This window comes from Phodopus roborovskii, unplaced genomic scaffold (genome assembly GCF_943737965.1).
Source record: "Phodopus roborovskii unplaced genomic scaffold, PHOROB, whole genome shotgun sequence".
NCBI classification, from domain to species: Eukaryota; Metazoa; Chordata; class Mammalia; order Rodentia; family Cricetidae; genus Phodopus; species Phodopus roborovskii.
Window position 1 is genome coordinate 68362307 of NW_026126418.1, and position 278613 is coordinate 68640919.

Here is a 278613-nt window from a genome sequence, read left to right on the forward strand (position 1 = left end):
TATCTCCATGGCGTGAATCCTCCCTCTACAGACAATTTCAAGCTACTGTGGGAAGGGCGGACCATCACTGACTGTGGATACTGAGGACACAGCTCTGGGCTGGCCTGAGCAATTCCTCCTGTCCCTGTAGAGTTCTTTGTCTTGGGGCACAGCCACAGTGGCTACCTGGTTATACAGTACCAACTCCTGTTGGCACCTGCCTGGCGAGTCTCTTTCCACTCAGGGCCTCTGAAGCACCAAGCCTTCTGCCCACATTTAAGTATGGTACTGGGCTGAGGTCTTCCATAGTGGGAAGAACTCCCCACTAGGTTGACTGAGCAGACCTGGAGGCTTGTCACCCTCTGGCCTACCTGTCTTTGACCTATCTGTCTCAACCCTGAGATGGCACCGGTTTGTGGCTTTTCTAGTGAATACAGTAAGCTCATCAAAGGGATGAGGAAAACTGGATATGCACACTCAGGCATGCTGAGATAAGAACCCAGGGCTCAGAAAGGAGGCCACCTGGCTCACCTCTTCCACAAAACCTCAGATCCAAAAGGCACTGACTGGCTCATATCAAAGCCTGTCCTCCTGACAAGAACAGCTGGCTTGAAAAGAAAAAAAAAAAAAAAAAAAAAAAAAAAAGAAAGAAAGGAAAGATGCTTCTCCCCGGTTTGCTTTGAGTCAAAAGCTAGTCAGACTAACGTGCATGGTGAGAGGGAACAGAGGCTACTCACGCAGCACAACTCTCTGGACCTTGGAGAGTCAGTCCACCAGGCCACAAGGTCTTTAGAGAGCTGAGGCTAAGACTCGACTCATTTCTGTCCTGTGGACCCCACCAGGTCTCTCGGCCTTTGTGGTAAGGTCTACTGTTCATGCCTTGTCCCCACCCCCCACCCATGCCATCTTCTGTGGCAACAGGACCCAGAACAAAGATCCAGCCTCCCTGGATGACCAAGTTACTGATCATGGAAGGTGGTGGGCAAAACTTCCAGAAAGTATCCCTAAAGAGAAGGCAAATTCTTTTTGTGCCCCTTCTTCCTGAAGTAGATCATCAGCTCCTTTCTCATTATTATGACAGAACACCGACAAAGGCCACTGAAGGAAGAGTTTGTTTCAGATGGTGGTTTGAGGCCACAGTTCACCACGGTGAGAAGGCATGGCAGCAGGCGCATGAAGGAGCTGGGCACGTTGCATCCTGTCAGGAAGTGACTCACTTCTTCAGTGTAGGATCCCAGTCCATGGGCTGCTGCTGCCCACGCTCAAGGCAGGTAGGTACTCGCATCCCAATTAACCCAGTTTAGTAACTCCCTCCCAGACACGCTGGGAGATTTGTGTCTTAAGACTCTAGAGCCCATCAAGGTGATAACTAATATCAACTCTTACAGGAGGTCACACTGAGAACCACATGATGGCCTTGACCTTGAGGTTTGGGACCACAGGGATATGGGCTCCTGTACCCACATCTTCAGTCTTACCCTTTTGCCACAGCAGAGGTGGAAAGAAAGGTCTGGGGAAAGAAAGAGGCAGAGCCCACCGGGAACCAGGACTATGCCCTTCAGGGGACTGTGGCCCAACAGGGATAACCTAGGACCCAAGAATACTCCAGAAAGGGCTGTAGGGTTGAGGGAGCTGCTTCTTCCGACTGCTGCCCACATGGTGGGGAGGGGACTTAGGCCACCAAGGCAGAAGAGCCCTAGGGGAAGTGAGGGTGGCAAGGCCTGAACATAGTCATCAGGAGCTGGCTGATGGGTGGTGGCTCAAGTCCCCGTGGTCCCTCTGCCCTCTGCTTCCCAGTGGCTTCTGTTACAAAACCCACGGAAGACTGCAGTGGCTGAAGCCATCACAGGCCGGTGAGAACATGTCCAAACACCAAACTGTGGGAGAGGTGTGTCAAGACGAGGGTCTGAGCACCTACAGGGTGACCACCACACTATATGGACTGGATAAAGATGTGATGGACATAAATCTCTGGCCTGGGCACATGGGAGAGACATACTCATTGGCCCACAGAGTGCTAGGGCTGAGATGGGGTGGTGTGGGCTCCTCCACTCTCAGGAGTACGACCACAGCCACAGGCCACATTTGTAACAAGAACCCACAGGACGCAGCTATGCCCACACAGGCGGCCTCGATCCATTTCCTTGGTAACAGGACTCCACCTTCTCCGGGTGAGCATATGCCTACCTCAGTCTGTGCACTTCCAAGAATCATTGTAGCAACAAGGTGCTGGCTACAGAGCTGACAGGGGCCTCTGCTTCCTTTCACAGTTACACCATTAGGGACCTCACGAGCCACATCTGGCTGTGAGGAAACCATGAAGAAGGAAGTGCAAGCTAAGGATGGGAACCTGGGAAGAGATCCTAAGGCGGGGGCTGCTTTCTCCGAGGTGGTGATGAGGACAAAACACTCGATTATTTAGGTTTTCTTTATCAAATGACACAGGACGCATGCTAGAGGAGAAAGTGCTGCTTTTATCTCTGAAGACTGAGGCTCCTGCTCTAAAGCTGGGCTCTGCCGGATGCTGTGCCAGCCAGGCCTCGGGCAGGTCAAATCCTGCTGGACTTAAGATGCCAGCTACTCCCTTCCCAGGCACAAAAGGTTGTCCATGGCTGCAGAATAGAACGTAGGTTTATTTGTAGTAAAAACTGTAGTCTGGGGAGGAAAACCCATTGGCAAATGTACAATTGTTCCATCAGGGGGTACTGCTGGCTGTGGGACCCCCTCATCCCTGACTTGCATGCATTGCACTGCAAATGTTCACAGCTGATCTCAGGCCCCCAGTCCTCAGCCCTCAAACGGTGTCCAGTCTCCTGCAGAGGTACCTGTGGGCCAGCTTGCCCACCACCCTGCTTAGTGTGGTGCAAAAACAAACAACCCAAATCAAATACAAACGTCAAAACAAACACAGAACATTCACAAAAACGGGGTTCTAGATGATTCTTTTTCTCAGTGTCCTTCATTATCATGACTTCTATCATGACAAACTAAAATATACATAATTTTGCTATTATAGACTCTTATTCACATATGTAATGGGAGATTTAGATGAAATAATTACAACTCCCCCCCTTTAAAATACAAATAGGCAAAACAAAACAATAGGACAAAACAACAAACAAACAAAAAACAGAAAAAAAAAGGATGTTCTGAGGGCATTGCTATGGAAGGGGCTGACAGGGCCCCCCCACGCCTGCACTGGCACTGGGCAGGCTGGGTCGAGGAGCTGTGCAAAGTGGCCTGAGCCCCCGACTCTCCAAGCCAGCTCCTCACTCCCATACTAGCTTCTCACAGCTTGAGCCTTTCCAGAGCATCTGGCCTTCCGCTGCTCCCTATCTTCTGAAATCCTCCTTGCCTCCCCCCACATCCCAGCAAGCTGGAAGACATGAGGCCAACTCTAGAAAACATCCCAGGTGCAAGGTGGTGCCCAGCCCCACTCCAGCAGACACAATTTCTCAAACCCCAGTCTGGTTCCCTCCTCACCTAGGACTGGGCAGCTAGATGGAGGGAGAAAGGGCCCCAAAGAGTCCGTGTCTTCGCATAAGCTTTCACACAGAATTCTGAGTAGGGAGAAAATAGGGGCTGGCCAAGCCAGAGGCCAAAGGCCAGGAAGCACCAGGAAAGGGGGAAGGAGGGGCGAAGATACCCCAAGAGCACTTATTCTGGGTTGGCCACAGGCCCAGTGTGTGGGCTGCAGGAATCTCTGTGGGGACACCTGTCAAGGGCTAGAACCAACATCTAGTGCAAAGGCCAGCAGACTCCTAGGGACCATGGTTTGGAATGCAGAAGATGCAAGAATGCCTCCTGGAGAGAAAAGAGGCAGTGGGGGAGGAGAGCCTGGTTCTTATCCCTGCCCTTTGGGATTCACAGGTGTGTCCCCTGGCAGCAGGGCAGGGAAGACCTCAGGAAAGAGGCTTCAACAAAGGAAGAGCAGTACCACTGACTGGGGGTGGGCCAGGGGTGGGTCTGCAATGCCACTGTTCCAAAGGCCTGGCCAGTTACCACTCATCAGGACCCTAACGTGCTGGGAAGGGAGGCAGTCAGGGAAAGCTGCAGAGCCAGCAGGACCCAGGGCTCCTGTGCAAGCTCTCTGATCCTGCACCCCAGATGGGCCTAATGTGTGCTACAGCACAGTCTGGTCCTGCCTGCCTCCCAAGACCTGACACCCACTCTAGAGAGCAGCAGCAAAGACAGGCAGATCAGTGCAGGGCTAGGAAGGGTCCCCTCTACTGTCCCCAGCCCTCCCTGGCACACCATGAGTTGAGTTCTAGGCTCCTGAACATCTAAACCAGAGGGGCAGGCGGTGGCTTCTGACCTTAGCTGTCATCCACACCCGCCTGGCCACATTGCCTGAGCTCCCTCTCCTTGGTGCTCTGGATGTGGTCAGCACAGGTTTCCTCTATGTACAAGGAATGTACCCAGGGACAGGCCACCCAGGACAGGTGGCAGTGGAACACTTTCCCCATCCCTGTGGGTCATAACAGCTGCAGGCTTGGCAGGCAGTTCCCAGAGTCATGGAGAGGCCAGAGGTGGACTTCAGAGCTGGGGAGATTCCCAAGAACATCCACGAGTCCCGTCCAGGCCTCGCCTTCACTGGACGCCCTCCTCTTCCACGTACGTCGAAGGAAACCAACCGATCTGAAAGAGATGGCAGGACATGTGTTTCTGCACGTGGCAAGGGGTGTGTGTCAGGGCAGGGGCAGGAGGGACTTAGGAAGATGAGAACCCTCCTAAGCACCAGAGAGTTCAACCAGATCTCACCGAGCCTTGAGGAGAGATTAGAGTCTGAACAGAGTTTATGATCTGCCAATGAGAAAAGCGTCAGACCCTACATACAACCCGACCCTCAGCCATGACAATGATGAAAATCAAAAGCAAATACAGACAGACAGACAGGAGCCCTGGGCCAGGATGGAAAGAGCCACCCCACATAGTCAGAAAACTGGTGAGAAAACAGACATCTCTTCCAAAGAAGAGGAATCAGAAATCAAAGAAGTCCTAGGCAGGAATCTGGTTGTGGTGATGCATGACCGTGACCCTTGCATCCAGGAGACTGAGGATTTCCTTGAGTTCAAGGCCAGAGAGGCCTTCTCAGTGAGACTGTCTCCAAAAATAAAATAAAACAAACCAAGAGGAGGAGGAAGAAGAAGAAGAGGAAGAAGAACCAAAAGGAATATGGGAAGGAGAGGGGAAAAAACACCTAGAATGAAAAGATACAATGACCTAAAGAATCTAAAAGGATCAAGCAACAGGTTAGACAGAGAACAGGACTAACAGTAGGTCAATCCAGGATAGAATGCAGATGGAAATAGGAAAGAGAGGGACCTGGCAGATATGACAGAGTCTCAACCAAGATCAAAGTTAATTCCAGAATCAAAGAGAACCTTGCTGTTGGTATAGCAGAGGAGCAGCAGGTGGCAACTGAAGTGCCCAGAGTTGTCCCACCAGGAGGCAATTCACTGTGGCAATTCAGAGTGAATTGCCAGGGGACTACAGACCCCAGAATGACTTCTGCTTCTGCTGTGCTTATTACTGCAATATTCCTCTAGCAGGCTTGCGTGGATGTGGGAGGTCTTCACTGCCTGTAATATAGTGTGTTTATCTCTTGGAAACATTTTTATCTGTTGATTGTCAAGAAGATGACCCCTTCCTAAGCTGTACTATCTAAACTGATAATAATGATGATAGCCTATACAATTTTGACGAATAAAAATAAATACAAGAAAATGTTTCACAGCCATGGTCTGTGAGTTTCACCTAAGGAGCTGCACAGATTGTAGCTCAAGTTAGTGATTGGGAAGAAAACAACTGAGTCCAAGCAGCCCAGCTAGTTTAACTTCTTTTAACCTTAATGTTGAGAGATGTGTTCACAGTTCTCAGAGTGTATCTCGGCTGAAACAAATCCTTGAAAATAACAAAGTTAGACTAAGATAAGTTTTTGTTAACTAGCTTTGAGGTAAGGGGGGGAGGAACAAAAACCCCAAGAAGACAATCTACATTTGACTGCAGAACTTGTTAAACAAAGCAGCCCAATTACAACTGGTTGACGTACCTTTCTTGCTAGGGTTGGTTGATGACCAACGGTGATGATTAATTCCTTATACCCATTTCTGCCCTCAATCTCCTAATACAAAAAAACTATTAATGAGTGGTTATGTACCCTAAGGATTTAAAGCAGAGCTGACTGATTCTTTTTCATACATAAAAGTTTAGGTTTGCAGGGTAGTGGTGGCACAAGCCTTTAATCCCAGCACTCAGGAGGCACAGGCAGGACAGATCTCTGTGAGTTTGAGGCCACTAAACAAGTTCCAGGACAGCATCCAAAACTACAGAGAAACCCTGTCTTGGAAAAAAAAAAAAAAAAAAAAGTTTAGATTTGTGATTCCTTTAAGATTCCTTATAAGAGTACCTTTCAAGTAATAAAATAATAAATAATAGTAAGTAATAAAAGTAATTGCAGTTTGTAACTGCAAACAAAATGCAGCCTGCCAATAAAAGACCTGACAAGAATACTTTGCTTGCCCACTCTTTAACAAGTTACTTGAGTATGAATGCATGTGAGTTCTTGGGATTTTTTTTTTCACCTGTAGTAAGTAAAATGTTTGATCATGTAAGGGATATGGAAAACATGCTGTTTTTTTACTGTTTGTTTTGTATTTATTGTAATTATTCACTTGAAAAACAGAATATAACTATGTTGTATTCCTCTATTGGGATATATAAGCTGTAGGGGAAAAAAGTGTACAGTAGAAAGAACAGAGAAAGAACACGAGAGAACAGAGAATAAAGAAGGAAGCCATCAAGAGAGGGTGTGTCTTTTTCCCTAAACCTCCTCAGATAGAAAAGTCTTAGCTTACACTGATTCCATGGATTCCTTTCAAAGCCCTGTGCTGCCGGAGGCTGGGACCCAGACAGCAGCAGAATCTGGAACAGGACATCACAATCAGAATCTATCCTAGCTAGCATCTGAGAGAAGCCTTGATTAAGGGATTTCCCAGATCAGGCAGACATGTCTTTGGGACTCTCTTGACTGTTAGCTGATGTAGGAGAGTCCAGCCCACTGTGGGCGCACCATCCCCTAGGCAGAGCCTGAGACATGTAAGATGAAATAAACCCTTTCCTCCCCTAAGCTGCTTTTTGGTCAGAGTGTTTCATCACTGTAACAGAATGAAATAGAACACATACTGTAACACTGATGAATGACAACCCCCTTGTGTACACCAACATAAAACTGTGGCTTCTGTCTTAATGTGAAGAAACATCAAACCTAACCATGGGATAAAAATAACTGTGCTGTCTCCAAACAGTGTTACAAGTCATATATGACTGAGAGAAACTGTAGAACATTCCAATTAGGATGATGGTCATGGTCAGTAGCCCATGTTTTCAGTAAACAATAGCAAGAAGAAAGATAATTGAGAAAACTGGTAAAATTAGAAAAAATTGACTACAGACCAGAAAACTGTATTATGTCAAAGGGGGAAAGCCTTGATTTCAGGAAATATTAAGGAGTAAAGAAATGTCATTTGGGCAAATACTATCATTAAAAAGAACAGAAGATACATGACAACACCACACAAAAATAGGAGAAAAATAATTTGCAATTTAAGGCTGTGAGATCCTCACACTGTCTCAGCAGTAAAAGTCCTCTCTGAAGGGACTCTGTATAGTCCAAGTGCATTTGTAACCACCAGAATATTAGCAACACAGATGCCAGGCTGAGTGGGAACAGAATAGCTCCTGCTACCAGCTGTAGAATGTTCAGGAGGGCAGCAAGGGCTGCCTGGTCCTCTACAGACAAGTGTACCTGTTTGGGTCTCTATAGCCCCAGAAAAATCCAGTTTGTTCTGCTGGTGGCACATGGAGCTCTGTGCCTTTCCAAAAAGTTGCTCAAGGACCTGGGTTAAAGCCAGTGGATCTAGAGTCCAGGAATAGACAAGGCGTTTTGCAGGATCTCTGGGGGAAAGAGTCTGAGGTAACAAAACACCTCTCAGTCACTGGAAACAAGAGGAAGGGATAGAGTAGGTAGGACCTGATGGGTCCCTGTGGCTTCCCTACCTGCAACTGACTGGAAGACTGTATGTAAAACCCATTAACGAGTGACCACAAAGACAGAGAAACACGGTCTGGCACAGTACAGGGTCTGTGGGGCCTGGATGGAGACCTGACCAGTGAAGCTAGGATCACAGTGAACATCTGGATTCTCAGTCCTCACCCCCACCCATGACATCAAGGGAGATCTCAGACACAGTGTGCCTAGAACAAGGCTGAGCATAGTCGAGGCTGTAGAATAGCTTGTCTGAGTCCACCTGGGTCAGAGCCGGCCCTGCGCCTCTGCATGAAGCCCTCAAACCAGGCAAGTTACTCACCCGTCCATTCGTCTCTCCTTTCCACCAGCCCTGGTCCCCACCGATTCGGCTGTAGATCTTTACCACATCACCTTCCCTCAGCGACAGCTCTCGCATGTCCCGTGCAGCAAAGTTGTACCTGGCCACAGCTGTCCCAATGACCCGTGGTGTGAACACTATTGGGGCAGACAGGGTGGGACATCATTAAAACTGCAGGAACTGCTCAGCCAGAGCTCAGGGGCCCTTGGACCGAGCTAGGTCTCTTCCCTGCCTAAAGTGTGGCTTTGTGCTCAGCTAGACCACAGCTAGAGGTCTTTGGAGGGACACACTAGCCTCTAGCCCAGGACCTTGCACACCCTGCTGGGTTTGGGTATATGGCATACCCAGGCATGCACTAGAAGAGGGTTGGAGCGCATCACCCATGCGCTATCACAGGCAGCAAGCATGTCACTGGTGAACAGAGCAGGGACCCATGCCTTGACCACTATGACTTGTGGTGTCCCCATCCCAGATCTCCAGAGTAGGACTAGAAACCCACTGAACTGTTTTAGCCCCGAACTCAGAAGTCCTGAGGGGCAGGTGACAACGGCAGTGAGTGAGGGGACACACACAGAGGGGCTTTGGCTCTGGCAACAGAAAGTATGTCATCGTACCAGGACTGACTGAAGCCCCCTCCTTTAGCACTCATCCCATCCGCAATGGCAGCTTTCACAGTGGCAGAGCGGTCGCCATCTCCGCCCCTCTTGCCCACATTTCCCACAACCAGAGGCAAAGCTCCCAACGGCCATGAAAGATGACGGCTGAGGAGGCAGGGAAGTAGCTATCAGTACGATCAGGGGAGAGCCCTGCCTAATGTGTCCTCATGAGCAGCAGCCTCGGCCTGATTCCCAGCCTCCCTCCCACACCTGGCACCAGGCTGCACAGTCAGGGGGACCCATCCGGCTGGGCCCTGAGCAGAGGAGGTACCTGACCAGAAGGGAGCGGAGGGGCCCTGAGGGGCAAAGCTGAGGCCCTGAGGACTGAGAAAAGAAAAGTTGTAGGAGGCGCAGGAAGCTGCAAAGAGGCAAGAGAGAGCATAAGACAGAGGGCAGGACGTGGACGCTAAGAAGATGTCAGGCTCTACTGCAGTAGGACACTAGGGAGGACAGGGGCCTAGCATAAGCACGGCTAGACCGCTGCTTGCTCTATACCTATGGCTCATCGTTCTGCGGGTCCCTGTAGACTGGAGACATGGGTTACTAGAGTAAAGAGCTCTGAGCTAGCAGCCAAACAATCTGGGCCCGTCTCTGTCCCAACGTCTAGGCTGCTCCCCTGTCCTCGGCTTTGGGGTCCCTCCTTTACATAGACAGTTGCTTGTACAACCCAGGCCCAGGGCACCCAGGGAGGGATCTGTTCTCAGATCCTACCCCATTGCTCCTCACTGCTGTCAGCTTCAAGCATAGGTGTCAAGAACTAGAGCAGCAGTGCAGCCCCCATCTGCTACATGAAATGAGAAGGGCATGGGTCAGCACCAGGGACAGATGGGTTGGCCGGGTCCACGCTCAGGGATGGGGGCAACAACTCTTGACCCAGGTGGACAGGGAGCATCTTGGCCCTGGAAGCTGGATACCCCTGGGCACAGACATTACCTGGGGACCGGCTTGAGGCCCTGGTGCTAGCACGCTCCCGAGACTTGTAGGGGAACTTGAGCGTAGTGTCCAACTGCTTGAAGCTTTCCTTGAGTGAGTGGCTCTGGTAGTACTCCACGAGCTCCTGCAGGGGGCACACACCCACCTCCTGGGTTCCTCAGAGAAGCCCTCACTCCAGCCAAGCCCAGCCAGTGCCTTAAAGACCCCCTCCCTCAGCTTTAGTGTTCCCAAATATTTCAGAAAGAACTCTCTGGAAGGAATGCTAAGGATGAAGGACAGGCTGCTACTGTAATACCTTCCATGCTGGAGTGAGGGTGCACCTGCAGGGCAGAATGCCATGAGGCCAGTGCCAGGGACAGGACTAGGCAACAATGAATGATGGCCACACAGAGTGGTGCCATGGCTTTGGAAGAGCCCCATGAACCATGGCTGGCTGCCCCAAGAGGCACCTAGAGCCTCACCTGATGGTGAATGTTGGCTTTGGGCTAAGAATGGGATTTTAGGCACTTTCTGGGTGTGTGTGTGTGTGTGTGTGTGTGTGTGTGTGTGTGTGTGTGTGTGTGTTTGTTTGTTTCCCATGGGCCACAGAGGGGAAAGGAAAGCTCCAGTGTCCTGGTAGAGGAGCAGTGTTTTGGGGTGTGTGTGTGTGTGTGTGTGTGTGTGTGTGTGTGTGTGTGTGTGTTTCCCATGGGCCACAGAGGGGAAAGGAAAGCTCCAGTGTCCTGGTAGGAGCAGTGTTTTGGGGTGTGTGTGTGTGTGTGTGTGTGTGTGTGTGTGTGTGTGTGTGTGTGTGTGTGTTTCCCATGGGCCACAGAGGGGAAAGGAAAGCTCCAGTGTCCTGGTAGAGGAGCAGTGTTTTGGGTGTGTGTGTGTGTGTGTGTGTGTGTGTGTGTGTTTCCCATGGGCCACAGAGGGGAAAGGAAAGCTCCAGTGTCCTGGTAGAGGAGCAGTGTTTTGGGGTCCAGGTATGGTGGTACACATCTTTTACCCCAGCACTAGGGAGGCAGAGGCAGGCTGGTCTTTGAGAGTTCAAGGGCAGGCCTGGTCTACGGAGTGAGTTCCAGACCAGCCAGGGCTACATAGTGAGACCTATCTCCAAAAACCAACAGACAGAAAAAGAATTGGGGTTGAGGTTGGGCCCAGTGGTAGAGCAACTGCCTAAAGTGTGTGGGGCCCTGGGCTCCACATTAGTACCTAAAAGAGGGATAGGGGCAGGCAGGTACAGACAGAAACAGTCTCTTGTCACTTTAAGGAACACATGCCTTGCCCTGCATTATGTGGGGCTGACCAAGGAGGTGGAGAGAATAGGGTTGGGGTTGCTTGTAGTCTCATGTTGGGTGAGAAGCCTCAGTGGGCCTTGGTTTCTGCTCTATCATGTGACCTAGGGAAGGCTTTGGAGTGTTCCAACTCAGGAAAAACATTGCTTCAACTGTCCCCACCCTTGCTGGAGAGAATCGTCCCCAGTAGACAAAGAGACGGGCCATGAGGGGCGGAATGGTTGAGTGGAGAGCCCCGGGCCCCTGCGGCCAGGTCTGGTGGGTGCACAGGGAGTGACAGGCACTTACCAGGAGGCTCTCGAACTTCTTGGCCTCGGTGATGTGGATCCAGTTGTCCTTCTCCACTACCTTGATATGCTTCACCTCGTCATTGAACCTGGATGGACACACAGCCCAGCAGTTACCGCACAGCCACGCTGCCCAGGGCTATTCCAGATCTGTTTCAGCAAAGATTCTGACCCAAAGCTCTATACCGCCTCTGCAGCTACCCGGGGCCAGCCGTTCCTCCAGCACTCTATTTGGGCAGAGCTCCTGGGACCTATCCCATCGCCCCCCCCCCTGCCTGCTTGAAGTAGAAACCCCAGAGTCCCCACTACCAATTCACTCCTCTCCCCTCCCACCGCCCTCTCCAGGCTTCTGCTGCTCATTGGCTCTGGACACTGGGAGAGCCCCTACTCCCTGAAAGCTGCTAACTCTGCCCTGATCTCTAACATCCACTAGGCTGCTCCAGAAGCCAGTTGTCCCTGCCCTCACCCATCAGCATCTTTATTTAGTTCAAGGGTAGCCAACCTTGGGAGGCTCTCCTGAAAGCCATCCCAACCCATGTCAGGCACCAAGGTCAAAGACATCACAGAGAGAAAACTAGAGCCAGTACCCTGGTGACTGTGGTATAGGAGCCCAGCCAGTGAAGCAAGAGAACTTATCTCCCTACTTCATGTATACCTGTATATGAACCAAACTGTAACAAGGACTGGGCACCTTGGGAAGGGCTAAGGGGTAGAAAGGCATCCTAGGAATGCAAGGTTGGTTCGATACCCTGACATCAGCAAAAGCAAAAAACTGATTATAATGAATAATCCAGCCCCCAGGGCCTTTGCAGGCACTTACCTGTGTCACCATGAACTTAACCTGTGCTGTGAGCAGCCAGGCATAGATATACAAGACACTGGACACTCCTATGAGATGGGTGCGATGGCTACCATGTCATTAGGTGGGGCCGGCTATAGCTATGCATTTCTTAACCATGTAACATTCAGTAACTTGTGCCCATGGCTGTCCTATGTTGAGGAAAACAAACTGCCAGTCTTGTTTTTTTGTTCTGTTTTAATCTGAGGAAAGATGCCCAGAACAAGGGCCTGTGGCCCAAGCTACAAGGGTGTCATGGCCACTGCTGGAGTTCTCCAGTACATCTCTGACAGCGCCTCCCAGTGTCCACTAGCCCACTCTGAAAGTACTCCATCTTCAACCCACATGGCCATGGAGCAATGTCTTGTGTAGGCTGCAGATTGCCCCCAGCATACGAGGAGCCCTGATGGCTAGAATGTGTTCTCTGCTGCCATCTCATCCAAGATTTTCCAGCATGAACATCAGAGAAGACCCACTCCGTCCCCTCAATAGCGGGCTCAGAAGGGACACTCGCAGGCCCCAGGGCTGTGGCTCACTTGATGCTGATGGCGAAGCGCTCGGCCTCTGCTGGTCGCTCTCTGATGAGGTAGGTCCCACTGGGATGAGACTTGAGCAGATTGTCCGTCTGCTGCCGTTCCATGTTGCCAGCAAACCTGGGGACAGGAAACCAGAACTGAGACACATTGCTGAAGGGGCTATGACAGGTACATGTCACCTGCCTCAGGTTTTGCTCTTTGAATGAACTTTAACTTTTGAGGTGAGGAGATATGTGACTGATGAGGGGTATGTGATCAGAGCACAATGTGGGGGATAGCACCTCAAGTCAAAAATACAAGGGTATCTGATAAAGATGTCATAGGGGAGAGAGAGAGAAGAGAGTCCCACAGCCAGGAGAGGGGACTGTTTAAGTCACAAACTTCTACCAGACCCCACGTGTCTAATTTTTATTTCCACTACTTGAAAAGAAGCAATGATTTGGGCATCTTGGGAGAGACACTCTGGAGATGGTCAGCATCCATGCAGAATGAGATCTGAGCAAAATCAGGCCTTTCCCACTATCAAAAAAGGGTGGTGAGGCTGGTCCCCTCAGCAAAACAACCCCCATGTGCCAGTCTTCAATAACATTGCACAATCAAGGTAGGCCTGGGGCTAATAAATTAAATTTCTTGGTGGCTGGAAGAGGGGAGTCACTTTCTTTAGTAGTAGCCACTGGTAGGTTGTCCATACTCTAGTTAACAAACAACAAAAACCCTCTTCCCATGCTCATTCATGTAAGCAAATCTAACTAAACCCAGGGGGTCTCACACACAAAAGGTATGAAAATGGGAGGAGCCAGCTGGGAAGAAGCTGGGAGATGAAGAGTAACAGAGGCAGAATGAATAAAATTCATCACACACATGTCTGAAAGAATAAAAACCTAATTTAAGGCCAGGCATGGTGGCATGCGCCTTTAATCCCAGCACTCAGGAGGCAGAGGCGGGCAGAGTTAGAGGCCAGCTAGGTCTACAGAGTCCCAGGACAACTAGAGAGCTACACAGAGAAACCTTGTTGGAAAAACCAACCAACCAACCAACTAAACAACCAACCAAGCAAGCAAGCAAGCAAGCAAGCAAGCAAGCAAGCAAACAAACAAACAAACCAAAAACGGTAATTTAAAAACTAAAACAATGTGTGGTGGATTATCTTGCATGTCAATCTGAGTCGCCTTGGAAACAAATCTCTGGATGTCTGAGGGATTATCTAGATTAAGCTAATTGAGGCAGGAAGCCCAGTCCCCCAGAGGCTCTAGGGTGCCATCCCATGGGCTGGGTTCTCAGACTGAATAAAAAGAAAAGCCAGCTGACCCAGCATCTGTTCATCTCTGCTTCCTGATTATGGATGCAGCAGCTGCCTTGTGCTCCCCCATAATGTACTGTACCCCAGAACTGTGAACCAAAACAAACCTGCCCTTCCTCAGGTGACATTTCACCACAGTAAAATGACAAGAAACAAATAAAGACTCCATCAAGAGAAAGCCCCGTGACCTCTATGATGACACCAGTCATTTGCTACCTGCAGGGCATGCACCACAGGCCAGGTGGGCTTCCCAGAGAGATGCAAAGGGACAACAGTGAGTTGCTAGGAAGGGACAAAGACATGGGAAGCTGTGCAGACACATCACATGTGAGGCCTGGGGGTACTGGACTGAATGGGGAATGAGCCTCATATGTTGCCAATGTGGGGCTATGCAGCTTTGAGGGCTAGTTCTAGGCACGGGACACTGCAGGGACAGAATCAAGAGAATCATCCCAAGACTCAGGTGACCTGCCTGTGACCATATCCTTCCATGTATCCCAGCTTCTCTTCTCACCAAAGGCAAGAGATGGCTTAGTGATTAAGAAAACTGACTGCTCTTCTAGAGGTCCTGAGTTCAATTCCCAGCAACCACATGGTGGCTCACAGCCATCTATAATGAGAACTGGCACCCTCTTCTGATATACAGGCAGAACAGTGTATACATAATAAATAAATCTTTAAAAAACAAACAAACAAGACCAGAAGCATATCACTTCTATCTACAGATTACTTAATGAAGCTCAGTTACCACAAACAGTGGTGCCTACTGATAGGGACCTAGCCAAGGTAGGGCTCAGTTTCCCAGGCCAGCTCACAGGGGTCACCAAATGTCCAAGTCTGCAGCTCACAATCCACTTACCAGGGGTATGCAGTGTAATCAATCTCTCGGGATGGTGGGCGGCCAGTAGGTGGCTGGGGACAGAACACAGGTCTATTAATGTACCCTGGGGCATGAGGTAGAAGGGGAAGCTCATGAAAAACCCAATCCTGGGACCAGCAGTCTATCTATACTGGGCTAGAACTTCAGGTGGACTTAGCCCAGCACCCCTGAACTGTGACATCCTTGGGTAGATGTTCAGATGGCTGATGGCTTTCCCAGAAGGCATGAATGAATGAGGAACCAGAGGCAAATTTAATTCCTGGGAGGGAAAGGCTGACGGCCACAGGAAATCCCCAACAGTGGACATGAGATGGCCACACTCAAGAGCTACTGTGCCCCTCCCCTGTCTCCCTCTGCTATAGGTACTCCAGGTCTATCTAAAGCGTTCTGAGTGTTTAAAACTTTTCCTTCAAGCAGCAGATGAACAGAGTGGGTCTGGGGTGAGCAGGATGCCATTTGTCTCAGGGAGTACTGTTTTTTTCCCTTTTAGCTGTGTGTGTGTGTGTGTGTGTGTGTGCACGCGTGTGCGCGTGTGCGTGCGTGTGCGCGTGTGCGCGTGTGCGTGCGTGTGGTAATTCCAGGTCAATTCCTTGCTGCTTTTGACATCAGGGCCAAGAACAGCTTTGTTTGTTGTTCCAAACAAGACCCAGCCTTGTGTCTGGGCAGCTTCCTCTTCCCCAGCCCTGATGGCCTAAGAGGATGCAAAAAGAACCTCGTCCCCGGGGAGGGCAGTGGTTCTGCATGAGTTTCAGCTGGGTGGATGGCAGTTGGGGTTCATATAAGAACAGCCCCCATGGGCTCATAGATTTGAATGCTTGCTAACCAGGGAGTGGAATTACTTGAGGAGAAATAAAAGGGTAAGGAGTTGTGGCCCTGTTGGAATTAAGTGTGTCACTAGGGGTGGGACTAGAGGTTTCGAAAAGCCCACACTAGGCGCAGTGTTTCTGTCTGCTGCCTCTGGAGCAGAATGTAGCTCTTAGCTACTGCTCTAGAACCACGCTCCCCAGTGTAATGATAACAGACTAAGCCTCTGAAACTGTAAGTTAACCCCCAAAGACAGGCTTTCTTTCCTAACAGTTTCCTTGGTCGCGATGTTTCTTCACAGCAATAGGCTAAGACATCCACGAGCTGCTCATCTTCAGCCCCCAAACCTTCAACCGGCAGAAGCACCCCTGCCTGCCCCCGGGATGAACTGCTCTGTCCCACTGTGGCCATCCAGAGAGGACAACCTGACTCCCTGGCCCTAGCTCTCTGCATCTTGGACCCTGTGATCTTTGAAGTATGAGGGGAAAGACTCACCCTTCCATCCACTGGGCAGGGCTTCACAGATGAGCTGGGAAAATACCCTGACTTCCGGGTTTGAACCAGCCGCCCCTGGAGGAGCAAGCAGAAGGCACAAGGGACCCTAAGGTGCCTGCAGCTATACAAATCCCAGGCCCGCCATGAGCGTCACCTCCCTGCTGGGACCTTAGTCGGCCTCCCCACCACTTGGAGCAGAGAAGTGAGGACATGCCCACTTTACAGGTAAATAACACCAAGGCTCAACACAACAGCCAAGTGTTTCTGCAAGTCCACCTAAGAGACAGATGACACCCAGGGAGCGGGTAGGGAGGATGAAGACCTGGTGTGATGCTTTCACGTCAATTTGACACAACCTAGAATCGTCTAAGGAGAGTCTCAGTGAGGGACTGTCTACATCAAGCTGGCCTGCCTCTGTGGGGATTGCTGTATTGTCCTAAGTGAAGTGAGAAGAGGCAGCCTGAGCTGGGTGACGGTGGCGCATGCATTTAATCCAAGTACCTAGGAGGCAGAGGCAGGGGGATCTCTATGAGTTCAAGGCCAGCCTGGTCTAGAGATAGTTCCAGGACAGCTAGGACTGTTACACAGAGAAGCCCTGTCTCAAAAGGGGTACCACTCCCTGGGTTTGGGTCCTGGTCTGTACACGAGTGGAGAAGATGAGCTAGGCACTAAGTGTGCATTCCTCCTCTCTGCTCTTGACTGTGGAAGAGATGTGACAGGCAGCTTCAAGCTCCTGCCTGACTTCCCTGCCGTGATGGTCTGGAACCTGGAGCTATGAGCCAAATAACCCCTCTCTCCCCTGAGTTGCTTTCTGTCAGGGTACCCCATCACAGCAACAGAATGAAACCATGACAACTGGGATGCAGAACATCCTTCAGGACCTTCTGGGTCTCACGTGATGTGACTGCCTAGTCTGGCTCAATAGTCTGGACTCCATTACTGATGATGTCCTTGAGGGAACAAGACACTACAAACATCACCAACCTTTACCCTAACTCTATACTCCAAGCTGGCCATGGGATCTCAGGGTTCCTTAGGTGCTGGGGCTCAACAGAGAGGGAGCTAAAGATGTAATACACTCCAGTTCAGAACTGTAAACTAGTCCACAAGAGTATCATGGAGCCCATATTTATCTCCCTAGGGCAATCCCGAACAGTGAGGGACTGCCAACCAGAATGGGAGCATTGGAGACGGGGCATGGTATGGCTGGGACAGAACCTGGCGAGGGCCTGTGGGGTCCACTGAGGCAGGAAGGACAGGGTAAACAAGAGTTTGTGGAAGTATGCTGTACCCCCACCTGTGTAGCAAATGCCTCCAGGAAGATACAGCAGAATTCACATGCACAAAGGAGGTGGCAGAGGCCATGGTAAGCACCCCTCTAGACTCACTCCATGGCATCACCCCCAAACCTCCCTGCTTCGGCCGTGGGGGATGAGCAGGAAGAGGAGCAAGGCTGCACCCCTCCCTCCAGGGCCCAGGGCTCACCTCCCACCAAGGAGAATCGGGATCACCCCGAAGCAGCTCAATCACATCCCCTGTCTGGAAGGTCAACACCGGCTTCCCGGGAGGGGCTGGGTTACCATGGTAATTCTGCACGGCAACCATCTTGGGCCCTATGGATGACAAGAGGATGGCTCACTGGTGACTTCATCCCTGCTGGCAGCTCACCCCAGCAAAGACCCTTTCTGGTCTAGGGAACCCTTCGGTGAGACCACTCCCCAACACAGAGGAGTCTGTATTATCCCTTCTGTATCCTTCACACAGGGCTCCTACATCTTTTTGATAAATATCCTAGTAGATTATCTACTTGAACAAATGCGAAAACATTCCAGTAACAACTGCTTATTTTTAGATGGAGCTTTTATGTCTCTTCCATACGACACTGGGGTATGCAGTGTAAACCTGGGTGGGGTGGGGCCCCATATTAGAGGTGAGGTTCCACAGAACTGGTCAGAGACAGGCCTGAGGCTGCAATGGAGATCCAGGCTGGGCCCCCAAGAATCTGAGGCTATCCTCAGATGGTATCCCATTGTGCCGCAGTCTCATACCAGATGTTCAAAGTTGCCACAGAACTGTCTTTCCAGGCCTGGTCCAGGTCACCATGGCCCAGCTGCGGTAGCATACGGGTGGGGTTAAGTTTCCTCTGAGGGAGCTCAGACTTCATCCAGAATGTGAGGCCTTTAAGCTCGCCTTTTTCAACAGCCTGGGCAGCCCAAAATGGCAGTGATCCCTGGGCTTCCCGCTCACTCAGATTTTGGGGCAGCAGCTTAACTCCTCTCTGAGCTGGGGTGAAAAGTCCTTGACTCTCTGCTGACTGGCCCTTTCCCATCCCATCATAACCTAAGTCAACCTGGAGAAGCAGCTAGAGAGGCCAGGGCAAAGAATGGCTGTGCTAGCTGGGAGGTGGGGGGTGGCACACGCCTTTAATCCCAGCACCTGGGAGGCAGAGGCAAACAGATTTCTGTGAGTTCAAGGCTAGCCTGGTCTACAGAGCAAGTTCCAGGGCAGCCAAGGCTACACAGAGAAACCTTGTCTCAAACAAAACAAAACAAAGTCTTTGTTAAGCAGCCACCACCACGCCCAGGCCCAGCTTTTTGGGCCAATGTAGACTGCAGAGGTGGCTGAGTCCAGCACACTCACCTGGTCCAGCACCAGGAGCATCCTGTAAGGACAAGGACAGATAAAGGTTAGGGAAGGTGTTCCACCTTTAGTCCCTATATCAGCACCACACCCCACAGGAGAGTCAAGGCAGGAAGAGGAGAGCAGGGTCACGTCTTAACCACTAGGATGTGTCTGCAACACTATTTCCCTCTCCCACCATTAGTCATACCACCCACCCTGTGTTCCCCAACCTCATCACACACCCCTAACCCCCACCTCCCCCAGGAAGCCTCCCTGACCACCCTCCAGTGTCTGTTCTGGACACGCCTTGGGAAAATAAGTGCTGTGTGACAGAGGCACCTCAGTGCCCTTGCAGGGCCTGGTGAGCATCCATCCAAGGCTGGACTCTATAGGTTGCCAGAGACATGGCATATGCCCTATAATGACGTTAGTGATCTGTCCCCAAAGGTAGGTATGCTGTATATCAGAGATGTACAGATATAGCTGGAGATCCCTAGGGAGTTAGAGCGGATGAGCTGCTAGGACACACCCCAGCTATCAGGCCATGGGGTAGGGGTGGGGTAGGGGAGTGCACAGACACACTTCTACACTAGCACAGCCCCCAAGGAGTGGGAAGAGTTAGGAACACTCACCGAGTCTGCAGGAGAACCTGTAAGGGAAGCAAAGCAGGGGTCAAAGTGGAAGCCTCAACAGATAGGCAGCCTCCACAGTGGACACTCACACCACAGGAGTGGCTGGCTGAGCTGCAAGGGGCCCCCTGCAGAGGTCCATCACAGATAGGCACATAGACCCAGCCTCACACCTACGAAAGTTACCTTGACAGAGAGCTCTTGAGTTCTAGCTGCAGGGAGCCAAGGGGAACTCAGACTGGAAGTCATATCTGAGATAGCCTAGGCATTTCTACCTGGGCCAGCTCTGTCTGAAGGGTAGCGACTTCCAGGGCCACCTGGTGGAGCCTGGGGTTCACTGGGCAACTTCCACAGCTGGTTGTTGATACCTGCCATGGGTATGTGATACAGAAGTGGGTATGCAAAGGTCCCTGTTGCCATCCTCCTATAAGACACTCCAGTTTGACACTGGTAATTCAGTTGTCATGTGGGAGGGAAGATATGGCCCAGTCATTGCTAGGCTGGGCTTCTATCTCAGTAGGGGGTCAAAACAAGGGTCATGACGGCTAGAATGTGTGGCTGGTGGGACCTCAATACCCCAACTATCGTGGCCACAGAGTGCTCTGGGAATATTTAACTCCTTTACAGACCCTTGGCACACAACAGTGGGTAGCAATGTCCCACAGGATGGCAGCACAGCCTCTGCCCTGCTCAGAGAGAACTCCCCGTGGCTCTCAGGAGGGGCTGGCATCTCCTTAGGATCATCTAGGCTCTCATAGGGGTTACACAGCCCATCTGCTTTGGTGGTGGTATTGTCACAGCTCACAGAGGAAAGCTGACCTACTGTGAAGTATGTGTACACTGTGAGAAGATGCATTGCTGTGTTGGTGTAATAAAAAGCTGAACAGCCAATAGCTATGCAGGAGGCATTGGTGGGACTTCTGGGCAGAGAGACAGAAATAGAAAGAAGAATCTAAGTGTAGAGGGGACACCATCTACATGAAGAACATACAGAATGGGAGAGAGGTAAAAGCCACATGGTAGAACGTAGATTACTAAAATCATGGGTTGATTTAAGTTACAAGAGCTAGTGGGACAAACCCAAGCTAAGAGCCAAGCCTTCATGATTAATACAATCCGTGTTGTTATTTGGGAGCTGGCTGGTGGGACAAAAAAAGAACTCGTTAGACTGGCCAATGCCAAAAGAGCACTGACCAAAGCTGAGTCTCACAGATGACCAGCGGGAAAGTGGCTTGAAGAGCAGCAGCAGCCCCTAGCAGAGGACAGAGGAAGCATGGGCTATACCCTCAGTGGAGTCACACACCCTGGAATAATGTCTGATGCCAGCCAGGGGTTGTAATGACACAGGACACTGGTCTCTGGAAGGACCCCACTGGTGTAACATAGAACAAAAGCCCCAAGGAGACTAGAGTCTGGGCACCTAGGAATGCAAGAGGAAGAAAATGCCCACATGTGTGTTGGTGTCTGAAGGAACTATGAATAGTGTTTTTTTGTTTGTTTGTTTGTTTGTTTGTTTTTTATCTTTTTCTTCACACTTTGCTACACTTTAAACTTTTTCTAAGCAACAACTATCTAACAATTGGGGACTAACTCTAAAAATGTTTTCTAAAACAGGAAAACAAACTATGACAAAACATTGCCTTCAGTTATGTCTATGGCTTTTGTGTTTTTATTTTTGAGTCAGGGTCTCATGTAGCCCAGGCCAATCTCAAATTCACTATAAAACCAAGGATGTTTTTGTCCTGGTCCTCCTGCCTCCACTTCCTGAGTGGTACCTTACCAACAGAGCTACACACAGCCCACACCTCTATCTAGAGCAGCATCATTGGCATGTTCCTTCTCTCTTTCGTTGAGACAGAATCTCATATGTAGGCTGGTCTCAAGCTCATAGAGATCCGCCTGCCTCTGCCTCCTGAGTGTTGGAATTAAAGGTGTGCTCCACCACACCCGGCCCTGCTGCCTTTTTATTTCATGTCTTCTTTTCTTATTCTTCTCAATTTTTTTTTCTATAATTAAGTTTGCTAACTTTTAGAAACACAAACACACAAACTATGGCAGTTGCCTTACATGAAGTCTTATGGCCACAAGAGGGCGACATTGGCAAAGTCAATGCCCAGCCTCAATTCCTAGGGCTGATCTGGAATTGGCACCTTCTAAATCAGAGACCAAGGTGACATGCTCAGTAACAAGGTAGTGACCCCAGGACCTGGTCAAGCACAAGAAGACCGGTCCCCACTACAAGGAGGGCAGATACAGGGCTGTCCCGCTAGAAGAAAATCAAGCCATACTCAGCCCTGGGACTCAAAGCGAGGTGGCCTCCTCCTGCTCTTGGTGGTTTGGTGGCTCCCAAGTCAGTGCAGCTGATAGAGCAGTGCCTTCCCAGCGAGGGGAGAGGATGGGGCTCCTATCTGAAGCACAGAGAATGCTTGGTACTCAGCATGTGCCACTACCTGTGCCGCGCTTCCCTGGGACACGCTGTCAACACCCTACATCTTCCCGTCAGAGGAGGTTTTGGAGTTGGCAGAGAACTCTTCTAGAACAACCGAGACCCAAGGCAGATTTTCTTTCAGCATCAAAGAAAAATACAGCAACAAAACCCTCAGCTTGTCTGTTCCCACCTGGACTGACCACTCAGTAAGGCCCTGGCACCTCTCAGAACTGTCATGGGCTTCTGGCGGCTGCCTAGACACTGTGAGATGGGACACCCTTTAAAAACTCCAAATGTACTACCAAATCAAACACTTCCAAGTTTCTGCTCCTGGTACCAGCAAGGCTCAACCTTCTCCCTGCCTAAGCCTTAGACTGCCTCACTCGACAAATGATCAGGAGAACAAGTAGCCTGACAGTACATGTGCCCTGCGCATGTGACAGACACATGAGAGCATCTGTGTGCTCAGCTGCCCAGTGACCAAGCTGTGATGGCCAGGACCCTGCTGGAGGAAGAACCATGGGTGAGAGCCAGTTATGATGGGGATTTATGGTGGGAAGCCCCACATTCCTGCTGAGAATGTCCTGTGCCTTTTGTGGATATGGGTCAACAGAACCATGAACTTACTTCCAGAATGGGGCAGGGTGCAGAAGATGGAGGAAAAGGTCACAAGAGCTTTGGAGAGGAACCACTCTCAGCTACAGCTTTTGATACCTACCCCCAGTTAAGTATCTTCCCGTCTTGGCCTCAGTTTCTCTCATCTGACCCCCTCCTAAGGCACAGGACTGTCGCTGGGTGAGAGGCAGGTGTGAGCAAGAGCTCCCCACGATGAGGGGCAGGGGTGATGGGGCCCATGTCCATGTACTGGTGGGTACTCACTGATCTTGCAGGGGGGCATCACTTCCAGGCACTCCTTGTGTGCTCCGACACCACATCTGGTACACAGGTAACCCTGGTAGAAGGTACCCCTGTGTGGGGGAGGGCGGGAGTTGAGATAGCAGTGCAGCTCCCTGCGCGCTCAGCCACAGTCATTGCCCTGGTCGAAACCTATCAGTTTACCTGGTGATCTGTCCTAGAGCACCCATGCCCCAAAGCACCTGCTCTCCCCTGGCCACCCCAGCCTGGCCCCTCACTCCATGGTCCCCAGGGGAGGCAAACCCTCCAATGGCCTTGGCCACTGGCCCTATTGATTATGCCCCTGGTTCTTCAAGGCATCCTATGGGGCTAAAGTGGAAGGTCAGGCGCCATCGTGTCACGGGGCAGCGAGTAGAGTGTCCTGGGGCCTGCGGAGGCTGTGGGTAGGGTGGGTAGAAGAGACCTACCTGAGGAACATCTTGCAGGCTTTGCAGTTGGTGGTCTTGTCAAACGTGTACATCTGGAAGCTATGATGGTTGGCATTGGCCTTGTCTGGCTTGATGTTTGACCTGGTGAGAGGAGAGACTAGGCACTCACTGGCCAGGTTCCCTGGGCCCATGAACACAGGGACATAAGGACCCTGGCTGGACACAACAAGACCCTGCACTCCAGCCCGGGTCTCCCCGCACATGGTGGGGAAAAGAGTGGGAGTGGGTGGGGGGAGGGGAATCTTAACTGCACCACGCTAGCCCGAGAATGCTGGCAAGGTGAGGCAGAAGGTTACTGAAAATGGCCCAGGAGTGTCACACTTAGTGTGTATATGCAGTTGTTCCCCTTGTCCATTGTTTTTACCCACAATCCAATGTGGACCAAAAATATTACATGGAAAATTCCGGAACTGGGCAGCTCACAGGTTTTTGCTCGTGTCGTGAGTAACATGGGTTATCCTCTGTCAATGTATCTGTGCAGTGGGAGCTACCCATCTGCTAATGGCCACTTAGTGACAGCTGGTATCAAATCACAAACACACAGTATCAGCATTCCAGTATCCTGTATTTTACTTACCACTGGTCCCTGTGCAAGTGTAGTGAATTTCATTACAATCATCACATAACTGTTACTGTCTAATAACTAGTTCTTAGTTACTAACTACACTGATTTACACACTGACTCTACCACAGGTCTGCACACTTGAGACATCTGTACACATAAGGTTTGAAGCTACTTTTGTTTCAGGTGCTTGGTGGAGCCTGGACTGTGCTCCATGAATGGCAGAGCAATTACATTAAGGTTTACACCTCACAGTGTAAGTGCTTATAAGCTACACAGATGTGGAATTGCTAGCTCATGATCACACCTTGAAGCCACATTCACTTCATCTCCTCCACCATTAGATTTGAGAAGGCAGGACAAACAAACAGGAGCAAGGAAGGAGAGATGAGCACAAGGAGGCATTCTTCAACTTCTGTGAATACTTGAAACTGCTGCAATACTTCCCTGCACAGTGCTGGGAGAAGTCCAACCCACAGAAACTGAGGGGCGGAGAGCCCCAGGGCTCTCACAGTCAGGACACAGGCCAGCAGACAGCATCACCCAGTGCACCAGCCTGATAAGCTGCCCTGACCTTACTCTTACACCTGAATCTCACCATGCGGGAAGCCTCAGGGTGTGGTATACTCCTCGGAAGTCCCTAAGTCTGGCTGCCATAGGGTCAAGTGCACAAACCACACCCACCCTCTCTGCCCTCCACTTGCTTTCTCTGCTCTATGTGTTGGGGTGCCCTTCAACCTCATGGGACACTGTTCTGAGACTATCAAACAAAGACAAATCCCCAGTGGGCCCTGAGGACCAGTTCACCACTTACAACCTAGCTGTCAAGTGCAATGGTGGTGAGGCCCATCTAGCAGGAACCTGATGTCACAGGAGACATCTCATCTGGGAGACAGAGCTGGGCCTATCTCATGGGGAAGGAGCTTGTCACACACTGAGCATCAGAACCACCTCCCACGACTGCTTGCCTGAGAGGGTCAGCAGGCCAGAGCCCATCTGCCTGAGGCTCCTGCCCAGAACTCACATGGCCATCTCGAACTGCTCCATCCACTTTCGCTTCATGTCTTCCGTCTTACAGAAGAACTGGAAGCCTTGCTTTCCTTGGAGGTGAATCAGATAGAAGCCATAGGACCACTGTGGGGACAGAAGATTGCTGGTAGCTGCCATGGCCTTGTGGAGACAGGAGCATGCTGGCAGCTGGCATGGTTTTAGACACTATCAGGTATATACAAGTTCTCTTACTGGTACTGAATGTGTATATGTGTGCCTATGCTTGTGTATAACATGCTCTTGTGCATATATATATATATATATATATATATATATATACCCTTGCCTGGCTGCATGACTCCTCCCACATGTGAAAATGTAGGAGCATTGTGCTGTTTCCTGAGCAGGCCAGGGTATGCTCATGTGTCAAGGGGCATAGGAACCTGTGCCTATAAATGTGACTAACCTTATGATCAAGTACACATGTGCTTTCCTGTGTAAACACGTGTGCATGTACTGTGCCTGTGTGCATACATAATTATTTCTGTTCCTGAATATAGAAGTGTCCACATATGTATACCTAAGCCTGTGTACACCTGTCCATATCTCCATAAACATCATGTGTGCATGTATTCTGACCTGTAGGTCATGTTCTGCACATGGATCCATGTACACAGGTATGAAGATAGTGCTATGTGCACGTGTATGCGTGCATGTATGTGTGCAGAGATCCTGTTTGTGCTCACGTGCATGTATGTGGGGAGCCCTGCTATGTATACATATATATATGGGGGCCATGCTGTGTGCATATATGTGTGTGTGCATTTGTGTATCCCGCTATATACACATGTATGCATGTGGGCTCTTTTGTGCCCATGCATGTGTGTGCATGTATGCTGGGACCCTGCATGTATATAGGGGGCCTGCTATGTATGTATGTCTACATGTGTGGGTGTGGCAGCCCAAGCTCACGGCCCACACTCGAACAGGACATCCCACCCTTCTTCCACTCCTTCATGGGATACTTCAACCCAAATCCCTGCTGTTCCAAGGAATCCTGAAGAGTGGTACCCAGGAACCAGCCTATGGCCCTTCCGTAGCCCCGCCCACTCACTTTCACTTCCTGGGTAAAAAACAAAACAAAACCTGAGTTAAAACAATAGGGGGAAAAAAAAAAGGCTGGGGTCAGATGGTTGAGGGTCTGACCAAACCGAGCAACCTAGCAGCTGGCCCCACCCACTGGCATGGCCAATACTCCAGGATTGAGACGGGGCTTCCAGAGAGCCCCAGGTAGCCTACTCTGTTAGAAGTGGAGGGATGGAGGGGGGCAGAGAAGGGAGGGACATAGGGAAGGGGAGGGAGAGAAATGAGGAGGATGGTGCAGGGCAGAGTTCATGAAGTCTGGTCTGCCAGTGCTCAGTGACCCCCGATCTTCACCTCCCAGGAAGGGAGAGCAGGTGGGCTCCCAGGTCACACCTTCTGCAAACCTTCTGCCACAAATGTGTCACTTTCATGATGAAGATGTAGAGGAAGGAGGGGGAGGGGAGGGCCATGAGCCTGCTCTACTCAGGAGCCCCAGACCCACAAGTTTGGAAGGGCTAGCAGCGGGCAGCACTGGGGAGGGGGGCAGGAGAGCACCAGGGGCTTACCATCTTCCCATGAGACTAGAAAGCATGAAAAGGAAAGGAAAGGGGGAGGTAGGTCATTAAGGGGCTTGGCTGGCCCTGGGGAGACTGACAGCCCTGGATGGTAAAACCCAACCTCTGTTAAGCACTCTAGGCTGTTCTCCCAAGGCTTGACAAGAAGCCCTAAGCCTGGAAAGTGGTCCTGGTCACTGCCTCTTGCTTCTGACACCTGGGCTAGGAGGAGTCCGTGCATGGTGGGACTTGCACAAGGTCAGAGCCCTTAGCAGCTGGGCTCCCATCCCCAACCCCAGCAGGGCTACACACAGAGGTGCTGTGTTTAGAAGCCTCAGAGATGCAAGATAGTCTGTAGCCATCCTATCCCCTCCCAGCCACAACCACAATACCCATTGCCCATCCCCTTGTACGCACAGTCCCTCCTCCTGCAGTCCGAGTCCACTGCATTTCAGAGCCTGGCAAACCACAAACCAGCCCCCAGCAAACAAGGCAGAGTAGGAATGCAGGAGGAAAGGCCTGCTTGTAACAAGACACAATGAGGTCCACTAAGACTAAAAGTCAAGGTTGAGAGCTAGGCTCTTACTGGCACCCTAAGTAAGGCCTCTCCCTCTGCTTCTGGGGAGTCCTAAGGGTGCCCACCACCTACCATGAGAACCATCTGCCACAGTCACAATGACAGAGGACAGAGCCTCCCTGCAAGGCTACCTCCACTGACACTGGGTGTTAGGGCGTCCCGCCTGCCCCTCCCCGGATCTGGACCCACCTTCTTGATGTCCTTGTTGTGCATAGGGTCATCAGTCACCTTGTGGAAGAGCAGCTCAATGACCTCCTTCAGCTCATAGCTGTAGCCTTTCCTCTTACAGACAATGACCACCTTGTCAAACAGGAACAGGTACCTGGCCAGATAGGACATCGATTGTCAGGACAGCCATGCTCTGTGTGAAGACTCCAGCCAGCTGTCCCTGAGGCCAAGGCCTGCACGTGCTGTCCACTCTCCAAGGTGAGCCCCTCTCTTCGGCCAGGTCAGCCAGGCATAGTGACTCTCGGTCTGCTGTTCCCACAAAGCCTTCCTCAGTGCCACCTCCCTGCAGAAGGTCCCTCAGCCCTCTATCCTGACCTCCCTTGGAGCACTGTTCAAAGGCCACACACAGCCAATTCTCTCTTCTGTGTCCCAAGAACCCAGGTCTGCCGTGACCCCAGGCCTCACAGATGCCTGACTTGTTCCAACTTCCCCACCACCTGCCACCTACTCCCAAGAGGATGCTAGGCGGGAAGCTCAGTCAGTTCCCTGAAGGCTGTGAGCTGGAGGCCAGTCCTCTCCACCTCCCACCTTTGAGTGCCTCCCAGCCTCGCTCAGAGCTCACCAGAGGCGGGCAGTGCCTTTGTGCAGCCTCTGCTGACTGATGACAAGCACACAGAGACGTGTGTGGAGAGCACCCTCACTAGAGCAGAGCTGCATAAAGCCTGGTGTGCTGTTGTTCCTCCCTCAGGGAGCTTCGTCTCAGGCCACCTGGGAGTGGGTCAGACTGGAATAGGGATGCCACCTCTCACCCTGCTCACCTGTCTTGCTTGGTGTGGTTGACTATGGACCGGACTTTCAGTTCCCCATCAATCTTCGGCCTCCCAAATTCCTCCAGCTTCACTTGCTGGGAAAGGCAATGACCATTAGCCCGAGAGCAGGCGACCTCTGCTTTACTAGACAGGGAGACAAGTGGGCATGCCCAGGGCAGGATGGCAAGACCCAGGAAAATGTACCAACGGTGACTGGGCGGTGCTCGGGATGAGGTAGCCCAAGGCTATTATGTCCTGAGCCAAGTCTGTTCCCTCCTGGGGGGCCACAATTGGGACTTCTTGAGCCCTGGGAACAAAGGGCAATTGATGGCCTGGTCATGCTCACAGGCAGCTGTTGTGTGGAAACCAGAGCTGTAGGAAAAACCAGAAGCCCAGCCCTGGGAAAGCTAATAAAGAAAGCAACTGGCACTACTGGACTGAGTGGCAGCCACAGGCTGGGTTCCGGCGTGGGTTCATCCTCCACAGGAAGCAACCCTGTGCCCAGCCCTGCTGCCACCCGGCTGTGAAGACTCTTTCCAGTTCGGCCTGATTGTGCCTCTCTGTTCTGTTTAATCTGGAGAGATCTGCCTCTCCACCATGCTCCGCATAGCTTCCAAAAGGCAAGCCTATTCAGGAAAAGGCACAGGAAGCAAGTTCCTACGGGGAAGGGGGGTTGCGTGGCTATGCCTGAGGATGGCCAAATGAGTGTGACTCCCAAGTTCCCTGCATTGTGTTAAAGTTCCTAGGGCTGGTTTCAGTGTGACACAGACTGGCCTACACATGACACAAAGTGGGGCTCACATCTGCTCAGGGACTCTGCTGTGCCTCTTTGTCCCTGTCAATCAGGACATATAACTCCAGGTGCCTTTACCTGGAGAGGTCACAAGGCTGCATGCCAGGTGGCAGAGTCATGTCCCAGGAACATCAACATCCATGGACCACTGCTCTTTTTGAGACAGGGCCTATTGTATCCCGGACTGGCCTGAAAGTGGCTATGTATAGTTGAGGATAACTCTAACCCTTCTGCCCACCCCCCAATCCAGCCTCCTAACCCTATACTAGATTACAGTTAGTGTCCCCAAGCCCAGTTTATTCAGGGCCCTGTCCAGGAGAGGCAAGCGCCCTGCCAACTAAACCATACCCACAACGCTTTCCTTGTCATTTAAAGAGCAAATCCGACTCGCGACACCAAATCAAGCTCCCCTGTGTACAAAGGTAGCTTGTCTGTGTGGTGACTAGAAAGCAAGGCTGAGTGCTAAGGGCCTGGACCCCACAAATGCTTGTGCTTTCCGTCACACCCATGCTTAGAGATGTACGAGGACATGAGGTAGAATCAGAACACTGCTTGGCGATTTCTTTCATTCTCTGGCTGATGGCATGGCCTGGGGAATGTATCCTGATGAACCAGGTCTGCAGAGGGCTCCTCTGTAGAGGAAGATGGGCATGCCAGCCAAGGTATCAGTCTTTTGGCTCCCCAAGCTCATGAGAGTGAAAAGTCACCAGGAAGAAGAAATGTTTGTGGCAAAACTGGCGGTTCTGTGGCAAGGTGACTCTTGAAGATGCAGTCATCATTTGGGGTCAAGGGTATGCTTAATTTCTCCTAATGCACAAGAGCACAACAGAGAAATCTAGACCCATCATGGGCCAAGCAGGTTTGAGTCTAGAAGCAGCTCATCTCTTCTCCCCAGTCAACCTCTGGTTTTGTTTTTGGGGTTTTTTTTTTTTTTTTTTTTTTTTGGTTTTTGTTGTTTTGGATTTTTGTTGTTTTGTTTTTATGTTTTTCAAGACAGGGTTTCTCAGTATAGCCTTGATTACTCTGGAACTCTCTCTGTAGACCAGACTCCCCTTGAACTCAGAGACCTGCCTGCCTGTGCCTCCCGAATGCTGGGATTAAAGGTGTGCGCTGCCACCACCCAGCACCCAGTCAACCTCTGAAGGAGTGGAGTAGAGAGTATCAGCCCTGCTTGTCAGAGTTCCCAGAGAAGGACAGAACTGAAGGTCATCTCTCAGACTGTGATGACGGCTGCCCCGGCCCCAAACCAAACTCTGTCTATTGCCCACCCTGAAGATAGGGAGAAAGGAGGATCAGAGACCAGACAAAGCCTCCTGGCTTGAGCAGCCACCTCCTGCAGCAAAGATGTAGAGGGCCCTGGCTGGGAAGGGAGGATGTGAACTGTGCTGACAGTAGAATGTTCTCCATCTCCTCAGCCCTGCTGAGTCCACCTCAGGGTAGGCTTTTACTACCCGCCCACCTCTGGAGGCTGGGCATGCCACCTCCCACCTTCCTCCCACTCCAGGGGTTCACAGGCAGCCACTATGGCAAGCACAGGCGAAGGGACCCCTGCTTACCAGGTTTTCTATGGAGCACTGGAACTCGCTGATCTTCTTCAAGGTCTCTTTGTCCCGCTTTACTTCATTGATGTACATGGCCAAATCCTAGAAATCAACATAAGAGCAGTGAGCCAAGTCACACCGTGTGTGTGTGTGTGTGTGTGTGTGTGTGTGTGTGTGTGTGTGAACTCCAAGGCCCTCCTGACCAGCCCTTCTACACCCCTTCCTCCATCTTGCCTGAGCAGCTGAAACTCCAGGCCATAGGAATTAGAAACTCCACACACAGGTAACAAGGGAGGACACCAAAGCTGAGATACCACCTTTGGGCCCAGATTACATCCTGCACTGGTGAAGGTGTGCCGGGAACCCCAAAATTCAGGCTCTTGACTTCCCTCATTCAACAGTCCTTTTATGTCAGAATGGAGAAATAGCCCAGCACAGGAAGCCACAGCAGGCCACACACAGCCACTGTCTAGATCGACACAACTTTCTGCTCTCACGAAGGCCAGCCCTACCTCTCTTGAAGAGACTGGGTATTCTGTAAACAGTTTAGGGAGTACAGGGTCCCTATATAATACTGCAACCCTTCACTTAGCCACGAGGGGGCAGTGCTCACTTTGCTTCAGAAAGTTTGCAATGGGCTGGAAAGGGTGCCCTGTGGTGGCTGGGATAGTGCAGCAAGGATCCTGCCCAGAAAGCAAAGCAGAGAGGAAATACCCAAAACACAAGAGCCAGGCCCACATCCTGGAGCCAGTTCCTACCTCCCACATGGCCTCTTTTGCTTCTGGGGGTCACTTCAAGGGCCAGACCCCAAGCTTTGCATCAGACAGTGCTGACACTCCCTAACAGATTCCACACTGTATGTATTTTTGTAAAGGATGGTTTTTGTTCTAAATCAACAGCAGGGTCAGAGTCTGAGCAAGTGTGGCCCTGTGCACACCTGGCTGGAGCTACAGAAGTGCATGTCTGGGATGGGGATTCCCAGAGAGACAGATATTCGTACTCCAGAAGCAGAGCAGCCCACTAGCAGAGGACACAGCTTGCAGGGAGGGTACACTGCAATGCTGCGGGAAACCCAGCTCTGGGGGGCAGTGGCAGCTCAAGACACTGGCTGAATGAAGGATTTTCTGCTTTACAATGAGGACATTACAGGCCTTTAGATTTCGTAGAGGACACTTCAGTGGAAGAATTGCCATCTGAGGCCTCTTTCTCTTCGTGGCCATGTCTGTGAGAGAGTGCCTTGATTGGTGACTGAGGTGAAAGCACAGCTCACTACGGGCAGCACCACCCCTAAGCAGGTGAGCTGTATAAGAGAGCTAGCTAAGCAAGCCAGAGAGTGAATCAGAAAGCAGCCCTCCTTCTGTGGTTTCTACTCCAGGTTCCTGCTTGACTTCCTGACCTGAGTTCCCTTCATTGTGGACTGTGACTTGGAAGTGTAATCTAAAATAAACCCTTTTTTTCGCCTAAGTTGCTTTTGATTATTTTATCACAGCGAAAGAAAGCAAGCCAGAACACCTTCCAAACCTTTAAGTTGTAAGAGCTGACTCGAAGTGACATGGAGCACAGACAGAAGTCATACACTCTCTGGAATGTCTGGAGTTATACTAAGGGTACTGTCCCACAAAGAGACCAGAAGCCACCAGCTGGCTGGCAACTGAATGATGGAGGAGTGGAATGTGTGGTCAAGGCTGGGCCTCAGGGTGCACATGCAGCCATGGATCACATGTCCCAAGCACACTGACACCCAACTGTGCCTACAGTGGGAGATATGGTCCTCTGCTGCAGTGGCAGGTGACCTCAGTTCCCTAGGGGAGCCAGTAAAAGATCCCTGTTGTCACCCATGGTACCCAAAACAGGTACAAACTCCTGCAGCTGCATGAGGCCTGCTCTCAGAGCTCCAGATACAGCATCCTCCCCACTGAGCCTGGCAGCTGCCTGGGGGACAGGCTGCAGCTTCTTCCTCTTCAAATGAGGTGTCCTTGGAAAAGAGGTCCAAGGCCCAAGGACTCCTCAGGGGCAGGTGTCAGATGTCAAGGCTGCAACTAATTTGCTTCTACCACACTGCAATGCCAGAGGGACCTCGCCTGGTCTAGGACACAGGTATGGTTGGGGGTAGCCTGACAGTCCTTGAGCTAAGGGGTCTGGAAAGTGACTTTCTCAGACAGTGTCAAGTTCATGGCAAAGACGGATGAGGGGGGATGCAGGTGGGTTAACGAGGAAAAGGACATGGCTTGGGAAGATACCTTGGGGTAGGAAAGAATAGAGCATGCTTGGGAACCTGAGGGTGGCCAGGCTTGCCTGGAATCTGGGGCTTTCCTGTACACACAGTTTCAATGACCCTGTGAGAGTCCTAAGAACAAGGGAAAGGGGTAGGCCTGATTCAGAAGGCAGCAGGAGCCACAAAGGTTTTTGAGTAGGACAGTGATGAGTGCTGAGTTTCAGAGGACAGTAGCATGTCATAACAAGGCAGATAATGGAGGTTCATGAAGCTAGTATGTGAAAAAGAACCTTCCAGCAAGTGAGAGAGAGACAGGGCATGGAACAAAGCTTAGCAGCAGAAGCCCCAGAGGAAAAGAGTTAACTCCAGCATAGAGCTGACACCTGAAAGCCATTGCTGATCCCACTGGACACGGGAATTCAGGAGTTGGGGGGCAGGGGCAACCACTGGCAAGGGAAGTTGAGGACTTGAACACATGGAAAAAGCACCTAGGCTGTATCTTCCTCCACGATCATGTGACTCTAACCCCACCCTGGGTGTCCTGCCTGTGTTACACTGGGCAAATGTTCCCCATTGCCAAGGAGCTCAGTTTGGATCCAGGAACGCAGACACTGGTCTCGGGGTACTTCCCAGCTCAATTTCCCTACCTGCATGGCTTCCAGCGCTTCTTTCAGCTGTTGTCTTTCTGGCCGGTCTGCAGAGTGGCTCAGGAGTTCCTATGGGAGTGAGAGGAGACCCAAGGTCGGCCCTCAGGGTACCAGCCCTGCCCCTGCCCAGTACAGCAAGACCCTCAGGCCAAAACTACCCACCGGCACAGGAGCATCTGCCCAACTCCAACAGACATGGGAACCCCTTACAGAGTGGACACCTCTGCCAGGAAGCTCAGACACTCAAGCAATCAACCACAGCAACTCTCCTGTGCCTGGTCTGGGGGTGCCCTCTGTCTCTTCCCACTTTCCTGACCTTCTTACTTGTTTCAGTCATAATTTTCCTTCTGCCCGCCATGATACCCTTTCATGGTGTGCACTGAGCATAGAGTCATTCATCAGCCTTTGTTCTAGCCTGTTTGTGGGCCGAACCCCATGCCACCAGAGCCCGGGGACACAGATTGATGAACAGATTGATGGCCTCACCTTGAGCAGCAGGTGGTACTTCAGTACCCGTTGCATGGGGACCACCAACAGATCTTGCAGCTTGAACTTGCCATCCTGGACCTTAAGTGTGCACTCCTAGTGTGGGAGGGTAGTGGGTGGATGAGGGGTACCCTCCCTGGGAGAACCCATCTCCACTGCCAGCCACGAAGAGAAAGAGACCTCAGCCCTGGACTCTCGAACTTCTAGAATGCATGAGGTGGGTGTCCTAGTATGTGAGCAGGACATACTACCCCTTACATCCTGGGACATGATGGAACCCTGGTATCTGAGGGACCCCCTTGCCCAGCCTTGCAGAGCATGGCCCATGGATGTGCTGAGAAGCCAGATGGGGAGGGAGCTCACACAAAGCTGTGAGGTCACCTAGGGTCCCCTGGAGTGCCTGGACAGGAGGAAAGCATCACATGCCACCAGCCCTCAAGCTGGAACTCTGAAGACAGAGCTTTCCTGACCACACAAGACGGGGACAGTCCAGGACCTGGCGGGGAGGAAGAGCCAGGAAGGCACTCGAGGGAGAAACAAGCTCACAAAGATAAATACACTGAGGCAAGGGAGGCAGGTCCAATATATCAAGCAGGTCACCTAAATCAAAAGAGGCTAAGGTCAAGTGTCATTAAGATGGACTTGTCCAGGCCTCCACAGCCAGTAAGGCTCAGGCTGTGTTCTAGCTGGGGACCTGTGTTCTGAAAGTCACCAACAAAACAGAGTTGGGGGTGGGGTGGGGCATAAAACCAAAGATGTGTGTTGAGGGAAGGTGGTTGAGTCTGAGCAGCCAGCTGTGCCAGGCCAGGGTACCGGGATGCCCTGTTACCTCCACTTTCTGCCTGAAGTCCTCCCGGCTGGCGAGGAGCTGGTTCAGTGTACTCTGGGCATGCTCCATATGGCTGCAGTACTCTCCGTAGATCAGCAGCCTGAGGAGGGGACAGCAACATGTACATGGTGCCACACATATGGGCACAGATCAGGTAAGCCCCTTGCAGCTGCTATGAGCCTGTATGGTGCACAGGCATGGGAACACACATGTACCCATACGTGTCTAAGATGCCCTGACTCCTTTTCAGGCAGGATGAAGAGCCTCAGGGTCACTGACCCACATGACTCTGCTCTCCTGGTCCCCTGCTACTTTCTCCTCATTCTCTACATGAGCAGGTTAAGAGAAGGACTCCCAAAGCATTAACAAAGAAGGGGAAGCCATCTCCTGCAGGCCTACTTTAAGCATGAACTATGGCTCCATCTCTGTTCTAGAGAGAAATGCCTAGAACAGAGAAGGCCCTGCCTCCTGGGGCTCCCTGCTTGCCTCCAAGCCTAGCATGGGGGCCATACAAAGTGGGGGTGACCCATGGTGCTTCTGCAGGGGTGCAAGCAGCTGCATCCAGAAGACATGCCCAATCAGAAGGCACAGGGTTTCAGCAGCCCATGCTCCCTGCCATGATGATAATGGACAAAACCTCTGAAACTGTAAGTCCCACTTTCATGTTTTGTTTTTTAAGAGTTGTTTTGGTCACAGTGTCTCTTCACAGCAATAGAACCAGGACACCATGAACACTAACCTTCTGAGAACCCTAAGTCCAATTAAGCACTTTGTTTTGTATGTAAATTGCCTTGGTCATGATGTCTAAGAAAAGTAACTAATACACATAGGCATTGGGACCAGATGACACTCAGCCCCTTCCCAAACTCAAGTCTAGGTGCAGAGGAGAAGGCAGCAGGCAGGAGCCCTGGTACCACTGCATTGCTAGCTTGACAAGTATGACCCTGGCAGGGCTCCTTGTTCCACCCAAAGAACCCCAAAGGTTCTATCCTGTCCCTACCTATCCCAACAGATGTATGCCTGCAATCCCAGCAGAAGCAGGAAGAGTTGCAGGGGGGTCTGGGATGGATGCAGCTCAGAGGTTGAGAACTTGCGGGGTGTGAGTCTCATCCTTGGAGTCCACAGAGTCTGTGCAGCACAACCCTGTGCTGTATCCCCAAGGAGCTCCACCTGCCCCATTGCCTATGCTCACTTCAGGAATCACCACACCCTGCTATGCTACTTCCGATACTTGAAGCCTTAGGTACAGCAATCAGGGACTTTCCTGCAGACCCTCCCCTGACCTTTGCCCATGCACAGAGCTTCTAAGCAGACTCTAGAGACAGTTTCACTGTTCCTCAAAACTGAACAAATGGCTCATTCTGAGAGTGCTGGAGGAAGTTGGCTATGGAAGTCAGAGTTAGCAGGCCTTTCTTTATCTTAACCATCAACACTTAATATCATTAAGAAAAATACTGACTCTGGAGAGATGGCTCGGAGGTTAAGAATACTTCTAGCTCTTTGCAGAGGGCCTGTGTTAGTATTCAGGCATCTGTCCTGGCCTGTCCTTGGGGCTCTGACAGGAGACGCCCTCAGCTGCAGCCACTAAGAGCACCACCTGTGCCCATTCACTGTGGTCCCTTTTAAAAGGGCCCTGCTCACCTCCCACCCTCCTCTCTCTGTCCCTCCTCCCTTCTCCCTCCCCCTCTCATTCTGCTCCTGTCTCCTGAGACTGGTCTCCCCCCACTTCCTTTTCATGATCCCTTTCCCTGATTTAAGAAAAACCCCTCTGCTTGCACCCTGTCACGTGGCGTCTTTCCCTTGTGCACTGCTTTTCTTAAATTACAACAGCCTGTGTCTGGTTCCTGGCACCCACGTTGGATGCTTACAATCACTTATACCTCCAGCTCCAGGGGTATCTGATGCCCTCCTCTGTCCTCCACGGGCACCTGTACTCTTATGCACGTGCCCACACACATACACATAATTAAAAAGAAGGGAGGGAGGAATCACCCACAACTTGGAAATAAGGCCACGGAGGCACACACATAACCTCATACACCTCAGAAAACACCACCTTGTCCTAAAATATAAGCCTATCTTGGTATACCTCTATCTGCTCAATGTCCCCTGAAGAGATGGGGTGGGGGGACACAACGATGATGATGACAATAAATGACTTGCCTTCACAGACGAGGCACTGCAAAGCTTTGGGGCTGTGGCCTTGGAAGGTGTGGGTCTCCACTGTTGCTCTATATCTGCTTCAGCCTCCCTCCTATGCCTTCTGGAGAGCTAAAGGGAATGGCTGAACCTAAGGCACGTGCACTGGGGGGGGGGGGGGTGGGGTGGGGAATAGCTGCTGCACCTGGACACCAAGTTCTGATCCTACCAAAGAGTGGGCACCTCTTTCCAAATAGACTGTGATCTACTCTTTCTGGCCTGCAGCACCCAAAGAGTCAGGGATGGAGTGGAACAGGTCAAGTAACTCAAGCTGTCATGCCTCACCACAAACATCAGCCACTATGACCCTAACAAGCCAGAGAGGACCCTACAAGTCCCTATAGTCTAAATGAAGCTTGGAAGGTTGGAGGTACCCAGCCCTCCAAGCTGTGATGGAGAAACAATGGGTAGTGACCCTGGTTACAAAGAGGAACAAGGATAGAGAGATAAGTGGCCACAAGCCTCGGTCCCCACAGTGTGAGGCTACACCTCAGTAAACTACCCTGCTTCTGTCATCCTGCCTGGGCTGGTGCAGAGAGCTTCACATGGTTTCCAAAGTCTTGGTCTAGCCAGCTGTCACTCACCTTTCCTTGAACTCCAGGAAGACCTTGGCCAGGGTACTGCCACCAGCCATCATGGACACATCAATCGCCCGCAGAAAGCTGTGGTGCACCTTGATGAGGTCCTAGAGGGAAAGCAGTGTCAGTTATGGCCAGGAACACCCAGGCCCTGCTGGCCAAACACACCCATGACATGCTGCTGGGTGTTCACCCAAGCCTGTGAATGCTGGCAGGTCTATCTGTAACTTTTTTACATTGTAGCCCAGTGCCATCAACAGAGTTGGCATTCAAGAATCCACACAATTTAATTACAAAAATATAAAACAAAAGAAGTCTCATAATGTTTCAGGTAAACTTGAGATTTAGTGTTAGGCTGCATCCAAAGCCATCCTAGGTCAAAGGCTCTGCCTTCCACCAAGCCACAGGTTGAACTCCCCTGTCACCGTGCCTGGCACACAAAGACACAAGTGCACATTCCTGACATTCAGTAGAGGGGGCTGCCCAGACCTGAATCGGCCCCAAGGACAAAAGAGTATGGAGAAAGCAGTGTGGCTGATCTGGGCCAACAGCCTTGTAGGCCTCCCTGCTGCTGAGAAGAACAGAGGAGCCTGCAGCCACTCAGCTCTCAGTTTCTGCAAGACGTAATGCCCTTACTATGTCGCCTTGGCCTGGAGGAAGCACGCTTCTTCAAGTTTCCCAGCAGATACAGAACAGTGCTCTGCACACTAGCTACCCCCTCTTCCCTCCCAGCTTCTTTTCCATCCCAAGTCATTTGTCCCGGTTGGGGCCCAGACAGTAAAAGGGACAGTCTGGTCAGCCCTGTGTGGAAGAGTAATATTCCACGACCCCCCAGCCTCACCCAGTCCTTGCTCTGACAGAGGTGGTCAGGCAGCACTGTGGAGGGCATCCACTCATGTGTGGCATCTGGAGCTGTAAGCCAGCTGCCTGCACAGGTTAACCTTCGCACAGGGTCATCTGGTGCACATGAGTGGTCAGCTGCCTGCAGAGCAGGGGTAGGGCACACTTCCCTCTATGCTAACCAGAAGCCTTGCTTATAGTCCCATGGGTCTCAAGCCCCTTCCAAAGTGGTGTGAATCTGTGCTCAGCTAACAATAACATAGAACATGGAAAAGTCTCAGGCCACACCTCATCTTCTGCCTTCTGAAACCACAGTCCCCAGAATGAGACCGCTGCATGCCCGGCAGGGACATGCCAGAATGAGTACCTCCAGGTTGATGAAGATGGCAGCCATGTCCGCCGGGCTCAGCACCAGCCGTAGGGGGCCCATGTAGTTCTGCAAGGAAGAAGTTTATGCTGCCACTCAGGATGTAGGGTGCTTGCCACAATCAAAGCTGCCAGGCACAGGGAGGTGCTCAGTGCTCACTGTGGCAGCACATGAAAAGGGGCAGTATGGGACTGCACAGTGGGCAAGGCAGACTGGAACCAAGACCACAACTCATGCTCTCAGCATAGCTCTGTGGAGGCCACAGTAAGGCCAGCCCAGCCCAAGGGGCTTCACTCACCATTCTGGCCACAGTGGGGCCAACTCAATTTTATCCTGACAGTGATGTTGTTCTTTACACAAGAACACAGTTACATTAGGAAGATTCGAAAGCCAGGCCTACTGGGTGGTGATGGGGGCTAGGCAGTTGGGTATAGGTCACTGGATGTACTAGGGCTTGGGTGACATCTAGTCACAAGGCCCATCACATCAAATGTGCTACAATTCTGGCCACCAACAAAGGTACCAGTAGGTCCCAGAGGACAAGGAGGAGTTTAGGGAACTTAGCTCAAGACCAGGTCTCACATGTTCAAAATCGAGCTGCAAGCATGGCTGGTTTAGATGGGAACACTAAGAAGACATGCAGAGGCCAGGGGGCTTTCCACAGAACAAGCGGAGGCTCCTTTGTGTGGGGATACGATGGCAGTGAACTGTGACGTGTCAACTTGACACAGTCTAGAGTCACATGAGAAGGGAGTTTTAATGGCAGCATGGCCCAGCTCAGGTTGTCCTGTGGGCTGTCTGTGGGGGGCTGGCTTGATTGTTAACTGAAGCAGGAGGACCCAGCCCTCTGTCAGTAGCATCAGCCCTTGGTCAGGTGGTCCTGCGCTGTGTAAGAAAGCAGCAAGCATGAGCCTGTGTAGGCCAGCAAACAGCTTTTCTCCATGGTTTCTGCTTGAATTCCTGCACTGACTTCCTTCAACGGTGACTGAAATTGCGAAGTTAGGATAAAATACACTCTTCTCTCCCCTAAGTTCCTTCAGTCAATGTCTCATCACAGCGACAGAGAGAACAAGGGAACAGGTGCCAAGCCCCTCCACCGTGGGGTTCCGAGCTAAGGCGAGGCTCACCTTCTCGATGTCCTCCAGGGTTCGGTAGTACTTGGCCTCTGTCTCCTGAATCTCCAACAAGCAGCAGCTTCTCTTGTCATCCTCAGTCATGCCCATTTTCTACAGGAGACATGAGATGTGAGCCAGGATCCCATCCCACTACCTGGACACCCAGGTCCCCATCTGTCCCATGAGGCCATAGTTACCTGCCTCACACAACAGAGTGACATACTGAATGTATAGTCAGGTCACAGGCCCTTCCCATCATCTGTGGCTGAGGGAACTGAGGCACTTGGATAGGAGAGGAAACTTCTAGACTTCTGGGTATCACTCCTGACTCAGAACCTCGAGTCCTCACCAGACTGACATGAAGGCCTCAGGAGATGGACCTACCACAGAGGTGAGTTGTGCTCACGGCACTTATGTGAGTGGGTCAGCCCTGTCCAGCAGCTGGTATTGACCAACCCCTTGAAGATCCACAGCTGATCCATTCTGGTTTCCTAACACCGAATGCCCCACAGGCCAGACTTCCTGAGAAGTCACCTGCCTCCGGACAGAAGACCCCCAAGATAACAGCTCATTAGTGGGTCACCTGGGAACATACCTCTAGCTACAGCAGGGAGGACAGGGCCTGATTGAGAGATGGCCTGCACAGGGTAGAATGAAGCATAGGTTTGGCCCCAGCCAGGCTGTGGTGGGCTTTATAGCTACTTTCTTTGGGCTCTCTCGGGCTCAGAGAACCTGGTCTGCCCCAAAAGACTTTGAAGACATAATACTCAACAGGTACCTGGCCAGGTATACTCTTGTTAGTTCTAAGAGGCCACAGTACTCTCCAGCACTGTGCAAAACAGCAGCCTGATGAGCTCCTTCACTGAGGCTGCATGGGATGGGGTGGGGATGAGATCCATGGGACAGATCTTGATTCAAGACCCCGTGCAACCCAGTGTGCCTGACAGTGTCTCACTAAGAACACGGCCCGGAGCTTTCTCTATGACCTCTGCTACCTTTCCAACAGAGCTGGTAGGAGTCTACCTGGCCTTGTCTTACCTGCAACTTACCTGCATGTATCTGATCTGAATGCATGGAGGAGCAAACAAGATTGAACCAGTCAGCAGTGTCCACTGTCCTCAAGCCACACTTGGGAAATCAGGGACACCACTGACAGCCCACCCCACTGTTAGCCCCAGCAACCACATCACGGCCCTTCCCGAAGCCTGCTGAGGAAGGGTCAGGACACAACATAAGGACGAGAGCGAGCATCCTGGCTGGTCCTCCCATGTCTGGGCTCTGATAGCAGCACCTTCATTTACCTTACTTTATAGAAGGCACATTCCAATTGCCTCCCACATAAGACAGTTTGGTTCAGCTTGGTCCAGACATGATGAGAGGGGGAAACCCAGTGTTTATCTCAGGGGGCCCTCACAGCAATAATCTACATCCCCTCTGTGGATGGACCAGACAACTAAAAAAGATTCAGCACTAGCCCTACACATTAGAACATCCCCTGTCCTTCAGAACATGGACTAGCCGGTCTCTGCCCTAAAGTTCTTCAGGACCAGGGACAGTGACAGACTCCTAGCAGAGCTGCAGGAGTCTCAAGACAGAGCCTGACAGCCTGCCTGGGCATGGGGGTACTTCAAATATGCCCCAGGCTACTGTGCCTGGATGCTGACATTTACCCCCAGGGCACCCATCTTGGCAGGGATTTTGAAGTGATGAGGCCTTAATAAACCTGGTGATGTTTCCTAGGCCATGTCAGGCCAGCTCGGGAGAAGCGCCAATCAGGCTGTCTGCAAGGCTGGAGAGCAGAGCCTCTCTCTCCACCTGTTCTGGAGCAGAAGCCTGAACAGGATGGGGAAGGAGACTGATTATTAGATTCTCAGGGACAAATGTGCATCGTGTTCTTAAGGGTGGCATGAGATACTGCAATGCCCAAGCACAGCCTTCCATCTCTCCCCACAAGCTGAGAGCACAGCAGGATGCCACCAGCCTGGAAAAGGCTCTCAAGGCTCTTCAGGATTCTTCTCTGACACCCACTGGAGGCCCCCACACAGACAGGAGACAGAGATACTGGCTTTCATAAATGTCCCACTTCTTCAGAAACACAAATGCGTCAAAAGCCTCCACAACTGACAAACGGCATGGTGCCCACCTTTGGGGAGTTCAGGAGTTTAAGGGAGCTGTGGCCTGCTCCTCCAAGGCCCCCTCTCTACACCCCTCCAGGATGGACGCCCCCCCCCCACTCCACCTTCCACTCAGCAGCTGTTGGCAATAAGCCGGAGCTGGCACAAAACATCGTCCGCAAGATCATTAGCCAAGGCTGCATGGAAATAAATACCCTTCAACATAAAAGGCATGCAGCTGGCCGACAGAGCCCGCACCGCTCTCCTCATTCTCCGCACAAAGAGGTACAATGATGTGTGCTCAGTCACACTGTGTTAGACCAAGCACAGAGTTACTATTTAAGGCTGTCTGGATAGGAAGAACTAAGAATCTTCCACGGAAGATTTTATAGCCACCCTGCTAGAGGGGCTCAACGGTCATAGATGGCATCTAGGACACCTCAGGGTCCTGACAGGGCTGCAGGGACATTGCAGGGGAGCCCACGGAGGATGGAGAAGGAGCTGGCTCTGTACCCAGGCAGCTCCCCATGGGAGGCTCGGTTTCCTGTATTAAGGGCGGGGTGAGGACTCACCATGGGCTGCTGCACCTCCACCTTGATGATGTCTTCATAGATGTCGTCCCCTTCATCTTCACACGGGACACAGTCATAGATGTCTTCACCCAGGTCATGCTCACTGCATAGGGAGAGGTGGGTGAGCAAGGGAGAAAGGTAGAAAGGTCCAGCCACCTGGACTGAGGGGCTGAAAAGCATTTCCATGCACCTGGCAAGGTCCCCCACCTCGGCTCAGACCCCCCACCTCGGCTCCCATCTACAAAGTGAAGAGTTTAAATGGAGCTGGGCAGAGGCTGGAAATGGGGATCTGCCTGTCTTCAAAGGTTCTTTCTTCCCCAGCGACGCCCCAACATCAGCCGGAAGCCCTGGTGTCAGACACCTTCCGCCACTGGGATCCTCTCTGGCTGTTCAGCAGAAATGCCCAGCCCCTACCTGAGAGCAGAGCAGAATTCCCATCTTAGCCTGTGCCCGGGATCCCCAAGTGCTCTGAGAAGCTAGCCCATCCTTGTGGGCCCGTCATTAAGATCAAGGGTACAGGACCAACATACGGCTTCCACACATTCTGGACACTAAGTAGAATGGAGGAATGGAGAGAGACAAAGAATACACGGTACATTTCTCAAGCTAGAACCCATGAAAGCAAAGATCAACTTAAAACTCAGGGAAGTTTTGATTCTGCTCACACCTCCTTGGCTTCCTCCATGCTACCCATGACAACTATATAACTCTAACTGTCAACTTGATGCATGCCTAGGATCACTGTGGTCTTTTCACAATAGCTGCAACAGGCTTATCTGAATCTTTGGTCCCTAGTTGGTAGATGTGGCCTTCCTGGAGGAGGTGTGTCACTGGGGATGGACTTTGTGTTTCAAAGGCCCATGTCAAACCCAGGAACCCTTCTAGTCTCTCTTTCCCTCTCTCTGCCGTCAACTTGTGGATAAGATGTAAACTCTCAGCTACTGGTTCAGCACCACAATGGCTGGCCTGCCTGATGCCATGCTCCCCGCTATGATAGTCATGGACTCACCCTCTGAAACTGTAAGCAAGTCCCCGGTTAAATGCTTTCTTTTATAAGTTGCATTGATATCTCTTCACAATAACTGAAAAATAGCTACAACAATCGCCAGGAGAAAAAGCTCTGAGCTTGTCTGAGGGAATCTATAGAGTGGGTTGACTGAAGTGGGAAGACCCTCCTTGAATGTGGGAAGCATTATTCCATGGGGAGAAAGCAAGCACTAGTAGACAGACAGACAGACACAGACAGACAGACAGACAGACAGACAGACACACACACACACACAGTTTCCTGACTGTGGGTGCAATGTTTACATCTTAAACCACAGCAGGGGTCCTGTACTGAATAAAAAGGAGAAAGCAAATTGAGCACTAGCAGACAGACAGACACAGACACAGACACAGACATCGACACACACACACACACACACACACACACACACACACACACACACACACACACACAGAGTTTCCTGACTGTGGGTGCAATGTTTACATCTTAAACCACAGGAGGAAGCAGAGAATGCACTGAAAATGGCTTTCATGTTTAATGGCTTTGAGAGTTTAATGAAATGTCTTTAAACTCCCAAAGCCTGCTTCTGGTGACATATTCCCTCCACCAGCAGGGTCACACCTCCCAAACACTGCCAACAATCAGGAACCAAGTACTTAAATGCCTAAGACAATGGGGGGCATCTGCCATTTTAACCACCACAGTTACCTCCTGCAAGAGTGCTCTGTGACCTCTGCCCTGTGCCTAGGAGTTCCCAGGCACACCTAGAGCTAGTGCAGCCTCCAGACCACCTTTCCATCTGTCTTGTCATCTGTCTTGGTATGACATCTGCCCCACACTTTAGCAATCTCATCCTTCACTCTGAACCCTTCGCACCCATGTTGCTGGTCTCCTCAAGCAGTCTGCCTGCCATCTCATGCCCACTGCCACTGTACCCTCCAGACTCCTAGGCCCTGGGGTTCAGTGGTGCAGATGGCAGTCCTGAGCTGAATAGCAGTGAGATCCCCCAGGCTGAGGGCAAAGGTTTGGGAGGGCTGGTGCTTTGTGTATCCCACCTTCTGCCCCAACCCACAAGTGTTGATCAGAGGACAAGACTAACAGAGGCCAAGTCACACTACAACAATTACACAGAGAACTGCCCACCCACCCTTGAGCCTTCTGAATACTCACACCTGCATCAAATTTTTTAATGTTGTTTGGTTTCTTTCAAGACAGTCTCAACTCTGTAGCTCAAGCTGGCTTAGAGCTCACCATGGAGCCCAGGCTAGCCTCACACTCATGACTATCCTCCTGTCTTACTAGCCTGCTGAATGCTGCATGGACAGGGACGTGTGCCACAGTGTGTGGTCAGATCACTTTGTGGACTCCATTCTCTCTTTACACCTTTTTTTTGGACTTCAGAGATCTAACTGAAGTGACAGGCTTGCGTGCAAGCATAAACCCTGTGAGTCATCTCACTAATCCATCAACTTAAGTTTTCAAAAGGCACTTGTTCTTTGGGGGCCCATAAAATCCTTAGAGGTGGCCACTTTGCACATTAAATAATATATATACCGGTGCTTGCATGCAAACAGAAACATGAACACACACACACTGGCCTCTGTCCCAACTTTCCTGGCTCTTCTGCCTGCCTTTAGCAAGCATCCTCAATGTTGTACAGACATTGAGGTGACACAGCCTCTTGCCAAGCAGAGTTCACACCCAGAGTGCAGGCTCACCTCAGAATGTCCTATGGTCTTTCCTGCTGACCCATCAGAGGGCCCAACTCTAGGCAGGTCTGTCTGTCTCTTGGAAACTGTTACTGGAGACAACAGAAATCCCCTGTCTCTCTGGACTCTATGCCAAATTTTGGTCCTGCCACTGTACCCTCCAGACTCCTAGACCAGGTGAGGGCTTCAGAGTCCTTTCTGGCAGACATTAACTAGCCAGATTTCTGTCATGCAACAAGCAAGGCTGGAGACGGAGCTGCTGTCTAGAATTTCGACCACGCGGAACTGAGGGAAACAGATGCTCCAGGTTTTGGGAGCCCACTGCTCCTGGCGGATGAGACACCTCTCTGCCTAGAGATAGACACCCGCTTCGCTCCAATGGGCTGGGGAAAAGATGGACAGGGCGTTTGTAGAAACATATTCTACAAGGCAATAAAAGGAGTCAAATGGGTAAAAATTGAGTCTGAATAGGGTATTGCAGGTTGGCAAGCAGCCAGCATTGAAGCCCCAACTTGTTCTCACCCTACCTTGTGAGGATATTCAAGACAATTCCAGGATCAGCCAGCTGGGTTCTTCCTAAAAAAAAAGACCTGTGCACCAACCCTATATCAGGCTGATTTGAGGTGTGACTCTTAGCTCTCTCTCCTAAGGGCCTGGTCCTAACTCTCACATGAAGGTCATGGAGGGGTCCTGGCTTTACTGTGACCTCTAGAGCCATGCTGTAGTGAAACATCACTCGTGTCCCACATACTCTGTGGTACTCAGCTCTGAGTCCTTGGACAGTTGAGTGCACAAAGGAACAAATGCATATGCTAAACCTGGGCAGGAGGGGTCAGCCCCATCGTTGCCCAGCAAGTCAGTGAAAGATTTGCAAAGAGGTCCCAGCATTTCCTAGTCAGATGAGGCTTGAATGGCACCATCAAGTTCCCCAGGAGCTTCTGGGTTCTAGTAAAGATGGTTGGCTCCTCATTAGATAAACACTCAGCACCCTTACCCCCAGCTAACTCCATACCAGCTACACACACCTGCATCTACTGGCCCTATGAACAATGCCAGTTGGTGGGTTTTCGGTGTCTGTGGTATAGTTTATAAACTAGAAATGCACCATTCTGACAAAGGGACTGTCCAACATCCAACCCAAGCCATTCCATCTTATCACCTCTCTACTTCCCCACCTTCAACCTGCCTCCTGGCTGATCCTCAATTGACCACCTTCCCCGCTGCGAAGTCAGCTCTTCCCTTTGGCATCTGGCTTCTTGTCTTCTGCATCTCATCTCTGAGCCCAGGAGGATCCAATCTCCTTTTCTATGGACACTGGGACACTTAAAAGTATAACCATGAAATGGATCCTTAGGACTTCCTAGCCAGGCAGCCTAGCTTCCTTGGTGAACTCCAGGCCAGTGAGAAAAGCTGTCTCAGAATATAAGAAGGGGAGCTGAAGAGATTAACAGCACATACTGCTCTTGCAGAGAACCAGCCTTTGTTCCCAGTACCTACATCAAGTGGCTCACAACTTCCTGTAACTCTACCTCCAGGGGACCCAATGCTTTCTTCTGAACTCTATGGTAAGCTGTTCTCACACATGCATATACCACCACCTGACACATACTTAAACATAATATAAATAGGAGGCTGGAGAGAAGGCTCACTGGTTAAGAGTACTAAGTGCTTTTGCAGAGAACCTGGGTTCAGTTCCCAGCATCTACATGGTCTCTCACAACCACCTATAACTCTAGGCCTTCTTCTGGCCTCCACAGGCTCTGCATACATGTGGTACATATACATATATGCAGGCAAAACATGCATACAAATAAAAGCTCACACAACTCACACAAGAACAGCAGGTGCTCTTAACCTCTGAGCTATCTCTCCAGCTCCCTGCTAAGCATTCATTCCTAACTGAACAAAGTCTAGTTTCTCAGGTTTTTCTCCTATACTTTCCCAGTTCTATGCATGGTCCTATATAAGAAATCCTATTATCTTACCTAAGAAACCTTTGCTTTCTTCTAAGCCACAGAGGACTACCTGATGGGAGATGTCATTCTGTATATACTGGTTAATAAATAAAGCACTGTTGGCCAATAGGAAAGGAAGATAGGAGGGACTAGGAGACAAGGAGGAAGAGGAAGTAGTAAGGAGGAGTCAGGATGGAGAGCCTGGAGAGAACAGAACCGCCATTCCTCCGCTCTCGGTAAGACCACGTGGAAATACATAGAAATGGGTTAATAATTAAGACAGAGCTAGCCGATTAGAAACTAGCACCTGGCCAATAGCATTGTATCAAATACAGAGTCTCTGTGCATTATTTGGGGCTGGCGGCGTGGTGGCAGGACAAGACCAGGCAGCGGGCGGAGAAACCGTCCGCCTTACAACTATACGCCAGCATCTTCTAAGACCTATTCAGCCTCAGTGCCTCTGTTCAGGTGTCTGATCCATCTGAATTGGTTCTGTGTATAACATCCCCACAGGAAGACCCACATGTTCCAAGGTGATCTGCCCAAGACATTTTCTTTCTATTTGGCTACTTAAACATTACAGACAAAACTCATCTGACCACATAACTCTTGGTGGCTCCATCCTACACAGGTGATGGGAGATGTCATTCTGTAAATATGTTTCTCATACTGGTTAATGAATAAAGCACTGTTGGCCAATAGGAAAGCAAGATAGGCGGGACTAGGAGACAAGGAGGAGAGAGGAAGTACTAAGGAGGAGTCAGCATGGAGAGACTGGGGAGACCAGACACAGGCCCCATTCCCCAGTAAGATGAAAGCATATGGAAATGCATAGATTAACGGAAATGGGTTAATACTTAAGACAGAGCTAGCCGATAACAAACTAGTACCTGGCCAATAGCATTATATCTAATACAGAGTCTCAGTGTGTTAATTGGGGCTGGCACGGCAGCAGGACAAGACCAGCGGCGGGAGGAAAAACCCTACTCCTTACAGGCAGGTGCAAACACTGCTATTTCACTCTATCTACAGAAAGTTTTGTGATGATGTTTAAAAAGTCCTCCAGCTTTCTTCTTTTACACACAAAACGACCTGTTGGGTAAAGGTACTTGCCACCAGGCCTGACAACCAAGTTTGGTTCTTTGGGCTCCGCATGATGGAAGGAAAGAACTAATCCCACACACCATCCTCTGAAACTCCACCACAAGCCACAACTCCTAATTTTGTCAATTGAATGCTGGACGCTATGACTGATGAATGTATCGAGATCCTGGATACTGCACTTCTGACATAGTGTTTATTCTAAGAGTGAACCTAGCCAGACTCCAACAGGAGAACCTCTTGTAGAGAGCAGAGCTGACACGGCCACTGGATTCAGCTTCCAGCTGTCATCGGTTTTGCTGGAACTCTTGGGTCCCTTACTGTACAGATGGGATGCAGGGTCAGTTGAGGATAAGGGTAGCTTCTGGGTCTTCTGCTCACTGAAACCCCTGCCTCCCAACATTTAATGGTTTTTCCTAGCCCAAAGTTTTAAACTTTTCCATGTCCCACCCACAAAACATTTCTAAAGGCCTGAAAACCATGTGGTCAGGTCCAGTGTTCTGTCCTTCTGTCAGTCTGGATCTTTTATTTATTTATTTATTATTTTATTTTTGGTTTTTCGAGACAGGGTTTCTCTGTGTACTTTTGGAGACTATCCTGAACTCTCACTCTGTAAACTAGGCTGGCCTCGAACTCACAGAGATCCTCTTGCCTCTGCTTCTCGAGTGCTGGGGTTAAAGGCATATGCCACACAGCTGGGCCAGTCTGGATCTTGACTGTCTTTCAGAAGCATAAATGTTCCGCTCTAAGCCTGTGGAGCATTACCTGCCGGTAGGTGGTGGGTCCTACTGGAAAGAGTTAGGTCCCTGGGGGTGGGCCCATGAATGAACTTTTAAGACCCAGACCTCCCCCTCTCTTTTTACTTCTCAACTGTTGTTGAAAACACACCCTGATGTCAGTGCTACTATGGACTAAAACAACTGGACTTGGAGACTACGTACAGAAGCCATGAACTACTATAAACCTGTCTTCTTTTTCAATTGCCTGTTAGACATTGTTATAGTACTGAGAGCTGACAGACATCTGTGAAGCAGCCTTCTAGAACCCCATCCACTCAAGACAGATTTTATGAGGAGAAGCCCTACACTTTCCTCAGCTCTAGGCGGCTGTTCAGTGCCTCTGGTTCATTTTTACGAACCCCACCCCCAAGTTTTGTCATTGCTGGCTGCAGAAATGTTAGCCTGACCCTATATTCTGTCACAGCGTCACAGTCGAGAGCCAAACCTCCTCAGATATTTAGTAACTCCCATCCATACCAGCATAAATGGAGGTTCAGGGGGTACCGTTATGTGTGACAATACAATGATTGGAGCCTCCTTCAGCAGTGAGAAAGGCCTCTGAGGGGTTCATCAGGTAGGGAGTGGAGACTCAGCTTTGCCCTGATCTGGTCACTGAACAAACAAGGTCACATTCACTATTCATACATGACTAAGACACTGGGAATACCCCAGCAGATATCCCAACATCACATGGTAATGAGTTACTGGGAACACCCCCAGCAGATACCCCAACATCTCATGGTACTGAGATCCTGGAAACACCCCTAGGGTGGTCACGCAACACATGTTCACTACTTCCTTCTGCTCTGTCTTCCCCAAAATCAATGGCAACCAGAGCATCCATCCTGGCAGGACTATGTTTCACACACCACTTCCCACTGTCTCTCCTGAGGTCAAACACAGTCAGCCAGAAGCAGAAGAAGGGGGACAAAGCTGTTCTGGTGCCTTAACCTAAGGCAGCAGAGTCTCAAACTTGCAAACCCTACAACCCCTCTACTGTGCAAAGCTTCCTGCCCAGAAGCAAGCCATCTGATTCCTGTCTGTATCCTGGGACGACCTTCCTGTCCAAGTCCTCCACACAGAGCCAGAAGGGTGTCCCTGAGCAGACTACCCATACTGATAACATCTGCACTTACACGATGCAGCCTCTGCCCATTATTTAATTACTTCAGGTCAATGAACAGCTTCATGCATGTTACTAGCAATTATAAAAATGGAGAACTGAAGTTTCACACGTGTGCTTCAAAGTACTGGGGAGGAAAGAATGAAGAGAATAGCCAAGAGGCAGTTATTTTTTATTCTTCTTCTTCTTCTTAATGAAAATAAAATTATAAAAGTAAATTCAAACATGATAAATAGCCATAAGATAACTCAGCGATCAAGATAAACAAGTATCAATCAGCTCCTTCTGGGATGACCCATATTTCTCCTAAGACCAATTCTGCACCCAAAAACGTGTTGATCCTTGGGACACAGATGGCTTCAAGGGGGAAGCATGACAGAGGGATAATGCTTAGATGAGAAGGTGGTTACTTTGGTGTTAGTGGGTGAGGTGTCAAGCTAAGGCTGTATGATAGCTCAGTTAGCTATGTGTAAAATCAACTAAAATCTAAGTTGCTAGGCACTCCTGTAAGGATTGTTTTGAGCTATCTTGAACCTAGGCCATGCCCTCAGGTGGCAACCCACATAAGTACATGGAAGGAAGAACTTTTGTTTTGCTTTATTTTTACCTGCTTGCCCTCACTCTCGTTTCAGGTTCATCTATCCTGTTGCTGCAACAGTACTAAACCCAACTCCTTCAGGATTCCAGTGCAAACTGAAAACGAGCAGCTGTCCAGGAATCCTCCAGGACCCCAGCGCCAGACTGCAACTGTGGAGGTGTCAAACACTAGGGACTGCACACACAACTACTGGACTCTTCGACTTTCCATCATGAGTCAGCCATTGTTAGACTACCCAGATGGACCACAGCCCGTAAAACGGTCTACTAAAATCCCTTTTGATACATATCTTCATCCTATCAGTTCTGTTCCTTTAGAGAACCCTGGCTGACACAGGTTTCCTTCTTGCCACAAGGCATATAGTGACAGGTGCTTCTGATCTCAAGTCTGGGGAGGTAGAGCAAGGTAATATCTGCCTTGCTGGCCAGCCAACCTGACCTAATGGGAGAACTCAAGACCACTGAGAGAAACTTAAAAAAAAAAAAAAGGATGGTGCCCAAGAAATGGCCACTGGGATTAATGTCCACAGTGCTCATTAAGAATTCACTCACAGAGACTGGGACTTCCAGGACAGAACCCATGGGCTTTCACATGATAAGCAAATGCCTTAGGACAACAGACTAAACAACAATGAACACAAAAGTTAAACCATGAGGCCCAGGAACTTGGGGCTGAACTGGCTTCCCAGGGTTGCAGGAATCACCCTTCCTGGTCCAGCTGCCACCAGAAAGCACAAGGGCATATGTGTGGGGAGGGACCACCCCACACAGTGGCAGGAGTATGACAATTAGACACAGCTGTCCACATGGAGTGAAGGCACAGTTGCCCCTTACCTGCCCTAGCCTCCTCCTGTCTCACCCTTTCCCTCCTGCAGTTTCTGAAGCCAGATGCACTGACAGCTGCTATATCCCAACAATGACTCCACTTACAATGGCCCGAACTCTTCCAGCCGAGTCCAAAGTGTCCCCCTCCCACTTCCTGCCCCAACCCTTCAGGCCACAGCCTCCCTAGCCCACATGGTGGCTGATCCTGCTACCCTGGTTTTCAAAAAGGCAGCTGCTAAGAGGCCCAGTTCCCTCACCCTGCAAAACGAGGGGGAAATGAGCAAATGCCCTCTGCCTCAGGCACTGGGTGTTTACAGGGGACATAAACATCGTGCTGACAGGCTTGGCACACACTGTGAGCTCAGCCCCAGGCATGAGGCTGGCAGGCAACCCTGTGACAAGCCACCATGAACTTGTTACTAGGAAACCAAAGGGGATTTTTTTTTTTTCTTTTGACCTCGGCCCACACCAGACTATGTATGGTTCATCTCAGGGCACAGGCAGCAGAAAGTGACTGCTGTGTACTGGACTGTTTGTTGGTGGGGACATAAGACAGACAAGGACCCTAGACACCTTTAATCACTCTCTGTTGGAAGAATCACTCTGCCTACAGGTAGAGGCCTGGCTAGACCCACCTGACTACAAGCCCACTGGGGCTCTACCCCCACCCCCCCCCACACACACATACACACGCGCACACACACACACACTCACAGGGGGGGGAGGTGTGCGTGCAATTGCCTCTTTTTCTGGAAATTCTTTCTAAGCAGCAGCAGAGCCTAGAAACATCGACAAATAAAAGAATAAATAGATAAGCAAGCAAACAGAAGGTACTGGGTCACAAGGGCTGGTCCCACAGGGACATCCTAGGCCCCAGGCAGATGGTCCAGGGTTTCAGTTCCTCCTTGTCACATGGTGTAGACTATGTGCCCACCCCCAGCAAGGCACTTCCCCTCCTGAAGCTGTAATTTTCAACTACAAAATGGAGGACGGAGCCCCTACCTATGTTGTCAAGACTGAAATGGCATGTGAGCCTGCAGGGTCAGTGCAGGGACACACATGGTTCTTTCACATGAAGGCTGCAACATACTGAGCATCCATCACCCCCTGTGTCCGGTCCCCACCCCTCTCTAGGTGGAGATGAGTGCCAGGGCACATGTGTGAAGACCAGAGGACAACCTGAAGGGATCAGTTCTCTCCTCCTACCTGGAAGGTCCTGGGAATTAAACAGGTTGTCAGGCTAGGCTGCAAGCACCTTTACCTGCTGAGCCATCTTGCTGGTCCTGGCCTGGCTCTTCCTTCTGACACTCTGTTGGGCTCAGGTCACATGACCTGCCTGCCCTGCTCCTTACAAAGGACCAGTAGGGAGCACTCTCTATCAGGAGAGTGATGTGGAAAAACAATGAAAACTCAGTTCAAGGTCACCCAGCACTCTGGACAAACATTAGAAGGCATGCTTTTGGTATGGCAGGGCTCTGGATGGCTTCTTGGAGTTGACATCAGGGCTGGGTTTTGTAGAATGAATAGGAGTTTGGCAGTCAGTATGAAAGATGCTGAATGCATCCATCACTGGACTTCTACAGTAGAACTGTAAGCGGCCTGCTTACTCATTTTGCAATGTCTCTGTTATGTGCTTCAGAATGTCATGTCTGTGTTAAGGAAGGCCAAGTCTTTCTATCTCAGGGTTTCTAAAAGACATTGTTGGACTTGAAAGGCCCTTTTAGACAGGACAAAGCTCTCTGTTGCCTGCAGAAAAATGAAAGCATATTCACACATGGCTTTAAAATTCCCTTTTTTTGCTAGCTTGGCCCTGTGAGTCTTGTGCCCTGTCTACTGTTACATGTATCTGAATAGTTAGAACAGGAGAGATAACAGGGAGCCTGCCCCCACACAGCACGAAGGCCCCTTGCTTTCTCCAGCACAGAGATCCTGCAGTGCTGGGCTCAGGGAAGCCCATACACTTCACTGTACTGAGAGGTTCACACTGGAGGCAGCGCACAGGAGGTGAAGAGGTTACCAGCCCACCAGCAGAGGCCAGTAGGAGATAGGAAATGTTTCTAAGTCCCTAACCTAACTGCAGCCCTCTTCACAGATGAGGGAAATGGGCAGTTGGTCAGACAGGAGGCCAGGGCTGGACTCACAGGTCACCACAGAGATAGACAGCTGGCCCCAAGTTCCCAAGTAAGATATAAATGAGACCAAGAATCTCCCCAAACCCCTGCCCAAAACTCAGCAGTGGCTGACCTGGCACACAATTCAACAGACCCTGCAGAGTCTTCAGAAGGCATTCCAACAGACAGTTGTTACAGTGGCTGAAAATTTCTGCACTCGGGTAAGCCTCTCTGCCAATGCAGCAATCCAAATCAGACCAAATCAAACTGAATTAGAAAAAGTCCACGTTTAATGGATACATGATGATAATGGACTAAACCTCTGATGCAAGCCACCCCATTAAGTGTTTTTCCTTTATAAGAGTTGCCATGGTCATGGTGTCTCTTCATGGCAATAGAAACCCTAACTAAGAAAGTCACCAGAAGAGAGAGACAGGAAGGGAGGCTATGAGAAAGCACTTGCTGCACAAGAGTAAGGACCAGAATTCAAATCCCCAGACACATGGAAAGGCTGGACATGGTAGCAAGTGCTTCTGGAATCCCAGTGTTCTTGCAGAGAGGTGGGAGGCAGACAGGAGAACCCCTGGAAGCTCACTGGCCAGCTCCCCCCCAGTGGGAGCAGCAGAAGAGAACAAGGCCCTGTGGAATTAGAAGGTGAAGACCATCACCTAAGATCGCCCTCTGACCTCCACACATACGCTATGGTACAGGAGCCTAGTGCACACACATCATACACATATGTACACAGACGTGAATGTAGAAGCGAGGCAGTTGTGAGGAGGAGAGGGATTAGCGGGAGTGGATATAATCAAAATCTACCATTTGTGTATGAACCCCATTATATGTAATTAATATGTGCTAGTAAGCCACATTTAAAAAAAAAAAAAAAAAAAAAAAAAAAAAAGCCAAACACAGTGGCACATGCCTGTGATCCAAAGAGGATTGCAGCAAGTTCCAGGAAAGCCTAGGCTAGAGTGACAGAGTACAAGATAGGACTCCATTTCAAAACAACAAAATAAAAACCCTAGACAGGTCAAGGAAGCCCTTTCCTCCCAGCCTGGACGGGTGTGTCTGGAGCAGACGCACCTACATGACATGGAGTGAAAGGGAACTAGCTCAGGTGTAGGGTGACAGTGTCAGGTCTGTGCAGGTCCTTACCATGCACCCAACCGACCAAGGCAGACTCTGCCAGCAGCACTTGGGGCGACAGGGCAATTACTCAGACCAGACATAGATTCTAACCTCAGCTCTGCCCTTCAGTAGGGGGGAGCCTGGGCAGGTGCCTTCAACCTCTCAAAGCTGTCTCCTTCCAGCGGCAAAGCTCTAGTGCCTCTACCAAGCCATCCCAGCAGACAGGAGTCACCAGGCAGAGATGCAGTCCATGGCCACTGGTTTCATGATCCCATGCAGCCAGTCCCTGTGACCAGAAGTCACACATTAGGAACAAGAAGCCCATGACAGGATGTCAGTGAACTCCTGCACCAAAGAGAAGGCATCTTGCACAAGGGGACACCAAGGGACACTTGGGAGGCAGCCCCATCCACGGCAATACTGGAGATCCAGACAAGGTAGCTTAGTCAAGACAGGGAAAAGGCCTTTCAATCCCTGGCTGACACCCATTTAAGAAGCCCGGAGTCTTGGCCTTAGGCACCAAGCCCATAGGACAAGGGTGCATCTTCACACCGTAAGCCCCAGTGCAAAGGCCTGCCTGAAAGAGTCGCCTACCCTACCCTCTAGCCCATAGCCCATCACCTCAGCCATGAGCCTGAAGAACTTGAACTGAGGCAAGAAGGTGCTGTTCCTACCTCTACTCTACTTTCAGCCCTTCAGACTGTAACCAGTTGGTTTTCACTCTTTCTATGGGTGTGTGGACATGGATGCTTTCTAAAGGGGCCGGGAGACATTTTGCTGTTTGGGAGAATAAAGTCTCATGTAGCTCAGGCTGGCCCTGAGCTCCTAATTCTCCCATCTTAGCTTCCGAAGAGCCTGCATTACAGGTGTCCCACTATGCCTGGCTTTTTGTTCGTCCCTTCACTGGGCCTTTCCCCAAGCTCACCCCTTGGGGAAAAGCTATTTGAGGTGAACATAAAACATCCCAAACACACCTCACCCCAGGCTGCGAGCCTGGCATCCTGCACACATAGGCCTCGATGAGCAGCACTGAACTTAAAAACTCTGAAGACAGATTGTAATCTTTCTCTGGCAGTGTCGAGCAGAGGGGGTTCCAAAAGGCAGGACCATAGGATAGAGGTGGGCTTCTACTTGAAAGAAGGTTCCACAGTGATACAGCCCTTGCTCTCTGCTGTTAAAGGACATTGCAGAGTGGCCATGGCTTGGCATTTTCTGGGGTCAGGTAGGAGAAATACAGTCACCCTCCCAGGTCACTGCTATCCCTGCCACCACCTCTGTACCTCAACTCACCCCAGGGCACAAAAAGGCTCCAAACATCCTCATTTATATACTGTAAGAATTACTGCAAAGCTGTTTTCTAATGCAATAAAATATGCAGCTATGCAATAAAAAAATGCAGGTTACAGAAAAGTTACAGGCCCTTGTTGGCACGAGCCCATTTGTTTAAGGCTGAAAACTAATTCACCTCAGAGGACAATGAACAAAGCAGGTTCTGCCGTGACAGACTGTTGAGTCTGTGACCTCAAAGGGACATCTATGCAGGTTTCAGAGTGGAGACAGTGATTAAGGACCTTGGAAGGACCAAGAAACTTGAGGCAGTATCAGAGCACTGCCAGGAGTTACACATCCTGATGGGTGATGCACGCCCTTGCTTTCCTGGGCCCTGGAAATGCTCCAGCCACACCTGGGCACAGAGCCCTGAAAGGCAAGAGGGAGACAGTAGGACAAAGGCCCTGGCTGCTGCACCTCACAGGTTCACATTGCTCTTATGCCATCAGCCCTTCTGTACAAAATGGCCACTGGTCCTGCAGATGTAGGCCAGGGGGCCAGGTCTGATAGGTGGGATGGGACAATTCCAGAGGCAAGCCATTATGCAAATGCAGGTACCAATTTTCAGAGCAACTGGAAAGCAGGCCTTTCCTTCTGGGCTTCTTTTGCTTACTAATGACATTTTCAAGTGGCAGGGCTCCGTGTTCCTTGTCTCAGCTAGCTGCTCTGACTACTTGATCATACATCATTTAGCAATCTGAAGAGGGAGCTGAGATCCTTTCCCAGTGCTCCTCACCTGTGGAGCTCTGCTCAAGCTCCCAGGAGGACATCTGAGACCACAGCTCCTACCCCTAGCTCAGTGGCTCAGGGCCATGCACAGTTAGTTGTCATGTAACAAACAGATCTGGGCCAATCACAAACTATATGCCCAGCCAGAGGACTGACTGAAAATGCAATTTCTTGTTGGCAGCTGTTCTGCGGAAAACATTGCTCTGGTAACATTCTGGGTCAATCAGTTCAAATAAAATACATTCTTCAGATTAACTTCACCTGTTTCTTCTTAAGCTTTTGATGTGGCTACTAGAAATCCAGCAGTCAGGCATATAACCCACACTTGGTTTCCTCCACACAGTGCTGCCATAACCTCTTAGAAGCCAGGGAGAGAGATGGTCTCAGTCAGGAGGCAGATCAGGTGAGCCCGCAAGTGCTCATGATGCCCGTGAGGACCCTGTAGTCATTCACACCTTCCAGTACTGCTGTTTTCCCAGCAGCCCCACTGAGCAGGTACTGATGTCATGTGTTATGAAGAGGGGAACTGAGGTACATCAAAGCAAGCAACCTGCCAAGACCATCTAAGCAGGAAATGGCAGTGCTGGGCTCAGCCTGAATGGTCCAAGCAGACAATCAGGGCCGTCCTCAGATGAGATAGAAGATAGCTCTTGTCCAGGCTAGTCTACATGCTGTGAGACTGTAAAGGCTCTAAGGCAGGTGCTACATGGAGTTTCAGGACCCATAGGCCAGGGACACAGAGGCAACCTGCATGTCCCTTGTGACCCATCTGCCGTCTGAAACAGGCCTGGTACCCCATCTCACTTTCATATTGGAGGTCTGGCCCTGGCTAGACAGACAGACAAGGCTCAGCAACCAGGCAGCAACTGAACAAACACATGGCTGACTCACTGCATGCAGTGGTCCCACAATACTGGAGCTCCAAGAAGACAGCCTGGTCAGGAAGCCAGTGTTTAACACCCACCACTACCACCATCACCACCGCCGCCGCCGCCGCCGCCGCCGCCGCCACCACCACCACCACAAGTTGCAGGTATGGGTTAGGGTGGTTGACATGAAACACGACCACTATTGAGGATTAAGTCCCTTATACTCTAAAATGCTCCCGGAATTACACAGCTGCTCCCACAAAATGACACTGTCCCCAGCTGCTGCTTCATGCCCTCCCCAGGCAGTGTGCTTGTGTAATGGGCAAAATTTACTACCGGTGCCACAGACAGGTACCAGGAAATCTGCCTTCCAAGGAAAGGAGGAAAATGGGGTGGGGCATAGGAAATTTATTAAACTCCAGCCACTGGGACCAAACTACAACTTAGAGATTCAGACTCACCCTCCTTCCCTGTAACTTACGGTCTGGGTTTGCAGTAACTGCAAGGTTAAGGATTAAGGGAGCTCAGGGTGAATGTCACCGAGGAGCAGCTTTGAGCTGAGCGAGGTTGCATGTTCTCCAACTTGCACTCCTATGAGAGCAGTTCCAGCTTGCTTTGAATAAAAAGACCAGTGGCAAAGAGACCAGGAGGGGCAGAGGAAGAGAGAGGTATGGTTCAGATTCCAGCCAGAGTCACCATATGCGAGTCCTTGAAACTGAACCATGGTACACAGGCTACCTCCAAAACAACAGTTTGGAAAACACACTAGACCTGAAACACCAAGATATTTCATACCTGGCCCTAGAAACTCAAAACCTACAGCATTCTTGTCCTTCTAAACCCCAGGCTGTTCCCACCTGAGGGACATTTCCAGAAGATACAGGATGAAGACTTAGAAGAATCATCAGGACTTTTGTCACTGGCCCAGAGTCCCCCAGCCTCTATAGGATCACCCAACTTGGAGGAGAGGTTATGCTAGACTCGGATTCAAAACTGATAATGCCACTTACTGAGCGACATGAACCAGTTGCATCTTCCCTCTGGGCTCATTTCCTAATCTGTGGAGGCGACAGGAGGCTGGAGCTCACAAAGCATGAGCAGGAAAGGATGTTGTATGTGGTCCCAGCAATAAAACCTAGCCAGCACTGACAGGGCCACCGATGTCACACCAGGTGCACCAGGCATGTTCTAAGGGCCGGAGTCTTCAGACACAGGGCCTGACCCTCAGGACCCTTCTAGTCTCCTGGAGACATTTAACCACCTAATGGTTCAGTCTCTAAGATAGCATATAGAGGTGCAGGTACTGTGGGTAGAACACACAAAGCTCCCTAGAGCAAAGGCACCTAGGATAAGCCTAGCACATATCCCAGACTGCAACACCAGGGCAGAGGCGTCATGCCCTTGGGGATCTCCCTTGTGCTGTGCCACCAGCCTGAATCAGTTTCCCACAATCCTCTGTGCCCCCGTGGTGCTCTGCCTGCCCCTAAGTGTTCTAAGTCCTTCTCCAACTCTGGAGATGGATCAGAGTCACAGTGGGACCCAGCAGGCAAAGGATTCAAGGCCTTGGATGTCTGCCATGGAACCCTTTTTCCTATAACCAAGGAAGATTCAACAGATGTCTGAAGGAACTCGGGGCTTCCCATCCATAGAAGAACCCCAGGCCTCCTGGCAACCCATTTTGGAATTCCCTCTGCCTCCAGGTGAGGAATCTCCAGCTCTCACAGAACTGCATGACAGGACGCCAGCCTAGGACTGACAAGCTAAGCTACAGATGAGTTCCAGGTATGTCTGACCACTGTCTGTGGGCTGCACGGGGCCCAGAACAGCTATGAATGCAGCCCAAGACAAACCATAAACTTGTTTCAGACACTGTAATTGGGAGGAAGTGCCTCTTAATCATTAACTCTGTAGGAGACAATGTCACATCACAATATCACAAGGTTAGACACATCTAAGAGAGACTCTGCAAACACGTCGTGCTCCATCTCTGGAGACACCCCAGATGCGGGGAGGGTGAATACAGAAAACCCCAGTATGGGGCCTTTAAACAGCAGGTACTCAGAACATGCTAGCCTCACATGGCACGTTTGATTCCTCTCTGAGCTTGTGCACTGAGACAATGGAACGGACAGAGAGATGGCCAGAGTCTCCACAGAAGGAACACTTTTCTCAGAACAAGGCAATACATGTGGTAAAAATGAGGACAGTAGTTTACCAGGAGCCCCAAGCTTGGTAGAAAAGCAAACACACAGGCCTGGGGCTGCTAATAACAAACTAGGTCTTGGGCAGACCCAGCTCCTCCCAGCCTGGGCCCCTCCCTGTCAGAATGAGGTGCCTGGCTCCTCTCTCCATCCTAGTTAGGCTTAGTGTGCACTACTTCCCTTCCCTGACAGAGAGCAGGGAAATCCCACTCATATTACCACAGCAGGCTGTAGAGGTAGGCCAAAGGCTCCGTGATCCCTGTGAGGAAATGATCCACCTCTGCCTGTATATAGTTGGGGAGAGGGGGGTCCTCACAGGAATTGAGCAGCATGGGTCACCAAGAGATAGGAACCAGCTCTCCCCAGCGAGCCACATCCTAAGCAGGGTGCCATCAAGCAATCTGAGCCACAAGCCCCACTGCTTAGAGCCTACCCAGTGTGGCACCCAAAGGCCAGGACAGAGGAACACGGGCCACTTCACCTGCCCAGTGCTACTCCCAGCAGCTGCACAGAAGGAAACCTTCCAAGAAGAAGGCCACCAACTGTGACCAACAGGCACCAAGGCAGCCTTGGCAGCTGGCAGCCTTCTAGAAGGCAGAGGGTGCACAGCAAGCAGGAGGATGGCTGTACGTGAGGCACACAGAAACCCCCACTTCTGGTCCTTCCCCATGCCCTCCCTGCCGTCCCTCCTCTACTTACTCTGCCAGCTCTTCCAGGCTTCGATACACATCGTCATCATTCTCAGCTGTCTCCTCTGAGGGAAAAGGCCTGGAGAGAGAAGGCAAAAGTGAGTGAGGACAGCAGATTTCTCTATCCCTGCCACCACGGGGACCTGCCCACAATCCACCCTAGCTAGGCCCCGCCGGACTGTGCAGAAGCAGCTGGGCTCATTAGCCCCTTCTACCACTCTGCCTTACAGACCCAGCTCTCTAAGTTGGTAGGCTCAGAGGAGCAGCCCCTGGACCACAGTTTATGGTCAGCCCTTATCTAGGTCTCCAAGCCTCATAGGCATATAAAGAAGGATCTGGTCCAAGGGCTTTTGTCCTCAGTCACCACACTGACATTATCTACACAGCAATCATATTCTGGCCTCCCAAAATACCTTGAGCTACAACACAGGGTAGACAAGTGGCCAGTCCCAGAGCCCCCAGGAGGGAAGTCTAAAAGACTGCCAAGTACCTACTGCTCCTCAGAGCCTGTGAGGACAACAGCTGTTACCCATTGGGACCCAGTAAGAGAGGAAGGGCCCTAAAGAGCTCCAACCCATCATGGCTACCCATCGACAAGGGTGCGCTGTCCTGTGCCCTCCTAGGACAGCACCTTGGGAGCAGGAGCTGTGTGAAGACATGTTCCTGAAAGACACAGCTGTGAGCCCCAACACATGTGCCACCACCACAGCCTTTAAATCACCATATCACAACCCTATTAACAGCAGCCTCCCTAGTGACAGTCCCCTGAGCTGACCTACACCCAGTCAGTGAGGCTCCAGCCCCTGCTGTGGGGACGGGGAGGAGGGGGTATGGGGGAGGTTCTCCATCTTAGAACCATTCCCCATGACACCATCTCCTCTTTGGAGGTCCCTCACCAAGCAAAACTACATTCAGGGAGAGTGACAACAAGCTCTATACAGTTAGATCCCAAGAATTCTCCCAGCCACCATCACTGCCTCCTCCCAGGTAACCAGGGCTTTACAGTTCACTGTCATCAAATTAGCCGCCCTAATGTCTCCTTGATGGGCTCCTGCTTCAGCCCTAGCCCCCAGTTTATACCCCACCAAGCAGCTAAAGCTTGTGGGTAAGACATGGGCTGGCCTCGTCTCTTCTGGGCTTCAGCATCCAATGGCTCCTGTCTCCCAGGGACAGAGCCTATCCCAACTGAGGCACCAGCCAGCACTGCTCTTCCACCCTGGGACACACCTTACACCAACGTCCCTGTCACCTTCTCAGCACCCTCTCTCACCCCACCCGATGCAGATCATGTCTGCTTGCTTCTGGGTCCACGGCCACTGCAGCTTCAAGCAACAACAGAAAGGAGGAGCTGTCACTCATCCTGGTCCCCCCATGGCCATGGGACACTGGCTACCAGTGAGCACCTGCTGGGGACAGAGCACTGGGGAAACAATATTGACAGGCCAAAGTGTGGGGTATGGGATTCGAGCAAAGGGAAACATCCTGTGTTACACCCCCAACCCCATTCCCTGCAGTTAGGCAAGTGAAAGCTTTTCACATCCCACGAGACAGCTGGCTTCAAGTCCCTTACTTACCTCAGCTTGAGATGTTTTATTACTTTTTTTTTCCATGAGAAATCTCACTAAGCTGTGATTGGGCAATGCCTGGCATCTCTGCTAACTCTGTGTCCCCAAGACCCAACTCCGAGGGCAAAAGAATGGGGTGAGCAGCTAGGGAGTGTCTCTATTGATGGGAAAGGCTGAGGAGATGTGGGCACATAGAGAATGACCACAAAGCTTTGGAGACTTCAAGCCATACAAGTGCCTACTCCCCATGTCCCTTGCAGGGCCTGTGGCCCAGGACTGTATACTTATGTCTAGCTGAAACGCACATGCCAAGCCTAGAGATGGCCTCCAGGAACAAGGAACACCAGCCTGAGGAAAGAACTGTTTGCACTCAGTACCAAAGATTTGGAGAAGACACAGAGGAGTTCAGAACAGGCCATGCCAAAATATGCCTCTTTTGACATAATGGTTACTTTGAGCTAAAAGAAATAGAATTAGTCAAGGTAGGAAATGCTCTTGACCTCCTCCTACTGGGTGAGATAAAAAGACCATGTGCAGCTTTTTCTTCTGAATTGAAACACTCCTTCTTAGAGAGGAAGTGAGCTCCTAGGACTAAGGAAATTAAGGAAGCATGCAAGGCCCAGGAAGTGAATAAAACAAAATAAAACTGATAGGAAGTTTCCAAAAAGTAACAGATTTACAAGGCCCCGCCCCAATGTTGCATAAGCAGTAACAGGCTAGAGAGATGGCTCAGCAGGTAAAGGGTCTGGCAACCTCAACTCAATCCCCACAGCCCAAAGAGAGAAAAGAGAGACAACTATGGATAAGTAGTAACAATTTCTGGGAAGAAGCTACCCTCAGACTAGCTAAGTTGTCTCCAAATTGAACAAGAAGCTCTCCAGGATGCAGCTTTTGTGAATGAGTCACCTATACTCCTGTAGGCAATCCCAGGTTTCTGGGTAGAACCGTTTCTTTCATCGGTCACTGGCCTATGTGGTGTGAGCAGGCATTTGTCCACATTTCCCCAGGAAAGTTACACAATGAGAACAACAGCATTCACTTTACAATGAACTCATGCTTGGAAAGGGAATGGGAATGAGCGAAGAGGCTGGTTTGAGGAAAGGGACCTCTGAGGACTCCATCAGGGAAGTAATGGTGGCTTTATTCTCCAGACCCTCCCTACACCTACCCACTCACCCTTTTTATTTCTTAATGCTCTGACCATAGATCCCTTATCTAATCTCACATTTTTGTGAGATACCTGCTCAGGTGTTTCAAATTAAAATTGCTTTGCTACAAGGTGGGGGGGGGGGAGGAGATAACACTGTTTCTCTCAATAATCCACTTTACACCAATTTAACATTAGCCCAGCCCAAGAACCTATAAGTATCAGAAACAAAGATGCCACTCTCCACCTGCTGCCCTGTCCTCAGCAGGCAAGCAAGAGGAGACCCTGGGAAGAGGAGGAGGAGGGCCCAGACTGCCCTGCAAGAGTGAAACACAGGCCACTCCCCTGGAGGATCCAAAAGGCCAAGGGGGAGGCAGATCAAAGGCAAGAACAGACAGCCAATACCTTCAAAAGCCATAGGCTAAATCCACTCATCTCCAGGAGACAAAGGTGCCCCTTTAATTAAGTCAGGCATCGCCTTGAGGCCCCAGGTGCATGTTACAGCAGGAATTGGCTACAAAGGGGGGCCCAGCTGGGGACTGGCCTTGGATAACCGCACTGGCTGGGATCCCCTGGCCTGGAGTAAGGCTGACAATTTCAGTGTACGATGATTCAGCAGAGATGGGCCACCTCTCCAGCAGTCTCCATCACAGCCCCTGGCCCAGCACTAAACCTCACCACCCCACCCTTACAGCAGTCACCTTCACTCAGATTAACTGCTGTGTCTTTCAGGTTGTTCTTTCTTCATGTCCCATTTTTTTATTTTTAAATTATGTACTTTGGTGGGGGGGGGGGTCCTCACTGAGATCCACCTACCTCTGCCTCTCAAGCTCTGAGATTAAAGGCATGCGCCACTCTGCCTGGTAAAATATTTATTTTTTTAACTGATACAAAATACATCATAAGAGTACACGATTGTTGTCAGGTATCAGTGGCTCACGCCTTTAATCTCAGCACTCAGGAGGTAGAGGCAGGTGGATCTCTGTGAGTTCGAGGCCAGCCTGGTCTACAAGCAAGTTCCAGGACAACCTCCAAAGCTACAGAGAAACCCTGTCTCAGGAAGGAAAAAAAGAGTACATGATTTCAGAATAATATATAATGTGTCAGTATACTTTTTCAAATAAGGATGATGTTGTTCTATAATACGAGAGGAAATATGGCTGTGAGTTAATCTGAGTGCTAACTTGACCAAACTTATTACAGAATCATCTAGAAGAAAGGGAAGCGGACCCCAGGTGTGTCTGAATGTGGATGGTGCTATCCCACATCTGGGGGCCAGATGGAGTAAGAGTGTGAGAAAGGGAAGAGAGCTGCAGCATAGGCATACTGTGTGTGTCTCTCTCACATTACATATGCATGTCTCTGTCTCTGTCTCTGTGTGTGTTACATCTTCTCCTCTGTGTCTCTGTCTTTCTCCCTCTCTACTCGGCTCCACCATGCCCTCTCTACCACTATGGGCTGAAACTTACAAAACCATGATCCAAGACCAACCCTTCCTCCCCACAGTTGTTTCTCTCGGATACTTGGTCACAGTAACCAAAGTCAGACAAGCAACATAAACTCTTATTTATCACAAAATAAAAGTTTCCCTCATATGTAATATAAATGAAAACTTTTAAAGCCCTACTAAATCCTACAAAAGTGCGATGTGTGTAAAATGTCATGGTGGGGAAGGGCTAGGATGTAATTTTGGGTGCTGAATGCAGAGCAACAGTGGAAAGTACCGCAGGGCATGACCTTGTGAAAACTCTTAACACAGTGCATAGGGGTAAAGAGTTGCACTAATCCTGGGGAGTTCAGAACAACCACTCCTGTCCCCAGAACCTACACTGACAATCAGGCAGAGAAATAACTGGCTCCCCATTTGCATGCCTGCTTCACACGTATGCACATGTGTTGGGGGGTGCACATCTATAATTCCAGAACTATTAGAGGGAAACAAAACTCACTAGAAGCTCTCACAGGCCAGCTTGCCGGGTGTATGTGGTGAAGAATAAGAGACCGACTGACCGTGCCTCAAGCACGGTGGGAAGCCAGGAACAGCCCCCAAGACTGTCTTCTGACATCCACACATACAAATTAGGAGGAGGAGAAGGAGCAGGATTCAGGAGTAGCAGGCATTGAGGTGGTGCTAGGTAGGCATCAGCGTCTTACATTTCAATCTCTGAGTTCCTTAACTGCCCGAAATTTCTCCTTCCCACATTTTTCTAAGAGTCTCTTACAGGGTCGGTCCCACCCCCTCTTGTCATTTCCTCCACTTGCCCTACCCAAAGGAGCTAAAACAGGCTTGTTAAAGGTGAGAGAGTTACACCACTGCCCATAAACCTTTACTACTTTCATTGGAGCGTCACTAGCTGGGGCCACAAAGCCCTAGAGAACAAAGCTACAAATCCAATTAATTTCTGCCACAGCCAAACAAAGACAGGCAACTTGCCTGTGTGGGACGAGCAGGCAAGCCAGCCTACCACAGCTACATAAGGTTTAGAATCCAGCCTGTGTGGGGAGCTGTGCCAGCACCCCCTCTTCTAGTCCCCTCTCCAGCAGCCCCCAACCTCTGCATAGCTCTGCCTTCTGTCTGAAGTCTACCCACCACACACACACCTAAATCCCAGTTTCCCTCGACTCAATGCAAACCCCGCCTTTGCTCATGAAGACTTGACCACTCCTTCTCTACCCAGGTCCAAATCTGAGAGCAAAGTGGTTACCACCATGATGGCATAGATGTGTGGGTGGATATATGGATGATGGAACAGAGCAGAACAGAACTGAACATCTGGGTAGAGAAGAGGGTAGGAAGTAACTAGACTCAGACAGCCACGTGGGAGAACAAACATGTGGGCAGGTGGGTACACAGTTATCAAAGGTCCTCATACTGTTCTTTCTTTTGGAAACCATGGCAAACAGCAACCTCGGGCTAGGATTGGGGGCATTTTCAAAGAGTACTTGAGAAGCAGCAAGAATTTGAGGCTGCTCTTGGGAGCAAATGTACCAGCCTGACTGAGTCCCAGGGAGTCACATTTGTACAGAGAATTGGGAGGAAGGCGGGAATTTCCCAATCCACACTCCAGGTGAGACTGCCAGCACAGTAAAGATGGAAACAGATCCTGCTGAAATCACTTTGCACCCCACCCTCTGTCTTCAGGTGCCAACCTCAATCTATTCCCAGTGTTCCCCTGCCCTGGCTTTCCAAGGCACCTGGGCATTAGCCAATAGTGTTGATCTGTTCCTGTTCATTTAAAAAAAAAAAAGCGGGGGAGGAGGCCTGTGAGATGGCTCAGCAGACAAGGTCACTTCCACCTAGCTTGGGAACCTAAGTTTGATCTCCAGGACCTTTATGATAGCAGGAGAGAATTGGCTCCTACAAACTGTCCAACTGTCCTCTGACTTCTGCATGCCCCTCTCTCTGTGTCTCTCTCTCCCTTCCTTCCTCCCTCTCTGTCTCTCTCTCCCTCCTTCCCTCTCTCTCCCCTCCCTCTCTCCCTCCCTCCCATTGTTTAAGAAGGAATAAAAAGCTAAAGAAGCCACTCTTGAGTCTACACAGAACAGACCCTGACCTAGACAAGCAGAGAGAACAGGCCAGATCTCCCAGCGTGGGTGAGGTCCTCTCTCCATATCAGAACATTCCCGAACACTCACTTCCTCATGCCCACTTCTGGGAAGCCAAGTTTCCCCTGAAGCAGCAAGGGGATTTAGCGGATACCCACACAGGAAGAAACCACAGCAGGCAAGAAATCCCCAGCATCTCAGGCTCAACAGCAGCCCAACCTCCTGCACAGCATCTTCAGCACCAGCCACCACCACCCCAATCCCAGCCCTGTTCCTGACCCTCCGGCCTCGTGGAGTGTGGAGTTGCCCATGTGTCCACGGATCCAGTTACTGTACCCCAGGGGCCACACCTGACAGCACAAAGGTGCCTGGCCAGAGGAAAGAGACTTGAGAAAACAGACAAATAAGGGGGGACCCAAGCCCAAACTCAAAATAAAGTTCAATCCCTGCTTCCAACAAGTCCACCTGTCCCCCATCCTCTGCTGCCCCCTCCCCTTCCAAGGCATGTACAGGGCACTGTAGTGAGGTAGTCCTTCTGTAGCACTGACCACGCCCATTGGGGGGTGGAGCGATGGGCGGAGGTGACCTGAGGAAGGAGGTCGGAGGGGGCCAGGGAGGCGCTCTCTTTTCTGGCGTGACTCGGACAGGAGAGGATCGGGTTGAATTTCCTGGTGTTCATCTGTCTAGGCTGTAAGTTATTTCTCCCTGAATAAACATCTATTCGGCCTATTTGTTTATCCTGACCCTTATTTACCGCAATAGGGCACTAGTTGAAGCTGGCCACTGGCCACTTGGAATAGCCCCCAGAGCAGCTGGGGCTTAGCGGTTTCTGTCCTAGGGCTTCTGTGCCCATCTCTGAACAGTGATGTCCTCCAGTGCCTCCATACTCAGCCTGTAGGTGCAGCTGGTTGTTAGTAGCCAGAGTCAGAACCCCAGAAGCAGCTGCCCTCCTTCCACAGCAGACTGTGGTGCTGGTGCCGTTAGAGGGACAGAGTCAGGTAACTCCCTTGTTCCTGGAGCCAAGAGAAGGCAGCAGAACCTGGGACAATGGACTTTATGAGAACAATTCACAGAGGGCACTGAGCTCGGACATTACAGACCCTGGATACAGGAGACACAAAGCTACTCCTGTATCCAGAGCTCCCCCACCCCACCCCACCCCACCCCACTCGGCCCCACTGCTCCTTTTTCAGTGCTCAGAACCAGTCTGGGAATATAGCTGTATGGCTGATTCCACTTGATGGGACCTTCCCTACCCAAGGGTCCCTCTACCCAGATTAGGGCAGCCTTTCTCACCTCTGTAAGTTAGGCAAGTGTTTAGCTTCCCAAACTGGCATCTAGACACCCTTGGCCCAGAGTCAAGCCTCTGCCCTCTACTCCACCACACACAAGTGAGCACTACGGTGAGGCCACAGTCCACTGTCTCTACCTGGTTCATTCCATGGGTGGGAGGTCTGAGGCAGCAGCCAAGGGCTAGGCCCCTAAGAGTAAGAGATCTGAATTTCCTGGCTCTGCCCATCTGAGCCACACTTAGACAGTTGTTTACACTGACATACATCAGGAAAAGCTCTCATCCAAGTAACACACCCTTTGAGCATCCTTCGAATCCTTTGTGTGGCAGCAGGGCAGGTCCCTCCCCCACTTTTGACCAGCTAACCATACAAGCCCACTCTCCTGGGTTCATTCTCAGACAGGTCTCACAGCCCCCAGAGCTCCTGTGAGCACCAGCCCTAGTTACCAGGAACCTTCTCCTGAAGCAGCCTGTAGATTACCCAGACCCCCTCACAAGTAACTAGAGACCTTTGACCTCCAGCTGCTCTAGTACTCTGCTGTTTCTTCCCATTAGAGACTTGAAGAAAAATGTAGCCTTGAAAACAAATGTGGCCCCAGAGGCACTAGAGTCTCAGATCAGCACCCAGCTTTGTTGCAGCTCGGTTCATCATTCCTCTCACAAATGTGGGACCCAGAATTTGTTCTCCAGGCTCTACAGCCATTCCAGGTGCATGCGACATGGCTTGAGACACCAGCACTTCCCTAGTACACTCAGTGAGAGTGTGTACAGTGACCTCGAGGCTGTATGCATCTCACCCAATTATTGTGTAGTGGCTTTCCCATGGGTGGCCTGGCTGTGCAATACTGAGAAAGAGTAAGGCTGGACCTTGAGTCTGTGTCCTGTGAGTGACCCAGCAGGCTTCGGCCTCAGAAGCTCAGGTGTGGAGAGAGTCCAGGGTCTATCCCCCAAGGAGATGCAGGAACCCACGTGCAGGGTCCCACAAGGCAACACTTTCAATGCTGGAGTGGGTACAGACTAGCCACCTAGTCCCACATGTTGTAGACCTTGGCCAGGCCTCCACATTGAACTGTGAAACTTCCTCAGACCACAGGAAGAAGGAACTGGCACTAACCACCCTCAGGGTCAGCTCTGTCCTCCCCAGACATGAGGGCTGGAAGTCTGAGCTGGAGGAGAACAGAGGTAGCACGGATGTCAAAATCCGGAGACCATACCTGGGGAACACGACTGAGCCACATTCCCTCTGGCACCATTTGCCAGGGAAAAGGCAGCCAAGCAGACTTGAAAGGCACACCAAAAGCCTGGGGGATGACAACTGCTTAATTATTTAAACAGACACCTGGGTAGCCACATCCTAATTGGCAGGAAAGCCTTGAAACCCTGGTGTCTTACTTATTAAAAACAGCTCTCCTACTAAACAGCCCCAACTGTCAAAACAAGCCCACAGACGGTCATGGATCGGTCTCCTCAGCTGACATCCCACCCAGTCCAGACAGTGGGATGCATGGTGTGCCTTGCCGCACAGCCACACCCTCAGCTAATTCTCTTGTGTCAGAGGACCAGGCCAGTACCACACCATGAAGGCAACAGAGATCAGGGAGGATAGCAGTGTTGGCCTGGGGAAGCCTGGGTGGCTGCAGCAGAAGGCAGCAGGAAACTGGTTTAATAATCTCATTTTGAGCTCAGATGACCAGGTTGGAATCAGGCTTCCAGGAGTTGGGGATCCAAGCTCCTAGGCTCAGTGACTTCGCCTGACAAATGGGGGCAAACCATGCACTTACACACACTTGGCAAAGGAGGCAATGGTGAGCAATGGCACTGTGGTCCTATTTTAAAGAGAATAACTCAGTGGCAGCATGGGTAGAGGAACATAAGGGTTCTGTAAGGTAGAGGCAAGCCAGGCTGGGGCAGAGTCTGGTGATGCAGGGGTTCAGTAACTGCTGGGCTGAGGATCTTCAATGAAAGTAAAGCTGGAAGTATGAGAGGGCCTCTGCCACCTTTAATGGGACCTGGAAGAAGGGGACAATAAGGCAAGACCACTGCCATACCCCTGACAGTGATCTCTGACCTCTGCCAAGACCCAGCAGGCACAGAGATAAGGGAAGTGGGGTACGCTGACTCAGAGCCTCCTGGGACCAGCGCCAAAAGCGCAAGACTCCAACTGACCCCCAAGTCCCTCGTGGCCTGCATCTGAAGCCCCACAGGCAGAGGAAGACATGCTGACGTCAGGGGCCACAGGACGTTCAGAAACAGGGCCCTGCTCTGCCCTGCCCTGTCTAGGGAAGCCTGGGGCGGAGCTTCGGCTGATAACTAAGGAATGTTATTCTCAGCATTTAGTACACTGAATTCAGCCTCCACTTTTCTGACTCTCTCCTGGTAAGGAAGCCCCCCCAGCAGGCAGAGGTTTGGTAGGGAAAGGAAAATAAATACAGGGCATCTGCCCCCTCAGGTAAGCCCAGCTCCAAACTGCCCCAAGTGTCATGGGAGCCTCATGAAGCACACAGCAGCTTTGAAAATGAACGGTTCTCATCCACCTCTCCATAGCCACTGCAGTCCTCCCTGAGATGACCCTTGGCCCTGTGGAGCCTGTTCCTTCCCCATGCTCTGGCATCTAGAACAACCCCCTGAATCACATGAGCCAATGCGTACAGTTGTAGGCACTCCGCATGAGCAGAACAGCACGGTTCCTGTCAGTGCCTGCCAGAGTCAGAAGGAACAAGAATTAATCCACAGGCCTTGAATCTGCCACAGTCCCAAGTGCCCACAGCTGGTTTCCTTCACAAATCATAGAGAGGCTGACCTGACCGTATGGACAGGACCTGCTTAGGGAGCTGGGGGGGGGGTACAGCTAGGGGTACTAACAAGTCCCCATGTGACCTCAGGCGAGGGGAATGGAGTGACACACAGCTGGAGGCTCTCCTCCATCCCCCAACATCCTGCCAACTTGCTGCTGGGAAATGAAGGGTCAGCCCAGTGGCCTTGGCCTTGGCAAGCAGCCTAGGCCAGGGGACCTTTCCCTTGGAGATCTGATGTGATCAAGATAAACCAAGGCCTGTCCTCTTGGAGCATGGCAGGCATCACTAATCAATCACTGTTCTGTCCCTGGGTTCAGTTGAGATGGTTGGTGACAGCCTAGAAAGTGGACTAAGAAGAGCACAGACCCTCAGGGAAAAGCCAGCTGCCCTGTCAGCTTCCTGAGGACAGTTCTGCCCAGCCCCCATCACTAGTAACAGTCCGGAGGTAGGATGAATACAAGAGCCCTGGGCAGCTCAGCCAGGCCTAAAATTACCAGCCTTGACCGCCTAGGCGCCAGTGAGATACAGAACAGGGACAAGACACCTTGTCCAACAAGGAGGCACCAGTGCAATCCACAGCTTCCCTGCCACTTGCAGATTAGGGGGACAGCCTACTTCTTATGAAATTCCAATATGCATAATGCTGAGGTCATTTCACCCCTTGGTCTCTGCTGGCGGGGGTAGAGTATAACTCCAACCACCAACCACTCTGGAATCCAGGTTAGAGTGCCATGGGTCCTGGACTTCGCCCTATTCTCCAGTGAAATAGGCCATGACTTCAGAGCAGCAAAGGACACTGTCCTGTGGCCCCATGACCTTCCCTCTACCATAGGACCATACTCCTTCCTGAGTGTGGGTCACTAGGATCTTTGGCCTAAAGCAGAGAGGTTGGTGCAAAGCTGTCCCCACACACAGTACAGAGGCTGGATTAGTGGCCTCGCCTGGTGGCCAGGTGTGATGTGCTTTGGAGGATAGGAAGTAATCCCTCAAGACTGAGGGCAAGCCTGCCAGCCCCTGCTGACACCATCCTTCATTGCCCCTTTCCTTATTCTGAACCCTGCCTGCCTGTGACAGCTCCTTAGGTATGGCAGACTCTGTCTGGTGACACCCACATCAAGGACAGATCAGGGCAAGGACCATCATGCTAACAGCACCCTTGCTTGTGCCACAGCTCAAACCATATTCTCTGTACTGAAGTACCTCTCCACTGGAGACAGCTGTCACCAGCCCTGGTTGACATAACCACACCAGGATCATCATAAAACCAAAAGAAACCAAAGCATGCAGACTTCATGCCCTGGGCTCTTCCTTCCCCCTCCTCTCTCTCCTTCCCCAACTCAAGCATTAGCCAACCAGGTCCCCTAAGAGCCTTTCCCCAAATGCTACTCTTGCCACAAGAAACATGGTCCCCTTTCCTACGAGAACATTCCTCACATGCATATGCACTGTCAGAGATTCCAGGATGAGCAGATCCTGGCTTACCTAAGAGTTCACAGCAATGAGACCCATGTGTATTTGTGCATGAGCATGTACATATGTGTGCTCACTCTCCCCTCACCCCTCTGCTGCCCATACCTTTCTGCATATGACTTGCAAGGGCCAGGAGAATACAGGGAAGACCTCAGAAGAAAAGGATGAAGGCCAGACAGGTCTATGGCTCACATCTGTCATTTCCCCCTAAGCTATTGCCCCATTGTTGCTGATCAATGATGGAGCAGTTGCTTACTCAACCAAGGGTCCCATGTGAGCTAGACCCAAAACTAGACACACAGCAATCCATCCCTGGGAAAGGGGATCAGCAAGCCACCATGTGCCTCCACTGAGGCCCTGCAAGAAGGAGAAAGGCTCTCCTCCAACTAAGCTGGCTACACAGCCCAGCTCAACCCTGACAGCAGGTTCGCCAGGGTCGGGTAAGCAGGGTGTTTGATGCCACCAGGTGGGACAATTAAAACCATCTTGCTGGCAAGATGAGCAGCTGAGTGATGAAAATTGCCACTTCCCATCCAAATCTCTCTCAGACAGTCCAATTACCTGGAATTAGTCAGGCAGCGCCAGCTGGGAAATGGGGTGTCACCCATTGGATGGATGCCAATACAGGGTAGGGGAAGGAGGTGGGGGGCGGGGTGGGATCCAGGAGCTAGCTAAACCAGCTCAGGAGAGAGGACAGGGTTAAAGACTGGGATCACAGCACCACAGGGACCTGGTGTCATGCTGAGACACTGATGGATGGTCACTACCCAGCACATAGTGCTCTGGAGGGCACATAACTTTTGGCTGAGAGGTCTTACTCCAAGGGCATCTAGCATCTTTTAGATAGTGGAAAAACAGGTTGTTTGTTTGTCTTTTTAATTCAAAGGCAGTTAGTTACTCTTTTGTTTTTAAATCAAAGGGTGTCAGCATGGCAAGGACTCACATTTCCTAAACTTTCTCTTCCTTCTCTACAGATTCACCAATCGCATCAGACTGTGAGGTCAAAACCTTCCAATAGAATAAGACATAGTCATAACCTATGTCAGGGATAAAAGACATGAGCCATGTTGGCCTCAGTGTACATTGCTAGCCCAGTTTGTGTTCTAGCAAATGCCCTTTGAAAAAAGAATTCCCTTGCCAAGACACTTTCCCTTTGTATGTTTCTTTGTGTGACACTGAGATGGCTTCATCTTTGTTTCTAACAAGATGGTTCAAATGTACCAGAATGAGGTCAAGACCCTGCCCTCATCACCTGAGACACCCAGTGAGGAAGAGGACCCTGAAGGGTGACTTCTCAGCCACTAGAGGCATCAAGGCAGCCCCGCCAGGGCTGGAAAGGGAGGAAGCACCAGCAGAAGCTGGCTGATATCCACGGGTACCCCCACCTCCCACTGCACCCCAAAAAGATGAAATATCGGGCTCTCTAAAGCAGCCAGTGACTCGCCAAGCATTCGTTTTCATTCTGAACGCTCTGTTGTTCTTAGATTTAGATACGGGTGTGTCTGTCTGATATGCCGAGAATCTGCTTCATATTGAAGAACGGCTGTTACAGCCTGAGTACCAGGAACATTCTGTCTCTCCCACCCAAACCACAGCCTGACCCCAGCTGTGACCTCTGGCTGGCCAACCCACCAGATAGTGCCAGTGACGGCAGCCCTGTTCTAACAGTTGGGAAGTAGAAATGGCCAAAAGGCCTATCCAATGACAAATGGCCCAGTAGACTACGGTCTGTTTGGCTGGGAGCCTTAGGAGGAAGGAGCTCAGCACTTAAGAGCACCTGCTGCTCTTGCAAAGGACCTGAGTTTGGTTCCCAGCACCCACATGGAAGTTCACAATCATCACAATTATAACTTCCACAGGCACACACATGGCACATACATGCAGTAAAACAACCATATACATAAAATAAAGCTTAAAACAAAGATTGGGTGTGCTCTGACCTTGCCCTGGCATGAGTAACCTTGAAAGCGTGCTCCAAAAACTACACAGCATGTGATTCTGTGAGTATCAAATATTCAGAACACAGAACAGGCCATGGGTGATAAGGGGTTGGGGATGCTTGCTTCCTAGACATGAACTGTCCTCTGAAGAATTAAAAACCTTTGGAATAAACATAATTCAATTGATGCTATGAATGAAGTAAATGCTACCAAACTGCACTTTCAAATGACCAGTCTACCCAAGTGAGATAGCACACACCTGCAATTCCAGCATTGGGAAAACAGAGGCATGAAAATCAAGAGTTTGAAGTCATCTTCAGCTGTATGGTGAGTTCAAGGCCAGCCTAAGATCCTGTGTCTGAAACAAGGTCATTTTATGTTGTATGAATTTTATCTCAATATTTAAAAGTCAAAGAGAAGGTTGGCCTGGGGACAGTACTCCAGAATTGGAAACGGGCTCTGCTCCAAGGAGCAATCATCTAAGGGACAAGCAAGTTGTTCACCCCATAGGCCCTGAGGATCTGCCCCAGACGTGGCCTTCCATGAGTCCTGGCTGCAGTAACAAGTCACCACAAACTGCAGGGCATAAAAGTACACAGTTTACCATCTGATGGCTCAGGAGGCCACTATCCCAAACAGGTCTCCCAGAAGCATCCTGTGTCCAGTCGGGAGGCTCCAAAGGAGATGTGGCCCTTGCCGTGCCTTTCTGGCTGCTAGCTTCGATTATATCTCAGGCCAGGCACTTCATCATCCCAACCTCTGTACCTACTGCCAATTCCCAACTCTCTAAACCTTGCCTCTCTGGACTCTTCTTATCACAAACATTCATTACACCTGCAAAATTCACACCTGTAGGGACCTATTTCCCTGTCACACCTACAAAGTGTGTGTCCAAAGATTAGGAGGATGGTAGATTTTGGGTGGGGGGCACCATTTGGCCTCCATTAATGCCCTATAGCCTGTGCATATCACAGCCTGGGTACCAGGGGCTGCACACCATATAGGCTTAAAGCAACCCCAAGGGGTGATGACGCAACTAAGTATGTCTTTACCTGACATCACCTAGCGTGTGGAAGACTCCTTCCCTAGCCTTGTTAACGTGACCTTCCTCCTAGCCATTCTGACCTCAAGTTAGGACATCCCCAGGCTGCAGGTGGGTTCTAGCCAGGACAAAGACTGCTCCACTTCACACTCATGAGCTACTTACTCTGCCCCCTCCCTCCTCTACCCCATGTCTGATTCCCCTACTAAGCAAAGTGAGACTCACTCAGATTAAGTCTCTAATTCATTTCCTATGAGAAGTATAATTGAAGCTTTTACAGAAAATCAGCTTATTATACAAAGTGCAAGGGTTGTGAAAAGGATTCTTTTTTAAACAGCATGCTGGGCTCCCATCCAGCCATGAGGAATCCAGGGAGAGTCCTGGGGCAGCAGGCTTGGTGTGTGGGATTCCAAACAGGAAAAGTGTTTGGCTAAACAAAACCTTCTGTTACTTATTAACACCGGGGAGCATTTTCAGGCAAAGAGACTGGCAGTTGTCATGGGAAGTGCTGGTGGGGTCCTCAGAAAATCCAAGTCTCCATGACAATCTCAGCCCACATGGAAGAGCGAGCACTCAGGCTCAGCATGCTCGGCAAGGTCCTGGTCACCTGGGCTCACACAGGAGCAGGGACGCAGAAACTGACAAGACACCATTTTCTCAAGAACAATCCAACGTTGGGCAGATCAAATGTTCAAGAAGCATTGAAAAGGCAGGGCTGAGTCTAGCTGTGGGGATGAGGGGCTCAGAGGGAGGGCTAGGGTTGGTAAAGGCACCACCATCCATCATTCAAGAGGTTCCAGCCTCATTAAAAAACTATTACATTGGTCCAGGGGGAGGGGAGCATGTGCCGCGGCACCTGTGGAGTCAGAGGACATCGTGCAGGAGTCTGTTCTCTCCTTCCACCTTGTGAGTCCTGGGGTTGAACTCAGGTCCTCAGGCTTGGTGGCAAGCGCTTTTATACACTGAGCCACCCCTCCTCCCTCATTTTCTGGCCTCCCACCTGACCCCAGCATCTCCTCATGCTCTGCTCTGTACCAGAGTGACTTGGTATACTTGGTGGCACAAACTTACACTCCAAAAGAAGGCTCCAGAAGGTGACTTCTCATCTGTCAACCCTAGTCTGGTAAAGTCCCCTGCAGACCCTTTGCAGTCCCTCCAGGCCTGGGCTGTCACAGTTCAGTAGAGAGGACCAAGACTAAGTGGGCAAGGTGTGCCCATGGCTGAGTACCACAGCACACCTATCAGCATAGTGGGCTCTGCTCCCTATTGGCAATGCTCTGGCCTGTCACCACACTGGGCAGCTGGTAGATGAAATGCCAGCTGTGGGACTCTGCTAGGAGGGGAGTGCCCTACCCCACCTCGTTCACTCTCTTCTACACACTGGCCAACCTCCCACACCCTTCCTCCCCCATTCACTAACATGGCCCCTTGACTGTAATAGACTGTGGCTATGAACTCAAACTTTGCTGCATCCTGTGATGCCTCTGGTCAATCAAGGAAGCAGAGGGATGTTTCCATGCTAACCTGGGAGGACACAACCCTGAAGCAGTTCTCCACAGACTTAACTACTCTGTAAACCACCACCAGGGTCTCGCTGCCAACTGCAAAGCCCCCAGGAAAAGGCCAGCCTCAAGGGCAGGAAACAGCAGCTGGATCACACCCAGGCAGCTCCTCCCCCAGACAGTCACCACATCACACTCGGCTGATAGCAGGCCACAGGAGCTGGCCTCCCTCCAGTTTGTGGATACTACAATAAGATGGGGGAAGAGGACACACTTAGGATTCTGTGCAGGGTATGTATGATGGCTGAAATCCGCTGAGAGAATGTCACTATTGTCTATGAATTCACAATGCAGAGTGTGTGGAACCAGGTGGGATGCACAGCTGTGACGAGGACCATCACAATGACAGGCAGGACAGCATGGTAGAGAACTTACAACTGCTCAGTTCCCAAGGCACATAGCTCCAAACCATATGTCTTTGTGTCCAAACATGGCGCTTCTTTTAACTGGACATCTTTGAGTAGAGCCTCTTAAGGACTTTACAGTGATAACTTACAGCAGGACAGGGCAGGGCAGGAGCTCGGCATGTATGTGCTGCTGTGTAAATCCCAATGTTTACCATTTGGTTTTTGCTTAAAGTTTGTTTTTGTTGTTGCTGTTGTGTTTGATAGAGGTCTCACAATGTAGACCAGGCTAGCCCTGATGCAGCCCAGCTAGCCTTAACTCTTAAACCTGCCTCAGCTTCAAATGCACTGTCATATCAGCTCTCAGCTGTTTATTGTTCTAACCGTAGCAGCATTGCAAACATCCCTTTCTGCTTCATGATTTATTTGAAAACATTTTCAAACAGCCTGTCTTCTGGCTAACAAAAAGAAAACCACTTTGATTCAAAAGGAACTTTCAAGTTCTGGAAGAAGCCATACAACACATGTCTCATGGATGTATTGACATGGCACCTGACTCTGTAAGAGAGCCAACAGCTACCACAAAGGGATACTGTGCCCTCCCAGGACCTAGCATGTGGTCCTGCAGATAAAGCAGAGTACACCAATGTAACACTCAGTGGATACACCCTCAGGGTGGCCTGTGTGCTCAGCTCTCAAGACGGGCCCTTTTGTTACCCTTGCCACTGGCCTGGGGAGCCCTCAGGTGTGGCAGGAAAGGGTAGTCCATGTGTCCCCAGGTGACCTGAAACCTATCTCCCTGATTTGTACCATCAGGTCAAAATCTTCAATGACCAGGTCTCAACTGCGCTAACTACCCAACCCTCCCCCTGCATCCCACCCATGAATCAGAGAGAGGCTGCAAGCCTCAGGAACACCATTGGCTAAACTGTTGTTTAGAGTGAGGCGATCTACAGGGGCTGGGTTATCCAAGTGCTAATGGAGCCCAAGGTCTGTGGACAGGAAAGCACACTGCACTCCAGCCCTAGCCCCATGAACTTACACCAGCTCGAGCATTCACACCAGGACCCTGGTTCAGAGCTGGGAGGTGCATTCAGGTAGGCAATGATCTGTGATAGGGTTAATTTGCTGATCTTATTACCTAAATCGAAAGCGATTTTGCAGCCGTCAGTAACATGCTTGCAAGATTTCCCTGGTGTGAACCCACAGGCCCCCCCTTCACACAACCTTGGCTGCTGCCAATACGCAGCCAGCGTGCACTGTGAACACTCTGGTTCAGATCCACAGGCAGGGGATGTCTATATAACCCCAGCATGTGTCAGTAGCATCAAGATTAAAGAGCCTGCCCTCCCAGTGTCACTCCTGAACTCACCTGATGCCTTTGTTCTGTGCGATGCTATGCAGAGACAGTCGGGACACTGCAGAGATGACCTGGGGAAGACAAGAGAGAGTTCTGTGACATTAGACAATAAGGAAGTCATCACAAACCGTACCAAACGTTCTGCAAGCACGGAAACTGTTAACTAAGCACACCTTGTAAGAACAGCACAGAGCTTTTCGGGCTTAGCACCTGTACAGTGTTTACTGTGTGAAATCTGCCATTTGGCCACATTGATATTTGCTGAGAGCTGTCATGCTTATGGCAGGGTGCCCCAGGGAGGAATGGCTTTCCATTCCTGTGGCTGTGCTCCTTCACCCACCCCTGACCCAGCTAGGAGCCCACAAACTGGTTTCTTTAGCAGAGGGGAGAAATAGTTCACTGAGGCTGCTACAGGTCTCTTTTAACTAAGGTCACACCTACAAAGGGCTCATCCAGTGCTGCTATTCTAGAAGGGTCTATATGACTAACAACAGCCCACACCCACAGTTAAGTATTAACCCATCTTGGAGATGGAGAAATGAAGGCCCAGAGAAATGGAGGCCCACAATCACACCATAGTAGCGGAGCCGCATGGACACAAACATCCATGCATAATGCATGCTGCAAGCCCCAACCCCATGTCCAACATCCCAACAGACACCAGCTCCCAGTCAGGATGCCAAGGGATAAGGAGCTCCAGGTACTGAGCCACATGTATCTTTGTAATGTCTCCCCAGTCTGAGACTCCTCAAAACATAAGTTTGGAGACACAGGGCAAGCAGCAGTGGGCATACCTCAGCCCCACTAACCCAGCCCTAATTAACCAGGAGCTTCCAGATAGGTAGCTCTCCCAACCTCAAATGTCTCTGTTAGTCCACAGAGCTTCATAAGGACTCACAGAAAGGGGGGGGGGGGTCAGCAGGAGGCTCCACAGGTCAATATGAAGAAACTCAGTAAGGGAAGAGAGAAATGACTGACTGGCCCAAGAATGTGAGTGTCACAGAGTGTGATATAAGAAGAGACAGAGAGAGATGTTGTTCACAGTCCATCAGCAGAATGAGCAGGTACCAAGCATGCCTGACAGCAGGCACCAGGCATAAGCCTGAACCCTGAGACTGCCACACAATGTGTTGGCCAAGTTCATGTGTCCGTGAAGCCTCATATGTGTCCTGCTGATGTAAATGAGCATAACTATGCATGTCTATTGTATTTACTTAGATGCCTATATATGTGTGCTGCAAGCTCTCAAGTGTGCTTCACATGCATGTCCGTGTGTACGTATGTACCTGGGGAGGGGGGAGGTGAAGAACCAGGTAAATTGCCTTGTAAGCCACTAGGTGTGCTGGGAAACTGAGTTCAGAGGGTATCACATGCGCCACCCCATTGGCTTCCCAGCCTCACCATCACTCTGTGTGCACTTGGTAGGCAGGAAAAGCCCCCAGCAGGAACTCACTCCCTGGGGTTCCTTTAGGCTGTTCCGTACTCAGCAGCAATTTCCAAAGAGAAAAACACTACAGCAAAGGCCTTTTCTATGCCCAGTGGGCAGTGGACTCAGCCCACAGCCGAGTGTGTGTCTGGGCCTCCTGTCAGTGTCTATATTTCAGGGGCTGAGACTCAGGGAAGTTGTGGTGGCAAATAACTGGGGTCCTCTGTATTTGCTCAGACAAGCCTCAAAAGGCTGATATGCAGCTGGCCCAGTCATGGCCCCCACCAGCCTCCTCTACAAGGGGCCTTTTGCAAAAAATAAGCAAAACGGCTTTTGTTATTATTTTTGGCTTTTAAAGGCTCCAAATATTTAGGGGGAATAAAACTTAGGGCAATATTATATCCTTATAGATACTTAACAGAATGCTGGAAACACAGCCTTGATAGATTTGGCTGGTTTATGGCACACTAACTGCCCTTCTCCTATGCCTCATGAGGTAGGTACTGCTAATCAACTTTCCCATGAACCAACAGAAATTTTAACAGAGTCCTAAGATGGCACAAGCCATCAGTCAGTCATGGCACAGGAAGCCACACTTGTTTGCCAGCTTGGGCCTCATTCTCACAGGTGGAGGCCAGGATGACCGACAAGTAAGATGTAGGTCTTCCCATGCCATGTATCTGTGATCTCGGGGGCTGCATCCATGTATCTGTGGTCCCAGGAGACCATATTGCTCCTGCAACTGCTCTAAGCCTGACTCTGGGCACACACACACCTTGCTGCAAGACGAAAGTCACCATCAGCAGTTTGTAGAGGACCCAGGCAGGGCAGGCAATTCCTTCCATAGCTTAAACATGACCAACTATGCTGGCATGCCCTTCCCTCCATCCTAATGTGATATGTGCCTTCCATGTGGAACCTGTGCAGGAAGGAGAAATGGATGCCAGTGACCGCCAAGCATTGCCTTCAGAGACATGCACGTGACCCCAAGAGAACTATGAGTTAGATTGGGGCTGCAGGCTTCATGTGACGCTTGATGAAGGGTAAGAGCTGAGCTAGCTCTTGCAGAAGAAAAGCATTCAGTACTTCCCAACCCCCGCAGTGCTACTGGATATGGCTTCCCACTCTCAGACTAGACAGCCAGGTATCCCCAGGGCTAACACTCTCAGCTGACCATCAAAAGCCTCCCTGCCAGGGCCCCTGGGGACTTCTAAGCATGAAAATGTCAAATGATGACATTTTCCCAACTTTCATTTCCGCCTCCCAGCTGCGTCCCTGATAATAAACGGAGACAACCAGGCTTCTCCTCTCTCTCCTCAGACAACCAGCTCCATCCTCGGTGCTATCACTCACCCATCTCAAAACTCAAGCCTAGCTAGTGGTGTGTGCTGGGGCAATACAGGGATCAGAAAGGAGAGGTCAAGCCCCATGAGAATGCTGCAGAAACAACTGCACCACCAGCTCCCAGATATTGGACTCACTGAGCCGTTCGGTGATATCCGACACACAGTGGGCCCTAAAGGAAGGAGTGGAGTGAACAGTCTAGAGGATGCCGTGACAGTCAGGGCTGGATCACGGATGAAAATCTTGACTCCAACCCACACACAGGTGCTCTAACATCCAGACTCTAGCAACCTACTGGTCCACACACTGCCTTACAGTGCCTGGGGTCTAAGAACCTACATTCATTGTCAAGGTTCCATGTGGCTGGGATGTGTGCCCTTCTCTAGAGAACAGGTGACAGTGATCATACTACTAACTGGGTTAAAGCCAGATAAAGGGCCAGAACATACATCCAGAGTGTCCACCTCTGGGGTGCCTTGCAGAGACAGCACACCTCAAAGAACACACACAGGAGATCAGTTCCTTCCAGCGGGACAGCAAAGCAGATGACCTGAGGAATGGAGAGGGGGTGTAGAGACAGACATGGGTCAATGGGAAAGCTATCCCCAGAGGAGGCCTCAGCAAGCCTGCTTTCCCCTGCTACCATGGAACAATGACATCTGTCCTGTGAGCCCTGAGCACCCTAAGCTTCAGCAATCAGACTTAAGAGTTTTAGGTTTACAATCTTGCCCAGGCCAAATTAATAGGCAGGTAGCAGGCAACTGAGTCCTTCGAGGACAAAACTACCTTTCTGCACAGAAGTGACAGAACTACCCCTACTCCAGCCATAGGAAGCAAGCACCTGTCCCCATCACCAGTCTGGGCATTCAGGTCCTGGCAGTTGCAGGGTCCTGCCAGAGGGCTTTTGTCACACCAACTCTGTCTGATGAAGCAGATGCAGCAGAGATGGGATATGCTTGCCCCTGACGCCAGAGCCTTAGTTTTCTCTGCACAGAACTCATAGCAAATGCCTGAAAGGATACTGGGGGAGCTATGAGGGTCTGAATACTGGTGGCAAATCTGTGAGGATGTGCCCTGAGAACATTCTAGAAAGGTAGATGTCACCTCCCAGTATCTCCCCAAAAGGGTTAATACGAGACATCTCATACAGCTGCTTAGACAGCTGGAGCAATGCAGAGAGTGTGGAACAGGGCAGTCAGTGGGGGGCCTGACCTGGATCCCGGTTCCAATGGAGCTTTAAAACTTCAGGCTTTTCTCTAAAGATGGCTGACTGTATTTCTTCCTTGTGATCTGGGCCTAGAAGTGTCCCCTGCAGCAGTTCCTAAGTGCTGGGAAATTTGGCAGCATCCTAATTACACAACTTGAGAACTCCAGGGAAACAGAGTAGCATGCATTCACAGCCAAGGATTACAAGCCCCTCAGGAAATGATACTGCAAAGAAGACCACTTTGGGCAGAACATGCTTGAAAATACACTCTGCATGTGAAAGTAACCGTTTCCAAAATGTAGAGCATATAGGACCAGGTATACAAGCTGGGGCTAAAGAAATAACTCAGCAGTTAAGAGCACACTGCTACTCTTCCAGATGATAAATAAGGTTTCGTTCCCAGCACCCACATGGCAGCTTACAACTGTCTGTAGTTCCAGTCCCAGGGGATCCAATATGCTCTTCCAATGTCCAAGGGCACTGTATAAACATGGTTCACAGATACACATGCAGGCAAAACACTCACACACATTTAGAAACAAAAAGTAAAATGTGTGCTCATTGAAAGAGCTGACAAGACACCTCACAATATGTCAGCATCCACTATCACTGGAGAGAGGAGTCCTGTCCTTGACTGACTCTGCCAACATCCACCCACACCTCACACCCCACACCACCACGCCCCATCTATATCTTATAAATGTAAGCTCTACACAAACCTCTCTATACATATTATTAAAACCCATGACACACAGCCAAGCCACAAAGTAGACACACAAGACCACTCAAGTTCACTATGCCATGGCTACCACCATCCCAGAGTACAACAGTACAACCCCCCTCCCCAGTTCTCACTAATCCACTGGGAGACCTGGGGCAGGGCTCACTCTTAAGAAACAAGAAATATTCTAGAGACCAGACTAGTTTGAAAAGAGCTAGCATGTGAAGCCATGCCCTTTATGTTCCAAGTGGTTAGCATGTAGAGGTCATATGGCATATATTAATGTAGGTGGGCACATGGATAGATAGATAGATAGATAGATAGATAGATAGATAGATAGATAGATAGAAGAGTAGGTAGGTGTGTGGGTTGATGAATGGATGGACAGATGGGTTAGGTGGGTGGTTAGTTATATGGACAGATGGGGGTAGATGGGTAAATGTTTATATGGATGAGTTGATAACACATGAAAGAAGGATGGATGGGTGGATGGGTGGATGGATGGATGAGTGTGTAGCTAAGTGAGTGGATGGATGGACAATTGGATAGCTGGATGAGTAAGTGGATAAGTGGGTAGTGGGTAGATGCTTGGATGATGAATGAGTTTTTAAATAGATGAGCAGGTAGTAGATGGAAGGATAGATAGGAGATAAATGGACGAATGCATACACGGATGGATAAATGGATAGGGGAGGGTATATAGATGAATGGGTGGACAGATGGACTGATAGATAAGTGGATAGATGTATAAGTAGTAGGTAAATTGTATGGATGACAGATGGGTTATTAGATGGATGAGCGGATGGATGGATGGATGGATGGATGGATGGATGGATGGATGGATAAATGGATGATGGAGGAGGTAGAAGAGATTAGCAAAAGAAATTCCACTGTTTTTTCTTCTGTTGTAATAAAATGTCCTGAAAAAATAACTGAGGGGGAAAGGGCTTAGTTTGGCTCACAGCTCAAGTCTGTCATGTGGGAAAGGTCAAGGCAGCTATTGCTTGAAGCAACTGGTCACATCACATCCTCAACCAGGAAGCGGAGCATGAACGCTAGTGATCAGTTCATTTTCTCTACTATACAGTCCATGATCTCCTCCCAGGAAATGTTTGTGCCCCAGTTAAAATGGGTCATACCACATCAGTTAACTTCATCAAGACAACTTCTCAGATGCACGCCCAGAGGCTACATAACCCTCAGAAGTGTGCCAGGAGTCTTGTTTCCTTGGTGATTCTAGATCCTATCAAGTTGATTATTAACACTAAGCAGCACATCTGCAAAAATGAACAAGTCCCTTCTTCATAATTTTGAGAACAACCACTCACTACATACTAAGCAGTAAGATTAGCACACTGTATTTAGATAATGAGAACCAGAGAGAATAAGGACAATGATCCAGGTCAATCTGGACTGCAGTCCTAACATGTGCATCTACTGGCTGTACCTCACAGGCTGCTGATAACAAAATCCTTTCCTGGTCCCAGTCAGACACTCCCCAGCCTTGCATGTAGTTACTGAGGTTTACCCAGCAGACAGAAGTAGACATAAAAGATTCACCTACAGGCTACCTTGTAACACCTCATTTTACCCAGGGTGACCTCAAAAGCACTGTGTTAAAAGAGCCACCATTCACCATTGGCCTGGGTCCCTGAAGGTCTGTGTGCAGTAGTCACATCCCCTCTGCCATGTTTTGCCCATACACAACCCTCTATAAAATCTAGCTATCTCCTATGGAAGCTGCCACAGTCCAGAACTATCTGCCACAGCAGCCAGGGCTGACATATTCACACAGTACTCCAGTCTCCCACTATAACTCCAACTGTGACTCTCCACTAACCAGCCACTCCTCCAGCCAGACCTCAGTCGGCATGATCCATCCAATGAGGCAGAAGCAATCAGAACAGCACTCCACTGTCCTAGGAGAGGCAGCTGCCCTCAGAAGGACCTAGGAGCTGAGCCCGCCAGGGTTTCTGGCTCCTTTGAGCCTAGGTTAGAGACACAGTATACAAGGGCTGGTGAATGTGCCATCTGCCAGCCCTGCTTGCTTGGAGAGCTATGTGATCAGAAGTTTCCTGTCCCCAACTCTCTGCTGTCATTAGGATCAATAAGCAGAGGACACTCAGACCTAGCCTGAGCAGCAAACTCCTTATCAGCCACCACCACTCATCTGAACGCACACATGGAAAGAGTCAAATGGCATGATTATGAAACTCATTTGAATATGTTGCCCCGGAAACTCACCTATCTTCTGTGGAAATCTGCAGCCCATACTGCTGCATATTCAGGGGCAAATCACCATAAATTGCTTTCCAAACCCAGCCCACATACCCATCCTAATTTCCCCTTTTTCTAAATATCAAAAGCAAGGTCAGGAAAAACTTGGCGGCGCAGTCTTTGGAATGACAATTGGCCAACAAGAAGTGATTAATTATGAAACGTGTATAATCAGAGCTTTGCAGTCAAGCTTCCACCAGGATGAGGCTGGAAAAACAAAAGCAAATAGAGACACAGCCATTTCTCATCCACAGCATTTTGCTGTGGAATGTTATGGTGCCCAACACTGGTGTGTTTCTTCAAGGGAGTCAGCAGGTTGGAGAAGACAGGATGAGCCAGTCCATGGGCCCCATAGCAGCTGTAGCAGAATGAAAAATGTTACTAACTCAAGATAAGAGAGAGGTGGAAACTTTTGAATAGAGTATGCTAAAGGAATGTCTGGCCATACTTAGAGGAGCAGAGTGGGTGGGTGGATGGATGAAGGGGACTCAGGGACCCCTCTGTAGGCCTTCCTGATGAAGAAAGAGAAGTTTCAGCCTTTGCCTACAAGCCCAAGTTGGCTAACCCACCCTTGAAGATTTATGCACCATGGCTTCTGTACACACACACACACACACACACACACACACACACGGAATGCTTGCCCTATTTTGCATTGAAGATTTATGCACCATGGCTTCTGTACACACACACACACACACACACACACACACACACACACACACACACACACACACACACGGAATGCTTGCCCTATTTTGCATTGAGAAAAGCAGAACCCAGAGAGACAATGTGATTTCATCTTGTGAAGACCTTTTGGCTGTGCTGGCGTGAGACTGGCTACAACTCAAAGTCCAGGTCCTAACTAACCATGGAATAGCCACAGGGCAGATATAAACATCTCCTGGGACGTGGAGAAGGGCCCTAACCTAGACACTCAGCTGGCTATAGTGTTACAGTGTTGGAGCAACCATGCTCCCCTCCTAACTAGGAATGAAAAGCTGCAGATCCAGCCTGGATGGTCTTCTGGATCACATCTTGTACATGGCACAGAAAGACCAAAGGCGGGAATGAGCTGCTCACAGAGGTGGTTGAGCAGAAGATCCAAGGAATGTTAGCTGTGACAGAGACACAACCCACAACTGTGGGATTTGGGTGGTGAGCTGGTCAAACATGGCTTAGACCTCATATGTAGCTAACTAAGCCCTGGAAAGAGGCAGGAGGCTGGGTCTGAAGAACAGCAACCTCTGACTTCCTCCCTGTGTTCTCAGCTCCTGTACCCCAGCTTCCTTGTGTCTCCATGACTGTACTGGGTGGGGGTGCAGAGTATAGCTTCCTCTCTTCTCTGACGGGAGGTGGGCAAGCTGAAGGTGGAGTGACCACAGTGCTCACGACTTCACACATTTTCTGTCCAATTGCAATCAGCCAACCAGGACATGATGTGAGAGGGATCTGTCCTCGGTAAGTGGGGACAGAGAACTAGGAAAAAATCTGGCTAAGAGACCTCAGAGACAGTCACAGTATTCATCTTAGGAACCAGGACTTGGGGAGGGAGGCTTATCTGCTCCCCTAGATGATAGTAAGAAGCTGTGCATTGACTGTAAACATATCCCTCTCTGGGCAGCTACTCCAAATGGAGAGGTTCCAAAGCCCTCTGTTAGACAGACAGTGACTCAGATGGAAGCAGATGAAAGATGCATAACTACATGAATACTCATTAAATGCCTACAATTTGTTAAGCATTAATTAATTTCAGATTATGACTAAAACTGGCTCAGAATATAAACCAGGAGAAATATAAGACCTGGGCTCAGGTCCTGCCATTGACTGACTACACCACATCCCATCGAACATGTCCCTATCTGTTACGCTAGAGATGACAGATCATGACATATACATTATATTACCCCCTGGCTATGCTCAGACAGACATCACTAATCAATTCTGGTGCTCATTCCTACTAAAACTGGGGCTGCCTACACAATAAACCTTTTGCACTGCTCCCAGCAAACTTTGCTATCGGGTGTGTGGCATACAATAAACTGCCCACTTGGGAAGATCCTGGATAGAACAGTCGCAGGGTTTCCCTGAGCGCTGACCAGATCCACAAAGCCCTTTTGAGTCAAGGATCTGAGACATCACCACACAGGGCTGAGTTGTAGCTATCCCAACCAGAGCACTGCAGCAAAATCCTCAGAGGAGGGAGCGTGGCTACCATGTGGTCCACACCCTTCAGTTAACCTAAAACTAGCTCAGGAGATGACAGCAACCAAGAGGCCACCCAGCAATTTCCAGGCAGAACTCAGTCTAGGATAGAGGTTCGGCCTGCAGCCTAAGGCTCCTGTCTGCTGGCATCATCTGTGTTTAACATGACGGGGACACTGCCCCAGCCTCCTGCCAACTCCTTGCAGGAGTACTTCCTTTATGCTCTCAACTCCTGATGGACGAGGCACTTTCGCCTCCTTTGTGAATGGGAATACTGCAGAACTGCCTGTCCACTGGGCTCCTGCTGAGAAGCTTGCACAGCCCTCTGACAACAGGACCCCACTCTTTAACCCTTCTTGCCCAGGAAGGCCAGTTGTCCATCTGGATGTGAGGCCAATGGCAATGGCTGATGGACAAGTGCAGTCTCCAAAAGCACAGCATGGTCTCCAAGCCAGGATCGGCAGCTCTGTAGAGGACAGAAAGTCCACCCAACCTCTAGCTGCCAGGCTGTGGCCAGCACACTCTGTGAATGCTAGCTCACTCATTCCCCACCCCCCCAGACATGCTCTACCCCCATCTCAGAGATACCCTTCAGTGGTCACCATGACGAAGTACCTTCTGCTCAGCTGCAGGAGAGGGACAGACAGGTCTAGTCAAACTGGATTGCACCCAAGCTCAGGCTATAGATAACCCATTACATCCTTCTCACAATGTGACCCAAGACAGACAGATGGGAGGTTCCACGTCCAATGGCATGAGTTCCTGCTTGGAGGGACAAGATTCACAAAGGAAGCTGGTAGCCTGGCCTCCCTGCTGACATGGATCCCAGGAGTAGCCCTGAGCTTGGCGGGGCCCATGGTCCTGATATGATCCCCTCTCTACCTGAGCTCTGTATGAGGTCTTGCCCTCTCTAGAAAACCCTTCAATCAGATGCTTTTCCCCCCAAGCTCTCTCTCTCCTCCTAATGGCCCAGGTCCCTCCTCCATTTCCCAGAAGAGGGAACCAAGGTCTAGGGTGGACTCTTCTGTTAGTGACAAACCTACAAGAGGCAGATTCAGGACAGGCTCCACACTCTTGCTAAGGTACCTTCTGTTTTCACTAAAAGTCACTCTTTCCCAGTCAGGTGCTGGAAGGCAGGATGAGGACAGCAGCTGTGCCTGGGGCTTGCAGAGCAAGAGCACCTCACAGCTTGACCACCACTGCCTGAACAAGAGCTCCCACAGGCATGGGTACTCATATGCTTATATTCACACATAACAGATGTTCTCACACACACAGACACATGTACATACATGCTTGGACAGGCTCATACAGACACAGACCAGGATATATATACAATTCACACACAGCCACACCCAGAAACATGAGCTCACACATTCTGAGACACTGGCATACATAGGCAAGCACACACAAACACACTAATTCACTTACACGGTCACATGATGGATTAGTGACTCGTGCTGCTGCTACAACAAAAGTGACTTTAGGAAGGAAGGGTCTATTTTGGTTCATGGTTTTAGGGTACAATCCATCATGGCGAGGGAAACCATGGTGGCAGAAACTTAGGGCTACCAATCACACTGAGACTGTAATCAGGCAGCAGGAAGGGATGGATGCTGGTACTCAGCTCACTTTCTCCATTTTAGTCAACCCAGGACCCCAGCCCATGAAAGGTACCACTCACATTCAGGGTGTCGTCTCACCTCCATTAACCTAATCTAGAAAACATTTCATGGGCATGCCTAGCAGTTTATCTCCTACATAATTTCAGGCACTATTAGTATTAACAATCACACCTATACCTGGCCGAGGTGGTGCACACCAGGAGGCAGAGACAGGCAGATGTCTGTGAGTCTGAGGCCAGCCTGATCTATAACGTGAGTTCCAGGACAGCCGAGGCTGTTACACAGAGAGACCCTGTCTCACTGGGCACAAAACCACACACATGTGAATACACATACACAGCAGCAATGCCACACAAGTCCCTGGGAATCCCCATGCCACCATGGAGCCCGGATCTGGACTGGAAGATGAACAGGACAGTAGGACAATGGGTGGCACAAGACAAAGTGATGACGAAGGAGACAGCATAGGGTAGTGTTCTTGACCACAAGCTACTGGAGACTCTGAGACTCCCCGGGAGTGGAGAAATGAAACCAGCCACCTACCCTGCCTCACTGTCCTCAAGACCTTTGGAAGAGAAGCACGTCAGAAGCAGAGTCTGAGCCACACCCATCCCACTAGGCTATGTGACCCAGACAATGTGTCCCCTCCACATTGGGGGGCATGGGCACACTATTCAATGAGACAGTTTACTCTAAAGACACTAACAGCGGCTCAGGGAGACCACCTCACTGCCCCAGGCCACCTGGCCTCATTTAACCCAGCCCTGGGAAGAAAGCACATGGGGACACAGAAGGGGTCACAGGGTCCCAAGGCCCACAAGAGAAGTCCACACACCAGGCAGGCTCAGCTCATCACTGTCATACCAGCACTGACCCCTCCCCCTGTGTCAGAGCTGGAAGAAGCTGTCAGAAATGCCACTCCCAAAGCCCTTGGTTTACAGAGGGAAGACATTCAGAAAAACATGTGTCCTGTCTGAGGCTCACAGCTGCGGGCAGAGCAGATCCCGCAAGAGTAATGGTGGGAAGGTGGACAGTTCTACAGGTTCTTTGTACTGCAGTGCTACTGTGCCCTTCCTCAAATAAGGAAATCGAGAGTCCGCGTGGTCACCTGCATACATTGGCTACACACTCTGATGTCACACGAAAGGAAACAACACTTCATCCCTTGAAGAGCAAAGATCTAGACGGGGCTGCCTGGGCCTCCACAGCTGTGCCCACGGCATCTCTAGGAAGCATATGCTTCACTCCAGCCTCTCGCTCATCAAACTCCCAGCTTGCTTCACGGTGGGAGGTGATGAAGCCATTACCTGGAGGGGCTTAATGTGGCCCAGTGACTAGTGGAAAGGAAGACAAAGCCTACACTCTGCCACAGTAATTCTTTTGACACACACGGGCATGCCTCTGGAGTGACAGCTGAGTGTCCTGCTCACTGCACCAGCTGCTTTTCCTGCCGCTGTGACAAAATATCCGACAGAGAAGAGAATTAAGGAAGGAGAGGTTTGTTTCAGCTCATGGCTTGAGAGTACATTCATCCTGTCAGTGAAGACACGGGTGTGGGGGGGAACGCGGGAGGGCGCAAGAGCTTGAAGCAGCTGGTCACTGTCCGCAGCAGGGAAGCAGAGAGAGTCGGATGCTGGTGCTGAGCTTGCTCACTTCTTTTCATCCAGCCCAGGGTCCCAGTGGGAAGCTGCTGCTCACATCCACGGTCCATCTTTCCTGCTCAACTCAACCTTTCTGGAAAGGCTCTCAAAGACACACTCAGAGGTGTGCTTCCTGCTAACGCTGCATCCACTCAGGCAGACCATGAGGGTAATGCACACTCTGATCAACTCCACACCCTCGTTATGCTACCCTGTGATGGTGCACGCGGAAGTACCTGGCCCCTGGTACCCCAAGACACTTCTCATCTGACATCTACTGGCAAAAGAGGTTGAGTCTCCTCCACTCAGCAGGGGAGGGGCTCTCTGCCCCACCAGGAGCATCTTAGAGATACTGAAGTGATGGGAGAAGTCATTCTGTAAATATGTTTCTCTTATTGACTAATGAATAAAGCACTGTTGGCCAATAGGAAAGCAGGACTAGGAGACTAGGAGGAGAGAAGAAGAAGTAGGGAGGAGTTTTCAAGAGGTAGGACCAACAGGGTAAGAACTCTGGGCCCCCTCTCCAGTAAGCCAAGACCATTTGGGTTAATATTTAAGACAGAGCTAGTCAATAAGAAATGCTAATAACAGGCCAGCAGCTTTGTATCTAATACAGCGTCTCTGATTGTTATTTGGGGCTGGCGCAGCACTGGAACCAGGCCAGCGGGAAAACATACTCCTAACACTGAAGTTACACCAGGGCAGGCCTTCCACCCAGTGTGACTGATTCCTTATAAGAAGGAGGGTCACTGGAGAGCTGGCTCAGTGGTTAAGAGCACTGGCTATTCTTCCAGAGGCCCCGGGTCCAGTCACCAGCACCCACTAGGTAGTTCACAACCATCTGTAACTCCAGGTCTAGAGGATGCAACATCCTCTTTTGGCATCCATGGACCTGGGCACACATGTGGTGCACAGACATACACGCAGGCAAACACTCATACAACCTTTTAAAATTTCACATTTTTAATACGTATGGGTATCCTGCCTGCATGTATGTCTATGTGCCACAGATGTACTATGCCTGCAGAGGCCAAAAGAAGGCATCGGATCCCACGGAATTGGGAGTTACAGACTGTTATGAGCAGCCACATGGGTGCTGGGAATCGAACCCAGGTCCTCTGGAAGAGCAGTCAGTGCTATCACTGGGCCATTTCTCTAGCCCCCATGTAGATAATTATTTTTTTTTATTTTTAGAAGGGGACTGAAGGAGAAAACAGCCATAAGAAGGTAAAGGCCAAGGCTGCTCTGGCAACACCCTTGTAGATGGAAGGTCTCTCCTCAGTCTCAGGAAGGGGTGTAGCCCTCCACACCCCAATTTTAGAATTCTTGACAAACTAAAGTCCTTTTTTCCCCTTCTTTTTTCTTTTTGGCAGTGCTGGGTGGGGATGGACCCAGCCCTTGAGCATGCTAGGCACCCAGTACCACAGAGCTACATCCTGGCCCAGGCTCTTTTTTTTTTACTCTTTCTTGTTGTTGTTTTGAGACAGGGTTTCCCTGTGTAGCTTTGGAGTCTGTACTGGAACTAGCTCTTGTAGACCAGACCAGGCTGATCTCGAACTCATAGAGATCCACCTGCCTTTGCCTCTGCCTCTGCCTTCCGAGTGCTGGGACTAAAGGCGACCAGGGCCCAGCCCTGGCCCAGGCTCCTGTTTTTCATGGCACCAGGACTATAGTAGCTTGTTTCAGCCACCAGAGGACATTAACTTAAAGGTGAAGTCACCAAAGCTAAGGCTCACCCTCCATGCCAAACAGATTACTCTGCCCAAAAAAGGAGCCTAAGCTCTTACAGCAGAGGGTAGCCAGCCATCACCAGAAGGACTAGAAGGACCCCAAAGGCGACTGCCCAGGACACATCTTCTACTGTTCCAGAAGCCAGCTCCTGGCTCTCTCTGTCAGGCATCTAATGACCTTCCTTCCAAGGGTGACCTCCCAGGCCCTACTCCAATACCCAGCCCCTGCAGGACTCTGTGGGATCCCTCCCTTCCTGCCCATCTATTTCTTACACAGATGGACACCATCATCTGCTCAATCTAACACCCCCTGAGGGCTTAGAGGAAGCCCTGGCGATTGATAAATGTCACTCCACATAAAGCCAGTAAGCTCCATGGAGGAATGATACAGTGTCCACAGAGATGGCCTGTGGGCAACAGTGGGAAGACGCGGTTGAGACAGCTGCAAGACACACAGTCAGCTGCTGACTGGCTGCACCGGCACCTAAAAATTTACAGGAACATACTGGAACAATGTGTAACAAGAACAACATTCACTCTGCTGCCTTGCACACTGGTCCAGCTGATGGACAGGAGCAGGAAGAGCTCAGCAGAGGGGTCCCCAAAGGGAAACACTGTATCCTTGGGTGATGAGCTCCCATCTCAGGAGACCTACAGTCATCTGGGGCTGGCACTATATGCCCATCTAAGCAGAAAACCCCAGATTCAGTTCCACCCCAAGGTCTTGCCTGCAGCTCACAGGCAACTGACAATTGACTTTATTGACTCTTATAGCCAAGAAAGGAATTCTGCCTATTCTCTCAGACCTACAAAAGCTCCAGGCCTCAGCTAGCATGAGTGGCCAAGAGTAGTTAGCATGGCAAATTGCAATGCCCAGAGAGACAGGTGTAATGGGCAAGCCAACCCACTAGAGATACCAGGCTGACACCAGGTTTACATCCACACCTTACTATGAACCAACCAGGAGTATCTAAAGGACACCACACCCATCTCCCTACGTCCACAACTCCAAAGGGTACACTTCAGGCCTACAAGCTCTTCCTGTGACTACCACAAGGATGGCTTCTAAAGCACCTGGGCCTTCCCAGAGGTTTGTATCCAGAGGACCACAAGGCAAAGTCTATACACATCAAATCTTGCTAATGGCATCTGAAGCAGTGCCTTCTTGCGCTAACTCCAGAACGCCCCGAGGTTCTCCCAACCATGAGCTCATTCTGTTCAAGGTGGTGCACTCTCCACAGCCTTCTGCATGGCCATGTCCAGCTGGAATTGGGTACCGCCAGCCCACTCCCACCTGCCACTTCAGGGTCAGGGTGGCTTAGTGGCCCTGTCACACTGATGAGCAGTCCAGCACAGCCAGGTGCATCTCCTAGAGCTCACTCCAGAAAGTAGGAGGCCTAGTGACAACTCTGCCCTGTGGCTACCACAAGCTGCACTGATGTGGCTAATTATTTGTCACAAGGCTCGGATAAATGTCACATACTGTGCACATGGTCCAAGATGCAGACAAGTCCCCTGAGGTAAAGTCCCAAACATCACAGTAGTGTCCATCTTTGAACTGCTGCCAGCAGCCATGTGGTACTCTGAAATGAGCTGGCCTGGTGCTAGACCCCAGTCAGTGGTCATCTACAGCCCAAGGGAGAGGCAGGAGCTCCACACCATCTCACAAGCCTCAAAGGCCCACAAAGCCCAAGATTCCCTCCCAGACTGCCTCAGACTGCATGCCTTACTTCCCAGGCAGAAAGACGAAGCGGCATCTCGTCTGCCCTCCACAGGGCAGCTGCCCCTAACTGCTGAACTCACTATGGAAAATTCAGACCAGCCCTCAAGGACTCCTGTTGGAAGCTGGACAGGTTACAAATTGTCCCAGTTGTCCCTCATTTATGATCTTGGTCAAGCCAAGCTGGTGATGTGGCCCCATCTTCACCTACAAGATAAGGCTGGGAGACCACTAAGATCCTCCATCTATGTAAGATACAGCGAGGATGGGGAATAGAGCTGGAGAGAAGGCAGGTCACCTGGACCCTGAAGTCAAGGAACCTCTGAGGGCAGCTCTGATCCAAAACAGGTCATAATCCTGGGCAGGAACCTTGAGGACAGCACATGATAGTCTGGTTCTCATCAGCATCTTGCACATCCCAGCCTAGGGACATTTGAAGGACCACAGAAACTTAGTCATAGGGCTGAAGGTGTGACTCAATGGGTGGAATGCTTGCTGAGCATATATAAAGCCCTCTTTTTAATTCCAATAACACCATAAAATAGGGCATGATTGGCATACCTACAATCCCAGCACTTGGGAGGTAGATCATAAATTCCCAGTCATTCTTGGCTATATACCCAGTTCAAGGCCAGCCTGAAATACATGAGGAGGAGGAAGAAGGGGAAGGAGGAGGAAAAGGGGAAGGAGGAGGAGGAGGAAGATGATAATGATGAAGAGGAAGAGGGGCAGGAAGGAGGAGCTGTTGGGATAACTCTATCCTGGAAAAAAGAGGGTGTCATCTTGGAGTCTGCCAAGTCCCCCACTCTGAGGTGGGCAAGGAAGGCTATCATAGCCCTATGCAGTGGTGACAGAATCAGGTTCAGAGAGAAGTCACCTTGTGGCCACAGTCTGAGCTCTGGCCTAGCCTGAGAAGGGGACAGGTAGAGACCAAAAAGCATTCCCCTCTGTGCCCAGACTAATGTCCCAAAGTGTCTGTGCCTGAGTCTAGGAAGGACACACCCCAAATCTCTCTCTGATGTAAATCAGGCACAAAGAAGTGAAGAGGATGCTGGGTCCTATTCCTCAGAGCATCCTACAACCACTGCTCAACCTATGAGATATGCATAGTGTGGGAAAACCCACTTCCAGAACAGCCCCAAACAGTCTACCAGTTCCAAGTACTGCTGGTGACCAGGCCAGCTGTGAGCGCTCCAGCATGGCTACCCAAGAGCAGATAGACAGATCTGCAGTTTGACCAGGCTGTCCCAAATTCAAGGCAGGTACAGAGATGAGCTCTCACTGCAGTATCCGGAGAGCAGGATTTCCCAGCTACTGGCAGAGCAGATGTAACAGGAGTCTTGCAGATGGAGGCTCAACCGAAAGCAAATGACATCTGGGTTCAGCACTAGTAGCTGGAGCAGAGTGGCAGTGACCACTACAGACCTAACTCACTCATGTTCTGGGAAATGCTAAGAGGTCCCCAAAGACACACGTCATCACTAGGGGTGTGGATAAAACCAAATGAACTGAGGGAACAGAGACCAAGAAGGGACGCACTGCCAGTGGTTACACAGAAGGTAGGAAGGGGGTGACACTATTCCCTCTCTCTCTGCCCCAGCAGTCCCCCATCTCCTCAGCACCCAAGGCCCGGAGACTATAGCTCTGCACCTGTCCAGGATAAGCCTCCAAATGCAAGAGAGAACAGAAGGGAAGGCTTTTAGGAAGTAGACAAGAGGCCTGGACTCAACACCTGGTGTGAAGAGAGGCCCTACAGCCTGTGGGGTAAATGTGGAGCAGCCTTGCCATGTGCCTGTCCCTCCTCCCTACACAGTAAGAACAATGACACCAGCTATTACAGAAGCCAACCATGCTCAGTGAAACAAGCCAGACACAAAGGAACTCACACAAGGTGCCTAGAAGTCAAAGTAGAATAGCAGATGTCAGGAGCTGGGGGAGGAGGAGAGGAGTGTCTCTCAGGACAGTTTTAATTTTAAAGACAAGAACTGCAAGTAGGCGTAGGAGGGTGGCTCAGCGAGTAAAACATTTGCTGTGCATGTGTGAGAACCAGAGTTCAGATCCCCAGAACCTATGTAAATGTCAGATGGAAGGGGTGGCCTTTCATAATCCCAAAGCTGGTCTGCCAAATCAGCCAAATTTGCAAACAGTGAGTTCTAGTGAGAGTCCCTGTCTCAATGTATAAGGTGGAACATGAGCCTCCAAATGCAAGACAGAGACAAGAGACCATCAACTTCTTATGTCCACATATGCAGATACATAAATGCACACATGAAAACATGTACACACATGTGCACACACACACACCTCACATAAAGATGACTCAGTGAACAACCATTAAATGTCAGGTTTCATAAGCCTAACAATCTGAGTCTGGACCCCAGAATTCATGTTAAAAGCCAGACATATGGGCTGGCGAGATGGCTCAGGCATTAAGAGCACTGGCTGTTCTTTCAGAGGACCCAATTTGATTCCCAGCACCCACAAGGTATCTCACAACTGTTTATAACTACAGTCCCCAGGGGATCTGATGCCCTCTTCTGCCCTCTACAGGTACTGCACACACATGGTGTACAGCCACACATGCAGACAAAATCCATATATATAAAATAAAAATGGAGGGAAAAAAGGGAATGCAGTGAGTGGTTCAAGCAAACATCTGTAATCCCAGAGCAACTGTGAGAAATGGAAGACAGAGACAGGAAAAATATCCAGAAGCTTACAGACCAGGTAGCCTGGCTTACACAGCAACAAAAGACTGTCTCAGACAAAGTGGATCAGAGGTGTCATCTAATCTCCACATGTGCATCAGGGTATGTGCACATACACCAACACATAAATACACAGCACACATACCTCCCTCCCTCCTTCCTTCCCTCCCCCTCCACACACACACCACAAACTGTTGCACTGGGATGCTGCACCTGTAACTCCCAAGGCATTAGCTCCTGTAAAACAAAGTCCTGGAACCCCTCTTCCTGCCAACATCTGGTCAGGACATGGACCCATTTCCCTGCAGCACAAATTCAGGTCACCCCCAAGCAGTTTCCATAGAAACCACTGCTGAGGAGACAAATCCATCTCAGCTGCAGCTCCTGCTCAGGGAAAGCCTTTCCCAGAGTTGACACCTGTGTGCCTCAGCCTTAGCAAGACATATATAGATATCAGAGCTATATTAACAGCTGGGTTAGACTCAATAGGCACCTGAATATGTGATTTTCTGCAAAAGGGACATCCCCAGGCTGACTTCAAGATACTTGATATTTAGCTCCCAAACCCAAGGGTGAGTGGGAGTGTTTGTTGTAAGAAACAATATTAATGGCACTCATACACTAATTTCCACCTCCACAATAACAAAAGTGGCATATATCCCCCAAGTTAAAGGGGGGGGGCTCGCAGGTCAATAATTATTCTAAGAGGGGACACTGAACAGCAATGTTTCTCTCTGCAGACAATACACAGAGGTCACACTGTGTGGATCTCAGGGAACAGGGGTGTCAAGGCCAGCAAGGAATCTGAGGTATGACGAGAGCAAGAGAGAGGGCACAGGCCCTGAGTTACACACTGGCTCTCAGCCTGCTGCTACCATCTGCCCTCAATTTGGAAGTCCATGCCTCCTGGAAGATCACACAGAAAACTACGAAGATGATTGTGAAGCCTGCAAGGGATGCTGCAGGGCCCCAAGTCAAGTCATCACATACCACTTGGCTTGAGTACCTTGTCCAGGAAATTAGAGAAAAAAAGTGCTGTCCTCAGACAGACCTAAACAGGCCTGTATGCTCCAAGGAGAACAAACTCACACAAACAAACACACACACACACACACACACACACACACACACACACACACACACACACACACACTCAGGCTGCTGATGTCACAGCAGCCAGCTTCCTAAGTGGAGGTTACTTCCCTTTTTCAGAGGCATCCTGAGCAGGTCCCAGGTGCAGGCTGATACCCATGTGCCTAAAAGTGAGGCTTGGGGAGGCAGAATGGCTTCCTATGAAGTAGGAAGGGCAGAGACAGCCCCTGGCTGGAACTCACAGCCTCCGTAATCTGAATACACAAATAAAACCAGCCAGCACTTGCCTCTGCAAAATCTTAGGCTGTCCCTGGGGCATCACAATTTGCCTGTGTGACATCTCATTATTTCTCCCTTTCTTCTCTGCCCTGTTAAACATAACTGGCTTTCCTGGGCAGGAGCTATATTAACGTAGTGATTATTAATATCATGACAATGGCTAGGACTCATTGCCTCCATGCAGAGCTCCAGGTTGAGTTGGAGGATAAGTGTTCCCCATGAATAATGTAAGGCCCAAAGACCTGGGATGTCCCATGGGTTACTGACCCGGAGAGGGGCTTATCAACAGTGTTGAGTACAAATCAGAGGCTGAAGTATCCGAGAACAATAAGGGGACTTCAAGGGACTGACACAAGTCTGGCACAGCCTTTGGTCAGGCGGGCAGGTCACACTAGTTTGCCATATCTATAGTACACAAACTGAACAGACCCTTGTAGTGAGATATTTACTTTGTCTCCTTCTGTGGCACTGACCACGCCCATTGGGGGTGGAGTCATGGGCGGAAGTGACCTGTAGTAGGAGGTCTGAGGAAAAGCCGGGAAAGCTCTCTTGCTGGCAGACTCGGACAGGAGAACATCTGGTGGAACTTGCTGGTGTTCATCTGTCTAGGTTGTAAGTTATTTCTCCCTGAATAAACATCTATTCAGCCTATTTGTTTATCCTGATCCTTATTTAACCACAATAGACCCTGACTCTCCTCTACCCCCAGACTTTCTGCCTAGTGACTGGGCAGGATCAAATGCCATTCTTCCATGAAACCAGGTTTGTGTGCCATGTTCACCCTGGTCTTTCGATGACAGAGTGGCACAACTACAACCATCCAGATGTGGCCAACTATCCAGATGTGGCCCGAAAGCAATACCCCCCCCCATCCTATAAAGGGACAAAGTCTCACAGAACCAAAGAAAGAGGTGAGAGGAACCAAGGCAGGCCTTGAGGACAGGATGGGAGATAGGGTTAAAAAGTGGTGGAGAGGGGGGCAGGATGAAGGATGGATGGGGAGGGAGGGGAGGGGGAGAAAGCGGGGAGCAGAATGGAGAAGGGGGTGGAAGAGAGACCAGAGAGGAAGTAGAGGGAGAATGAAGAATCAAGTAAGAGGCAAAAGAGAAGCAGAGGAATGGAGGAAGGTGGAGGAAAGACGGAAGGGATGGAGGAGGGACGAGGAAGGACGTCAGAAGTATAAAAGATGGAAGATGGAGAAGAGACAATGGAGGAAGGGATGAAGGGGCTACCCAGAAGAGACGAGAAGGCATAAAAGAGGGGTGGCGGATGGGAGCGAAGAGAAGAGAGGGGTAAGAAGGGGATAGTGGGGACCAGAAGACACAGGAAAAGATGGAATGGAGATCTCTTTAATTGTATGTGGGGCTGGGATGAACCTGTCCAGGCCAGACTTCACTGTGAATCTAAAGACTGGCTAGACACATCTCTGTTTATTTGGAAAGTTGGCTGAGGGTGCGGAGGATACACAAAGGCTAAATGACACTGGGTTTCCCAAGGTCACTCGACAGACTGGACCCTGTTGTCAGAGAGGCGAGCAAGGCTGTGATACCTCCCGAACCTCTCCCTTATCCATATTCTATCCCCACACCCTTGTTGACCCAGCCAATGGGCACCAGGGACAGTCACCCTGGAAGCCCACAAGGTCTCCATGCATACATCACACACATACATCACCCGGGACAGGTGTCATTATGGGACAGAGGTGCAGGAGGAAGAGGATGAGAAAGCAGGGGTGCTTCACACCCACAGCTGGAGAGAGGCCAAGAACAGATATTCTCTCAATCCCCAGGAGGAGCCATCAAGGACAAGTTGCTCAACTTCCAGAACACTGAAAGAAGCCTGCTTTGCAGTTCTTTGTCCCAGTCAGAAACCTCACCTGCTGTTAGCAGCACTGTGGGATCAGCAATGAGTCCAGAGCCCTATGCATGACACTGGACCTGCTGCTCTGTCTCCATTCCCTCCTCCAAGGCATCTCACTCTGGCCAGGACTCCCAATACAACTCCAGGGGGGCACAGCCAGACCTTCCTGGGCCCGAGAATCCTACATCATACCCGAAGCTGGGCACTTGGCCCTTGAAGACGGATATAGAAGTGACCATCTTGTGACACACAACTGGCCACACACCTGTGAACCACAGATCCTTAGTAAAGACAGGGGGGGCCTCGCACACTAGTCTTTCCAGTCTCTCAACCGTATCCAAGGCAGTTCAGCTGAAGCAGGGTTCAGCATGCATAGGTCACTTGGGGGACCTGCTTTTGAAAAGAAAAATAAAGACGGTAAGCACAAGCCACATTGTCCCTCAAGGTCTGACCCTACTTGTGTGGACACCCTAAAAAGAAGCTTTCAAAGGGATACATCCCCCAAAGAGTTAGAAAGACCCCAAGCTTGAAGATGGTGACAGAAAGAGCCAGGAAGCGTTCCATGCACTGTAAATGAAAATAGTGAGTTTATAGCAAATGCCATTTCTATAATGTGTTTCTCAATAAATTAACAAAGTCTCATGCAAACATTTGACAAACAGGTCTATCGCTAAGAACTCATAAAATCAAGCTTGCCCAGAATCTGAAAACCCCTTTACTGGAGAGAACCAGCTAGCGTGGGATCCTCACCATGGGGCCTATTCTGTACCTTGATTTGCAGAGACTAAACAGGGCTCAGGCTGTACCACTGAGCCCAGTGCTGAGCTGCCAGGGGACTGACTCCATCCAGCAAGGCATTGCTGAGAACAGCTTCCATCCTTGGGGGAAACCCCTAAGAAAACGGAAGTGCAGGTGCTTTCTCTGGATGCTTTAGAAGCATAAAAAGGCTGAGAACAATCGCAAATCCTTCCTCTCTAAATCTCGTTGCATCTCCTACACCAATAAAGGCAACGATCAATGCCTCAATTTTCCAACTTCATGTCCTCGGGGGGCCTATGAAATTCAAAGCAGGAAGCACCTAGAATCACTCCCTATCCGACTCCCACAGAACTCGATTAGTGCCCACACCACAAGCAGCACACACTCAGGCAGGAAAGTGATGGGCATGCACACCACTGCCTGCCGGGGAATCAGGGCTCCCCACACAGCAGGCAGCCCACTCTGCCTGACAGGTCCTGGATCCCAGACCACCTGTCTGCCCTGTTCATCTCCCCAAGGACCTCTGAGACCTGGCTTAAGTTGTGTCACCAATGAGCAAACCCCAGGAATATGCCAGGCACAGCCCCAACCCTGTGGCCATCACCAAGCTCTCAACTGGGCTTTCTGCAGGGGAAACAAGGTCACAGCTACTTCCAGGGGATGGTACAGACAGGTTCTTTCAGTCACAGCTACATAGGTTTCATAGGGCCACCCGATACCAGGTCTTTGGCCAGAGCCTATCTTCCCTCCACTCTGTGGCCCTCCTAAGAGCCCAAGTACTGAGGGGTGGAGAGCCCTCTCTAGCCTGAGGCTTCCAGAAGAAATCTCTGCTCTGACAGAATGATGTTTCTACCTCAGCTTGGCTGTGCCTGGATGGGACAGGACATAAATCCACCTCTCCAGACTCCATCACAACAGGCAGACCTCAGGAGCCTCAGGATGGAGACACCTGGCTGTCATTCACAAGCAAAGACAAGGCCACTTGGTTCCAACCCCAGGTCCTACTCATGGCTGTCCAAGGATGTCTGGCTGGTCTCCTGAGCTTTGAACATGACCCCAAAGTCCCAGGGGTGGAAATCTAATCCCCAGGGCAACCATGATGGAGGTGAATGCCCTTTCAGGGAGTCCAACCCACTCCTGCCTCTCCCTCCCACATTTACCAGGCAACGCCATCCACCAGAGGCAGAGCACGAGCCACCACAGCTTTAGACATCCCAGCCTCAGCACAAGCACCTATAAACCATGCACTTTGTAATGGCACTTCACCACAGCCAACACAGAATCTGTGGGAAGAGACACCTGCCCAGCGCCACTGCCTGCACCTGGCACAACAAGACCAAGCCCTCCAGATATATCCACCCAGTGCTGAAAAGCAAATCCAGGGGCTGGGATGTCCATTGGTTAGGATCTTGTACTGCTCTTGCAGAGGATTCGAATTATGTTCCTAGAACCCACACTGAGCACTCACAACTGGCTGTAACTCTAACTCCAAGGGATCCAGTGCCCTCTTCGTACTCGTGCGTGCGCGCGCACGCACGCAAGCTAGCAATTTTAACTTTTTAAAAATGGCATAAAAGTAAATCCAGCAGTCCTGCAGTGGTAGCTCACACCTTTAATCCCAGAACGTGGGAGGGAGGCAGAGGCGGATGAATCTCTGTGAGTCTGAGGCAAGCCTGGCATGGCCTACAAATTGAGTTCCAGGACAGAGTTGTTACACACAATAACCCTGTCTCCAAAAACAAAACACAAACAAAAAGCCCAGACCAACAACTCCATCCCTGCCCCTCTGAGGACAACCACCATCCCCTGCATATCCTGACAGTCACCCAACCAGCACTGCTATGAATGACATGATCTGGAGAAGGGCTCAGCATACTGCAGTCTTGCCCGCTGCCCTTAGTGGCTGGAGAGAGGGGTCCACCCAGCAGGTGCAGCAAAGTCAGGAATCAGTTGTTTCTCGAGGGCTCACACCAGGCACGCCCACGCAGGAGAGTAACTCTGAGCTGATTTAGGGGACAGGAGAAGGCCTTGCCAGAATCAAAACTGATTTACAGACCCCGAAAGGGAGGCTGGCATTTCCCAGACCCCAGCACCTTCTCTATAAATCACTTTGCTCTCCACTCAGTTGACACAATGGCTTTGTAAATAAATGCCAAAGCTGATGAGTCTGGGAACAGCCAGACTGAAAGAAACAAAGAGAACAGCAGTCACCAGGCATCAGCAGAAGCTCCAACTGGCACATCAGGTCTGGGGGACATGGCCAACACCAGCCACTGGGAGAGCTCGAAGCCCAGAAGGCAGACAGAGAGGAAGGGAGCCAGGGCCCATAAAGCATAATGGTAGTAGAGAGTGCCCCGCCAAAATAGAAGGAAGGCTCAGGCCCAAATCATACCAAGCTGAAGCCCCTGGGCAAGACAAGCATACATCCTGTCTTTCCCAGAGGACTCGCTGCTTGACCTGGAGACCTCACGAATGGTAACCTCATACTCCCTTCCCTGGACCCTCCCAGACCCACAGTGTCCACCCAACCAATCTAGCCCTTCACAGCATCATCTGGGATTGGAGGATGTATATCTGCATAGTTCTTGGTCTAATCTCTGCTTCCTGAGGACAGGAAGCCTCTGCTCTGAGTGTCTCCAGCCCTCAGCCTCTCTCCTACCTCAATAGAGTGAATATAATGGATGAGTAGTCTAGCCAAACGCTGAGGCTCAGAAATCCAAAAGAAGAGACTCCAAAATTGACACCATTCCCACCCCACAGCCTCTAGAACCTGGTGGTCACAGGCAAGGAAGCTTCCTGAAAGGGAACTACTATGTGCCAGGGGGTGGGGGCCTCACCTTTTGTAAAAAAAATTCTTCCTTGGGGAGTTGTAAACAAACTGCCCCTTCTTTATAAGGTCCTAATGACAACACAAAGAATCCACCAAACAGAACTCAATGGAACTGTACAAAGCATGGATGAGCCCAACGCAGCCACACTGGAAGTCTTCACCTAGCGTGAATAATGGCTTCCACAGAGCAAACCAGATGGAAGCCCTTTCATGAACCTGTTCTACCCTCCACCCTCCACACTCTAGCGCCTCCCACCCTAGGCTATGTGCAATTAAGGCAGAATTATACACAAATGGCTGAGAGGGGAGGCTGGAACCTCAGACGGGGGTCCACTTACCCTCCCAGCCCCTTCACTCCATGAGGGAATCTAGAGCAGTCCACAGGCCCTATGGTGATGGACACTTTCAGGCATGCAGTTGAGTTGATGAAGCAGGGGTTTTTTGTTTGTTTGTTTGGTTTTTGGTTTTGTTGTTGTTTTGTCTTATTTTTGGTTTTGTTTGTTTGCCCAGAAGATCCCATTCTACAATACCATCCCTGATGAGGGATGGCAAGAAACAGAATATGCCTCAGAGAGCATTGACTGACTAGGGCACAGACTGACTGAACCATCAACTGAGGATGGGGGGGCTGGGTGCCTGGAGTGTAGAAAGTTCTGTCCCAAGTTGTCTTTACCTTTCACACTAGCCATCAGGAAGCACACAATAAAGTGTGGCTGAGCGGTTATGTTGCCCTCAGAGCACAATGCCCATTACCATCCATCTTCATGGGGTAGCTGTAACCATCCATCTTCATGGGGTAGAGGCACTTGCTGGGGATGCTGACGTTCTTCCCTCTGTGAGCGGTTGGGGAGGGTCACCAAACCTTTACCTGAGATTCCAGCACTCCCCACTGTGCCTCCCTCCCAGCTGCTTATATTTCTGCCATACCTCAAGGGGGTCTCAGGAGGTGCTATAGTCTGGAAGTTTAACTGTAAAAGGGGCTCCATCTGTGTAGCTGTAGGAAAACTGTCATTCATGCTGGGGTAAAACTTTCTGATGCAGAGGCTTTGAGGTCACCCACAACCCCCAAATTCAACTGAAGTGGACTCTTTCCTAGGTCTGTAGTTGATGCCTGATTCAGGTAAAGAAACATTTGATTTATAATGCAGAGCCTACCTTCTAGATTCCAGAAGCAAATACTCCTACCAGGTAGGGGAAGGAGTGTGGAAAAGATGAGGGTGAAGGCAGTGTGAGCAGCACCAAAGGTCAGCTCAGTAGAAATCTGCTTTCCATGGCAAGACTGCACCATGCAGAGAATGGATTTGTCAAGCTCATACTGAGCCCACTTGACAACTGGCTCATGGGTATGTACACCAGGCAATTAGGCCTCACCTGTCCTCCTTGAATTCTGGGATTGCCCACAGAGCTGGTCCTGACTGAGCCCGAGTCCTCCTGCTGACTGTGAAAGGCTCTGTGTTTCCGTTTCCTGCTCTGCAGGAACTAGAACTCAACGAGCTGGTGTCAGTGTGCTGCCACAGTATCACCAGGGTCCATACACAAGCACTACCTTAATGGAGGGCCTCAGTGCACCCGAGCATGCTCAGTCTGCTCTCTCACTCAGAGCCAGGAACCCTGAAGATTAATGAGGTCAGAGGGCATGTTGCCCACTGCCCAAGTCAAGCCTACACTGCCTTCCTTCCAGCTGAAGCTGCCCAAAGTAAGCTAGGCAAGCATTCCCAAGCATACAGGCTTGAAGATGTACCCAGTCCACTCCATCAACATATACCAACTTTAAATTCCCTGAGCACATTACCAAGAATGGACTTACAAGTTTACCCCGCTTCCCCCAGTCCCCTGCCCTGAAGTCAGCTGCCCACCCAGGAGGGACAGGGCTGGTAGTCTCTCACTCCACTGTCACCCCCATCCTTACAGCTGCACTGCAACATTATCAGAGCTGTGAGACCCTGGCCTGGCCTGGCCTACAAAGGAAGACACTGAGTGGCTCTCCTGCTTCCCTCCTGCCCCACCTACCCGAGTGCCTAGAATGAAGGGGTGATGGTTGGGGCTCTTGTAGACATTTTAACCAGGCACCTAGAGCTGGGAGTCAGTGCTGAGGAGGAAGCAAAAAGATAGGAGGCATCTGCTCTCTGACGAGACCTGCCCCAGACTGGCAATATAAGAGAAAATTCACTAACTCTGTCGATTTTGACTGCTGTGAAGTCATCCGGAAGGTCAGGCCTTCCCTTCCACATGAATACACAGGTCTCAAAGGAGCCCTGTCCTAGGGGCTTTCTCTGGAAGTCCTCTGGAAAGACTGTACTTTCCAGGCAGGACCAAGGTTCACTGAGTCACCTGTCCAAGAAGCAGGGTCCAGAACATCTGACAAGGGAGCCTCTAAGAGCACAGGATGTGGGAAAGAGTGAGGCTGTAGTGCCTTTGCCACTACAGAGGGACAGTTAAGAGTGTGTGTCTGTGTGTCCCCACACCACTGCAGAGAGAATGGTCAGGAGTGAGGCTGTAGAAGGAAGAGCAATGGTCACCTGTCCAGCCAAGCCCTTGGCAAGGTCAGATGGAACAGTGATAGGCAGGCTGCACACACCCCTTCCCTGGAACACAAAGCTGCTCTATATCATCCCCAGGGTTCTGTGGGGTTTCCTTTGAGACAGAGTCTCACTATGTAGACCAGGCTGGCCTTGAACTCATAGAGATCCATTTGCCTCAGGCTTCCAAATGTTGGGATTAAAGATGTACACCACCACATCTGGCTTATCTTTTAAGATTTGTTTTTATTTTTAACTATGTGTGTATGTCTATGTCTGTGTGAGATATGTACATACATGAGTGCAGGTGTCCATAGAGTCCAAAAGAGGGAATCACATTCCCCTGGAGCTGGAGGTACATGCGACTGTGAGCCACCCAACTTCGGGCTGGGAATCAATCAAACTCCGCAAGGACAGTATGTACTCTTAGTCACAGGGTCATCTCTCCAGCAAGATCTACTTTATTTTTATTTATGTCAATGTATTTGTGTGAAGTATGCCACATGTCTCTAGATGGCTACAAAGCCCAGGAGAGGGTATCAGATCCCCTGAAGCTCGAGTTATAGGTTTTTGTGAGCCACCCAACTTGGGTACTAGGAGCTAAACAAGTCCTCTGATAAAGTTCTTAAGCACAGAACCGGCCCACTAGCCCTCAAAAGACAGGTTTAAAGGGGCTGGAGAGATGACACAGTAAAGTGCTTACTATACAAACATGGGTGAGATCCCAGTACTCAAGTAAAAAGCCAAGTGTGGTGGCACTGGAGACCCCTGGGGCTCACTAACCAAATTGTGTAGACAAACTGGTGAGCTCCAGGTCATTGGGAGACCCTACCTCAAAGAAGGTAGTCAACATGCTCTAAATTATTGATTTACTCTAATGTGACTAACTAATCAGACACATTTGTAGCCAGTGAGATGGCTCATTGAATAAGGGCATGGGCCACCAAGCCTGACAACTTAAACTCAATCCCCAGGACCCACACAATAGGAGAGAACCCAATCCTCTGACCTCTACATGCATGTTCTCTCTCTTATTTTTTTTTTTATTTTAATTTTTATTTTATGTATGGGTTTTTTGCCTGCATGTATGTCTACGCACTGTGTGCATGCTTAGTGCCTATGGAGACAAGCACCGGATACTGGATCCTCTAGAACTAGAGTTACAGATGATTGTGAGCCAACACATGGGTGCTGGCAATCAAGCCTTCACCAGTGAACCATCTCTTCAGCCCCTGAATTTTTTTTAAGAGGATTTTACTAGAACACCTCGTCAGCTACTCCACATGATAAAGTGAGGTCACTGACACATTGTGACAGACAACATATATTTCCTAAGCACAGCATCAAAGCCTAGAGACCTCAGAAATGCTACCCTCACCAAAGCAGATGTACAGAAAGAGGGTCACTCTCTACCTGCACATGCAAAAGAGATCTACAAAAATGCACTTTTCCTGCACCACACCAGCAAAAGGTAGGTGCATTTCTGTAAGTTCAGGGCCAGCCTGATCTACATAGCAAGATCCAGGTCAACCAGGGCTACATAGTGAGACTTCATCTCAAAAAAGAAAGTGCCCCAAAGCAAGAGAAACTCAGAAAGCCTCATGCACACTATGCATCAGCATTGTGAATACAGATGAAATACTCAGCACAGCAAACTGAAAAAGATAATGCTGACACTTTAAAACAGCGTGAAAGGACTCAAAAATCAGTAAAGTGCTTGCCTTGTAAGCACCAAGGGCCTAACTTCGATCCCCAGAACCCATGAGGAAATGTTAGGTATGCTGGAATAAACTTGAGATTCAACAATGGAAGCATACAGGAAGATCCCTGGGCCTCAGCAGCCAGTTGGCCAGCCCGGCTGAATCACTGAGATCCAAGACAATGAGACCCTATCTCAAAGGAAGTAGATACTTAAGGTTGTCCTCCAGCCTCCACACAAGACACACATGCACACACACACACAAGCATGCGCCTGCTTGCACATGAACATGCACACACATAAACACTAAAAATAAAAAGAGCCAAAGGGCCATAGATTGTTTGGGGTGAAGCACTTGCCCTGCAAGCTTGAGGACTGCAGTTCAGATCCCTGGAAAGCATATAAATGCCAGGTGGTTGGCAAGTCTGCAATCCTAGTCTTCAAAGGCAAAGATGGGATCTCCAGATCAGGTTGGCTATCAAAACTAGACATACTGGTGAGCTCTGGGTTTGACAAAGAAACCCTGCTTCAGTGAGTAAAGTGAAAAAGTTATCAAGAAAACCCCCTACATTAACCTCAGACACACACACACACACACACACACACACACACACACACACACACACCTACCTAGAAGATAAAGGGAAAGATAAACAAGAATAGACCTCAGGGATGGTCTCTGGGCAGGGTGTATAAGGACGGCAGACCAGCTTTGATCCTGACAAAGAACTTAGGATTTCCTCCAGGCATGGCTCATTTCTAGAAGGCTACCTCTGAAATTCTCCCGTGACCCCACCCACACTGACAGGCTCAAACTGCCTGCCACCTGTGAGTCTGGGGACAGGAGGTCACATAATCTGGCATTCAAGATCACACAGATGATTTGACAGAAATGACACCCAAGATTAAACTACTGCATGCACATGTCTTCTGACCTCCCTGTATGTGCTACCTTCCAGGCAACAGGTAACCCCACTGCCCCCTCAGGCAGATGGTTAGTTCTTCAGAGACTCCAGGATTCCATCTGACATGCCATCCTTGAGGCATGGTGGCACAGCATCCCAGGGGCTGAGGAGGATTCCAAGTTCAAGTCTAGCCTGAGCTACACAAAAAGACCCATCACAAAAACAAAAAGAAACAGGTCCATCAAAGCAGGGGGCATTACTCATCACCCGAGGGGTCCCCTCCCTGGGTAAGCACAGAACATTCTCTAAGCTCTTACAAGGGCAGCTCAGAGCCTCAGGCTTCCCAGGCCCAGAGAATTCGGAGTTCCACCTAGGTGTGTGGGCAAACTTGCATGAGCGAGATGCCATCTAGCTACAGCCAGGGTCTATGACGCCAACTGTATGTCTGTGACACACAGACGGAAGTACAAAGTAGGGGCCACATGGGAACTGGGCTGACATGAGGTCCCAGACCAGCCTGTACCACAGCAAGCCATCAGAGGCCTCATTAGAAAAGGTGAAGGTATGGCATGCTTAAGAAGACAGGACAGCACTGGTGGTGGTGTGAGCAGGAAAGCTGGCCCTACCCTTCGCCAACTACCACCCAGGGCTTTGAGTCAGCCCACTCCAGCCTCTACCCATGTATGAGCTGCTGGAGCTTGTGAAGGGGCCCATCCTGAGGAACCATATTGGCTGGCTCTCCATGGCTGTGGGCAACAGAAGGATACCTGAGGGGAGCTTGACAAGGGTCCTGTATTGATGTGGCAGAAGCCAGAGACCTTGAACCAGACTCATTGCAACGAACATTTGAAAGTAAGGCTGTTTGGGCAAAAGGGTCTACTGTGTGACACACTGCAGCTTCCAATGCCACTACAACGAATGAATTTGTGGTGGAGAAACGGGAAAGACAGAGGAACAGAGCGGTAGGTACACGCAAGGCAGAAGTGGAGACACAACAGCTGTGACAGGTGTGAGAGAAGTTGGTAGAGGAGCAGGTCGTTGTCCAGAGGCGTGGATGAGACGTTTTTTGTTTTTTTGTTTTTTTTTTTTTGGTGGGAGTGGATATGGAAGGAATGGAAAATGAGTAGGATTGGTATGCATGATATGAAATTCCCAAAGAATCAATATATATATATATGTGTGTGTGTGTGTGTGTGTGTGTGTATAATTATTATTATTACTATTAAGAAGACAAAACAGGCTGACAACAGGATTGAGTCCAGTGTCTATTGTCTGTCACATCAGGTAACTCTGGGAAGCTGGAGAACACAGAAGATGACCAGGATGGAAGGCACTGCCCATTCTGCAACCCAACACTCCAAGACCCCTCATCTCCAACAGTCCACTGAGACAGGGTCTAGGCTAGAACTGCAGCCAGGTATAGGGGCAGGGCAGAGAAAGGACAGGCTTTGACAACACCTCGAGACCTGTTCAGCTGTGGACCAAAAATGGCATGTGTACAGTCTCATCTTCAGTGTCCACAACTTAGCAGGGAGGGGACAGAGAGGCACAGATGTCAGGTACATCCCCTTTACTGACAACAGCAGAATGACTGGTAGGTACTGGGGTCTGGTCCTGCTCTACCCTTCTATTTCTACACTAGAAGTACAGGCTAGTCCTTCTCAAATCAAAGTCCCTGAGGTGATCGTGGTGTCCCCACTCATTAGAACACAACTGACCTTCAATGACCAGTCTATAGGAGCACTCTGGCATTCCCCGGCTTCCAGCTTTGTAGAGATTGGGTGAAGTATGAGGCATAGTACTACCCAGAGGTAAGCACCTGCAGGCAGACTCCTCAGACAGAAGTACGGAAGTGATCCTGTAAACATGGATAGCACACACTTCCCTGAAAGCAATGGTGAGTATTGGAATGTATACAGCCCCAGGGATATTCCAGCCTATTGGGAGCTAAAGAATCCTCAACATACTCTGGTCCCCAACATAAGGTCCAAACATCTAGCAGAAACCCCCAGCCCCCACTGGAGTCAGGCCCAGGATCTGAGAGGATGTTGGCAAAAGGTACCCCCTCCGTTCTGTACCATCAGTTACTACAAGGATGCCAGCCCAGGTCCTACTCATGGTGCAGTCTCAACACAACTCTTATGTAGTTGGGACAACAGGCAACACTCCACACTGTTGAGCTACTTCCTACAAGATAAACCAGAGCTCTGAGTGAACAGGGGGCCTTCCTAAGGTCCCCCATTGTCTTAGTTTGGGTGTTTGTTGCTGCGAAGAGACACCGTGACCATGGCAACTCTTACAAAGAAACATTTAATTGGGGTGGCTTGCTCAAAGTTTCAGAGGTTCAATCCATTATCATCATGATGGGGAGCATGGTAGTGTGCTAGAGAGCTGAGAGTCCTACATCTTGCAGGCAACAAGTAATCAACTGACTGTCACCCTGAGGGAAGCTTGAGCAAGAGACCAGAGACCTCAAAGCCTGCCCCCACAGTGACACATTTCCTCCAACAAGGCCACACCTCCTAACAGCGCAACTCCCTTTGAGAGCTTTCTCCCCTCCCCCACAAACCACCACATCCACGAAAGGCATTCACATCATTGAACATGCCAGTAGCTTCCTCTAGACTCTCAGTCCAGGGGTAAAATCCAATCAAAAAAGTCGCCCAGTGTATTGCCACCAGGGCCCATGCTAACACCCCGGGCACTAGTGAACAGTGGTACCCACATCACTTCCCAAGGTCCCACGTCACCTCCCTGAGGCACACTGAGCACCAGGGCCCTGTGTCACCTCCCTGCGGCATGGTGAACAACACTACTTACATCACCCTCCCTGGCGTATATGTGAGCACAGGACCTCACGTCATTTCCCTGGGGCACATGTGAACAACCATGTCCTTGTCACCTCCTATGCCATCTCCCTGGGGCACCCCTGAGCACCAGAGCCCCACGACACCTGCCTGAGCACCCATGAGGCTCCACATCACCTCCTACAATACTTGTAAGGACCACAGCCTGACACTGCCCTGGGATACATTGAGCAGAATTCCACGTCACCTCTCTGGGGCACACATGAGTTCCAGGCCCCACATCACCTCCCTGGGGCACACGTGAGTTCCAGGCCCCACATCACCTCCCTGGGGCACAGGTGAGTTCCAGGCCCCACGTCACCTCTCTGGGGCACACATGAGTTCCAGGCCCCACATCACCTCCCTGGGGCACAGGTGAGTTCCAGGCCCCACATCACCTCCTTGGGGCATATTTGAGTACCAGGCCTCACAGAGCTTCATTGGAATACACACAAGGACCAGGACTATGGAACCAGGCACTGTGTAATCCTCAGATCTGTTTGCTGTACCCAGAGTGTGGCCAGTAAATAGCAGCTGTGTTCCAAAAAGAACCTATCCCCTGACTACAGCTTGGGGAAAGAAAGAAAGTATGCCTTTAACAACTTCTAGAAACTTCCCTGTGTATTCTCACTCACTAGCTCTTCCTTTTCTCTCTTTTTTTCCTTCATGCACCCACGGGGCCATGTTGAGCACTGATCTGTTTGTCAAAGAAGTGAATGAGAAAAACCCTTGCTCATGGAGACAGCACTGTGTGAGCAGAGCAACAATAAGCCAGTAAACAAGTAAAATCCCCTCAGAGCAAGCACTTTAGATTCTATAGTCTACTGGGAGTGGAAGTGGAGAGTGAAGATAGTAGTCTCCCAGGGTGGATGGCCAGGGAGACCTGAAGGAGGATGGAGAGGAGCCCTGTAGCGCCCTGGGCAAAGAACAGTCTAGGAAGCATGGCCAGCAGAAGCAAAAGCCCTAAGGCGGGGCCACGAGGCCAGCCAAGCTGAGCCACAGGAGGCAGCAGTGGCCAGAGGCTGAGGACCAGGAAGGGCAGCATCACTCGGGGAGTGGCCTTCTGTGTGAGAGGGTCTGACCTGCATCTCAGATGTTAAAGACTGTGATTAGATGTTCCCATGCTCAGTTCCCAGATTCCAAGGTTGATGGTGTTTGCCACTGGGACTTTGAAAAGGAAGCTGGGAATTGGATGAGGTCACCAGGGAAGGAAGGCCACAGTGACATGGTTGGCTTCATAAAAAGAGACCTAAGCTGGCATACCCTCCCTGTCTCCCAGGTGATGTCCTCTCCCATAAGAAGCCCTGGCAGGGCCTGAGAGATGGTTAAGCAGTCACTTCTTCCAACAGAGACTAACTCTGAAGTGAGAGGTACAGCTCTCTAAGGCATACTTTCTTTCTTTCTTTCTTTCTTTTTTTAAACAGAAGTAAGCTTTTATTTCCATATTTCTCACATTAAACTGGCTGAGTTGGTTGCTTTGAGGGATCAGTCAAAGAGACCAAATCCCATATCCTCTGATGATAGCGTGTGACACTGAGGCAACAGCCGGGTAACCAATCTGCAGACAAACACTGGCAACATTCAGACACCCTCTAGGAAGGCGAGTGCAGAGTGTGCTCTGTGATGTCAAGCACTTTGGGGTTGTAAATGCTCAAACACCTACTGGATGATGAGCCCGAAGGAGAAGGGGGGGGATGTTCAGCATGTTCAGCAGAGTGGCTTCGCTGGCCCCCACTTTGTCTCCAGTTTTTATCAGCTGCACGTCACTGAGAATTTCAATGGTGCCCCTGGAGACCTTCGTGGTGATGCCTAGAGCCTGGAAGAAAGAGGTCTTCTCTGGCCCCAGGCCAGTGTTCTGGGACGGCACAGTCACCTCACATGGGGCAATGGCACCAGCACGGGCAGCAGCCGGCACCTTATTGGCCAGCAGCATGTCCCTAATCTCAGTGAGGTCCTCCTTGGTCTAAGGCATACTTTCAAGCTAAATATTTCTTATGACCTACCAGAGAGCCAGAAGCACACCACGAGAAAAAAAAGAACACTGTTTTGGTTTGTTTTTTGTTTTGGTTTGGTTTTTTTCCTGCTAGAAGGGCTTTTGATGTTTACAAGAGATGGGGCTGTCACTTTATCACTTTAAGTTGTCAAGACACATAATCTCCAAGGCAGTGTTAGCAACTTGAAAACAGCACACTTGTCCCTCTCAACGTACCAAAGAAGTAAAGAGGCGACATCCATGCCTATAGACTCAGTCCAGGCTGGGACAGTACAATGGCCTCTATGCCTCCTCTTCTCTGACTCCCCTCTCCGTGCCCCACCACATAAATATCACCTCCTCTTTGCTTATGGAAGAACCTTGGCTCAGGAGAGGAGCGATCTGCCCTAGATTGGCATCTGGCTATAGAAGAAGCCAGGATGGGGGAAGCCAGGATGGGGAAGGCATGCATACAACCTCATGAAAATGCAGGGTACCATCTGCACCCATCCACTACGCCATGCTCACTTCAGCAAAGCAGGGACTTGCAGTGCCCAGCCCTAGCTGCAGGCTAGCCCCTGGCTACCATGTACACTACTCCTCTTCTCCTTCCAAGCCTTCCTCGAAGGGCATCAGCAATCTCTCATTTCCCCGCTTCACCAATTCCATTTCCAGAGCGATGGGGACTCAACACTATTAAACATGATTTAATTTGCTTTCCCCTAATGATTGGCCCACGGTATTAGGACATCTCTCCTTTTCCACTTGAAAGGCCTTCAAAGGGGGTGGGTTCTCCCAACAAATTAATATGGAGACCATTAGGACACCAACGGGAAATCGTCCTTGCCATGGAGCATGGTTATACTGAGGCAGCTAGAGAAGACAGCAGAGGGCACAGTAAGTGGTGGGCTTCTGGGCTCTTTTCGTACATGCCCAGTTGCTACTACAGCTCAGAGCACCACCAGGAACATTCCAGAACCCAAGTCAGAGCCTTAACAAAGGGTGTGTTAACCCTCTAAAGCACGTAAATGAGAGTTGGTAGCAGAATAACACAAATTCCTGAGCCCCACCTGCTATGGGGACAGCGGCAGTCCTCACCCTGCTCGCCGTGGTTCTACTTCACTCCTCTCGGGCCTCCAAGTCTGAGTCCTTGTTATTGCCATTATAGACAGGGAAACAGGCTGGCAAACCAGGCCGCATGGAACCTACTCCCAATCCCAGCATTTGGGAGGCTGAAGCAGGGGTCAATGAGTTCAAAGACAGTCTGCATTCTCAAATCCAGGCTAGCCTGGGCTCCATGAAACCCTATCGCAAACACAGGCAGCAAGAGGGTTGGAGAGATGGGTAAGAGCACTTGCTGCTCTTGCACAGGATCTGAGTTCTATTCCCAGCACCCCCATCTGGCAGCTCACAACCTAACTCTAGCTCTTGGGAATCTGTCACCCTCTTCTAGCTTCCTTGAATACCTGCACGAATACAGACACACACATGAAAAAAAATAATAACAACAAAATAAATGGGGGGGGGGAGGAGGGACAGTGACATTTTTCCCAGGAAGTTTATGTCCAAGGCACATGTTTAATTCAAGTCACTTTCAAGGCTTCATGCTCTCTACTCTCTCCAGGCCAGACTGGCTCATAACATGCCTTCAGTCAGTCCACAGCACCTCGTGAACCACCCTCACTGGGTTCCCACGCTGTTGCTGTTTACTGAAGGGTCAAAACCTGCCCCTGTGCTGTTCTGTGTGCCCTCCCAAAGCTCATTTCCAGAACACTGTTGTGAGACAGGCACTCAAGAGCAGTGATGCACTGATTGTGGAGCTCACCCTGTCCAGGGTCTAGCTAGATGGGATTTGCTGGGCTTACCAAGGCTACCCCTGGTACCCAAGATGAAGGGCTCCAGAAACCCAGGCATATTGAGCCCAGCTGTCCCCAGTGGTCAGGGAAACTGCCAATTCCCTTTCTTTCTAAGCCATGAAGCAAGAGCTATACAGTCAGTGAGGGAAGATACCAGGATTAGGACTCTTCTGCTTGTGTTAGGAGGGAGAAAGAGCACTTGGACATTTTTTCCTGCCAGATAAAATACTTCCGTCTTGGGTCAGTGAGGAACACAAGCTGGAAGCAGCGTAGGAACCAGAGGGACAGGGTGTGCTCCAGGTGAGCAAAGCAAACCCAGACAGACATATGCTATGGCCTCCCAGGGTGGGCAAGCAGATGCCTCTCCCACCTGCCAGTTAGCCCTTTACTCAGAGACCAACAATCCTGCAGCCTTACACTGCACAAACCAGGCCAGCGTCCCACTGTCCCTGCCCAGCCCAGAAGTGCCAGCTCCCCTCTTTGCCAAATCCTAAGTCAGCAGGCCAAAGGCCTGTTCAGCCTTCACCCCAAGCAGAACAGGGACTGGCAGATACCCATCAAGCCAGGTTGAGCAAAGGTGACTCTACTAGCTGCTCCACAGATAAGAAATAGCAGGGAAGGCCAGGCAGGGATCTGCTAGTACAAACTAAGCAGAGCCTTGTTTTATCACCCCAGCTAAGACTACCTGAGGACAAACCTCCAGGCACAGACCAGTATAGAGAGCTGGCTCAGCTTCCAGCCCACAGCAGGCCACCAAGCAGGCCTGGCGCCCCACTGCCTAGCACTACTTAGCAAACCCCTAAGGGCTGTCTCACCACTCTGGCACCTACATCCCATCATAGACTGAAACATCTAGTTATCTTCTCAGGAGATAGCACTGGGCTGGCTGCCTGGGGAACCAGGATACAGAAGTAATCAATGACACACAGACTTTGGTCACTAGATAGAGGTACCCAGGGTCCTTTCCATCCACCTAGCCAGCCAGCCAGAGGTCTATGCAGATACCTACCCTCTGAGTGCCTGGCCAGCCTTTCTAGAAGTCCCCCAACTTCACCCCGCTGAAACACAAAGGCCCAACTGGGCTCCAGACTGTACCCCAATGCTTGGGCTCCCTCTGCAGCACCAGCCACACAGGTGCCCACCTTTGAGAGTAAAAGGGGCTGATCTGAGGGTCCCTGAAGGTTCCAGGGACTCCACATACCCTAGTCACACCCACCCCAAAGTCTAATCTGTGCCCACCCTTCCTGGCCCTCTCCATGAGGCACAGCCATGGGGAGGGGGGTTGTCAGAAACTCTAATTATACATAAAGCTCATAATTAGCCTTTGATTAATTAAAAAGTGAGAAAACTAATTATTTAACAATGTCTTGGCTTAATATGTGTAATCTTTGGAAATGTACAGCCCCAAGAGGAGGAAGGGGGGCTTCTAAAAGTAACCCTGGAGAAGACAAAGGTAAGGATACAACTCAGTATGTCTTCCCAACCTCTGCCCTCAACCCTGTGGACATGAAAAGACCTACATAGCCAAGCCCTGGAGTCTGAGACATCAGGGAGCAGGGAAGGCTGTATCCTCGACACCCATCCTCTCTGTAGGACTCCATCAGGGATGGGAGAATAAATGGATGGGTTTGCCCTCAGGTCACAAGGTCAGGTCCCTAGTCACATATTCTCAACAAACACCTGAAGACTATAGCCTCAGACTCCATCCCAGAGCTCAGCCCTTACTGTGGGATAACACTGAGAAAGAGGCACCTGCCCGATAACCTCAGCCTGAGGGATTAGGAGGGAAACCAAGGAGGAGCATCCTATAACCATTTGCTCCTCTAAGGAGACATGGAAACTCACATACCTCAATACAGTCTCACAGGGCGCAGCAGCTGGCATTAGCTGACTACATGAGGATGTCACTGATACCACAGGCATGGTAGCCTCTTCCATAGATGACTCTGGAGGACTACCATGGCTAGGAGGCCAAGCAGAGCCTGTAATAGTCATAGCTCAGCCATGGCTAAAGATGGTTCTTCCCTGCAGCCAACATGAACAAGGGTGACCCCAATCTCCCTGCTCAGAGTTTTCTTTCCTATGAGCGTATCACCCAGTTTAGCCATGTTCATATAGCCACTGAGCCATACCAACCACCACCCTCCTACAAGAAGCAGCCCTGTTTTTAGATGCTCCTTTGCATCAGGCCACCATCCTTCAGCATCCTGGGTTCCAATACCAAAACTAGCCCTACCACATCCCCACAAGTGCCTATAGCTCCCCCCACTAGGCTCCAGGCCTGAATAAGCACAAGATGTCTCAAGTGACTTGCCAAGCTCTTGCCAAGCTCGGTCCACAAGTGCTCACTCACAAGGACATGAGTTGACTCTACATGGGGGCAGCTGGCAGTGCAATGTGTGCCTCTGGCTAAGCGCAGCCAGGAGTGCTCACCAGTCTCTGCTGGTTGGGTTTTGTCAACCTGACAAAAACCTAGACATATCTGAGAAGAGGGAACCACGTCTGAGAAAATGCCCGGGCAGAAAGGGCCCGGGGGTCTCATACTTCTCATTACCAGGGATTGGGTACAGTGTCCCATATCACCCCAAATACAGAGACTGGGCATGGAACCCCACATCATCCCAACTGCAGACTTTTAGCACGGTTCCCCACATCACCCCAGCTTCAGGGGATAAGCAAGTTCCCCCGTATTACCCCAACTTCAGGAAATCAGGCACAGTGCCCCACATCCAGAGATGGGGGACACAGTGTTCCACAACACTGCAGGTATCTCTGTTCCAAGTTCACAGCACACACCTCATGAGTTCAGAGAAGCTGCCTCTTCTCTGAAGGCCTGACCTCATAGCTGAGCCTGCCATTGTCTGGCCATAAACTGGCAGCAGACTCCTGACCTTACATCCTGAGAAAGGTCTTCCAAGGTGACCAGAAATGACACCACCACCAGGAGCCACTTACACTTCGCTTCTTTTTTTTTTTTTTTTTTTTTTTTTTTTCTTCCCCCGTTCTCCTTCCTAGTCTCATTCAGATTTTTCTGCCACAAACATCAAACTGTCAAGCTTCACCAAACACAATTAATGCTTGGGGCACTGGGGAGAAACAATTAGCCAATTAAAGCTTAATTAACTGTGGACAAAAACCAAAAAGAAAAAGACTTGCACCAGTTGCCACGGGATGAATGAAGAAAAACCAGGCTCCTCATCCCCAGGTGGGAACTAGCTGGGTAGAAAGATACCAAGGCAAGAAATGACAGAGACATGTTGCTTAATGGATGCACAGGACAGAAAGGGTGGCCCTGCCAACTACACTGAGAAACTGAGGTACAAAGAAAGCAGTAATGAGCACACAGCCAGCCACACGCAATAGCTACAGCACACCTAGAGGCTGTCCCTGGCTGTTTGCTCGGGGTGGGCTCCTGCTTCCTCAGGGCCAAATCCTGAGTGAGCAGGAAGGAAGCCCAGGTAGAGCTGTTGCCTCCCAGTACCCTGGCACTGTGCAGGGTCTCACACATGCTTTCTGGAGTGTCATACTAAACCCTGATGACCTAGCCTGTAGCTTTGCAGAGCAGAATCATCCTCCGAAAATCACAAGACAAAGCCCAAGTTTCAGTCAAGCTCCGCCCAACCCTGTCCTGCCCTGCCATTCCTAACCTTGGTGGAGCTGACCACCTGCTGAGCCTGTATATCCCCCCCCCCCCCCCGCCCCCAAGTCTCCTGTTCATTGTATATGCAGCTCTGGGTTTTCCACCCCACCCATCAAAACCAGAAATTCTGCTAGGAAGCCCTCTACAAACACCTTAGCTATCTGTGCCACTGCTGCAATGGTCTGCCCCACTACTATGCAATGGTCCTGGGTTCTGCCTTTCCAACAGTTGAGGATGTGTGCCCCAGCACAAGCTGAACTGAGCAGAGAACACAACAAAGAGGCCCATCCTCCATGCAGTGCCTACCTCATCCCACACCAGGAAGACCAGGAAACCCAGTCACTAGACCTGGTCACTAAACATGTAAGTTCCCAACAATCTGGGTTTTCTCAGCCTAACTCCATACACACCAGATGTGCTGCAAACATCCAGCATATGAGCCTGCTCCTAGCAGAGGGGATGACTCTCAACCACAAGGGCTTGCCTGAGGGCCCACCCTACAAATAAACACTAGCAGGAGACTAGCTCACCCACAAGAATGAACATAAGGCACAGGCCACGCTTCAATAGCTGAGCCTCAGTGACCATGACTGAGTGTTCCAGTCTATTAGGATTAATCAGGGTTATCAATCAAGCTTCTCCCTTTACAGACAAGCACATCAAAAAGCCTAGGAGAAGGTAGTAGGCCACTCAAGTTCCCACAGCTCAGAAGGTACTCCTGCCCAATCCTGCTCCATGGAGGAAGGAGTCTTTCCCAATAAGCAGTACCGGGTCATCCATGAGGCCTAGGTTCACAGGACCTGCCTGTGCCACACACCTGTACTCCAGCATACCGGTTTGGTTATCTGTCTAACACAGACCCTTCCCTCACAAGCCCTTCCCTCTGTTTCTAGAGGCTTGCTGCCCTCATCACTCCTCAGAGGCCAAGAGTCATAATCCCCAAGAGGGTACGAGCATCGAACTCATCACCATGACCTCCAAAACAGAGTCCTGCTCCTCATCAATAACAGCCTCAAACCTTGCCCATTCTCCAGCAAGCCCAGAGGGCCCACACACAGCCCTTCACAAGGCTAGTGTTGACAGCAGGGTCTCAGCTACTAATGCAAGAGGGTCTTCTACCTCACCTCCTTTCCCAGCAGGCAAGAAGCAAGCAGTTTCAGCCTGGAAGAGGAGGCAAAGTAGAAGCCTCAGAGCTGGGTGCAGTCAAGAGTAGAGCACCTGCCCAGTATGCACAAGGCCCTGGGTTCCATCCCCAGGACTATTAGAGATACAATGTTCCCATTGGCAGTTAAAAGCCAGAGGCAGACAGGGTGCATATGTGTGTGTGTGTGTGTGTGTGTGTGTGTGTGTGTGTGTGTGTGCATGTGCATGCATGTGTGTTTCTACATACATACAACTCAGCATGTCTGATCATCAAGTTCCCCTGAAAGGGTGGACTGACACCCACTAGCAGAGGTGTGGAGGAAATCCTTCCAGGCAGGACCTGGAAAGCACTTGCCAGCAGTCCCTGCCAGGACTCTGCCGGGAGCCCTGAGGCTGCTCAGCTCCATGGCGGCTGCATTTTAATAAGTAATTAGTACGGAATGGATGCTGCAAAAAGGCCCAAATACCTCCCAGACAGCATTAAGCCAAGGCGTGCAAATGAACTTGGCACAGCAGGGACTGGTGAGAGTCATCAGCCAGCAGCAGAGTACCTCAGGAGAGCATGAAGCCCACTCAGCAAATTTCCTGAACAAATATTAGGGGGGAAATGAGCAAGGAGGCTTGAAGCCTGGGTGTGGAGATCAGGAGTGTCTGACCAGTACTCATGGTTACTGCTACTTTCATCTCTGACTAGATGGGGCTGGAGAACCGTCCATACACACAGATACCAAAGTTATAGAGATTATCCTTCCACGCACTTGACAGTAAGCAAGGCAGGATTGCAGGTGCAGTATGACATCAGAGGCTGGAGAAGACCAGCACTCCAGGCAGCTGGAACAGGCTATGGGTATCCCTGCCCACTGCCAAGGGTCACAGCCTGCTCACTTGGTTAGCATTCGTACAATCCCAGCGTGACTCCCAAGAGCTACCAACTTAGAGGACATGCCACAGGAAGACACGCAACTGCCCCATCTGGTCTCTTCCTCCAGCAGTTCCTAGGGGAGAGAGATCCTTACACCCATTTCACAGACTGCAACACTACAGCGGCAACATGGGAGGCAGCCACTATCAAGCCCAGTGACATCTAGGGTCTGCTTCAGAACCCTTTTATTCAAAAACTCTCAGCAGGCCTACTTTACCCAGCTGCTGGAAATTCCAGCAAACACAACTCTCTGCCCACCCCCATCCCACATCAAGTTCAGAGGACAATGGCAACAGATGTCTGTAGGAGGAGGTAGATCATCGCAAGGGGCCATGGCAATTACAGGGGACAAAATAAATGGCTGGAAGAAGCAAGCTTGCTTCCTTCTGTGTCGGCTACAGCTAGCTGTCAGATGCAGGGCTTGCTGTACTGTGGACTCTGTGGAAAGTGCTAGATAAACTAGCGATGATTACTTGGGATCAGAAGCAAGAGAGGCATCGAGTGCCAAGGGAATAAGCTTGGGGCCCATAAACCACTGGAGGGTGGTGGACAGAGGAGAGAGAGGCCTGCAGGTAAACTCTGCATCCATCACCACAGCACAGTCAGCTCCACCAGTGACCCAACTGCGCCCTTTCGCACCCCCCACCACCACCACCACCCCAGCTGAAACCCGGAGGCGACATCCTTGGCTATAAAGAGTCCAAGCTTTCACCCTACTTTGAACTTCTTCAGAACTCTACCTTTAGGCAAAATGTGCCACACCAGAAAGGCGGGTCTGCAGCAAATCAACAGGGCTCCATCACCCTACTTCCAGCCTCAGTGGGCAAAGCTAAAAATCCATAGCTGTGGAGACGTGTCCAGCCTGCATGGCTGCCATCAGCAAAGTCACAGGCATTATACGGTGTCCTGCATTCCCAAAGATCCACTGTCAGCACCCTCCCTTGAGACAGAGGCATGATGACTGCTACTCCCCAGGCAGCTGGCCAGCTTCCACATTGGCCCCTGGCCTCCTCACTGCCTCACAGCCCCCAAACCACCTCCTGGCTTCCACGCAACTTTCTGGCCTCCTCACTTCCCATTCCTTTAGATTCCTGTGGGATACAGGCAGTCCTGAATGGAAAGGACTCAGCATATGTATGGTACCAGTGACAGGCAGATACCAGCCATGACCTCCATGAAAGTGAGAGGACATGCATGAGTAGTCTAGAGATATCACTCTGGAAACTGAAGCTCTACCAAGGGAACAATCCTGTCCCTAGTGAGACTAGACCTCCTGGAACAGCGAGGGCTCTATGCTCTTGCAAGACAACCCCACCAGAGACTCAGGCCCCAGTCATACAACACACACACATACAGACGAACCGAGGTTCTGGTATGCAGTTTCCTGAGAGGAACTCCGGTACTCAACGCCCATTGAGATGCGGACAGAGTGAGTGAGCATGCACTTAGGACACTGCCAGGAAGAAAGAAAGCAGGAACAGAGGCCAGGATGTCAACTGTAGCATCAGGGCAAGCCTCACTTAGCACAGCCAGGGTCTGAGGAGGCACGGAGGACAGTAAACAGCTAAGAGGAGAACCCAGGGGAGGCTTGGAAAACCTTTCAGGGGGTAAAAAAAAAAAAAAAAAAAAAAAAAAAAGCCCAGGTGGGTGGGAGGGTACAGAGGCAGAGGCAGGTGGATCTCTAAATTTGAAACCTGTCTGGTCTACAAAGTGAGTTCCAGGACAGCCAGAGCTACACAGAGAAACCTGTAGTATTTATGATTTATTAAAGCTTGACTGAGGATTCAGAAAGCAAAGTCAGCCACAAGCTATAGAAGCCAGGCATACACCTTTAATCCCAGCAGCCAGAAGCTTGGCTATAGTGGTACACACCTTTAATTAGGACTCAGGATTAAGAGGTAGCGGATCTCTGTGAGTCCAAGGCCACCCATATCTACACAAGAGTGAATCAGTCTGAAAGAGAATCATAGCTGACACCTTTAATCCCACCATTAGGGAAGTGTACAAGACAGAAGCCAGGTCTCAGAGAGGTACTCGTTCTCCAGCCACCTTGGGAAGAGGCAGCAGTTTGAGACTTGGTCCTTTCAGGATGAGCTAGAGGTGAGAGCTAGTGGCCGGCTGCTTAGCTTTTCTGAATCCACCGGCAAGCTTTAATAAATCATAAATAATATATCACTACAGAAACCCTGTCTCGAAAACCCTAAAAGGCCTTCCAGTGATGGGTGGGGTCTAAGGGACTCCCTGGCAGCGTGAGCCAGCAGAAGCAGGGGAAGGTCGACCAGAAGTACACAGTGGACCTAGCTTCCCTCCTGCAGGCAAGGACTACAGCCTCCTACACTGCTTTAGGAAACAGAATGAAAAATGAGGACATGACTGCTCCCAGGTATGGTCAAGGAGAAGGTTTATTGTAGATATGAGGGCGAGCACGGCCAGAGGCCTCTAGAAGGGTCCAGACTGGGGCGGGGGAGGGGAGTGGCTGGAGAACAAGAACACCTGGGAACCAAGAGATCAAGAGGCCATGTAGCCAAAATGGCTGAGTTATATAGGGACTAGAAGTTGGGGAAGGGAAGCAATGCTCAGGGCTGGAGAAGTTTATGGTATGGGGGGCACAGGGTGGGGGTATGACAGCCACGATGACTCTGTAACAGGTGAGCTGGGAGAGACTGGTGGCCATAGCTGACTTTGATACGTTAAAATAGGCACCTCAGTTAGACCTAAGGGAAAACACCCTACCACCCTTCCACTTCCTCTGTCTCTCTCACCTGCCTTCCTCCCTCCTTTCCCTGCTTCCTGATCCTTCAAAGGACACACTTTATCTTTTGAGACCTTGTGACCTTCACCTCAGCCTAAGAAGGCATGTTAAAATGCTCAAAAATAGTGACTACAATCACAGATAAAGATATTAACAGCAACAGGTCTTGTCTCTCTCTGTTCCCGGCTCCAGCACTGCCCAGGGCTCTCTACAATGCAAGCCTGGCTACGATCCTCCTGCACCCAGAAGATGGCACAGCAGTGGCTGGACAGATGTAGAAGGAAGGGTTGGGAACATCATAGCTCAGCAGGCAATGGAGCTGGACCTCCCAGTGCCAAGTTGGAAATCCAAAAAAAAAAAAAAAAAAAACCCAGCCATTGACCTTATTAAGCAGGAGGCTGGCCATTCTCTGGGAGCCTCAACTTCCTGTTCTACAGTATGAAAGAAGGAAGAGACATAGCAGCACAGAGGAGGGCTGACGTAAACACAGTGCCCAAATCACAGAGGGGAAGCAGCGCTGCTACTAGCCAGGTGAGCTGTAATGTCTCGGCGCTGAAATCTTAGAAGAAAGCAAACAGAATCCTCTTCAGGGTCCCCTCCAAATTTTCAAAGGGTTTTTCTTTGTTCAAAATTCCCAGAAAGCCAGGGGTGGCCGGCCACCTAAGGAGTGTCCACGGTGGACCCCAGCAAATGAACATATAATGGCCCAGACAGGACACTCGAAAATGAAAAAAGACAGGGACAAGGCCAGCCGACTGTATCACTAAGTGGGCAGGCACCTCACAGAGCCAGCGGCCAAAGCCTGGCTGCCATGCAGTACAGTCACCCTTGGCAATCTCCAGGACAGGACTAATCTGAACTAAAACCTATTATCTTTAATGTAACTCTTTGGAAAAACACCAGGGAAGGCTGCCAAAAAGACACTTCCGGAACTAAATTCTGGATCCCTCAGTACTTGCTGGAACTGGGAGGGTGAAGGACCAAGAGCAGGAAGAAAACACTTACACTAAAAATGACAAGAACCTAAGAATTCATTTCTTTGCTGAATCCTTCAAGCGATGCCTCAAGAACCAGCCATGATCTTCCCAAAGGTTTAAGAGAGCAAGATTATGTAAGAGTCAGGTCTCAAACAAGTGAACACACAGAGTTCTGCTCTCTCTCACCATGGCCAGCCTAACTCCAGCAGAACTTGGATGAGAGAAGGCCCCAAAGGTAGGTGCAGGAGACATCAGGTCAGCTCCATGTAGAGCCAGAGCCTTGGGACCACAGATGGCTGCAGGGGCAGAGCAGGCACCAAGCTTCATACTCTTCTGGACAGACCTTCAAAGCAGTGCCCCCTGCTATCTACAAAGAGGGCTTGGAGAATCTGCAAGGTTGCATCCTGATGATTATAGAACAGAGACACACCCACCCCACCCTGCTGGGTCCCAGAGCTCCCGAGCTTATCTACCAGGGTCTATTCTTCAAAGGTGCAAGTATTCTGTCTTTTACAAACAAAATAATTGAAAGCTGCAAAGGGAGACGTAGATGCCTCCCTGTGACAATCTGGGTTGGTCAGACAATGAGTGATAGCAGCACCAATTTCTATCTGAGGGGACATTACAATGGCCAGGCCTAATGGACATTTCCCACTCCCAATTCACACTCTACCCTCCTCTCTCTATTCCTCTACCTCTCACAGCCTCATGCATTAAGGTCTGGAACAATAATTCTCAATGTGTGGGTCTGGACCCTTTTGGGTCCAAACAATATTTTCATAGCAGTCACCTAAGACCATCAGAAAACACAAATATTTACATTACAATTCATAACAGCAGCAAAATTACAGTAATGAAGTAGCAACTAAAATACTTTTATGGTTGGGGGGGTCACCATAATACAAGGAACCTTATTAAGGGTTGCAGCATTAGGAAGGTTGAGAACAGCTGGTCTAGAGGCACTGAGTTAGGTATGCATTTACCCAGCAGTGGTGCAGGGGGCCCTGATCCACCCAGCCCACCCTCAGGACTGAAGCAGCAACAATAAAAAGTGGGCCAGTTGGCCATATGAGCTCCTACAGAACAAAGCATGAGGCTGGACTCCACCCCTCAGCTTGGCTACAGGGTCTGCATAGCAGGGTCACCTCCAGCCCTAGCACCCCACCCTATGACTCAAGGTCCAAGTCCACAATCCACTCCCATTCCCTATAAGCATATGCTGGGGCAATGCCGGGGAGACAAGACTAGAGGCCAAGATGAAAATCCCCTGGCAACGCCCCTCCACCCCCACATGCAGCAGGCACACCACACTCACTGCAGGGTCAGAGCTGTCTTGTCAAAACTGCTGACAATGGCAAGGGCAACCCTTCTTCATAAACAGCTTGACCACACAGTTGGCTGATCAGATGATGAGAGCTTAATCCAGATTTATGTGTCTTACATCATGCATTCCGCCATAGCAAATTAGAATCAAAATGAAATTATATGAAATTATACACAGAATACTCCAGGGCTGTGCTGCTGAAACAAACATGGGTTGGGTAAGATTTCCTCGTCTTTTTTCTCTATATGGTTATTCAGGTTATTCTGTGTGTGTGTGTGTGTGTGTGTGTGTGTGTGTGTGTGTGTGTGTATCTAGGCCATCAGCTCCTATTCAGAGTGCTATGGCAAATTCATCTCAACCATTTCTAGGGACAAGACCAATAGAGAGTCCCAAATAGGCCTATCAGACTGAGAAGCCATTCATAGGCCAGGGCACCAGCAAGGCATCATCCATATACCAAGCAAAAGAAAGCACAATTCTGTATATACATGATATTGCATCAAACTCCCCGTACCTGCCCTGAAGCCAAGACCTCCATCTATCACACAGAAGCCTTACTACACACTACCTGGCCTTGGCCTTTCTGGAACCTTAATACAAGCCTCTACGATCCCTTTATTCTTGCATCTTGCATGCTTGACAGACATACAAAAATCACAACCATGGAGCCAAATTCTGCTGGTAACTAGAGACCTGGTTTGTCCCCCTTGAGTCAGAGCTGCAATGGCCTCTATATGCTTTTATAACCAAAAGAAACCTCTAAAAGCTGGATGCTCAACAGGGCATTGGTAGCACACACCTTTAGTCCCAGCACTTGGGAGTCAGAGAGGCAAGTGGATCTCTGTGATTTGTGAGTTCGAGGCCAGCCTGGTCTACAGAGCAAGTTCTAGGACAGGCTCCAAAGCAATACAGAGAAATCATGTCTCAAAAAAAAAAAAAAAAAAAAAAAAAAAACCTGGATGCTCACAGAAACAGACTCTCAAAAGGAGAAGTCTAGTCCTGAGCACTAAACTGGCTCTGAACACCACAACACAGGGAAGCTCCTTGAAGAACAGATCTCAACATTTACACCTGGGGAGTTTGTTCTCCCATTCACATCCTGGACTTGTGGGCCGTTTCCTCAAACACCCAGTTCCTAAAGATGGTCCTCTGCTTCTGCCTCTTCCAACAGCAGGCAGAAGCAGCTGGCTTGGAGGCCAAGCCAGCTGTGGGAGGACGGGCAGGCTTGAGGAGACGAGCTAGATTACAGGTCTGCACTTAACTGTCAGTCCCCCAACTGAAAGACATGACAGTCATGATCCTACCTAGAAGGAGTGACAGAGGGCTGGAGGCATGACTCAGTTGTTAGGGCACTGAGCTAACATGTATGAGGCCCTGAGAACCCAAAAGTGGACCAGGAAGATCAGAAATTCAAGATCATCCTCAGCTACATATGAAGTATAAGGCTAACCTGAGCTACATCAGACTTTGTCTTACAGGAGGCAGAGGCATGCAAATCTCTGTGAGTTTGAGGCCAGCAAGCCTGGGCTGTTACACAGAGAAACCCTGTTTTGGGGAAAAACAAAAAAATAAAAACTGAGTTACCAATATGTTTGGTGGCACCTGACCCCCGATATTCCATACCCATGCTCAGCAGGAAGACAAAAATGAGTCACGGTCTTCATGGCCTTTGCATCTGCCTGGCCTTAGGTTCCTCTACCTCATGGGGAGAGGGGGAAGGGTGGGTGGCACAGCACACTCAGCTTTCATGGCATTCCCCCAGATTTAGATGTGGGTGGTTCCCCGGACTGAGAAGGAGGATCCACCCTCCTGCTCCACCCTGTCACACAAACCCAGTTTCAGCACCTTGCCATCCATGACACACCACAATGGACATGAGGTTGGCAGTCGGCCAGCCTGTGCTGCTCACAGGTCCCAGTGCAAATGTGTCAAGGAGCCCACTCACCTTCCCGAAGTCTCGGACATCAAAGAGGTCAAAGGGGTCAAACAGCTCACTGTTCCTTAGTCCAAATTTGTCATGGCAGACTTTGAGGAAGGTGCGAATATTCTTCAAACACAGGAACTAGAGAGACAGAGAGAGAGGCATCAGTAAGGGGACAGCATCTCAGAAAACATCAGTCACAGCAGCTTAAGGTCCTGCCTTGCGTGTCCACGCAGACAGAGGGAATAGGCAGCCTGGCAGCAGGAGAAATCCCTGTTCCAGGCTGGGGAGGTGGGCCGCAGCTCAGAACCACTGCAGCCTAAGTACTCCCAGAGTGAGGCAGCTGTCTTCTATTCATGTTGGTTGCAGGTGACAGATGATACCAGATCTAAGCCGGCTGACCCACACCCTGCCCTGGCGTAACCCTGTGCATCCCAATGCATACCCACAACTCCTTGCAACACACACCTATCATGTCACAGGAGCCAAAGCCAGTAACAGAACTGTGCCACTGACAACTAAGACCTTGGAAAGAAGCTATGCTGGACACAGCAGGAGACTGTAGGAACAAAAGGCTGCAACTCCCAAACCAAAGTCAGGGTCCTTCCTCTTTGGCAACGTCTCAACCACCAAGCTCCAGGCCAGTTCTGACCCTGACTTGTATGGGAGGGGTGACAAGACAGTCAACTTCTAGTTCTTGTGGAGTATCTGCTGTAAAGAAACTGACAGGAGGGACTGGAGAGATGGCTCAAGAATTGAGAGCATGTGCTGCTCTTGAAAAGGACTGGGTTCAGTTCCCAGCACCCAGATCAAGTTCACACAGCTGTGACTCTAGTTCCAGTGGGATCCAACTTCCTCTTCTGGCCTTTGTGGGAATTGTATGCACACACACACACACACACACACACACACACACAGAGCTATTACACTTTAAAATTAGGACATAGCCAGACAGTGGTGACCCATGCCTTTGATCCCAGCACTCAGGAGGCAGAAACAGGTGGATCTCTGTGAGTCTGAGGCCAGAGTGAGTTCCAGGACAGCCAGGAACTGCCTGTTAAAAAAAAAAAAAAAAAAAAAAAAAAAACCAACTTGGAAATAATTTTTAAAAATTTAAAGAAACCAAAAGGCAGAGGTGGGAGGCCCCAGCACATCCTTTGGAACACCGGGTTCATGGTTTAAACCTTGTCTGAGAGATGACAAACAGTGGCCCGAGCTCCTGAGGTACTTGCTAGGTAGAGATTGTCCTCTGATAGCATGCAGGGGGCAAACAGTATGCAGAAGCCATTCAGTATCTAACACAGCTGAACACAGTACTCAAGTGGCAAGAACCTAGCACCCACAGCCCAATACAATCTAGGACTAAAGGCAAATCAATATCCATCCCTACAGGACCAACTGCCAATCTTAAGTGAACTTCAAGAAACCTGTCCCTGGCTCATCAGCAGTTTAGACAAACAAACGGATTCTGATATAACAGGCCCAGGCCAAACAGAATACACCAGAGCTAACTAAGCTCAGAGGAAACAGAAGCCAAGCTGTGCTGAGAGCCCCTGTCCTATACCACCACCTCCCCTGAGAGACCCTCCCTTGTCCTGTGCCACCACTACCTCTGCCTTGGGTCACTACCCACCACCCTGGCTGAGATGTCACCATTCATAGATGACGCTGGCCTGATTCCTGTGTCACACAACTCTCTGTCTTTGCCTGTCTGTCTTGTCTGTCTCCCTGTATGTATGTGTGTCCGTCTGTCCGTCCGTCCGTCCATCTGCCTGTCCATCTCCATCTCACATCTCACTCTAAATGTTTTCTTCTAAACATCATTTGGGGTGAATTGTGCCACAGTATGCTTTATCCCTAAACACTGGAGCATACATTTCCTAGAACAATGACATCATCCTACATGTTCACAGCACAGTCAAGTCAAGAAATTAACAGATGCCGCCCAATCTGCACATTATACTACATAAAGTACGCAACATGGCCTTTATAGAAAACAAAAAGGGAAGGATGTAAGGAGGGAGGGGAAGGAAGAGGAGAAAAATGGCAGAGGGTCCAACCCAGGACCACACTGGATATTGCTGTCACATCATTTTCGTTTCCATTAACCTAGAACTGATTCTACAATGACAATGTCCTTCATAACAATGTCCTTTATATATTCTGTCCCATACAAGTCTATGCCACTAGACACATGTACCCAACAAATATTTAAAATGTTCAAATGAGTAGCTGAATTTCCCATTTTTATTTTAGTTCAGTTAAATCTAGAGGTCATGCACGGCTGAGAACCACTGGGCATGAAGAACTCCACTTCCGTCTCCTATAACCTGAAGGTGCTGAAGAGCACCCAGTCTAGAGGATTCCATTCCCACGACGTTCTCCGAGTCTAGACAAAAGGCATTTAGGGGAGGAAGGTTTGTGTGAGTGGTGGCAGTCTGGACAAGAGCCATTCTGGTGGTAGATAGAGACACACCACACACACACACACACACACACAGAGAGAGAGAGAGAGAGAGAGAGAGAGAGAGAGAGAGAGAGAGAGAGAGAGAGAGAGAGAGAGGTGCTTAAAGTACCAAGCTTGATGCTTGGAAATGGGGAAGGTAGACCCACTCTAGTAGTAGTCCCAGCACCTGGGAGGCTGAGGTGGGAAGATAACATACTCCAGGCTGGCCTAGGCTATACAGCAAGATCCTAACTCAAAACAAGGGGGGGGGGGACCAGTTACAATGACAAATGTTTATATATCACAATTAAAAGATTTAAAAAGGTATGGAGACAGTGTGACCCAAAGGCAGAGGCCACGTGATAATAGATGCAGGAAGAGATGGACTAGAATAGGGCTGCTGCAAGTCAGCAACCCAAGTATTACCAGCAGCCACCAAAGCCTGGAAGAGGGGCCTGGGGTACAGTCTCCCTCAGAAGCCCAAGAGAATATCATCACACTCAGACTCTGTCCCCAGCCTCTGGCCTCTGACAGCAAAGGGCCACATTTCTGCTACCATAAGCCACAAGTCAGCAGCAAGCGCAGTTAAGGCAACTGGAAGAAGCAACAATGCACACACACAGCTCAGCCTGGAAACTGGGGCAAGGGGAGGCACTATTCCCTACAGCCCCTGGCATTCCTCCTGTCTGAGCTTCCAGCCTGGCTCAACTATTTTTTGCCCTCATCTCCTCTCTAATTTCCACTAAACGTTTATTTTAATTCCTCCCTAGCCTCCCATTTTGGAGTTAATTACACAGGACCCAACCATAATCATGGCCAGCGAGGCCAGGCTTCCTTTCAGGGCTCAGCACAGGCCAGTACCCCTTGTCCAGTGGCCCCGTCTCAGCTTAGACCCACCCTATCACCGCCCCCACCAGTGGCCACTTGGGTAACCTAACCTTCAAGAGCCCCACCCCTGGAAAACAGCCACACAGGCAAGGGCTGTCTTCACAGACAAGGACAAAGATCTTGCACAGTAACATGAGGATCTCCACAAAGTGTGCACACCACCCTGCCTCCCTTCGTGCAAAGCTTACTGAGACCCATTCACTTATGTCCTTAATCACTGCCATTGTCCTATGAACCATCTTATCTAACACAAAAGAGAACTGACACAGTAAGCTAAGGACTTTGGAACACAAGCAGGCGGAATCATGGGCTATAAAGCAAGTCCACTATCTGCTTCAGATGAACCCTTGAGATGAAGGGGTTCTACAGGGCACAGGGTCACCTGCTGTCCATGCCTGCCAACAATATCCTTAACTCCCTCTCTCTTACTACAATTAGGGAAACTGAGGCCCAGGGTGGCAGGGGTGTGGGGAGGAATATCTGACTGGGAAAGACAGGACTATGCTGGCTGTAGGCCTCTTTCCCTTCCCATGGAGGCAGGACAGTGGGCAGCTGTTTATGCGGCTCAGATCCCGTCTTCCCCCACCCGCCAGTTGGAGCCATTCACTCCTACACCTGCAGAGACTGGGTCAGATTCTAGGCAGTCCTGAAGGTTGGAGGTGAGAGAAAGAGGGGGCTGAGGCTTCTGCAGCCTGTCTCCGTACAGGACACAGCCTGAGTGAGTAAAGATGAGTGAGGCCATGCGAATGACAGCATGGGGTAGACCTCCCCGTCCTTGGCCAGGCTGATGGGGTTGGCACTTGCAGCCACGGAACACCTGATGGCTGACCCATCCTGATTGCATCAGAGGTACACAGCATTTCTCATTGACCTGGCTCGTCCTTCGAGGCCTCACAGTGTCCCAAAGCAACAAGTTCAGATGAAGTCTGCTGAGTGCCCTTGTGAGTGGCAAGCAGCAGGCCTCTATGTTTGTTTAAAACACTCAGGCAGAGCACAGGCGCACCTCCTGTTGTCCTTGACCCTCCTTGGGCTCCACCTCTTGGGCAAACAATCCCAAGAAGTGGAACCTTGGTGGTGGATGACCCACAGTAGATTGTGCTGCAAACATGGATGCTCACCAGCTCCCAGCATATCTAATCAGGCTGAAATCATATTAGCACCAGGAAGGACAGTCTCCAACCCACACACCTCCCCAGGCTCAACGGGACAAGAGCCTGAGTGCTGCTCACTGTCATCTGTCGGGGGCTGGGGGGGGGGGGCGCATCTGTGAGCCACCAGGGGAGTTTTCAGGCCCAGCTCAAGTGGCCTCACCACAGACCCTTCTCTGTGGGGCTTTGAAACCAACCAGCCATGATAAAGCGGCCCTCTCCAGCCTGAAGGAGAGACCCATCAGGGGCAGCAGCCTAAAGACTGTGGACCCCACCACCTTTGCAGGGCTCTCACCGCATGCTGCCAGAGTGAGAAGGACAGGCCTGCCCTGCAGAGCACATTCTATGTGGATGTTCCATGCTCAGCACTGAGATGTGGACATAAAAACAGAACCAGACTGGGGGTGGGCGGTGTTCATCTGCCTGAGGCCACACAGCTAACTGAAGTCGTGTTTAGTTTCAACTGTCAAAAATCAACCTGGGGAGTGTCTAGATCAGTGGTTCTCAACCTGTGGGTCACAACCCCTTTGGGGTCAAACAGAGGTCACCTAAGGCCATCGGAAAACATTTACATTACAATTCATAACAGGAATAAAACTACGAAGTAGCAACAAAAATAATTTTACAGTTGGGGGTCACCATAGCATGAGGAACTATGTTAAAGGTTCACAGTGTCAGGAAGGTTGAGGACCACTGGGCTAGATCAAGCTAGCCTGCCGACATGTCTGTAAGAAAGTGTCTTGATTAAGTTAATTGTGGGTGTCACCACTCACTGGTCTGGATAAAGTAGGCTGGGAAGTAATACAAGCATTCATTTCTCTCTGTTCTTGACTGTAAAGTAGCAGTCCCTGCTGCCTTGACTTCCCAACATTGGAAACTGGAAGCCAGATAAACTCTTTCTCCCTAAACTGCTCTTGTTGAGGTATTCTATCACAGAGACAGAGAAGTAAATTAAAACACTGGCCCCAAACCTGGAGTATGTGGTCTGAACACATGTGGTCTGGGCACTGATCACTGGGGATGAAGGGCCACATCTCAGGTTTCTGCAATAACTTCATGATAGGATGCCACCATGCACCTGTAAGATCTGGATCTGGTGCATAGCCCATCCCTCTATCTCACATACCAAGCAGCTCCAGCAGTCTGTCATAGGCAGCCCAGGGCCAGGGCATGTAGCCACAGCAGCAGCATAGTCCTGTATCACTAAAGATGGGGGTTGCTCTGTGCTTCCCAGGAGGGTGGGTCTCTATGACATCTCTGCCAGTCAGCCAACCCGCCCTATGCAGCCATGAAAGGATAGCAGAGTGCCCAGGACTGCCCTTTGACTAACACAAACCTGACTCTGGGCTCTTGAGCCACACATCTCTACAGCAAGGGTCCAGCCCAGAGGTCCAGTCCTTTTCAGCTCTGACCTCTGGGAGTCTCCATGGCTGACTCTCATGAATGCCACAAAAGCCCCACTGTACAAAGTTTTCCAGAACTACAGGCACTGGACCAGAGCCCCACTGAGCTGCTCAGTGCAGTCCCAAGTTACTACAGTGATAAGAAAATCAAGGTTCCAAGCCCCCTCCTGGACTGTCCAAGCTCACTAGCCAGGATTGCACACAGCTGGCCGTACATCTGAGACATCTTGTTCTCCAAAGCCAGATTGTTGTTACTGTTAAGTTATCCCATGCAGGCTTCAGGACAGAAGAATAACATAAAGTTTTTTTTTTTAAAGAGACCATTCCTTCCAGGGAAATTATGTCCATAGCAGGTAACATAGAGGTACTAAGAGTACCCTGAACCCTTCTACTGACACAGACCCAGTACTGGCCAGTGAGATTATTTAAACTATTTTGCATAATAACCAACTAACAGGTGTATAACTTCCACAGTCTGAGACCTGGGGCCTTCATATGCTTTAATCCATCCTGACAAGGGGCCTTTATTTTCAGCCCCATTTGCAGATGCAAAAATTTAAGACATGTGAGAAAGGAGAGATGACTTGAGATCTGGACCTAGGCCTGTCCCTGCCTGGTGCTCCCTGGCCAGCTAAGCTCCAGGAATGCCAATTGGGGATGTAGGGGCCACGGACGACACAGGACTCCACAGTGCAAGACTTGGGCTTTCCTCATCACTCCCCCACACCTTCTCCTCATGCCTCCAGCTCCTCAACATACAGAGCTCTCAACACTCCCTTTTACTTCCTTGTCCCACCTTTCCCAAACCCCAGGATTCAGTCATATTCTGGCATAGACTGGTAAAAGGTATGCCTGGTGGTGATAGCCTGGCCTAACTGGTAGAGTGTGCCCAAAGCCTACTTCCACTTATTGGTCACTCAACCTCTTCATGCCTCAGTTTTCCAGTCTGTAAAATGAGCACAAATCTGCCCCTTCCACAGTACCATTTTGTTCAAGATAAGCAACAGCTGGTATAGGGGTATAGGCTACTTCCTGAGCAGGCACAAAAGGGCTCTGAAAGAAGATTGGGGTGTTGGAGAGATGGCCCAATGGTTAAGAACATTGACTGCTCTTCCAGAGGAACCAGGTTCAATTCCCAGTACCCACAACTGTCTCTAATTCCAGTTCCAGAGTATCCAACACCTATGGCAAAACACCAATGCGCAAACAATAAAGTTAAGTAAATTTTAAAAAGAAGAAGATTGGAGTGGACAAGGCCCACAACCTTATCAGGGCCTTGAGAGCTGTACCTAAGACTAATACTAGGCTGCACCAGGCATGGGTCAGGACCTTCCTTGCCACCCCTCATCCACCCTGGTAGAGTTAAGCCTGTTGCCTCTACCAAATCCTAATCAAGCCTCAACTCCTGTGAGTAGCCACTCAGGGAGTGGAGGGAAGACAACAACTAGCCAGAAACCCTGGGGGCAGAGTCAGGTTCTCTACTCACCAGTTCCCAATGTTTCTCTTTTGCACTCAAGGGTCTGACAGAGACCAGCCCCACACTGCACAGGCCCAGGAGGAACGTGAAGGGCACACCCAGGAAGGGCACAGTTCTGCCCACACACACACACACACACACACACACACACACACACACACACACACAGACACACACACACAGAATGGCACTCTTTCAAAGCCTCAAGGCCTCTGAGAGGTGGGACCACCATATGCAACTGTCCTGCTCTGTAGGAAGGCTCGGGGGAACACCCAGGGACCTTGGCAGTCTCTGCAGAATATTTCAGCAAGTGGAGCTAAGACAGCTCTGCTCTCAGTATCTTTGCTTCTTGCTGGTATGACACTGTACCTCCCCAGGGCCCTGCATCCTGCTCATCAGAGCTATGACTGGCAGCCAGGGATGACTTTGATCAATAAAAAATGGGAAAATGAATTAATGTCTTGCTTTATTTATGCCATGCTCATTCCAAAACCATTTAAAACAGCATCATTACTATTTAATAGGTCTAGTTTGCTGGAATGGATCAAATTTGGGGCTCTTTGGAGTAGATAAATAGGTGATCTTGGGTAACAAGCTGGCCAGACAGTCCCCAGAGCACGATCCCTCTAAGGCCCAAATACCCTGGATAATGCCCAGTCCATTGCAGGGGCTCAGGAGCTGATAAACAAATGATTAGATATCCACAAAACACCCACCCATGTCTTCCAGCTACAGGCACAACAGCCTTGCATCTTCCCAGCTAGAGTAGACTCTAGCTACCCTAGTATCAGACATGTACGTACACACACACACACACACACACACACACACACACACACACACACCAACCTCTGCACTGGCTAGCTGACCACAGATGAGAAACTGAGGCACACAAGGCTGGGACTGACTGCAACAGGACTGTCCAACACCATCCGACAGTCACCAACAGCACCTTGAGGCTTCCCAAGCTGCCCCCAGGACCACTGTGGCACCAGCAGGCCCTGATGATGAGACAGTTGAGGCTGTGTGATGCCAGGTTCCCAGGGAACAGTTCCAGCCAGCCCATCCACTACTCCTGTTAGGGAACAGACTGAGAAGATGGGTAGGGGATGATCTGAGGAGCGTAGGGATTTGATTATGTCTGAATGGTTTAACATGAATACTTCCTGCACGCTCCCTCAGCTACACACACATCTTCCACATGAGGTGCCAACAGCTGGGGATGAGCCCAATGCCTCCAGGCAGGGCCCAGCCAACTTTCTCCTGTACAGAGCTGGAAGGCTGAGTGGCCAGTCCAGTAAACACTGGGGAGGCAATATTTTCTTTGTATCCCAGGTCTGCCAGGGTCAGGGCTTGCCCCCTAGTACCCTTATTAGTGTCTTCATGTCCTCTGTGGAGGGAGTCCACCTGTGGAGGGAGCACACCAGAGATGGCTGGGTTTCTCCAATAGGGCAGAAGAAAGGACCAGGCTATAATGTTCCTCCTTTACCATTTCCCAGGGCTCCCACACTGCAGTGTCATTCACAATCAGTGCTTAAATGCCAGGTGGCATTTTTACCTTCTCCAACAACAAACAGCACCAGATGATCACCAGGCTGGGCCAGGCATTGCGCCAAACCTATCATACCACTGTTGAGTTCCTTCCCTCTAATGTGCCCTTGACCTAATGATGTAGAAATGACTCAGGGATCAACTCTCTTCCCAGCTGGGAGGTGGGGCAAGCCAGGATGTGCTCTACCCCCCCCCCAGAAGGGCACCAGAACCACTGGCTACACTGTGGGGGTGAACACTCATATGTCTCACAGGAACACAAGGCTCCCTACAGAGGCTAAGCCTGCAGGCCCTCCCTCTCACCCAGGAAGTTAATAATCCAGATGACACAGAGTGAAAACCAAAATGTGGTTCAAAAGAAGGGAACTCTTCAAGCTAACCCTGTGCAAGGAATGCTTCTCCTTCCCCAAAGTGCCTGGGCCCTGACCACCCTCCTGGGGCCTCCTTACCACTCCCTTCCCCTCTCCCCTTTGAATCGGATCAGGCCTCACTAGACACCTTGGATGCTGCAGGCGTGACAACCTCGCTCTCTGGACAACCATGCTCTCTTCCTGACCTCTCCTCTTTCAATCAGTTCCCAGGGGAGACTGGGCCCTCTTCCCTCCATCTTTCCTGCCTCCATCTTCCAGGTAGGTGTGGGTAAGGGTGGGTGAAACAGGAAGGGACTTGGGGGGAAGGGAGCTCTGCAGACTGATGGGGTATGGAAGCCTTCATTGGAGCTTGCCTGGATTTTGCAGCACCCAGCAGGGTTTTAAGGCACACTTCTGGGCTTCAACTGGAAGGTGCTTCCAGAGAGGACTGAGAGACAAGAACCCCATACACACCTCAAATGTGGTCAGCACTATCCCATAGGCCAGGGCTCAGATGGAATGAAAGAGTCAAGGAGGAAGCTGCTGGCACAGGATGATCATTCTCCCTCTCTACTTCTCTCCCCAAACTAAACTGCTCAATACAACACTCTTCTTTGCCATTATGGACTGAAACCTTGAGAGCAAACGATTCCTTCTCCCTTGAGCCATGTCTGGCATTATGTCACAGTGGGCAGAAAGCTAGCTAGCTAACCCTGGTAACTTGAATTTGACAAGCCTGTGATCCACACCAAGACCCCAAAACTCTGCTCCCATCACAGACACAGGCATCCCGATGACAAAGGCTCCTCCCCTCCGGAAACCTCCAAGCTGTCATCAGCAGGGATGACACCCAAAACTCAGAGTCTGTCATCGTGGCCATGAGGGTCCATCTGTGTCCAGAGCCCAGGCGGTGGGGAGCAGTTTCCAGAAGCTGTGGGATGGAGCTCTCTACAGAAGACACTCCCACTCAGCCAGGGATGAGGGAGGCTGAGAAAGACTAAGCTTGGCTAAGCCTTCAAAGCATCCACACCTAGGAACAGAGCCACTCAGGAAAGTACTCAGCTAGAAGTAGAGAAGAACAGGTGGGAGGCAGGCAGGAGACCCACCGACAGTTAACCAGCAGCCACTGCAACCCAACAGAGGGGGCAGAAAGATAATAATGTCTCTGCCCAGCCACCATCCCACCCTCTATGTGGCTAATGGCCTATTTAAGCCTCAGGGATAAGAGTGGCCTTCAATATCAAGACTTCAAGGTCAGGGTTTTCAAAGCAAAGGTTTTCTATAAAGCTAGCAGGAAATTGCTTTTCTAGTATCTTGTTGTATAACCATTTTTCTTAAGCCGGCTCAGAACTCTTGCCCGAGGGTTCAAATCCCACTCTCTGCTGCCCCGCTCTCCTAGGCAGGCAAGGCTCTGAGAGATTAGCCCAGATGCTGCCTCACCATGCCCTCACTAACTCTCCCCCTTCTTCTGCTGCAATGCAGCAGCCAGACCATAATGTGAGCCCACAAGCCGCCCGCGAAATTGCCCAGTCTCTGCCTCTTCATCTCCCCCACCTTTTCTCCCCTCTAGAAAGTGGCCTCCAAGGTCACTCTGGGAGAACAACTCTGTCCCAGGCACCCCTTCTCCTGTGTACAGTTGGACAATCCAACTCCAGAAAGGCCTGGGCAGAATATTCTCCGCTGTTCTTTCCCCATTGCACACTGACATCAAAGCCGAAAGCATCCCTTAATGGTTGGTACACGTCACATTAACACTCTCCCATGTGCACAAACGAGTCTTGCCATTACCCCGTCCTGCTGAGCTGAAAATGTGGTAGGAAAATCCTAACAGTCGTTTCAGGGAGCTCCCAAGCAGGAGAACAAAGTCAAACATTCTTAAGTGGAGACAAGAGCCAATAGCCCCTAGCTATGAGGTGGCAGGACTGGAGCTTGCCCCACTGCAAAAGGCTCAGGGCAGGCTTGCACGCGGCAAAATGTCAAAATTCTTGGATAAACTTTCCGTAGACAATCTCTGGGACTGAGGGGCAACAGCTGACCTTTGGGAATACTGGGGATAGGCTTTGAGTGACTTTACCTACAGTCCCTGCTGGGGATGCTGGATGCACCCTGGAAACTGTCCTCGGGTCCTCCATGGATACCTCCAAAGTCCCAATCACTGGGAAACAACCGCAGGGGGACCCCCTTGGGGCCCAGAGGTAATCAAGCAGTCTTACCTGCTCTAGAAGCCCACCACCAGTCTGGGACAGTCAGACTAGACCCCTTGTGCAGCCTGGACACAGACCTGAGACCTGTCAACACCTGCCCAATGGGGATGAGAGTAGCAGCACACTGATGCGGTTGCCATTCCACAGGTGAGTCACTTCCTGTGGAAATGACTTTATAGTTTGGGTTCAGAACGTTGCCCCAAGGCCCATGTGTCAAGTCTGGCCACGCCTGCTTGATGCTATTGGGAGGTATCAGACCTAGGACTGGAGAGATGCCTCAGTAGTTGAGAGCACTTGCTTGCTGCTCTTGCAGAGGACCTGGTACTGTGCTCAGCACCCAGCCCATAAGCATCTGTAACTATGACTCCAGGTGATTCAGTACCCTTTTTGGCCCCCATGGATACCAAGAATGAACATGGCACACATACATACATGTAGACAAAACACTCATACATATGTTTTTTTTTTTAATCTCTTTAAAGAGAGATAGGATCTAGTGAGAAGCCTCATCACTAATAAGCACAGGGATTGTGGGGGACCCCTCCAAACTCCTCCTGTCCCTTTGTAATTGCTGCCTTGCACCTGGTCTTGAGCAGCTAGCTCTAGCATGCATGTGGCACACCCAGACACAATGTGCTGCCTCACCGCACCGGGTAAAGAACAGGAGACTGTCTGTGACTGAAGCCTCCACAGTAGAAGACAAATCTTTCTTTTTAGATTAACATCTCAAGTTTTTATCACAGTGACAGAAAGCCAACTGACACACTAAGTCACACTAGGGTCAGGGTCACTAAGGCATTATATAAGCGCTTCCAGGCAGGACCCAAAACCCAGGGACTTCACCACCTTCTGCAGGTACAAGGAGAACTGCTGCTTCAGGAAACCAGGAGCCTGAGCTCAGGCAAAATGGCAAGCCCCCCTAAACTAGTAAGACAGGGAGCCACAGAGGCCTGAGAACATGCAGAGGCCTATGTGCCACTGGGCTCTGGCAGGAGTCCCCAAGCTGTCTTACTCTCTCCTCCCTGGGCCCCCAGCAGACCTGGAGAGGTGTGATGGAGACCCTTACAAGGGCACAGGCCCATTATGAAAAATCTGCCTATCAATACTGCCTAAATCTAATCAGCACCCAAGGCCACTTCCCCCATCCTACTGGGGGAAAGGCTTCAATCCATGACTAGGGAGATGCAAGCATTCAGTCAATGACATCACATGCAAAATACTCTAATAGAGCCCCTCACAAAGACAGGCTCTGACACCACCCCCAAACTTTACTGCCGAGTCACTGTGGAAATGGAGTCCTCACAGATGTAACTTCAAGATCTCAAGACCAGCACCCTTGCTCTCTAGTGAGCCAGACAGTCCTGTGAAGAGTGTTGCACTAGGAGAGGCGAGAGGTTATAGAGACTATCATGACACAGCCCAGTTGCCCAGAACAGGAAGAGCCAGGCAGAGCTTTCCCAGAGCCCCCAGTTGGGGTGGGGTGGGGGTGATGGAGTGTGGTTCACACCTTAGTCTGGGAGTCAGACTCCAGCACAAAGATAGCATAAATTCCTTTGTCCACCCCTACAGGAGCAGCTGGGCCAAAGCAGGTCTAGGGCCCTTAACCTCACTCACCAAAGGCTCAACACAGCAGGCTCTCACCACACATCAGAGTGAACGAATGCATGAGCATGTTGACAGTCAGGCTTCTGTTGCTGTGACAAATATCTGAGAAAGTCAACTTAAAAGAGGGAAGATCTGTTTGGGTCATGGCTTCAGAAGCTGGCCACTACTTTGGGACTGATTTATGTCCAGGCACCATGGCTAGAGTGTGGCAGGGGCGGCTGCTACATCAAGGCAGCTGGGCACTGGAAGAAAAGGTTTCCCCACCACGCTCCATCTCCCAGTAAAGCCTCCCAATACACCCCGGGATTACAGTCCCCTGATGTTGGAGTCTTCAGAGTCCCTTCATGTCCCCAAAGCCCAGCAGTGGCCACCAAGCCTCTTGCATGGGCATTCGGAGGACATTTCAGATCTAAACAATAAAAAAGGACTGGCGTTCAAAGGAGGAAAGAGTCTCTGCGACTCCTGTCCCCCTCTACCATTCGCACGGCTCACAGGTCCCCACCAGACTGTCCAAACTGAGGCCCCAGACCCTGCTGCAGATAACCCCTAGTGCCCTGTGTCACTCAAGGAAAGGGTAGAACAAGACTAACCAGCTTCCAGGCAGAGATCTTGGTTTAAATCTTCTCCACCACCCAGTCCTGAGAACTCCTGCCCTCGGGGACTATGACTTCAGCTGCACACAGAGCCACTTATCTAGTGGCTGCCTCCATGTGCTGTCAGTTTTTTGTCAATTTGACACAAGCTAGTGCCATCTGGAAACAGGGAACCTGGACAGAGAAAATAACCCCATCAGACAGCCTGTAAACAAGTCTGGGAGGCGTTTTCCTGATTAATGATTAATGTGAGAGGGTCCAACACCTGCCACAGCTACAACAGTCCTCTCACTCCTGCCCGAGCAGGTGACTCGCCCCCATGTGACAACTCAATGCATCACTACAGATATCACAAGCCTCACTTTCTCAACCACGCTGCACACCCCTCACTTCGTGGGGAAACTGTGTGTGCGTGGCACGTGTGTCTGTGGGCGAGTGATACCTGTGCACACCTTGAAGCATGCAATAGGTATGCCTGTGCACACGCACACATAGGTGTGCATCCGTTATGACTAATAAAAGTGTCTAACAGGAAAAAATATGAAAAGAACCCAGGAAAATAATTTTGAACTACAAAGGGATTGAGGGTAAGCATGTTTTTCCTGTTTCTTAAAAGCAATTCCTTTTCATTTTACTCTTTGTGCACAGTAAACATAAGCTTAGCAGGGCAAAGGAAAAGGAAGACAGATGCCCATCTCTTCTGCTGCCCCAACAGACTGTTACCCTGAGAACTGAGGCAAAGAGGAGGCCACCTGAGGCCTACTCTGCAGAGATGGTGCCAGCTACCGGTATCCTAGTAGCTTTCTCAGCTGATTCCTCAGGCTTCTGGTCTTCAATCAGCCTCTTACTGAGGCTCCAGAGAGTCAACATCAACCAAAGACTTTGCTTCTGAAGCCTCCTAGCCTCCATTACATGGGGGAAAACTTGCGATACTCAGGTCGATTCCATTCCCACACAATCGGGGGCTCAGAGAGTTCAGCCATCAGTGGCAACCACAGCTCCATCTTGGTGAAATGCACCCTGGGAACTCTCAGATAGAAGGCATGTTATCCTCATCTACAACTCTCCTTCCTGGTTTCACTCTCAAAATTAGGACCAGAAGCCACTGGAGCAGTGGGCACAGGACAGAACTCTGCTGAACATGGCTTCTAAGGTGGTCCTGGCAAGTCCCTGTCCCTCTAAGAGCCTTAGTTACCCCAGCTGAGTAGCTCTATAGTCCCCTGAGTTGGGGAGGGGCAGGGCAGAAGCTTGAGGAAGTCAGAAAGACTTCCTCAGAATTTAGAGAGGGTCTTTCCCCAGCCTTCTACAGCAGGCCCGCGGGGACCGTCCAGGTCCCCGCACACCACCCACCCTTCCACAGGGCCCTGCTCTGCCCTCCGCCCTCAGTTCTCCAGACCCGATTGTCTCAGGTCAGTCGATGGATTTATCCATACTTTTCTGTCTGCAGAGGAGGGACAAGGACACAGCTCCACACTGCCAACTCTACCAGCCTGAGGAATTCCCCTAATTTTTCAAGAACTTAGAACTCAGGCCAAAGTGAGTTCGTGGCTTCTTTTTTTGTATCTGCTTTTTCCCCACAAGCAGGTATGGCTTCTTAGCTCTTAGACAATAGCTCTTCTCAGGGATGGGGTGGGAGGAGGGGATCCCTGGAGCAAGGCCAGTCTCCAAGCTTCCCTTTCTCAGGGGCCCATGAAACCCTGACAGTCAATGAAAAGCTGAACTTTCTAGAAATTCTGGTCCCACTAGCTCCAGGCCCCTCAGTTCCCCACCCCCATGCAGGGGAGAGGGGACAGGGCCCCACTGATACCAGAGAAACAGGCAGGCCAGCCAAGGTCAGAGATGTTCACAGCTGCAGATTCACCCTCAGGCCCCAGCCCAAAGGAGCCCAGCATGTGAGAGGCTACCCAGGGGAGACAGGGACAGGGTAACAAAGCTGGGCCAGAGCTTTCAGTCCTGACCCCATCTTCTCCGGGTCATGAGAAGGGCAGGAAGTATTAATGGTAGCCTCCCACCTGCCCTTGGCACCCTGGGTCCCACAGCCAACCAGAGTTCCTGCCAAGGCATCTAGGAATTCTGGTTTCTTATCCTCTAGTACTTGCTAGCATGTTCTAGGCTAGGAGAGCCACTGCCATCTTGGTAAAGCAGGACACAGGGGCCCAGGCTTGCACTCTGGGGTGTTGCCTATGCTGAGGAAGGGTCCCAGGTCCTGTCACCTGTGAAAGGGAAGGAAGGAGCCTGGCGTAAGATGGGTTTTTCATTTTTCTCCCACTACAGAAATAACCTCTCCTAGACAAAGGAAAGGAAGGGACTCCAAAGGAGCTTGGGAGCCTTGCTCTGCGATGCATGAACCACAGAGGTGCTGGGAGTGACACAAGAAGCGGTCAGGTGTTGGGCCCTAAAAGCCCCTGGCTCACCATGATGGTGGGTATAGTTGCCCTAGCCTGGGCCCAACATTCCTCCTCCAGGCTCCCTACTTGTGGACACCCAGACTGTTTCCAGTTTCACCTCTAATCTGGTGCATGATGGTAACATCTGGGCTTATTAAAGGTGTGCATCAATGGGAGAGGGGGCTCCTTTCAGCAAAGGAATTCCCATGTCTGGGCCAAAGATCCCAAAGTCCAGGTCCCTAGCAAACTCACCCTGTAGGCAGAACAAGAAACAGAGAAAGCCAAGTGCCTCTTCCCCACCTTACCTTAAACGCCATGTATAGATAGCTCTAAGGACCCTGTACTATGCCCCTCATCAAGGGTGCCCTTCCCTGGCCACATTCCATGACTACCATTATCCAAGAGCCTCTGGCTAAGCCCACAGGACACCAGGGCCCAGCTCCTCAACACTTTCCCAAGTCCATTCATCCTTCATTCACTTGGCCATCCGATTTGCATTACGCCCCACTTTGTGGCATGCACAAAAAAAAGTCTCCTGACTTGCCTTCAGAGAGAATGGCAACCCCACCCCACTCTGCCCCATCCCAGGTGTTATTTTTGGGGGCAGGGGCTGGGGCAACCAAGGGAAGTGAGAGAGCAGCGGAGCGGGCAACTCGGAGGTGCTGAGAAATGGAGCATGCTCACAGCCCCCGCATGCTCAGGGCAGCCAGGGTAGCCGGAGAACGGAAACCCAACAGCGGCAGAGCATTCTCTGGGAGGACGGAGGTCATAACTAAGAGCACCAGGGTGGTCCTCCACTGTTGCCACCCAGAAGGGACCCAGACTGGGCAGGAGCCGTGGGAGCATGGATGCAGGCCGGGCAGCCCAGCAAGTGCACCCAGGCTCTATCCACATCCATGCTCCACTTTCACTTCTGCCCAGACCCTGCCCTCTCCCTCCCCAGGGATCCCAAGCTGCTCCTCTTTTGCAGGCCCTTGCTACCCTGTGTTCTTGAGCAGCTCGGACAACACATCATATCCAGAATAATGAAAGGGCATGCTGTGTGAGGGAGACAAGACAGACTAGAAGAAAGTAAACAGTGACATCCTAAATCCTGGAACCGCAAAGATATCCTTAAGCCAGGAACAGTCTTTTTAGATGCACTAGACACTATCCAGGCTTGGCCCAGTGTGAGCTATCCTCACTTCAGCTGTCTCCTGAAGTGCTGCTGTCCTCAGAGGTGCCCAGGTGCCTGCCCCATCCTAACTGTGAACCCCACCTGCCCAAAGAATACCCTGACACCTCCACCAATGATGATCCACACCCAACTCAGCCCTGGGGACACCCTCTCCTGAACAGGCAACAGGAAGTACCCCTCAACCATCACCAGCCCCATTGGGGGACCTCTCAGAAGTCACATCCCAAGGATAAAAGCATGGGACAACAGCTCATCACAGCCTCCACCACCCCCTCCACCCTCAGTCTGCCACAAGGGCAGACAGAGCTTGAGGAAGCAGGCTGGGAGCTCCACATTGCCCTAGGGCTCCATACTGGCTCTCTGCCCCTCCAAATTGCAGCAAATGGCTGCAAAGCTGGAGCACTAAGGCTTTTGTTAGCATTCAGGCATCTGTATTGGCCTGTCCTTGGGGTTCTGACAGGATATGACTTCAGCTGCAGCCATTTGCCCCCCCTTTTAAAAGGGCCCTGCCCACCCATCTCTCTCTCTCTCTTTCTCCCTCTCTCTTTCTTCCACCACTCTTGTCCCCAGGGACTGGTTTCTGCCCCCCCTTTCTGTCCCTTCTATCCCCTCTTCCAATAAACCTATGTGAGTCTGGTTATATGGCGTGACTTCTCTTCAAAGCATTATTTTAAATTACAACAGCTTTGACCTCCGAATGCCAGCTCTGCTCCTTAGCTCAGCAACTGAGACCATCACCATTAGCTAAGCCCATTCTACTCATTCTTTTAGTTGCTTTCAAGAGATCCCAGTTGAGTGTTTTGTTTGTTACTACTTTCCTTTTCATTTTACTCAGTGTTACTAATGTAACCCTTCTGTTTCCCATGGCACCTCCCTAGCTCCCCTTGTCACTCCCTCATTCAACAGTCTCTTACTGTCCTTACTGCTCCATCTGTATGAAACCTTTTCTCTGCAACCTAGTCAAGAGATACGGGATTTGATTCATCCACTTAGGTGCAAAACAAATGCTATCATGCATGGCTTTACTGGTCACTCATATTTGGCTCTGATTACCTCTAGCAATAGGGATGGAGTGGGACTAACAAGCAAATAACAGCTGCCATGGATCCAAGACATTTCACATAGTACAAAGAAGGTGGCCAAGACTAGGGGCAAGATATGTCCACTCAGACCTGGTGGGACACAAAGGATGGAGGGGATCAGGGTGGGGTGACTCCTCTCTGAGACCTAGCAATAAGAGGGTCTACAAAAAGGAGAGTTGCCCAAAGGTAGTGACAGTGCTGGTGCATGCTGTAGTCCCAGCACTTGGGAAATGGAGGCAGATCATCTCATGAGTCTGAGGATAGCCTGTCTATGGAACTAGTTCCAGGACAGCCAGGGCTACGCAAAAGAAACCCTGTCTTGAAAAACCAATAACAATAATAATAATAGGAGGAGGAGGAGAAAGTCCCTGATACCCACAGGGAAGCTGAATCGCAGGCGTCAGCAGCCTGGGTGACCCAAGCTACACACATGGGGTGGAGAAAGGGAGAGGCAGTGAGCAGAGGGAAAGGGATACTCAGGTGGACACAGTCACTGCAGCCCTGTGCTGAGCTTAGGTTCACTAAGGGCACATAATGGACACTCATGGTTCCTGTTGATAGGGGGCCTAGAAGATAAGCCCCTGGCTCAAAAATGTCCCCATATCCCTGGGGTCACCAATGTTCTGGAGAAGGTAGCATCCAGACCACCAGGAGTGTAGAGGCACACAGGATAGGCACCTATTGCCTCTAGCCAGACTGCTCTGCTCAGAGCCTGTGCTCCAAATATGGAAGGAAATGGCTGGGCCTACTTCAGTCTTTATTCCTGACACTCAGTGTCAGATAACAACACTTAATGCTGTCCTTCAGTCCAGGCTGGCTCTAGGTCTACCACAGCAGGACAGGGGCCCAGGCTCTGTGCTCATGACCAGGTATGTTCACCCAAGTCTTAGCAATGCTTCTCTCTATGTTCTCCCTATGATATCAATGAGGCTATCAAGTGGGTCTCAGCAGAGCTACTATGAGCTTGTTTCCTGACTGAAGCTTTGCTGGATCAATAGCAATAAAAGGGGCCCTAAAAATCAATTTAAGGCAATGTCCTTTTTAAGAAAAACCACTCCGTTCATAATCAACACTCACTCTAAAAACAACAGATAAGCTATTCTGGGTTTTCCGTCTGCCTGGCTGGGCTCTGCAAAGGCCACCTTGTCACTGGCAATGAACCAACATGCTGGGGACTAGCCCTTCCCCAGAGAGCTGGAGCCTAAGGCCCATTTCATGCCTACAGGAAGCGGTGTTTCACACCTGCTATGACCTGAATGAACTGCAACCTGAATGCAAAGCTGTTAGTTGAAACTGACAGAAGAATCTAGAGCTGAGTTCCACCACCCAAAGCCAGCTCCTCGGTTCTGCAAGTAGTTACTGAGCCTTAATGTGCATACACAGACACACTCTCTCACATACACACACCGGCCGAGCTAGCATCACACCCACCATCTTTTTGTGTTTGTTTGTTCTGGTTTTTGTGTTTGTTTTTTGACACTGCGTTTCTTGAAGTAGCCCTGGCTGTCCTGAAACTCTGTAGACCAGGCTGGCCTGGACCTCAAGAGAACTGCCTGCCTCTACCTGCCTGGTTCTGGGTGGGATTAAAGGCGAGTGCCACTATGTGCAGCTACACCACCAGCTTTTGAGTCCAGTAAACATGGCCCTACCAAGGGAAGAAAGATAAGCAAAGCCATGCACGTACACGAATGCCATGATGGAAACCCATTGTTTTGTACAATAACAACACACACATAAGATCAATAAAGAAACTAGGGAGACAGCTCAGTTACTGAAATGCTTGCCACAGAAGCTTGAGGAATTGAGTTTGATCCCCAACACCCACATTAAAAAGTAAGGAGAGACTGCTCAGTGAGTAAAGTGCTTGCCACACAAGCAGGAGAAGCTCAGTTAAATCTCCAGCACCCATTAAAGCTAGATGTGTCTTGAAACCCCAGCACAGGAGGGAATGGAAACAAGAGGATTGACAGGACCTGCTGGCTACCAACCAAGCTCCAGGTTCAATGAAAGACGCTGTCTCAAAGGAGCACGCAGAGAGTGATAGAGCTGGACACCTGATGACCTCCTCTGGCCTCCACGAGCACACCCAGGCACATGCATGCACATGGACATACCCACATTCACACATGATAATAATTTTTAGTTGCCCAGAGGGGTAGCTCACTACTTTAATCCCAGCACTGAAGAGGCAGAGGCAGGCACATCTCGTGAATTCAAGTCTATTCTTGTCTACATAACAAGTTCCAAGCAATTCAGGACGATAGTTAAGACCCTGTCTTGATCGATAGATAGATAGATAGATAGATAGATAGATAGATAGATAGATAGAGGTACATACATACATACATACATACATACATACATACATAATTTGATTATAATTGATTGATTTTATACAAATTAAGATAGGGAAGCAGAAACAGGAGGATCCCAGGTGAGGTAAGAAACCATGTTTCTTTTCTTTTCTTTCCTCCCAATTTTATTGTTTCACTTTGTGTGTGTATGTGTGTACACTCACTCATGTGAGTTAGGGTGCATGAATAGAAGTCAGATGACAACTTGTGGGCATAGGTTCTCCCCTTCCACCATGTGGGTCTGAGGAATTGAACTCAAGTCAATAGACACCTGTACGCAATGAGCTATCTCACTAGCCCAAGACAGCCCCTATTTAAAACACAATAATAACAAGTACATCTGTCTGTCTCTGTGGCTCCATTGGTTAACTGAAAAAAAGGCCTCTGCATAACAGAAACACACACAGACAACCTCCAAAAAGCCTCTGAAGGCTATCACTTACCCTGTCCCTTCAACCAGCCAGAAAACTTGACCCCAAGGACAAAACCCAACCTAGCATTCATGGCATTGCCCAGGCCCCACACCAGAGCCCTCTTCTTCACCCATATACAGTCAATTCCAAGCCCATCGTCCCTTACAAACTCCCTCATAGCCTGTCCTTCTCCCGCTTAAACCACTACACACCCATCACAGATCCAAGCTACCTCCCGTTGAACTCCACTGGCCAACCTCCAGCAGAACTTTCTAGAACCAAATCTGAATATATTCTTACTATCTCTTGTCATGACTCCCCCCCCACCCCCCACCCCCGTGAAGAACGAAGGCAGCCACATGGCCGCCCACTCACTGCCATGAACCCTTCAAGGCAGCAGCTTGGAGTCCCTGTCCTTTCCCCTAAATACGAAGTCGTCTGCACCCCTGACCTTAGCAACCAGAACCTCTACAGCCCTGAGCCTCCTCCCCACTATCCACTTGAGATATCCCAGAATCTACAGAACCCTCAAAGGAAAGGAAAGATGAGCTTTCACCCACCTCAAATTGGTGCCAAGGGTCCACCTATGCCCAACAGAGATGGGCACCACCACCCCCCATTACACCATGCAGCAAGGCACTCATAAAAAGCACTGCTGTCAACTACTCCCCTGGAAAAACCATTATAGATGAGGCAGTTTCCAAAGCTAGGGAATGGGAAACAATCGATCAGAGCGCTTACTGGGAGCCAGGGACTATGGCCTACACAGGTTCTGAGACTGGGAAGGGAGCCTTACCTAGTCCCAGAGTGGGCCCCCTTCTATGGACACATCAGCTCTACAAGCAAACAAGGCCAGGTCCACAGTAGGGCCAAGTCTGAGCTCAGGGTCCCTGTATTTTGGGCGACCATGGGACTAATAGCCCCTCAGGAAGAAACTCTGCCTGAGTGTAAGGGTCCCTTAGATCAAATGAAGCTGCAAGGACAGTGGCAGCTTCTTCCCAGAGTCCCAGCCATAGCCCAGCACAAGTTCTGATGCAGCCACAGAAAGGAAGTAGGCCCAAGGGGCTGAGGACAAACGATCTAGCTCTCTGCACCCCCACGCCTGCACCCTGGCCTCTGGGTGTCAGTCCCACCCCAACCCCACTGTCTGCAAGCCACTCTCCAGGAACAGTAAACACAAACGACTTCCCTGCTGCAATCTGGAGCCCTGCTCTCCCTGGGCCTTGCTGGCTAACAGATGTTTCGTTTAAGCAGCTAAATTACCACAAAATACACCCAAGGAGATGACAGGCCAATTTCTCCTAAGGTTTATTTGCATGAAAAGGGAGGGAGTGGTGTATAGACATTCTATCTTTTTGGGGGGGGGGAGTTTTATTATACAGGAGTTGAGAGAGAGAGAGAGAGAGAGAGAGAGAGAGAGAGAGAGCGCACCCCAACACATGAATTATGGATGGCAACAAAGGATACAAATCCCTCATCTTGGGAAGCAGAGGAGCCTCCCTCCCAGACCAGACACCAAGCCTGCAAGGGTGTGTGTGGAGCCAGTTTCAGCCCCACATTCTGATGGTGAACTCAGACAGGTTCTCAGGGCTTAGCCTCAGTTTCCAAAGCTTTTCAAACTCTACTCCAATGAGCCTCTATGAGACAGGGAATACCCTGTGCTGTGCTGGGTCTGCCTCGGGACATTCAGTGACTAATTAGAACCATCTTGGAAATCCCCAGAACTGTCCTGGGCAGGCAGTGTGGCAGGCATCTCTGGGCCCAAGGACTCTACAAAGGCAAGCACCTGGGCTGTGTCCTCCATCATGAGGCACTACCCTGGCTGGATGGTCTACCCAGCTACTGGTACATGACAAAGCAGCCCGGGATCAGCTTACACTCCAAGACCAGAAGACAAAGCTGGAGGAAGACTGAGGGCCAGAGCTTCTCTACTGGGGATAGCAAGCTGTGGCTGTGACAGCTGGCCTCCTGCCTAGGATGACCATTTTTATTTTTAATGCTACCTGGGATAGTCACAAATCATTCATGGGGAGCAGGTACCATGTAGAGCCAAGTACCATGTGGAAGAGAATGGGAAAAGACAAACCATTCAGCTGGATGGAGAAATGGGCTGAGCCATGGTCCCCGGCTATTCTTAGAACCCCAACTGGGAGGCCTCCTCCACACTATCTGTGCCACCTGGGCAACCTAAATTTCAAAAGGGAAGCCATTCCTCAAAAGAAAGGCCAATTCCTGATCCAATAGCATCAATAGGATAGATAGCTCAGTGAGCAAAATAAGGTTCAGAGGACCCTAAGCAGACACCCCAAAACAACCGTGGGACCATGAAATACATTCCCCAGCCTTATGAGACACGGACAGGCACTGGTCCTGGGAGCAAATCACACTGACCTCCAGAACCCAGAGTCCTTGATGACTCAGCCCTACCCAGCAGCCTCCCACCCTCATCCCAGGAACCTTGATCCTGGGAAGCCCACTGCACAAAGCAGCCAAGCCTTGGTGTGTGTGTATGTGAGTGTGTGTGCGCACACGTGTACACAACACAAACATACAACAAAGGTAAGGAGCTCACAGCCAGGGTCTATCACTCCCCACCCTCTCCTTACAATGCATTCTCAGCACCTGCTAAACCAATGGTCCAGAAGCACACACACCTCCATCCAAAATCACATTCCCAAAAATGCCAGGACAGGTCTGGGCTCCAGGGTGGGGTTCAAGAGCATTATGTCATCAACTAATCTCGGAAAAACTGAGATTCACCCCAAGAGCCACGTCATTATTAAAAGCAGCCACTGCCAGAGCTTGCAGGGCCCCAGACGGCTGCAGCTGGAGAGGCGGCTGCCTCACTCCCACAGGAACGTGCCCCACCTCTAGGAGCAGCTGAAGAGGGGACTTGTCAACCAGAGCACGGAGCACAGAGCTGAAGAGTCATTGGCAGGGCAGGACGGCTCACCACAAGAGTAATTACACACACACCAGACAACAGCTCTGGAGAAAGGCAAGCAACTCCACACGCCATTCAAGTCTTCCTCCTACCCGCCTAGGAGATAAGATGGTCCCTTCTCACAGGGCCACATAGCTGCGCCCACTGGGTTACCCTTCTCCATTGCTTATTGGACATCTGGCCCTGGCTCCTCGAAGGAGTCGTGAATAGGGGCCCCTCTCTCTTCCTGACAGCTGTGCAGAGAGGGAGGGGGGCACGTAGCAGGTGCAAGCTGAGGATGGATGAAGGAGATCAGCATTGAGGGGAAGCTATCTCCTGGCTTCTCGAGATTGAGAGGGGAATCTTATGGAATCCCCAGACAGCTGCTCTGAGGCACCCCCATGTGCAGGCTCAGCAGGAAAAGAGCTCAGACCTCAAGGAAAGCTTGTGGAAGCCCAGAGAAAGGCAGGAAGAACCAGACATTGTGGCACAGGCACAGAATCCCAGCATCTGGGAGGCAGAGGTAGAAGGATCAGGAGTTCAAGGCCATCCTCGGTCATATCACTATAGGAAACTGCCTCAAATAAACAGATACAGAAGAAGAAAGGAGGGTGGAAAGGCGAGCACCCAGGAGCAAAGGAGTGGTGAACCGCCCTGGCACCGAGGCAATGAGTAAACTGAGGCTTGGGGAAGGAAGCACAGCAACCTGCGTTTCCATGGCTGCCCTGCTGCAAAAAGGCTTCCTGTGTGCTCTGGGGAGAAAACAAGCAAAGGACAGGGAGGGACATTTCAGGGTGGAGACAGGTGCCCTGGGCCAGCGCGCATAAAGCAAAATATCACCGATAGGTAAAAAACAGCCAGCTCCATAAAGCAGCTGGAGAGGGGAAGAGTGGGAGGAACCTGGGAAAAGATGGAAGGCAGGTCTCAGGACAAGGCTGAATGGACATAAGGGACCAGAGACTTCCACAACCCCCCATCACGGTGAGGGGACATGTCCTGTGGCTAGACTATGCCTGCCCAGCTGCTCTTTACACCAGGGGATATGATCCAATGCTCTTGGGCTGATCACCCTCTTACACAGTTAGAGACAGAGGCCCTTGCTCTTATGTGACCACAAACCTCTGCATCTCACTGAGGGTAGAAAACAAGACAACAAAGAAGGAAGGAAGGAGGGAAGGAGGGAGGGAGGGATGGAAGGAGGGAGGGAGGGAGGGAGGGAGGGAGGGAGGAAGAAAGGAAGAAAGGAAGAAAGGAAGAAAGGAAGAAAGGAAGGAAGGAAGGAAGCCAGCTGCCTCTGGGGTGCTAGCCAGCTCAGACCTCTGGGGTACTAGTGCCAGCATCAATCAGGAGGGGACAGCTAAGCTGCAGCATCTCACAGCAGTGGGACCCAAGAGGTGGCTCAATGCCATGCATCTCCTCTCCTTAGCCAACAAATGAAGTCCTATGTCACACTCCACAGGCTCACACCCCCTGCTCCTGGCTGTGTGCTCCAGTAAAAGATAACTGTGATAATCAAAAGAACTTCATTGCATTTAAAACGGGGACCAGTGGAGGAAAGGCTAGGGAGGCCCAGGGAACAAAAAGACAACTGTGGTACCTAAAGAATACAGGACTCTAGTCCTGGGACATCATTCCCAACTCCTACCTCAGAACCCTCCCAATGCAGCCACCAATGGGCTTGATGTCCCCCAAGGTAGCAACCGCAACATTTCAAAAGGTCATCTAAGGAAAGAAGATAAGCAACTCCACACCCCCTGAACAAATGGCACCGGACAGTAGGCACTAGGGGCAAGCCCTGTGGTCCTGGAAAAGCCAAGGCTTAGGACCAAGTAGGGACAACATGACAGCACTGCCCCTGCAACCAAAAGTGCAGAAGGGGGCCAGGAGGGGTATTAATGGCTTCAGGTTTGAGTTGGCTCCAGGGCAGGAGCAGGCCTATAAAAACTCCTTTAATCTTTATACAAACTCTATAAAGAGTGGCAAACACACACCACAGAACACTGTTTGTAGTTGAGTCTATCCTTGTGAAACTGCCACTAGCAGGAAATCTCAGTCAGGTCTGGCCCCGGGTCAAGCAAGCCTCGGCACAGACCTGTCACCTCCTCACCACTGTGGAGTTTGCTATTCTTGTTTATCTTTTGGATCCAGAAGCCAAAGACAGTGACAACTAGAGGATACTATGCAGTCAGGGGGCCCCTGGGTGCTGGCGGGGGAGGGGGAGGATCCCAGGCTAAGTGTGGGCTTAACCTTGCTGAGGGAGAGCCGGGAGGCAGGGGATGACTAGGGCCAAGCAAGGGGCCCTGAGTTAACTCAGTTCTGTTGGGCCTGTTAGCAGCTGGGTGGGAGGAATCTCAGCTCCAGTTCTGCAAGGGGTGAAGGGGTACCCCATCCACAAAGCCCTTCTCACAGGACAGGCACTGTTCTCACAGTTATGACTTCCCTCTGCTATCTCCAATCAGTCCTCAACCAAACCCTATTCAGTGCCCCTTAAAAAGGCCCTTCAGAGAATGAGAAAGCAAGGCCCAAAACCAACAGCCAAGAAGACATAGTATCTGCAAGAGGTGATATGGTAGGAGTCAGACTTGGGCTAAGAGGGTCCAGGGTTCTGCTGGTATCCACCCAGAGAGACATGTCTGCAGCCACACACTACCCAAGTGCCTGAGGCCAGGACCAGGACAGAGCCAGTGGGTCTCCAGTGGTCTGCATATAAGGTCGGCTCTGTGTGAGTGGGTGGGGTCTAGGCTCCCAGCCCCGGGGGAAGGAGCGGATGTGGCACGGCCATACTCCACAGAGGATGTTGACAGGCGGGAGGAGTGCACAGGAGATTTCCGTGCGCAGAAGCACAAAGGCAGGAGCCATGGCTACTCCTGACAGGAGCCCAGTAAAGGCAGTGAGGGTGCCTTGCCCTGAGCCCTCGCTCCCCAGCAGGCCCCAGCTGAACCTCCCTTAAGCTGCCTGCTTGCTGGTATGGCTAAGCTGAAACATTTGGGAACATGAACTTCCCAAGAAACACAAGAAGGCAAGGAGGCCACCATCACCTGACCAGGAAGCCAGCATAAGGTCCTATGGATAACAGTGCCCAGCTCCGGACTCCTCTTAGCTTGCTTCTCTGTCCATCAGGTCTACACACAGAGCTTTCTCTGTGGCCCAATGTCCAATGGCAGATGCTTGGCAAATAGAGTTGAGGAAGCAAGTGACCAGGTGACTCCTCTCCCCCACCACATGGAAACAGGTCAAGGATAGGCCAGGAAACACTGTAGCAAGGACAGAGCCAGACAGGCCAGCCCTAAGGCCACCTTTGGATTCAGTCATGGTCTCCTGGCATCCCACCCTCCCACCAGCCTTAGGACCCTGACAAAGGCCTGCAGCTTTGCAAGCCAAGTGGGGACAGAGACAGTGGGGCACCTGAGGCAAGAGGCCTGCCCCAGGGGTGAGAAGTCTGGGTCCCCACACAGCTGTAGGACCGCAGCTGACCCCTCACCTCTCCCTTCCCTCATCCACTAACAAGACCAGAACTACCTAGCTCAGTGCCTGGGTGGTCAAGACATAAGTGCTCCCTGGAGGACTAGAGAAATGGCTTGGCAGTGAAGAGCACTGGCTGCTCTTCCAGAAGACCTGGGTTCCGTTCCCAGCATCCACATGGAGGTCCACAATTGTCCTTAACTCCAGTCCCAAGAGATCCAACATCCTCTTCTGGCCTCCACAGGCACCAGGCACAAATAAATAAATCTTTAAAAAAAAAGTTCACAGGACAGAGCTGGGAGCTCTCACTCACCAGCCTGCAGCTCATGCTGGCCAAAGCAGAAGAGTCTAGCCTCAAACTCCACTTCCCCACAGTACTGGGGCCCTGCCCTGGTTGGTCTCCCCCTTACCCATTCTCCAAATGGCCTTGGGACAGGCCACCAGTCCTGTGATGTTCCAAAACTGTCCATTTCTCCAAGGCTCAGCTTATTGCCTACAGCCAAGGGAACAGGATGGACCCAATTAGTGACCTCACTGGTCACAAGCATCCTGCCCACTGGTACCTTGTCTGCCTCTGGTGTACATATTCATAAAACACAGAGCCACATGATCTAGGATGAGGCACAGGGTGGAAGGGCCTCTAAGCTTCTGTCTACACAAAGTCCCCTCCCTGGAATAGCCTCTATCTCCAGGGTTAGCTTCCAGTTTTGAAGTACCATCTCTTCCCAGGAAGTCTTCTCCCATCCCCCTGGTTATCTGCATCCCAGCCTCTCTGTGCTGAGGTCTGGTACAACTCTGAAACATACTAATAGCAAAGATGAGTGTATCCATCTCCTGCCTGTCCAGTCCAGAAGTCCCTGCCCAAGAAGCCACAGAGACAGAGCAGATGGCCCTTTCAGTCATCTCAGACTCTACCCAGGGACCCAAAACCAGAGGAGCCTCCTTCTCAGGCCAGTGGAACAGTAACTAACAGTACCCCATCTGAGCAGAGCCAGGTGGCCTGTCAAGGGCTCTGCTGCAGTTGGGCACTGGTGGGAAGGGAAGGGGACAGGTAAGGAAGATGGCTGTCCAACACAGCACAGATCTGGGTACCACAGGAGTAAGCAACAATAGAAGGAGGGGCAGGGCATGCAGCATCCTGAGGCAGACAAGCCTGCTCCCTGGCATACATCTCCCACCTCCTAAGAGCCTTGGGGTGGGAGTTCAAAGGACACTCGCCAGCCTGGCTTCCACATCTAGGACACTTTACTGAGGACACTAACTGACCTCGAGGACCGAGGTCATCATGGAAGCATGAGAAAAACAGGTCAGCATTTCACTCTTGTCCAGCACTTCCTGTTAGACAAGCTTGTGGAGGGCTTTTGGCACAAAATGAAGTATGCAGACCAGCAGCAAAGAGCAGAACAGAGATGAACCAGTGTATAGTGAAGGGGGCCAAGAGCCCTTTGACCTGGCCTGGGGAGGTATGGGAGCAGGACAGAAAGAAAGGGCAAGGCTGGGGAGGGACTGGGGAGGGACCAGGAAGTGGGAAGTAACAGGAAGCAGCCAAGAGGCTTAGCTAGAGCACCAGGCGCCAGAGGGAGACAGAGGGACACCTGACAGCAGGTGAGGAAAGCACAAATGGGTTTGGAGGCCCAGCTGGGTGAAGTAAAGTGCTGGGAAGGTGTCTTAGCTAGGTTTCTGCTGCTGAAATAAACAAGACACCACGACCAAATCCAATTTAGGTAGAAAGGGTTTATTTGGCTTACAGGTTATATATAGTCCATCGTCAATGGAAGCCAAGGCAGGAACCTGGAGGTTGGAACTGAGGCAAAGTTTACTGAGTTGATCCCCTTGGATTTCTCACCCTGTTTTCTTAAACACCTAGGACCACCTGCCCAGGAATGGCATTGCCCACAGAGGGCTGCCTGGGCCCATCCAACATCAATCATTAATCAAGGGGGTAAAAAAAATGGCCTAGAGACTTCCCTACAGGCCATCTGATGCAGGCATCTTCTCAAATGAGGATCCTCTTCTCAGATGACTCCAGCTTGGGTCAAGTTGACAGGAAAGCCAACCAGGACAGAAGGAATGCCCTGAGGCTGACCCTAGCACTTCCAGTTCCAAGGGTTTTTTGTTTTGTTTTTTTGTTGGTTGGTTGGTTGGTTGGTTGGTTGGTTGGTTGGTTGGTTGGTTGGTTTTGGTTTTTCAAGACAGAATTTTTCTGTGTAGCCCTGGCTGTCCACTGCCTCAGTGCTGGGATTAAAGTCCTGCACCACCAACTTCCTGGTGGGTGCTGGTCTTATAAGTCCCAGACCTTGTCTTACACAATCCACAGTTGATATTTTCCCCTAGGGATTGACCCTAGGACTCTGCAAGTCCTCTACCACTGAACTATATCCTCCACCCCTGTACTCTTTAAGACAACATCTCAATGGAAACTGTGACCCTCCTGACACAACATTTCAAGTAACTGGTCATCAGGAGAGAGAGAGAGAGAGAGAGAGAGAGAGAGAGAGAGAGAGAGAGAGAGAGAGAGAGTACTATGGTGCTGGGCCAGGCAAAGCCACCAAGCAACATCCTCAGCTCCTAAGAATGGCTATTTTAATGGCTGAAAGGAACACCTTATGAAATTCAGAATTCTATCTCCATAAATGCATCTCAGATTAGAGAATAGGTAACAGCTATAGCTTCCTACTCTAAGGGTGGGGGTCGTACAGCAAAGGTCATGTGGCCCACAATACCTAAAATATTCCAGTTTAACTTGACAGAATAAAACTGATTATCCTGCTCCAGAAGAAAGATGGGTGGCCAGGCTTGGGTGTGGGAGAAAAAAGATATTTTCAAGGAATGTGGGGAGGTAAGGAAGAGCTCCACTGGGGAGACTATGACCTGCATCTGCCTAATACAAGGTCCTACCATGTCAGCCACCGGCCCCACCCAGCCTATCACTCTGCATGGTCTCTGTTCTGAGTTTGTGCTCCTGAACCGACATACATCCTGGATACAGAGACGAAAGGAAAGGGCCAGGTGACAAATGCTTTATCATGAGTGTCCTCAAAAGAGGGATGGGGAGTCCAGACGGAGGATGGCTCAGGGGCTAAGAGCTCTTGCTCTCACTCAGGCCAGCTGTAACTCCAGCTCTAGATCCCTCTCCAGACACCCTCTCTGGCCTGTATGCACCTGTGCACGTATGCGCGCACACACACACACACAGACACACAAACACGCACATAAGTAAAAATTAAACTGAACAATTTTTCAAAAGAGATCATCTTGCCAGCTGCCCTCTGGAGCCCCCATTGGCTTCTGAGAGAATAAGAAGAGCTTCCTTCAGGGTAGGGACATCTTGGGTCACCTAACCCTCAAAGCAAAAAGAACTCCCTCCAGGGCTGGAGAGAACACATACCTTGTCAGGTCCCCGACAAGTAAGGGCACAGCTTGACAGCTCCCCATTCCTAGCTTACTGAGCTTATGTCCCCAGGGACCAAAGCAGAGTCAGGCAGTTTTTCACAAAGACCTCCAACCTGGCCCTCAGCTTCCTCTTAGCAACACACTTGCTAGCAAGCAAACCAGGTTTTGGGTGTTTTTTTTTTTTTTTTTTTTTTTTTTTTTAATCAACACACCCTGCACAAACAATTCAGACCAGTGCTGAGTGAGTCTACCCTCAGTGCTGAGTGTGTCTGCCCTTCAGTAAATGCTGCTCAATGCTGGAGTGATCCATTCTGTGGACATCAGACCCAGACCTAGGGGCATTGTTGCCCACAGTCCTGCACCTGCACATTCTCAACAAGTCCCCAACAATGCAGCCCTGAGCATCACAATGCAATGCAGAAACACCAACACCCAGAATCACATTCTCCCACTTTGTTCCCACTACCTATGCCCCAAGGAGTCCTTCAGACACTCCACACAACTCACCCTCCCTGCATGAAGCTGGGCTCTATACATACACATCTTTACCCATGACAAGACAGAGCTTCTACACCCTCTCAGGGGTGTTCTGCTAAAACGCAAAACCTAAGTAAAATATATCATTAAAATTAGTGTTACAGAGTAGGCAAGATGGCTCAGGGAGTTAAAGGTGCTTGCTATGCAAGTCTGGTGACCTGAGTTCAAACCCTGGAATACAATACAGCAGGTAATGCAATACAGCAGGTAAAGGTGGATGGAGAGAACTATCTCCACGAAGTTGTCTCCAAACACATGCTATGGTATGCCTACCCACATACACATCATAAACACTCATAATAATCATTAAGCTTTTTCCCAGAAGTAGTGGCACATGCCTTTAATCCCAGCACTCAGGAGGCAGAGACAGGTAGATCTCTATGAGTTTGAGGCCAGCCTGGTCCACATAGTTTTTCCAGAACAGCTAGGACTGTATATCAAGACTCTGTCTCCAAAAGAAAAGGGCAGAGTTGGAAAACAATTTTAATGAAGCTGGGCAGTGGTGGCACAAGACTTAAATCCTAGCACTCAGGAGGAAGAGGCAGGTGGATCTTTGTGAGTTCAAGGACAGCTTGGTCTACAGAGTGAGTTCCAGGACAGCCAGGGATACACAAAATACAAAATCTGAAAATACAAAAAAAAAAAAAATTACGTATTTGTTATTTTTTGTTAAGACCACCAAGAACGTGTAGAGCTAAAGGTGTGTGTGTGTGTGTGTGTGTGTGTGTGTGTGTGTGTGTGTGTACTCGCACATGCCTGCATTTTCATAAATCAACTACCTGCAGAGGTCAATAAAGGGTGTAGGATCCCCAGAAACTGAAATAGTAAGTCCTTATAAGCCACCCATCATAGTGCAGGAATTGAAACTCAGGTCCTCTACAAGAGCAACAAGAGCTCTTCACCACAGAACCATCTCTCCAGTCCTGTGTAAATCTAGATATAATAGCATTGCAGCACTAACATACACAGAACACAAATACACACAGTACACACAGAATATGTGCATGTGGGGCTGGAGAGATGGCTCAGTGGTTCTATCAGAGTAGTTCATTTCCCAGCACCCACACAGCAGCTCACAACTGTCTGTATCTCTAAGATCTGATGCCCTCACACAGAAATCCATGCAGGCAAAACACCAATGCTAATAAAATAAAACTAAGTAATAAAATAATGTGTGCATACACAGATGTGTACAGACACACATAAACATGTGTGCTTCCCATGCATCTACCCAGGTAAGCACTCAGAGCACCCAGGAGTCCCCAGCACACCCTTCCTGGTCTTGGCCTCTATATACCACTCTCCTACCAAGGAGCTACATCCACTGAAGCAGAGGCCAACTCCTGAGCTAGGACAAAGGAACACAGATGAGCCTAGAACATCTTGTGCCAGCAAGTCAACGATGCTCCCAGAATGACTGGGAATGTGCCAGAGATATACAGATGCCAACCTGGACCGGTTCCCATTGTTGCCTCAGACAATGTGAGCACGGAGGTAAATAATGGTTGTAGCAGATTAGAATAAAACAGGAAACATAACCCACACTGGGTGGGAAGAAAGAAGTGGGGAGAGAAGAAAGGAAAAGAGAAGGGGAGGGAGAGGAGAAATCAGTATTTACCTTATCTCAGAGCACCTCCTTAAAAACCTAAGTTCCAGATAATTAAACAGTTAAACTCAACATCCCCAGTCAACAGGCAAGGCTCTGATCCAAGAGAAAGAGTGGAAGGGGCATGGACTGAGTCTAATCCTGAGGCATCAGCCAAACGCAATTCCAAGAAACCTACACCTTGGCCATAAAGACCAATGAAAGAATGTCCGGGAGAGGCTTGGGGCTGAGAAGTACAGCTGAAGAGCCCAGGTCACTGTTGCCGGAAAGGACACTTAACTGGGACACCTGGGTGACTTGCCCACAACCACTGCCTCTGATACAAACAGTTGTGCTGTAATGACGGAGTACACACACACACACACACACACACACACACACACACATACACACACACTTGTTGGAATGCACTGGACATTAGGGACATAGAGTACCAAGTTCCTGCTTACCCTCAGAGGTTCACAAGAAAGTGGCCTGAATTATATACAACCTGGCCATGAGTCAGAGCCATTCTCAGACTGTAAAACTGCCTGGCTTGAAGCTGGAAAGAAAGATAGCACTTGCTGCTTTTCTAGAGGACCCAAATTTGGTTCCCAGCACCAACATCAGGAAGCTCACAATGGGATTGAATATTCTCTTTTGACCTCCAGGACATCTGTACTCTTATACACACACACACACACACACACACACACCACCACCACCACCACCACACCACCACCACCAACCACACCACCACCACCACCACCACTTTTTAAAACTGCCTGGCTTCCTTGAGAATCAGCTTTCCTTTCTTTGCTTCCCCAAACCTCTGTGTCTTCAATTTCAGCTTCTCCAATAGATTCTCCACACATACACTCAAGGAACTGGGTACCCATCCAACAGCTTGTTTCTCAATCAGAATATTTTATCCATACCCACTGGCTGCCCTTGCTTGCCTAGACTTCATGAGAACACTGGCCAGCCTGCTCCCTTGCTCCTCCCCAACCTATGACATGGAGCCAGGCAAAGGAATGATTTCTTGAATGAAAGTAAAAGGAAAGAACATTGCTCTAGCACACAGGCAGCCAGGCTGAAGGAAGTCAGAAAGGATGCAGCCCTGCCTGGAGAGATTCACATCCTTGAGGATCCAAGACCACACTTGGATGGCAGCATCCTTCATGATCTAAATCCCCCAGGGCCTGAGCCCAGGTGAGCAGGCAGCAAGGGGTGTTTGTGAGAAAACAGAGTGTGGAAAGTGCAATCCTGGAGATAAATCACTGAGCTGAGCAGTGTTAGCCCAGAACAAGGCTCAGGACAGGAGAGCAACCACAGGAAATTTTCTGGAAGAGGAAAAGGCCCCTAAACCAGCTGACATAAAGAACTAGGCTGGAGCTGGGCGGTGGCGGCTCACACCCTTAATCACACTTGGAAAGCAGAGGCAGGCTGACCTCTGAGTTCGAGGCTAGCCTAGTCTACAGATCGAATTCCAGAAGAGTCAAGCCAAGACTACACAGAGAAACCCTGTCTCACCAAAAAAAAAAAAAAAAAAAAAAAAAAAAAAGAACCAGAACCACAGTGGTGGGCACAAAAGGAAAAAACATGGAGGGAAGAGGTGGGAGGGTCAGGGGAGAGACAGAGCTTGAAGGTCCGTGGAGGCAAACCCTGGTAGTCCAGGTATTCAGAGATTTTTGCTGGGCCCCTGCAGCAGAGAGACCATAGATATCAAAGGGAAAAGGCCACCGGAATGCTTTAAGCATTACAGAGGTAAGTGAAAGAGGCCTCTCTTTAAGACACCTCCCCAAAGCAAATATGTGGATTGTCAGCTGGCACAGGCACCCTTGTGAACTCATACGGTAGCCACTTCAACTCCACTAGATCCCTTCTTAGGATCAATAACTAATGGCCATACCTAATTAGCTTATTTAACCCAAAGTGGCTTCCAGGCATTGGAGTAAAACAAAGTACATCCTTCCCATCCAAGAGGGCACAACAAAGCAGGCAGCCAGTATCTCTCCATGGCTGTTGGTACACAACAGATGCTTAATAAATACCTATTGCTAGGACTGGCATGGTGGTACATTTCTTTCATCTCAGCACTTAGGAGGTAGAAGCGTGCAGGTCTCCGGGAGTTCCAGATCAGCCTAATCTATCAGTCCAGGTTATAACAGACGCAGGGAACCCTGAGTCTTGAAGATTCACCAGGAAGCCATGTGGCCTTCAAGGAATGGGGGACATCAGAAGCCAATGAGCTGGACATATTCTGGCACATGACAGAAAGGAAATTCTCTCATGTCTTGCCAAATGGTCCTGCTGACTCCCCCATAAAGGATCCAGATGTCCAGGGAAATCAGGCAAGCTCCTACTATCACCCCAGAAAGTCCACAGGTCCGAGGCAAAACCCAAAGAAATCAGCAAGACTACAGGTCAGCTGAGGGAAGCCATGAAATCATTTCTTTAGGAAGATGTGCATACACAGTACCACTTACTGTCTGGGTGACCTGGGGCATTATCTGTGGACCTCTCTAAATTTTAACAGTTGTCTACAGATCAGAGGTGGCACACCACTCTACATACAGTCTGTGTCTAGCCCAAGGCAGCCCAGGAAAGGGCAGCTGTGATTCCTTCTGGCTCCAGCAACCACAAACCAAGACAACATCTTCTCCCCACATATCAGAAATGTGAGCTTCCCTTTAGCAAAGAGAAGTCTCTCCCTAGACCCTGCACAGCCAGCCCTAGCAATGACTCTTGTCTCTTTCCTTATGAATACACACATAGAGCCATGAAGCTAAACTCGACCCAATTCTGTGAAAATTCAGAGAGCACCTGCAGTGTAGAGACCAATGTAGAGCCTACACAAGATGACAAGTGAGAAGATCAACCCTCTGGGTTGGTGTCAGTAAAGCCCAACAGTTGATGGCACCTAGAAATTTCCAACATACAGGCTGATCCCTGAGGCCTGCCCCAGACAGCACCCTTTATCCCATCCAGCTCAAATCACAGGAGCCAGCCACTCTCCAGTCAGGGACAGCCCCTCCCAATCTCCCTGCCAATCAGCCTCACTCTCTTAACACCACCCCCTGGCTCAAGCCTCCTCCAGGCCCATCAGCAGAACCTGTCAGAAGCAAGGCAGCCTTAGCCTCCAGCAGTTCAGGGCCAGTCCAGGGCGGGAGAGGGGAGTCAAGACCCAGCTGTGTGCAGGAGTTTGCCCCCCCCCTTTCTTTCTGAAGTCATGAAAGGAGCTAAGAACTTCGCAGCCTCCCCGACCCAACGTGGGGGAGGGGGACTCACACTGTTAAAGTCTCTACTGAAACCCTTGAAGTGTGCCACTTGAGCACACGGTCACTCAGACCTTTCAGGGCTCTAGCTGCAAGTGAGACCCTGAGGACTCCCTCTCTGACTCTCCGGGCTGCTGGAGTGTTGCTATCAAGTAAGAAGACAACCCCTCTCTTTCCCTTTTGGGACTCTCCTTTGTCAAAAGGGAAATAGCTGGCCCCATCTCTTTAGAAAGGCAGGCACAGCCAAAGGGTTTGGGGGAGGGGGATAGAACCCGCTAGAATATTAGGATCAGTGACTCTCACAGACTCCCACCCCACGTTTCCCGATCTCCTGGTAGTGAATACCCAGCGTCCACTTAAGAGTTGCGAAGTGGGCGGGTCGCACCTGGACAGTACTGGCTGAACTAGGCAGCCTGGCTCTTCCTCTGCCTGCCAGGATCCCTTCAAAGAGCGATCGGGCGGGGAATCTGAGACCCCCGGTAGGCGGGCCAGATGCCTCGAATCTGCTTAACTCTCGGCCAAGTTCCCTTCAAGGGGCCAAGAAAAGCTGCTTTAGCCAGAGGAGCGGACAAGCTTCTGCCCTGTCCTGCCCTGCCCTGCCCTGCCCTGCCCTGCCCTGCCCTGCCCTGCGGCCACAAGCGTGCCTCGGCCTCCACAAAGGCCACACTAGAGCGACGGGCGAAGTGAAGGCTGTGAGGAGACCAAGGGAACTCCCTCCCAGAGGCTCTCCAGGAAGGCCCCGAGGCAGTTCGCCCCGGGCTGGGGTCCCGGAGGAGGCGCAGGCCGGAGAGGGGGCGGCGCCCGGCCCTCCCGCTCCCTTCGGCCCTCGCACCCCGCCCGGCCCAGCCCCTCCGCCGCGCCCTGGGCCAGCCCAGGCACCGCTCCAGCTCATCTCATCCTCCACCGGCTCCGGCCGCCAGGCGCGCAGCTCGAGGATGCGGCCTCAGCGTGGCACGCACCGGGTTGGAAGGGACAGTCGGGGACCCGGGCCTGGACGAAAGACTGCAGTGCTGGGCGCCACACCGAGGCTGGAGTGCCATCCACGAGGCAGCGCAGAGCCGGGCGCCGGCACACATAAACGGTCCCGGTAGCGATGGTGGAGCGCCCTAGGCTTAGGAGACTTTGGCCAACTTCGCACCTTTAGGGACCACCGCTCGCCAGAGCGAGAAACGAAAACAGGGACGTGCCCCCGTCTGTACTGGCCCTTGAGCCAGCCGCTCGGACCTGGGAACCAGAGCCTCTCGTGGCCGCCACCTCGGCGCTCCAGCCAGCTTGACCCGCAGCTCACACGCCTGGACCCTCACCTGGGACATCTGCGGCCGGAAGTTGATGTCCTTCAGGTCTATGGAGCCAGGGGAGAGGTTGTGCAGCAGCTGGCATAGTAGGACTCCATCGCGCAGCGCCTGCGCCAGGTCGAAGACCACCGCCGAGGGCCACACCACACGATGGTTGGGCGGCAGGACCTTGCAGTCGATAAGCCAGCGGCCGCATTGCCGCCACTGCTCCATGGCGCCCGCGGCGCCCGTGCGCTCGCCGCCGCAAAGCTGGACCAGCTCGTTCAGGGCAGCGCACTGGCCAAAGTGCGGTGACCGCGGGGCATCCCGCCCGCCCGCGCGGGGCTAGGCGGCCGGGGCGGGGCTTCGCGCAGGCCGCCCCGGGTCCCCGCTGCGCGGCCGCGCGGCCCTCCTCTTCCTCCTCCTCCTCCTCCTCGGGCTACTAGCGGGCAGCCGCTCCCGCCCACGTGCGGCCACCAGGCGCTCGCCGGACAACGCGTCGGGTACCCCCTTCACACACACAAGTCCGCTTGGGCTCCGGCCCGAGCTCCACGCCTCCTGCTGCCGCAGCGCTCCTCAATCCGCCCCTCCGGGCGCCGCATTCTGCGCTCCGGGCGCCCCGCGCCGACCGTCGCTCCTGCCCCGCCCGAGACAAAGGCGCAGCGGGTCGCTCGCTCCGTACGTCCGGAGCCTGAGCTGCCCGCGCCGCCGTCGCTTTGTTCGCCCGGCCCGCGGGCTCTGCGATCCTCGCGGGGCGCTGGGACTCTGAGGCTCCGCAGCTCCCGGGCGCTGGGGGTGCAGGGGGCGCGGCCACAGCCGGGCGGGGCCGGGGGCGGAGCTGGCACCCTCACCCGGCACCTCCTCCGCGACCCAAGCGCCGCCTCCAACCCGCCCTCCCACTTCCTGCCCCGGGGCTGCCAGCGAAAGTTGAGGAGGGCGGGGCTGTAGCTCAGGCTCTGGGCCACCAGACTTTCCCTTAGGTGCACGTGGACCCAGGCTGGCGGTCTCTCCAGCAGAGACTAGAAGGTGACCCTGTAACGTGAGGCACCCATTGCATGGCCCTCTGCAAAGATAGTCCCTGGCACGCCTATGCGGCTGGGCTACACACTCATGTCCCTATGGCTCCATCAATCTGGTTAGTGGGCTCAGGTCTTCCAGAGTTCCCTTCCAGTCCTCTGCCCTTGCCAGGACCCACAGGACACCCCACCTCCCGAAGGGGGAGAGAGAGAAAAATCCTTCACTTATGGTCACAGGCAGCCCCCTCGATTCCCTGGTGAGAGGGGCTGGAGGGATCGACAGTGTGGTGTCCTGAGGACATCATGAGAGTGGGAGGGACTTCAAAAACATAAATAACTAGTTTTGCAGTTGAAATGACTTTGCTCTGGACTCATTTATCAGGAGCTGTGGTTTCTTGGTAAAGGGAGCCCCACAAACCAAGCCTTCTCTGAGACTAGTATGGAAGAGAGCTGGGAGAAAGGAGTGACCAGTCCACAAGAACCTCCTGACTCTATCTTTTGTGTCAACCCCTGAATCTCCCTCAGTTTACCTGGCCCAGGGCAGGATGACAGACACCCCCCCACACACATCTCGATGCACACACAAAGCTGTCACCTGTATCCAGGGAGTCCTGCCTAAAATAGCCTTTCCAGGAAGTCCCTTCATCACCTAAGGAGGAAGCATGAAACCTAATTAAGCCTAGAGGTCAAGAGAGGAGCCAGGCTGAACAACAGGTAAGCCTGCAGCTTCACCTCTGAATAGTCTCAGCCTGCAAGGTGGAGGTTAAATCATCCAAAGCACCAGGCCACAGGCAGGCCCTCCGACCCTCCAGCATCTCCCCCTAAGAATCATTCAATATCCTACACAACAGGAAAAAGAAAGAAGGAAATAAAGGACATTGCAAAGCTGAAAACAGAGCATTCTGCTAATCCTGCTCCATTCATACCTGGGTGTCTGCACCCAGGGAGCTCCTTTACAAGAAAGAGGCCTCTGCCCTCCGTGCCTTTAGCCTTCCTGTCTCATCAGGAAACCAGACTAGGTCTGGGACTCAAGACTAATCTGACATCAGTCACAATTCATCTGCTGCCCCCTGGTGGTCTTACGGGCAGTGGCAGCTGACAGCCCAGATGCTCCAGGAGAAGGGACTGTAGTACAGAGCTTGAAGATAGACTGTTAGTCTTTCAAGTCAGAAGATCTAGGCCTCCTAGCACAGCTGGTCCTGCACCAATTGTATATGGCTCTCTGGTACACAATTCCTTATCTGGATAGTGGGGACATTCAATTGTCCTATGTACTTGGTGGGGACCTTGGGAAACTGTAGAGACATAATAGGAGGGGTGAATAAAGAAAACTGGGTTGAAAGTACTCCAGATGACTGTTGTGCATGTGTAGGTATGGGCTCAAACAAACATGCAGAGTGCTGATAAAGGATATACTTTTACTTCAGTATTCTACTCCACCCATTCTCAGCCCCAGCGCTGTTTGCCAGGACTGCCCTCTGAACATGTCCAGGAAACAAGAGTACCTCCCTACTTTGAGATAAGCTCCGCTGAAAGCCACTTTCACTGAATACCAGTGACCAGCTCTGAGGTGAACTGAGCCAGTGAAACCCTGAGGTAGGGACTGTAAACCCTATCCACATACCCAGGATGCAGGACCTGACCATGTAAGAGGATGCAGAGAAGGATGCACCTGGAAAGGGGCAGCAAGGCTTCTGGGAGTTGACAGGCCATAAAAAGCATGCTTTTGGAGTACAGAGGCTGACAGGAAGGCACAGGTGCAGAGAGCTAAGGCCTGGGGCACCAGAGCCTGGCCCAGAGTCCATTCTAAATCACTGAACTGGACATCTCTTGTGTTCTCTGTCATCAGCTGGTCTACTACAGCAGCATCCCTGGTGGGCTCCAGTGTTAATTCCTGCATGTCTTCTCTGCCAGCAAGTCCAAGAACTCCATTCAGATTCTGACCACTCCTACCTCCACCATCACCAAGGTCCAGGTTCCTCAACAGTATGCTTCTACCTTGCCCTTCAGAGCCAGCAAAGACTTAGCCAAACCTAGATACAACCCTGTCCCTCTACCAACCCAAAGCAAGTGGTTTGTGGAACTCAGCTCATAGCAGGTAACTTCGGCCTAGGATTCTTTGAAAAAAACACTATTTGGCATGCATGAGACCCCAGGCTCCATCTCTAGCCCTTAAAGCAGCAGTTGTCTACCTGTGGGTCATGACCCTTGGATAATCAAAAGACCTTTTCACAAGGGTCTCCTAAGACCATCAGAGAATGCAGGCATTTACATTACTATTCATAACAGCAAAATTACAGTTATGAAGTAGCAACAAAATAATTTTATGGTTGGGGGTCACCAAAACATGAGGAACTGCATTAAAGGGTGGCAGCATTAGGAAGGTTGAGAAGCACTGCCTTAAAGGAAATGAAAACATAATGACAGAATCTCCCCAAGCAAACCCCCTTTGGTTTCCTTCCTATAGCTGCACATTTTATGCCCTTCCTAGTTATTTGCATTTGCAGTTTCTCTGCCTAGAATTCTTCCATCAAAGAGGGTTATGACCAAGATTCTAGCTAGTAGAGGAGGGATTGGAAGCAAGATCTCAACATGGAGTCTATTTTCTCCAGTGCTCCCAGCAGAGCTGTTTGCTTTTACTCTAGGCTGACCTTCAACATAAGAGAAATCATGGAACTCAATCTGTCTCTGCCCTCCCAGGCTTCTGCAGTGGGTATCCCTCATACAGTCAGATGCTGCTCACTGGGTAGTCCAAGGGTCAGTGTTTGTCTAGAACTGTAGTGCCTCTAAGCACGCAGTGCTTTGGATGACACCTGCCTCTGTGGAAGGAAGCTTCTACAGACACTGGAACATCCAAGCAACTGAACCTCCACAGCCAGTCCAGCCATAATTATCAGTCCATGCTTCCCCAACAAACACCCAGACACACTTCATGGTCCCTATACTTTTCATCAAGAGGACCACCATCAAAGAGCTCTTCCCTACCACCAAGTTTCTCATTCAACATTGGCCTCCCATTTTTCTACCACCCAACCTTCCATTCGCTTCCCACCAGCTCTGGACCCTCTTTTTACATGTCTTTTCTGGTCCTCGCATGTCCCTCTGCCCATTGCTCTTTTTTCTTCTTTCCTTCCTTCCTTCCTTCCTTCCTTCCTTCCTTCCTTCCTTCCTTTCCAAGACAGGGTTTCTCTGTGTAGTTTTATAGACCAGGCTGGCCTCGAACTCACAGAGATCCACCTGTGTCTACCTCCCAAGTGCTGGGATTAAAGGTGTGTACCACCACGGCAAGGCTACTGCCCATCACTCTAACACGGCTCAAGCCAGCCTTCCAACTGTCCTTCATTATCTGCATCTGCCCCACTCCTAGCCACCCACCTATACCTGCATCTATCCACCCATCACACCCATATCCCTCCAACTAGACAATACTAACTCAGTGCTGGCTTTGTTCCTGAAGAAGGGGAAGTGAATGTTTTGACCGGGTGAAGGATTTATTCTCACATCCAACCCACATGAACACACATTTTGAAAATTCCATTTGGAACTCCATCAGGCAAATTCAGCTGTCAGAATTTCCCAGGAAATTATAGGTGTAGGAAAAAGACCATCTGGCCAGCCATGGAGACGGAGCACGCCTTGCTGGATGGTGGGTGTGGGCCTTCTACAGTTCCTTTGAAAAGGCAAAATGTAGACTAGTACTGCTAGTTTCTTCAACTTCAAAATTAAGCCAAATGCCACAGTCTAGACACTGAGCCCTACACTGAGGTCTCAGAAATCTTGCTGTGACACAGCCACAGCTTGGACACCAGCCAGTGATTATGCAAAACATGAAGACAGTTCCCCAGGCCTGTCTTGAAGCTGTGGTTGAAGGCGGGGTTTAAGTAGCTCCTGGGAAGATCCTGTGTTTCAGGGCAGGTGAGCACAGCTTTAAGAGAATACAGGACACAGGTCAGCGGTTCATATGAGACTGAGAGGCAGCACCGGGAGAGGGGGCACTGCTTTCCACAGGAGCCCTCGTCACAGAGCCACAAGCCACCTGGATGCTAGATAAACAGAGAGGGTCCAGTCAGAGAAAGCCAAGCTCCATTTGGCTGCATGTAAATAATGGACTTGGCTTGGAGGGTGTTGGGGAGTGATGCTACAGTTCCCACAGGACTAAGCATGTTCTCAGTCAGTCTCAGATGACCACACACTGACAGCTAGAAATGTTGGGTCTAGTAAAAACAAGTTGGTACCCCCACAGTATGAGGCACACAGACAGGGAAAGCCTGATTGTGCTCCCCCCCCCCACCCTCACCAGAACCTGAAACCCTCCCTCAACCCCAGAGGAGGCATTCCTCTCCTGGGCCCTTCCACCTCTCCTCCAGACATACTACCTTGAAGTCTGCAATAGCCAAGGAAATGTGCCAATCACACCTGCTCCAACACCTCCCTGATAGGACACAACACAAATGTCCCAACCCTGAAGCATTTGTCACCCAAGACAGACCTTGTACCCCTTAACTGCAATCCCCGGCAGCTCTGGCAACCCACACCCTCAGCTCTGGAAACCACTTTTTAATCTGCTTTGGATCTACCTTCCAAGGACGCTTTGTGTCATTAGAATCACACTACTCATGGCCTTTCATGCCTGGCTTTTTTCACCTTGAATATGCCTGAGGTTTGTTCATGTGACTGATGTTCTTTGCTCAGTAAGGCCTTTGTCCCTTTCTATGGCTGACCAGTAAGTAATTCATTGTAAGCAGAATCAGCCTTCATGAGACACAGTTTAACCCGGCATGTCTAAGACATTGTTATTTTGATACTAGTCAACATTAAAACTTACTAAAGAGCCCTTTTACATTCTTTCCTTGTCTTCAAAATATAGGGCATGCCTTACACATACAGCACATTTCCATCTAAATCCTAAGTTCCCTTCAGAAGAATTTGATCTAAATATATTTATGTTCCATAAATCTCACAGTTGAAAAAGATTTTCATGCTCAAGCTGTTTCAAATACATTTAAAAGCTTGCCAAAAATAGAAATTAGTATCGATTTCTAAATTAATTAAACTGAATAGAGAGTTGACTGGAATCTGGGAAATGTGTGTCTCCTCAGACCCAAAACAGCCAGCCATCAGGCCCAATAGAACCTTTACTTTGTACCTTAAATGGAGGCCCTGTGAGGTCTATACCTGGCTGTGCAGCCACCTATACCCTGTTCTCCCAGCACCCAGCACCATGGCTGGCATGAGTGCAAGGCTCCACTCGCCTACCTACTCATTCACTCATCCACTCAAATACATCCACCTGTCTATCTGCTCACCCACCCATCTTCCAGACACATATCAACCTAGCTGCTATGCAACTACATACCCACCCATCATCCATCACCTCCCCATTGGTCTATCACTACCCACTCACACATCTACTGTCCAGGTTGGGTTTTAGTTTTTGTCTTTTTGCTTTGACATGAGCAAGAGTCATCTGAGAAGATGGAGCCTCACTTGAGAAGATTTCTCCATCAGATTAGCCTGTGCTCAAGCCTATGGGGCCATTTTCTTGATTAATGATTGATATCTGCAAGGCCAACCTGCAAGAGGGAAGAGCCTCCCTTGGGGAGGTAATTCTGGATTGTGCAAGAAATCAGGCTGAGCAAGCTATGAGAAGCAAGTAACTCAGCTTACTAGCTAGCTAAATTACTCCATGGCTTCTGCTTCAGTTCCTGTCTCCAGGTCCCTGCCCTGACTTCCCTCAATGATGGAGAATAACCTCAAAGTTGTAAACGGAAATAATCCCCCCCAAGTTGATTTTGGTCATGGTATTTTATCGTAGCAAAAGAAATCCTGACTAAGACATCTACCTATCCATCTATCTACCTGTCCACCCACTCATCTACCCACTCACCCACTTATTCCTCCATCCATCTACCTACTCATCCAGAAATTACTTCACTGTACCACACACACACAAGACTTGAAGAAACACAGTATGACAAGGTGACAGCTTATTGATGGGAGATGCCATTATGTATATATGTTTCTCATACTGGTTAATAATAAAGCACTGTTGGCCAATAGGAAAGGAAGATAGGAGGGACTAGGAGACAAGGAGGAAATAGGAAGTAGTAAGGAGGAGTCAGCATGGAGAGACCAGGGAGACCAGACGCCTGCCTCACTCCCTGGTAAGGAGACCACGTGGAAATACATAGAAATGGGTTAATACTTAAGACAGAGCTAGCTGATATTAAAGTAGTAACTGGCCAACAGTATAATATCAAATACAGAGTCTCTGTCTATTATTTGGGGCTGGCTCGGTGGCGGGACAAGACTAAGCGGCAGGCGGAAAAACCCTTACTCCTTACAGCTTATGATCGTCAAAATCAAACAGGAAGTATCAGATGTTCAGGAATGGAAGAAGCTGCCCCTCCTGGCTTCTTGCATCCTGGATAGCCTCAACAGGGCTCAGCCCTGCAGGTATCTTACACCCCCTCTTTGCCTGCCTCACTCACCATCTGATGCAACATGACAACTACCCCTATCCTGACAGAGGTCCCTACTGCTGAGTGAATCTCACAGGGCCACCAGCTCAAATGGTTCTACAAGAGGGGGCAGCCAGGGCTGGCACACGTTTCTTGGCTCCTGCCTAGGAAAGCATAAAGGTCTGACTACAGCTTCTGCTGGGCCAAGGGGCAGAGGTCTAGTAAAAGTGCTATCCCAGATCTCTTTATAATAAGAATAAGAACTGAAGCTGGGCATTGTGACTCACGGCTTCTTTTAATTCCAACACTTGGGACTGAGAGGCAGGCAGATCTCTGTGAGTTCAAAGCCAGCCTGGTCTACATAGGGAATTACAGAACAGTCAGTGCTACGTAGACAGACTCTGTCAAAAATAAATAAATTAATAAACAAACAAATGTCTGAGTCAGAACAGGGATAGCCTAAGGCATAAACCCCTTAAGAGGACCCCTGAGGTTTAGCCTCTCTGCCTTAAACTTAGGGCCACTCATGGGTAGACCAGACTATGACTAGGGCTTTCCTATCTCCCTAAGCTCTTGGACAAGTCATTGTTCTCCATCATAAGTGTCCTATTAGGGGCCAGGGTCCTTCATCCAGATGGAGACAAGAAGGTGGGTAGGGTACTGGGGGTCTGGGAAGGAGGCAGTTATTTTTACCACTTTCCCAGCAACAGAGGCGTGAGATACCTATGTGCCAGGGTGGAGTGGTGGCTGAAGTATTTCAGGTGCTAGATGGAAGGGTAACATTACAACAGTGGAAATAAATGACTGTTTAAGGGAGCAGGTGGCATAGGCAGAGATCTAGAGGTGATTTGGGAGACAGGAAATATTGAGGGATCCATTGTTGGGACCATGAACCTCCTTGCTCCCACAGATCTCCAGAGAAACTAGGAATGTTAAACATTCAGAATTGCCTTTCCATGGGAAAGATGTAAAACCTGTTCTTCCACTGAGAAAGCTAGGGAATTGGAAGTGATTAATAGCCTGGTGATCTGCATTATCTGCTGGGCCAGGCCATATATCAAGCTAGGACTAGAGATGGTAAGAAATCTAAATGACCCTCACAGCCAGGAGCTCCCGAAGCTCCCACCACCAGGTCTGGAGGTGATACTGGAGGTCTAAATAACCCTTACATTTATGTGTATAGACAGAGGCTCCCCCAAGCTCTCATAACCAGGACCAGAGGTGGCTAATAACCCAAATGACCTCTACACAATCTGTAGATCCTTCCTTAGGCCCTTAACTTAGTACTTATAGGTAGTCTATCTCTAGAATCCATCTTCTTGGAAGAATGACATGTACCCTGAGTCAAGTTTCAATATAATGACATGTCCTTGTGCACCATAGGTTGTATTACATCAGGAAACATCTTTCCAACTTGTACTGTGTTTTAAATATGCTGACAATGAACTGCCTGCCATCAGACTCCCCAAAGTCTTGATCCAGGTTGATGAAGTTAATCTGAGTTTTCATGCTCACCTCTTTTCAGCTTACTTCCCTGCTGTGACCACTTGCAGTACCCCACTCCCTCTGTGTTTTTGAGTTCTCTAGTACTGCTTGTCCTATGGGCTAAGGTTGGGCACCTAGGGGAATGCAGACCTCCTAATCTCTGATCCAGTAAAGCCATGGGTTGGGAAAAGAGGTGAAAAGAAGGTTCATCAGTTAAGAGAACTGGCCTGTCTTCCAGAGGACCCCAGTTAGATTCCCAGCACCTACATGATTGCTCACAACCATCTGTAACTCAAGTCCCAGGGGATCTCACACCTTTTTCTGGCCTCTGAGAGTACTAGGCATGCATATGGGACACTGACTGACATACATGCAGGCAAAACACCCATACACATAAAAATAAATACATTTTTTAAATGTTGGGGCCAACAGTGACAGCTTCTCCTCCCTGATAAAGTCTGTCACAATTAGGCAAGGAGGCCTCCCAGAGACCACCTCAGGCTTGCAGACAGCACCCTTGGATAGGAATGCTAGTCTTTAACCTCTCTGAATGACCATTTTAAATGACTGAGTGCTCAGTCACAAATGGGTCATCTATATCAACCTCCTCTCACTTAAGGCTCAGTGAACAACACACAAAAAGCATGTAAGAGCTAGAAGAGAACTGTGAAATGTCTTCTAGACATGACACACTGTTACACATATCAACTCACAGCTGCTGTTGTTGCCTGCACAAGACCTGCATGAGATCAAGCCAATCAAAATTCCAGAATGGATTCCAGTGGTGGTGGTACATTCCTTTGATTACAGCATCAAGAGACAGGGGCCAGTCTGGTCCACAGAGTGAGAAAGAGGCTGGTGGAACTCTGAGTTCAAGGCCAGCCTAGTCTACAAGTGAGTTCCAGAACATTCAGGGCTATATAGAGAAACCCAGTCTCAAAAAATAAGCAAACAAACAAAAATTCTAGCATGGATGAGGGAGGGACTCCTGATCTTCCACTCTAAACTAAAATGCTATTGGTAGGTTATGACTTCTGAGAGACAATCACTTTTCTTTGGGGATAAGGGCACTGGTAGGTCACCTATGCTCCAGTGGATAATCTCACATCCATGTGCCTATGGTCAGCACTAATTAGAATCAGTGGGCTTGGGGGCTGGAGAGATGGCTCAGAACAAAAAATAAGTAACAACAAAAATAACAATAAAACCATTGTGACTCAGTCACAAGCAAAGAATGGAAAAAGACAGAGGGCAGCCACTAGTAGCTAGGAGATGTTACAGACACCCTTCCCCTAGAGCTCTGGCAGTAAGAGTGACCTTGCCCACAATGGTTTTTTTTGGGGGGGGGTTCAAGATAGGGTTTCTCTGTGTAGCCCTGGCTGTCCTGGAACTCCATCTGCAGACCAGGTTGCTCTCAAACTCACAGAGATCCATCTGCTCTACCTCCTAAGTGCTGGAATTAGAGGTGTGTGCCATCATCACCTGGCTGCTGCTGCTCCTCCTCCTCCTTCTTCTCTATGTAGCCAAAGAAGAGCTTGAACATCTGATTCTTCTGTCCCCACCTCCAGAGTGTTACAGGCTGCAACCACCATAGCCAGTTTTATTTTATGAAGTGCTAGGGATCTAAGCTGGGTTGTGTGCATGCTAGACAAACACCCTGTCAACTGATTTACATCCCCAGCTCCCATTCAGACTTCTCACTTCCAAAACTGAGAGCAAATACAGTTCTGTCAGTTCACATTCCTAGGCATACAGGGCTTTACTGCCACTGTCACCATGGGAAGCCACAGAACAGCTACTAAAGTTCCTTCCATGGTCAGAAATGACCATCAGTGACTGGTCTCATCAATAGGCAGCATGAGATCCCAAGCATGGAAAATTCTGCAGCATCAAAGGCCAAGGCACATAGATCAAGGAAAATCTTCTGCAAATACCCCCAAAATGTAGAGCCAGGATGAGCCATCCCACCGCTCAGGGGCCTGCCCTCAGAAATCAGGTACTGTCACTTGATGGCCATTTCTACCTGCAATCTCCACACCCCAGAAGTGAAGGCAGGAGAATCATAAAGAACTCAGGCGGGAGGAACCAGGTGATGGTGACACGCACCTTTAATCTCAGCACTTGGGAGACAGAGGCAGGCAGACCTCTGAATTTGAGGCCAGCCTAGGCTACAAAGTGAGAAACCCTGTCTCAAACAACAACAACAAAAAAAAAAAAAAAAAAAAAAAAAAAAAAAAAGGAATTAGTATTCTGCAAGTTGGTTCTGCTTTGGGGTTATCCATATTCTTTTTTCTTTTCTCTCTTTCTGATTGAGACAAGATCTTGCTATGCATCCTTGGTTGTCCTGAAACACTACCTAGACTAAGCTGGCCTCAAACTCAGAGATCTGCCTGCTTCTGCCTCCCATGTGCTGGCCACCACCATCCCACCCTACACCCTCCCCATCACCCTCCGATGTCAATATTCTTAACTGGAATTGGAGTAAACTTTGAAAATAACTTTATGAAAGAAAACGATGGCACGGGGTCAAAGTCTATTGTTGGGATCTAATTGGAAGAGTGCAGAGGTGAGTGCAGCGTACATGGTGAATTTTCCTGGGTCTGATAGGACAACTCAAATGAACCGTATGTGGAGTGACGGAGTTTCATAGATGCTTTTGAAACGATACATCCTATACAACAATGAATAAATTGAAAACAAATGCACCCATCATTTGAATGGGATGTTGATAGTAACAGTAACAAGTCTGACAAAGTAACTGCATAAAAGGAAATGAAACCGACTGAGGACAAAGCTTCATTTGGAACACTTGCCTAGCATGCCATAAGCCATGCGTTCAATCTCCAGACCACAAACACCCCAACCCAAACATAAAGAAACGCCACAGGAAACGTGACAGGATCCAGGACTGGGAAGGTGCCTACTCCCTTCCTCAGTTATCTTCTCCAGGCCTTCTCACTGATCCCCCAGCAGCTCCTCCCCCTCCAAACTCCGCCTCAAACCCCGCCCCCAAGTTATTCTCCCTCAGCTCTTAGGCTCCCGCGCTCCTCCACCCAACCACCCACTCGGCCTCCTGACTATTCGTGTGTCCTTTTCTCTTTTGACTTCTCCCTTTGTCGTTATCACCCCCTCCACCGGCTCCGTTTCTTCAGGTTCCTGGTCTCAATCCCCGCCCCTCCTCCCCAGCTCTTTCTTCCTCCGGCTCCTTCCCTGCTCCTCCTTTCCTCTCATCCTGTCCCCTCGACCTTCTCCCCATCTCCTAGTCTCCCTCAACCCCCCTTTCTCAGGATCCTCTTCTCTCTCACACAACTCTTATTCCGGATTTTGCTCTTCTTGACATCTCCTGCCACTTTCTCCACCTCTTTTCTCCCAGCTTTCCCCCTCTCCCCCCTCCCTCTAGAACGCCTCAGCCTCTTCTCTCCGCACCACTACCCCCCTCCCAACACCTCTCCCGTTCCTCCTCTCAGTTCCTCCTCCTCCCCTTTCCCATCCCTCTCGGACCGTTCCCTCAGGGTCGTCGGCCCGCCCCGCGGAGTGATCGATGGGTCCTCGGCACTCGGCTCGCCACGACTGCGACGCTGCCATGGAGACGTAGCCGCGGCCTCCTGGCCCCGCCCGGGACCTGGAGCATCTGCGTCACCCGGCACACTCGTGTCCGCAAGCGCTGGTCACGAAGGCTACTCCGCTGGAGCATCTGGACAGGGCCGGGCGAGCGATACCTTTGCCAGAAGCAGGGGCGTGGGACTTGCTTCCTTCCCTCCTCCCAGATGCTCTGCTCAGTCTTTTAGGGACGCTTCTCTCACCAGCGGAGACCCTGGTACCACTAACCATCCGTGGGTTATAAAGGGACCTGCGATTGCCCACACACCTCACCCTTCCACTCAGTTCAGCTGACCACATCCGTGAGTAGCTTCCCTGAACTCTAGGCCATCGAGGCTGTTCCTGATGGTGTGAGTCCCGTGTTGGGCCTGTTCCCGATATCGGACAGCTTCTTCCCTTTGCGGTATCACCCTTGGTAAGAAGACTGGCTAGAAGGACCCGAAACAAAATTTAAGTCCAGATCCCATTTGCGTTTTGAGTGCTGTGGACAGGTCAGCTCCTGCTGCAAACTGTACAATGCCCTTTCTCTCGGGACCCTGGATACATGTCTTTGATCTTAGAAGTGTCGCAGAGGACACCTGACAGGCCGCCTAGAGTGGAGTCTCATCAATTCTGTGGAACTCTTGTTGTGCAGTTTGGACCACAGCGCCAATCTAACCCATTTTCTGTCTGGAATGGCTCTCACATGGCTTCTGAATCAGGTCAAAGGTGTCTTGGCTTCCCCTGCCCTCCAAAGATCCTGCACATGAAAGGTCTGAGTTGTCTACATCCACTGTTAAGTTGAACAAGGATTCCTTAACCCAACAGCCATCAAAGTTCTTGGCCAACTAGTTAACAGAGCAAAGCAGCCAGCTGTTCCTGACCTGGGAGGAAAGCTACCTGTGCAGGAGCCTGGGGCTGGGGGATGAGTGGTCGGCTTCCACTGGCAGAGAAGGCCCTGTCAGAACGCTATGCCCGCCTTCGGTACAGGGACACTTCCTTACTCATTTGGCAACAGCAGCAGCAGAAGTTGGAGTCTGTACCACCCAGTACATACCTAAGCAGGAGCCGCAGCATGTGGTACTCCCAGTATGGAAATGAGGCCATCTTAGTCCGAGACAAAAACCAGCTTGGGGTCTCTAGGGACACTGGCCAGTCTAAGTTTTGCTCTATCATGTAATTCCTGGGAGAAAATCCTTGATGGCTGTAAAGATCAAGCTTTGGTATAAAAACCCAACACCCACGAATGTCACTCAGCTCCTTATCAGTGGCACAGCCGGTACCTAGATGCACCCCTCACTGCCCAAGCCTTGGCAATGCTTCCAAACAAAAGGGAAGCTGGTGAAATGACCCCAGCTCCTATGAGCTGCTTGCCTGATATAGAATGATTGGGTCAGGTCCAGGGTAAAGAGGGGACTCTTCCTGGAGGGGCCCAGATCTCTCAGTTCACTGCAGTGACAAGCGAAAAGGGGACAGAGCTGTAGTGGCCAATTGACCTATATATTGCTACAATACAGCAGCATCCACACTGGTGTTGGGTATAGCTGTGGGGTGTCTTAAATACCTAAAGCAAAACCCTCCAATTTTAAGACCCACCTAAGTTGCCTGAATTGATTCCAGACCTAATCATGTGTGGGGAAAGAGCATTCACCTGATGGTGGCGCACTGGAACCTCCTTTCTATCAGACTGCAGTGGCATTCATTTAGGGTCTATCACATTTATTGTCTCAGTACACATGGTGTGGACAGCTGGAACATACTTGCCTCTTTGCAGTCAAGGTCTGTGTGGCTATGCAGATTCTAGGATGTGTTTTGCTAAAGCTGCGCCTTCTAAATAAACGTCTTAACACCCTTCCCTTTCTCATTTATCTTGGCTTTCTGAAACAACAGTAATGGCTAATGATCGGTAAGAGCCCCAGTTCAGAAATGCATAAAGCAAGCAAGGTCCCTCCCTCAAGACAGCCACTGTCACAAGGCATGCCATGCGTGTCCTCTCACTCTGCACTGTGTGCTCAGTCACAAACTGCACCAGTGGCATCAACCCCACTGTACACCTTACTCTGCCCACTCCTCAGCAGTCAACTTAACTGGCAGAGATAGCACCTGGCTTATAATCAGTGCAAAGAGCACATCTCATGAGTGGCTGTGTTCACTATACTGAGTATCTCTTTGCATATGTGCAAATTTGTACTAGAACCATAAAGATACAGTGCATTCTTCAAACACTTCAGCCAGACCTGGCTAGCTGGAGCTGAGGAACTTAGGTTCTTTGGCTCAGTCCCTGCTGCAGATCAAGGGCACAGGTTGGACTTCTGTAGTATATTTCTGTACATTTAGAGGGGAAGCTCATTGTACAGTAAGGATCGGCTTGCCTGATCGGGAGGCCTAGCACTTGGAAATTGTTCCAAGTTCATTAGTTTCTATCAAGCCTTTCAGTTCAACTGAAGTCCTGAAAGCAAGCTTCAAACTTGCTTCACACCTCACCCTAACCCAAGATCACATCAGATTCAGCACTGACTTGGAGACAGGATTTGAGGTCACAGACTGTGTTGGGAGGGGTAAGCACTTATGGATTAGTCGTCTCCAGGGGGGCCAGCAGGAGTGATTGGCACAGGCATCAGGCCCCATGTAGGACACTGGGAAGCCACTAAGCTGCTTTAGACTACAGGAAGATGCCACCTGTGCTTAGGACACCAGGCCAGTGCTGGAAGAGACTAGTCTGATGAGAAGGGTTAGTGGCGGCAAGATGACAAAGTAGCCTGTCCCATTCTGGATGGGGTGGGCATGCCATAGGACCCACCATGAACCTTCTGCCTGTCTCCAAATAAAACAACTTTTGGGTCCTTAGACTCCTCATTCATTCTTCAGTGTCTAAACCATTCCACAGCCTGTTCTTAGACACCAGTATAGGGTTCTTTATATATTCTCACCTACATTTCCACTGTGCTCACTACACTTGGAGGCTTGTGCCACAGATAACCTGGCAATAGACTGCAGCAGGGAGGGACATCAACCGAGAAGCCCTTGGTCCTTGGGAAGATAGTGAGAACTGCAAAAGGACTTCCACTCTCACTGTGTAGTGGGCTGGCCTTAAAGGGTTAACAGTAGCTGGGTGTTGGTGGCTTTAATCCCGGCACTCAGGAGGCAGAGGCAGGTGGATCTCTGTGAAATGGAGGACAGCCTGGTCTACAGAGCAGTTCCAAGACAGCTAGAGCTGTTACACAGAGAAATCCATCTCCGGGGGGAAAAAAAACAAAAAACAAACAACAACAACAAAAAAAATCACACCAGTCCTGCTGCCTCAACCTCCCAACAGATTACAGGTATGTGCTACCACACTTAGCTCAGAGTGTTTTTTAAAGCCCTTTTTGGATAGTCTGTGTATTTCTACCAAGAGCCTTAAGAAGTGAAGTATGAGGAGCTTGCCACATGCCCTTAGGAAGAGGCATTGCAGCAAAGAGCACTACACAGACATTGCCTTTTTCCCCCTTCTTTTTATTATGAAAACAAAACAAACACCCCAGGAGAAAGGTTCATGATTACCAGAGACACCAGAGTACTTCCTACCGTTTTAACTCTGTGGTGTTGAGGCCGGCATTGCAAAAAACAAGCTAAAACTACTTACAATGGACTCATCTTCAGTAACTGACATTTACAGGGATATACTAGAAACGGCACTGAAAAGTTTAAGAAAAGTTACGGTAAACTTGCATGCACATCATACAGAAAAGAAACATTTTAAATATATATATATATTATATAAAAAAAGAAAAGCTTCTGGAAGTGTTATGCCAGCAGCAGGGACAGTGATAAACAGGATGACAACGAAATGACTCTAAAAGGTGTGACAGCTGCTAAAGGACAAACCAAGAAGACCACAGGAGAAAATGTCTCCAGTCTGTAAGCAAGCTAAGTTACACAGCCTGAGGAGGTCTGAACCCCAAAGCTCAATCCTTGGCCTCCAAGACTTTGCCACCCCACCCCCGCATGTGACCCCCAAGGAAGCCATGGACAGCTGTCTTCCACCTCTGTACAGGACACTCTAAGTCCCTGTAGCCTTTGTAACTAGAAGAAGGGAATGGCAGTCACCTTGCAGCCTGGCATTGTGGGAACCAACACCCTCCAAAACTCTGGAGACAAAACAGTTTAAGTCTGGACAGAAAGCTTAAAAAAAAAAAAAAAAAAAATAAAAGCACCAATGACAGAAGCTGCTCAGTAGGGACCACAGTCATGGAAATGCCAGACCCTCCATCTTGTGCAACCAGCACTATACCACTGCCCCGCTGCTGGGGTGCCACTCCAGGGCAGGACTCTGTTTGCCTAACAGCTCACAGAGGCACTCTATACATCCCAGGCACTGTGCCTTGCTTCGGCAGGCTGGCTAGGCTGTCATGGTAGGCCACCACTGAGACCCCATGTGAAGGCCTGTCAATTTCCTCCTGTTTATTTCTTACAGTCACAGCTTAAATATTCTATTAAAGATCTGTTTAAAAAATACCTTTGAAAAACAAGGGTAACTTTAAAAAAATGGAACCTTAAAATCCACTTATATTTTTATTATAAACAAAACTGGTTTACAAGTTTAACAAACTGGCTGATAACTCACCAGGCATCTAGACATGGTAGCCAGCCAGCCACTTCCCGAGCTCGACACCCACTGCCTATCCGTACCCACAAGGGCTGGTAGGATTGACTTTAGGAATTTTAAACATCTCCCATATAGGGATGTTGAGGATGAGTCCTTGGCTCTGCCTAGAAGCAATGGAAGAAATCACAGGGACTCCCATCACAAGTAAAACCACACAAGGCTCTGCACATGGCGCTCTGAAGTGGGGGAGGTCAGGACAGTCAGTTTTCTAGGCTAACTGGATATTCTTGAACAGGCTCACCTTTGCCCCTCTCTCAGGTCAGGAAGAGCCTCTGCAGGCTGGAGAGGAAGGTATATACAGGCCTGGGAGATTGGCCTGCGTCCTCCTGGCCGAGGCCACAATGCTCAGAGCTAATCCAGGCTGACCCTGAATTCCAAAACCATTTGGCAGCCTCAAAAACAACAAACTGATCAGAACTCTCTGTTAAACTCTGTATATTATTACTTTTTACAATAGAAAATTAAATGTCAAGACCTTGGCCTGATATACATCACTTTTCTCTCAGCTTACAAAGCTTGTGTCGAAGAACCGAGGTTCCCTCCGTTGATGTTAGTAACAAAGAACTGAACAAACATGAAATGAGGGTGTGCTGCAGCCAAAGGGTGTCTACACTTGTAAAGTCCCCAAATTTCATTAAAAAAAAAAAAAAAAAAAAAAAAAAAAAAGAAAGAAAGAAAGCCAATGAGCCCAGAGAGCCCAGACGTCATGAGCACCAGAGGGGCAAGCCGCCACAGGACCAATCTTCTCGCCATGGGTCGTCTCCTTGTCGCCAGAGGCCTGCATCTCCACTACTTCTCTTAATGCACTTATTTATGCTTTTTTTTCTTTTCTTTTTCTTTTCTTTTTTTAAAAACGACCAATGATGTTAATAAATAAAGTATTTATATATACATAAAACTGGGGAGGTGGTTCAGAGTATGAGGCGGCGGCAGCCAGGCTGCACTAGCAAAGTGGGGCACGCTGGGCTGGACTTCTGTAGAAAATGGATGAACTTACAAAAAAGTTTTTTGTTTTTTTTTGTTTGTTTGTTTTTTTGTTTTTTTTTTTTTTTTTAATTTTTGTTTTTTGTTTTTATTCCCTTAAGTTGAGGTAAAAGTTTCGGTGTTCCGAAACCTGCACGCTGCACACACAGCCATAGGGCCAGAGAACTCAGCACCCCTCTTCCTCCAGGCCCAACCCAGAGGTGGGAGGCTCTGGCCTGCAGCTATGAGGACCCTCTGCTGGGGCCCAGCCTGGTTTCCGTGGGCTGACACATCTGTCCTCAGCCCCTGCAGAGAGAAGTAACCTGCTGGTTAGTGTTCTAACAGCTTCCAAACACAGAACCCATTCCAGAACAACTGAAAAGCTTCCTTCAAGTTACTAAGGGCGAGGCTGGGCCTGAAGAGGTATTGGGCAGATCCAGCCACACCTCCCACCATGTCTATGGTTATCAGGTTAGCATCCCAGGCTGCAGTCTCCAAACAACTAAACTGAGCTGCAGAGCTTGGCCCTCTCTTGGGGTCTGGTGCACGTGCTAGGCTCTCTGCCCTACCGGAGCACAGCTGGAAGAGATCATAACACTGAAGTAAAAGAAAACCTGCACACCATGGAACGAAAGTATATTAACCATAGGAGGGGACACTGCAGTCGGCGTGTGCCACGTCCATTTGTCCAGCTGTTACAGTCCAATTTCACTCTGAGTCACTGCTGTCGGAGCTGGACCCACTGGAGCTGCTGCTTGCAGACTCAGAGGAGCTGCTACTGCTGAGCCTTGATGGGCCTCCTGAGGGCGCTGAGTTGGACTTCTCTGCAGGGAAACAAAGGAGGCCCTTGCTGAGCAGTGTGTGTCATTAAAAGTGTCCACGCCACCACCCTGTCACAGGTTATCTGTGACTTGACCCAGAGGTACAGTAAATATTTAAAGGATGCCTACAAAATAGCATTCAGTGTCATATGGCCATATTAGGACAAATGTCATGAACCCTCACTGCCCTAACTAACAACAGGAAGATGGGAACCACAAAACTACAGCACTCAATTGGTATGTAAAGCCTAGGTGGGAATACCAGCTGACCAACTTTCTCAGACTCTGTCCACTGCCTATTATCCTGCTATTCTAGAGCATCCCTGAAAACAAAGGAAAAAGGCCTCAGACTCCAGAAGTAGGAAGAGACAAAAATACCTGCTCACCTAAACCTGAGACCTAGACTGAATTTAACATGTTGGGTTTTACTCACTGCTTCCTATAAGCTGGTGATTGAGGTGAGGAGGCACAGGGGTTGATCCCAGACCCTCAGCATCAAGGCCAGCCCTGAGGAGCTCTCTCCAAGAACTAACTGCATGGGACTTTCAGCACACACACTCTGCAACCACCCCAAAGGCCAACAAAGGATGTTCTCACTCCCAGTTGTTATTATTTAAGTCCTTTAAGAGACACCAGGAGGTTGACCACTCTCCTGGCCCTTGTGACTGCTGCCTCCTGACAGCAGAAGGCCTGGATGGTTGGTTACCTTTTTTAGTGGGTTTCTTGCTGTTCAGTTGTCCGCTGACATCCTGTAACCGCTTCTCCAGTTCCTTTTTCTTCTCCTGAGCTAGCTCCTCTTTCGATTTGGCTGCCTGCTTCTTCCCGCTTGTCGCTGTAGAGTGGCAGGTGAGCAGTGAGACATTCCCTACAGCTGTGCCAGGAGCTGGTACCCAACCAGGTGGCCAAAAAGCCCCAGCCCCACACACTGGTGCATGCACCACCTGCCCTGCTGCGGATCAGTGTATCTCTGGTGCGGAGCTGTTATTGGATCCCTGTGTGGCAGGAAACACCGGGTTGAACTGGAACCACTACTGATGCATCTACTGAGTAATCCTTCATCTCTACGCCTCACCAGAGTCTGGAGCCTGGGCTATGACTTATCCTCTGTTCTCACGGGAAGGGCACAGACCCTCTGTCTCAGTCCTCCTTCAGTACAGCTATTCTCTCCTGCCTGAGCCATAGAGACTGATGTGGTCTGGGAGAGTTCAGCCTTCACCAACAGACTCCCATATCATTATCACCCATAAGTCAGTCTGTTCCAAAGTAAATAAGGACCAAACACATGTGAGAAGCCACACATAGGTTGGCAGGAGACTAGACAGCTAGGGGCTCCCTTGGGACTTCCCTTCCTTCCAGCCCCTAGCACCTGCATACCCTGGCAGTGATTAGTTCCTTGTCTGGTGAAACCATCAAATTCAGGGTGCACTTTACCTAGGGTCAGAGTCCACCCTGTGGAGAATCTGGACACTTGATCGATCAGTCAAGGAAGTGGGACTCTTCCCTGCAGCCAAAGCCCCACATAAAAGGGGAATGAGAAGGGTGTTAACATGACCAATGACTAGGCTAGGCCAACCCTAGGTCCTTTTTCACTACAGACCAGTTAAGGCCCAATAGGCATCTTTGTTACCAGAGAACAGAAAAGAGAATATGGAGGCAGCATGCCCTGAGTGCAGATGTCCCTGGGGCCTGTGGTGGGCAGTAGGCTTAGAAAGCAAGGAAGCTGTGAGCCACTGCCCACTCTTAGGGAGCTACAGAGGCTATGAGCAACATGTTCTACCAGCAAACTTACACAATGGTTTCCTCTGCTTTTTCTGTAAACAAGACTTGACATATCTCTCCAGTTCCCGTAGCGTGGTTGGCTTCAGAGTCTCAAAGTCAATTTCAATCTCATCTGGGTTTGAGTCCCTGAGAGAGGGCTCCCGGGACTGGATGATGTGCACCACACGGCCTAGCTTCTCGCCAGGCAACCGGTTGATGTCCAGGCTGAGTTGACGCTTTTCATCATAACTCATGGGCAGGCCCTCCTCCTCTTCCTCTGAGTCATAGGATGCCGATGCCTGCTTGCCACCCTTCTTTAGCTGTCTGAGGCAGAAGACAGGCAGCCATGTGACACCGAGTCTCAATGATCTGTTACACCACCTAGTCCTCTTTTTCTCCACTATAGACTGCTCTCTTCCCTAAGGGTGTACCCAAGGTTCCTCAGGAACAAGAGCTGGGCAAACTGTGTGAGGATGGACAGGCAAGACTGTACTTCAGGGTCACAACAGGTATTTCCTGGCCTAGGGCCCAGTCAGGAACTACTACAGTCAAACCTAACAGATCAAAAACAGATCTCCACATTCAGATAATATGGAATGTGGCAGGAAGAGAGAAAAAAAAAAAAAAAAAAACAGGAACAGAGAGAGTGATGACATGGTAGATGAAATCCAAGTGTGTCCGTTATTACAGTAAGTACTAGTGGCTGATGTACCAGCTAAAAGGAAGAGATGATCAGGTATGAAGCCAGACCCTTTAGTGTCAAGAAAAAGGAAAAAGATGGGAAGACAACACCATACACATCAACAGGCAAAACAGTCATAAATTCAAGACCAGTGTCTCTGAAGGGGTGGGAAAGCTATATCATATTCTTACAAAGAGGGCTTCAGGGATTGGTGGATGGCTAAGTGGATGAAGGCTTGATAACCCCAGTTCAATCCCCAGTATACAAACATAATGGAATGGGAGAAGCCCCTCTTGTAAATCTGTCCTCCACATACATGTATACTGTAGTGCATACACACGTACACACACACACACACACACACACACGTAATTTTAAAATTATTTATTGAGACAGGTTCTCATTATGTAACCCTGGCTGTCCTGGAATGCACTATGTAAACCGGTATGGTCTTAACCTCACAGAGGTCTAACTGCCTCTGTCTCCTGAGAGCTGGCATTAAAGGCATGAGCCACTGCACCTGGCTTACTTTTTATTTAAATTTAGAATTTAATTTTAATTTCTGTGAGTTAGATACCAGCCTAGTCTACAAAGTGAGTCCCAGGACAGAGAGACACACAGACTGTCTAAAAACAAAACAACAACAAGAAAGAAGGCTTCAGGTCCAGCAATGCTACCTGGGAGGCAGACTGGACACACTGGCAAGATTCTACCCCATACGTCAACTGTCCCTGAAGATGCTTTACACCTACAGATGTGCATGTTAAAGCCAGGCCACAAAATGCAAACTCAACCCCCCCAGGAAATAGAAAAAAATAGTCTTCTTAAAAACTGTCCCTAATTGAAGGCCAGTGGTGTGGTAATGCACACCTTTAATCCCAGCAGTCAGGAGGCAGAGGCAGACAGATCTCCAAGTTCAAGGCTAGCCTGGTCTACAGAACAAATTCCAGGACAGGCAAACCCCCCCCCCCCCCACACACACACAAAACCCTGTCTCAGGAAAAAAAAAAATTATATATTATATCCCACCATTTCAGAGACCAGCATTAACATGGATATCAAATCCAGACAAAAATAGTATGAGAAAAACTGATTTCTGCATTCCCTTGAGGAAAGAGAGAGAAAAGAGAACCCAAGGCAGCTGGGAACAGAGACTACCCTGAATGGCCTCTGGGCTGCACACACCTTTCTCCAGAATCAAGGCACTAAAGCCTTCCCAACTGGGTCACAAGCAGCTGTCAAAACCTCTCTGCTGCTACCATCAGTCCAAGGCAGTGTCCTTGCTTCCATGACTGCAACCCAAGGACTTGTCCTCCACAATGGCCAGAAACTTCAGTAGTCTCTGCTTTGCTCCCTCTGAGGATGCCTTACCAGAGCAGGACTCCTTGATGGTCCACACCTACTCTCTCCCCAGTGCCACCCCCCGCCCAGCAGTATCAATTCCATCCTAATTCCCCAAAGGTGCATGTCTACTAGCTTTGCCTGAGGCTTTGTACCTAGCTTCTACTGCCTACCTGTCCACCTGCTCATAGCAGTCACTGCTTCCACCTAGTTAGAGAGAACCCTCTCTCTTGCTCTTTCCTACCTCAATCCCTTACCTACCAAGTACTCCAGAAATTAGAGCACTTAGCTCCACAATGAGGCCCCTTGACCCACATCAAGAAAAAGCAAAGACACCTCATCTCCCCTGGCAGTGCAAAGGCTCTAATGCCCAGCATCAGAGCCAGACAGACTGGTGAGGGTAACCTTCACTGGAAGCCCCAGAGGCACCCAGTCCCCCCAAAGTCCCAACCCAGTTCCCATGTAGCCAAGGTACAAAGTCCCAGATCTGGCAGTCCTTGTGACCTGAGATGGTCTGAGGACCTGGCAGGTAGCCACCCACCTACTGGCTGTGGTTGTGCTATTGGGCTTCTTGGTGGGAGCCTTCTTCTGTTGGGCCTGCTTGGCTGGTGGGATGGCCTTGGCCTTTTTCTCCTCCTCAGACTTGGCCTTGTGCTTCTCCTTCTCTTTGTCCTTGTCCTTGTCTTTCTTCTTCTTCTCCTTTTCCTTCTTCTCCTTCTTCTTCTTTGGTTTGTTCACTGGGGCCTGAGACAAGGCAGCCAGCTGTTCATGCACGGCCTTCAGCTGGAAAAGAGCAGGCAGCTAAGCAAGAACTCTGGGTAGGTCTGTACCCCTGTGACTGCCTCAGCTATGTGGGATAAGCCAGGGGCATCTGGGCCCCACTCTGCCTTCGGAAGCCAGAGAGTTATAGGGAAGCACTTCACAGCCCACTCTGCCCCTCTCTCTGTGCCTGCCATGAGTCACTCCATGTTCTGAACCTGTTCCCTCACCCACCTCCCAGGGTAGCTGCCTATAGGCTGGGCTTGGGGCAGGAGGAACTTGATAACAGCAGCTAATACTTTCATTGTTAATGCTTATCTTTCAGATGACAGGACTACAGTGTGAGCACCTGCACAGAGGAGACATTCAACAGCTGATCCTGGAAGGTTCCGCAGCCAGTCTGCGGGATTAAAGTGAGACAATGGCAGCTGCTCATCCTCCTGGTGCCCACCAGCAGCCAGCAAGACAGATGCTGCATTTATGTCTCAGGGAGGAAGACGGTGACCCACCTTGTATAGGTAAGCAGGTAGCCTATGTGGCTCCTAGGTATCTTGGGAAGAGCTACATAGCCAACAGGGGAAGGGACCATGCACTGGGAAGGACTTATCAGTCCTAAAGGCCATACCTCATAGCCAATTCCCTGTTCCATGTCCTCATAGTCTCAGAATCTGACATGTAGCTCCATCTGGTGATGCTCTACTCTCCTGACCCTGCCTCCCCCTGGAGCCACCTGATTATGCATACTAATTTGCCTTGGTGCATTCTGACTTCATGGGGCTGACTGCCCCGCCCTGGGAAAATAGTTCATATCGTTGTGCTGATCCTCAAAAAAAGTCATGTTACTCTGCATATCAGGGAGACTGAGGCAGAAGAGGGCATGGGAGGCACAGATCTGAGCCAGGCTCCAAAGAGTTCTTGGAGCCTGTAGCACACCCACTGTAGCCACTGCTTAAAAGGCATCACTGCGGCCTGTGTATGACTTCTGGATCTTTCTGCAAGACTCCGCCCTCCAGGTGTCCAAGCATATCTCAGACACACAAGTGCTTCAGCCACCTGTGTGCTCTTGGGTGTCAGGCTCCAGCCTCCTCAGACCCAGGAAGGTGCTGTGAGCAACCCCACCAGAGACCCCTCTAATAGCACTACAGACAAGGATAGCAGCAGCTGCAGGAAGAGACAAGTGATGGCAAGGAGACAGCTTAGGCAACTAGGTGTGGTGATCTATACCTATACCCAGCTGGAAGCAACATAGAGGTGGTTGTTCTCACCTGCTCCTGGAGCTCTGCTAGCCGGGTGGCTCGCTCCTCCTCTGAGTCTGAGCTGCCAGAGTCTGAAGAGCTCTCCTCACTACTACGACTGCTCTCAGCACCTTTGCTCACTATAGGGGCTGTGGGAGCAGGCAGTGCAGGTACTTCCATAGGCTCATCAGGCATCTTGGCAAACCTCATCTCAAACACATCCTGGGGGAAAAGAGGGACAGATGAATACTTATACACCCACAAGACAGCCCCCTCCAGCATATAAGATGCCTCTGAGCTACACACCACACTCGGCTCATGCTCTATCAAGGGACAGGCCACCACCTTCCTTTGTGCCCGTCTATCCCCCAGGCAATTCCCAAGTGCAGGCCTAGAATGAGGGAATTAGGACAGGCAATCATAGACCTGGCTTTCTGGTATGCAGCTCTCCTGGCTAAACCTCCAAGTCTGTATAAAAGGCAAGGACAACCCTGCAGCTCTGGCTCCTCAGGAATGACCCTCTGTTAACAAGAACCTTTTCTTCAGTCCTCAACTCCAACAGGGACCCTAGCCACAGGGAGCTGGCTCCTATCTCACCTGATTCCCTTCCTGGAGTTTCATTGCAGTGACACATCTCACACCAGTGAGTACCAAAATGGGCAAAGCCAAATTTGGAAAGCCCCTCACAGCTCCTACAGGACCAGGTACTTGGAAAACCCTCTTGATGAAGATCACTCTATTCTGGGGCAGAAAAGGATGAGGGGGCCATACCTCATATACTGGGTCCACCCAGACAAGCATGAGAGTGCACACATGTGCACATCCACTATGCTGCAGCCCAGCTTCTGAAAGTGCCTACTGGGAGTGTGCTCTTAAGACTCCTCCCAAGCCGGGTGGTGGTGATGCATGCCTTTAATCCCAGCACTTGGGAGACAGAGGCAGGGGGATCTCTGTGAATCCAAGACCAGCCTGGTCTACAAGAGCTAGTTCCAGGAAGGACAACCTCTTTTAAAAAAAAAAAAAACACAGAGAAACCATGTCTCGAAAAACCAAAAAAAAAAAAAAAAAAAAAAAAAAAAAAGACTTCCCAGCCCTTAGATCCCCAAACTAAGAAGTCAGAGGTCTGGGAAGCTACTGCTGGCAAGTCATTATAGTGTTTGGCTCAGTCTCAGTTCATAAAATTAAATTAACAGTGGTGACTACTGAACAGCACTGATAACAAAGCTTCTCCAGCCTCTGTGGCCTGGTGGCTACACAATCACCTTCAACAGGACGGCTAGGCTTTCAGTAGTAGCACAGTGCTTTTTGACATTATATGACAATGCCTTTGGGATCCAAGCACAGAGAGCAAGGTCTCAGCAGTAGACAGGCCCTAAGGCTGCCTCTGCATATAAGGGGACCTCAGAAACTACTGTGCCCTGTTCCCCAGCAGTGCCTGTTCAGAAGGAGCAGAACACAGCCAGTACTGGAGAGACCTCATTTTCAAAGGAAAGTGACAAACATTAAGGGGACCCCCCAAGTGGGAAAAAAGGCTTTGCCCACCAATCCTCAACCCACGATGGCTGTCAGGGACCACAGCACATGTCTGAGCAAGGAACTAAGAAATTTGCATTGAACATTCTGGGTCCCAAAGCCAAATATCGTGGTATATCTGAATACCAGAACTCAGGAGACTGAAGCAGTAGGATGGCTATGAATTCAAGGCCAACCTAAGCTATAGAACCAGACTCTGCTTTAAAAAAAAAAATTTTTTTTAATTTTTATTTTGCTTTTGCTTGCACGTATGTATATGAACCATATACGTGCAGTGCTCACAGAGGCCAGAAGAGAGCATTGGATCCCCTGGAATTGGAGTTATAGATGGTAGTAAGCCACCATGCAGGTGGTGGGAATCAAACTCAGGTCCTATGCAAGAGTAACAAACAAATGTTCTTGACAGCTTAAATTTCTCCAGCCCCCCCCTCGACTCAGTTAAAAAACAACAAACAAACAAACAAAAAAACCAAGAATCAAAAGAAAAACAAAACCCCAAAACCAAAAGCATAATGTCCAGGTACTAGAAAAACTATCCAGAATTTTTATCTCCAAAAGGTAAGTATTTTGATAACTTCCTCCAAGCAAATAATTGAGATCACAGACAGCAGAGAAATCTTGAGTGTTCTATGCAGCACCTGGTCCTTGGCAGTAAGTATACCACATGGTATATACAAGTGTTTACACATCCTGGGTGAAACCCCATGGATTGCTCATACCTGCACGGAAGGCTAGGATGGAACACTCTGATTGCCCCATAAGACAGTCTGTGGTTTTTCTCTCTCACACAGTCACTGTCTCACACAGCCCTGGCAGAGTGGACACCCACCAGACCCACCAGGATACACTAGCCCCAGATAGACAGGCTCTTCCTGCAGGGCAGCCAGGCATGGATTCCCGAAGCCACAGAGGCCACTGCCTGCTTACCACCTTTCCCACCCAGCCTGAAGCTTCCAAAATCAGAGGCTAGCCCATTCACTATGTATCCTGGAAATCTGCTCCAGGCCTAGCAGGATCTCACTGCCACACAGGCAAAACAGGTTATGGAAATAATGCTCCTCAGAGTCCTGCCTGTTGCAGATGCTTCTGAGACACTTGCATAGCCCCAGTTCACCCAGACTATATTTATCCAAGGGGTTCAATACCCATAGCATAACTTAGCTGTTAATCACACTTACACCCAGCCCTGGGTTACCTGTAGCTTTCTGGCCATGGCCACCACTTCGTGGTCTGGAGGGTTGTACTTATAACAATTCGAGAACATTAACCGGATATCAGCTGCAAAGCCCTGTGCATCTGGGTACTCGCGGCTGTCCATTTTCCTCTGTAACAAGCAAAAGTGTGAGCAGACAGCACTAGCAAGACCATGTAGGGGATAGATTCAGATTCTCAGAACATCCTCTGGCAACCAAGCCAATTGCCAGTCAGGAAGCCTGGCAATCAGTTTGGATTGGAATCCTGAGAAGAGGGAGCCCTGGGGGAAGGGATAAGAAGTGCCGGTTCAACACAAAGCACCTGGGCTCCAAGGACAGAGGCAATGGATGGGAGAAGCATCCACAGTTAACCCCATCCACATCTAGAGTTTTCAGTTCCACGACATGGCAGATATCACGGAAGGTTCTGGTGTTGGGGATTTTTTTGGAGTTTCAGGTAAAGACTCAGTTTACAGACTTTGCTTTTGGAGTTTCAGGTAAAGACTCAGTTTACAGACTTTGCTTTTCTTGTGAGGAATCCAGGAGCTGTTTGTTACTAACTGGCCTCTTAGGAGATGCCTTAAGTCTTGGGCCAGAGGCAACTCTGGGTTTGTGCTGGGGTGGAGGGCAGCAGGAGGTCTATGCAGCTGATGCCGACCAATCACAGGAATCTGACTGGCCTGTAGCAAAGCCTGAGACTCCATAGAAGTCTAGCCCAAGGAGTTCACGGCAGGTTGGGCAGGGTCACACAGGCACACAAAGCTAGGTGGGGCAGATTGGTGGCGAGCAGGTTGGCATAATTTAAGCTGCTTATGAGGGTGTGTAGTTCCTGTCTTGTGTGGAGATCAGAAATCAGTGACCTAGGGGCTAAGCATTAACCACGACCTTTGATTGGACATGGGTTCCTACACAGTGGAGGGATCTTTGGCCCTTGTGCCCAATAACAACCATGTTCTAAGGAGATGGCTGCTTGGAGAAAAGCCTCCTTGAGCTGGTATGACACATGCCAGTACAATTTCCTCCTTAAGCTTTATTATAAAACTCTGTTAACACAGCGGATGCTGGAGAGAGGGTTCAGTGTGGTTAAGGGTACTTGTTACTCTTGCAGAGGAGCTGGGTTCAGTTCCCATCACCCACATGATAGCTTACAGCCATCCATAACTCCAGTTCCAGGGAACTCAACAACACCCAACTTCTGTGGGCACCAGACACGCACATGGAACACATACACATATGCAGGCAAACACTCATACACACAAAATAAACCTGAATAAATAGAAATGAAATCTACAACACATTAAGGTATTTCTCTTTACTATAGTCTTTAGAAATTGAGGCTGCTTTATTAAAAGTCTTCCTCTATTAAAAGTCTTTTCATAGGGTATGTCAGGCTCAGCCATGCTTGGGTAAGCACCTAGCCTCTCTGTAAGCCTGAGCAAAGCACATGGTGACTTCTCAGTGAACTGATCTCCCACAGCTGCCTCATTTTGGGCTCAAAGACAAATGAGAAATCAACCAACAGAATTATCCTGTCGCCACAGTGCATCCACAACACTGGAACCCCTAGTAAAGTTCCAGAATACCACACAGTGGCACAGTAGTGACCAGGCAGAAAATACAACAAGACTTCAAGCAGCTTCAGGGCTATGTGGCTGCCAGGGCCTGCTTCCTCATCCCAGCCCAGCTGGAAAGCCAGATGCTTACCTCATTTTTACTCAAATGAGCACTGGGCATAAAACTGTTTAGGTGGCCAGGCCTGCCTGCTCCTGACATAACTATCTAGGAGAGTCCGCCTCAGGTATGATGAGGTACAACAGTTGACACCACTGCATTTGCAAGGCTGTCTGGACGAAACAAGCAACTATCCCATCATCTGGCTTATAGAACGGGGCTGCCTACCTCAACTGGCGAAGGGAGTCCTGAGACCTAGAGACCACAGAGATTCCCTCTAGGAAGGGTAGAAGAACCAAGCGCAGCTCAGGGTCTGTCATCGTGTCTCAAGCTCCTTCTCCTGCAAAAGCTCGGGTCCACTTTCTTACCTGCCAGGCCCTGATCTGGCTGGACACAGCAAAAAACCAGAATGAGACACCAACTCCAGGAAAGCCTGGCACGGGGGATGACACAGCTGAGCTTATAGTCTCAGTTCTTTCCCTATCTCTACTTCCCTGCCTGGGTGGGGGCAGGGCTCAAAGGTAGCCAAGGGCTGAAACAAGGTCCACCCCTGCAGGCCACCAGGCTCTCATCTCTGCTTCAAGGTGCCTACACATCAGGGGTTTTGAGACAGGGCCTCTCTATGTAGCCCTGTATGTCCTGGAACTTGCTATGTACACCAGATTGGTTTCAAACTCACAGAGATCTACCTTCCTCTGCATCAGAAGCAGACACCATTAAGAGCCCCTTTACCTGGGGATACAGAAATGGAGGACAAAGAAAGAACCAGAATAAATGACAACGGAGGTCAGGGACCAACAGGCCTTCTTCCCTGACCAGGCCAGGGTATGGGTAGGCCCAGCTCCCAAGAAGTAAGAGATGACATCAGCACAACACGCTCTGGAAGAGGTCAGAGTGGGCTCAGCCAGGCAGGGCCACCACCCTGGCCCTCCACCCCACCCCACTTACTTTGACTGTGCTGAGGTCCATGGGGTGCTTGATGATGTCATGGTAGTCATGCAGCTCCAGTGCCTCAGCGTCCACTGGCTTGTAGAAAGGCCATGCATAGGCCGCATGCTTCTTGGACAGCATCTCTCGGAGGATGCTGTCACAGTGCCGCAGATGCTCTGACAGCTTCCCCTTTTTACCAGCATGCTGTGGGACCTCACCATCTTCCAGGTCCTTCTTGGGAGGTTTGATGGGGCGGCCCCCGCTCTCCCGTCGGGCCACCACCTTGGCCTGCTTGGGCTCTGAAAGTGGAGGGGGAGACTCGCTCCGGCTGGCAGTGATGGCAGAAGTCGTAGGTGTGGTCGTGTCTGCTTTCCGCTTCACGCCCTTTTTCTGTGACAACAAAGTAACACTGAACTCCAGAAACAAGGAAGTGTACAGGGAGATGTGTCTCACAGCTGTCACACCTCTGCAGAGCAGACTGCCTGCCAGGCGCCAAGCTAGCGACCACATGCAGGGTCTCATTTCCTCCTCAGCTGTCCCCACAGTACAGAAGACACCGAGGCTCAGAGGGGCCAGGCCCACAGTCCAAGGTCACACAGCTGGCCATGGTGAGGCTGGGACTCTCTCCCTCAGCCCTGAGAATTCAGCCATCCAGGTGGGTGAGCGTGCCACTGACCTGAGCAGCATGAGGTACTGCAGGGAATTCACCCAACCTCTAACAAGCACCACAGACTGGTGCCAGAGACAGGGACTCCCTGCTTCAAAGACCAAGAGGGAACAGACCAGGCCCTGAGCAGGTGCTTCAAGGACAGACACAAATCGAGCAGAAGGAAGGGAGGCAGGAGGAGCATTCCAGGCTGGATGGGTGGGGCAGCCTGACCAGGAGACATGAAGCAGCCACAGCAGTTAGAGGCCAAGAGACTCCAAGGGCTGTAGGCACAGACAGACCAGGACTTTATCTAGAAGGCACAGGCAGTGCAGAGGGCTGCTAAGCCCAGGAAGTGGTGCCACCGCCTCCCTTGGATGCACCTGGAGCTGGCTGCTAATAGCAGACACACATATAGCCTCTGCCAAGGGACCTGAGGGGAAAAGGGTCCCTGCCACAGCCTGAAGAGCCCAACCAACAGGTACCACCAACTGAGTTGGGACCAGGGTTTGGTATATATTGAGACCTGCTCAGCGGATTTCTTAGCTTGCTTAGGTGGACAGAAGCCAACAGGAGCCACAAACTCACAGGCCAGGTGATGGCAACACAACCTGCCATTGACCGCTTCCTAGTTACTTTCCCAGCCAAGCTGCCACCCTCAGGCTGACAGGGACACAAGCTGGCCATCCAAAAACATTGATGGGCACCTACAGGATGGCAAGCACCAAGCGCGAGCTGCAGAGGACCTGGGGTGGGAGGGCAGACTCGCTGTGGCAAACAGCCTGGCCAGGCGCCACCGGGAAGTGCAGGCAGTGAAGGCCACAGGGAAGGGAAGGCAATGGAGGTGGCATTTTACCTTGGGAGAGCCATTTAACCCCTGAGCGCCCGTTTCCTCATCTGTAAGAGGGGGGACTACTGCCTGCCCCAGAGGGTCACTGTGAGGATCAAATTGAAGAAGATAACACACATGAGTGCCTGTTATGGGCCCTACCTAAAGCAGGAGACTCAACAGGACTTGCCAACCCCGCACCTCACAGAAAGCCCCCACTCCATCTAGACCCAAGTAGGGCCTGGCCAGGGCAGGACAATGTCATTGTGGAAAAGTCCCAGCAAACAAGGGATAGCTGTGCAGACCCTTACAAATCCAGGCTGCTGCCACTGACCACCACTCCCCTAGGGATGACCAAAGGTAACCTGGTCCCTCTACCCTCACTACTTCCCCCACACCTTCCATACCTTCCCCCAACAGCTTGTAAAGGCCAGGGCTACCAGGCTGGAAAAGCTGGGGTTCAAGTCCAGCCCGGCCAGCACCAGCCATGTGACCTCTACCCCTGAGCCTCGGTCTCCTTGTCTGTGCAGAAAACCTTTCCAAACAGCTGCACCTAGAAAGGCAGCAGAGGCCCCACTTGTCCAGTGCTGCTGCCCGCTTCAGGAACGCTATGGGGCTTAGACCCCTAGCCAACCTCACCAGATAGCCATGCAGGCCTCAGGGAAGCTCACCTTGACTACAGGCGGTGTGGGAGGGACCACAGGGACAATGGGTGTCGCAGGAGGAGGCGGTGCGGCAGCTGGGGGGACGGGAACCGATGTGACGTTTGCAGTGATGGTTGGTACAGGGGTGGCAGCAATGACGGGTGTCTGGGATACAGTGGGGGGTATGTTCTGGAAGGGGGTTGCTGGGGAGATCGAGGATACGGCTGCCACTTGTTGTGTACCTTCAAAGCAAGGATAGGGAGCTCAACTCAGTGGGCTCTGTATTTTCAGAAGCATCTAAGACCATACCATCCAGCTATAGATAGCACTAGGGCCTTCAGGAATAGACCAAGATAACAAGATAACATAACCCTTACTAGAAGAGTCTCTCTTCTAGCCTTGGGGCAAGGGTTGGCCCTACTGCCTGGGAAATGTTTACTCAGGGACTGGAAGAGGAAACCAGAGTAAGCCCCATAGCCAGCTGTGGGTGGAGTAACCCACTCAGAGCCCACCGCTGTCTTGGTTTCAGCCACTCCCTGCCCAGTCAGCCATTCTGTCTGACACATCTCTAGTCAACACCCATTCTCAGACCTGACTGAATCCCAGGTTGGCCCCCATGGCTCTGGATAATGATCACCTTGATTCTCTCCAGCCAAGAGACAAACTTCTCTAAACCAGACAGCAAGCAAGGTAAAGACAATACTACGATCAATACAAACAAGTAAAATGCAGGAGATCAGCCAGACACGTCACACCAGCTACAGCAATACCCTCCCTGCCCCAGACACATCTGCCACCTGTCAAGATCATCACACCTGTCCTACCTGGCAGGCAAGGGACAAAACTCAGAGGGTCCAAGGGACTCACACCCACCCCCTCCACTTACAGTTTCAACAGAAAATACCTGTGCTCCCTGCCTGCCTCCTTTTACCTGCATTCTGGGCTCCTGCAGCTGGCTTCCGGCCTTTGCCCTTTGGAGCAGGGGGCAATAGTTCAACTTCCTCCTGGGGCATCTGGGCCACCTTCTGCAGAAAGATTTTCTCTAAGGCCTGGGCCATTAGCACTATGTCATCTGTGGGCTAAAGACAGAGAACCCAGGTCACTCACCATGAAGGGAGCTGTGTACTTGGAAAAGACACAGTTGTAGTTCAAGAAAGCACTAAATTTTGTTAAGAGACTTGATGTGGAGCAGGGGCAGGAGTAGTATTTTTCAATGTGGAATACCCCAGAATAGAAACAAAGAAAAAAAAGCACAGAACAGCCTTCACCACACAGGGAAAAGGAGGTACCACACCTCGGCTCCCACACCTTTCCTTTTGCTCGATGCTAAGATCATCAAATTCCCAAGCAAGATCCCCTGTGACTGTGGCCAGCTGCTCCTACTTTGGCCACACTCTGGGTGGCTGCCAGTTGAGTCACAGACTACTTGACTACCTCCTCTTGATGGAAGTTCTGCAACCTAAGCTTTCAAAGGGTGGGGCTCCTAGGACTCAGGATAGAGCTCAAGAGCTGTATCAGTGACCTCTGAAAGCTGTCCAGTTTCCACTGACCCCCAGCAGGCCACTGAAATGGCATATGGACTCACTGACCACAAAAGTGCCAGACTGACAGGACACTTGTGAACCACTGACATGCTAGGAACTCAGGCCTCCCAGTGCCAAGCTTGCTCCCTCAAGCACTTTAGGGCTCATGTTTTGTGTCTTACCTTGTTATAAATATAACAGTTTGTAAACATGGTGTTGAAGTCCTGCATACACTCACTAGCACTCCAATAATAATTATTTTCTAGTCTCTTCTTGATAGTCCCCATGTCCATTGGGTTTTTTATTATTTTATGATAATCCTAGGGGGAAAAAAAAGTTCAGAGGTGTTAAATAGTCAATGTTATTCTCACATTTCTAAGCACAGGAAAGTCCTCCCAAGTCAACTGGGTCCCAGGGCCAGGCCCAGAGGCCTAAGAGGAGGTGGGGCATGTGGTCTGAGGAGACTCTTGGCCAGTCCCAAATTCTTGCCAAACTTGTCCTCATGGGTTTCTCCAGCCAGGGTCAGAGCCCAAGATGGTCCACATTCATACAGAGCCAAACTCCCTCTGACTTTAAACCTGCAGGTGTCCAGGGACCAAGCTGTGCACAGAACCAAATGAACAAAATCCCTGTCCAGGGCTTCTTGTTGCAACTCTTCAGGTATCTCTACTTGTATCCAGATAAAATCTGAATGTGCACTGAAGGGACCATCACCTGGAAAATGGGCCTTATTGCATACCTGGCATCTGAATTTGAGTAATCACGATGAGTGGGCAGAGGCACAGCCCTAGTGCATGGGATAAGAACTTGTTGTGACCCTCTGCTCCAGGCCCCATCATCCTCTAACCCAGTGACTCTCAACCTTTCTAATGCTGTGACCCTTTAATACATTCCTCATGCTGTGGTGACCCCCCCAACCAAAAAACTATTTTCGCTGTTATTTCATAACTGTAATTTTATGAATTGTAATATAAAATCTGTTTTCCGAATGTCTTAGGCAACCCCTGTGAAAAGTTCACTAGACTCCCGAAAGGGTTACAACCCACAGGTTGAGAAGCCCTACTCTGCTGTAGCCCCTTGCTTTTATTCTTTCACCATGAAAGTCATAGGTTCTCCCCATTTCTTGTACCCAGGGCAGCCACCCTGCTAGAGCAATGGCTTCCTGAGGCACTGCTGTATCTCAGACACCACCTTGGGACAGGATTTCCAGGAGCGGGCTAGGGACCACTCACAGGCAGGTTCAGCTTGATTGCATCCACAGGCTGGTAGAATGGCCAGGCGAACTGATGTTTCCAGAGTGTCTTCACCACCACATTCTGCATGTACTGCAGTTGGTTAGTCTTTCGGCCAGGCTTGCTGGGGTTGGAGACCTCGGGTGGGGGAGGGTTCACAGGGCCCGGGGCTGCCGGGATCCCCGTGGGGGCAGCCGCTGTAGTAGTGGACATCCTCTGGCAGCTTGTTCACTTGCTGTCACAGCAGCAGCTCAGAGAGGCACTCCTCAGGGAGGCTTGGCATCCCATTTCTGGGCCCAATCAGGCACCTGCAGAAGCAAGCAGAGAAGTTATCACTCTGAGAGGCTCCACCTCAGCAGGGACACACCCTTCCCTACCACCTGGATGTGTGTTGTGGCACTCCTCAGAGCCATCCCAGCCATTGCCCTTCTACCTGGGAAAAATACAAATGTGAGTCACTGGCTCCCAGAAAGGGGGTAAGGAGAGTACAAAGGGACTAGCCCCTTTCAGCTCACAGCTCCACTGAGTAGTTGGGGCTGGCTCAATTCTACCAGACCCTCAACTACTTGGCTGTGGCAGTGTTTTAAACAATTCAGACTCGGAGAACTACAACATGGAACCAACAGCTCAGCTGAGAGATGAGCAACAAACAACTGGTTTGCAGACCTAAACCTAGCACAGGGATCTGGGGCCCTGAGCAGGGCATGATATGAGATTCTAATGTAACCAGGAGAACCAGCAGGGGTTTGTGATGGTGGCCAGCTGTGACATGCCTGACCCTCATCCAATCAGAATGGTGAAAGAGAGTGATCACAACCTGAGGTCCCACCTGTGTGCTCAGTTGCGGAACAAGACACATTTTGTGTCTTCCAAGTCTCCTATCCTAGCTGTCAGGAGTGCTGACCAAACATAGGGCTGAGTTGTCCATGACAGTTCTGCAAATCCCTGAAAAGCCAGGGTGATGTGCAACACTGGTAGCATACATGATGTCTCCCACTTTACAGAACCCCTGCTATAACTCTCATCAGGCACCTCCACTGTATGATGTCCACTGCTACATGGTACGCCCATGGCACAGCACCAATAAGGGAGCAGCACCATGCAGCAGAAACCCAACAGTGAGGTTACTATAAAGCAGCGATAGTGCTCGGTAAGACTACTGTGTACTATGTGGCAAGAACACGCTAAAAGTATGGGTGTGTGTGGGGGGGGGGTGCCATACAGGAGGATCATGTGCAGGAATATACATAGATTCCTCAATATTCAAACCTCTCGCAGTCTGTTAGGAGTGGTGGGAATCCTGAGCAAATGCATATTGTTGACATGGGTACAACCACAGCCTAAGACTCATGGAGGAATGGCAAAGCCCTACCCACTCCCTGGGGTATACCACCCAGAAAGGAAGAGCAAAGCCTTCTTCTGGCCCACGTGTGCAGAACACATCCACCATAGCTTCCCCTCCTACATAATTAAGGTCTGAAGTCACTCTCTTATAGCAACTACTCCTACCAAGATTAGCTAAACTTGTCTCCTTGACCCAGCTATATACCATAAACGCTGCCTCCTTGTTTATCTGCATGTAATAACCCTGCCAACTTGTTGAGCTCAACTAACTGTATATATCTACACGTGCTGAACTTCCAGGGTACTGCAGCTTCTCCATCAAAAAGCCCAGTCCACATGACTTTCAGCTATTTCTTCATATCTGCCTGTCCTTTCTTCATCCCATCGATGGTCCCTGTCAGGTCTGTCCACAGGAAAGGACTCAGTAGCGCTCCCTGGAGGAAGCTGGGCAGCACCATATGTGCACTGGACCCACTTCCACTGGTAAAGGCCTAGCCCAGATTCTGTGCTGCATTTGGGGCCTGGTGCCTCATTTGTGAACCTGGTGTCTTTGGGACTTCCCTCTGTGTTTATGCTCATCACACTAGAAGGGTTCAAGGCAATGCCCAGAAGTGAGATGTCCAGCCGATTCCAAGACTTACAGGTGGACCAGTGAGGCTCGGAGTGCTCTGGCTGGTTGACATCCTGCTGGTCCTTTCGAGTCTCATCACAGAGGTTGGTAAATGCTGCAATCTGGAAGCCTTTTTGGAGACGCTTGGCTGCTAAGCATTTGGTAACATCTACTCGCAGCAGGTTCTTTCCACCCCAGCTCAGGGTAGAAAGGTCTCAAAAACCTACATCAGACATGAGTCACACGACAAGCAGCTCTTACTGCCCATTTACTGTACCCAGGAAGTGCTTCTGAGCATCTGGGGTGCCATCTGTGTTTGCACCAAGGCTCTCCAGGCATGATCCTGAGGGTACCCACAGCCTCAAGGAGTAGACCAGTGGCCAAGCAACCCTTCCAACATGTACCAACAGCCATGAAGCTGTGTCCTTCTTCCCCTGTAGACCAAAGGCTACCTAGGCACAAGCTACCTAGGATCTGGGGGATCCATGACACTGAAAGGGGTCTGAGGCTACAGACTAAAATACAGGAAGGCCTCCTCTGGGGAAGGCAGATGGTCACAGCTCTTTCCATACCCAGGTACTGGGAACCACCTGCTAAAATGTCCTAATGCCTGAGATGGAGAGAAGTAGGGTGACAGCAGGGTAAGGGGTGGGGAGGGTGAGAAAGCTAAGCTTCCTAGTCCCCAGGACCACTACAGAGAAGGGCTGAGAGGTAGGATCTCAACCAGTGGGCACCTAAGCTCCCTGGCTGTGGTAGTTTGGCAATAATTGCCCCTACAAGCTCATAAGGAGTGGCACTATTAAGAGGTGTGGCTTTATTGGAGTAGCTAGCTATGGCCTTGTTTGGAAGAAGTGTGTCACTGTGGGGGTGGGCTTTGAAGTCTCTTTTGCTCAAGCTTTCCTTGGTGTGACACTGAGACCACTCCCTGTTGCCTTCCAGCTAACATGGAGCAATTCCTTCACCAACACCATGTCTGCCTGCACACCGCCATGCTCCCTGCCATGATGATAAATGGGCTAAACCTCTGAAACTTTAAGTGAACCACTCCAATTAAATGTTTTCCTTTCGAAGAGTTGCTGCAGTTATGGTGTCTCTTCATAGCAATAGAAACCCTAAGACACTGGCACAGTACCATCTCTCTGGACTGAGTTCAGATGTCCAAATACTTCCCTTCAAAGCACACTCAATATGGCAAGTCTGGACAGCAGGGGTCACTGTAAGCCTAGTCTGACCTTCACTCATCAATGCCTAGCAACCCACAACCAACCAGAGAACAATGCTGAGTGAACCCGACACCTTTACACAGGAGATGATAGTCAGTGCCAGAACCTGTGAAGGAAGGGAGCCATGGCCTTCCTTGAAAGCTACCTCCCATGGGAGAAGCAGCTTTCTGACCCATCGTGAGCTCACACTGTTCATCAAAGAGAAGGCTTAGGAGGGAAGGAGAGGCTTTCAGACAGTACAACTGAGACAGACCATCAGTGCCTGTTGTACGCAGAATCAGACACACTACAGCACAAATATACAGACTCCCATTAATACAAGGAGGATGGGCTGCAGTGCAACCTAAGCCCAGCCTCTAAGGTATCTCCAGGTGATATGGAGGGGAGTCATGGCAACCAGAAATGCCAGCAGGCAGGCCATGTCTGGGGCCCTCTATCTCACTGATGGATATACCCCTGCAATGCTCACAAGCCTACCGACTGAGGTGCTCCACCTTTCCTTGTTTCTTGTTGTGGCTCAAGACAATAGTCTCATTCTATAACTCAGACTGGTCTGGAACTCACTATGTAGTTCAGACTGGCTGACCCTATGATGTTGCTCTCATTGGGTCACAACATGGTTAAATTGGCAACTTTTCAGATTTCAGAAGGCCAAACCAGTGGCCACAACACCCTACAGGGGTGGGGTGAGGGAGTCTCTGCTATGTAGATCCTTATCCTCAGGCCTAAGAGAACACTCCATCCAGCATCAGCATTACCTTCTTCAGAGGTCAAATGGCCAAGGGTCAGCTGCTAAGAGCTTTTGAATAAAGACAGTGATCCTGCAGCAGGAAAGCTGTGGTACCCAGTGTTGACTTCTCTATAGAGTCCTGGATCGCTTCACTTGGACCTCCAGGACAACACAGACTCCATTCTATAACTCAGGAGCCAGGCCTGGGGTACAGTGTAGCACTCAGGACTGAAACACAGGGAATTACTTACTGAAATGGAACAGAGGCCACTGACCTCAATCCTGACTTAGGATTTGCTCATCTTTGGGAAGCAGTGTTAATTCTTTAAGGGTGATGGCACTGTGGTTGTGAATTTCAAAATCTCCTTATCTTTTAGGGGTCTGCACTGCACACTTCATGACTGAAAATGTCTGGAGCTTGATGGTATAATGGGAGAAGCAGAAGACAAATGGCAGTCTGGACAGATCAGTCAAGAGACAGGATACTCCATCTCCATTCTTGTTCTAACCTATAAATTTGTACCACAAGCAAAAGAAGATACATCCTCCTCCTTGGTCCCTAGCCACATCCTTCAAGCTGAGGCAGGGGCCAATGGCCTCAGGTAGGGTGGCTAGAATGAACTAAAGCAGAGTGCCAAAGAGACTTCAGGGCTTCATACATTTCGTGTGTGTTAACACAAAATGAATCCCACCTGCTTCCAGCAGAGGCACAGGAGGGGCTCCAGCACTGTGGGATTGCTCTTTTGTGGCACCGATGGTCCTGCACATTTGGTACTCAACAGAGCTGGAACCCAATCTTCTAGGTGCCAGTTCAAAGGGGTGCACACATAAGATGGCAAGACCTCACATAATAAAGGAGCTGGAAGACCCTGGCATTGATCACACAGCTCCACTGACAGCCAAGGAATGCCAGACAACTTTTCAATGCAGACTACCCCCCCCCGGGGGGGGGGCACCCTTCTGTCTGCCGCCTATCCAGATCAGATGGTGATCTTAAGTAAGCCAGGACACAGCAGCCCCAAACCTTCTAAGGACTTGTCACAGACCCTTCCACATACTATTGCTAATACACATAGCAACCACTTCAGTCAAGCATGACAGAGATGGAGCCTATATCTCATGGGGAAATGGAGGTCCACCTCCCCAGGCCTGCCACAGAGCCCTGGAGTCCCCTCACTTGGACTCCCACAACAGGTAATACCTCAGGACAAATGTGGGTGAAAGTCCATCTGAAGAGGCATCAGCCTCAAGAGGATGTGAAACCAACTAGTGTGGAAACTCACACAAACCACAAAGGCCCACAAACACCAGAGGAAGCCTGGAGCAAGGCTTTAGTGAGACCCTGAATGCTGCAGAGGGGCCACCCAGAGAAGGTGGGACCAACTCATATCCTACACTAACGACAACCCCCTTGCCACAGCAAGGAAAGGCAAGAAAGGCCTATAAAGCCTCAACTCCCTATTGACTCCCCACACCCTCCCTCCCACCTACCAAAATCATTCAGGATAGAAGGAAGGAAGGCCTTAATCCTACAGATTTTCTAGCCCCACTGTCCAAGAATGAAAAGAAAAACCCAGCCCTTTAAGTCCAAAGGACAAATCAGCAAAGGTGAGAGGCCAGGGCTCAGGGGCCCTGGAGAGACATGGAGGGGTAGGGACCTTCACTTTTATTACCATGGAAAACACCTAGTAAGCTCAATGCAACCTCACATCCTCTATCAACTCTCAAGCTATGAGGATCAGGGCCCCTGTATCCCTCTGCCCCCAAACACACAAACACTAAGCCAGAACTACTAGACAGCAGGGACCTGAGGGCCAGCACCCCCTGCAGCCTAGTGTTCAGGTGTGGCAAAGCTCAGTTCCACAGCTACTCACCCAAGTACCCAGCCACCTTTCCCTCATGTCAACCCTGGGTCAGACCAAGCACAGGACAGCTGCCAGGCTTTGGGAGTACATCTAGCCTGGAGAGCCTTTCTTGGGACCCAAGAAGCCTCTACTCTGAGCTTCAAGGCAAGCTGAGAGGGTGGGCTATCTATCTGGGAAGACTGCCCTAGCCATGTGTGGGGGAGGAGTCAGGAAGGAGCAGAGCCAGTCCAGCTCCCAGGGACTCCAGGTCTGAGTTGCAGAAAGGCAGGGGCCATCCTGGGGGGGGGGGTAGGGGGCGGCATGCCAGCTGGAGACATCTGAGGTCTGCATAAAGTGACCCAGGGAGGAAGCAGCACAAGCATAGATGCTGAAGGGGCTGAGGTGTATGGCCTCAGCTAACCACAGATGCCTTAAAGAGGCTGTCTCACTCAGGAGGCAGAGGCAAGTTCCAGGACAGCCAGGGCTATGCAGTTCCTCTCCATCCCCATCCCCAAGAGGCTGTCTCCTGTGATAAGCAGGAGCATACTTCAACACACTTAGGGTCATCATAACTCCATACCCCAGTCTCCTCATTCACCTTGAGTCACCATAGCTCTAGAGGACACTATACTGATGGGTCCTTCCTTACACTGGGTTTCTGTAACCCTGCAACACTAGTGGTCAAGTTCAGCCCCAGGTCCTTCCTGCTAGCTCCAATACACTGGTGGGGATCCATGGGCTCCACATCTCAGGTAGGCAAGTAGCTACTGAGGTGGAGAACTGAGGCCCAGTATGGCCCAGGCAGAAGCCAGAGCCAGACTCCAACAGGGCCATCTACCCAGGGTCTCCATTATCCCCCCAGGGAACTCTCAACAATGCTGCAGGCTGCTGCCTTCATGCTGGCATACCAGCTGGGTGCCCTGGGAGGGGCTACCCTAGGGTTGGCTAGGGTTGGCCAGGGTTGGCCCTCCAAGCCTGGGGAAACAGATCTGTTAGGGCAGGGCCAGCTTCTGTGACAGACAGAGCCAACTGCTCATTGCTGTTGAGGTCTGGGAAGGAACACAGCTAGGGGCCGCAAGGCAGATAGGAGTCTATATGGGGCCTCCCTGTCCACTTGCAACTCTCCTGAGTGGCACTGCCTGTCCTTTACTTCCAGGGAGCCCCAGCCAGCACCCCAAGCTCACCCTGGTCATATCACACCTGCTTCTAACAGCTGCCTGGCTCTGTCTGGCAGAGAACCCAGCTCTGATAGGCCAAGCCCCACCCCATAAAGGGTCAGCTCTGTTGAACCCATGGCTGGCCAATGGAAGGGTACACAAGGAACAGTGACTGCAGCTGTCACCAGCCACCACGCCTCTGACTTCCCTCAGTCGCCCATGGTCCCTGGCCCCTCATGCTTCCCAAGGTTGGGTTTTTCCTAGGCCTTTGTGCCTCATATCCCAGCAGTCTGCCCAAGGAAACTAAGCTGTGCTTCCTATGCAGACTGTGGCCTCCAGAAGGGCCTCTGAAACACCCTACCAAAGCCACCCCACACAAGACCAGCTGTGAGGCAGAGAGACACCTACACTCTGCAGAGGGAAGGTGGATCACCAGCCGTGTACTTACAGGGAGTCCCAGCACCTTTGCAGGGAGCCCCCACCCAACCACACTGACCCCATGTGCACTAAAGCTCAGGGAGCCTGATACTACATTGAACAGAACACTTAGCAGAACAAAGCTGGGCAGGAGGCCCACCTGGAACCTTGATCTGTTGGGTCACAGGAAGAAATACTCTCCTGTTGGGCTGCATAACATGCACCCGACTCAAGGCCTAATTTACAGATGGGTCAACTAAACTCCATAAGGATTGTCACCTTGTCTTTTTTCACCTCTCTGAACACCCCCAAAGCAAGACCAGGGGCCAGGATGGGAGGTCAATGCAACTACTCACAGCCCTGCAGCTCAACTACCTCATCTTCTCCTCTACCCACCCAACAGAGGTGTCAGCCAAGAGAAAGCCACCACCTCCACCAGCTCTTACTCCCAAGTGTCTCGGCAAGTCCCTCTCCTCCAACCAGTGGCCCCAATGAACTCGTTCCATCAGACCACATAGGAAGGCTGAGAAAGGTGGTGGCCTGGGAGACCACAAGGCCAAGAAGCACAGAATAGGGTGAACCAAAGGGCCAGGAGCCCTGTCCTCAGAACACTCAGGATAGGCTCCAGGCCCACCTCAAATACACTGGGGCAGAGATAAGAATGCTGAACACCACAAGGGCACATGCTTCCTGAGTCCAGTCCTCCACATCTGCCCTGGTTCCAGGGAGATGGGTCAGCTCTCCAAGGCTATCTCTGGCGAGTAGCCCAAGGCCAAGTCGTAACCTACCTTACCTTTAGTCTAACAGGCCACACTGCCCAGGGGAGAATGCTACCTGCAGAGCTTGGTCAACTTCCTTTTTGTTTTGTTTTTCTTTTTTTTTTTTTTTTCAAGAAGGGTTTCTCTGCAGTTTTGGAGGCTGTCCTGGAACTCGCTCTTGTAGACCAGCCTGTCTCAAACTCATGGAGATCTGCCTGCCTCTGCCTCCACCTACGCCTCCCGAGTGCTGGGTCTAAAGGTGTATACCACCACCACCCAGCAACTTCCCTTCTTTATGCCATGTGTTAAAGAGACACAGCAAGCCCAATGAAAACAGCTACCCACAACTACACCCAAGCAGGTATCACAATGCTCATGAGAAACTGAGGCCATCCTGTCCCTGTGACACAAATGTCTCCTCCACCTCAGACTCCAGGTCCCATAAGACTCCTCTACAGGTCACAGTGTCTGGGTATGTCTTCTGGAAATGTCCAGACATGGTTGAGGAAGCCCAACTTCCAATGCCACTGGAAAATGACCAGGGACCCTTGCATATCACTGTACCCACGTGTGACACTTCTCAACAGCTGGAAACCCCTCCACCTCCAGCCCCCAACAATAACTAATAAGCCCCTCTGTGGGACTACAAACTGTATGTCCAGTTCAAGGTTATCAGGCCATAGAGACACTGAGAAATCAGAGCCAACAATGCTGGCCTGCCAGAGCCAAAGCCTGAGACACACAACACACATCACACAACACACACACACACACTCGGATCTGTATCAACCAACAAGCCTACAAAAAGAGACTACCAATTGTGAGCACTCAAAACAGGACACCTGCCCTGCAAAGAACCCACCAGCACTTAACATGGCTAGATGTCCCAAAGGGCAGCAATTACCACAAATAACCAAAAGGACAAAACTTACTGCAAACAGCAGCCCCCAGGTGAGGCTACAGCACATGGGTGCAGCACATAGCTCCATCAGGACCCCATAAGGTTCAAGGCTGCCCCATGCTAAGGAGTACTGCTTTCTGTTACAACTTCGTATAACCTGCTGAAGCAGGAAAGGCTCTCTACTGGGTCCTGGTTTCCCCACCCAATAGTTCCCTGTGGCTCTTCCTTTTGAGATCTGGGCATTCCAGCACTTATTTGAACAGTAGGCAGAACATCCCACTTGTGGCCTTGAGCCACCCTCCCTGGGGGAAGAGCTCTGCCACAGTCAACCAGGAAGTGAACAAGGTAAACCTGGGAGGCTGTGGGGGCACAGCTCCAGGCTTGTAGGAAGGAGCCTGGGCAGAAAGCAGCAAGCCAGGCTGCCTGTGCCTTCCCTTTCAACACTCCCCCACTTTCACTTTCTATGAGTCTAAGGGAGGGAGCCTTTACAAGCTCCATCCCTTATTCAAAGCTCACTTCTGAGGCAGGATACTGCACTGTTGAAAGAAAGCAGTTACTCTACTTTGTAAAAATAAATGTGGCACCTTCTTAAAAAAACAAACAAAACAAACCTGGCACACCCCCTGGTCATCGACCCTGCAACAGCTCTTCAATGCCTGTCTCCTAGGACTGGATCCACAGATTCCTAGATCCTAGGTGTTTGCTCAAGCACTGGGCCCAGAGCTTACCAGCAGGGTCAGAAAGAACTCACCCCTGCCTCCAGAGCTGTCAAGCCCGTACCTCCCCTCTCCTCATCTACAGCCAACAGCACACATCAAGGCCTCAGACTGAACAAAAAGCAAACAGGCCTTTATTTGCGAAATGAGAGGCCATGGGGCCATCAAAAAGGGTCACTGTGGCCCGGGGCTGGCCCTTGCAGTGGTCCTTTCCTGGATCCTGGAAAGCTGCTGAGAAACTCAAGGAGTACGGCAGAGCTTGCAGCTCTCTTCACGGACATCCCCATGGACCCACAATGAACGCCACTCTAATGACTAAGAAAGTGCAAAACCATACGGGGGGTGGGGGCAACCAGCTTGTCCTCACTGGGGGCAAAGGAAGGGGCAGGAGCTTAGCTCTATCAATTCCTTCACTTAACTTTCTTCTTGCTCCCAGCCCCAAGTTAGCCACTTAACACACGAATGAACGAACACACACAGGCACAAATGTCTACTACAGTTATGAAGTTTAAGGTACAGAGAAAAACAACAGCTGTGCACTTATTTCAGGCAGCGAGATCTCGATCAAAATTGCAAAGGGCAGAACTTTAGGACTGAGCCCTAAAGCGGGAACTCATAAAAGGGTATGCCCTTCACCTGACTCCCAGTGAGTCCCCTCCGTGCCCCTTATCCCAAGGGCAAAGACGCCTGCCTGTTCAAGGCTTCCACGTCAGCCCTGTCTAGGCTCAGCAACTAACTGGTGGAGAGAACTTACCCAGGCCGCCAGGTTTCCTTCCCCGGGAACCCTCAAGAACCTCATTCCAGAGGCTTTGGGGGTGCTCCTTCCTCTCAAAACTGGCTTGCGTGTTATACACGAAGTGGAAAAAAGACGTGCACCCCACCCCTCCCACCTCAATTCAACTCGACCTCGCCCGGATTAAGTACTCTTTCGGGCTGATTTCAAAATGCGAACTGGGTTTCCTCCTGGCCTGGCTACACTAATCAGTAACTCGCTAGAGTGCAAAGTCGTTCCCGGGCCATAACTCTGCAAAGGCGGCCGCCGCCCCCCAAGCCACGCCGCCGCTGCCCCCCTGGCGAGGCTCACGCAGAGCCCAGGCCCAGCCTGGCCTGCCCCGAGACGATCTGCCCAGGCCGGCGCCAGCAAAGTGGCGCCAGAGCGCACAGTCGCGACCCTGGGCACACAGCGCGCACCTTCCCGCGCCGCGTTCTCCAGGCAGGCAGTCCCCTTCGGAAGATGGCGGGCAGAGGAAAAGGGGAAAGCAAAAAAAAAAAAAAAAAAAAATCCCTTCCGTGAGGGAGGGCTGGCGCGGAGCGCGCGGGCCGTGCCAAGTCCAGGCTGGGCGCCCCGACCAAGGCGACGCCTCCCAAGCCAGCCCGAGGCGGCCAGCAAGACGCGGGCGCAGAGCGGAGGGGACCGGAGCCCGCGCAGCCGCCGCGACCTCGGGCGGGCGGCCGCCGTGCTTTGTTGCATCGCGGCCGCGCACAAAGGCGGCGGAGGCGGCGGCCCGGGGCTCGGGGTTTCGGGACGCGCGGGAGGCCTGCGCCATGCGCTCAGGGCCGCGCTCTCTCAGCCAGTCCTGCCGCCGCCGCCCCGCGCCCACAAGGAAGCAAGAGAAAGGCGTACTTGGCCTAGGCGGCTCCAGCGCCGTCGCCTCCCGGCCCGCGCGGCCGGCTCCTCTTTGGCTCGCCGGCCCCGGCAGCATAATAGACGCGCCGGAGCTGTACAGGGCTCATGCGCTGCGCCGCGGCGCCTGGCGGGAGTCGTAGTCCGCGCCCGGGCTCGCGCCAGGGCCGCCCAGGGGAGGCCAAGGCGCACGGACTACATGTCCCGGCCCCGCCGGCGCCGCGCCGTGCCCCGCCCCGCGCGCCCCCGGCTGCCTGCCCAGCCGACCTGGCCGCAATCGGGCCCGGCCCGGGGGGTGCATGGGGGCGGGGCTGGAAGGCTGCCCACCAGGACCACGGGCGACGCCGGAACACGGGGCTGCTCGCGCGCTCTCTTTTCTACGTTCCCTGATACACGCTGGGACAAGAGCCGGTGGGCGGATTTCCAGAAGCCCAGGAAAGCGTGGGCAAGGCGGGAAAACAGTTAGCACCCTGGAGTCACTACCTGGACACCCCGAGACCTCCCTCAAATCCCGGACGCGCACACGCGGGTTGGCACGCACCTCCTCCGAGCCCGTGTTTGTAAACAAACCGCGTGCCTAATTAGCCTGGCGGGGGCGCGCGCAGGGCAGGCCCTGCTGGGGAGGAGCCATGATCAATCCCGCCTTGATGCCCTGGGGCGGGATGAAGATCTAGGGACCCAGGAGAGACCTGGCTGCTAGGGCTGGGAGAGCGCCAGTTCTTCAAAGCTAAAGACCAGTAAGGGATGCCCCAGGCTGTGCCGGCAGTCTTCCCTCCCTTGAGCCTCAGTGTGTCCCCATCTGCACGTGGAAAAACACGAACGAGATAAGTCTCTGTTCCTTTTTCTGCGTTTTAAGAGAGTTCGCAGTCACAGTTCAGATCTTGTTTTCAGTGAAGATTATGCACCTGTAACTTAAGGTGAGTGAATGTTAGATCCCAACAAAAGCGTCACAAACAAAATTAAGTTTTTCATCAGTGCCTGCTGAACCTGCCAATGCAGGGTTCCAGTTCCTGTTGTGGGCTGGACCCATTCCAGGCTCCTTGTGTCACTGGGTTTATTTCTGGTTGAGCAGGCACTTTGCTGCGTGCAGGAAATGTGCAGGTGGTTATGGTATTAAATGCCAAAGCGTCCCCCACCCCGCCCCCCAATACACACACACACACACACACACACACACACACACACAAAGTAGATGTTCTGTCTTGGAGAGGAAACTGAGACTCAAGAAGGCAAAGTAACTTACTCTAGGTCTCAGAGCTAATAGGTTCCAACCCCAAAGTACAAGATCCTTGGAAAGAAATGTGAGGACAAGCCAGAATCTCTAGGCATCCTGTTGTCTCTTCAGCCTACAGCATGGGTGTCGCGCACACACAGGGTTAAGGTGGCCACTGCAAGCAAGTTCTGTTAATTAGAATGCAGACTGGACACAGGGCAGGACTGTTGACCCCTGGCCAGGCTCCCCAGACCAAAGCAATGACTGGGACCCTGCAGAACTGTAGCCACCTTAGAGGCTCTATTCCCATCCCTGCCATCTCACCCTTCTGGACGAATTGAGCACTCTTGATACCAGAATAGGTGACTTGCCACTTTTTTTTTTTTTTAACATTTAGTGTGTACGCATACAAGCATGCATGTGTTACAGAGTACTTGTGAAACCCATGTGAGTCCTGGAGATTGAACTGGGATCATCATGCTTGGAGGCCAGTGCCTTGGCTTGTTGAACCACCCCTCACCCCAGCCTAGTGACTCACTACTTAAAAAGAGCCCTTGGGGCTAGAGAGGTGGCTTGGTAGTAAAGAGAACCTATTGCTCTTGCAGAGGACCTGAGGTCAGTTCCCAGCACCTACATGTTAGTTCCCAGCTCCATTGTATCTAAGACCATCTTCTGACCTCCATAGGTACCAGTTATGCATGTGGCATTCCTACATAAACACAGATAAAACACTCACATAAAATGTGAATAAATCTTTTTTTCTTTTTTGAGACGGGGTTCCTCTGTATTGTTTTGGAGCCTGTCCTGGAACTCACTGTGTAGACCAGGCTGGCCTCGAACTCACAGAGATCCGATTGCCTCTGCCTCCCCAGTGCTGGGATTAAAGGTATGCACCACCAACACCTGGCTCTGAAATAAATCTTTTAAAGACTCCGCCACCACCAAAATCTGCCACCAGGCTTGACCTTGTAGGAGCCAGGTTGTGTGAAGCTTCCTGTCATGTCCATGTTGTCCTCTGACATGGACCTGTCCAGAGCCTAGTCTCTCCTCTCACAGTACTATACTCCTGTACCAGTGTCCCACAGAGCTTAATGGAGTACCCTCTCCTGGACCTGGCTGGATCTGTAAGAGATTAATCTGTGTGAAGATAGAACGGGAGCCCACTTTAGTGTCACAGCCCTGGGCTGGCCATTCCCAAGGCAGTGCTGGTACTGCTTCCTGGAGCCCCATGAGCTTGGGGAGGGATTCTGAATTCCCTGGCTGTCCCCACCCCTAGCATCCCACCACCGACAAAGTTGAGTCTTAAGTGAAACCTTTTAATCTCACTGGCATGCTTCCTCCTCTGTCAAAGAAACAAAAATAGGCCTGATTTCCAGCTTCTACAGGGTTGGGGTGGGGCAAGGCAGGCCGGAATCGTACATTGGGCCTTTGCCTCCCTTTACTTTGCTGTTACATCTCTACCCCCTTGTGTCCTTTGTGTACATCCTTTTTTTTTTTTTTTTTTTTTTTTTTTACCTTGACAGCCCATAACACCTATTGGGTAGTCTGAATTGCTAACATTTTTGTACTCCAGCACCCACCTACACCTCCATCTTAGCCACCCCTGCTCATTCCACAATCCTTAGGTCCCACAGGGCTTCAGAGCCAGGCTCTAGCTGTTGCCCCCTACTTCACTCAGCTTGCCCCTTACATTACAGCATCTGGAGAGGAACAGAGAGCTCCTAAAAACCTGGTCATTTCTGGGCGGCTGCAGATAGGCCAGGCGCTATGTGAATCTTGGAGCAGTTTGGGTTTTGTTTTTTATCTTTAAGACTGACTTTCTGTCTCTGAGTGTTTGGCCTGCATGTGGGTATGCACACCATGTGCGTGTCTGGTGCCCAGGGACATCACAAGAGAGCACCTGATGCCCTGGAACTGAGGTTACATGTGGTTGTGAACCACCATGTAGACCTTCAAAAGCAACAGGCATTCTGAATTGCTAAGCCTTCTCTCCAGGCCCCGAGGAGCAGTTTTCTGAGGTGTGGTCACTGAGCCCATGTGACAGTGGAAGCAAGTGGATAGTGAGGCCATAGTGCCCTCCTCAGCCATGGTGTGAGTGCCCCTTTCATCTGCAAAATACACTTGCAGCCTGACCTTGAGGAGATAAACTCACCAGGAGGAAACAAATGGTTCTTTCACAAAAGGGAGCCCAGAGAGAATGGGGCTGGGAACAGAGCTGTATCACTTTCCCCTTTCCCTGTCCCCAGAATAGAAAACCATTTAAGCCGTTTGCACAAACCAAATAGTATAAGGTCTTTTAAAAACACAGAATCAATCAAGGCCAGCCTGGTCTACAGAATGAGTTCCAGGACAGCCAGAGCTACACAGAGAAGCCCTGTCTTGAGAAAGGAGTCAAATAAAGAAATTAATAAAATTAAAGAGGGAAAAAGAGGGTTGGCAATGGGACAGCTCTGGTGGAACACTTGCCTAGGTGTAGGGTCAACCCCAGCACACCACACTTGTTGACAAACAGTAGGCAGATATCTAGAACCACCTGCAGGCTCCAGTGAACAGAGACAATGAGCAACATAGAAGCTTCATAGTGTGGCTGCAAAATAGTGAGGAGGATGTGGGGCAGTAGACTGGTGTGTCTCCACCTCAGCCTCAGATTTCACCCCTGTATGTAACACCTACTTCATAGGACATCTGTGAGAATAAATGAGGCTGTAATCATTCATTGCAGAGGCCTTGACAAAGTGCATGGGGCCACCTAGTACTGTAGCTGCCATTGAATCGGCATGCCCAGGGACAGTCATAAGTAACCAAGACTTCAGGGTACTCAGTGCAAGGGAGAAAAATCAGAAGGGCTTCAAGAGCCCAGACTGCTTTGTTCAAGACCACAAAATATGGGCCCAAACACTGTATAATTTCAATTAACTTTCCTTCTTTACTATTGGTATTTTCCTGTCTCACCCCACCTCCCTGTGGTAAAAAGGGTATTTGTGTAGTTTTGATTTGACTAAGTTTTGTTTAAGACATAATCACCATGAGGAGCTTTAGAGATAATGGCTCAGCTGTGTGAGCCATTTGCAAGTGTGAAGACTTGGATTCGGATGCCTAAAACCCACATAAAGTGGGCACTGAGGGTCACACATCAGTACTTCCAGAGGTCCTATGGTGAGATGGATGGCCGAGACAGGTTTCCTTGGAATCCAGAAGTTCACATCTGCAAATGAATACACACACACACACACACACACACACACACACACACACACACACACGAGATTAAACAATCAGGAGCTGGAGAGATGGCTCAGCATTTAAGAGCATACACTTAGTGGTGCACTAATCCCAGTACTCCAAAGGCAGAGGCAGGCTGATCTCTCTGAGTTCAAGACCAGCCTAGTCTACAAAGTGAGTTCCAGGACAGCCAGGGCTGTTAACACAGAGAAACCCTGTCTCAGGAAAGAAAAAAAAAAAAAGAAAAAAAAGGAAAGAAAAGAAGAAAAAGGACCAGAGTTCAGTTCCTACCACTTATGATCAGCAGCAGTTCCAGGGGATTCAGCACTCTCTTCTAGCATCTGTAGGCACTACACTCTTGTGCAAATACTCACACACATATGCATATTTGTATACATAATTAAAAATAAAATAAAAGGAGCTGGAGAAGTGGCTCAGCAGCTAAGAGCATTGGCTGCTCTACCAGAGGTCCTGAGTTCAATTCCCAGCAACCACATGGTGGCTCACAACCATATATAGTGAGATCTGGTGCCCTCTTCTGACCTGTAGGCAGACATGCAGACAGAATACTGTATATATAATATATAAAAATAATCATCATCCTAAGACAACAGAGGCAGTCAGTGCTGGCCTGGGCAGTGTCCCAGATCCCAAGTCTCCTAGACTCTTGCTCCAATTCAAGGTGCTTTATGCCATTCCTGGTGCTCTGTGCTTTTACAAGATTGTGACACTAGCCTATCTTGACTCTGGCATTCACAGGAAAGCTTTCTGCATGGAACCCCGGGATACTACCATCAGCCCTGGCTCTGATCCTGCCTCATATCCCCTGCCACAGAGCAAGAGGCTCAATGCCATAAAGTAGGTGTGTTCAAAACGATTAGTGGACCAAGTGTAGTGGCATATACCTTTGTTTGTTTTTTTAAGTTTTATTTGTTTCTTTTGTACTTTTTTTTTTTCCTGTAGCTATGTCTGGGTACCATGTGTATACGTTGCCTAAGGAGTCCAGAAGAGGGTACTGAACTCCAGGAACTAAAGTTACAAGCAATTGTGAGCCACCATGTGGGTGCTGGGAACTGAAACCATGTCTTCTGCAAAAACCACCAGTGCTCTTAACCACTGAGCCATCTCATCAGTCCCAAACCTTTATATCTAGCACTCAGAAGGCAGAGGCAGGGTGGGTCTCTATGAGTATAAGGACAGCTTTGTCTATCTGATGAGTTTCCAACCAGCCAGAGCTACATTGTGAGAGAGAGAAGGAGGGAGAGAGAGAGAAAGAAGAAAAATCAGGAAAGGGTCAAATGATAGACAAAACTGAAGAGAGAATTAATTACCTGAAAGATAGGTCTGAGAAAATCAGCCAGAATGAAACTCAGAAAGACAGATAGAAAATATAAAAGCTGAGGCCTGGAGTGGTGGTTAATGCCAGTAAATCCAACTCTGTGGAGGCCAAGGGCAGAGGATTACCATAAATTTGAGGATAATTAGGGTTACATAGGAAGACCTTGTCTCAAAAATCCAAAAGATTAAAAAGTAAATAAACAATAAGAACAAGAGAGAGTGGACATAAAAGCTGGACAATTCTACGGACAGTAGTGACACATGCCTTTAATCCCAGCTCTGGGGATGCAGAGGTGGGTGGCCACTGTTAGTTTGAGGCCAGCCTTGTCTACAGAGCTAGTTCCAGTAGCTAGTAGCCAAGATTACACTGAGAAACCTGTCTTGGGTAAAAACAAAACAAACAAACAAAAAACTGGACAATTCAGCTCAGAAACAGGGAAAAGTTTTGCATTTCTCTTTGATAGGAACTCTGGGGTCTGTATAAAAGCCTTGCCTGAAGACCCAAGATCAATCCCCAAAACCCACAAAGGAGAGAAGTGACTTCCACTGGTTGTCTTCTGACCTCCAATGTGCTGAAGTGGTTCGAATAAGAATGTCCCCTGCCTGCTGGTGATGGTGCTTGGATTGGTTAAGAAGGTGTGGCCTTGCTTGGGGAAATATGTCATTCAGGGTCTGCTTTAAGGTTTCAGAGTTAGGTGCCATTCCCAGTTTGTTCTCTCTGTTTCCTACTTGAGATCTAAAATATGAGGTCTCAGTGTCCTGCCCATGAGGTCTGTGTCTTGTCCCAGATGTTGTGCCTACAACTTGCCTCCAGGCTTCCTGCTACAGTGCGTATACACACACACACACACACACACACACACACACACACACACACACACACACACACACACACACGAAATCTCACTAGAGGAACCCCCGTTGCACAAATCCCACTTCTCGGTTACCATTTAATCATAAATGTATTGGCATGGTCTTCTATCCTCTACATTCTCCCAGGATTCCTTGGATCTCAGGCTCTTCTCTTTTTCTGTTCCTCAGACACATAATAAGTGGATTTATCTCTAAAATCACTGACTCTTTCTGCTACCTGTAAACTGACACCACACAGCAGCTTATCTAACGGGTACCTGCAGAAGATGACACCATCAATTCTCCCAATTTGTTTTTTTTTTTTTTCAATCTCCAGTTTGTATGTATCATTTCAACAGCTGTTTACAATTCTTTTCAAGTGAGAGTTGAATATACCCAGAAAGAATCTGTTTTAGACCCAAAGCAAGTCGCAGTGATATTAAGATATTAACATCAGACACACTATACCTTCTAACTAGAATGGAATGAAACTAAAAACCAACTGCAGAAAGGAAATTGGAAAATTGGCAAATATTTGGAAATTTGATAGCACACTCTTAAACAACTTAGGTATCACAAGAATGTTTTTAAAAGAAACCCACCACCTGAGGTAAGCAAAATGGGGCTGGGAGCTAACTCAGCAGTTATGAGCACTGGCTGTTCTTCTAGAGGACTGGGATTTAATTCCCAGCACCCATATGGCAGCTCCCAATTGTCTGTAACTCCAGTTCCAGGGGACCTGGCACCCTCACACAGACATACCGTAGGCAAAACACCAATACACATTAAAAAAAAAATAAAGAAATAGGAAAAAAGGAAACTATCAAGACACACCTGCTTTAAACAGAAGATTTGCAAATCATGCATTTGCTAAAATTATAGTGTCCAGCCCAGAGATCACAGCATCTGAAGTCTTACATGTAGGCCCCCAAGAAGAACTTGGAGCTTGCTCCCCACCCCCCATGACATTTGGTAAGGACGTGGTCTATGAGAAAGCCATCTCCAGGGCACCTCTCTGCAAGGACATCTACTGTGTCACATGTATTCAAGAGTATGGGGGTGTTAAATGATTTGAGAGCAGGCTCATAAAGCCCTACTTGGGGATGCCAGATCACACATCTGACTTTTCCCAAGTGAGTACTTGGTGGAGAAGGAAGAAAAGCAGAAAATAACAACGAGGATGCAGGAGCTGCCCCTCCAGAGGAAACTGCTTTTACAACTTGCTTATAGGACTGTGGTAGTGAGGAGCCACAGGAACAGAAAAGGGGGAAGGAAGGAAGGAGTATCAAGCAGACATTGCCCACCCCACCCCATCTGGGCTGCAGGTAGGGGCTGTCAGAGTCCTTCTGAGGACCAGTGGGACTTGCTTCAGGAGAAGCAGAAAATTTTATGACTGGGACTCATAACAGCTGTTTGTGGCTGTGTGAACTGAGTTAGGAGCTGGGCCCTTTGCAGAGTGGCCCGTGCCTAGGCAGTCTGTGTGGTAGGTCTCTCGACTCGATGTCTAGCTTGTTGCATCATCTATTTTCAGTCAGGTTGTGTGCATGGACTTTGGACATTCATTTTGAGGACCCCAGGTTCAAAGGTGAAAACACTGGATGTGTTTTGGAATCAAGTATAGGCTTGATGGGGAAAAGGGATGCCTTCTATTGGACACAGATGGTGGCTCCTCTGGGTTTCTCATGAGAGCTATACCTCTGTGGGGGGTGGGTACTTTTTATTACTTTATTGTTTTATGTTTATTAAATTTTGGGAACTTTTTGTTTTTTTCAAGACAGGATGTTCCTGGCTGTCCTGGAACTCTGTAGACCAGGCTGGCCTCAAACTCAGAAATGGGACTCCCTCTGCCTCCCCAGTGCTAAGGTTAAAGGTATATGCCACCATGCCTAGCTATGTATGATCATTTTGCTTGTATGTGTGTGTCTGTGTACCACATGTGTGGTGTCCATGAAGCCAGAAGAGGGCATTAGATCCCCTGTTAGCCACTATGTAGGTGCTGGGAATTAAACCCAAGTCCTTTGAAAAAACAGCCAGTGCTCTTAACTACTGAGCCATCTTTACAACCCTGTGGGTTTTGTTTTGGAGGGTGTATGTATGTGTGGGTTTTTTTTTTTGCTAATTTTTGAGACAATATCTCAGGCCTGCAGTGGTGACTTACACTTTTAATCCCAGCACTTTGGAGGCAGAGGCAGGCAGATCTTCTAAATCAGCCTGGCCTACTGAGTGAGTTCCAGGACATCCAGGGACACACAGAGAAACTGTCTCAAAAAAAAAAAAAAAAAATTAAGGATAGGGACAGAGATCTTATTGTGTATCTTATGCTGGCCTTGAACTCACAGAGATCTACCTGCTGAGGTTAAAGGTGTATGCCTCCATAACCTGTACTTCTGTGGTTTTATGTCTGTCCCCTGGCCTGTAATTCTCCCATGTGCTTGTCTCATGACGTGGGGAATCTCATTTAATTACTTGAAAGGAATACTACTAGGTAGCCAGAACCAGGTGTAAATGTGTTGAGAGTAACATAAACCCCCCCCCCCACCTTTGGGTCTGAGGAGCCCAGGGCCTTGAGCTTGCTAGGCAAGCATTCCCCAACCCTGACAACAGAAAATCTTAAAGCAGCTAGAGGATGCAGTTCCATTAATGACAGATAACTAACTCCCTAGGACTGGCGGATTCAATGAGCCAGTGATGAACATGGGAGTTGCTTCCCATCTGTGCATACAGGTGCAGTATTCTTAGCCTTAGTGGATACACCTGGGTTGGGTTTCAGTTCCACTGGCAGTAGATCTTAAAGATCCAAGTGTGTGGGTAGGTGTTAACTCAGCAACACCATTAGCTCTGCCTGTCTGTATACTAGAGAAATGGCATCAGCCACAGGGGTTAAGTGACCTGCTTATCAAAATAACCAACACAAGCTGGGGCTTGGACTTAATGTGGTAGGCTTCGGCCTTTTCATCAGGAACTTTTGGGGGATCCTTGTCCTCATTTTAGGGGTTCTGTTGTCTTTCTTTTATTTTTGTGGGCCTCATTCTGTTCCTGAGCTTTGTAGCTAGACAAATGGATTCAAAACTGTCCTGAAGCCAGGCAGTGGTGACACAAGCCTTTGATCCCAGCACTCAGGAGGCAGAGGCAGGCCTGGTCTACAAGAGCTAGTTCCAGGACAGCCTCTAAAAACCACAGAGAAACCCTGTCCAGGAAAAAAAAAAAAAAAAACAAAAAAAACTGCCCTGAGGTCTTCCCTGGGGGAGAAGAATTGCCCTGCAGTAATAAACTTCCTCCTCACAAAAGGAGGCCGTGCCAACCCACAAGACAAGGAAAAGCTAAACTGTTATAATTCCTTGATGCAGAATCTTCTGTTTTCATTTTGCCGCTGTTTCCAAAAAAAAAAAAAAAAAAATCAGGATTTTTCCCTCTGCCTCAGACACATTCATTCTTTCACTTAAGATGAAATAACTGAGCCAGGCAGTGGTGGCGCAGGCCTTTAATCCCAGCACTCAGGAGGAGGCAGGAGGCAGGCAGATCTCAGTGAGTTAGAGGCCAGCCTCATCTACAAAGTGAGTTCCAGGTCAGCCAGGGCTGTTACGCAGAGAAACCCTGTCTCAAAAACAAAAAAACAAACAAAACCTTAAAAAAAGAAAGGAAAGGAAAGGAAAGGAAAGGAAAATCGATGGGCTGTTCCCCCAGGCGCCTTCCTGCCTCTGTGCTTCCTGCCCACTATGAAGGGCACAGCTCTGCCCTGCCCACTCTCCCACCGTGTTGTTTAGTTGTTTTTTTTTTTTTTTCAGAGTACAATGATATTTTTATTTGCTAACAAAGCCCAATTTTAGTTCTTTAAGCATACAAAGGCCAACTAGTCCTCAGACTCTGGCCCGTCTTCATCTTGACTAATCTGGAAGTAATGAAGTTTCTAAGTCTCCTTATCAAATGCAACCGCATGAAGCCAATCACGGAGATTATCCTTCTTAAGGTATTTCTTGGTAAGATATTTCAAATGCCTTTTAGAAAACTGTTTCTCAGAAACAACTATGATTTTATTCTTCAAGCAGCATTTTTCCATTTTTTCTAGTTTTTCCATTGACTTTAACATTCTCCAATAGAAACTGTTCAAAATTTCCGGAATCAAAAATTCCATCTTCTACTGGATAAGTAAGGTCCAAATGAAATCTCCAAGTTGACTTTTTAGGCTTCTTGTCTTTCTGTGGCGCCATATTGCCCTGTGGCCTCGGGAGGAGCCCACCATGTTGTTTTAATCTCATCTCAGGCTCAATGTGACAGGATAACTCACCACAGTTGAAACCATAAGCCAAGCAAACCCCTCCTTCCAGATGTTTCTTGGGTATATTGTCATTGATGAAAGCTTGACCGGCACAGCAGCGTGCAGTCTTCACGCACACTTGTGCACCCTGCCTTCCCAAGGCTCACCCCCTGCGTATACCTGTATCCACAGGTGTGGGTTTGTGACATGTGTCTCCTGCTGGGTTCAGCCCAAGGGCTGCTGCAGGCTCTGTGGCCCTATGTTTGCCTGTCATATGTCTCAAGTCTTGGGCACAGGTGTGACTAGTGGAGTGTGGCTGTCAGCCCATGGGTGTGAGCTAGAGGAGAAAACATCAGAAGCAGCTGAAGTCAGCCTTGGGCTAGGGCACGAGGGTGTGGCTTTTGCATGGTGATCCCTGACAGTTCTGTTGATCTGTGCAGTCCAGCCCTGCTGTTTAGCAACACCTTTGCTTGTGTGGAAATAGCCATCATTGCTCAAGCCCCTTAAAACCCAATCAGAGTAGCCTACTTTTTCAGAGATGGGGAAATGATGTCAAAATGAAGAAGATTCTCTGAGGTGTGTGGGTAAGAGAGATAGACAAGACAGAGAGGCATTTGAGATGGATAGACCAGAATGCAGGGTACAAGGAGCCTGCCATCACAGGTGGCTCTTCTTCCTGGACCTTCATTCTCTCATCCCACCTATTCTCTGCTTCAGTTCTCATTTTATCTCAATGGCATGAATAATTTTATGTCTTCCTTCCATGTCTTTTTCTTTTCTGACAGGCTCTCAGACTTGTAGCCTTGTCCTGAAACTCAATTATGCAGACCAGAATGCACAGACATTACCTGCTTCTGCCTTCCAAACACTGGGGTCAGAGGAGTGCGGCACCATGCCCCCCCTTTTGTTTTGTCTGATTGCTGGTTAGTATTTCTGGTACTATATTAAATAGAAGTACTTTAATACTGATTTTATTTTTGAGACAGGGTCTCATTGTTCCTGATTTTACAAAAACAACAAAACCTAAACCCAAACTTTCCTTCCCCTCATTAGCTGTTCTCATTGTGCTGAGGGAATTTACTTATACTCTTGAGTTGCTGTGATTTTTTTTTTTTTAAATCAGGAGAAGTTGTTGGGTGAGGTGGGTGTGCTGTCCGGATTGCTCTGCAGTTAAGAGTACATACCGCTCTTCTAGAGGACCTAAGCTGAGTTCCAGTCTCTCACAGCTGCCTGAAACTCCAGTTCCAGGGGGAACTAATGCCCTCCTCTAGCGTCTGTGGGTACTGCACTCACGCAGACACACATAATATAATTTAAAAATAAAAAAGATATTGCTCCTTACCAAATGCCTTTTTTTTTTTTTTGACCAAATGCCTTTTATGCATGTCTTAGATAGACAACTTAATCTTGCAGATGGTATTGATTGATGTGCATGCATTGTGCCAACCTGAAACCTCAAGGATACTCAAGGATAAGTCTCCTTGGGTTATGATATAGAATCAGCTTTCAGATTATATAATTTAGCTATTGTATTGAAAATGGCATGTGGCCCATGAGCTCAGAAATGAAACCACATTACAGCCACCTCATTTCCAATATGGCCAGTCACAGATAATGCTGGGAAATTGAGACTTCTACTTGCAACTAATGGAATTTGTGTCTCACCTGATACCACACATAATAGTCTACAGATCAAGGACATAAATCTAAGACCCGAGACTGAAAGCTATGAAAACTGTGAAGAGCTGCCTACCTAACAATGGTCTTGGCAGTGATGCTTTGACCATCACACTGAAAGCTCATGTAACAGAATAGAAAACATACAAGGAGGTTATGTCAGCCTCAGAATCTTCAGCTGAGTGAAGGAAGCAACAGAATGAGAAGCCAGCTGACTGGAAAGTATTTGCAATTACTAAGGGATTGATATCTCAAATGTAAGAGGTACTCCTACAATTCAGCTGCAGGAAGAAATCAGTTCTTCCTGCAGAATTCAGCTGCAGGAAAAAAAGAAAGGAAAGGAAAAGTAACCCCTCCCCCCTCAAAAAAAAAAAAAAAAGACTAAAAAAATGAGCAAAGGGCACAGCTTTTTTTTTTTTTTTTTCTTTTTCCCAAGAGATATAAAAATGAACAGCAAAGGTCTGGAGAGATGGCTCAGTGTCTAATAAGAGCACTTGTTGCCATTTCAGAGGGCTTGAGTTTGGTTCTCAGCTCCTCATTGGGTGCCTTGAAACCACCTGTGACTCCAGTTTCAGGAATCTGCCACCTTCTTTTCAGATCACAGGCACCTTTAAAAAAAAAAAAAAAAATGGGTGTTAGCCAGTGGTGGTGGCACACACCTTTAATTTCAGCAATATGTCAGCAGAGCCAGGTGGGTCTCTGAGTTCGAGGCCAGCCTGGTCTACAGTACAAGTTCCAGGGCAGCCCAGGCTACACAAAGAAACTCTGTCTCAAAGGAAAAAAAACAAACAACAACAAAAGACACCAAAACATTTTACAAAAATAAAAAGTGGGCAGTAGGTCAGGTGTCAGGGTGTGTATCTGTCACACCTGCACTCAGGGGCTGGGGACAGAGGGTCAGGAGACCGGATGCCTGAAGTTTTAGGTTCCCTCTTTTTTACTTTTATTATATCTGAGTTCCCAGGCATGGAGCAGTGCAGCTCACAGTTAGGCTGGGTTTTCCCCACAGCGATATCCTCATGAATAACCATGTGGGTGCTGGGAATTGAACTTTGGTCCTCTGCAACAAGTACTCTTAACCACTGACCCAACTCTCCAGCCCCCAATATACATTAAAGGTGTGTGCCACCACTATATTTTTACTACTTGGGAAACCGAGACACCAGAATCACTTGAGCTTAGGAATTGTCAAGAGATGAAGCCTGAACAATATAACAAGACCTACTCTAGAGCAAACAAACAACCAAACAAAAAAAATGAAAGCTCCATCATAGGGCTAGTGATACAGCTCAGCCTCAGAGTCTTTGTCACCATGTGTGAGACCTTGGGTGTGATTCCCAGCACAGAAAAACACTTTGTTTTGTTTGAATTGTATTAACGTTTTATAAATATAAGCAAAAAAGAAGATATGTAATTGGCGATAACAAGACCATCAGCTAAAAGAGAAACAAAACTAAATCCACAGTGAGATGCCCCCTAAAGAGCTGTGGTGGGGGGAGCACACCAGTAATCCCAGAACCAAGGTGGCAGGGGCAGGCAGATCTCTATGAGTTACAGGCCAGCCTGGTCTACAAAGCAAGTTCCAGTATAGCCAGGACTGTTACACAGCGAAACCCTATCTTGAAAAACAAACAAACAAAAAAAAGTTAGTCCTTTAACTGAGTAGTTGTGGCAAATACCTTTCTTTTAATCTCAGCACTCAGGAGACAGAAACAGGGGATCTCTGAATTCAAGGACAGCCTGATCTACAGAGTGAGTTCCAAGACAGGGCTACACTGAGAAACTCTGTTTCCAAAAGCAAAAACTGCCTAAAGTGGTGATAAATTTTGTTTGTATTTTACTATAATATATACAAAGGTTGGGCTAGGCAGATGGATCTCTGAGTTTGGTGATAGCTTGGTCTATATAGCCAGTTAAAAGGGTTACATAGAGAGACCCTGTCTCAAAACAAAACAAATAAAAAATGTTGGGATCTGGGGAGATGGCTCAGTGACCAGATCTCTTGCCATGCAGGCAAGAGAACTGGAGTTCAGGTGTCCAGAACTATGTAAATGCCAGGTGGGCATGAAGGCTTGCTTACTGTAACTTCAGCTTTAAAAGGTGGAGGAGATTCTCCGATCAAGCTGGCTACAAGGACTAGCAACATTGGTGAGCTCTGGACTTGATTGAGAGACTCTGCCTCTGTGAATAAGGTGGAAGTGTGGTTCAGAAATATTCCTGCCATCAATCTTTGGCCTCCACATGTGTGTCCCCCCACACTAGGATATGTTCACAGACACATATACACACACACCATATATATACATATATATGAAAAGTTAAAAAAAATTGGAGGGATCAGGACACAAGTAGTGGGAGATCTCACCTCCTATAAACTTGACCCTCCAAAGTGATGGAGGATGCTTATGTGTTGCTCCTATCCTGGAAAACAGCTTTGCAGATTCTTAAACAGTTAAACAAACCTTTTCCCAGGATCCAGCAACATCCCCCACATCTATGGACAGACTCCAGAGCAATGTACATTTACATCTGCACAAAAGCCCTCCATGCAGAGAGCAGTGGCTCTGAGAGCTGGAAACAAGACACAGGTGCACACACAAAAATAATAGTAGGACAAACAAACAAACCACAACACATGCCCCAATCATCCTTCATCGAGAAACTAAACAAGCCATGTTACAGCAACCAGGCAGAATCTTCCTCAGCAAGGGAAAATGAGCTTGAAGCACATGACCCCCTGGGTGAAAGTCAAGGGCTTGATCAAACAGAGCAACAGCAGTCAATACCCAAAGTTTGCAGACTGAACAACTGCATTTATGTGCCAGTCTGGGAAACATTCACAGGTTAGGCTGGAGAACTTTTGACTGCTAAGGTTCAGGAGGAGAAGGGGCAGAAAAGGCAGCCCCCCTCCACCTCCCTTCCTTGGGCCTTCACAGTCCACTTGGTACTGGCACACAGCTCTATTGGTGTCTAAGACTCAGAACTATATGGTCCCAATTCAACTTCAAAATTCATTTTCTTTAATTTTCAGGCCCCTCCATATGTTAGGCAAATACTCTTTAACAACTGGGCTATACCCTAACCCTGCACTTTATAACTTCAGAAAATAAGTGAAGAAGTAAACCTTTTGAATGTTCACTGTCACTTTTTGGTTTGGTTGTTTTTGAGACCCAATCTTTCTATGTTGCCCTGCTACCCTGGAAATCTCTATGTAGACCAGGCTGGCCTTGAAACTTATAGAGAGCCACCTGACTCTGCATCCCAAGTACTGGAAATAAAGACATGAGCCACAATGCCTGGCTTTAAAAAAAAAAAAAAAGTTTACTTTATTCCTAATTGTATGTATGCCTGGGTGTGTGCCTGTGAATGTAGAGCACATGGAAGCCAGAAGAAGGCGTCAGATTCCTTGGAGCTAGAGTTAAAGGACATTGTGAGCCACCTAACCTGGGTGAAGGACCTGTATCTTAAGTCTTCTACAAGGGCAATACGTGCTCTTAACCACTGAGCCATCTCTCCAGCCTGACTAGTTTTGTTTGGATAAAGGGTCAGTCAGGGTCTCACTATGGAGCCTTGACTGGCCTAGAGATTGTGGAGACCAGACTGCCTCTGCCTCCCAAGTGCTGAGGCTAAAGGCAGAAGTCTCAGGTCTTTGTAACTCAGGCTGGCCTTGAACTCTATTTGTAGTGGTGGAGGACTTTGAACTTCTGATCCTCTTGCCTCTATATCTGTGGTGCTAAGATTGCAATCACACATCATCAAGCCTAGTGTATATGGTGCTGGGAATGGAACCCAGGACTCCGTACAAGTTAGGAAAGCTAAGTCACTTGGAAAGGCACCCTTCAGCCTGCTGAAATGCCTGCAGGCTGTGCAGTGTGTTCTAGGCTCCTAGTTTTTTGTGAGCTGTCACCCATGCTGGGATGGACTTTGGCGATGCACCTGTCTTTGAGTAATTTTTGGCCCTGTAAGTAACCCCCAAGTCACCCCAATAAAACTCACTGGTTCATCTAGTTAGACTTTGGTGGTATCTATATTTTGGTCTGTCATGGGTTTCCTATCTGGAGTGAGTAGGTTTGTGTGTAGTGTCTCCCTAGAGAAAGTCTTGTCACACAACACATGGGAACATATCTCTGTTCCGTTGAACCGTGAAGCTGTCCCTACCCCTCTGGTCCTCAACAACTTAAATATGAGGCCCAGAGACTGCCATAGAAAACAATGCCTTGCTACCAGCTTTGGGCTGGCCCACTTGTCCTACACCAGGGAGTTGTGTTCCATTGGCAGTGAGGCCCTGGCCACTGGGCTGGGTGTGGTAGGGTGGCTGTCCCCACTTCTGGTGCTGCCCTCAAGGCTAGGCTGGCCTCAGCTCCCAGTAGGACTCAGACTGAGCCTTGGAAAGCCTCTTCACTCACATTCCCACAGACGTTCCGGCCTGAGCTGTTGTGTGTGGGAACCAGAAGAGGGAAAGAAGGGTCAACAAACAAAAGTGCCACCCAAGGGGAGTGTGGTATAGAGGCAGCTTGCTCATAGTGCTAGAGTCCAGCAACAGCCTGGCCCTGTGCATTTCCTGTGTCAGCGCTTCTATTTTAGGCTGCTTGCTCCTCCCTGGGGATTCTCTGCAAGCGTGTGGGAAACCCAGGAAGGCGAACACTATATCCACAGCCTGGTCAGTATTCCTTGCTTCAGTCCTCTGAGTGTCCTATTTTGCATGTGTGTATGTGGGGGGGGGGAGCACACCCAAATGCCCCAAACACAGGTCATCCATCCTGGCAGGTCAGTCCTGGGTTTCATTCTAGATAAGCATCCATCATCCTAAAATCCCAGAAAGAATGGAATCCTGCACTTTCCAAGAGGCAGCAAGAGGAGGAGGGAGTGAGGTTGGAGAGGAAATGCCTGTGTGAAGAGCAGCCTGTGAAACTGCTGTGGGAACAGTAGTAAGAGAATGACATCTGTCCCTTCCCCACCAGAGCTGGTGTGTTTCCAGAACATGTGGGACTAAGGAGGCCGGAAGAGCAGGGTCAGGCCCAGTCTATCATTCCTTGCTGTGACCATGTGTGTGTCACTGAGGTTCTCTCAGAGCTCCATTTTTATCATCTGTAAACATCAGAAGGTTGAATGAGATTACTAAAGTTCTCCTATGTGTGAAAGGCACACAGTATTAGGTCCTCAGAAAGGACCATGGAGTAAAGTACCTGCTCTGCTAGCATGAGTTTGGATCCCCAGTGCCCATATAGAAGTCAGGCACTATGACATGCATGTGCAAACTCAGCCCTGGGTAGGTGGAGACAGGGATAGCCCAGGATCTGGCTGGCTATACAGTCTAACCAATTTTGAGAGCATCAGGTTCAGCAAGAAACCCTGCCTCAAAAAGTAAGGTGGAGGCAGACATGGTGGTCCATGCCTTTAATCCTAGGATCTCTGTTAATGTGAGGACAGCCTGGTCTATACATTTCTAGGCTAGTAAGGGCTAGTTAGTGAGACCTTGTCTCAAATAAAACAAAACCCAATAATAAAAAAACAATAATAACATTAATAGTAAAAATAGGGCTGGAGAGATGGCTCAGAGGTTGAGAGCACTGGCTGCTCTTCCAGAGGTCCTGAGTTCAATTCTCAGCAACCACATGGTGGTTCACAGCAATCTGTAATGAGATCTGGTGCTCTCTTCTGCAGACATACATGCAGACAGAACACTGTATAAATAATAAATAATAATAAATAATTAAAAAAAATAAAAACAGCCAGGTGATGGTGGCACATGCCTTTAATGTTAGCTCTCAGGAGGCAGAGGCAGACGGATCTCTATGAGTTCGAGGCCAGACTGGTCTACAGAGTGAGTTCCAGCTGTACGAGAAACCCATTCTCAAAATCAAACACTACAAAAAAATAAAGTAATGTGGAGAATGTGTGTGTGTGTGTGTGTGTGTGTGTGTGTGTGTGAGAGAGAGAGAGAGAGAGAGAGAGAGAGAGAGAGAGAATGGGCCTCTGAGATCCTTTCTTTGTCAGGCCTACTCTAGTCTAAGAAACTTAACCTGAACCTAGGTGGGAGGAGCTACCAAGACATAGCCAGGTGCAGACTGCCTTTGGAAGCAACATTCCTGGGATTCCTGCTCCCCGATTTGCCCTGCCTGGTGTGGGGCCAGACTGTCTGGAGACAAATCCATAGCTGTGGCTGAGCTCCCAGCACCACCTGGAGGCAGAGCAGGGCACTATCCCAGGGACTTTGGACGGCTGTTTGCCAGGAGAGTACAGTCTAGGGTTTGAACCCTGCAGGCAGTGCAAGAGGACTTTGCATGTTGTTTGTTGAGTGCTACTGTCTCCTCTCAGCAGGTGCCTGGGTGGTGAGGTGTCCCTGCCAGGAGGCATGCAAGCAGATAGACCTTAGATACCTCAGGAATGGTGGTGCCATGACGAGGATCACCAGGTGAACAACTGTATGTGTGGGTTTTCCTGCAACAGGGATTCTCTGAAGCTGGGTGAGTGCTAAGCAACTGTGCAGTAGCCACCCCCTAGTGAAGAGCTACCTAGAAAGATTACCTTAGAAATACAGAGAAGTGCTGTAAGGTGGAGGCACTCGCCTTTCATCCCAGCACTCGGGAGGCAGAGGCAGGCGGATCTCTGAGTTTGAGGCCAGCCTAATCTACAGAGTGAGTTCCAAGAGAGAAATTGTCTCAGAAAAACAGGCTGTACAGGGAAGGGCTGGGCTTCCAGGAAGAAGGAATCTGTATGCAGACAAGTTCTGTGCATCCAACTAACTTTTCTGTGCCTGGGGAACAGGCTGAGGGAAACAGGGTAGAAAGACTGGGAATTATGGGATGTAGGAAGGAAGGGAGCCCATCACTTGGGGATCCAGTTGAAACCCATGGCCAGCAGGGAACCAAGAATTTCAGGGAAGTAAACAATATCCACAGCCTGGGTGGGCATTGGTGCATGCCTTTAATGCCCAGTACTAGCAAGGCAGAGGCAGGCAGATCTGTGAGTTCAAGACCAGTCTACAGAGCTAGTTCTATGACAGGCTCCAAAGCAATACAAAGAAACCCTGTCTCAAAAAACCAAACCAAACCAAACATCCATAGCTAGTAGGCCTTGGGCAGGGCCCCCATTCATTTCTCTGAGCCAATTCTGGGACTCTCAGAGTGTTGATTTTGTTTGCAGTGAAAATACCCTACCTCCCTACATCCCTATAACCTACAGTGAGAAAGTCACTTATATATAATTGTTGCTTTATTTTTTTTGAAACAGGGATTCTCTGTGTAGCTCTGACTGTTCTCCTTTGCAAGTATTGGGATTAAAGGAGAGAGTTACCATGCCTGGCCAATTTTTTTTTTTTTAAAACATGGTCTCACTATATAGCTTTGGCTGGCCTAGAACTCGATAAGTAGACCAAAGCTGGCCTCAAACTCTTATAGATCCATCTTCTTTTGACTCCAAATTGCTGGGACTAAAGGTGTGTACCATCGCACCTGGCTAAAGATAAAGTTTTATTATTTCACTCATGTGTATGTGTGTGTATGTGCATGAGTGCATGGGCCTGCTGAGGCCAGAAGTGCTGGATCCCCTGAAGCTGGAGTTACATACAGTTATACACCTACTAACAAGAATAGACTTGGGTCCTCTGCAAGAGTGGTGTATGTTCTTAACCTCTGAGCCCCTCCACTAAGTTTTTTGTTTTTTTAACTCTATTGACTGTGATCCTATTAGGTGCCCTCCAGGAACCACCTGTAGTTTCATTTAGTTTTCTTAGCCATTCTTAGAAAATACTCTCCTAGATCCTCACCTAAATCCTGTATATAAGTATTGCAAAAACAATAAAATATGACTTTTTGTTTTGTTTTTTTGAGACAGGGTTTCTCTGATTGTCCTGAAACTTGCTCTGTAGACCAGGCTGGTCCTGGATCACAGAGATCTGCCTGCCTCTGCCTCCTGAGTACTAGGATCGGAGGAGTATGCCACCACCACCTGGCAATAAAGTATGACTTTAATGGAAGCCCATGCAGGCTCCTGGGTAGGTCCTTCTTTCTTTCTGAAATCCTGTCTTTCTTTCTTCTAATCCTTCTGATTAAAATTTCTTTTCTTTCTTTTTCTTTTTCTTTCTTTCTTTCTTTCTTTTTTTTTTTTTTTTTTTTGGTTTGTTTGTGTTTTGTTTTTTTGAGATGGGGTTTCTCTGTGGTTTTGGAGGCTGTCCTGGAACTAGCTCTTGTAGACCAGGCTGGTCTCGAACTCACAGAGATCCGCCTGCCTCTGCCTCCTGGGTGCTGGGATCACTCAGTGTGTGCCACCACCACCCGGCTAAAATTTATTTTCAAATATCTTCAATAAACCCTGACTCTGTTTCATATCAACTAGTTCAGAAAGTATTTTTCATGTAGAAGCCAAGAATCTGGTTTTTATCTAATTAGAGTTCCCTAAAAGATCAAGGGAAATGCTTCGGGGCAACTGGAAGTGACAGGATGGAGCTGTGCTTTGTCCCTCCCATCACTGTTATCTGAACACATGAGGTGTCAACCAACCTGAGGGAGGCAGGGCAGAGCTGCTGGCTTTGGGCACACAGAACTCAAGGAACAGCAAAGCATTTGGCATGGAGGCGCTAAGGACAGAAGTATCCGAGATGGTATTACAGCCCCCCCCCCCCAAACCGGCCAGCTGTCCCCAGAGAGTTGCCAGGGAAAAGAATTCACACACACATCAAAACAACCCAGTCTTTGCCTACCTGGGCTGGTACTCAGCATCAGGTTCTTCTGACAAGGGTTATAGCTCCTGGAATGAGTAGAGCCTGCTGTCCAGTTAGGGAATCTGGGGGTGGGGGCAGCTCCTGGAACCCCTGGGACCTAGGGTCCCTCGGTTTCCAGACCCGCCCTCTTCAACTGCCATCCATCGGAATCTATCCTGCCTCAAAGCTCTAGACTCAGTTAAAGGGCCAGAGGTTCTTCTGCCCCTGTTGCAGAGCACAGCATTCCCACCACTAGACTCCTTAGCCTGCACAGCATATCCTCTCTGAGTTGGGTGGTCCCACTGTTGCTAAGGAAATAGTCTTCACTAGGCAACAAAATGAGGTTTCTCTAAAAATTTAAGTCCTCCTATAGGAGGTGATCGTTTTAATTTTAGTTCTGCCACAACTGGACTCCTCTGCTCTATGCCTGTTCACTTGGGATGCTCTCTTCCTTGGACAGCCAGTTTACCACTTACCCATCTACCCATCCACCTACTTCTTCCCCACCTACCTGCAAGGGTCACAGCACGCAGGGAAATGAACCACATTTCCCTGAGAATTAAAAACTTGGTTCAGTCTGGCTTTGTTTATCTGGAGCAAACTTTAGGAGTCTGATGTCAGGCAGTTTATTCTAAGCATGTTTGTTTGTTTATGTTTTTCTAGATGGGATTTCTCTATATTGCTTTGGAGCCTGTGCTGGAACTCATTCTGTAGACTAGGCTAGCCTCAAACTCACAAATTTGTTTGTTTGTTCTTGGTTTTCCAAGACAGGCTTTCTCTGTATATCAGGCTGGCTTCAAAATCATAGAGATCCACTTGCCTCTGCCTTCCAAGTGCTGGGATTAAAGGCATGTCATCACTGCCTGGATGTTAGCATATTTAAACTCAGCACAATTTGGAAAAAAGTTTTTTAGGCAACAATCACTGCAATTCCAGATGCACAATAAAGCTTAAGGCATGGCTACATAGAAACTCCTTTGCAAAGTACAAGTAACCTTTAAGGTAGGTTGCTGTAGCTTAAAGGCCTGGGATCTGGTGTGGTCTCTGATTGAGATAGAGGTCAGCGGGCTATAAAGTGCTTGTGGCATCTCACCTAAGGATGGCTTCTAGTAAGTAAGAGCTAAAGATAAAGCTCTAGGAAGGGAGAGTCTGTGATAAACATTTGGATCTGGCACTATAAATAGCAAAGATCACCAGGTCATTAACAACGTTCACTCCCAGCTTTCTGGGTGGAAAGCAGGAATTTTATTTCTTCCATAAAGAAGATACCCCTGCATGTTCAAAATTCCTAGTTTCCTTAGATCTTATCTGTGAATACAAGAACCTTGTGTCCTCTATACCCACTCACTCACCTACCTCTACATAGTCCCCATATATTAGTCTATTTACTTACCAGATACCCACTCATCCATCTTCCCATCCATCCATTGACCCATCCATCTAGACACTTATCTGCCCATCTATCTAGGGCATACCTACACCCATCCACATAATCATCTGTCTAGATATCCATCCATTCATACACTCACCCATCCATCTATTTAGGAGGGGGATAGTATTCAGTATTTGATAGATGTTACCCCTCTATCTTCTTTCCCTTGTCAGCTGCCAAGACTGCTGTGAAGAATTCTGATCCACCTCAGACAGGCCCAGGGGACACTGCAATGAAAGATCTTCCTGGGCAGAAGGAACTAGTAGCTGTGGACACAGAGCTGCAACACTCAATTACCTGGGGATCCAGATGGCAAGTCCAAGTGGATGCTGGCTGTTGGAAGTTTGCTTGGCTGATATGAGAGCTTTAAGTGGGAGAGGAGAGGAATTTTCTAGATATGTATTTATAAGAATTGCTAGGGGACTAAGGAGATGACTCAGCAGTTAGGAACATTTTGTGCTCTTGTAGAAGAACTGGTTCTACCCCCAGCATCCACATTTCAGGTTAGAAACAACATGTGACTCTAATTCCAGGGGATCCATCACCCTCTTCTGGCCTCTGTTGGCTCTTGCAGATGTGTGGTACATATAACTCATGCAGGTACATATTCCAGCACATAAAAAGAAAAAATAAAGCTGGGCAGTGGTGGCACACGCCTTTAATCCTAGCACTCAGGAGGCAGAAGCAGGCAGATCTCTGTGAGTTTGAAACCAGCCTAGTCTGCAAGAGCTACTTCTAGGACAGACTCCAAAGCTACATACACAGAGAAACCCTGTCTGGAAAAAACAAAACAAAAAAGTGTACTGATGTAATGCTGCTTATTTAACCAATTATGTTTGAGGTGACCTAACTGTCCTAGCTGTACTTAAAAAAGGGCTGCATGCTCCTATTGGGGTTACTGCCATTTTGTACAGGTGAACGGCCTCACACATGCTGGTAAAGTAATTAAAGCTTTTGCTCTTATGTACTATCTGAGCCTGAGGTCTTCCTTCAGTGTTTCCTCTGTGTTACTTGGTTTCACCGTTTGTGCTATGACAACAATGATGAATTTCCTCACTTAAACCAGAAGGCTGTTTCCTTTGAGAAGAAGGCATTCAAATCCACTGAGTGAAAGTTGGAAATCTGAGCTGGGCCTTGGTGGTGAATACCATTAATCCCAGCAATTGGGAGGCAGACACAGGTGGATCTCTGAGTTCGAGGCCAGCCTGGTCTACAGAGTGAGTTCCAGGACAGGCTCCAAAACAATACAGAGAAACCCTGTCTCGAAAAACAAACAAACAAAAACTACTACCAAAAAAAACAAAAACCAAAACAAACAAACAAACAAACAAAAAAAAAAACAGAAAGAAAAAGAAAAAGAAAGTTGGAAATCTGAGGGTTCTGGTCAGGACACCTTATCCTTGGGGCCTCCCAGGCTGGTCTTGATTGAGTATGTAGCTAAGGATGATCTTTTCAAAGTTCTGATCCTTCTGCCTCTAACTCCTTAGTGCTTGTGCAGCCACACTTGGTTTACGATTGTTGGGGATCGAACCCACGGCTTCTTGCATTCTGCATGCACTGCAACAACTGACCTACACCCCAAGGCAGACCTGCATTTTAGCAGTTCCTCTGGCTGGAATTTGGGAAATGCTACATCAAGTAGAGCCTACCTGAGGCAGAGGGAAGCTAGGCAGATCCAGGAGAAGCTGTTCTTCCCACCCTGCTCCATCCAGGCTCCTAACATAGGGATCAGGCCTGTTAGGCACACAGTTCTACATGAGCTGTTTCTGTGTCCTCTTTGGAAGGGGATTCTAGGCCAATTGCCAGTATCCTCTTACTTCCATTGCTATGGGAACACATTCTCAGCTCCAAAGGCTAGTCCCTTTGCACAGGTTCCTATGTTATTTGATATCCCCACGTTGGGAGATAAGAAGCTGCATAGGCCAAGGCTACCTCTAAGATCCTAAGACCATGTGTTAGATAGCAAGGTGAAGGTGCAGCAATAGAGACTTTAAAATGAGCTTCTGCTGCAGCTGACTGGAATGTGAGCTCTGGGCACCTACGCTAAAGAGCAACTGAATGATTCGGAGATTCCAGAAGCATGAGGACCTGGAGTCCTGTGTTAGGGACAATTGCCTTTAGTCTTTCCTCCCTTCCTTTCTATCCTTTCCTTCTCTTCCTGTGTAGCTTTGGAGCCTGTCCTGGAATTACAAGAGACCAGGCTGATCTCGAACTCACAGAGATCCTCTGCTGGGATTAAAGGAGTGTGCCACTACCGCCCGGCCTTGCCGTGATAGTTTCTAAGATCCTTTTCTGAGTATGGGGCTGCACAGAACAGCCTCCTTGTTGCCTAGCTCAGAGGAGAGTTAAGTATGTCCAACTTGAGCTGTGGTTTGCGTTTGCAGTAGCAGGAAGCCCCCGCCCTGAAGTAGGCTGGGGAGGCCGCAGGAGATCCGGACTTCCGGACCTCGTGGACCTCCACCAGCGGCACTGCGAGGGTTCCCAAGACCCCAGCGCAGGCACAGGCCAGGGCGGCCAAGCTGTAATCATCAGCGTGGCGACACAGCATAGGACAGCAGGAGAATCACAAAAGCACATTCTGTCCCATTTTTCACTGCAGACACCACGATCTGCAACTAACGAATCCCAGCGGTCAAGCAGGAAGCGAGAGCCGCAGGCGGCCCCTTTAAGGCACTCCTCCTCCTCTAATTTTTCTGACCCTCGTCGCCGCCCGTTGCCCCGCCCCCTCGCGCACGCGTACTCCCGCCCGCCTACCGCGCCGCTGCCGCCTAGTTTAGGAGCTCGTCTGCTCTCGCGCGCAGGGCCAGCCGACGCGACGCCAGAGCGCCCGGCCCCGCCGCCGCGGCCCCGGCAGGTAAGAGGCTGACCCGGCTCTTTGGGCGCGAGACAGGCGGCGGCCACGAGGGATAGCAGGCTCCGGGATCTACAGCGCCGCACGTGTTCCACGGGCCTCGGGCCGGGCCCGGCGCCGCCTGTGCGGCCGCTCCCCGACCCCACCGCCCCTTGTGGTCGTCATGGCCCGCTCCTCCCATGGCACTCCCCGCTGCGCCCCCAGACCCCTAGTCGTGCGAGCTCCTGGAAGCCCACCTCGGGCTGGTGTCCTTGGCGGTGGGATTCACAGTCTTTCACGCAGCCAGTATCTCCTAGGTTTCCTTGACCACTTGGCGCCTCTCTTATGTTGCCAGTTGCCAGCACATCCTTCACCTGAGTTCCGGTGCAAGTTTCTACCTGACTAGGCCAAACTCTATAGAGTCAGGGGGTTTGTAAGCATTGTCTGGGTCAACCAGGAAGACGAGCACAGTGGTGTGAAGCCAAGGCTACTACTAGGACCAAGATATCCAGGAACCCAAAGAGGATGGGTTGGAGCTCTTTGGGTTGGTCAACTGAAATCACCTGAGTGAACGAAATATTCTGTCTCTCCACACTTGTGCACTCAGTGTCTGGGGTGGCATCCAGGAATCTGCATTCGATTGGAGAGAGAGTAGGGGCGGCTGCCCTCTCATGGTCAGGTTCACTCTAGTATAAAGCTGGTTGTGACTGTCAGTTGACCACCTCCTCAGTGGGCTGTGGACGCCAGCCACATACCACCTGCGGAGTATCCTGTTTAACATACCTACCTCTCAGAGGTGTCCTCCTGCATCCTGCTTTTCTGTAGGCTTTAAATCTGCACACCTGGACGCTCTGTCTAGAATTACGCCCAGTAGAATAGGAAATTGGTGATTTCTTTTCAGACAGACCCATGTAGATTCTGGCATCTCTTTTTAACTACTTTGAACTCCTGAGTCTCCAGCTTCCGGATTGTTATGAGGCAGACTGGCTAACGGTGTTTTGTTTTCTTCCTCGAAGACAGGGTTTCTCTGTAGCCTTGGCTGTTCTGGAACTTGCTCCTTACACGAGGCTGATCTTGAACTCAGATCCCCAAATGTGGGCCAAATCGTGATTCTTTTATATGTTAATATTTGGCATCTTGAAGAAAGACCCTGTCCTCGGGGTATTCGGGGTGGGGATGGTGCTGATGCACACTTTTTTGCCAAGGTCATCCACTGACTGCTAGGTGAATCTCTTTATAAGCTAAAAGAAGCTGCTTAGTTCCTAGAGCCTTCCCACCCAAGAGACCTGCCCTACACTGTTGCCCTGTCCTTTCACTGGGGGAGATCTGCTAGGCTTTGTGAAAAGGAATTTCTGTCCCTTCAGCGTCCTCAGAAGGACTGCTACCTGTATGGTTAACAGAAGTGGTGGCTATGGGAATCCATGATGTGGCCAAATTTACATTAAGAATAATCTGATTGAATGTTTGTGGTGCACGCTTTTAATCCCAGCACTTGGGAGGCAGAGGCAGGCAGAACAAGCCTAGTCTACAAGAGCTAATTTCAGGATGGACAGACTCCAAAGCTACACAGAGAAACCCTGTCTCTAAAAACAAAAACAAAAAATAAGATTCTGGGTCAGGCCCGGTGGGTTGTTCTGTGCCTGTTACACCAACTGTACCCAGAAGCTAAAACAGGCTTTTGAATACCAGGTATGTAGCTATAGACCCTGAACCCACAAAGCTAAAAACACCAAGCAGCTGGCATTTCCTGGGCACCAGAGCTTTGTTCCTTGGCGAGGTCTATGACACCTACCCTCCAATCCTTGCACTTGGGCTCGAGCAACAACAGGATATGTCCTTGATAGAACTGGCTGCAAGTAAAACAGCTTGGCTGCACCTGTGCCCTATGTAGTAGGCATTGTAACTGTTATTCCTCCAGGATTGAAGACTTTGAGACCTGTGTGTGTGTCCCCTTCATTTGTCTTAGTCTTACATGGGGTCTGTGAGGTTTCAGGTTTAATCTCAAAGCTGGAATTTACATCCTGCTTCCTCCCATTGATGACCAAGGAATCCACGGCCAGTGACATTTGCAAGCATGCCTCAGTAGCTCTCCTTTGACTACTACTTCATTTCCCAGTCCCATGGTGTGCTTTTGTGTGGTTTATCCAGGTAATGAACCTATTGCTGTGGTGGAATTAGCTGTTGCAGGCACATACATTTTGGGCTAAGCACTGTCACGATGACCAGCATTTCTGCTTTGCACTGTAACATGCACGTAGTTTGCAGTTTCACTGGTGTTCTAGTTGCTCCTCCGGAGGAAACCTGTAGAGGCATTGGACACTCTGGTTTACTCTTGTAGCTCTTTTGTAGTACCGTATTCCCTGAGTCCTTCAGCTCTGTGAGCTCTTATTTTAGAAGGCAGCTTTGCACCTGCAGCCCATGAGGTCACAGGGAGCAGCTGATAAGTAGTGACCACTGGGTTCATAAAGCCTGTGTTTTCATGATTAAAATTTCTTGGATGCGGTTTTTATTTTTTATTTTTTATTTTTTTTTTTGAGACAGGGTTTCTCTGTATTGCGGGTTGTCCTGGAATTCCACTCTGTAGACTAGGCTGGCCCACAGACTCATAGAGATCCCCCTGCCTCTGCCTCCTAAGTGCTGGGATTAAAGGTGTACAGCACCAACGCCCAGCTTCCTTGGGTGCATTTTAGGGTAAGCTCCCAAACTTCTGCACAGAAGGTCCACCTCCTGTTACTTGGCCTGTCAATTTCAGTCAAAAAAGCCTTTTTAATTAAAAACTGTGTTCAAGGCTCTTTGAAGCAGAGCTCACATGCCTGTACACATCTAGTTGCAGTGGGAAGCTTTTTTTTTTTTTTTTTTTTTTTTTTTTTTGGTTTTGAAACAGGGTTTCCCTGTGTAGCTTTGGAGGCTGTCCTGGAACTAGCTCTGTAGATCAGGCTGGTCTGGAACTCACAGAGCTCCACCTGCCTCTGCCTCCTGAGTGCTAGGATTAAAGGCGTGTGCCATCAACGCCTGGGTGGAAGCCTTCTTGAGGGTCAAGTTTTTCTTAAGCTTGCAAAGAGGTCAAGGGCAGGTCATTACATAGAGCATTTGAAGCTTTAGCCCTGACACAGGGTGACAGGATCCTTAGCTTAGAACACTTTATTAGCTTCAGGATTCCCTTTTTATTGAGAATTATTGCTTTTATACTTGGGGGTGGTGGTCTTATGCGTTAGGCGAATGCTCTCAGTTATTATACTCAGCCCCAACAACCTTTTGTTATTTTGAGACAGGGTTTCTCTGTGTAGCCCTGACTGTCTTAGAACTCTGTATAGACCATTCTGGCATCAAACTCAAGAGATCACCTGCCTCTGCCTCCCAAGTGCTGAAATAAAGATCTGTGCCACCATACCTGACCAAATTTATTTTATGTGTGTTTTTGTTTTGTCTTTTGCCTGCATGTATGTCTGCATACCACATGCATGTAGTCCCTACAGAGGCCAGAAGAGGGCGTCAGATGCTCTCAACTGGACTTAGGGATGGTTTTACGAGTGGAAATCAAACTCAGGTCCCTTCCCAGTAACCTTTTTTAAAGAGAGGATTTGTTTATAGGCCCCATACTCTAGAGTACGCTTTAGCTGACAGCCTCTTCCACTGTGACTCCCCCTTCACTGTGTCCTGCCCGGTGGGCATCAGAGCCATGGCCACGGAGGAGAAGAAGCCAGAGACAGAGGCTGCAAGAGCACAGCCTACCCCTTCCTCATCAGCTACACAGAGCAAGGTATGTCCCAGAGGGACCACTGTGGCAGATAGGCTGGAAAGATTCTCAGGGATGTTATTTCATTAGTCCAGGCTGCTCTGCCCAGTGAGGTATGCTGGCAGTGTCAGTTTCTGACTACATAGCAGTGGTCACACAGAGCCAAATGCTAGGTGCCATCAGATTCTCAGACCTAAGACAGTGGGGGTGGAGTTTAACAATAAGTTTGTTTTGAGGCAGAGTCTTCCTATATTTCTGGCTGGTGAGGAACACAACTTGCAGACGAGGCTAGTCTTGAGCTCATATAGTTATGTCTGCTTCTGTCTCCCTTTCCCCTTCATGTGCTGGGATTAATTTAAAGACATGCCCCACCCTAGTTGGCTAAAAAAAATTTACAAATTCTTGGTGTGCTGAGGTGGGTACTCTAGAGGGGCTTTGATGAGAGTGACAGGCTCACATTGTCACAGTTTGAAGTGTGACATCAGATAAGGTGGTAGTAAGTTCTTGTGTATGAGTTTGGAACCAGCTAATAATTACAATTTGGGCATCAAGTGAGTTCATTGGGTGGTGGTAGTTGCCTCTGGCTAATTTGTACTGTCTCCCACAGCCCACACCTGTTAAACCAAACTATGCTCTGAAGTTCACCCTGGCTGGCCACACGAAAGCTGTGTCCTCTGTGAAGTTCAGCCCCAATGGGGAGTGGCTAGCAAGTTCATGTGAGTATCCTTCAGTTCTTGGCTGGAGAGGAGAGGCTGGCTGAGCTTCAGCTGAGGAAGGTTGGTTAATGGTAGGGGCACTGACTGTTATTTCTTACTGCTTCCATAGGTGTGTTAGCATTCAGCATGTAATTGCTTATTCATATTGCTATTGCCACTCAACAGTGAAGTGGTGGGAGGGGGTGGAGTGGAGTGGCTCCCTGTGTCCATATTTAGTTCACTGAGTGACCTAGGCCCTGTGTTTTATGGGAATAGCTTCAACCTCTTCTAACTCCAGGTCCTTTTCATTTCTTTCAGCTGCTGATAAACTCATTAAAATATGGGGAGCGTATGACGGAAAGTTTGAGAAAACCATATCTGGTCACAAGCTGGTAGGTTTCCTGTGAGGTGCACTGGCTGTTGAGCTAGGTGACTGATTGCCTTGTCTCTCCTGGAGCTTACTCTGTAGATCAGGCATCCTGAGTGCAGGAATTACAGGTGTTTACCACCATAGCCTGGCTTGTCAGGCCTCTTTTTAATGCTGATGGTTGCAGGGTCTTACTATGTAGTCCAGGCTGGTCTGGAACTGCAATCATCCTGCTTCAGCATCAGGTTTGCACGATCACACCTTACTTATATATTTGGTGCAAGCATTTTAAGCCTCTACAGGTGAATGAGTCCAGGAAGCCTGGCAGAGCTGAGAGTAGTGGCCTTTTGCTCTGGGCCAGATGTCTTGTGCTAACACTGGCCAGAACATTTCCTGAGGTCATGGTGCATAGGTAGGGTTTGTCTTTTACTGATCATTTGCTTTTTGATCCACAAGGTGGTAACCAACTGCTTTTCTTTCCCAAGGGAATATCTGATGTAGCCTGGTCATCAGATTCCAACCTCCTTGTGTCTGCCTCTGATGATAAAACTTTGAAGATATGGGACGTGAGTTCTGTAAGTGACAGTGGATGGCTGGTCTTGGGGAGGTCTTCACATATGCTGGGAAGTCCAGGGTTTGTTTCTGGGGATATAGCCCCTGAGAATCACAGAGCTTGGTGTGCTATTCTCTAGGGAAAGTGTTTGAAAACCCTGAAGGGCCACAGTAACTATGTCTTCTGCTGCAACTTCAACCCCCAGTCCAACCTCATCGTCTCAGGGTCTGTAAGTGAGTGGGTCTCTCCTCCGGGGGCGATGTGTGCGGTGTCACATATTAGTGCTTGGTGTGGGCTTAGCCAGGGTGGGGACAGGGTTTGGGTCTCAGGGATCACACCATTGCTGCTCCTCTGTTGCTGTAGTTACTTTAACCTACTGTCTCTCTCATCTTTAGTTTGATGAAAGTGTGAGGATATGGGATGTGAAGACGGGGAAGTGCCTCAAGACTTTGCCTGCCCATTCAGACCCAGTCTCCGCTGTAAGTCTTGCTGATATGTACTCAGCAGTTCCTCTACATGGGAACTTACTTGCCTGTGTGTAGCATCCAGATGACAAGAGGCCAAGACCTCTCTTGGTTCTGTGTGCTATTGTGAGTATGAGGGATACAGCAGGGAATACCATGAGGAACTTTTGATGGCTGAGAAGTAGATGACCTGGGATTTTCAAGGGGGAGCTGTTCAAAAATGGACTTTCACAGGATGGGGGGGTGGTCTAAGGAGTGTGTTTGGACAACCAGGAGCCATGCAATGGGCACTAAACACTGGTAAAGAGAATTTTGAGTAGTGTAGCTTTAATTAGCGGGTGTGGTGTCATCCTAGGGTTTCTGTTGCTGTGATAAAACAGTGAGCAAAAGCAACCTGAGAGTGTCTGAGCTTGGGTTACTCTTGCTATAATGAAACACCATGACCAAAAGCAAGTAGGGAGGAAAGGGTTTATTTTGTTTGTCCACCATTGAAGGAAATCAGGACAGGGACTCAAGCAGGGCCGGAATCTGGTGGCAGGAGCTGATGCAGAGGTCATAGAAGAGTGAGTGCTGCTTACTGGCTTGCTTTTCGAGGCTTGCTCAGCCTGCTTTCTTATAGAACCAGGACCACCAGCCCAGGAATGGTACCACTTACAATGGTCTAGAAAATGCCCTACAGACTTGCCTACAGCTCAGTGTTATGGAGGCATTTTCTCAATTGAGGTTCCCTCCTCTCAGATTCTAGCTTATGTCAAGTTGACATAAAGCTAGCCAGTACAGGAGGGAAAAAGATTATTTTTATTTTTTGTTATTTTGAGACAGAGTTTCTCTATATAGCCCTGGCTATCCTAGAACTCACTATGTAGACTAGACTGGCCTTGAACTCATAGAGGTCTATCTACCTCTGTGTTGTAGTTAGGGTTTCTGTTGCTGTGAAGAGGCACCATGACCAATTCAACTCTTACAAGGAAAACATTTAATTGGGGCTGGCTGACAATTCAGAAGTTTGTCGTCATGGCAGGAAAGATGGAAGCATGCAGCAGATGTGCTTGAGAAGAAGCAGAGAACTCTATCTGGATGGGCAGGCAGCTGGGAGAGAGTAACACTAGGCTTGGCTTGAGCATTTGAAACCTCAAAAGTCCACCCCCAGTGGCACACTTCCTCCAATGAGGCCACACCTCCTAGTAGTGCCACTCCCTGTGAGCCTGTGGGAGCTACTTTCATTCAAACATCACACTTTGCCTCCTGGGGGCTGGAATTAAAGGTGTGCCCCATCCCTGCCTGGGGGTATATTTCATCTTATACTTTATATCACAGTTCCATCATAAAAGGAAGTTAGGGCAGGAACCTGGATACAGGAACTGGAGCAGAGGCCTTGGAGGAACATTGCTTGCTTACTATCTTGCTCTTGTGGCTTGGTCATATGCTTTTTATACAAACTAGGATTACCTACCTAAAGGTGGCATCCCTCACTTCAGGCCATTAGTGAAGAAAACACCCTGCAGACTTTCTACAGTCTGGTCTTAATGGAGGCGTGATCTCAATTAAGATTCCCTCTTTCCAGATACATCTAGGTTTGTGTCAAGTTGACAAAAACCAACCAGCACAGGTGGCATAAGACATCTGTGAGCTGTTGATGCCAGAGTCCTCTGATCTAGTGCCACACAGTGTCAAAACAAGAGGCAAATGTCAAATTGTACATGTGATTATGTTAATGATTATCTCCCCCCCCCCCAGCTGTTCTAATGTAGGCTTTCTGAGGATGACCTTGTTATCCTTAATGACCCTCCTGCCTCTATCTTCAGAAGGCTGGGAATGCCATCATATCTGATTGGTTTATTGACTTTTTTAAAATTTTTTTTCTTCTGGTTACTGGGTATTGAACCCAGGACTGGTGCACAGTAGGCAAGTATTCAACCATTGAGCTGTATTCCCAGCCCAAATTGTGCCAAATATAGAAATGGCTCATTTAGGTGCCAACCAGTGCAACAGAGAGACAAACGCTCCATTGTAGAGCATTCACCTAGCATTCCTGAGACCCTGTGCTTACTCTCCAGTCCCTAAGAAAGGAAGGGCTCAAAGGTTCCTGTATCAGTAGAACCAGGATGTTTCTTAGCTGCCTGATGGCAGAAGAAGCATGTGTCATCACTCTGTTGTCTAGCTGGACTGGATTTGCTTTCTAAAGCCCTTAGTTTAGGGTCTTAAGCCTTTTATCCTTGCAAGGCTTTGGCTCAGCAAGACCACCCATGTCATACAGTCCTGGTGTGCATGTAGCTTTCCTGGTTTACAGCCACTGCTATTGTAACCAGTGTTGTCACAAAGACCCAGCTTGACTTGCTAGCTGGCTGCTCTCTGGGGTTACATAGGACACGGTAAGGTAGAACTTGTTTTCATACAGAGGGTTAACTGAACACTACTAAGAAAGTGAGTTTGACTGAGGGGGTGTGAGCAAAGAGAGGCTATGTAGATATGGGTCAGGGATGGCTACTGGACACTGAGGCAGGAAGAGGGTTCCCATCAGGTCTCCTATAGAAGCTATGTGCCAGTTGAACTCCGTAGGGCAACAGAGCAATAGCCCCTGGGTCAGCTGCACTCACTCTGTCCTTCTGGAGTCTTCTGGGTTTTTTTTTTTTTCCTTTTTTTTGGGGGGGGGTGGATTTTTAAAATTTTATGTGTATGAGTGTTCCCTACTGCATTTATGTGAACCATGTGTGTGCCTGGTACCCATGAAAGTCAGAAAACGTTGGGTCCTCTGAACTGGAGTTAAGGGTGGTTATGAACCGATATGTGGCTGTGCCAAACCAAACCTGGGTCTTCTAAAAGAGCAGCAAATGTTCTTGTCTACTGAGCCATCTCTGCAGTGCCACCCTCCTCATCCTTTAAAAACAACTAATTAATTTAGAAACAGGGTCTCAGTATGTAGCTTGGGCTGGACTAGAACTTGCTGTATAGACCAACCTGACATCAAACCCACAGATAGCTGCTAGCTTCTGCCTTCCCGATGCTGGGAATAAAGATGTAGGCCACCATACTCAGTCCTGGTCTTCAGCTTTAAATGCGCACCCTTCACCAGGTGGTGGCACACACCTTTAATCCCAGCACTTGGGAGGCAGAGGCAGGCGGATCTCTGAGTTTGAGACCAGCCTGGTGTACATGAGCTAGTTCCAGGCCAACCTCCAAAGCCACAGAGAAAACCTGCTTCAAAAACCAATAAATAAATAAACAAATACGCACCCTTTCTCATGTGATAGTGGCACTCCCTAACTGCTGTCTAGTGTTACCTTCTAATTGAGAAAAGCCTATAGGGTATCCATGTACATCTATGTTCCCGGCACCCACTTAGGGCCCCTCAAAGAAAGTTTTATTAGGACTTCTGTCAAAGAGGAGGTCTGTTGGCACACCTTTGCACATTCACAGGATACTAGAACTGGAGACTTAGTTAAGGGGCATCCAATCTTTGGATGCCCCTCAGAGTTCACATCTAGGCCCAACCTTAACTGAAGCCTCTTCCTATACTCTCTCCCTAGCTACAGCCTTGGCCTGTGTGTTTTCACTATATGTTTGGGACCCTAAATTATTTGCTGTGTCTCACCTCTAGCAGAGAGTCCAGTTAATTGGTCCAGGATGGGTCATGGTACCATGTGAGTTTGCTACCTGCACATTATGTGCATCAAAAGTCAGGTGTCCATATGGACTCCTTATCCCTAATGTCTTAATAAGAATTTGTTTTGGGTATTAAAGGTAGGGATTAATGTGGTAGTTAGATTGTTTTGAATTAAGGAAGGAACTTTTCAGTGGCTGGAAGTTATGGTTGAATGGCTGGCTGTTCAGCATCAGGCATGTATTTGCCAACTGTAGAAAATACTATAGAGTCCAGCTTAGTCCATCAGGTTTGTGATGGCAAGAGTCCCTGGAATTTGAAGATTGTGTGTAAGTTTTTGTGAATGCCTGTGAACCTAGCCCATAGGGAGCTGAGGTAGGAGCTTTTCTTTTTCTTTCTTTCTTTCTTTCTTTCTTTTTTTTTTTTTTTTTTTTTTTTTTTTGGGGGGGGGTTCTTAGAGTTTCTCTGTATTACTTTGGTACTTTGGAGGTTGTCCTGGAACTAGTACTGTAACCAGGCTGGCCTTGAACTCACAGAGATCAGCCTGCCTCTGCCTCCTGAGTGCTGGGATTAAAGGTGTGCACCACCAACGCCTGGTGGTAGGAGTATTTCTTAAGCTTGTCACCATACCAATGCATTGAGAGTTCATCTATAAAAAGTTTGTCTTCAAACACACCTGCCAAAGACTCAGTGAAAGTTATAGAAGTTGCAGAGATAGACTCAACTCCTGGCGCTAAGATTTAAGCAGGGCTGGAGATGTAGTCTAGTTGGTAGAATGTTTGCCCAACCTGTACCAATTCTTGGGTTCCATTACCACTATTGCGTAAGCATGGACATGGTATTATATGCCTGTAATCCCAGCCCTTTGGCAGAAGCAGGAAAATTAGGGTATAAAAGCTACAGCTACATAGTGAATTCAGAGTCAACTACAGCTACACAAGATCCTGTCTCAAATAACAAAAAAAAAGTAAACACTGAAGTCAGTTACAAGAGGGCCTGGAGTTTACCCACGTGCACCAGGGGCTCACAGTGAGGTTTGCACAGTGGCCTGAGTCTCATAGCTGATCTGTCCCACTAATGATGTGGAGTACCAGTGATCATAGACTCAGGTTTAATGAATGAGTGTCTATTGCTGGTGGGGGAAAGACTTTTGGATGTGCCCCCCCCCCCAGTTGTATTGGACTTGTTAGGTGCCAAAAGGGAAGGTATGTGTTGAGTTCTGTGGTTCAGGATGCCATTGGGATCCGGAGCCACATGTTACTGATTAGGAAGTCAGCTTCTTTTCCTCCTTTAATTTGTAGGTTCATTTTAACCGTGATGGATCATTGATTGTTTCCAGTAGCTATGATGGCCTCTGGTAAGTGAGAGTCTTCTTCATGTATTGAACAAATGTTTATGGCCTGCTGTGCTGTTGTTCCAGCTCTGTGGTTCAGCAAAAAGAGGCGACACGTGCCTCACCTTCCATAAGCCTGTGCCCCCCCCTCTGATTGCAGGACCTTGATAGTGTGTGGGACATAGTTCAGGGGATGAAAACCTATGAAAAGAGGTGTGATAGAGATGGTGGCTGAGAGGCAAGACCACCCAGGGCAGAGTGAGAGCTGTGAGGTCTTTGCATACCCCCCTGAGTGTGCCCTTTCAAAGTTGTAGGAAGTGAGTAAAGGGGCTGAATCCTTGGGGTAAGTCCACAGATCCCATGAATTCTGGGCAGGTGAACCACCAGATCTCATTGTGTGAAAGAGAGGAGAAACCAGAGGTGTGGTCTACATACAGAGCTTCTAGCAGTGTATGGTGTTGTGGACATGACTGCTGGGTACAAGTGTTCAGGGTTCTTTAGGAGACAAGGGAGAGTGCAGGTCACTAGAGACAGGCTTATGAGTTAAGTGCTAGTTGCACCCTAACTTGGAGATCATAACTGTGTTGATCTGTGTTGAACAGAAATAGAGGCTGATTAGAGAACAAGGTGAGTCACGGGTGTTGGTGTATGGCAGCGGTGATGGGCTGGCTGGATACCCTCACTAAAGGCCATCCTTGGCTTTGCAGTTAAAAAGACCTTGGATGTATTTAAATATACCTAAAATTACAGATACCTAAAAATGAAGTGTTTTAGCTGATCAAGTGACTGACACCTGTTCAACAAAGTCCCCAAGAATTGATTTGAAGGATAGGACAGGGCAGAGTGCCTGGAGTGAACCAAAGGAACTAGAAACTTTTGTGCCCCAATCAGAAGTGACCAAAAGGCAGAGAGTAAAATCTAGGCCTAACATAGGTGACTTAAATTTTGCTTATTTTTTGTGGTGCTGCAGATAGAACCAAGCCTTGCATTTGCTCAGCCAGAGCTTTGCCATTTTGAACAGCGCTGGGCTGGGACTTAGGAAAGCCACTTGGCACACATTACAGTGTTGAGTGATACGAGCTAAACATTTTCTTTCTCTTTGGAGGTGGCACAAACTTTAGCAAAAAGGCAGTTCTTTCAAAAGAAAGATAAGTCCATTAAACCTTGTTTCAGTTGTTCCAGTCTGGTGTGTGTTACTGTGCTGTCACTGTCATAGGCAGAGTGGCCACCAAGAGACTTCTAGTGGAAGTACACTTCAAACTTGAATTTTCCAGAATGAGTCCAAAGCATGGCAGGTTGGGGAGATGGTAACAGGAGGACCACAGGTCTGTAAGAGTGGGTTGGCTGCACCAGTCTGCACCCAGCACACAGCCCCATCATGGGGCTGGATATGCTGATGGGAGATGAATACCTGAGCCCTGGCTATTGCCTGGCAGGGTGCACCTGACTACCCAGGTGGTAATAGCATTTAGGGCTGTGGTCACCTAGGTGTGCTATAGCACAAAGACACCCCTCTGTGCCAAAGTAAAAGCCATAATCCATTTGAGATCATTCTGTTTGCCACAAAGAATAATAGCAGGTGGCAAAGATGCTGGAGAAAAGTCGGGGCACAGAGCCCCTGCACCCCCCACGTCTTTCCCTCCTGGCACCCAAGTATGTTGACCAGCCAGTGGTATAGACAATGACCTAGAACCTTCAGACCATGTGTAGACTTGGCTTTAAGAAACTTTCCAAGAAGTTAGGAACAGTTTATTGAAGAAGTTGGCAGGAAGGAGCTTGGGAAGCTAAAAGATGATGGGGCACACCCTTATCTAGCACCCTGGGAGCAGAAGCTGGCACGGTTCAGGATTTGAAGACAGCCAGGGCTGCATGGTGAGACCCTGTGAGAAAGACAGAAAAAAGTGGAGTGCAGAGAAGGGGGAACCAGTTATATAAGGCATGCTTGATAGGTAAAGAGCTAAAACTTAAGACTCAGAAGTAAAGATGAGCAAGAGAGGTGTGTGCCCCAAGCTCAGAGAGGACAGGAACACTAGCAGTGCATTACACTTGGCCCTCTTTCCATAAGTGAACCCTGGAGATGTGCTCTGTAGTCCACCACCTAAAGAGAGCTGGAGGAAGTGATTCAGAGTCTGAAAGTGCTGTTGGGATCTTAAAATTAATTAACCAATTAGTTTATTAGAGACAGGTTCTCATTTTGTAGCTCTGGGACTCAAATGCAGGCACTCAAAATTGAAAACATTTTAAAAACTAGAAAGCCACTTATGTGGTCCTTCTTCCCTTGCTGCATCTAATTCCTGCCATCCTCACTTGTCACTTGGGAAGTGTAGGTAAGCATAAATACATTCCAGTTGTCTCTCAGCCAGGAAGTGACAGATCAGGGTTCCCCCTTCTGAGTCAGCTGTATTGTCCAGCCTCTCTGGGACCTCAGCACCTGCTGTCTGAGGTGTGAGGATATTATGCATTTGCCAGGGTTTAAGGTGACTGCCCCCCCCCCCCATCCCACCTGGAGTTAACCAGATAGATGAAGGATGCTTTCATAGGAGAGGTGGAGAATGTGACTGCCTGAGCACACATTCTGGGGAGTTTAGGATGGAGTCAAAAATCCATCAGTCACTCTGAGCCCCTGTGCCAGTAGGTAGTTGGATTTCAGTCCCTTAGGGTGTTTTTACTATTGTTACAAAAGTGGATTTAAAAGAGGTCAGCAGGTGGTGCATGCCTTTGGTTCTTTAAACCCAGCACTGAGAAGGCAGATCTTTGTGAGTTCAAGGCCAGCTAGAGCTACATAGTGAAACTGTTCTGGAAGGGAGGGGGAGGGGCTGGCTAGAGAGATGGCTCAGTGGTTAAGAGTACTGGCTGTTCTTCCAGAGGTTCTGAATTCAATTCCCAGCAATCACACGGTACCTCATAACCATCTGCAATGAGATCTGGTGCCCTTTTGTCTGCAAGCATACAGACAGAACACTGTATACATAAGTCTTTTGCCAAAAAAATGAAAGAAAAACCCACAGAGGAGTCCAGTCATGGCAGTTTATGTTTGTCATAGAGGCATGAGGATCAAAAAATAAAATAGAGCCTGCAGACAAGTGTCACTGGGTATGTATTTAGAAAATTGAGCAGAGAGGAAGAAAGGGCTGTTACTTCTGGATCAGACTAGCTTGTTTCAAGAGTGGAAACCCTCAGATGTGGAGAGGCTGGTGTTGGGGGAGGAGAGCCTGATTGCCTCACCTTGGGTGTGGGATATGGGGCCTGGCCTGGGTTAGGTTTCAGATGCAGTGAGAGCATGGGGGCCTGTTTGGGAAGCAGCCTAGCAAAGAGCCAGTGTCCCAGCATCTGGGAGTTTGCTGAGGAAGTGTGGATTATTAGCAGAAGTCACAGAGCTGTGTCAAAGCCTGGCATACCTACCCTCTCTGGGATGGTTATCTCTGAACACATTCCTTGTCATACACTTACGGGGATATCCAGAAAATGCTACAGACTTTATTTTGTGACAACTCAGCCCTCTGTGGGATACACCAGCCATTGGTGGCCCTTAAATTAGGAGAATATAGAGAGGACAGGCGTCTTCATTTTGTTTTGGTTTTTAAAGACGGGTTTTGTTTCTTTTCTTTTTGGAGACAGGGTTTCTCTGTAACCCTGCCTGGAGATCAGATATTCTTCATGCCAGGTTGGGAGACAATCCTAGTACAGGTGATGCTACCCATATGTGCACATAAAGACAGAAAGTAATTGTTGAAGCTATGGGTATAGTGTGGCGCTATGGGATTGGTGACAGCACTTAACCAGCAATCAGCTTTCTTACATATGATGTTCTTAATTGACAGCCGCATCTGGGACACTGCTTCTGGCCAGTGTCTGAAGACACTCATTGGTGAGTGCTTGGTTCTGTCTGGGGGAGGGTAGGGTAGAGGGGGAGTTAGGGCAGGCTTTCCCAGGTCTGCCATGTCCTGATGGTCCTTACAGAGTATCTATTTTCAAGAAATCACCTTTCCCTTCTGTCCTGGGCTTCCTTACTCTGGAAGACTCGTGGTGTTTCCGTCCCACCCTCCTTCCTGTGGAACCTTCCATGTCCCTGTCTACCCCCAGCCCTCCCCTCCGCCTCCATCTCTCATGCTCACATGGGGACCTTGGAGTGTTTTTCATTGTTGAATAATGTAGCTCTTTAGGACCCTACACTTTTCACCTGTGTTCATCAGCCTCAGCTTGTCCCTGGCCCCTTCCTCCCTGGAGTTGGGGATACATGTTCACCTACTGGGATACTACAGGGTGGGCAGAGTGTCAGGAGTAGGACAGATCTTAGCTCACAGGTGGGTGGGTGGGTTTTTGGAAGCATGTTACTTGGCCCAGCTGGAGTTTAGAACTTTTAGGTCAGCAATGTGAAGGATTGGCAGGCCATTTTTTTGCCAGACTGACTGACTTTGGAGGTGGATAGGCTGATATGGTGAGTTGCTACCACCTTAGGCTAGTGTGGCCATTGTGGCCTGCCAGCTTGCTAGGATATTGCCTGTATTGGCAGAGAAGACAAGAGCTCATTCTCAGTTGGAGTTTAGGTGGCCAGGCAACAAACATGGGCAGAGTGACTCCTGACATCTCTCTGACTTGCAGATATCATATACACACTTGTGTTTCTTTGTACTCAACTGCTTAATGACATGCTCACTTCACATTTAACACACCCCACTACTATCATCAATGTGTGATGTTCTCTCCAAAGCAGCAACTTGCTGTAGCTCTGGGTGAGCTTCACTAGTTTGGGGGCACAGTTCACCCTGGGATAATAAGGACTTTTATGCTTTTCTTGCTGTGTGGAGCCACCCTTGGTGCTTCCTGATTTCTCAGAGCAGTTGCAGATGTCGGGTAGTAAGCCTGTACATGTCACTCCCAGTCCTCTCTACCAGGACCTTTAATCATGTAGCAGCTACCAGAACACATATCTAGTGCTTGTGTTACCAACTTGTAACCATCTGCTACCCTGTGGGCAGGGATGTTGTCCTCAGTTCACAGGGTAGCATCTTAGGCAAAGAGGTCAGCTAGCTGGAAAGCTGTATAGCAGGTCCAGTCATCCCTCAGTATCTGTGAGAGAGGAACCTTTTATGGAATCCAAGGTCCTCAGATGCTCAGGTCCCTTATTTGAAATGATGCAGCGTTTGCATGTGACTTGTGCACTTCCTCCTGTGGTTTAAATCTTGAGGAGCTTTAAAATAATGGATGTGTGGATATAACAGGTGCCAGAAGGCACAGTTGGAATGATATGCAGTAGGCAGGTATACATCCAGTTCAGTGAAGCTATCATAGGCAGCTCAAAGAGATTGACACAGGATGGGGATTGCCAGAGTTACTACATTCACTTAAATTAGTTCAGCAGTTGTCCTTGGAAATAGTTGAATTCTGTTTGGTTTTGTGGGGTTGTGGGGTTTTGTTTGTTTGTTTGTTTGTTTGTTTTTTGTTTTGTCTTATTTTTGTCACAGGGTCTCAACTGTGTAGCTCTGGCTGGCCTGGAACTTGCTTTGTAGACCAAGCTGGTCTTAAACTCAATAGAGATCCACCTGCTTCTGGAGTTCTGGGATTAAAGGTGTGCAATACTATTATGCCCAACAAATTCTGTACTTTTTTTTTTTTTAAACCAACTGTATTGTATGCCTACCCCACCCCCAGTACATCATGCAACAATGTATGTGTATATCATAGCACATGTGAGGAGGTCAGAGGACAGTTTTCAGGAGTTAGAGCTCTTCTACTGTGAGTTCTGAACTCAGCTTGTCAGGCCTGTGCAACAAATTCATGAGCCGTCTCACCAGCTCTTAGTGGTTTTGCTGTTGTTTTGATTTTTGTCTATTTATTTTTTATTATTCATTTATTTGACATAATGGCTGCAGCTCCCCCTCCTTCTCCCAGTCCCTCTCTCCCATCCACCCCCCCTCTTCAATCTCCATCTAGGAAAGGACAGGTTTCCTCCTAGAGCATCAATAAAACATGGCAATCAAGTGCATTAAGACTAAGCATCTCCCCATGTATTATCATATCAGCCCTGGGGCTTAAAACTTGTAGAATGCTTTGTTTTCTATCAGTTGTTGGCTAAACTGTGGCCTGTTGGTGGACAACCAGGTTGCAGGACTAGGATTTAAATCTGGGCAGGCAATGGGCAGTAAACCCTAGACTGAGCTAAGCAGGCCTATTTGGCCTGAGGTCTCTTTCTTTTCTCTGTGTCTCTTCAGGTTTAAAAACTGATTTTCTTTTAGAAAGGTTGGCATTTCAAAAACAGTGTTTGTTTTTGTTTTGTGTAGCCCTAGCTGTCCTGGAACTCAATTTGTAGATCAGGCTGGCCTCCAATTCAGATCCCCTGCCTCTGGCTCCCCAGGGCTGGGATTAAAGGCATGGGTTACCACCACTTGGCTAGAAATTAAGATTATCATTAAGGTTTCATCAGTACAGGTCAGTGATATTTCACCAGGGATCTGTTTCAGATCCTGGGGAAGGAGCACAGGTACTGTTCTATGTCGACTGATACTGAATGGCCTTCTGTGACCTCAACTGGCCTCACTCTGTCATGTCCCTTTCAGTGTATGTGATCAGTCCCACGGAACAGAGACCCCAGCGAACCTCTAGTGGTAATGTGTGTGTCAGTGTGCACCAGTCTTTGTATGCACACCTCAGGGCCTGGTACAATTCCTTGGCTGGCCAGGCAGGTCCGCCCCAGGACACACTCTTCTCACCTAGCCTTGGGGCAGATCCCCAAGGGCCCACTGTGAAAGAGGATATGGCATCGTTTTTCCCTGGAAAATAGCTTTAATGTGGGCAGTTTCTAGGAGGCCTGGCTCCTCAGCAGTGCTGCAGCCTCCCCACCTCTCACTGAATGCTGAGGTTAAGTTACAGCAGGCAGAGGTGTGGCCATCATGGAAGGAGGGCTTGCTTAACTTCAGAATGGGAATATGCCTATAGGACCACCCTAGGCCAGGCAGCTTTCTCCAGGGGGATCAATTGTTCAGCTCTTCTGGGGAGCTTTGGGCCTCCTTTCACATGTGGTGAAACCTCATAGTAGCAGGGCACAGGGGTGAAGACTTAGGAAAGTGAATGACCAGGGAAGGTGATGGGAGATGGAATGTCAGGCTTTTGGAGGGCTTTCAGGAGTAGTGGTAATAGCACAGGTGGCAGGGGCCTCACACAGATGTCCTCCCACATGGGTGACAGGGAGCTGTCCTGCCTCTCTACTCTGCCAAGAGTCAGCCTGTCTTTGTTCTGTGTAGATGATGACAATCCTCCAGTGTCCTTTGTGAAGTTCTCTCCAAATGGCAAATACATCTTGGCTGCAACTTTGGACAAGTGAGTACTTACAGCCTTCATTGGTGGGATTCCTCTCTTCTAGTAGCCTAGTTGAGGAGTTTTACATTTGGGCATTAGTGCTGGCCCTGGACTGTGTGTGGGCTGAGGGGCTGAAAAAAATGCTGTCCACTCCAGATAGTTCTAGTATGGGAAAGATTTCCTACACAGAGGTGAAGCAAGACAGGTGGCCTCTGAAGGCCTTCTTGGGCCTCCGAGTTCCTTGACTTTTGGTGTGTTTCCTTTCAGTGCAGGGCTGGAGCCTATGGCCTCACACTTGTTATTAAGCCAGTTCTCAGGCTCTGAGCACCTTCGTGTAGCAGAATCGCACTGTTACACAAGCTGACTCCCTTCTAGGTGCTCATGTAAGCTGACACACTGTACAGGGTCTTAAAGGAACCTTGCCTGCTCATCCCTTTGAGAGGTGCCTGATTGGCATTATCCTGGTTAGCCTACCACTTCTCCCCATGATCAGCATGCACCTCTGTCCCAAGGATGAGTGAGCAAAAGATGCTTCCTGTGAAGTTTGTCCTGGATGTTTCTGGTTTTTTCCCACATTCTGCTTGTGGGTAACCCCTGGTTTTGGGAAGACAGCTAGCAACCTCTTCAGTCTTTCTCTGAATTACAAGTACTAGGATCCTTGTGTTTGCTCTTGTGTGCCATGGAGTGGCTAAGCCTGATGGACTGAGGGTCCTCTATCCTGACACCCATGGTTGTTGGGAAGTGGTGGCATCAGAGGCAAGGCATGGCTAACAATGGGCTGTCCCTCATTCCCACTCTTTGTTTCAGCACACTGAAGCTCTGGGACTACAGCAAGGGGAAGGTGAGCTTCAGGCACGCGGCTGGCCTGGCTTCCGCGTGCCAGCCCCAGGTAACAGGTTGAGGGGTGGTGCAGCAGCAGACCCAGGAGTTGAAGGGAGAGACTAAGAGCCTATCGTTAGCCTTCAAAAGAAGACTGAGTCTTCTCATAAGCAAGTGTGGTACAACTCCCTTTAAATATGTGGTGTCTTATTAATGGCTACTCTGTCTATGGGCTTTGCCCTTGTATGTGTCTACATAGTTTTTAGGCACTGGTCAGACGTGTGTGCCTAGTAGTTGGAATCCTATGAAATGAAAGAGAACCACAGGTGCTAACAATGTACGCCCACCTTTTCAGTGCCTGAAGACATATACTGGCCACAAGAATGAGAAATACTGCATATTTGCCAACTTCTCCGTGACAGGTGGGAAGGTGAGTCTTCTGCTGAGCTGCTTATCCCCCTGCCTGCTCTCTCCTGAGAGGCCACTCATCACAGGTGGCTTCATGTCTTTATGAAGCTTTCCTGAGCCTACGGAACAAACCCATACATGCCCTTCTGGATGGAACTATGGTATCTTGCACTTGAATCTGGTTGAAGATCTAAGAGCAGGTGGTGACTGGATAGAAACTTAGACTCACTGAGGGGTGGTGTGGGAGGCATTTGGCGCGTCCCCAGGTAGGGGGAATGAGGGGTTAGAGTGGTACCAGGCAGCTTGCCTGTTGCTACCTACTCAGCACATAACTTCCTGGTTCTTGCCTGTCCTCACTGGCTGCCTACTGTGCTACTGCAGTGGATCGTGTCCGGTTCTGAAGATAACCTGGTGTATATTTGGAATCTGCAGACCAAGGAGATTGTGCAGAAGTTGCAAGGTCACACAGGTGGGCAGTCATTTGGAGATGGGTCATATGGGTGGGTGGAGCTTGTTACTGTTCCTGGCATTCTGAGCACTGCCCCTAAACCCTCTGGTGCTCCCTGTACTCCTGAGGCCAGCCAGGCCTGTGCTGCCATTGCTTACCCTGGAGTAGCACCTGACTAACTCTCTTCCAGATGTTGTGATTTCCACGGCTTGCCACCCGACAGAGAACATCATTGCCTCAGCAGCATTAGAGAATGACAAAACAATCAAACTGTGGAAGAGTGACTGCTAAGTCCTGACTCCACAAGAGACTTCAGGAAGCCGCCCGGATTGGCAAGAAACACACGTGGGACAGAGGTGTGGGGCCAGGCTGGGGTGACAGGCCTGGTGCACCTCCTCTCTGAAGATGTCGGGTCAGGGGAGTACACACTACCGAGTCTTGATAGCCACTGTGACATTTCTTGCCAATTCTGTCCCTACCTGGGGAGTTTCTGGTCTGTGCTCAGAGGCAGCAAATTTTTAATTTTTTATTACGAGAGTGAGTTCAACTCATCATTTTCCCCAGTAATTGTTCTGTATTTTTTTGGTATTGTATTGCCCAGTGCACACACTGGAGCAGGACCTGCAGCCCCACTCCCGTTCCCTCCCTCCAGCCTTGGCCTGCTTGTTCATGTTCCCTGCCTATAATAGTACCCAGTGTGTTTCTAGGACTTTCTGGAAACATAGAAAGATTGTAAGTTGTGTCTGTGTCAAGTCCCTTTGTATTTTTGGAGTTCATAGGTCAACACTGACCTCTCAGTGGTTGCACAGTGTCCCCTTGTCACTGGTGTCACTCAGTAAGCTACATACACTGTAATAAAAGGTGGGCTTGAACCCTCTGTGGCCCTAAGCTCTGGTGGGAGCTCATCCACACCTGGTTTTTAGAAAGTTACCCCCAGAGCAGGGGTGGAAAGGTCTGTGGGAAAATGGTCCTTGCTATGCCTTTTCTTTCCCATTGGCTGCTGTGGGCACTGAGTGTTTTGAGAGGAAGCCTCTCAGTTGAAAAAGAATGGAAATCTTGGACAAGCATCATGTAGGGGAGGTTCTGGTCCTCTCCGCTTTTCATGAGGCTCAGGGTCACCTTTGCAGGAGGGAGGGGTTCAATGTGGTGCTTGTTCCAGCAGGTACAGCCTCCTGCCTTGACCTCTAACCCCACCAGCCTCTCTCAGCCCCTGCCTCAAATGGATCCTCTGGTGTCGTGCGTGACCAGAACTGGGAAGAGGTGATGGCCAGACTCAGAGCTGCACAACATTTTCACAATTTCACCTGGCCATACCCAGGGTGGCCTAACATGGAACAGATTGCAGAGGTTCTATGGGTGTTTCTGGTCCAGATGGATGGGTGAGGCTTCTGTACAGACAGGGACTGAACAGGGCTACAGAGAGGTTCTGGGCTTGCTCTGGCTCCAGCAGCCTGTTTAGCCAACAGATTCATATGAAGCCAGGTCATAGAGGTCTGTGGCTGTTTGAGGGCCTGTCCTCAACCTGTGGTCCTGACAGCTATGTGTTGACCACTCCATGGTGGCAAGAAAAGAATCCTAAAAGGGGTTGGAAAAGGTACCTCCTGCACACTCCTGTCCCCTCCTTTCGGGAGATGTGCACATGGAGTTAAAGAGGGTGGCTTGTCACTGACATGAGGGTTCTGGGGCCCCTGGCATCTTTTGGATAGATGTGCCTGGGTTCTGGTCAGCGTTGTGGGCCATGTTTCTGTGGGGTTTCTGGAGGGGTGTTGAGGTCCTTCCAGCTGTGGCCTGGTGTGTGGGCCCTCTCCTAAGGGAGGGAGCTTGCTTGCCATGCTGAGCACAGTTTCCCCAAGTATAGTTTATTTTTTCTACAGTTGAACTCTGTTGTAGATTTATGTAAAAATACATTCTCTTTTTGAAAATAAAAGATTTTCATGTCTTGTAATTTTGTCTCATATAACTTCTTCTAAAGGAATTCGTTTTGACTGGTCATGGTGGCACGTGCCTTTAATCCCAGCACTTGGGAAGCAGAGGCAAGCAAATCTCTGAGTTCAAGACCGGCCTGGTCTACAAGAGCTAGTTCCAGGACAGCTTCCAAAGCCACAGAAAGCCTGTCTCAAAAAACAAACAAAAAAGGAATTCATTTTGTATCCATAGATAGGTTGCATGTTCGAGGTCAGGGGACAACCTGATGTTTCCTCCTCCCACCATATGTGTCCTGGCATAGGACTCTTCACCAGTCACTTTGCTGACAATTCTATAAGAGTTTCTTAATGTGGTGGTGGCGCACAATTTTAATCCCAGAGCAAGTTCCAGGACAGCCAGGGGCATACACAGAAACCCTTCTTGAAAAAACAGAATTTCTTAAATTTTATCAGGCAAGGCAATGCATGCCTATTAAGGAGTTCCAAAGATCTCTGAGAGAAGGAAGCAGGAAGCTGCAAGAAATGCATGAAGATTGTGGTGGGGATTTAGACAATTTTATTGGAGGTCTGCAGCAAGTCACCCTATAATCCTGACACCACATATATTCAAGATCAACCTGGGCTATATAGTGAGACCTAGTCTGAAAAACAGCCTGTATTGGTCAGGGTTCTCTAGAATCAGAACTTACAGAATGAATCTCATACACACACACACACACAGAAGCTAGTTATAAATGGAAAGTTAACAATCTAGTAGCTGCTCAGTCTCATGAAGCTGGGTGTAGATATGGAACCTGAAGTAGGTTCCAGTGCCAATGAATTAGTCTTTCTGTCCCACCAGCTACTCCCAATAATGAAACAGACTAATTATGAAAGCTCAGCCTAAAGCTTGGGCTTGTGCCTAATTACCTCTTATAATTTAAATTAAATTGTAGACAAATTTATATTTGTCTACATTCTATCACATGGTTCTATCACATGGCATTACCTCTTCTGTCTTGTACCTCTTTCCTTTGTCTCCTGCATACTTTGATTTCTTTTTCCCTTTCTCTGTGGAAATCCCACCTATAACTCCTGCCTAGCTACTGGCCATTCAGCTTTTTATTAGAACAATCATAGCAATAATCTTCACACAGTATACAAATATTCCACAAGTGAAGGGATGGATGTACTGACAAGAGCAAGTAGGCAATGACTTCCATTGTCTTTATATATACTTCAGAAGGTGTGGCCCAGATTAAAGGTGTGCCTTCCCGCCTCAAGATCTGTATTACAAGTATGCCTGCTATTTCTGGATATTAGTTCATTCCAGATACAGTCAAGTTTGCAACCAAGAATAGCCAATCACAGTCCACCCCCTTTTACCAGGTCATAATGCCTAAACATAACTCCCATGTACAGTTGCAAATGCATTATATATTTAACCAGCTCATAATTATACTTAACTATCCCTCATAAACCACAAACAAAATTTAGGATAGTGGTAATGTCCTATGTTAAATTTATATGTGATAACCATTGGTACTCTTAATTGGTGTTGCAACATTTAAGGAAATTGAAAGAACACACAAATATGTTCTTCAAATACGACAGAAGCACTCATGTTTGCTATAACTCTCATTTCTTCAACTGGTCTTGTGGCCTTCGATGGTCTTTAGAACTACCTTGCTCTACTATGTTCCATGCTCTTGAGCACCTTGGCTCAGGTTTATCCTGGAAAAGTGACACATTCATTTCTGGTGGGTTTTGTGCCCTTTGCCATGCTGCCTGGATTAGGCTGTTGTGGCTTCCCATTAATTTTAATCACAGGCCATGGCAGCACCAAGAGTAAAGGAGATCTAAAGGATCTCCACTCCAGATGACCCTTCTTACTTCCATTATGGAGGGAGCAATCTGGATCTACCAATCCTAATATTGTTATTCTTGTTGGTTTAAGGGTACTAGCAATTGAAAGTGACAGGAATATCTGAGCTTCCAGTCCAATGGGATATTTATTGTGGATCCTGGCAAGAGCACCCCCCCTTTCCACCCCACTCCTGGAACCAAAACTTTTAGGCTTGTGGGAACAAGAGGCAAAAATGTCCATAATGGTCACTAGGGGTGATAGTGGAACCATTCCCCTTTCCATCCCTTGATTCCTGAACTCTTGGGTCCTGCTTATGGGAAGGGAAATATATATATCACATACATACATACATACATACATACATACATACCTACATACATACACACACACACATATATGTATATTGGATGCTGATTCAAAGGATATACCACCATCTGGAGAATCCTGCCCCAGCCCTCCATGCTGTCACCACTTAATTGGCACTGTAACTGTCTTTAAAGGCCATAATATTTATCAGGCTAGCTGCTTCAGGATGGTGGAGAACATGATAAGACAGTGGATTCCATGATCGTGGGCCCATGTCTCCCTTCTCTGGTTGTGAAGGGAGTTTCCTGATCAGAAGCAATACTGTGGAATACCATTGGTGGGATCAGGCATTCTGTAAGTTCATGGATGGTGGTCTTGGCAGAAGCATTACATGCAGGAAAGGTAAATCCCTAACTAGAATAGGTATCTTATCTACTCCAATAAGGACAAAGCATTGTGCTTTCTACAGAGGAGGTGGTCCAATGTAGTCAACCTGCCACCAGGTTGCTGACTGATCACCCCAGGGAATGATGCCATATCTGGGGCTCATTGTTGGTCTGTGCTGCTGTCAGATCTGGAACTCAGCAGCAACTGTAGCCAGGTCAGCCTTGGTGAATGGAAGTCCATCTCTGCCACCATGGCCACTTTGTTCATGGGGCCATTGGGCAGTGACAGGAATGGCTGGGGAAAGAGGCTGACTCTCCACAGAACAAGTCTTGATTATTGAACTCCTCAGCTGAAGTTACCTTTTGGTGAGCATTTATATGGGACACAAGAATCTTCATATTCTTCACCCGTTCAGAGAGATCTATCCACATACTTCTCCAGATGTCTTTCTTACCAGTTTTCCAATCATATTTTTTCCAAGTCCCTGGCCATCTAGTCAATCCATTGGCTATAGCCCATGAGTCACTGAAAAATCATACATCTGGTCATCTCTCCTTCCAAGCAAACTGTATGAACATGTGTACTGCCCAAAGTTCTGCCCACTATGAAGATTTCCCTTTGCCAGTATCTTTCAATGTTGTCACAGAAGAGTTGTAATACTGCAGTTGTCCACTTCTGGGTTCGTGGGCTGGCATAAGTGCAGAACTACCAGTAAACCAGGCCCTAGTCTTAGTCAACTGGACATATGCAATTATATAGGTGCATGCTTGGCAGCAGACAGCATTGTAATGGGAGTATAAACCATAGGCATTTGGGCAACTTCATGTTTGATAACAGATTGCTGCTGCACATGTCCTACTTTATGATTTGGTGAATTCAATGTCACCCAGCTCATGATGGGCAATCAGGCCCAACCATGTGTTTGGAGGAATTTGGACTTTGGTACTTTGGGTTATTAAAGCACTGCTTAATAACCATCCTACTAGGAGCCTGGATGACAGAGGTGTTCAGAGTTATTTGGCTGGGTGGTGGTGGTGCACACCTTTACTCCCAGCACTCAGGAGGCAGAGGAAGGTGAGGTGGAACTCTGTGAGTTCGAGGACATCCTGATCTACAGAGCGAGTTCCAGGACAGCCAAAGTTGTTACACGCCTTTTCTAACCCTGTTTAGAAAAACCAAATAGAAAAGAAAAAAATTATTTGCACTGTTGGGGACTCACTCAAGAGGTTTCAGGGGAAAAGAATTTTAGTATGTTTCCTAGAGATCATTGTTGTTATATTTTGGTGAAGTGATTGCCTTTGCCCTTGTCCGAAGAGTCTGCCTGAGGCTAAAGTGAAGAGTTTTATATTAATTCCATTGACAGAAGCAATCTCAAAACAGCCTAGTATATATAGACTCTGTCGTGTTTATTAATGGTAACTCTAATGAAGATTTATAATGAAAAGGAGCAAACTGAGCAGGGTAAATTACAAAAAGTAAATTTTGAGGAGAAAAAAGGCACCAGGAAGTGGAATGGAGCTAAATACTGTGTTCAAGGAGATAAATGGATTAAGAAATGGAATAAAGGGAATGGTGACCTCAGGGCAAGACCCCACCCAGCTAAGTTTCCAACTCCTGAAAGGAACTAAAAAATTTAGAGTTTGGTGTGATGGCACACACCTTTAATCCCAGTGCTTGGGAAGCAGAGGCAGGCAGATCTCTGTGAGTTTGAAGCCATCCTGGTCTACAATGTGAGTTCTAGGACAGCCAGGGCTACACAGAGAAACCCTGTCTCAAAAAAAAAAAAAAAACAAAAGCAAACAAACAAACAAACAAACAAAAAAACCCAAAAAACCAAAAACCCCAAAACAAAACAAAAAAACAACTTTGTTGAGACTGTGACAGACTATGGGGCTTTTGAAGTTGGACTAAATGCATTTTGCATTAAGATATTGTTATTAGTTTTTGGGTGCCAGGGAGTAGAATATGGGAATATGGTAGTTTGAATGTAATTGCCTTCCCCCCCTTAATTTCATGGGGAGTGACACTATTAGGTGTGGCTTTGGTGGAATGAGTATGCCTTGTTGGAGGAAGTATGTCGCTGTGGGGGTGGGTTTGAGGTTTCCTATGTTCAGGTAAACCACCCAAAGTGTCAACTGACTTTCTATTGCCTGCAATCTCATCTCTAGCACACTATCATGCTCCCAGTTATGATAACAGACTGAACCTCTGAAACTGTAGGTGAGCCACCCCAATTAATTTTTTTTTTTTTGTAAGAATTGCCATGGCCGGGATGGGAGGGTGGTCAGGGTGTATATGAGGTGAGAAGGAGGGTAAGAGGGAGGGAGGGAGGAGAGGAGAGGGAACTGGGATCGACATGTAAAATTAAAAAAAATAATAATAATTAAAAAAAAGTGTTGCCATGGCCATGGTGTCTCTTCATAGCAATAAAAACCCTAAGACATCTTTTTTAAACATAAATGTGTTTTTCTTTTTGGTGGTAAGCGTATGTATGAGGGTTCATGAGTGTATACAGGCCCAAGATTGATAATAACTGACTTTTTTTTTTCCAAGACAGGGTTTCTCTCTGTAGCTTTGGATCCTGTCCTGACATTCGCTCTGTAGACCAGGCTGGCCTCAGACTCACAGAGATCTGTCTGTCTCTGCCTCCCAAATGCTGGAATTAAAGTCGTGTGCTACCGCTGCCTGGTGCCAACTGACTTTCTTGGTAGGGCCTCACCTCAGTAGCTCTCCCTTGAACCCAGAGCTTCCTAATGTTGCTAGCCTAGCCAGGCCTTATACTGTGGGAGCCCTGCCTGTCTCTTAAGTGCTGGGAAGGCAGGCAGGCAGGTAGCTGTGCTTGCCTGCATTTATAGGTGTGCTAGGGATCTATACTGATTCTCATGTCTATGTGGCATGATTCACTCAGCTGTCTTCTCGGGCCCCAAATATGCTTTATTGACTTTTGATGAAGGATTTAGTGTAAATCTCTGAAGTGCAGTGCTTTAGAGTGAGTGCTTTGAAACTGCAGATAAGCAGCTGTCATGTGGGTTCATGATGCCTTGCCCTAATTGAATAGCTTTGTATGGATCTCTGCTGGGTGTTTTGTGTTCTTGGTGTACACAAAGGTCTTGCTGTGACCTTTCCTAGGTAGACATGAACAAAAGTTTACTTGCTAGACTAGATAACTAAGGATGGACCAAAGTAACAATTCTACTCAAGTCCAACTAGATGGCCAGTGACTTTATGGGAATATCATAAGCCAACCCACCCAACCTGGGTGACTACTCTACGTTAATGACAGCCCTGGAGCTCCAAACACCATCTACAGGTAGTACCACTGATGGAAGTCTCTCCTTAGCATCTTTTAAAAAATGTATGCTAGATAGTGGTGGCACACACCTTTGATCCCAGCAACCAGGAGGCAGAGGCAGGCAGATTTCTGTGTGTTTGAAGCCAGCCTGATCTACAGAGTGAGTTCCAGGACAGGCTCCATAGCAATACAGAGAAGCCGTGCCTCAACAACAATAAAAAGAATTTGCTCTACGTGTATGGGTGCTTTGTCTCTGTGTTTGTATGTGCACAATATGTGTGTCTAGTGGCTGTGAAGTCCAGAAGAGGGTGTGTGATCTTCTGGGACAGGAGTTGGTTGTGAGTGGCCTTGTGGGATCTGGAAGAGCAGCCAGTGCTCTTGAACCTTGAGTGAACTTGCCCAGCCTCTCCCTAGCAATTGTTCATTGTTTGTACAATTTTGGGGAGGAGCCTTATGAATCCTGTAAGTTCCAGCTTATTGAGACTCCTAAGTTTGTTTACTTTTGGAGTTCATGAACATCTTTCCTCTCTCCAAGAGAAATGTGTTGCTCCATGGCCCAATGCCTTAAAGGTTTCCACATTCCATTTGGAGAAGAGCTGTGTTCTCTCTTTGGTTCCAGCCACGCCATTTATGTGGCCCTGAGTTCAACTTCCCATATGTCTGCCTGTCTGTCCTACCCCCAGCAGTTGTCATGGCCCCAAGGAGGCCAAATAGCCTACCTTTGTGAGGAGGGCTGCTGCTTTGGCCACTTTACCTTGTGGGTGGGCCAGTCATCCCCAGGGTATATCAGTGTGCTTTGACACTCCTTGGTCTTAATGAGTTTTGTTTTAAAATATCCTCAAAGTTTTTGTATGTAGGTTAATTTCAAAGTAATTCATGGAAAGATGATGCTCTACAGCTGGCATCTTGAGAAATGTTTTGACGTATGTATATCTATTGCAAACAAGCAAGGGGCCATTGTGCTGCAGGGCACTCCACTCACTGAGACAGGAGGGGTGTAAAGTTCAAGGCCAGCTTGGATTGCATAGTCAGAGCATCCTAGTTGAGACTGTCTCTTGAAAGAGAGGAGTGTGCATGGAGTTCAGTGGTAGACTTTCACCTTCCCTCCCCCAAAGAAACCAAAAAACATAACCACTGGTGGTGGTGTTATAGCTGTAATCCCAGCACTTGGGAGGTGAGTGTAGGAGGGTTCGTAGTAGTTCAAGACCACCCTCAGCACCATAGTGAGTTCAGTATCAGCCTGGGCTGATACATGTATGTGACCTTGCCTAGCACAAACAAGACATGACTATTCTAGAAATTTTCAACTGTGTAGAGTGGAGAGTGCAATAGAGCAGTATGTTGCATCATCCTGTCCCTGTTACCTGCCTCATAAATGTCACAGCCCTTTCTCAAATTTGTTTTTTGAGGTCAAAACATGTGTGTGATTTCATTTTTCAGTTGTCTTAAGACTTTAAATTTTGTTCTGTGTATACACATCATATGTGCACATTTGTTCACATGAGCACAGGTCACACATACACATGCCTACAAATGGGAATGCATCTCAGCAAGATTGCAATACACACATATATATGAACACACTGTTACTAAATACACAGAATGTACAAGTTAGGTGCCTCAGTCAATTTAAGGAAGCCAGTGTGGATACCGCCTCCTCGTACAACCTGCTATGGGAGAACCCACAAGAGCTCCCAGGCATAGCCACCTCCATGTCTGGAGCAGTGCTTGGGAGGTATTTGCTGTTTGAGCATTAAAGGCAAGAATTCTACCAGGGTAAGGTGGTGGCGGCACAGGCCTTTAATCCCAGCACTCGGGAGGCAGAGGTAGAGGCAGAGGCAGAGGCAGAGGCAGAGGCAGACTGATCTCTGTGAGTTTGAAGCCAGCCTGGTCTACAGGGTAAGTTCCAGGACAGCCAGTACTGTTGCACATAAAACCCTGTCTTAAAAAACCAAAAAAAAAAAAAAAAAAAAAAAAAGAATCCTATCAGGAATATATCTGAAGGTGATGAGCAAAAAGCTCTTACTAGATGGAAAGTGAGTTACCAAACTTGGCAACCCTCTAGGCTTCTGACTGAAATCGCCTCTCTGAAAGAGTTTACACCTCTTCTACGTGCCTGGGCATAGATAAGCGATTCCGAGAGCCAGGGACGGACGGTGGTCAGAATAGAAATTTTGAGCAAGACTATAGAATGTACACACAGAAAAAACAGTGGTTAGATGCCACGAAGTAAGTGGCAATGCCTTAACCGTATGCGTGTTGTTAGGCCCAAGGGCCTCTTCCATCCTTGTCAAGGGGAGTGCTAACCTTCTCTCCTTTCATACAACACGCAATTGCTTTTCCAGGGTTAGGTATTTATAGCTCAATAATTGTAACACTTTTTGATAATGGTGATTTTTATTTATACTCCACAAAGACATGATAATGGAAAGTGAGTCTACGTTTTAATTAGCTGCCTGATAATTTGAGCGCTTATTCAGTAGCAGGAAAAAAATCCATTTTATCTCGACCATGCTTTAATTAATTCATAAAACTAGCCAATCAAAGGCTGAAGGGAACACCGGAAGTTGTGAGCGTTCTTCAGAAAAACAGATTCCCCCGGAAACAAAACAGGGCTGGCGCACATCCAACGGGGATACGCTCTCCGACGGCGGGAAGTGGAAGTGGTCGGAACGAATCAGAGGACGAGCGTCGGGTGATCCTCCACGGATTTCCGGGAGGTCGGCGCCTAGTCGGCGGGGAAGCCGTGCACCGCGTCTGCGCATGCTCTGCCGCTCCACTACCGCCTGTGTCTGTCTGCGTAGTGACGTCTGGCTGCGTGTGTGTATGAGGAAGGGTATGGCAACGCTACACAATGGTGGTGTTCCCTGCTTTTGTGCGCACGCCCAGGGGTCCTTGGTTAAGTCTCTTCCATAGAAGAATCCATCGAACCAGAACGGCGTGGCGGTTCAAGCCCTCTTTCGTAAAAACACCGTGGTACGAGTGCACACGTGCCTGTACAAGGACAGGCATATCCACACGTGCACGAGTGTCATGCACGTTTTTTACAAACGCATGGCCTAGAGCACATGTGTGTGCATATGCATACAAACAGTAATTGGCCCTTCTGTATATATCTGCTGTGTTTACATTGTGTTTTTCGGGCGTGTGTGTTCCCAGGTGTGCTTGTTCAGCACAGCCTTCGGTAGTTAGCTGGGCTTGTAGTGTATGCCTCTCTCAGTAACTGGGAAGTGCAAGCAGGAGTTCTAGTCCTGCCTAGTCTGGGTAAAGGAGACAATGTGTCTCAAACAAACAGGACTTAACTATCCCCCCCTCACTCCCATTTTTCAATATAGGGTTTCTCAGTAGCTATGGAGTCAGTCCTGGAACTAGCTCTGTAGCTTAGGATGGCTTCGAACTCAGAGATCTACCGGCCTTGCCTCCCCAATTTTGGGATTAAAGGTCCGTGCCATCATGTCCCATGGTCTAAAGTTACAGAGTTGTTTTTCTTCTGAGAAGTTGGCAGGACAAGCTGGTTGGTTGGAGATGGAAAACTGATCACAGATAGAAGGAAAGAGCAGGTCACCTTGCATACTGTCTGTATGACAGAGCCCAGGGTCTGGGAGAAGGCTGGGTCAACTTCCTGGAGGTGGGAGCTGGACCTGAGTCACCTGGGACTTGAGGTGGGAGTGGCATTTTGCATGATCTTGGATAAGCTTGCAGGGTACTGGGAGGCCTAGGTGTTGGCTGGAGGTGGGAGAATGATTTGGCAGGCAGGTTTGGTTTGACACCAGCAAGGCTGGTGGGTTTTCAAGTTCATTGGGCATAGTAGGGGAAGGGGCGTCTGGCTCCACAGAAACACCAGACCAGGCCTCTCCAGCTTTAAACTCAAAGCAAAAACAAAGGCATTTACTTTGTGTGTGTGCATGCATGTGTGTTCATGTGCCATGGCTCACCTGTAGAGGTCAGGGGACAGCTCTTCAGAGTCGGTTCTTTCATGTGTTTCCCTGGGATCAAACTCAGTTCTCACATTAGTCACCAGGTGCTGTTGCCCATGAGTCCTCTTGCCAGCCACCTGCGGTTTCTACTATCATGGCCTGACTGCATTTGGTGCAGGCAGAGGTCATTTCCTCAATTTTGGACAAAGCTATAGTGACTCAGGCTGGAGGGGCTTCACAGGCTTGGGACCAAGCAGGGAGAGCCTACTAGTTCACAGTTCTTGAACAACCTGCAGAGCCTTTGAGAAACAGGGAGGTTCTTTGTTGGCTTCATTAATAGAAGATTCTTTGCTGGTACTTCTGGGCCTTGAGTTGTGATAATCACCTCTGTTGTGTTATCTGCCATACTATAGGGCCAAGCACCGGAAGGCCCAAGGTACTTGTTGAATACATGTCTGGTCAGTATAGGGCTTCCTTCACTGAGCTTCTTGTCATGAACCATGCCATGACAAATCTTCACTGATATTCAAGAGCATTAGAAACCATGAGAAAGCACTTGAGACCAGCAGGCTGGGCTTGGATACAGGTAGAGCAGGCTTTTCCCCACGTGCCTAGAGTCTAGGGAAGGAAGATGGACAATTAGAGTGATCACTTCTAGATTGGTGGCTCCTGAGAATGTCAGGGACTGCATTCAGAGAAAGTTCCAGTGGCCAAAAATTTTCAGGTCAGTGCACTGACCAGAAACTGAAGGATAGGGGAACTTGTTATATGGAACTCAGGCACCTGGACAATCGTCACTAAAGTGGTTTGATGGGACTAAGCCAACTCACTCCAGGTACTGGGGACAAAGGAGTTGGTGTGAATTCTCTTCCAGCCATCGTGCTGATTCAGGTCTGAATTTTCTTGGTGTCTGCCTATGCCTCGATTATCTCCTCCTACTTCCTCTCTCTGTGCCTGGAAGTCCTGTCTATATCTCCTGCCTCTTTATTGGCCATTCAGCTCTTTATTATACTAATCATAGCAATAAATTTTCACAAAGTATATGAATATCCCACAACAGATAAGTGTATGTCCCTAACACTTCACAGGACATATTTCACTAAAAATAAATTGTTTACCTGAGATCTACAGTTAATGGAATGCCCTGTATTTTAAATTTTTACTATTTTTTTTAATTTTCTGTTTATGGATGTTTTATCTGTATGTATGTATATATGTGTCATATACACATATATGTGTATGTATGATGCACATGTAAAGACCAAAAGAAGAAAGTGTCTGATCTCTTGAAACTATAGTTACTATACTTCTGAGTTTCTATGTGAATATTTTGCCTGCATGTATGTATGTATGTATACATGTATGTATATGTATGATGCACATGTGAAGACCAGAAGAAGAGAGTGTCTGATCCCTTAAAGTAGAGTTATGATACTTTTGAGCTGCCATGTAGATATTAAGGGCCTTTTGCAGGACAGCAAACACACACACACACACACACACACACACACACACACACACACACAAATATGAGCTGTGTGTAAATGAAGAAAGCTAGCTGGGTATAAGCAGGAAGCATGGGTGCATTCATTTATCCAAATTTGTGATGTATGTGATGTGATTTCCCCTTGATAATGGGCCGTTACCTGGAACTACCAGCTGAAATAATCCCTTTCTCCGCTAAATTGCTTTTGGTCACAGGGTGTTTTGTCACAGCAAAAGAAATGAAACTGGGGCACCACCTAAGTCCAGCTTGTGCAGGGGCATGAGGGAAAGAGAATGGAAATTACATCTGTGCTAAAGAGCCCCACTCCTAGGACCCATGACTTGGAACTCCTGGGAAGTGGAAGAAATGGTGGGAAGGTGGGCCTGAGTGTGGAGTGATGCCCTGTTCAGCGCCCAGTTGGGAAGGAGGTGAATTCAGCAGCAGCCTTGGCATTGGTGTTGTGCTTTTGTGGCTTTGCTGAGCCCCTGGAGGTCATGGCCCTTCCAAGGTAGAAGAGGCTCTTATGGATTTAAGTGACTCCAGTCAGTGTACAAATTGAGTTTTTAAAGCGCTAAAGCAATCAAGACCTGGTGAGAAAAAGAAAAACACATAAAGAGGCCTATCTGGGTCACTCAAAAGCAAATTGGAAGCCAGGCAGTGGTGGCGCACGCCCTTAATCCCAGCACTTGGGAGGTAGAGGCAGGCAGATCTCTGTGAGTTTGAGGCCAGCCTGGTCTACAGAGTGAGTTTCCTGATAGGCTCCAAAGCTACACAGAGAAACTCTGTCTGGAAAAAAGAAAAGAAAAGAAAAAAAAAAAAAAAAAAAAAAAAAAAAAAAAAAAAGAGACAAAACAAAGATATCTGTAACCCCAGAGCTGGAGACAGTAGAGATGGGGTTGTCCCTGTAGCTCATTGGTCAGATACCCTGGCTAAAATAGTGATCTCCAGGTTCAATAAGAGACCCTGTCTCAAAAAATAAAAAGTGTAAAATGATTGAGGAAGATATTCAATGTCACTGGCCTCCACACAGGAAAACATACTCATACACATTTACCATACACTGTTTTTTTTATTGAGACTGGGTTTCTCTGTATATGGCTATCCTGGAACTCACTCTGTAGACCAGTGATGTGTGATGTCCTTTTGTGTGCTATCAATTTGTTTCTTTTGGCCAATGGACAGGCAGAATGTAGCCAGGCAGGAAATATAGGTGGGGCTACCAGACAAGGAGAACTCTGAGAAAAGGAAGACAGAGAGAGTTTTGAGAGAGATACCATATAGTCACTGAAGGAGTAACATGCCAGAGCGTTGCGGGTAAGCCTTGTGGCAATACATGGTTTAATAGAAATGGGTTAATAATTAAGAGAGAGTTAGCCAATAAGAAGTCTGAGCCATTGGCCAAGCAGTTTATAATTAATGTAAGCCTTAGTGTGTTTATTTGGGATAAACAGCTGTGGGATCAGATGGAACAGAAATTCTCTACAGAGCAGGCTGGCCTTGAACTCACAGGTTCCTAGATCAAAGATGCACACCACCATTGCCTGCCCATACGTAATTTTAAAAATAAAGCAAATGTGGCAAGGTTCCTGTTGAAGTTCTCAGGGGGAAAAATGACAAGAAGCCAAAGTGTGTGCTTATGAGCCTCGGTGAGGCTTAAGAATCTGAACAACTCTTCACCAAATGTGTGATTTCCATTACATCCCCTTCCGTGGAAGAACCACCTGTCTTAGTCAGTGTTCTATTTCTGTGAAGAGACACTATGACCATGGCAACTTTTACAAAAGAAAGCATTTAATTGGGGCTGGGCCTGGCTTACCGTTTCAGAGGGTTAGTTCATTATCATCATGGTGGGAAGCATAGTGGTATGCAGGGAGAAATAGAGAAGAGTTCTACATTCATATCCATAGGAATCAGAGAGAGAAAGACTTGCCCTGCCTGGAGCTTTTTGTTTGTTTGTTTTTGGTTTGTTTTTTGAGACAAGTTTCTCTGTGTAACAGCTCTAGCTGTCCCAGAACTCACTTTGTAAACCACACTGGCCTCTAACTCACAGAGATCTGCCTGCCTCTGCCTCCTGAGTGCTGGGATTAAAAGCCACCACTACTTGACTGAGCTTTTGAAACCTCAATGCCCCCCTCCCAGTGACATACTTCTAATAAGGCCACACCTTCTAATCCCTCTCAAGTCGTGCCATTGCTTGATGAAGCATTCAAATTATAGGCTTATGGGATCCATTTACATTTAAACTACCACATTCCACTCCCTGGCTCCCTTAGGCTTGTAGCCATATAATAATGCAAAATACATTCAGTCCAACTTCAAAAGTCTCCATAGTCTTTTAGTCTCAAGACTGCTTCAAAATCCAAAGTCTCTTCTGAGACTAAAGAAAATCTCTTAACTGTAACCTGTAAAATCAAAATCAAAAAGCAAATGACATGCTCCCAACATGCCATGGCACAGAATATACATTACCATTCCAAAAGGGAGGAAAGGGAGCATGGTAAGGAAATGCTGGACCAAAGCAAGACTGAAAACCAGCTGTGCAAACTCCAAACTCTGCATCTTGTGTCTGATGTCAAAGTGCTCTTCAGTTCTCCAACTCTTTTCAGCTTTATTGACTGCAACACACTTTTTAGGACAAGGGCAAAAAGGAACCATATTCTTTGCCAAAATATCATAAGAATAATATCTATGCCACTAAATAATATTCTCTGAAACCTCTTGAGCTGGGCTACCATAATTTACAATGCTCTCAGAACTACTGTCTTGCTTGCTCCTACTAGCGTGGCCCATTAAGCTCCACTTAAAGCATTAAACTGCTTTCCTAATCCAAAGTCCACAGTCTACCAACAAGCAGCATGGTCAGGCCTGTCACAGCAATACCCCACTCCTTGGTACCAGCTTCTGCTTAGTGTTCTATTGCTGTGAAGAGACCCCACGACTAGAGCAACTCTTCTAAAGGAAAGTGTTGTTATCATTGTGGGGAGCATGGAAGCATGCATGCAGGCAGGCAGGGTGTCAGAGCAGTTGAGAGTTCTACATCTGGGTCTGTAGGCAGCAGGAAGAGAAAGACAGCCATTGGGGCTGGCTTAGGGCTTGGAAACCTCAAAGTATCCTTCCTCCCTGTGGCACACCTCCAACAAGGCCATGCTTCCTAGTCCTTTCAAATAATGCCACTCCCTGTGAGCCTATTGCGGCCATCATTTTCATTCAAACCACCACACCCAGCAAATGGCTCAGTGGGTAAAGGTGCTTGACTCTGAGCTTCATGACTAGAGCTGGATCCCTGGGCCCAGCAAGTTGCAAAGAGAGAAATGACTCCCACAAGTTGTTGTTTGACTTCCACATGAATGCAGGCCACAGCATATATATGCCCCCCACCATAAATGTAAAAACATGTTTTAAAAGATTTGTTTAAAAACAGTTTTGAAAGGAATTTAAGACAGTACCATCAAGACCTCTGGGCTTATAGATTGGTTCAAGTTAGGCAATTAGTTGAGAATCCATAGCTGTTAGCTAATTCAAGTTAGATTTCTATTCACTTGACTTTAAAGCTTTTTCATATGCAATCAAATAACAATGTAGACGGCCCTCTATTTTTAAAAAATATGTATTTATTATATATACAGTGTTCTGTTTGCATGTACACCTGCAGGCCAGAAGAGGGCACCAGATCTCATTATGGATGGTTGTGAGCCATCATGTGGTTGCTAGGAATTGAACTCAGGACCACTGGAAGAGCAGCCAGTGCTCTTAGCCTCTGAACCATCTCTCCAGCCTGAGTCAGATCATTTTTACTACTATTTGATTCTTCTTGTTGTTACCACACCCATGTTATAGTGTTATTGACCCATCCAATTATCCCCATTGCAGCGATGGGCCTCAGCATGGCAATAGTTCACATTGCTATTCTTGACATATGGGGAGAGACCCCAGTGTTCCCCACTGATACTGGAGATACCCTGGAAAAAATGACGTCTCACTGTCATGATAAGAGCAATGTCTTCTGAACTACCAAGGATGGGTGAGCAGACCTGCTGGGATAAATCTAGTATAACATTCCCATCTCATTGAGCCCCTGGACACATTCCTCTGTGTCTTAGTTAGGGTTCCTATTGCCGTGAAGAGACCCCATGGCCATGGAAACTCATAAAGAAAACATTTAATTCGGTGGCTTACGTTTCAGAGCTTTAGTCCATTATCAGTATGGCAGGATATGGTGGCATGGAGGCAGAGATGGTGCTGGAGAAGGAGCTGAGAGTAGAGAAGGATCTACATTTTGATCTCACAGGCAACAGGAAATGATCTGGGATATTGGACATGATTTGAGCATTTGTAAGACTTTCAAAGCCTGCCTCCACAGTGACACATTTCCTCCAACAAGGCCACACCTACTCCAACAAAGCCCACCTCCAATAGAACCATTCTTTATGAGCTTATGGGGGCCAATTACATCCAAACTGTTGTACTTTGACACAAAAACAGTTCTGGGCTTCAATTTTAGTGTTACCTACCTTCTGGGCCATGTTTCAGCCAACCAGCCAAACCTTTTGATCCTCTTTAACTACTCTGTGGCCCCTGCGCTACAAAACTCAGTCTATAATCTCTGCTTAGTTTTATCAACCAATAAATCCAACTGATCCAGTTTGATTCCTCTGACAATTATCCAACATGTCTAAAGTGCATTGGATTCAAGATATGGATGGGATGTCTTAATTAGGGTTTCTATTGCTGTGAAGCGACACCGTGGCCATGGCAACTCTTACAAAGGAAAATGTTTAATCTGGGTGGCTCAGTTTCAAAGGTTTAGTCCATTATCATCATGGTAATAAATGGTGGCAGACATGGTGCTGGGGAAGGAGCTGAGAGTGAGTTCTGCATCTTGATCCACAAGCAACAGGAAATGAACTAAGTGCCACACTGTGTGTAGCTTGAGCATAAGAGACCTCGAAGCCCAACCCCACAGTGACATATTTTCTCCAAGACCACACCAACAAAGCCACATTTCTTAATAGTGCCATTCCCCTTGGGGACCATTTTTTTTCAAATTAGCACATGGGGCCTGTATCATTTAGACAAGAAAGCTCTTTCAGCCTCTTATTATACTTACCTCCATACTTTGGGAAGTCTGAATTTCTCAGATCTCAGATTCAGTTTTTGCTCTTGATCTGAAGGTAGGTCAGTGAATCAGGACTCAGGAAACTGGAGGGAAATTGGAGGCCAATGTGGGCCTAGAGGGAGGTAGTTGAGGCAATCCTTTCTCTCCAGGCTGTGCAGATGGCTTGGGTGTACCTGCTCCTTTTACCTTGAAACTCTGTGCACCTACCAAGAAGGCTGGGGCCCAAGGCTGGAGCCATGGGAGTCATTTTGCTCAAGTAGAGGCTGCTGGTGGGGCTGATCTCAGGGGATATCTCCTGGCAGTGTCTATGGGTTACACAGCCTCATTGCCCTCCATTATTAGCCAGCCTCAGGACTTTCCAGAGCTCTAGGGGGGCTCAGAGTCAGTGTGACATTCCCGGGAGCAGAGACAAACCCTAAGGACCCACTTTCTGCTCCTTCAAACTGAAGGCCCTGATTACCTAAGTCTCTCCCTGTGCTGTCACAAGCCTTTCAGGATGACCACTGGAGCCTAGTGCAAGGCTGTCACACTGAACAGTGGCTTTTAGTGGTCAGCCTTGGCTGGTGGTGGCTGGTGGGCTGCCCTACCCTTCTATTGGTGGAGACAGAGCCCATCCTTCCTGGGACTTATGACCTGGAAATTCCATCAGTATCCACTTGGGGGCGGGCTTACACCACTCAGGGTGTAGAGGCTCTGGAAAAGTCAACCTGGTCCTGTGTTCTGTCTGGGTCCTGGGCAAAAGGACTTTGGCTCCCAACATCCAAACCTCAGGCCTTGGACAGGGCTGTTGACTCTCTTGTCTCTCTGGCTGCGACAAGTTGCCTGCCCAGACTGTGCTTCAGTTTCTTTTCCAAAGGGACGGATCAGAGAGCTACATAATGTGGATCTTAGGGCTTGGCTCTAGGCAGGCTCAGGAGGCCCAGCTATGGCTGTCCTATTTTCTAGATGGAGAAACCAAGACTTGGAATGTTCATAGGGTGGTGGGGAGGTGACACCAGCCACTTTGAAATCTTCTGATTCTGTTCTAGCACCTTAGCTGACATGTATGACTCAAAATGGAGTCTACAGCCCCAGAGGTCCCTGGGATGCTAGGAAATGCCCTGAGCCCGTGGCTTGGGTCCCCAGTAAGTACTGTTGTGGATCTGTCACTTTTCATTGTATCTGTGTTGTTTCCATGCAGTTTCCACATGTGGTGACTCCTGTTGATTAATCATCAACTTGACAGGCTCTAGTGTCACCTATGAGACACACCTCTGGGCATGTTCATGAGGAATCCTCTAGATTATGTTAACCCAGGTAGGAAGAACCACCTGAAAGTGGTCAGTGCCATCCCATGGGCTGGGGTCTCAGATTGAATAAAAAGGAGGAAATGAGCTGAACACCAGCATCCATCTCCCTCTGCTTCCTTAGTGTGGATGCTACAGGACTAGCTGCCTCCTGCTCCTGTTGCCATGTCTTCCTCTCTGTGATGGCTTGTACCCTCAAACTGTGAGCCCCCTAAACACCTCCTTCCATAAATTGCATTTGTCATGTGTTTTGCTATATAGCAACAAGGAAAATAACGAATACACCATATGTTTTTTATGCCACCCCGGGAACAAGATGGAAATCAAAGAGATGTGAGCTGAAGAGCCTAGTCCAGTTACCAGATTTTCTGAGGGACATAGCTTGTATATCTGTAAACCCGATCATCTGTTTCTTGTGAGTGGCCCTGGAAAGATACAGCCAACCGGTGGCTTTGAAGTCTCAGCTGAACCCCTACAGGGGACAAAGGGCTGGGCTAAAGGTTTTTGGTGTGAATGACCAGCTCATGTGGCTTAATGTGACCTTGTCTGTGGACATCTCTGACTATACCAGTGTCCTGCAGATAGGTCATTGCCCAGGCTATGCAGCTTTGTGCTGCTTTTCCTGTGTCTCAGAGAGACTGGTGTCAGTTCTAGAGTAGCTGTTGTCTGAGGAAGCCAGAGATTTGGCAAATTAGCTTTTTCATTTCTCACAGCAGAGGATGACTGAGGCCAAGCTGTCTCTGGGAGATGTTGCCGAGAGTGACTGAGTCTGCTCCCTCCAGGGGATGTCCCTGTGTCTCTGGTCCAGCCTGCCCTGGATGCTTTTCTGCTTCTACAGGGAGGTGAATGACCATGCAGTGGGGTGAATCTTCTCCTTGGGGCCCTCTATTAATAAAACAACCACTGACCCCCGGACGTGCAGGCAGATGAGGGGACACAGCATTCCCAGGGTCGGCGCTTGTCCAGAGACCTTTCGTGCCTGACCCAGCCGCCTCTGGAGTGCTCCCATCCTGCTCTGGCCTCTTGGCTGAAGGACCGGAAGTTCTGCATGGACCAGGCTGGGGCTGCCCTTCCTCCAATATATAAATATCCCACTACCAGCTCCCTGGGAGAGTCCTTAGGGCCTGAAGGAGGGAGGGAAAGAGCCCTAGGCCCTTGAGACCAGGCATGACTCAGATACAAGTCATCTGCCCTCCTGGCTGTTCCAGAACCTTCTTGGGCTACCCTGGTGTCCTATTCTGTTTGTGGAACCCAGAGGCAATGTGAATGAGTGGGCTTGCTGTGTTTCTCTCACTTTCAGTTGTTTTTGTGGAGTTGGTGGCTATTGGCTGGGGACAGATAGTAAGACAACTTCCTTCTAGCTCTGGAGGCCTAGCTGTGCTGGAGAGGCAGGAAGGCTAAGGAAACAAATTTCTATCATCTATCTAGAGCAGTGGTTCTCAACCTTCCTAATGCTGT

The 278613-nt window shown here is 49.4% G+C and overlaps 3 protein-coding genes and 1 non-coding gene across 14 annotated transcripts; 1 reads left to right on the forward strand and 3 right to left on the reverse strand.

Moving 5' to 3' along the window:
• Positions 1-2592: 2592 nt before the first annotated feature.
• Vav2 (vav guanine nucleotide exchange factor 2) lies at positions 2593-166471 on the reverse strand. The gene is made up of 29 exons (XM_051184960.1): positions 166112-166471; positions 128576-128692; positions 78665-78723; positions 60601-60669; positions 42434-42536; positions 39760-39858; positions 38633-38701; positions 37432-37532; positions 34649-34748; positions 33820-33915; positions 33334-33402; positions 30487-30573; positions 28147-28232; positions 27350-27482; positions 26596-26610; positions 24981-25090; positions 23374-23475; positions 22931-23019; positions 19627-19643; positions 19013-19034; positions 17858-17985; positions 16373-16447; positions 15053-15105; positions 12894-13010; positions 11521-11608; positions 9956-10079; positions 9294-9380; positions 8349-8503; positions 2593-4617 (listed from the first exon to the last, which is right to left on the reverse strand). The coding sequence occupies exons 1-29, from the start codon at positions 166313-166315 to the stop codon at positions 4570-4572; spliced, it is 2622 nt and encodes an 873-aa protein (XP_051040917.1). The 5' UTR covers positions 166316-166471; the 3' UTR covers positions 2593-4569.
• Positions 166472-182096: 15625 nt separating this feature from the next.
• On the reverse strand, positions 182097-233766 carry Brd3 (bromodomain containing 3). Of its 8 annotated transcripts, XM_051184936.1 has the most exons (14): positions 233613-233765; positions 213333-213434; positions 201031-201338; positions 199981-200118; positions 199207-199354; positions 198303-198517; positions 196175-196546; positions 193558-193686; positions 190860-191051; positions 189944-189994; positions 189377-189618; positions 186844-187136; positions 185761-185886; positions 182097-185057 (listed from the first exon to the last, which is right to left on the reverse strand). In XM_051184936.1, the coding sequence occupies exons 3-14, from the start codon at positions 201241-201243 to the stop codon at positions 184942-184944; spliced, it is 2235 nt and encodes a 744-aa protein (XP_051040893.1). In that variant the 5' UTR covers positions 201244-201338; positions 213333-213434; positions 233613-233765; the 3' UTR covers positions 182097-184941. The 8 variants fall into 8 exon arrangements, with proteins under 8 accessions (XP_051040893.1, XP_051040892.1, XP_051040891.1 ...); XM_051184935.1 differs by lacking the exon at positions 213333-213434 and having other exon boundaries at positions 233613-233766; XM_051184934.1 differs by lacking the exons at positions 213333-213434; positions 233613-233765 and adding an exon at positions 212355-212477.
• A 3978-nt stretch (positions 233767-237744) lies between these two features.
• Positions 237745-259539, forward strand: Wdr5 (WD repeat domain 5). Of its 4 annotated transcripts, none has more exons than XM_051184955.1 (14): positions 237745-237898; positions 241550-241634; positions 242218-242326; positions 242624-242697; positions 243158-243247; positions 243365-243454; positions 243621-243704; positions 248592-248647; positions 252445-252491; positions 255865-255940; positions 256727-256760; positions 257094-257168; positions 257528-257615; positions 257785-259539. In XM_051184955.1, exons 2-14 carry the CDS (start codon positions 241554-241556, stop codon positions 257883-257885), a joined length of 1005 nt encoding a protein of 334 aa, XP_051040912.1. In that variant the 5' UTR covers positions 237745-237898; positions 241550-241553; the 3' UTR covers positions 257886-259539. The 4 variants fall into 4 exon arrangements, with proteins under 4 accessions (XP_051040912.1, XP_051040910.1, XP_051040913.1 ...); XM_051184953.1 differs by having other exon boundaries at positions 237751-237898; positions 241466-241634; XM_051184954.1 differs by having other exon boundaries at positions 237782-237898; positions 241492-241634.
• Positions 259540-267553: 8014 nt separating this feature from the next.
• On the reverse strand, positions 267554-267679 carry LOC127222875 (U6atac minor spliceosomal RNA). Its single transcript, XR_007834568.1, has one exon. It is a non-coding gene; the product is annotated as a U6atac minor spliceosomal RNA (small nuclear RNA).
• Positions 267680-278613: the final 10934 nt, after the last annotated feature.

What these genes read in the sequence shown, in the direction of transcription:
- Brd3 (XM_051184935.1), bottom strand. Translation starts at nt 201,243, where the DNA reads ATGTCCACTACTACAGCGGCTGCCCCCACGGGGATCCCGGCAGCCCCG. An exon ending in ACTGTTATATTTATAACAAG is followed by an intron (nt 199,355 to 199,980) that starts GTAAGACACAAA and finishes CTCTGTCTTTAG; the next exon opens with CCCACAGATGACATAGTGCT. An exon ending in CAAGAAACCCACTAAAAAAG is followed by an intron (nt 185,058 to 185,760) that starts GTAACCAACCAT and finishes GTTTCCCTGCAG; the next exon opens with AGAAGTCCAACTCAGCGCCC.
- Vav2 (XM_051184960.1), bottom strand. Translation starts at nt 166,315, where the DNA reads ATGGAGCAGTGGCGGCAATGCGGCCGCTGGCTTATCGACTGCAAGGTC. An exon ending in TCCGGCCGCAGATGTCCCAG is followed by an intron (nt 128,693 to 166,111) that starts GTGAGGGTCCAG and finishes CTGTCTCTCTAG; the next exon opens with TTCCTGTGTTTGAAGAATAT. An exon ending in GCACAGAACAAAGGCATCAG is followed by an intron (nt 60,670 to 78,664) that starts GTGAGTTCAGGA and finishes TTCTCTCTCCAG; the next exon opens with GCCTTTTCCCTCAGAGGAGA.
- Wdr5 (XM_051184955.1), top strand. Translation starts at nt 241,554, where the DNA reads ATGGCCACGGAGGAGAAGAAGCCAGAGACAGAGGCTGCAAGAGCACAG. An exon ending in GTGTCTGAAGACACTCATTG is followed by an intron (nt 252,492 to 255,864) that starts GTGAGTGCTTGG and finishes TGTTCTGTGTAG; the next exon opens with ATGATGACAATCCTCCAGTG. An exon ending in GGGACTACAGCAAGGGGAAG is followed by an intron (nt 256,761 to 257,093) that starts GTGAGCTTCAGG and finishes CCACCTTTTCAG; the next exon opens with TGCCTGAAGACATATACTGG.